At 33.6% G+C, this 243,196-nt stretch overlaps 3 protein-coding genes and 1 long non-coding RNA gene across 7 annotated transcripts; 2 read left to right on the top strand and 2 right to left on the bottom strand.

Moving 5' to 3' along the window:
• Positions 1-2,018: 2,018 nt before the first annotated feature.
• On the top strand, positions 2,019-241,092 carry LOC149417359 (uncharacterized). 4 transcript variants are annotated; one of them, XM_089639990.1, is made up of 6 exons: positions 2,019-2,156; positions 2,228-2,367; positions 2,499-3,319; positions 3,438-3,536; positions 4,433-4,569; positions 240,998-241,092. In XM_089639990.1, the coding sequence occupies exons 1-6, from the start codon at positions 2,114-2,116 to the stop codon at positions 241,018-241,020; spliced, it is 1,263 nt and encodes a 420-aa protein (XP_089496116.1). In that variant the 5' UTR covers positions 2,019-2,113; the 3' UTR covers positions 241,021-241,092. The 4 variants fall into 4 exon arrangements, with proteins under 4 accessions (XP_089496116.1, XP_089496115.1, XP_089496114.1 ...); XM_089639989.1 differs by lacking the exon at positions 240,998-241,092 and adding an exon at positions 7,878-8,094; XM_089639988.1 differs by lacking the exon at positions 240,998-241,092 and adding an exon at positions 5,201-5,340.
• On the bottom strand, positions 5,511-12,998 carry LOC149417362 (uncharacterized). Its single transcript, XM_089639992.1, has 6 exons — positions 12,781-12,998; positions 11,330-11,861; positions 9,171-9,442; positions 8,105-8,319; positions 6,619-6,730; positions 5,511-5,753 (listed from the first exon to the last, which is right to left on the bottom strand). Exons 1-6 carry the CDS (start codon positions 12,859-12,861, stop codon positions 5,637-5,639), a joined length of 1,329 nt encoding a protein of 442 aa, XP_089496118.1. The 5' UTR covers positions 12,862-12,998; the 3' UTR covers positions 5,511-5,636.
• Positions 21,901-128,855, bottom strand: LOC149417361 (hexosaminidase D). The gene is made up of 8 exons (XM_089640236.1): positions 128,785-128,855; positions 47,495-48,431; positions 33,079-33,380; positions 32,093-32,305; positions 31,304-31,560; positions 30,654-30,740; positions 24,721-24,913; positions 21,901-22,561 (listed from the first exon to the last, which is right to left on the bottom strand). The coding sequence occupies exons 2-8, from the start codon at positions 48,404-48,406 to the stop codon at positions 22,432-22,434; spliced, it is 2,094 nt and encodes a 697-aa protein (XP_089496362.1). The 5' UTR covers positions 48,407-48,431; positions 128,785-128,855; the 3' UTR covers positions 21,901-22,431.
• Positions 172,859-175,180, top strand: LOC149417360 (uncharacterized). The gene is made up of 3 exons (XR_016303250.1): positions 172,859-173,285; positions 174,554-174,639; positions 174,969-175,180. It is a non-coding gene; the product is annotated as an uncharacterized LOC149417360 (long non-coding RNA).
• Positions 241,093-243,196: the final 2,104 nt, after the last annotated feature.

The following is a 243,196-nucleotide window of genomic DNA, read 5'->3' as shown; positions in this document are numbered from 1 at the left end:
TATGTATTTTGGTAGAACAAAGATGCTTATAAAAACTATTATAAAATTTAAATGTAAAAGGAGCAAAGAAAAAAAACAATACTCAGTATAGAATGAGCCGGTATTTCAGTATTTTTAGTAATTGTTTCATTAGCAGTATCTATCTTGCCATGACTCTTATCAGAAAACAATCTGACATAAATATCTGTCAAGCCAAGCTTATAATGCAACTGATATACCGGCCCATTTCATGCTCGCAAAGTGAGAGAATTACGTCCGTCAAGTTTCTCTCTGATAGGAGCCCTGAAAAGATTACCCTAGCAATACCATTACTAAAAAAATACTGACATACCGGTCCATAGCCAGATAGCTACCTTAGTTTATGAAAACATTGGAAACTAACCATCGTATAATCTTTCATAAACACAAACCACTCTAGACAATTTACGTTTCTTCACATCAGCCTTAAACCCATCGCTCATAGATGGCCACTGAACTAAATGCATGATTATACAAAAACCTCACCTTTAAAATTCCCCAGATTTCTTACTTTTTTCCAAAAAACTCCTTTTCTCTCTTTGAAATTCAAAATCCCCCAGATCTGAGGACTTCACCTCAGACATACAATCACTGAGTGCAAAGTTTGGTTTGGCAGTGTTACTAGTAGAGGTGAGTAAAATAAACATTTATGTTGAGAAACGGTTTCAACCGGTTTGTTGATTTTGGGATAACCGTTTAAAAAAACGTGTAAGTGGGCCTGCAATAAACCCTTGCGAAATGATTCCAGTAGAGCACAATACGATTGCAAAGAAATGTTTAGTAAATTTAGTTATTAAACGCTTTAACTTTAAACGCTTATCTGCCCGTACGCAACTCTCTGAACGTAAACATATTAAAATAACCGCTTTCTCACTAAACGTTTTCTCGCTAAACGGTCACCCGCCCGTCCTCGATTCGCCGCCTGTAAACCGTTAAAGCCCAGCTACACTACTCGCGAAGTTGATCGAAGTTGACCGAATACGATAGTGTGGGCACGAACTTCACTTCGCTTCGGGCAACTTCGCTTCGCTTCGCCCGATTTCCGATTGTTGTCGGTAAATGCGTCCGAGTCAAAGGACTCGAAGCGTTACTCGCGAAGTTGCACGAGTGTGTGGGCACGCACTTCGAACTTCGGCTAACTTCGTCGAGGACTTCGTCGAAGCGTCGAAGCGAGTAGTGTAGCTGACACTTTAAAAGAAGCGCTTTCACCGGCCTGCGATTGACCGCCAGTAAACTTATGCAAAGAAACGTTAAATTATTAAACGCTTTCTCGTTCTCATAAACAGTTACCCATTACCCACCCGTCCACGACTGGCCGCCTATAAACCGTTTATGGGCCTCTAGCATAAATAAACCTATCAGCCTCTAGTTACTACTATCTGCCAGCGTGCCAACTGCCATCGGGCAATTTTCTCTGCAGTTCTTAAACATTGTTTTTGTTTTCGAAGTGGGAAAATTCTAAACATGTAAAATTATTAAAAATAATACAATAACATGTTTTAACAGTCTATAGGGTTTAGTTTCGACTCAACTCAATATTTGAATGGTCAAAAATTAATTTTGAGACGTCCAGAAGCTTGGCAATTAGGTGACAAGTAAATTCTGATCGGCTGTTAAAATCATAGCTCCATGTATGGCTCCATGTTTAAAATATTTATAAGTTGCGATGTAAGTTTGTTTTGTTTATTATTATAAAACATTTTAATTAGGACTAAAGCGTAACGAAAAACTTTTTTTACACGACAATCATCATTTGGGTTTATTTGGATTCACATCAGGATTAAAAATTAACTAAAATGTGAAAAATAACCTGTTATTACGAAAAATGTATGGTTTTTATTGTTCAAACACATTTTGTAATTTGTAATTGTTTCATTTGCTTATTCAAAGTACAAAGTACCTATTTATTTAAAATACTTTGTGAATAAGTACGAATTCGACTGGCTAGCTAAATTTCAACATTTGAGCCAAAAAAACTTTGACAAGGGAGCATGAAGGGAGCTTTCGGAGCTTTCGTTTGTTTATATTTTTTCCTGTCAATTCAAATTTGTAAATTTTATGTTTTTCACAAATTTATTTAGAAATTTAGATCAACATGGGTGACCAGTCAGAGCTGAATACAACATCTTCTATTTTAAGTATGTAAATACCATTAGACTTTGATGACTTTTCTTAAGTGGTTTTAGACTTAATGTTGATTTATTTTCAGGTTCCAAATTATTACGCAAAGCAATTACAAAAAACAATAAAAAATCATGCGTGGCTTGTTGTTGTTTGATTAACGAAAAGTATCTTCTGCCAGTTTTAGATGATGTTTCGGTAGAATTCTTATATCTTGCGAATATAGTGGCAAGTATTTGTAGTTGCAAAAATAATGATTATGCATCATATTTGGAGCTTTTCCAAGAAGATGCCTGATCTAAAAGAATATCATATCATTCTGACACTATATAAATTGAAAATTGTGGATTTATTTTCAGACCACCCAAGGAGAAATGATTTGTGGGAACTGTTTATCGGAACTGATATCAGCGTGTAATTTTAAACGACGGTGTATCTTTTCCAATAAAAAAATGAAATCTGCCAGCATTATAACTATCACTAACGCTTGTAACTCAACTTCAGTCACCAACGAAGTGCCTACTATAAGTTCAATACCTTGTAAAAAGAAAAAACGTGCTGAATCAATAAAGTCTCTTCAAAGTACTAATAAAATAACAGCGGGATCAGATAAGACAGTTGGTAGTAATAAAAATATTGGTAGAGTAAATGGTAATAGAAGAAGAGGATTTGCTAATAAAGATTATAATACATTTGCTAGTCAGCAATTTCCACCGCATATAATCACTGCGTCAGATCACGGAAGCAACGGAAGTTTACTGAGAAGTCAGTCTGCCGATAATGTGGCTAACTACTATGGAAAGGTGTGTCGGGAAGTATTCTCCAAGATGGATGACTTTAAGAAGCACAAGAGCCAGCATTTTAGCGAGCTTACCAATCTTTTCATGAATGAAATAGGACACCCGAGAGCTCCGGTGAGCAGCCCAATCTCCATTAAACCTTCTCCAAAGACTTCAACAAATTTAAGGGAAACTTCTGGGGTTTGCTCCTCTTGCGGGAAGCTGTTCAGACAACTGAATAAACATATTTTAGTTTGCCCGTTTGTTAAGCAGAAAGGAATGAAGAAACAATGTGAGCGATGTGGGAAAGTCCTCACAGACCTGAACAAGCATAAGTGTTTAACTGAGCGCACTTCTTCAAGTCTTTCCAAAACATATCCTTGTGATACATGTGGTAAAATGTATGTTGTTCTTTCCTGCACATATTTACATCATTTCATTTTCTTTGTACTTTCTTCAATAACAGCTTTATTGTTGGCATCTTCAATAGTGTTTATATCATCTTGATTTCTTTTATAGGTTAAACAGTTACAAATCATTATGGAGTCACAAGAAATTTGTTCACAATTTTGACAGTAATAGTAAATCTAAATTAGACTGTCTGATGTGTACGAAAAGGTTTGTCAAATGAATTATTGGAAGTTTTATTTTTTTTACGAATTAACTACTGGCTGTGTGGTAAACTAGTCCCAGCGAGAGCTCTATAGCTCCTACGGACGTCATCAACTTTCGTCCTCTTCCTTCTCACGTGTCTTGTTTTAAAAACGAAAAAGACAGAAGATACTACAGCGTTGAAGTCACTTCTGATCTCTCGCTGGGACTGGTTCATACTAGTCGCAACTGGTTTAACCAACTAACTAACCATCACCGCCGTTTCCCCCTAGGGGTAGACAGACCGCCAAACAACTCGGTATTGGCACACACTCCTTGCCTTATTCACAATCATTCAACGTCTCGCACATACTCTTCTATTATTCTGACTCTTGACATGGCCCGCTCAAGTATCTGATTCAGTTGATCATGCCATGTCATTCGCGGGCGTGTCCGAATTCTTCTACCATTCGCATTTGCGTCATATATTCTCCCTACACTTCTTTCTTTGTTCATTCACTCTACATGCCCATATAACCATTTTCAATTGTTTGCCATTGTGGACATCTGAACAGAATGCAAGGCTGAGGAAATCATAATTAAGAAGTTTAAGAAAGCCACTCTTCGGTGTTTTGGACATGTAGAGCGAACGGGCAGTTAAAGGAGTGTTGGGAGAATGTATGATTCTCAAGAAAATGAATGAAGAAGCCTAGGAAACCTCAAAAAGACTCAGCGTTGTTAAGTCAATTAATTACTCGAGGGTCGGTGCAACACATCAATATCTTTGACATATTTTGTGAATTTGAACAAAGCAAGTAGTGTGTGCAGAGTAGGGTGACGTTTAATGATCTCTGCCTACCTGTGCGGAAAATCGCATGATATTTAGTTACTTTGTTAGAATGCTGATTTCTTGCATTTTTCAGCTACAGTAATGCCAGTGCAAGGCGAGAGCACATGATAACTAAACACGGAACGGCCCCCCTGCCCCACGCCTGTAAAACATGCAGCAAACAATTTCCCAGTACCACCAAATTGAAACGACATTTCAGCACCCATAAGAGTAAGTTTCTTACCATCATTTTTTATCTATACGGCTGACGGTTATGCAATCCACCAACGCGAATAGTCCTGTATACGAATGTCACAAATTATGTGATCCATGAAGTTTTAGTTAAGTTAGAACACACACATTGTGTCAAAACATGCTGAGTGATTGAATGGATTTCATCGAAATGGCTAGCATTGTAAAGGTTAATGTTAAGGGTAAACGGAAAACACATTATAATCTATGCGTTCATAGATGGCGCTAACTTAATTATTTTACAAAAAATATACTTTTTACTTTGTGCTTTAAAATATTTAGATGAATGACTTGTTTGTGGATACAAATACAATATTGTATCGGTGATTCAATCCATTATTGTATTCATATGCCGTACAAAACTATTTATTCATAATTGTATTGCCTAGACAAATAATTCATCTTAATATTTTAAAGCATAACTTGCAAAAAGTGTTTTCTCAAAATAATTAAATTTAGTGCCATCTATGAATACATAGATTATAAGTATGTTCCGTTTTCCCTAAATTTTTAGAATGGGTAAACCTATTAGATTTATAGATGTATATGGGTGTGTGTTTCTTGTATTTTCACTGCATTTTTAATAATTTTATATCTTGTTATATTTCAGATGTTTTATCCTATGAATGCTTCATTTGTTTGGCTAGCTTCCCAGAGACCGCTGCTCTCATGCAACACATGAAATCAAATCACAACAATATCCTCCTGTCGCCCAATGAGATAACTAAAACGTTACCTATCAAGTTATAATATTTATGAACTCTCATTATTTCAAAATGATGCCAATTAAATATAGCCAAAAAAAAATTATATTTCTATAGCATAAATTTACCTTTTGTTACAACTTCACCATTTTGGCGTAAGTTTTTACTTTTTTTTATTGCATGCAAATAATGTAAACTCATGTGTTCTAAACATTTTATTTCAAGTTACATAATCACCCTTCATTTTGTCATGAAACTATACATAAATAGCCTTTAATTTGAATCAATCTACTAATTATATCTTTCATAAATAAATTTGCATAGGGTTAATTGAATTAGTTTTTACAAAGCTCCATTGTCAACTAGTTCCTGTACAAGGTCTGCCATCTTCTGGCGACATAGTTCATTGGATGTCCACACCGGGGTATTTTCTTCAGCAATGCTCGAAGAATCCGTATCCTGCAGACAAAAAAGCTTAGCTCTCATTAAAAGTATTATTGATATGCAAAACAAATCACTATATTATTTATTGCCGGTTTTCCTATTGAGACTGACTCATACACAAATTTATGTATGTATGTAGAAAATATCTCAAAAGTCACATTGTTTGTAAAATTTACATAAATCTGTATTTTGTAATTATATGTGGTCGTCGTCAAGAAGAACTAATAGTAGTCGAAAACGACATTGCTTAGGAAGAAATAAAATAAAGAGTGTATGATAAATAACAATAACTTGTCAATTTTATATATTATGTAGTTTAGTTATTAAATCCCATCAATGACGCTTTTCATAAGTGTTATATAAATACTCTCCGTCTCACTAATTAGATTCTTTCACGCCCGTTCAACATTGGTTTGGTAAAGCCAGCCTCAAACCTGGTTTAATACCGTTTTAACTAAACATTTTCTGACCTTAATATTTACAACCCGTTTTTTAGTAAGGCTGTGTACCTTTTTAAAATGATTTAAAAAATTTCAATGTAAGTTTTAGACCTCACACTATAATAAAATGGCAAGAATCTGAACCCAGTGCTTTCTAAACATTTGCAACCGTGGTGATACGTGAGAGTGAATTTGTCTTTGAAAAAATCCTGACTGAAAATAAATCTGATTTTGGGAACGGAACCAGTGTCGATGGAACGTGCGGGAGCTGCTTATGTAGGTGACCTTTATGCCCACATGTTTCAACCAGTAAGTCGCCCGGCCCTAGTTTGTTCTAAAATATAAATTATGACTCACAAAGGGACATCCTGCGTATGCCTAGTAAAGTAAGGCTAGTAAAATTATTTGTAAAAATATTCTAATTAGCTGTGTTTGTTTACCTTTTCCTGATATAAATCAGGTGCTTGATCACTATCACAGGTAGAAATGGGAATCATATCCAGAGCCAATCCAAGGCCAAACTTTCCACAGCGGTGGAATTCTTCATTTATCCTGTAAAATAGTACAATTTATTATTGTATGTACAATTTCAGGCGAGACACCACGTCATCTGACATTTGAAATTGGTCCGCTAGTAATAACACATTCAGGAACAGTTGTTCAAATGTTGTTCATTTTCTAAAGAATTTAATTTGCCACATTATACAATAAAGCCATAACTGAAAAAGTTTTATTAGTAAAAGAAAGCAGTTTTTACAGGCCAGATACTTTATTTTCTTTTGGGCTTTTAAAAAACAAACTTATCAAACAAATACTCAATTCTTTGAAAGGCCAGATGAGTTCTACTTGCAGTATTTAATTGAAGCATCTAAAATATTTCTGAGCAAACAAATTATCAAACCAAAAACAAATAATTTTGTTTTACTTCGTAGCCTTAACCTCTCGGACAAAGACTATTATTTACTTTGTGTCCCTTTGCGATCTGTCAAAACGTGAAAATTTTTGTGATATTTACGAGTTTTGTTAAAAGCTTCATAACTCACGTTTTGGGAAACGTAGCCTCATTCTAAAAGATGTTTTGGAAAGATTATGAAATTCACTATCGTATTGTATTGTTATACGTAAATATTTGCGTTTTTAAATATGCATTTTCTGAAAACGTCAAAAATATGTAAAAATCGCTGACCATTATTTCAAAGCTGTGAAAAATGTACTTTTTTCTGAGTATCATAAAGAAATAACACTTTCTATATTGAAGAAATATAATTAAAAACTATTAGTCACCTCAAAATATTAACAACAATTAACTTTCAGACTCTAACCGAATTGAAACATCCCAACTAAGGTTGACATGTTTCAAATTCGATTCTCAGCCTGTGAACTTGTTGTGAACAGCAACAACAGCGTAGCTATACTTTCTAGCTGATGACAATTTGATCAAAAGTTAAAATAGGCCTAAAATCTTCTTCTTGATTCATTCACAATCATACAATATCCCCTTCTGTTATTCTGACTCTTGACATGGCCTGACTTTCACTTGATCATGCCATTTCTTCCCTGGATGTCCCCGATTTCTTCTACCATTCATATTTGCATCATATAATATTCTCCTCATGATCCTTTCTTTGTTCATCTGCTTTAAATGCCCAAACCATCTAAGCTTTCCTTTCTTAATCTTACTCATTACTCTTACATCCAGGGCCAGCCTTGTGCAGGCACAATTGGGGAAGTCTGGTCTAGACGCCGACTGCGAGCCGAGGCGCTGATAAGATGTAACACACAGCGGCCTTGAGATTGTTACTAACGCCAGGTGCCGTTTGGATCAGGGCCGTCCCTGCTTATATCAACCTTGCATACTTTGCGAATCTCTAATTTTGAACAGCCATTTTCATAGTGACGTCATAATACGGCCAATCGGTTACTAACATTTCCCATAGTTTGTCTCTATCCATCAGGCTGGTAATCTGATGATCTTCCGGAGTTAGTTCCACCAGCCTGGAGTAGAGGGTCTCGTGGTATGTGCTCAGCAGAGACGCGAGGTGCTCCGTCCTCTGGTCTCTGGAGGTGCAGCAGTAGATCAGGTTGGCCAGGTCGAGGGCGGGGGAGCCGTAGCGCACCAGCTGAAAGTCCACGAGACATACCTGGAAAATGTCATATTCTAAATATTTATACTGTGTTATGAAACATAATAAAACGGCAGCTTTTTTGTAAACGAATATGTTGTTCGAATCTCTTTTTATATTAACTCTGGTACATTATATATTACACTAATCTTTGGTAGCGCTTTACATTTTCTTAATTATGAATTGCAACATATTCTGTCATAATATGTCACTATTGTAAATTATTTATAAACCCTCATTTAATAATAATGATCTCCATCAAAGCTAGAACCATTGTGATCGCTTGACAATTATCATCAGCATAACAAAATGAACTTAAATAAAATATATAACTAGCGCAGACCCATGAAAAATCACGGGGTAGTCTGAATTCTTGACATCAGTTCTGATTTTGAAAATGTCAATCTAAATAATTTTCTGTTAAAATATTATACTTTATTACTTGTCTGAATTCTTCACACAATCAGTTCCGATTTTGAAAATGATACTTAAATTAAAAGCAAATTTGAGTTTGTTAAATCAGATTTCACGCAGGACTAAGAAACGGCACAGACAATTGAAATCATTATGTTTGATATTCAACCATTTTATCACACTTCATCAAAAGTTTAATTATGTACCTATATATATTTTTTTTTTTTTAAAAGAAAGACAAACATTCCCGGGTTACGAATAACCTGACAATATTTGAAAATCTCCTACTACCACCACAGAAAGCTGAAAATGTTGCTTGTGTTGTGATGGAGGACTTAGCCGGCCGAGGAATTGAACACACTACGCCTGAGTGGGACCCAAGCACGATGTCAACTCGGCCACCGACCGGTCAATTATTATAATTTATTAATATATTTATTAGCATTTGTGTTCACCTCTATAATGTCCCCTTCTTCTGAATACTTGAATAGAATGTTATTGGTCCAACAATCTCCATGACAGAAGACCGCTAATGGTTCCTGGGGGGAGACCAGCGAGACCATTTTGGTGAAGAATGTTCCATCGCCAACAAATTCACTGAACTTCTTCAGATACTTGGAGCTGTCTTGGTCGGATGGTAGAGCCTCTTTTACCATGGCCAAGGCATTTCTAGCTGCTACCCGATAATAGCCCCTATACCACTCTTCATTCTCAGTATCAAATAGTCCTGCAAAATACAAATATAAAAGTATTTCAGAATGTGTGAATTTTTCTCTACAGCATTTTTTAATAGTTATTTTATATTTTATTATATATTTTGATAAAAGGCAATTGCTTTTTGTGACATCAGTAACTATAATTATTATATTAACCATTCATACATACAGGGTACCCGACCAGCACATACCCGAAGGATTTTTACCAGCGATTTCTGAGCATATTTAGAGTTAAAAATGTGGATGTCATTTTGCTATCTTATCTATTTTTTTTTCAATTAAAAACAAACAAAAATGATCCACTGATTACGGGCACGGGTTCAATTTTTTTTTGTCTTATGTGAATGCCGTACAACAGTCTCAACTGCTTCCAACCGTCTGGAACCCGTGAGACTATGACATCCTCAATTGGGGTATGTTCTGGGGATATGGGGATGTACCTGGCCATTAAGATTTGCTCACCAAACACAGCTTAAGTTATTTCAATTCTGAATAATGGTCTTACACCAGGGCGATACTGAGAGCATCTTCCACTCTGGAATTAACAATTTAATCAAATAAAATTTACTTGCACACGCCGGGATTTGAACCCGCGATCTCTGGATCGCTAATCGAGAACCTTACCCCTCAACCACTGAGGCCGTCCGATGCTGCTGGAACGAGACAGATTATGTATCACATGACCTGTTAGACCCAGAGGCGACATGCGATGGAAAAATATTTATTGTTTGTTTTTAACATTAAAAATATGTCATCGGACAGCAAAATGACATCTATATTTTTTACTCCAATTATCGCCCACGAATGGCTGGTTCAAATCCTTCAGGTACGTGCTAATATACCTTGAATATATATCAACAAATTAGCGGTTCATACAAAATGAGTTCAGTTTTATTTCATAACGTGTAAATACTGTGTAACAAGCAACCATTTTTCCTGAGCATTCCACCTTTGCAGGACTTCGAACCGTTTTATCATCAACAGGAAGTCTAATTTTCTAGTGCTGAAGCTTGAATAATGATTGGTCGTCAAGCAATCATTGCTACATAACAGTACCATCAAAGATTACTCATTTGTTGACAACTTTAATACAGTCTTTCTGCTTATGTGTCTTAGCTTATTCTAGAATGGGAGTGAAGTCAAGTGCAACCTTGAACTAAATTAATAATGTCTAGTTAACCTTTTCAATAAAAATAAGACAGTTTTAATACTAGAGGTTAAATCGTTAAACATTCTACCTTCTCCAGGCCTGAAACAACAATAGCAGACTTTCTAACCTCCTTACTTATTATAACAGACCTGTGAAAAATCATGAGATATTATCTCAGTAAATCTAATATAATAATAAGGCTTTCTTGAAAATGGAAACTGGGCAGACTTTTGAAAAATCAATCTTGACAAATCTGACTTCACTTTTCAAGATTAACCGGGTTGTTTCGGAGAATTTGAACAATTCTTCAAATTATAAGTTAATTTCCGAGTTCTGTAAAAGATGTTTTCAAGTTCTGTTATTATTTCAGTTCTGCCAAGCAACTAGCCAGTAGAACAGAAGCCGAAAATGAACCTTAAAATTTGATGAACTGTTCAAATTTTCTGAAACAACCCATCCAGATATTTAAACAAAAGAAATACAAATTTCAAATATATATAGATTTAAAATATTTTTATGGTTGAAAAAATATTATATTAAAGTTAGGTACTTTATCGCCTTGCTGAATTCTTCACACAATCAGTTCCAATTTTGAAAATGACAATTTAATTCAAAACAAATTTGAGTTCATTGAACCATAATTATGATTTTGATTGATGATTTTGGTGTTTTTTTAAGTAGGTACCAAACAGAAAGTTTCACTCAGAAAAACCAAAACAATAAAAATATATATATATATATTATTTACCTTCGGAAATGCCGTCTTGGAGATTCAAAAGCTCGTAAAATTCTTCAGGCTGCTGCTGTTTCATCGCCAGAGACAAGGCATGAAGTCGAGCTAATTCTATAAGAACTGCCCGACACTGATCTGTTGATAGACCGAGCTTTCTATCGGCCATGCTAAACCCTCTGCATTGCAGATCTTCCAGAAGTAGAACATCATTGCGGGCCACATAACAGAGAGGAATAGCTCCAAAAGGTTCAGCAATATTCTCCATGTGCTGATCTTGGAAAGTCAATAACGCTGGTATTATCTTTGTGTAAAATGCAACTTCATTGCAAAACAAAGCGTCGCTTTTATAGGCTTCTCTTCTCGCTATGCTGTCGGGGAGGCATTTGTATATTATAGATCTTGCCCAAGGCTCTCGGATATCTTGAGAAACTATTTCGTCAGAGTTTTCAACGTTCAGCGATGTTCTCGTCTCAATTTTGTATCCTTCGATGTAGATTCGGTAAAGCATGGCTGTGTAATTGTCCCCCCTTCCAGAGCCTGGTGCCAGCTTCAAAATAAATTAAATAATGAGTCAAAACCTTTTAAAAAATTGTTTTATTGTTCATTATAAGTACATATACTGTGTCATTTGTTACTTATTGTAAAAATATATATAGTTTAATTAAATGAGGAGGCAGATAATTGTATAATACTCATTTTATGTCTCTGGATGTAGTGCCGTTACCAATTAAAATATCACTTTAATAAGTTTTAGATTCACTAAACTCTCAAAAAATATTAATATTCTAGCGCAGACTTGTGAAAAATCAAGTGATATTATAACTGTACACAGACAATCAGAAATTTACCATTGAAGAAAACAATAATACTAATAAATCTATACAAAACATGAAACAGAACAAGACACAGAAAAATAAAAAGATGGCAGTCACAACTAGGAATTGAACCCAGGATCTCCTGTCTTACTTTAGCTTTTAAATGTACCTTTCGAATGAACATTGTAAGCAAATAACGCTTTCTTGAAAATGGAAAAGCGCAAACCCTTGAAAAATAAAGAAAAACAGATTTCAAAAAGGTATAGACTGAAAAAATAAAATCTTGTAGGTAGGAACCTAAGTACTTTATTGCTTGTATGATTTCTTGACAAATAAGTTCAAATTTTGAATAAAATTTTAAATTGAATAAAATTATAATTTCCTGTTAAAATACAATAATATATATAATATAGGTAGGTACATATATACTTTGTTGCTATTCTGAATTTATCACACAATCAGTTCCAATTACGAAAATGACACTTAAATTCAATGCAATATTACAAGGGACAGACACAAAACCGAAATAAGTATTTTTGATTATTTAAAAATAAAACCTTGTAATTGAGCTTCCATTTCACACAGCAAACAATAATTTCCTACAAGCATATTTCACACGAAACAGCAAATAATAAATCAAATTTGCTCTACCTGAAAGGCTTCCAGAGTGACATCAGGATCTTCCTCATTCATCAGCTCTTGCAAGAACTCGAGACTGACTTTACTGTTCATTTTGACACACTTATTACGGACGTTGTACTCTGTTATAAAAAACTGGGACAGCCCAATTTAGCTGCAGGCAGCATCCTAAATGCTGGAGATGGTGTACTGAATCTGAGTGCACTGGTGGACATGACGAATGATGAGCAGGAGCTGTGCCCATATAAACAACGACAGTCAACAGTGGGGAGCTAAGTGGTTAATTTGATCCGTAATGGGGCTCTGTAGTTAAGTGTTGGAAATTTACTGTAATCAGAGCTCTCCCCTGAAATTTTAAATGCAATTCAAATCACACAGGGCGGTTCAAAACATACTTACAGTTTTGCCCCTCCTATTAAATATATATCTATGAGTTTATTTCAATAACTTTTTAGTTTATAAGATGGTTATAGATTCTGTGGCAGTATTGAATATAACAATATCTCTAAATCGTATACAACAAAATCACTATCTGCATCTCTCTGTGCGCTTAGATCTTCTAAACTATGCAACGGAGTTTGATAGTGTATTCAATACCATTTAGAGAATTTCTTCCGGAAGGTTTATATATATAATACATTGATATTATATTTATTGAAAGTAGAGAAAAGTCGACAATCGCCGGGTTTCACGTCAGCTAGTTAATTTACAATTTCAGCAGTTTTTGGTGCAGTTAATAAATTCATATGTATTATGTAACTGTTTTTTACTTACGTTTTTCCTCAATATTTTTCTTTCAATTGAATTTCATAATAATTAAAGATTTTGTTTTTTTTATTGAATGAAATGGAATCTTGGAAGTGGATATTAACCCACTTTACGACATCCAGCTAAAACTCGGCAGATAAACTCGTTGTCGATGACAATTCATTCTATCAACACACTCATGCACACATTTGGTACTGTTACTTATTTTTCATTTAAAAAATGCCTATCTTTTCTAGTCAACAAGAACAAAATACCAGGGTCACAGAAATCAGACTGGGTATTTTCGTTGGTTATTATCATTATTAAAATTATTGCTCATTGAAAATAAATTTACAAGGCTCTGAAGCAAGCAATACTATCAATATATTTTATTAATATTCTCTCAGAATAAACCCACTTATTTTGATAATATATTTTATAGTTAAATATATTATTCTCGCTGGTGGTAAACAAGCAGTGCTCTTTCTATACTTACATGGACCAATTACCAGATTACTGACGTTTAACAGTTTTTTGGCGTATAAAGATAAAAATGAATTGGTAACTTTATTTTTAACAGACGTGTAATCTTAGTCGAGTGCCTTTCATTAACTTAAAAAATATCATTTTACACAAATCAAATTAAATTCAAAATTGAAACAACGTACCTTGACAAAGATTTTTATTGATAGAGTGACTTTTCTGTTTTCTCACACAGGCAGCAGCACCTATTGTGTCGCTCCTGGTAACCTCCCATAAATTTATAAGTACATTCTCACCTGTGATACTATTATATATATTTTTTTTATTTTTATAGTGAATACCTCACAAGAGTCCCAACTGCTCCCGTCTGGAGCCAGTGAGACTATGGCATCCCCAATTGGGGGATGTTGTGAGGCTGAAGGTAAGTGGGGAAGGGAAAGAGGAAGGTGGGGAAGTACCTGGCTATTCAGATCTAGTCACTAAACACGGCTAAAGCCATTTGGAGCAACGTTTCAATTCTGAATGGTGGTCTTACATCAGGGCGATACTGGTAGTATCTTCCACTCTGAAACGTGCCGCAAATATACTATATATTATTTTAACTAATTGATTGTGAAATAACACAAATTAATCAAATAAAATTTATTTGCGCACGCCGGGTTCGAACCCGCGACCTTCGGAATGGCAGTCCAATGCGTTACCACTGAACTGTGCCGGCTGTCAAATATTAAATACAAATATTATTCTTTCACAGTGTAGAAAAAAATCACTGCATTTTGTATGTCTGATTAACAAATTAATGCAGTTAGAAAATAGTGAATCTTTCCAACCACCCAGTCTGGACATATCAATGATACAAACCATTTAAATTAGTGATGTGTGTACCATCTGACATCACTTTATTCAGCTCACAAGCTGAGTAGACCACTCACTGTGCTATACACAACTCTGGGTGTGTGTTCCGTATTCAAATGGATAGAACAATAATAACCTAGCTAGGCTAGGTGAATGATAAATGATCAAAATAATAATACTTTAACATAGTATTTGGACGAGGTTATATGTAATGATGATTTGTAAATGCTGCAGTAGGTACCTACCCACAATGAATGTTTTTTCGTTATTATCAACAAAACGTTTAAAAAAAATGCATATCAGTCACAATATAAATAGATAGAACTTTAGGAAAGTAGCCGAAGGCTCGCTTTTGGTCCATCAATTTGAATTTTTACACAAATCACACGAAATTCATCACTTTCACTCGATATTCCGGTAGGAAAATAATTTGAAAATAACAAAGCCATTTTTACCATTTATGATATTATGTAGTATGTAAGTAGGTACTGAATATCATGATATCTGCAAGTGTTATATGTTTAATGAGGGCAGTGCAGTGCATTTAACAAACAAAGAACATGCTCAAAAAATGAGTATATGCACTTTGATGCCCTGACCCCTGTGCCAAAGTTGATTTCGAGGGGTTACTACCTTCTTAACAAATTATCATCTTATCAGATAGAAGGACACAGTTTTTCCCAAAAGGAAGCAGAAGTCTGGGACGCCCGAGGAAGACATGGCACGATCAAGTGGATCAGATACTTGAGTCGGGCCATGTCAAGACACAGAATAATAGAAGAGTATGTATGAGACGATGTATGAATGTGAATAAGGCAAGAAGTGTGTGCCGAGACCGAGTTGTTTGGCGGTCCATCCTCTCTGCTTACCCCTGCGAAAATGGCATGATGGTTATAGTTAGTTAATACCACTTAAGTTAAGTTAGTTGCACTTCCAATTGTCTACAGGAAATCCGGAAACTGGAGGTTAACTGAAATAGGTAGGAACCAAACAGGAGCACTTTGAAGAGGCCAAATCCCACCCTGGGATTGTAGCACTGTGGTGATAAAGAGGTTAGGCATGATACAGCATTACAAATGGAATATTGTAAAGTAAATAAATTAAGATAAATCAGTCATAATGATTGTAGATACTTACTCATCATCATGCAACTTCCTTGGAAGGGTAGACAAAGAAGATCATACTCCACAAACTCTATCAACTATATATCTACATTCATATCAACTAAAACCTTTAATTTTCTCTCAAATGTAGCATTTAATTTCTTTTATAAATGAAATTGCAAGTATGATAGGTGATAGGTGTAGCCATTTAATTTGGTAGAAAAATCATTTTATTTAACCCAATCTCTGCTACCACATCCTATGCTGCACAAATTATCCATGCCTTTAATGCTCCAAGTGAATATTTAGAAGTGTAAAAGAAAAATGTTTGAAAGTAAAAAAAAGAGCAGCATTGTGCCCAATATTCCACTTACATTGGGAACACTGTGAAGAAGCCAAATTAATTATTCTTAATCATTGTCAGGGCTGGCTCTGAAAAACGGCACATGACGCTAGTAAGTTTGAAGTCCTCAAGGGCGCTGTATTAGGTATTGGATATTATTATTATGTTGGATATGGCTTTTGGCGCCTTGGCAAGTCGTCTCCGGAGCGGACTGTTCCAATTGCGCCTGCAGAGGCGCATTTATGTATATAATGGCCCGCCCGGGCCATTATATACATAAAAAATAAAATAAATGGTAAATCCTCATAATCATTTTTAAATAAACAAAAGTTAACTAAAAAAAAAAAGTCTACCGAATTGAAGATCATTATTATACTAGCGCAGACCTGTGAAAAATCACGGGAAATTATAATTGTAGGATTTGTCAATTTTCAATATAATGTAATTATTATTTTTTTTTTTAATGATTAACTAATTTTTATTATACAAAATTTTATGCATAGTACAAATATTTTGTAATATAATTATATTTTTTGTTGACAAATTACGAGAGACAATCTGAAAGTTACCTTTCGATGGAACACAAAATCATGAAATATGTGAAAAATTTTCTGATTACCTGATACCAGTAACGATAAATAAAGTGATGCTAACCGGTGCATGATTAATCACGGAGTGTCGTTACGTGCCGCGTCTCTCCCCACCTCTAGTCTCCTGGATGATGAAAGTATGAACACTATACAAGTTCATTCAACCAGATTTCTTAGATTGCCAGACTGCCAGAGTGCGTTAGATTTCAGGAAATCTAACCGAAATTAGTATGTATGATTATGCATTCAACGACCATAGAAAAACTGGGGCATTCTTTATGAGACTTCTACAATTTTTCATCATAATTAGTTATTGCATCTCCTCAACTAACACGTGAAAGGTATGTACAGCCCTGTAGCACTGATTTCCCCCCATATTATTATAGCAGAGAATAGGTTTAAAATTTTTTTAAATAATTTTACTCTTTTCAGTTTCACGAAACAAAAGATTTTCTTACATTAACCCCACAAAGATGGTAGGAAATTAAAATTCATTTAAAAAATAATTTTAAAATACTGATTAATTGGTACGCAATAAACAAATTATCAACAATGTGAATCATGATACTATCTGTGTTACAATTAGAAAATTATGTACATCGATCAAAGAGAAATCACAGGATCATTATTCACATTTAAATAAGGTTATTCGGCAGTATATCCTCATTGCATACCCCTTCGGGGACATGGAATTATTATTAGTAAAAATATTCGTATAGCGGATTTCCTATCAATTATACGGTTGTATATCCTCTCGGCGTACATATATTTTACCTCAATGAGGAAATACAGAATAATAATCCTTTGGGGGATCGAGCGTCCAAGGAATCAACTGACAGAGGGATCTACTGAACGGGGGGTCAACTGTTCGGATGATCTACTGTACGGTGAGTAACTGTCGGGGGGCCAACTGTCGGGGATCAAGAGTTGGGTCACCGTATACTTCAAGACTTTGAGGGCAATATTTGCAACTTTATCAGTGCATTTTTCAAACATCTTAAGGAATATTAATCCATTCCCTAGTAATCATGCTATTCGAAATACTTGACAAAAAATTAAGACAATTCTTCAAAACCCAGAAGAATGATGTTCATCATGTATGTAATATTTTGATAGATTGTACCATAATAGATCTCAGGAGATCTAGCACGGACGATCGATAAAGGCCTATGTCAATATGATATTGACTGAATTCATGATCTATGATCAGTTAGCAATATTTGCGAGCACGGTCTACGACAATAGATCAAAAAAAGACAGCCTAATTTAACGCGGCTGTCAGTTCAATTTTGGTTGACTATAATGTCGTTCTTTTTGGAACGGAAAGATGTGGGATAATTCCCTTTTTAGTACCAAAAAGTAGATACGGACTGTCAATGCATATTTAGGTTAGTATTTCAATTCAACATTCCCAATTTATTAATATTTTACAGAACTGTATGAAGTTCGAATGTCAAATACCTCCAGTGTTGCTAGTATATATCGAACACTTTACAATATCGGATCGATAGGCGAAACCACAGATGATTTTGCACTGACTTACCCAGCACGGTTGCACTATTGATACGTAGACCGATATTGGTAATGCAAATCGACATACGTTGGCAACACTGGCACATCTGTCTATGAATTAACGTCAGACGGCTACATAAAAGTTAAAAATACTAATAAATCGACATCATGTTGAATTGAAATAATACCATTAATATATTAATGCAGTCGGCACACACTTTTTGACACTAAAAAGTTAATTAGTTCATAAGGTATTTAGTTACGACTAACAACTTTTGTTCCTCCAAGTCGGAACGGAATCAATTGATCGCATCTCGATGGTCCATGGATCTTGTACACGATTTCTTATAACGAACGACATTATCCAAAAAGTTGTGCATATTGACAGCTTATCTGATACCTTGGAGGCCTTGCTAAAAGCAGCAACTCATGTCTATCGACTGTCGTAATCATATTTTGACAGTGCTCGCGAACATCGCTAACAGACCATAGATGTCATATCGACGTAGGGCTTTATGGATCGGTAGTTACGCCTATCGATACTGTAGAAAGAATGAATCTTTAAACAGAACCCGTAGAGGAAATCAAAAGTATCCGAAATATAAATAAAAACTAAGATTTTAAACTTCATGTGAAAAAACACACTGAAAATATAAACAGAATAAAATTAGGTTAAATAATTACTATATTTTCTGCAAATTATTTAACATTATTTTTTGTGAATAAATATTTTTTAAAAAAGGTCTTTTAATTTACACAACTTATTTGACTCACAGATATTCACATATAAAAATATTTTGTTACAAACTCAATCTAAGTAAATAACATATTTTATGTTAGTCTCACACGAGAGCTATACTCTCATAACATATGTACAAAAACCACTATAGGCCAAGCCCACATATATTTTGATAGTTCAGCACTCGTGTGTGACTAGCTTTAGTAGAATTTAAGACGCAGCAACAAACTGAGAAGACAGAAATAATATAATTTTATAATCTATATTTAAAATTTAAGAATTCTGTCGCATTTAGAAAATTTGATTGGTAAGGATACTACCTCTGAATAACATAAATCATTATTTTAGTTTTATATTTAATATTTACGTATACCCTTTTAGTGGAACACTTAAAATAAACATGAAAACACTCGAAACAAGTGTAATTATTGTACATGTCTACAAAACTTACTATGTATTCCTAGAAATATTTCCTACATTTATAAATATGTATTTGCAAAAGCCACTCTGATTTCTTTAAACAACATTTTTTTATATATATGTACACTGCCCTTCAAAAATTTTACATAAACAATAATACTGTAACAAAATGCAGTATTTTCTTATAAAATTATCCTTCATAAATTTAAATGCATAGTCCAGTTAACTAAAAAAGGGAAAACAATAACCGTTATTCTTAGAAGTAGATTATTTATTAAAGAGAACACAGAAAATTGGAAGAAATTATTATCGGGTTAGATGAGGTTTGGGAAAAATCCAATTGACACAAAATCAAGAACATAAGATGAAATCAAGTGTAGTAGATTATTAGTGTTGGTTCTCCTTGCAGTGTGCACAATTAAGATTGGTTTTGTTATTCCGTGGAGGCAAACCAATTTGTGACAGCTATTTCATTGATACTTTATTGTTTTGAAACCAGTTTTAAAAGAAAAATCAATGTGTTAAGCGAAAGGTTGGAGTTGTTGTAAGTATGATTGAAGTATAAACAACAGAAAACTTATTATTATTATTGTTTTGCTCAAATCAACTGTCGTACCGTTGTATCCAGCAATATTACAGGTAAAATATCTGTATTCCGCTTACTTCTGAACATGCGCAAATTATTGAAACAACACTTCGTTTCCACTTAATTACTACAAGAAACAACTACATACAGGGTTTTCCAATAAGAGGTGTTATTTTGAATAGCCCGCTATTTCGGTAGATGTTACTTTTGAAGCTGTCATTTTTTGACATTTGACAAGTAGAAACTACGCCATTTGACAAGTAGAAAATACGCAATTAATGGAACGATACACGCTTCAACAACGCATTGAAATTATTAAAATTCACTTGAGTGAATCAAATGCAAATCATCTTGAGTGATGAGGCCCATTTCCACCTCGGTGGCTTCGTCAACAAGCAAAATTGTCGCATCTGGGGCTCGGAAAGCCCAAGAGTTATTGTTGAAAAGCCTCTCTATCCTCAACGTGTGACTGTTTGGTGTGGTTTATGATCCGGCGGAGTCATTGTCCTTAACTTTTTTTTAAATGAGGCTGGAGCAACAGTTACGGTGAATGGATCGCTATCGAGAGATGATTAATGATTTTTTTTGGCCGGAATTGGATGGTATTGATCTGGACAACGTTTACATTCAACAAGACGGCGCTACGTGCCACACAAGCAACAAAACCATTGATCTTTTACGATTGATTATCAAAATAACACCTCTTATTGGAAAACCCTGTATTTACATCGGGGGAGATATAAAAACATGCAAAACTTTATTGTTATTAAATTATATACTTGTGTATATTATATACATCATATATTGGGTCCCGTATTCTTATTTTCTCCAGGCAGTGAGATTTCAGTATATACACATAAAAAAATATCGATCCCCACCATCGTGAAAACGTGCAAGAGCCGCCACTGAGTATGACGTTATCTAATTAACCATATTACATAGATAAAATATACTAAAATAAAACATGGTAAGTATCAACTATGGAAAATATAGCGTAATTTGAACATTAATGCATGTTGTTGCACTTTCCCCAAACATAGATGTTTCTTATAGTAATTATGTTGAAAAAAAGTGTTATTTCAATAATTTGTGCATATGTATTAAGAAGTAAGCAGAATTACCATATTTCATGACAATTTATTTAATATCAACGGTATAAATATACCATAAACTTTTGCATTTTTAAAAATAAATATTTTTATTCTGAAGTGCTTATCTTAATTCTGACATTTTATGAAATACAATGTCACTACACATTTATTAGCTAGTAGTTTGTACACAATCTAAAAAAAAGAGTAGATAATACAATATGAAGTACTTAATTAGTGTGTATTTACATTGACTATTTACAATAATGAATCTTACAGAATAATTAATTATTACAATTGACAAAAATGATACATTTTCATCAATCATATCACACAATCTTATGCCTATTAAGTCTATGTACATTGTGCAGACGTTATGAAGTTGTTTTCAAATTATCATCAGACGATTTAAACTTTTATAAATCTTTCTAAAATCAAAAATGCAATATCAAAAAATAATAATCTTCAGTATCAAGATTTCAAATAAATGAGATTCATTCAATGACAGTACAAAACTTATAGACACGTTATATACATCTCAAAATGGCAAGTAAAAGATACGGTAATTGCAGTCCTTACGATTATCCTTTTCGTCTTATGCTATTATCTCGTGTGTGATGAAAAAGCGTTTCCATTACACGGGAAACATAAACACGGGAGCAAGGAATAACAAATTCATGCAAATTGTAAGCGAGTCAGCTTATTGTCATCTCAACACACCCGTGATGTAGAATGTAGTAGTTGCTGAAACTTTTAAGTATGTTAACGCCCGTTATGTACTATATTTATTTGCTTCTTACACACATGTTCATTGAATGTCTAACTTTGTCATACATGAATGATTGTTTGAATTAAGAATTTACTGGATATGTAAGCATGTTTGTTACTTGAACTGTAAATATGTTTTTTACTTGCATGTGTTAATTTTTTGAGACAATAGCGCATCTACATGGTTGTAATGGCATTGGATTCATTTTAAAAAATTATATTAAACATGTGCAAATTTAAAAAAAATCTATACAAAAAAAGCACTATGCCTTATAAAAATTTCAATCTGATTTAGAAATCAACACTTTGTGATGTAAAATCAACTAAAACACAACACTATTATATAGTATCATCACTAATATCTCTATATTGTATGTAGTTATTTTTAAAATAATTAGTCTTTCATAGTATGTAGTACATAATAGCACTTTAGTGGCGACCTGCTTCGGGAATTAAAAGACCAAATCTCTTGAGATCGTCCAACGGGCGCACCGGTCTGCGTTCCCAAGCCTTGCGATGGAGAAGGCTCTGTGATTCGCCCTGCAGCTTTTCAAGTGCCCTGAAATGAAATGTTTGACTAGTTAAATACTCTGTACTAGCAGTTCTGTGAACAGTAGACCTCGCGTCCAAAAATACAAGTTTCCAATTTTCTTTATTTAATAAATCAAAACCAAAATTTCCTTTGAAATCTTAAGATTTGTAAGTAGGTACTTAAATACCTACCTACTTAATTATAAATCACAAATTTTATGTAAAAAAAAAAATATTTGGAAAAATAATACAATTTTTCCACACAAATGTCACTATCTTTCAATGATGATTGTTTTTCAAACTGTCCATACATAATAATAATATAACAGATACCATAGTCTTGAAAAAAATGCGAATAAGAAATGATTTCACTTCAAAATAATCTTTACTGAACCATTAACATCATCCTGCCACCATCTTGAAATGTAAACGGAAAGTACAAACAAATTTACAGACAGACGAAATGCAAAACGGTTGAGTTAAAACAGGACTTGGCTACGCTCAGTCAATAATAATTTTCAGATGGATGGGAATATCACAATGTGATAATAGGGTTGCAGCGACTAGGTAGAGATACCTAAATAACTGCAACGTTCTATGCTCTGAACAGAAAATATCAAGAACGGTGATTATTTTATTTTTATCTAGAATTCAAAAACTTTTTTTATGAATAGTGCACTAACTCTGTGCAAAATTTATGTAAAATTCAGGTAGGTGAAGTTTAAGGACGGGTTGTTTCGGAGAATTTGAACAATTCATCAAATTTCAACGTTCATTTTCAAGCTCTGTGAAAGATTTTTTCAAGTTCTGATTTTATTTCAGTTTTGTCAAGCAACTAGCCTACAATGATATAGTAACAGAACTTGAATAGGACTTTCACAGAACCCGAAAATGAACGTTGAAATTTGATGAATTGTTCAAATTCTCCGAAACAACCCGTCCTTAGAAATAAATAATCACCCAATGTTTATGTTTAGACTTACGGAATTCAATACTTTGTTTGTGTGAAAGCACTATGAAACAATACATGATTATTACTTCAATGTGACCAATTTTTAGAAATGGCAAATATCTGAAATGAGCTTAGAAACTCTCTAGCAAAGGAATATCGACATACCTAACTAAAATCTAGGGATTTTTGATTTCGTGCAAACTGATAATCTGAATTATAGTCACGGGATAAATAATATCGACTTTAAAGAACTTTTACTCTCAATTTGATGTTGTGAGTGGATGTTTTCTGCAAATAAGATATTTCTGTGTCCCAACGCTTGATAGGGTATGGTCAGTATCGGAAAAATATATAACTTTGCTGATTTAAAGGAAAACTAATGTAGTCAATTCATACAAGACCTTTTGACTCCTAGGCCCCAGACTGGTCAATGAATTTGATTATTTGTTCAAGAAAGAATTTCAACATGAAAATGTAGATCAACTTCACCCAAAGTAATAGAAAATTTACCTTCATTCGGCACACAGATCTGCCCACAACACATTTCATTCAGTTTACTTTTCAGTGGTGTATACTGTGCCTTTTGTTACGATTTTCTGCAGTTACAGGGTGCGCCAGAGAAACTTACTTATTTGAAAAAATTCCCGACCGTTGAGTTGGGCAGGTAGAGGGGCGGGAGGGGGCGCATCTGGAGGGGGACGTCCCCAAGTTTGTTTCCCATTCTCGTCAGTTGCCATTATGCTGCACACACAGCACGAAACTCAATGAATTTGCTGCAACAACATTTCCCCAACCGCCTCATCTCTCTCCGAGGCGATCTCCCATGGCCGGCGCGCTCTCCGGATTTGACTCCATGTGATTTTTTTTATGGGGTTATTTGAAATCCCTTGTTTATGTCGATCAACCACGGACCATAGATCACCTGAAGAACAACATTTGCGATGCTATTGCCAATATTCCGATTGATATGCTGAGAAGAGTGGACGAGAACTTCAAAAAACGACTTAACCAGTGTATGCGCTATGAGGGTCGCCATTTAAAAGATGTAATTTTTAAAACAGTATGAAAAAAAACTTGGTACATTGCATTTTCAAATAAAAAAAAAATTACAACAATAACTACAGTGCTTTTGTTTTTATTGAACTTTCAAATAAGTAAGTTTCTCTGGCGCACCCTGTATTTATTTATTCCACGATACATAGATATTAAAATGTTGATAAAGAAAGTAAACTAACAGAATATCGGGATATATCCGCTGCTCCACCCACTCGGCGATGGTGTAGGGGTCGCAGAAGTCGGCCAGGGAGTCGGTGGTGGCGCGGGCCAGAGAGGTAAGGGTGCGCAGCAAGCGAGGCAGGTCGGCCGACAGCTCCGTGATGCGCAGCGGGGCCGAGTAGTTGTGGCGGACATTGTAGGGCGTCAGCCAGGCTGGAAGAGAAAGGGTGAATATTCAGTCAATTAATTTTTTACCTTTCTATACAGAACACTCTCAGTAATCTGCCGGTCGAATAACCGACAATCACTATATCTTAAAATCAAAAGCTCAAAGAACACAAAATCATGTTCTATAATTCGCCGCTATTCATGTGTCAAATTCAGTAGTCTGCCGTGTGCGTGAACTTGGGCGCCAAACTCTGTTCACCAACGGGTTTGGTTAGGTTAGGTTACTTTTACACACTCAGTTACAATACTCCAGTCTAGTTTGCTCTACCTGTTCATTTTACCAGTCATTATTATTGTTTTAGGATATTTCAGTTCAGTCCTCCGTATATTCTACCAACTTTTTTTTTATTTTTTTTATTTTTTTTTATTTTAGCGACTATATAAAATAATTGTTACATACAAAATATAATGGTGAAATTAAGTATAAAATATTGTATTTCTTAGTCCTCCTCACTAGGGGGTCCTGTGCCGAGGCGGACTAAAGTTATTTAAATATGGTTTATTTGTCTTCTATGTCGTTTTTAGTGTCTTCTATGTCGTTTTTAGTGTCTTCTATATCGTTTTTAGTGTTTTCATTAGGGTTTTTTCATTGACCTCTTTTAGCCATATTTTTATTAATGATTTGTATTCATTAGGATTTTTTATTAGTTTTATGTCTTGGGGAAGAATGTTATGGAGTTTTGTTGCAAAGTATGTATAGTTTCTTTGTCCGAATGTGGTTTTATAACTTGGAATATTTTTTATATCATTTTTGTTCGATCTAGTGTTATGCATACACAGTCTAGTAGAGGATTTGTTATTTTTGAAGAGCTTCAATAATATATTTTTGGCATATATTTGCTGTACATTTGGTACGTCAAAGGAATTGAATATTTCAATTGAAGGCGTTCTAATTGGTACTTTCAATATGGTCTTTATGATTCCTTTTTGAATCGTATTCAGGTTGTGTAGGTACGTATGTGTAGCAGATCCCCATCCTATGATTCCATATTCAATTCGAGAATGACATAATGCGTAGTAGACCTTTTTCATATCCTTTTTATTTAATACGTTTCTTAGATTTTTAAAGAAATATATAAGGCTTGTGAGTTTTTCCGTAATACCTTTGATGTGTAGGTCCCACCTAAGATTTTCGTCGATTATTACTCCGAGATATTTTATGTTTTGTGTTTTTTCGATGACGGGGCAGTAACATTGTATATTATTTCCATGGCATTCGTGTAGTTTTAGTTCTAGTGATTTTATTGGTTGGCTCCTTGCGTTTATTGAAAATGTTATATATTTTGTTTTGCATTAAGGGTAAGCGAGTTGATTTTAAGCCAATTTTGAAGTGCACTAAGCCCCTTTTCAGCCTCATTAAATGTATCCGTCCAATTTTCTTCTTGAAATAATAAAACAGTATCATCAGCAAAACTGATTATGTTTCCTTTAATGGTAAGGTTAGTTAAATCGTTGATATAGATAATGAATAGGATCGGTCCCAGTACACTTCCTTGAGGGACGCCATAGTTTAAAGATAGTAGTTTGCTCTTTTGTTTGCCAATTTGTACTTGTTGTTCTCGCCCTGTTATATATGACTCTAATAAGTTCATTGTTGTTTCGGCCATTCCTATTTTTTTTAGCTTAGTTAGTAATAATGAATTTATTAATTAATTATTAATTAATGAATTTCCGAAATGGTTCTCAAAAGAACTGATTGACTTAATTTACGTCAAAAAAATATCGCACAAGAGGTTCAAACAAAGTCGCCTGGCTATCGATTATATTGCCTTTCAAAAAATGAGGGCAGAATGTAATAAGCTCTCTACTAAATGTTATAACAGTTACATGTGTGTTGTCGAAGGCTCTCTCATAGAGGACTCAAATTTCTTTTGGAAATATGTTAAATCCCAAAAAGAAAATGGAACTCATATACCTAGTACTATGTCATTCGATTGTAAACAATCACAAAATCTACAGGAAACTGTTAATCTGTTTGCTGAGTTTTTTGGTGGTGTATATGTTAGTAATAGTGTAGACAGTAAGTACTCTTGTTCTAATTTGGTTGAAAACCTTGATATATCTGACTGTACAGTAACTATAGAGGACGTTATGTCTAAGCTGAAGAGTCTCGATTCCCGCAAATCCTCAGGACCCGATAAAGTTCCACCTAGATTCCTAGTTAATTGTATGCATTCATTGTCACATCCCATACATAAGTTATTTATGAAGTCACTCTCATCAGGTGTGTTTCCTGACCTTTGGAAGTTTAGTCATTTGACGCCTATTTTCAAAAAAGGAAATAAGAGCGAAGTAACAAATTATAGGCCAATATGCATAATGTCTTCTTTACCCAAACTTTTCGAAAGCCTAGTACTAGACAAGTTGATATCTCAATTTAAACGAGTAATCTCACCAATTCAACATGGATTTATTAAAGGAAGATCAACGCTTTCCAATTTAATATTATACACTAATGATATCGTTAATGGCTTTATCACATCATATCAAATTGACTCCATATATACTGACTTCAGTAAAGCATTTGATAAAGTAAACCACAGAATCTTAATACGTAAATTAAAATTGTTGGGAGTGAGAGGGAGCATGTTTGAATGGTTTAAGAGTTATCTGTTGGGAAGGTACTTAGCGGTAAAGGTTGATTCATTCACTTCTTACAAATTTGCGGCATCAAGTGGAGTACCGCAGGGATCTCATCTGGGCCCAATATTATTTTGTTTGTTCATCAATGACATAGTAAATATTTTTAGCAAAGTCAAAGTTCTGTTATTTGCCGATGATTTGAAGATCTACAGAATAATTAAAGATGATAATGATCGCGCTATTTTGCAGTCGAATCTGAATAAACTATTTGCTTGGTGTTCAGAAAATGATTTGCAACTAAATATTAGTAAATGCCAGATTATTAGTTTTTACAAAGGTAAAAATCCTCTTCATTTTTCTTATTTCATTAATGGCGCTAATCTTCTTCGAGTTTCACAGATTCTAGATCTCGGTATCTTATTCCACGAAAGTCTACAGTTTAACTTACACATCGATGAAACTACTAGCGATGCAATGAGAATGCTCGGTTTTATTTTGAGAATGGGGGCAAAGTTTAAAAATGTGTTAACTTTAAAACATTTATATTGCTCATTAGTACGAAGTAAAATAGAATATAATTCAACAGTATGGTCACCGTTCTACAAAGTCCATTCTCAAGCCTTAGAAAAGGTACAAAATAAATTTCTTCGGTACATCAATTTTAAAATGAATATTCCCATCGAATTTATAAATTATAATAACTTACGTACCGAAACCAGACTTCTCAAACTATCGGATAGAAGAGTTCTAACTGATATATTATTTTTATTCAAAATTATCAAATCTCTCATTGACAGCCCTGAATTATTGGAATTAATTTATATGAATGTACCTGCCAGACAAACTCGAAGCATAGACACTTTTAAATGTAACAATAACCTCAATACTAACTACTCTTTGTACTCACCAATTCCAAGAATTCATCACCTTGCAAACAAATATTGTAAACTTATCGACATATTTGGTGTTAATAACTTTGAGAGTTTCAAAAGGCAACTAATTTTAGACCTTTTTGCTAGTTATTAACTTGTAATATTTATTAGCTTTAAAAAAAAGATCTTGTTTTCATACTTTGATTTACTAAACCATATTATTTTCTAAATACCTTATGAGTAAATTATATTTAGCTATTTTATTTATGTACATGTTACACTTAAATACATATACTGTCAACTTACTATGTAAAAGCCCGATAGGGCGTTAATAAATAATAAATAAATAATAAATAAATAAATAAATATTTTATGGTCTATTGTGTCAAAAGCTTTTTGAAGATCTATGAATAAAGCCAAACACTTTTTCCCTTCATCTATGTTTTTTATGGCTATGCTTGTTAGATTTTCTATGGCATCATTGGTGCTTAGATTTTCCCTAAAGCCATATTGGGATGGTGATAATAATTTGTTTTGTTCAAGAAAATGAACAATTTGCTTCTTCATTACAGTTTCCAAGATTTTTGAAAAGGAGCTTAAGAGACTTATGGGTCGGTAGTTATATATATCCTTTTTGTTACCACTTTTATGTATAGGTATAACTGTTGCTTTTTTAAGGCATGAGGGGAATACATTTTGTCACGTCTGAAGTCCCGGTTGATGTCCCGTCTGATGAGCATGGACCCTTGTCAATCACCAGGGCTATTATGGGGCTAAAGCAAGCAGGCATAATGTGTAAAAAACATTGAAGAACCTTGTTCATGTTGTCACGTCTGATGAGCAGGTTACGCCGGGTAGAGATTCGTCAGATGGATTGCGCGAGGCCATCCTCAATTAATCAGCATCCATTGAACGTTTAACGGAACAATTATGATTCATCTTTGTGTCACCTCGACAGCATGCTTGGTAATCCAGTGTAATCTCCAAGGAATTTCGCTTCACAAATAAAACCATTTTTTACTTTCAAACAAACGATTGTATATTTTCATCTCTTCAAGCCACAACACTCGAACAAGCACAGGCCGATCTCACACAGGAGTCTAAACGTTGGTTTTATGTTTTGTAAATTTAAACGGAAAGTCTCCGAAGGATATTAAGTTCAAGGTATCCGCGCGATCTTTTTCATTATTTTCCATATCACTCTTTCTCGCCCAAAAACCACCCGCCCCGCGGAATCGTCCTCCCGCGTATTGTTCCCAATCTACCTACCCGCGTAATTTTTGTTCGCCCGTCAAACCGATCGCAGGGCAGCCACCCGAAAAACTCTCAACAAAACAATAATCAGGCACTACCGTGGCAATCCAAACTTGCACAATTCTTTGACGTTACAATTTGTAGATATAGACAGATTGACCAAGTATGTCAAAGGGAAGGTCAGTTCATTTTGGAGTTGTTTTATTGTTTTATTTGAGATTATATCATTTCCCGATGATTTATTAACATTGAGGGATACAATTGCGTTTCTGATTTCAGTATTGGTTACATTAGTTAACTTTAATTTATCTATCTGGTTCATACTTTCCTTTTCTTCTGGTAAAATGCTAGTTTTTGGATGTCTGATTTGCTTTGCCAATTTTGACCCTATATTTGTAAAAAATTCGTTTACGTATTCGAGAATTTTGTCCGGATGCTTTTCGAAAGAGATTTGGGTATTTTCAATTGTTAGTTCATCTATGCTTTTGTTATGGGATGATTTTGCACTTGTAATTTCATTAAACTATCGCAAGTGTTTCTATTTGTTTCGTTCTTCAGTGGTATTTATTTGAATAAATTTACAAAATGGAGTTTTCTCGCAAGCGTAAACATGAAACTCAAACAATAAACCAGCAAAACCTGTTTTAATTTTTATCATATTTTGTATCGACACACTCTAATCTGGCGCCTTCAGTAATTGTTACAGAATAGTAAGGGAGTACTATACTTGTAACCCCATAATATATATCTATTAAAAAGCAAGTATATTTTGTCACATAGGAAGTGTTCAACTCAGAAACTAACTCTAAAATAACACAAAAGATATATTCACAAATCAAAAAGGTTACCATCAGTGTCTTAGAATAGTTTTTGAGTTAGAGCTGTATTATCTAACATGTATTGTTATTAAATTGAACAATAAAAAATAGTAGCTTTACAAAATGACAACATTGCAGTCAATAAATGAAGGTGGAAAAAGAGATATGTATTATAAAAACAATAAGATTTTTTGTTACCTTTTTGTCTAGTTGTTGATTCCAGATACTCTTTGACTTCAGACTCGGCCACATGAAGTCTGTAGGTCAGTTTGAAGAACGAGTTTCCTGCAAATAAATAATATTGATTATTATTTTACAACAACATGTATATATATTTTTTTATTTTTTTATTAATATATGTATTTTTTTTGTTAAAATAGACTTAAAAATAGTCAAAATGGGAGGCGGGTTTGTTAACCATTTATTGGATAAACCACACTCCTGCTATAGGTCATCCCAAGTGACTCGCTACGTTTGATGACTTAGCAGGGGTGGCTGGGTTCATAGGGTGATTTTTGTCTAGGTCTTAGCGGCAGACGCGTTTGCCCCGCTACTGCGTGGCAGGTCGGATCGTGAGAGACTGATTGAGGGAGACCTTTTGACTTCTCCAGCCGTACTCTCTCTCGACCGACCGCCTTGCACTGCAGTGGGAAGGGTGGATTCATACGTCGATCACTCTTGGACACATTGACCTCAGATTCCTACCCACCTCTCATATATTTTTCTTTCCCAGAACTTCCTTTCCCTAAAAATACACAGCATTCCCAGAGATAAGTTCTGCAGTTTTTTTTTTTCTCAGGGCCTCCTGTGTGGAGCTAATGTAAAAAATAAAAAAAATGTCCACAAACCTGGGAACAGGCACCTCCCGAACCTATCCCACATATGTGGGTCCGTGTTGAGTGCAAGTGGGGGCTGCTGTACCCCCGTGGTGCGCCCCGCCCCACTGCTGCTCGGAGCCCCATTGGACATGGGGCAGCCCAGCGCTGCGGCCACCGCCTCCGCCCCCGCCGTGTCAAAGTGCCCCCGCGAGGCCGCGGCCAGGGATACACCTAGTGACGGCACGGATGCAGGGAGCAGTTCACACAAAACGGCAAAGTGGTCGTACCTGGAAATAATGAAGAAATTTTTCTTTTTACTCTGTAAAGCGGCCAACGTGGGAAATGCCCATCTTTTACAGGACCCCACCGAGACAGCCTGGGTTCTCATTGCCTACCAAAACCTAGTCCACCATCAATAGGTTAAGGTGCTCCCATAGCCCCTGTGCCCACATGATGGACATATGGGGCCTTAAAGAGTCGGCGATGTGGTCAACGAATGCCCGCTCCATTCATATGGCGAAGCCTGAGGCCCTAGACTCGCTCGCAGACCTAGATACCCCCCACCATACGAAAGAAGAAAGAAGAAGACTCTGTAAAGCGGGGACAATGCCGAGGACTTCAGCTAGTTAGTTGCAAGTCTAAGTGATAAAGTTATGGGTTGATAAAATTAAGTTGCAATGTGCCCTTGATGTGATTTCTCTACGAAAAGGCGCTATATAATAATCCAAACATTATTATCTCCTATCAGAGGTTGGCTATCATTAAGGCGATATCAATGAAACGAGAGTAACGTATCTAAAAAAACTTTAATGTTTTTACCTCTGCCAGCCTGTCAGGACTATGCCAGCGAACCCGTTCCTAAACTTGACCCCCTCTTGATGCATGAGCTCCAGCCAGCGCAGGTTGTTCTCTAGGTGTCTCCGGGCATTGGGAACCATCTCTGTCTCTCCGAAGGCTCCCTTGAAGGCTGATGCAGACCATACCGTGGAGAACACCGTCGCATACTTGTCCCACACATGTGTTGGCACAAATCTGGAAATAGATAACAACAATAACAAGACAATAACATTTCAGCACAAAATGAAAAAAAATTGTTTAAAGGCCTTAACATTATAGGCAGCCAAAAGAGAAAAACAAACATGATTTTTAAACAAGACTTTTTGAAGGTGTTTAGAATCGGTTCAAGAGTATCCAACCTTTTTAAGATTGGGAGCTACATTTTATATTATTTTTCAGTAACCCGGCTCTTTGATTGACCCATCATTTAATCCCCCGGAAAGTTAATCCCACCGGACAGTTGATTCCCCGACAGTTGATCCCTCGGATACTTGATCCCCCAAAGGATTATTTCTGTTGAACTTCCTCCCTAATAACGTACGCAGTGAGGATATACAGCCATATAACAGAAGTCGATATAGTTCTTATAATATCTGAAGGCATCTTGAATGGAAATCTGCTATACATATATTTCTGTTAAAAATAATACCATGACCCTGAAAGAGTATGCAGAGAGTATACACCGCCGAATAACAAAAGACGACACATGGGAGAAAGTACAACAAAAATAAATCTTTGGGGGATCAATCGTCCGAGGGATCAACTGGAAGAGGGATCAACTGAAAGAGGGATCAACTGGAAGAGGGATCAACTGGAAGAGGGATCAACTGGAAGAGGGATCAACTGGAAGAGGGATCAACTGGAAGAGGGATCAACTGTCCGGGGTATCAAGCATTGTGGAATCATTTTTTCATGGCGATCGACTTCTAAGGGACTAATGCCAGTATCTAATGAAACATCATATTTACCTGTAGACGTCTTCAGCATAGACCCAAACCATAGGATCCACCCTACTACCCAGCCCCGCATCGAGCATGTCCCTGAGCGGCACGTGCCGCAGCATGTCGTCCCAGAGCAGCGCGCGCACGCCGGGGTGGCGGCGCGCTAGCAGACCCGCCACGGCGCGCACGTGCTGCAGGAAGAGAGCGTCCCGACTGCCGCCGCCGCCCGCGCTGATGGCCTTGCGGCACCGCGCGCACTCGCCCATCTGGTAAACCTCATCGCAGCCGATGTGCAAATAGCGGACGCGCTCGCCGTGCAACTCCATTACCTTAAAAAGCAATGTTTTTATTAATAAGTAAAACCCGAAGGGCCAAAACAAATCAGAAGAACCGGCGATGGGGACTTCCGGACCCATCTAAAAATGTAATTAATGTGCTTTTCACCAAATTTTTATCCATAACTTAATTTTAAATATGATCGTGAGCAATTCTTTATACATTCCATATGTTTTGTGGAAGGAATTATTACGGCGTTTACGACATACACATTCGAGCCGAACCACGAAACATGGGAAAGTAACAAACTAACTGCTGTTCGGCTCGCAAGTGTCTATGTTTAATAATGAAATATTCCAATTACGTTAGAGCGAGCTGTTTCGCAACACTGTTTCGACCTTTCGACGGCAATCGCGCGTCTTCCTTCATTCAAAATTATAGTAATAACTCACTTGAACCTTTGCCGATTATATTCATTACACCCCCAGCTGTGTGCAAATCTTTGATAAAAGATCAGACCAAAGGATATTACCCTCAGCAAAAATATATACATATATGGTGAAATATTTTTTTGCAAACACTGGGTCATTCCTGATCCGCAATCGGAGTCGTGCTGTTATGCTTGTAAGGTAATCATAATTTGATAAGTATTCCTGGCGTCTCACAGGGATCGGATCTGGGTCCAAACTTGTTTTTGTTACAAACGACAGTTTGACGTGCTCATCAATACATTGTTGCGCTGATGACAGTTATAGTACAGGCCATGCTAAGTTTTTGTTTTTTTTTTTTTTTTATAGTGAATACCTCACAAGAGTCCCAACTGCTCCCGTCTGGAGCCAGTGAGACTATGGCATCCCTAATTGGGGGATGTTGTGAGGCTGAAGGTAAGTGGGGAAGGGAAAGAGGAAGGTGGGGAAGTACCTGGCTATTCAGATCTAGTCAGTAGTTGTTTGACAGGACTGGCAAAGGGCAGAGAAACGAAGCAGAAAATTGATGGTTAGGTGTTAGGTACCTTGAAAGATTGTGGTGAGTTTCTTCTTTGGGGTAAGAAAAACTTCGTCGAATTTATTATTATAAAGACTCAGTATTGTCTGATTACGTCTACCAAGGATAATTCCAGATATAAAAGTTAATTTCTTTCGTTCCTTAAAAAGACCCTCCACACGACACACCCAAAGATGGCATTAGTGTAGGAAAAAAAATCAAAACTTATTCAATAAAAATTTATGAAGCTATTCCTTACTGATACGAGCTGTACTCTATACACTTGTACAGGGTACATTCCTGAGAATATAAATTTACGACAACCAACTCCTTGATCAGCAATATCAGCATCGTCGCCAGTTATTGGTAGGTTGAATTTGGGGGAACCAAAAATGATCTAAGTGCTAAGAATATTATTTGATAATATTCGACACCTTTTCGAAAAGGAGGCTAAAAGGGAGGGTAAAGTTGCTGTGATTAGATTTATTGAAAATATACAACAATAGCACCATGAATGGCAGGTTTAAACAAAAATACTAAAAAATAATAGCTTTTTCCGTCGGCTTTTCTGTAAACATAATACTGTTTAATTCGTAGAACTCCAATAATCGATTTTTTTAAATGTAAATCAAATATCCTACTGTTATTATTAAATTTTGCAGTATTCTAGTGTTTTTATTATTTCGGCGTTTAAGGCCATTATCAAACTGTCAGTTTGACTGTAACGCACGCACGAACAATAATTGAAATACCACTGTTGCGTGTTTACAGCTTCTAACTCTTCCTCCCTAATTTATGGTCATCAAATTACACTTATTACATCATTGCGCAACAAATTAATCTAACCTCAAGCAATCTCAAACCTTTATCTAACATATTTATAACCCCTCTGTTTCCCTTCTCGCTTTCCTCACAATAATCTCTACCCTACTGTACACCTCCTTTCCGTTTATTTAGTTTATCATAATTTAAAAATGGAACAAAATAAAATCTTACGAACACAAACCACAACTTTGTCATTATAATTATATTTGCTCACATAAAAAATTAATATTTTATCAAAAGTTCTCCCGTGGAAAGTAGTGAAAAATTTCTGTCCCTTGATATGACTTAAATTTTGGAGTGGCCACATTTGGTATTTTTTTATGTTTCGCCAAATAGAGAGTTTTATTTCATTTTGGAAATTTCGAACCCAATTATTTTCCGATCCAAATTTGAAGAACTAAAATTGAACATTTGTAAAATGAAAACTGTTCATATAAACAGTATGAAACCCGTGCTTATTTCCAGATCTTATATTTATTTTATAGGCTTATAACATAATCTATCGCATCATTTAATCAGATTAATTCATTAATTTTAATCAGAATTTGCACCAAGGTCGATTATATTCCAAATATTTTATAGAATCTAGAATCATTTTTAAATAATAGAAATTTTAATACTATTGGACCATTAAAAAATTATGGTTTTCATGATTTTGAAGTCCACGAAAAAATCTATCGCACTAACTATATTGGTTTGTAGGTACCTGCACTAGTTTATTTTTTGATTTCGGTCTAAATCAGACATTGCAGGTAAAAAATTCCATTTAAATTTAAAGAAAAAAAAGGTACATAATCAATCAGTATCGTACTCTACTCAGGAGGTCCTGAGAAAATAATTCTCTTCAGCCTGTCATGACTGTCACGTGGAGGGTATTTTTTAGGAAAGAAAGGAGATGAAGTTCTGGTGAGGAAAAGGTATAACGGGTGGGTAGGAATCTGGGAGTCAGCTTGTCCAGGAGTGACAGACGTACGAATTCATCTCTGCCACTGCGGTGCATGACGATGTTCGGAGAAAGACCTTTTGGAGATGTCAAAAGATCTCCTGCAGCCAGTCGCATGTCCTCACACCATGAACCCGGGAACCCCTTGCTAAGCCACTTGGGGTGACCTATGGCAGAGGTGTTGGTTAGCCAATACATAGTTCCCGGGGCGGAGGTACCCATACCCGACTCCCAAATTGTAATAATTGTTCATAATTATGCAGGTAATAAGTTTATCTTCTGCATATGTAATATGTATATTCGAAGTCAACAATAAATAATAATTATTCACGACCTGACATTTTGAAGAAACCGCGAATTGGCTTCAACATAAATTATAATTCCAAGGAGTTTGTCAGTTTGGTTTGACAGATAAATCTAGTCAGGATGTGAGGTTTGACAGTAAATGTAAGATTCCGGTGGGTTGAATATAATATGTAGACACTCTGTGACAGTTTGCCCTTACTTGGCAAAGCAATCACTTATGCCACCCTGGTAATAGATAGATCGTCATTTGGTGAGCGATTTTAAACCCTGTAATTTATATATTTTTTATTATCTCAAAAGCTGTCGAGTTGTTAACCCTTCAGTACTTTCATTACATTTTTTCAGTTTACAATGTTTTCTGTGTATTTCAAGATAACTCAACACAGTGACAATTCAACACACTTTTACAAAGTGATTTAAAGTCATTAGAAACGATGATTTTTTTATTATTTTAACCTAACGTAACCTAACCTAATCCAGTTAATAAATTTTTTGTTTCATCACTTTCCGTGACTTTATATAACTTTTTAAAGATGTGATGAATTATCATTGTGATGATTTATCCGGTCACCGCGCTATATAGGTACATCTTATTTTTTTAATTTTCCGTAAAAACAAATACTGTTTTAGAAACTAGATAAAATTATCTTTCCGGTGATGGATTAAAAATAAACATTACTATGCCTAAATAATAAAATTTTAATATCAAAAGTCAAAAATTTTGACAAAAACGCTATCCACATTGTTACTTATTTTTTTTTGCTTCAATCATAGAAAAATTGGGAGATTTCGATATTTCTAAAACACATTCGTTTTGTTTGGAAAATTTGTAAGAAAACTGTACCTTCTCTTTTATCTCGTTCATATAATAAAAAAGTAAGAAATGATTTTTAAAGTTAAACCGATTGTTACGATAGCGGTATGAAATGTGAATTATTCATTTTGGCTATTTTTAGGATTTCATTAATGGATTCCAGTAAAAATATTTGAAGTAAACTGGAAAGAATTATTATTTCTTTCGAACGTCAAAAAATATATGTATTTCCACATGAAAGAAAAAAGATAAAAAATACTTTTATAAAATATGGACTCCCGGTCATATATGACCCTGAAACGCTGGAGGGGTTAAGTAGGCTCAGAAATTGGTACTATTTTACATTTTTTTATGTCATAATCGTCAATTACGTTCAATTAGTTATAAATTAGAAAGATAAAAGTATTATTTTTACGATTTAAGTGTCTAAAGGTTATTAAAGTATAATACTTACTTAGTACTCTCTTTACTACCCGGTTTCGCCAGTAATTTCAACACATCATTAAAACATAATTTAACAGTACTGTGTCTTGTCTTGTTGTTTCCCGCTCATTATTAATTTTGTTTAAATGAATCTTTTCAAAGCTCTACGGCGTACGACGGAAAAGAAGATACAAGCTGAAAATAGCAGACAGAAAAAAAACTCCACATTTCACGACGCCAGAACTCACCGTTAGAGTTTTTGCTGCGTTAGAAAATAGAACTAGACCAACAAACGATTTTATTGTGTTTTAGATAGCGATGGGTAGCTTGTTTAGTAAACAAGATGTTAAAATTTTTCCAATGATATAATAATCGAAATGTACTGAAAGTGTTCGAGCAATTATTATTAATTCGAGATATCATTTGATTAACATATACAGTATCCACCACTAGTTTTAAATGGCGGTTTTAGTGAATTTGTTGAATCCTACACACTCTTTAATGTACAGTAAAAATCATTATCGTTTAAAATTACAATAATTTGCGGTTTGAATACAGTAGGCGCCGTTTAATGGGTTCACCGGTTTATAAACTCACCAGTTTAATAATGTAATTTAAAAATTTCGTGTGGCATTTACCGACGTAAAACCAGCATTACATTTACAATTTACACGGTCGGAAAATGCATAATAGAAATTATTTTTTATTTTATGGCCAAAGAAAGGTTTGAACGCTGCCAATTTTCCAATTTCGATAGTGTAACGAACCGAGCCAAAACTTGAACAATCTGCCGATACGAAATATTTCGTTCCAATACAGAGCAGTATTTTTCAATTCCAATATTTTTTTCTAAATAATAATTTTAGATATTCCAATACTTGATGTGTGTGGCCATCCTCCATGCCTACCCTTCCTGGGAAACGGTTTTTGGTTAGTTAGTTGACATGACGCAGCTCTGGTGTCATGAAATTTTATAACTGTTACGTGCATAGGTGCAACTGAAACAATAAATAAATCTGAGTGCTAAAAAAAGCAAAACTTCTCGAACGGTGAGATCTGGCGAAATTAAATTTGCACACCTTTATCTGTATGGTGTTTTGGAATCAAAACAAATATTTGAGCTCTCCTCGAAATCACCATCATGAGCTACGGAACTACCTATGCCAAAAAATAAGACAAGACACTTCATGTTTTTTTATTTTTAATATTGCTTGTTTAATACAAATATATAATAATGAAACTCGGGCGATGCCGGGTAGTAAGGCTAATTCTCACGTAATAATACAAACCTGTTTTGCATTTTAATCGCAGGGGAATTAAATCAACTAAAAAAATCATAAGTCGTGATTAAAATAAAATTGGTCACACGTTTACACGCCTTTACCCAAACCTAATTAGGACCTAACTTTTTTCATTTCGCATTGAATCGAAACACACGGTAGAAAAAAAGAAAATAATTGAGATGTTGAAAAGCAGCCCTTGAAAACATATTACCAATTTTTATTCAACTGCAGGAAAGGGAGGGTTCCTTTCTTTTTAAGCCCCATTTCTCTTTCAAGTAAATTGGAAATTGATTGAATCAGCAAATAAATCAATCAATCGTCGAAAATAAAACGATTTTTTTATTAAATTACATAAAACATGTTTAACTTCCAACCCCATAAAAACTGACTTCTTTTGAGTGACACGAAGTTGTCCCCCTTATTCGTTAGGTAAATACCTATTTCTCACTTTTTTTCCAAAAATATTTGAAAGTTGGCAATATTTCCGATATATTAATCCCGCATTTATAACCTATCGTGAAAGAGTAATTGTGTTCACAATAGATTTATGGTAATATATTTTTATCAGATTGCATGCTAATTAATCATTGAAATAATTTGTACGCCGATTCTATACTATAAATTCTGTGTTGTATTTTAGTCTGTTTCAGTAAAAACGAAGCGATCTTTTTTGTCCTTTTAACTATTTGAATAATGTCATTTATTTGAATTTATATTAAAAACAACACTGATATATGCACAGTCAATAAACTATAATTTTTATAGCGTTATTTTGGTAAATTATGGGCGTGTAAAAAATTCTGAAAATAACTTTATAATTGTAAATATTTGATAATTTGTTATCTTATTTTATTATCAACACATTCATAAACATACTTAAAAATAATAAATATACAATGATTTAACGACCGTTTATTAATTATGAGATAATGACGCCATGACAGGAAACAGCGTCACTATTTTGATTAATCTTTATAACGAACTGGTGTAGATTATGAATACCAACAAATATGTTTTAGATAAATCGAAGGTTTTCCTATCGTTTCGCTTGAGTAGAATACAAATAAAAAATAAATTAAACAATAAAAAATATAAATGCAAACTACAAAAAAAAATTTTTCAATAGAAAACTTTTAAAAAATACAGTATTATCTGTGACAGTTTCACTTGATTAACTTTTTTGCTTTCTTAAAAAATTATTTACAAAATTAATAAAAACCAGTTTTGTGCTTGAAATCGAACGTTTCTAGACTCCGTTTCTCATGCGATTTTAATGCCTATTACCTACAATATACGGTATACCAAGAATATACACATTTTGGCTTGTAGCTTCCATTGAAACTTTCGAAGAATTATCATTAATATTAAAGCACGGGCAAAACCGGGTAAGATATTAATTAAATTATGAACATAAATACCGTAACGCAAATAAAACCACGTGAAGTCGTTAGTGTCATTTTATGACGTTAAAAACATAACTAAAGTAGTTTAAAATGAACCGTGAATAAATTAGCATATTTTGCGAACCGCCGTTTGGTATTAACACTTGGTATAGCTGTGTATATTATAATATCGATGCGGTGAAATGAATAAAATTTGAATGAAAAAAATATTATGTAAAGTTTTTCAAAAACATTTAAAAAAAAATTAATTCGCCAATTCGCAACATGCGGCATTTTGCTGAAACGCAATGCATTATTTATATATAACTAGCTGTTGTTGTTTAACGTCCAACAGATGGCGCTGTTTAGATCATGTCACAGGTTACATGTATATATATATATATATATATATATATATACAACGTTGTGTCAAAATTTCAAAGCAATCGGTGAAGAACTTTTGGAGATTTGAGATTTTGAACAAACGATCGAACCCCATACCACAAATTCTTTACGTGAAAATTAATCGAATAATAGTAATAAATAGTAATTCATTATCTTACTGATAGTGGTGTCTCTACCAATTGAGCTATTACCACCTATTTTGCTACCACCACAGTTGCGACGGTTAATTTTTTTAATTTTCGGTGTATTTATCTCTTCCATATTTTCATTTAGAGTTGTTGATATAATCCTCTTCAATAATTTTTTTTTTAATTTTAAATTTCTATTTATTAAACGCCATAAAAGGCTTTTACAATAATGTGATACATGAGATTATAAGTACACAGTGGTACATATGCGAATATTAGTATTACATTTAAAAACACGACAATATGTATACAAAACGACATTGAATGTGATACAGCTGAAATTTTCTTAAGGCATAGAATGCTACAATAATAGAAAACACTTCATTTAAACAGGATAAAATATACAGAACAGGTGACTTGCCAACAGATATAATCTAGCAAAATATTATAATAGCGCAAATAGTAGTGAGTTTATTGTTACAATCAAATTTATCTCCACTTGGCCACTATGGCCGGCGGGTATGGCGAAGTAGCTTCAACAATTCAGGGCTGTCAGAGACTTGACAATTAAAAATAACATTTTTCATTAAAATAATACATCCGTTAGCCAACACTATAAGACATCTGAAGCAAGCAGTTTATATAGATGCTATACATATACATTTCACATATATATATAATAATAATAATAATAATAATAATAATATTTTTTATTCCAGGATGTGGGGAGGTTTGTGCAATCCCACACGTCCCATATAGATATACATTTTTTTTTTGTACAATAGATATAATAAATTATCAAATAAGGAAAACTATGCAGGGTGTGGTCTTGAGTGCGCTTGGGCCCAGCGCTCACTCAGGAGTGGCGCTTGGTGCTGGTAGGCTGCGGTCACCAGCGTGTTGGCGGAGTCCATTAGCCGCATCCTGGCTCCAGTGACCCGGTGTCTCATCAGGCCGGCAAATCCATTCAGTCCTAGTTCCGTGAACATTGTCGATGCGCTGCTGTATCTTCGGTATCCAAATATTATTCTACAGGCGTCATTATATTGAATTCGGAGTCGTTCCATCGAGCAAGTTCGGTAGTGACACCATGTCTCACAAGTATACAGGCCAGTACAGAATGCGTTGAACAGTATTTTTTTAACGGTATTGCTGCATTTGCAAAATCTGCGGGCAATCATGTTAGAAACTATGCTAAGGCTTCTCCTTTGTCGTTCGATATCGCCATCGTCCGATAGGTTTTCATTAATAATGTGCCCCAAGTATTTCACGTTCGAACATGTATTTATTTTTGCCTCGTTAAGGTATACGGGGAGCATATTACTTGTATCTTGACTTTTTCCGTGGTGGAACGCAATCAATTCCGTCTTCTTCGGGTTGTATATCATATTATGCTGTTTTCCATATTCTTCACAAATGTTTAGGAGTAATCTTAATCCCTTGATCGACGGAGCTAGGAGGATCATGTCGTCCGCGTAGCTTATATGATTCATACATATACTGTTAACACGACAGCCCGTTCTGATGTCCAGGCGACTTGACAACTCGTCCATGTATACATTAAATAGAATGGGGGACATACACCCTCCTTGCCTTACTCCTGACCGCAAATATATCGGCTGGGAGTATGTACTTGCCCACCGTACAACATTTTCTTGCTGGGAGTGCCATCGGGATAGTATGTTTATAAATGAGGTAGGTATATTCCTAGCTTTCAATTTATCCCATAATGTTTTATGACAGACCCTGTCGAAGGCTTTACTTAGATCTAAGAAGCACCCGTATACGGTAGTTTTTCGTTTCTTGTAGAATTCTATTATTTGCTTTGCAGTATATATTGCCATATTAGTGGATAGTCTACATTTAAATCCCATCTGGTTATCTTTAGACATTAGTTTATCATTTATCTCATTTAATATTACCCTTTCAAATAATCTTGCAGTTATAGTTGCTAAAGATATTGGCCGGTAATTGCTGGAGTTAGTCATGTCAGGCTGTCCCGATTTCAGGATTGGAGTTATAATCGTTTTCGTCATTGCACCCGGTATATGGTTGTGTTTAAGTATTGCGTTGAACAGTATGTGTAGTAGTTTGGGTATGTATCTACCTCCGTATTTTATGTGTTCAATACTTAAGTTATCATGTCCCGGAGACTTACCAGCCTTAGTGCCTGTTATGGCCTTCATTATACTGCTTTCAGAGAGGTAAACGTTTTGTCCATCAAATTCCATAATATCAGGGACAGACGGTATTTCATTTCCAGAAATATCTGCAAAGGTTCTTCTAAAAGTATTAGCAATTTCCTCCGTGTTTGTAGATCCATCAATTTGGCTGGCGATTCGATTTTTTGGTTTGATCAGGTTATTGCTTTTCTTCCAGAACTGGGCAAACTGCTTCGTGTCAAGTGATTTTACGATATCATCCATTTTTGTTTGTTCAGAGGAGCTTTGGCAGTGTTTAAGAGCTATTTTGAACTCCTTCCTTTTTCGTTTTCTTTCATCCGCAATGGGACCATGTAATGGTCTCCCATTTTTAATCCACTCCATCAACGCCGATCTGGAATTTTTGTAGTGTTCCTTAACTTGTTGATTCCACCCAGCAATGTCACGATGTGTTTTTGGTTTGTTTTGATCGTTCTCCCGATGAAATACGGTATTGGCAGCCTTACTTAGAGCTTCAACGATGTCTGTGTATATATTTTCCATGCTTTTTATATGGTCACATCTGTCACATATAGAATCCGAATTACAAATGGATTTGGAGTGTCTTTGATAGATTACACTAAGTAATGCTTCTGCTACAGACGTATATTCACTGATTTTCTTATTATTATTCCTTCTCCATATTATGTTATTAGGCTGTTGTGGAATATTAAAAATAGTTGCAGGTAATTTTTCAGCGGCGATTACGCAAGATGTCGGCCTGTGATCGGACCAGTCGGTATCATAATGTATTTTTAGACTATCTATTTTGTTCTTAAGATTATTGGTGCATATACAGTGATCGAGCCAGGAAGTGGTATTGTGTGCATCGCTTATATATGTATATGTGTCATTCGGTAGTCTTTCAATATCGATACAATTGTAGTTGTTTTCGGTGTAGAAATGAGAGAGTTCTTTCCCGAATATGGAGGATGGGTGAGCGTTGAAATCTCCCATAACAATGGTTTCAGAGTGTTCGTTGTCTTGAATGATCGTATGTATTTTGGAAAGGTAGTTGGTGAAGTCGGTAAGGTTGTCCGCGTGACATACCGGCATGTAGACAGTCAGTATGCTTATCGTCCCCCCGTTGGTGGTTATCTGAATACCAGCGATGCGGTCATCTCCACACGGTATTATTGAAGCTTGCAGCTCGTTCCTCCAAAGTACTGCGACTCCTCCGTAGGGTCGGCCTCGTAGCGGTCCGTTTGATAAATCTACAGCAGAGGTACCCCATCCCTGGAAGTTCGGATGAATTTTGGATAGATTCGATGTTTCGTTTTGTAATAACCACGTTTCTTGCAAAAGTATTACATCGTAGATATCGCACATATCTATAACGAAGTTGACGTTTCGTTTAAAACTTTTGCAGTTTATTGAGATTATCTTAATTTTGTTCTTTTCCATTGTATTTTTTTTCAATAAATTTTCGGAAAACAGTACCAGTCGGCCAAAATTCTTTGTTCATGTAGGTTTTGAAATCCGTATTCGGTATAGTCAACTTGAAAGATCCAAACTGCGTGGGATTTCGTTGTATTATTTTTTCTATTTGGATATTACTTCCTTTTATTTTACAATTGATAAAGTTTCGAATATTGTCTTCAGTTACACTATTGTCGAACCTCGACACATAGAGCGTTGTTTTTAACTCGGCTATTTTTAGGGAGTTCTCCATCGCTATTCCAGTTGCAATAATATTTCTCGACCTCCTTAGTTTTCTTGTAACGGTTTTATAACCATCCGTATTAAAATTAGTTGTCTCTGGTATAAATGTATTTTTGTGAGATAGTGTGCGTGCAACTTTGGCTGATTCATCCATACCCGGTTGATGTACCTGTGATGTCTGAATTATGACTTGTTGCTGTTGTGTGAGAGAGCTAGACGCCGCTACTTTATTCCATGATTGAGGAGAGTGCATGACAGGTGGGGCAGCTAATGTGAGGGGCGCGGGCGGGGTTATCACATTACTGCAGTGCGCATTGTTGTCCAAACGTATTTCATTAGTTGGCGACCGTGAGTTTGAGCGGTTCTTATCTATGGCTGCCGGTATGGTGACCTTCAATGTGTTCAAGGACGGCGATGTGTTTTCGTTTTGATTTGGAATACGGTTATGTTTATTTATTTTCAGTTCATTCCTTAGGAGAGCCATTTCAGAGCGTAATACTTCCAGATCGCTTCGTTTGGACATTTGTGACTGAATTGTGGTTAATTCACCCTTTAATGCCGTGATATCTTTTAGGAGACAAGTGACATCTACGTGATCGAAATTGACAGGCGGTAGTTTGTGTAGATTCTGAGCGACAAATGTCGGTAGAGCTTCATTCTCTGTTTCCTTCAGTATTTTAATGATATCATATAAATTCTTAGACTTCCTACCTTCGCCTTTCCTCATAATCCTGCGTTCAACTGTTTCACTGCACAGAATGTCTTTCGCAGCCTCCACTTCGTCTTCTGAGAAATGATTGGAGCATATTTGAACCGCGGTTAGTTCGTCTAAGACATCGATTTTGTTTTGAAGAAACGTTAGAAGTTCATTAATAATTAATTTATCACTTTTTTTCGTAATATTCATATTGTTTTCGTAAGCGGCGGCAGCGTATGCAATTCGATCCTGCGCACGAGCAGTTCCGATCCTGCGCACGAGCAGTTAATGAATATTAGTTAATGAATATATATATATATATATATATATAATATATATATATATATATATATATATATATGTGTGTATATATGTGGAATTATAAAGATTTGAACTTGTTTTTATTCTGCGTGTTTTCTACAAATGACAAAAAAAATGTTCATGCAACATGAATCATCCCAGAGGGTAGGAAAAAGACGAACGGAAAACACTACCGGACCGCAGCCAAAGGCATTCTTTCTATTGGAAGTCAGTGCACAGTTTCTGTACCAAAGTTAGTCCACCGAGGGATAAATAGTTGATGTTGTGCGCGAATTCCGAGATCTTTTTGATCCGAGTAACCCTTTTGTTGTTTTACAAGCCTGGTCATGAAAACCAGTGTTTGATATTAAAATTAAAACGAAACCCTTGGTGAATAAAAATAAGCCGAAATAACAAACGAAATCTAAGGCCTTATTGTAAATAGAAGTTAAAATGAATAATTAAACAAACGTTTTCAAGGAATTCAAGATTGTTTTGGCATCACAAAACTAGCGACGGAATATCATAAAAATAACATCAATTATATAATTAATTAAGGAATTCTTGTACTTTAAAAAATAAAGCTCTCCCCGGGTAACATAAAACGCGGAGGGAGTACCGAGTGCTTTAATACGTTTCGTATTAATTAAAGGATATAAAATGGTTCTGATTAAAAATGTAATATACCCAGTCGCGCATTAATTAATTTCTAACACGTTCCTTTATGAAACGATATGAAAAGACTTTCGTAATTCATTTTGCAACAAAGGAAAATTCAAGGCATAGCCTTGTATTAAAACAAGATTCCATTCTGGGAACGATTTTACAAAGCGAACTTCGCAGCAATCAGTGATGAAAACAAACTTTCAACATGTATTATTTATACAAAATATCGTATTCAACAAAAGAAACATAAACCACAAAAGAGTTTCAAACATGAATCTCCCGTTTGTACCTACAACATGTTCATCCTCCAGGGGTGTATTATTTCATCAACAATATAATTATTAACCACGTTATTCGCTTATATTGAAAGGCCTTTGGGTTGAGTATTATTATTTGTAGGGTACTAAACTTAATTGTTTGATGTAGGTTTATGGGTAGATTCGGCACAATCAGGAGGAGAGATTGCGACTAACGTCGATATAGTGAACGAATACATAAACTTACCCTCGATGATGATAAATGATAAACAAACTTAAAACAAATACCCTTGCAAACTAAAACCATATTTGAAGAGAACAAAAATTATTGTTTTAAGGAGCAGGTATTGCGATTGACTTCAATAGATTGAAGGAATACATAAACCTACCCTAGAAATTGATAAATGATAAACGAACTTAAAACAAATACCATCGAAAACTAAACCCATATTTGAAGAGAACAAAAATGAATGTTTCGAGCATCAAAGGTAATTTGATTTATTTGAAGTGATTTTTAAAAGCACCGAAACTTATTTCAGAAGAAAATGATTATTAAAAAAATATCAACGACTGTTCTTTATTTTCTAATCGTGCGTTGTTTACTGCGAGGCTTCTTTATTTCAAAACCTTTTTAAATGAGAGAGAAAACGAGTATTTACTTCATCAATTTGTTTATCTAACCCTTTCCTGACAATAGCAATCAAAATAATGCCCGAAGGAGTTACGTAGAAAATCAGTTATAAATCATATGATGTAGGAACAATTTCCCCGTTAACGAACAGGCCGTTTACGAAGCAAGCTTCGTTTTGAAACTATATCGTTAGTCGATAGCATAAACTGAGGGAAAGTAATAACATGTTGGTTATTATTAATATTGTCATCATCTCATACCTGATTAATCATGGTTTCAATGAAGTCCAGGCTCTGATTCAAACTGGGGCAGAGAGCCTGCGGGGACTCTGGCACTTCTCTCAAGTGGGCGAAACCCTCGCGCTTCAAAGCGAATTCCAAGTGCCCGAAAGTCTGGACTAACGGAATCACTTCTAAGTCATTGTCTTTGGCTGCTTGGAGGATCTCTTGAATTTGCTCTTTGGTGTAGGCGTTGTGAGCTGTGATGTCCGCCAAGCTTCCGTGGAAGGGAAACATATCTTCATATTCTATCAGTAAACCAGTAGCTCCCAAAGTCTTTAATAAAGGAAACAATCTTTTTAAATAGCTAACTTTTGGTGGTGCACCTTTTAGGTCTAAATGGATAACACGTTTCGGAGGAATGTAAGGATTCTTTGTGTCAACATTTACAAACGGGACACCCATTAAGCTCTGCGGTTGATTTGCGTAGTTATCAAAGTTTATTTGATCGTTATTGTCTTGCAGTTGTTGTTCGTTATTGATCCCTTCAACTTCTGCTCTCCGTCGAGCGATTTCATCCCTGGACGGTTGTTCAAGATTCTGTATTTCTTTTTCAGTTAAATCTGCTTCTGTCTTAGGGTTTTCTTTATGTTCATTGTTGGAAAGTCCATTTTGGACGAAATGCACGCTATTGCTGTCACCGTCGGCTAAGTTCTTTCTTCTAGATGCTTGTGCGATGATGGGGAGTGCTTGCAGACCCTCCAAGCTTCCTTGCTCAGAGATGAATGTTTCTTTTTGGGACTGTTCCGTTGTGGAGTTGGTTCCATAGCCGATATTATAGTGAACCCCAAAGATGATGAGCGCCAGGAGAAGAATGGCGATGAGGATAGTGGATTTTTTCCTCCATGCTGTCAGCCCCAACCGCCCCGCGTAAATGCAGGGCGCGAAAATCATACTGCGGGAGTTACTGTGACTCAATCTGTAACAAACGAAAACAGTACATCAGAAACAAAATTACATTATAATATAAGAATTTTCCGCAGGTTAAAAACTATTTTAAAATCAATGAGAATTTCAATAATTTTCGACAATTCACAAACAAGTCTTTTAGAATTTGCCTGCAATCGATGGGGCGGATCAATAGTATAAAGCTGAGTTATGATCGCAAAAACTACAGAGAATTTCAACAATTCGAATCAATTTTCTATACTTTTCAAACTTGATATTATTTTATTCGGCGCAATTTATTCGCAGTGTATGCTTATAAACTACAAGGAATTTCAATAATTTCTAAGAAATTTTAAACTCGGCTTTTAGATTTAAAAAATAAGAATTCCAGAATATTTCCCCAATTTAATTTAAATTTCCCCCAATCAGATACAAACTCACATTTCACTTTTCCACCACCCAACAAAACTCATCCGAATAATTGAAATATATTCCTAGCTCTGAAAAAGACAAACCTCCCAGTGTCACTCAAAACATTATACAAAAAAGAATTGAGCTTATTCTAAGGGGGTGAAAAAAACAGATAAGAAGCAAATAAAAAACCCCAAAGTATGAAAATATCCGGGTTTAAAATTTCAAAAAAAAAGAAGTTTTTAAAAAATGGATCATTTGATATATAAATGCATTTTTTCATTTTCGGTAATTTTAATAATGGTGTAACATTTTTATGTTTTATGTTTGAGGGAAAGGAGATAGGTAAGAGAAAAGTTGGGTTAGGTTAGGTTAGGTGAGTTTTAAAAAAAATGGATCATTTGCTATTTAAATGCATTGTTCACTATGTCTGTGATTGTTTATCATTTCCGGTATTTTTTTTATTATTTTTTATTAATGGCGGAACATTTTTATATTTTATGTTTGAGGGAAACGAGATGGGTAAGAGGAAGGTTGGGAAGTACCTGGCTATTCATATGTGGTCACTAAATACGGCTAAAGTCATTTCAAGCAGATTTTCAATTCTGAATGGTGGTCTCGCACCAGGGAGAACTGAGAACATATTATACTCTGGAACTTGACGCAAATTTAATACCTATGTATTATTTTGAATGACTAAATTGTGAAATAACACAAATTAATAAAATAAAATTTGTTTGCACAGGCAGGGATTTGAAACCGCGACCTTCGGATTACAAGTCGAGATTCTTACCCCTCGACCATGGAGTAAATCGTAAATATTTACCCAAAGCTTTAGTAATCTTATCAGAAACATAACAATTCAATTGTACATCAAATGTAACATTACTAAGGACGGGTTGTTTCGAATAGACTGAACAATTCATCAAATTTCAACGTTCATTTTCGGGTTCTGTGAAAGTCCTATTGAAGTTCTGTTATTATATCAGTATAGGGTAGTTGCTTGACAGAACTGAAATAATATCAGAACATGAAAAAATCTTTCACAGAACTTGAAAATTAACTTTGAAATTTGAAGAATTGTTCAAATTCTCCGAAACAACCCGTCCTAAGTTGTTCACACACTCTTCATATGACAGATTGTATCAGATAGCTTAGTGACCGTTTGGGTCTACAGGAAAACATATACTAAAGTGTGAAGAATTTGTATGGAAACGGTCATTAGGCGTACATGGCTACGAGGTTAAAAGGTTTATCCGCATATAAACTATAAATACGTGTTAAGAAAGTGGTTACCACGGCCATTAAGGGGAACGACTGTTCGGCCCTTTTCATACAAAACTTAAATTTGGGTTTGAGACCAAAATACTCAACCAAACTACATAATTTGCTATGCAAATATATAGTACAAATATGTGCTGCTTTATTTATTTGTGTTTTAATTTATAATATATAATATTAAAGAATTACATTTTTCGTGATTTTATGTGCAAATTTGGCAATTATTTATGAGTTAACGATAATTATTTAAAAACATAAGGAAATAAAAAAAATAAAAATTAGGTGACTAAAAAATACATTTTTATGGGCGTAAATTTAAATTACAAAAATTTCTTCCCAAAAAACGCCATTTTAAAATGTTTTATTTTTCATTATACTTACAAGAGACGGTAAGGGAAGATTATTTTTTTTAATAATTAACTAATAAAAAGATGTCAAAGTTGCCAAAATCATGCAAAATTAAATTATTTAATGGCCTAATTCAAAAACACCTCTATACAATGTTTTATTTTTTATTATATTTAAATAGTAGGTAGGGGAAGATTATTTTTTTAAACAATTAACGCATAAAAGAATTTGTCTCTAAAATCAGGCAAAAATGAATTCTTTAATGGCCTATATATCATAATTTGAAACACAAATAAATAAAACGGCACATATTCGTTCTATATATTTGCTAAACCTTTTGAATATTTTTTTTTATTTGTTTGTTGGGTATTTTGGCCTCAAACTTGAAATTTAAGTTTTGTATGAAAAAAGCCGCGCGCGGTTCCTCTTAAGGGTTTACATTTCGCTAGCCGAATATTGGTTTGTTCTACAGGCCATTTTTAACGAAACTGACTTTTTCATATAAAACTAATGTTTAGTATTGCTTTATTATAAAAAACTATATATACCGTACCATACCGTATAAAAAGTATTTTTGCTCCATCCTTTATATCATTTATGACTAACGGCATTGAGTCGTTCGCCAGAACATACTGGACAAAAACAAAAGTTCTTGTCATTAAAAAACATTTAAAAAATAGCAAGGCGTTTTGTGGATATAGAACACAAAATAACGCAATAAAATCAAAACGGCGTATAATGCCATGTAATAATGTTGAAAATAACGACATCAAAATAAAAAATATATATCTTTCTTAACCAAACGCAATCGTATATGTCAAAATGTTATGCTCGTTTACCACAACTTATTGAAATGGTCTGTAGAACAAACCAATATACTGGTGGCGATTAGACGATTAGACTTCTTTAGGATCTGCCAAACGTACACTTCGGAGCAGCGGTGCCATGCGCCGCTCCAGGCCGCCGCGCAGAAAAGTCTCACATTGGACTGCGATGAAAACCGATACCTTACTTTCCGATTTTACTTTTCTGCACGGCGCACAGTGGCTTAAATTTGAGCGCTGGCGCGACATTGACCCCAGATCGGCATGTTCCCGAAATGATTTTTTTTTTACCGATGTGTTCTCAGTTAATTACTGACATTAAAAAAACCATTGAAAATAACATCCGAAGCTTACTTACTCGGTAATTACGCACAGAACTGAGATGTTCGGGCGCGCAACTATGCTGCTGTATCTAGGCGAGTTTGAAGGCGTGCGGAATCAGGTTGTTTGTGTACTTGTTTCACAAAAAAAGTATTTTTAAAAATTACTTGACATATTTATTAAGATACGTGCTTTATTTAAATAATTGAAAAAAAAATTTTTTTTTCCTAAATTATAACTGTTGCCTTGGTTCAAAGTTTACCTTTTTTTACAATTTTTTTTACCAAAGTTTTGCCTTTAATGGAGTAGGAATAAAAATCTTCACAAGTCTTCACGCTAATTTTAATAGTATATTATTACTGTGTCTTTTTTGTACACGGACAAAAAAAAATCACCACCAACTTTAGCCAGCCACTCCAGTAATTGCATTTTTAAGAAATGATTGTACTTAATTTTCGACAATTTTTTTTCAGAATCCTATATTTGACCCCGATATGTCAAAGAAAGATTAACTGTATGTAATATTTAGTTCTTCGTACCGTTAGAATAAAATTAAAGTTATTCTCAATTATTCACTGTCAATTTAAATTAACATCTGAAACTCAATTATTATGTAATTAGTCGCAGAACAGGGGTACACTGATATTCGGGCGCGCAACTATGCTGCTGTATCTAGGCGAGTTATAAGGCGTGCGAAATCAGGTTGTTTGTGTACTTGTTTTACAAAAAAGTATTTTAAAAAAATTTTGAGATATTCTTTAAGATACGTGCTTTATTTAAATAACTGAAAAAATATTTTTTTTTCATAACTTATAACTGTTGCCTTGGTTCAAAGTTTACCTTTTTTCCAATTTTTTTTACCAAAGTTTTGCCTTTAATGAAGTAGGAATAAAAATCTTCACAAGTCTTCACGCTAATTTTAATAGGATATTATTGCTGTGTCTTTTTTGTATACGGACAAAAAAAATCACCACCAACTTTAGCCAGCCACTCCAGTAATTGCATTTTAAAGAAATGATTGTACTTAATTTTCGTCAATTTTTTTTTCAGAATCCTATATTTGACTCCGATATGTCAAAGAAAGATCAACTGTATGTAATATTTAGTTCTTCGTACCGTAAGAATAAAATTAAAGTTTTTCCCAATTATTCACTGTCAATTTAAATTAACATCTGAAACTCAATTATTATGTAATTAGTCGCAGAACAGGGGTACACTGATATTCGGGCGCGCAACTATGCTGCTGTATCTAGGCGAGTTTAAAGGCGTTCGAAATCGGGTTGTTTGTGAACTTATTATACAAAAAAGTACTTTTAAAAATCACTTGAGATATTCTTTAAGATACGTGCTTTATTTAATTACCAGAAAAAAAGTTTTTTTTCATAAATTATAACTGTTGCCTTGGTTCAAAGTTTAGCTTTTTTCCAATTTTTTTCCTTTAATGGAGTAGGAATAAAAATCTTCACTAGTCTTCACGCTAATTTTAATAGGATATTATTGCTGTGTTTTTTTTTTGTTCACGGAAAAAAAAATCACCACCAACTTAAGCCAGCCACTCCAGTAATTGCATTTTTAAGAAATTATTGTACTTAATTTTCATAAAATACAAACTTAGCGCCCAAGTTACACGCTACTTTTTATAAAAGCATTAAAATTATTATCAACATTTCAACTAATAAGAATTAACAAAAAATAAGTGGTATTTCTTATTAATACTTAAGAAAACATCAATGGTGCCAAATAGTCGAACGCCGAGAGCGATGTCGCGCCAAATCATCAAAATTGGCCACTGTGCGGCGGTCTGGAGTGGCGCGTGGTACCGCCGCTCCGAAGTGTTCGTCTGGCAGTGCCTGAAGTCTAATCTTCCAAAGTTTGGAGGTACGATTTCCAACGTGAATTTTGGTCAAGGCTAACTACACATATTATTTTAAATAATAATAACATTTCCTTAGTAAACAATATTATTTTAATGTGGTGTACGAATCATTCCAATAATTGGCGGTGTAATGATCAGCATAGTTGCTTCCAATCGGGGTTCGATTATATGCCTCAGCCATTATACCCCGTGATTTTTTACGTGCTAGTGAAATATATATTTGAACTAAGTAAGTGTAATTGAGTAGGTGATCACGTAATTAAGTGATATAGAGTGTGAATTTATTCTTCTCCAGATTTTTTTTTAAATCGATACTTTTTTCTACCCCCTGTGTCAAAATGGATACTTAGAGCTCATTAGATACTTAATTTGTCAAACAAACTCTACGAATTTAGGCAGTAAACACGACGTATATTGAAGGGCACTAGATTTACTAGCAAGATTTGAGGTCAACCAAAACTGGGGGTAGCATTATTTAGTATTCAAATATGCTGCATGTTATAGCACCGTTATGGAGTTTTCGATATACAATATACCTTGTAGCATGGGAAATAAAGTATTTTATGATTAGTAAACACGTAGCGTATGGCGGGTGGCAGTTTTGTCATTAATGATGCATTGTAAATACAGGTAGGAGTGTTTAGTTTACTTTCCACATTAATATCCGATATAATCAATTATCGATATCAAGTTGTGAATGCAGGATGGGAAACGAAACATGCTTTGGCCGACTGTTTACCTTATGGAATTTTAAGAAATCCTAAATATTATATCAACCTGAATCCCATATGTGCGTTACAAATTTAGCGACTATGGGACATTCTGTTCTAAGAAATAGTCCATACAAAACATACTAGTGGTGCTTCAGCGGTAAACTGCACGAGCGTTAGGAATCTGTTAGCTGCTCGGGTGCACAGCGACTATGAGATTTTTAACACCAAATTTGTACAGAACATTTTGCAAGAATCAATACATTTGTTTCTGTGATTATCGTGTTTTAAGTTGTTAAAAATAAGTTAACAATGTTGGCCATACCGCAAACCTCGTAAAGATAAATGATTTAGTCTTGTTAAAATTATATTACAATATATTTGTTAAGTATAAACGAGTTTATTAGTATATATTAATGGTTTTTAAGACCAAACATTGGATATTTTGGACAGTGGCAGATTTATTTACAGATACAATAGAATTACATTGAGGTATGGTACATGCAGAGAATATACGAAATGAGATCCCTGAGGTGTATGTGTGTTAAACAAGTAGGATGGCCACTGTGTAAGACATTCGACTATCTATCCGGAGATCGCGGGTTCAAATCCCAAAAAAAGGCAAAATAATTTTTATTTCTTTAATTTGCGTAATTTAACAAATTTATTAACTTAAAATAATATACAATATATTTATGGCACGTTCCAGAGAGAAATATACTTTCAGTATCGCTCTGGTGAAAGACCACCATTTAGAATTAAAATCTCCTTGAAATAGCTTTAGCCGTGTTTGGTGACCACATCTGAATAATCAGGTACTTCCCCACCTTCTAACCTATCGCATTCTTCTTCAAACTCCCTTCAGACCCTCAACATACCCCAATTGGGGATGCCAAAGTCTCATAGGTTCTATTCAAATAAAAAGGACCGCATTAAGAATTGTATAATACCTACGATAATAATGCAAGGCCATATTAAGCATACCTAATGAACAAGTAGAAGAAAAGGACGCCTAGATGGCTTTGACACGTAGAAGGGGTGGACGAAGAATGGAGAGAAAAATATGACAGCAAGAGAATTGTAGAAGTCAGCGATCAAGTGAATTAAACGTCAAAAGGATATCATGTCATTACATTACATGCCAAAAAGGAGTATGTATGAGACGATGTATGAATGATAATGCAGCAAGGAGAGTTTGTCTATTAACTCCCTATCCCTGCGGTGGAAAAACGTGATGGACAGTGTGTTAATTATATTTCCAAACTTGTGGGACAGAATATATCTCATTTGTACAATAAAACTAGCGTCATAAAAAATTAAAATAATCTATACCGTCGGCGTCGTATTTCATGTTTGAAATATCTCAGCATTATTCTGACTTGTAAAACTTTCACAAAACAATTATCAAATCACATTTCCCGAACAATATTTGCCGGTTGTCAAAACTCGCAAAATCACCCGCTGAATTATACCCGCTCAACATTTTATAACAAGTCAATTACAAAACTTCGTCGAAAAACTTTGGAGTCACGCGAATTTTATACCGCAAGAAAAAATCACGTTTTTTATTACTTAAGAAAAAAACAACACGCGTATTTTATTTCATTAGAAAAAAATCAAGCTTGTGTTCGAATAAAAACCGGCGTCAAAAAATACGGCGTTAGAAATTCAAATCGAAAGATTACAGGCACGACCTCCCGGCTCTAGAGCTGTCAACCTACTGAACCGGTGAAGTGAACCCAGAAAAACAGGGTGTAAGAAAAATGTATTATAGTATTGCGGACGCCATTAAACGAGGAATAGAAAGAGACAAATGAGCGCGAAAGCCGATTTCCCAGCGCGGGAAATTCAGAAATATATATTTTTTAAACTAGCGAATTTATTCTAGGATTCTTTTGTTTCGTTTGCGTCCTTTATTTCCCCGCCGCTTCAAATAATACATCGATCTGTGAATATGAAATGAGCCACTGTTTTGTTTTAGGGATAAGCCGCTTAAGTCCTTCGTATCAAAATATATATACATATTTTGATGAAATTCAGACGGTATCGTTGGACTTTCGCATTTAAACGACAAGCATTTACTGCCAGGGAAATTGGTTTTCACGCCCTTCAGAAAGCAAATATTTTAAATAAACATTTTAGCATAATGTTTTCCCTTGAAAATCATACTTTTCTTTTCTTCGTGTTTATTTCAAAGAACTCCAAAATATTTTTTCTATAGGCTATTATTTTTTATTAAATATTATACTTTGAAGATTTTTTCTTCAATGTTTTTAATGTGGTCTATCTATACCTTTAGAAGAAGAAAAACAGTTGTCAAGCACAAAAATACACCAGTTGTCTAAAAATATTCCGAGTTGACATTGATTCCACCCAGACGTAGTGTGTTCAATTCCTCGGCTGGCTAAGTCCTCCATCACAACACAAGCAACATTTTCCGCTTACTGTGGTGGTAGTAGGAGATTTTCAAATATTGTCAGGTTATTCGTAACCCGGGAATGTTTGTCTTTCTTTAAAAAAAAAAAAATAAAATATATATACAGGGTGTCCGGAAACTCGTAGTACAAGCGGGAAACTGGTGAATCTACATCACATTTGGAGTCGATTTTGTGGTATATTTTTTTTTTATTTGAGCTTTCGTTATCGAGTAAATCGAGTATGAAGTTGATTTTTTTTTTTTTTTTTTTAATCAAATTCTTATAAATTATTACTGAAGATCAAAGTACCCAACTAATTAAAACTATTTGAAAGTAAAACAAATGAAGAAACTCGGATTCGAAGCATTATTTTGAAATCACCCTTCATTTAACCCGGTGTAATCATAAAATATTTCTGCTCTGCAGGGTTAAAACATCTGTTATTCAACCCTAAACACCAGAAAAAACTTTAACCCTAAAATAGCCGAAAAATATTTTTTTTTGGTTTTTTTTTTTTTTTTTTGAAAATGCTCAAATCAAAAAACTTTATGTTTTTTTGGGTTCCCCATGTGGTGTAGATTCTCCAGTTTCCCGCTTGTACTACGAGTTTCCGGACACCGTGTATATATATATATTAAAATGAAAAAATAAATGTTTTTTATGATAAATATATTAATTCGTTATCCACTATCGCTATTCACGGTATGTAATATAATAACATTGTTACAGATAAATCGGCGTTTATCGAAATTTTTACGTTTACGTTTTCACACAAAAAAAAAGAAAACAACAATATTAGTAATTAGGTACCATAATTATTTTTCTATGTAATGCTTTACATTACCTACCTCACAAAGTCTAACCTGGTCTGAGTTAAGTGACAGGAAAGTATAGTAAAAATATTTCATTGCAATGTTATTGACAGATTTAGGAAATGTTAAATTTTAGATAAATATTGATGTAGAAAGTTATAAAGTATGTAGCGTTTAAGAGGAAGCTACAAGCCAAAAATGTTTATATTCTTGGTATACCTTATATCTTAGGTAATAGGCATTAAAATCGCTTGACAAACGGAGTCTACAAACGTTCGATTTCAAGCAAAAAACTGGTTTTTATTTATTTTGTAAATAATTTTATAAGAAAGCAAAAAAGTTAATCAAATGAAACTGTCACAGATAATCTTAGCTATAATACTGTACTTTTTAAAAGTTGTTTCCTTTGTGCGTTCATATATTTCTTTTGAAAAAAAATTTTTTTTAGTAGTTTGGATTTGTATTTTTTATTGAATAATTTATATATTTATTTGTATTCTACTCAAGCGAAGCGATAGGAAAACCTTCAATTTATCTAAAGCATATTTTTTTATATTCATAATGTACACCAATTCGTTATAAAGATTAATCAAAATAGTGATTTTGCATTAAGCTTCGCTTTAAAAGAAGAAGAAAAACATAACATTTTAAAACACGTGATTACGTGACACGTAAAGTAAAAGGGCGACGATTATGTAATATAAAAATAAATAAAAATTAAATTAAGCACGGATAATTTTTTATTGTGTAAAACTCGTGTTATATTTAGTAATTTGTGATGGTTGAAGAAGCCAGGAACGCCCTAGGAGGACACGGCACGATCAAGTTAATGTTAGCTCAGAATAACAGAAGAGTATGTATGAGGCGATTATGAATATGAATGAAGCAAGGAGTGTGAGCCGAGACAGAGTTGTGTGGCAGTCTGATCTCTCTGCCTGCCCCTGCTGAGAAACGGAGTGATAGCATTTATAACTAATTTATTTTTGATCGGATTAGTTTCATCTTGTAAAGGCATATTCAAATTGTTCTAATCTTTATCATTATGAGTATATATGTACCTACCTAGTACTTTTAAATTAGAATGCTACCCAAGCAGTAGTTAATATTATGTTTAATTGAATATTTTATTTTATTTCTTCTCTTTGTTATTCATATTTATAAAAAAATATGTTAGTAGGCTTAGGCACCAGTTAAAAGTACATATATCTATTATTTCATTATTATTTTAATACTATACTTATCAAACAATTTATCAAAATGTTAATACTCATCCTAATTTGACTCTCCTAAACGGGAATCCTCCTAGTTGGGCAGTCAAAACATTTCTTAAATAATGTATATAAATGTATGATCTTTTACTAAATAATAAAATAAAAATTATAAATTACAGCTACTACGAATCAATAAAAAAACGCACAATGATTTTTTTTACATTACAAAGAATATTCAGAATTCTTCGTTCAAAGATAAATAGCATTTCAGTACGTCAGCGTCTGCGAGCAATTTTCACAAATTCCAAAAATTTCCTGTTTTATAATGTTTTTTTTTTCATTGTATTCTTGGATCAAAGGAGTGTTTATGGGAAACGAAAAGAGAAGCAAGCTTATTTTTTTTTCTCCGAATCCCCCTGAGTCAGGGGTGGAATTCATAATATCCAGAATGCGAGTCGTATCAGGCAGGCAAGACAGGGCTATAATTTTGCTAATCAGTTATCTACGCGTAGAGACGGCACTTAGTGAACACAAATCTTAATTCAACTACGCCGAATTATGCAAATAAATCAATTTTTTATTTTCTATCTTTGTAATGTTACTATCAGGCTTCACTCGAATTTCAATACATTTAAAAAATATATATTTATAAACACTTTGATGTAGACTGTAGGCAATAAGAATCATAGAAATTAAAATTTCCTATAGAACTTACCAACATTCTTTTTCTTTTTGTTATTTCCGTCTTTCGATAATGTTATAGTAAATTATATACAAATCTACTGATAGTATTTTTTACTCCTAATTAGCATCACACTTACCTTTACCTTATCTTCCAAACAAATAATTCAACTTTTGCTATCTGAAAACTACATTAAAACGTTTGAATTTCGAAAAAAATTGTACACCGTTTTCACTTGTACTATCATGAAGAATCGCCTCCCGAAGTTAGTGCACTTTACCCCCGTACACTTTGTATATTCGAATAATTGAAAAATATGTAACAAACAATATGGTGGCTTGTTTTTTAAAAAAACAAAATGGCATGCTTCCATAGCTCATGAAGAAATGACGTTGCGAGTTAAATTAGGTTAGGTTAGAACTCCGGAGAGAATAAACTGTGCCAATTTCATCACGTCAAAACTAAACCTAAGAAGTATTTAATAAATAAACAGATTTTAGTTGATATCATAATATGCGATCGCTTTGAAACCATTTTGGTTTCAAAGTTCGTAAAATTAAATCATTATTACTAGCCCTCACACACCCCACCGAAGTGCATTGGGGGGGGGGTCACAGATAACCGTGTTAGCCGCTAATCGTTCAAACTAAAATAAAATGTCCACTGAAAACTGCACTGGGAATAGGTAAATACTTGAACAGTTTCCACGGCATCGTGCCACGGCCTGCTTTGCGTCAAATTACTTGCGCTCTATAACTTTAAAATGTGAGCACATTCGCGTTTTTTAATAGGGCATTAGTGAAGCGCAGAGGCTTCCAATCTATGGGTCGTGTAAAGCTCTCAAACTCATCTAATCTTCAGTGAATCAAGTTGCATAAAAATTAGCTACAACGATGCCAACAATGTTTCATTACTGACGTTCTTAATTTAAAATAAATATTTTAAATATAAATGAGATTTGCTTAAGTAATAAAGAGCTCTCCTGATTGTATAAAACAACAAAAGAGAGTAAATAGAAGCTAAGGACATGTGTACATAACAAAGCAAACAATGAAATCCTGTTAAGTAATACAATTGGAATGATAAAAATTATATTTTTATATTTTCCAAAAAAATTCCATGCTTACACTTTATGTACGAGTAAGCTCCGAACAAAAACGCATATCTAGCTTCACTGTCAATTGCACCTATTAACATAGCTTCACAGCACGTGTTCCATTTTAAGGCCCAAAAAACCCTGCGCAAAAATGCAAAGCTCCATTATTTTTTTTAATTGCTTTATTCTCCAGTTTTCAACAAAAACGCATGACTTCATTGCTTTGTGCAAGTTCAAGGATTTTTTTTCTAGTTTCCGGTACTCCAGATTCAAGCTCTGCTCTGAAGCCAAAATTCAAAACATTTGAGTGGCGATATATTTTTTTGTTAAAAAGGCGTGAATCGGAGTGCCGGTGTCGCCGTTTGAGAGCTCGCGAAGAGCGTTGAATATTTCGCAGGAGGGCCGCAGCCCATGAAATGAGAATGTTCCCTAAAACCGTAAAAACTAAAGTACCGGCCACACCACCACATTATGTGTCGTGTGTTGTGTGCCAAGCACTAAAAGAAAACTGACGCTGAAACGACGCCGCAGCGACATTGTGTATCTAAGAGATAAACGGAAAGAAGTGCGTTGTGGGTGTGTCTTGTATACCCAAAGTAAGGACAATTTTCTATATTAACACACTTCCGGCGGGAAGGGTAATCCTACCTTTTTCGCCAGTTGATGGCGGAAAAGGCATTGCTGTCCGATAATTTTATATAAATCTCTTTGTAAAGGTCCATATGTATACGAGGGGGTACCCAAAAGAAAACGAACGGATGTTACGGGGGGCTAAGCTTTTGTAGTACCTACCGGATTCCGCCGGTAGAACCGTGTACAGTTCCATTTTCCCAGTATGCCAAGCACTGGCTGGAGAAATCATCGTTTCGGCTAGTGAGAAGTTTTCGATGATGGTTATTTTGTGTGATCCTCGTTTTTGCGATGGCTGCTTTCGTAAACAGAGTTAAAAATAACCCAAACTTTTTAATGTATCATTTTCTTGTAATTATTACAATCACGACGTTCAGTACATATTCCCAAAATACGCAACAAAATATGGACTAAAATCTTGATAAATAGATAATTTGTACAGCGTCGTTTTTTGGAATAATCACCTAAAAGGCGCAAATAATACGTTAAACATTTTGAAAATGGTTGTGCAATGTGCATTTCTATAATAAGTTTAATAATATCATTTAAATAAATCATATATTGGGAATATAATTATGTGTAAAATATACTGTACTGTATATATTATGTTCCCACAATGATTATCAATATTACACAGAGTCAGTAAAACTACTTTACTTTGTGAGATCTCAGCTAGAATATACATCTCATATATGGTCACCTATTTATACTTATAACTTACACTGCTTGGAGAAAGTACAAATATATTTGTATTTAATTATTGAAGACAATATAAGCAATTCTTAAACGAAAATTAGAAACAGAAAAATTAGAAAAAGATACAGTCGTTATCTAGGACTTGAACCCAGGACCCTCGCCTCGCCGGGACGCTGCTATACCACTGAGCTAATGGGACCCTATCTCTTTCAGTCTTATTTATTTCTTCAGGATCCAGGACTCGTTGGCTGAGCGGCGCCCCGACAAGGCGAGATTAAAAAAAAAAACAAATATATATATATAAAATAGATATGTTAAAACAACATGTTACGAAACATTAATGTCTGATCTAAAACTACTACTACTTTCTACCCGGAGAACAATTCGATATTTTCATAGTTTTTAAAATACTGACATGTTTTTTTCTAAACGGCCTACAGGTGAAAGCGAGAAAAATGTTGCGAAAAAGGCAAAGACCAGTAAGGATATCTAATTTATTTATTTACATTCTCTTTTTTGTTTTTGTACAATAAATATTTGTCATTTATAAATAGATACGTCTTTATTATTCAAAACCACGTAACCAAAATAACTGGGGTGACATTTTGGGGGTTGGAACGGATTAATGGTACTCTAATTGTTTTGTATGCGGAAATCTGCATCGATATACGAGTAATTCAAGATACGAGCAAGGTTGCGGAACGAATTAAACTCGTATGTCGAGGTACCACTGTAACTTCATTGACTGCCCTCAAATGTGTTCCATTTTTCCACGTTCATTTATTCTGTGAAAGTCCTATTCATGTTTTGTTGTGATTTCATTAACCCTTTCATCCCCAGTGTTAATTCAAATTAACATGAACTTTGTGAATTTTTTTACCGTAACGGTAGCGATTTAGAAAAGCTATGTTTTCGTTTTCTTATAGTTTGTAGTCTTTTCTGTGGCGTCTATTTTTTCCGCTCGGTTGAAATCCTTATCCCCGCCACAACAACGCCACATATTTTGACATTTGCTGATTGTGAATTTCATCGAATTTCTGCCGTCATTGATTACTTAATTTAAGGTGAGATATCAATATTTTATACTCGAATTACAAATATTTTAACGCATTAAGATGTCTTCTATGATAATAACATCAGTTCAATTCACTGATCACAGTCATTTCCCAGAATATTGTAAATGAATTTCAATGTTCATTCAAATTAACACTAGTAGAGACGGACATGTTTTCGACTAGTATGGCGAAGTTTTAAAGATTTATTATCCTAGATTTTTTTTATTTATGAATGAATTTTAAAATGTATTTTGTTTGTACCTTAGAGATTATCACTACATTGTCAATGTGCATTTTTGACACGAAACAGTTATTTGTATTACTTTTTTGTTATGTTTATTTTACGTTACTATTTAAAAAATAACCTCTGACGCCCAATGTTAATCCAAATTAACATAGAAAAATTTCTAAAAAAAAAAAACATTAAATGCCAAAAATTTTTAAATAATTTTCTGAGGTATTATCAAGCATTACATATTTTATATGTGTGGAAACAATAATGCGGGTGTGAAAGGGTTAAAGGCTAGTTGCTTGACAGAACTGAAATAATAACAGAACTTGAAAATTAACCTGAATTTTTCAAATTCTCTTGAACAACCCGTCCCAAGTATTCATATCACTCCCCACTAGCGCGAGTTCACCAAACTGCCAATACATATACAGACCTTTTCGATCTATTCAAAACCTCTCAGTCTTGCATCAAAGCAAAAATAATTAGTTGTGAAAGAAACTGATATGTATCCCTGTATTATGTTTCTAACATGATTAAGTATTATTTATCGTACCTATAATCGTACCTATACACTAATATTTTTACATGGAAGATTATTTATTTTCCCTTACAAACAATTAATCTTTTTTACCTGAAAACTACATTAAAACATTAGAATTTCGAAAAAAATAAAATCTTTTTTACTTCTCAAATCATGTAGGATCGCTCCCCGAAGTTAGCGCACTTTACCCCCAGATACTCTGTATAATATATTTTATGCATTATGTACACGGAGAAATCATTCGTAATCCGCTTAAAAACGGGATTGCAGGACCTTAACGAATGAATTAATAGGTTTCCTGATAAACTTTTAGTAAAATACCAATGTATTGTGAAGATGTCGGAACAAGTGTTCTTAAAAAACCCAACATTTTCGCATTTCGTTTTATTATGAATTTACTCAAAGTTTATCAGGAAGCAGCCTGCAGTCCTGTTTTTAACCGGATTACCATAAATTTTAAGAAATTTTTAATAAATCAGCAATACTCATTTTTCTCCTTGCAAAATTTCGACTTGTATTATGTTTGTAAAAGCCCTGCGGGCTTTCTATAAATGAATAAAGTTTTTCAATAACATATCTGCCCTGATGATGGACACTGCAATGCTGTCCGAAACGTTGGCTAAAGAAGGAGTTAGCGCAACACGGCATAACACCCCAAAAACAAATAACAAAAAAACTTTTGGCCGTGAAAATCTTTAAAAAAAAAATATCAAAAATCTTAAATCATATAATGAATAAAGTGTTTCAATATCATATAATATAATGACCTGTCTGGGTCACAGGAGTCGAAAGGACTAGTGTAAACGGGTTTCTTTAAAAATGGCACAGATTACACTTCTAGGGGTTTTCTGTTCAGTGATCTAAGGGCTGTGCGTGGAAAACCATTTTGGCGGAAAACCTTTATCGTCAGGTGAGGAATGAGGACCAACCTATATGACCATTGTTTAACCTATTCGATATAGTAAATTTACATACCTATTATAGCAAGACTTATCCAACACTTACAGTTTACCAACCTTATCCATTCCTATCTCCTTCCCCTCCCTTAACCCTTCAGCCTCACAACCTTCCCTAATCCCATAGTCTCACATACTCCTGCGCGGTGTTCACTTTTTTCTCCATTAACGCATTCTTAGTTGAATTAGAATATTCATAAATACCTCCAGAAATGTGTAGTTTTGTTAAGTCAGTATCAAGACTATCTCAAAATGCGTTTCCCGTCATCCACATAATGCTGATGATAACACGTTGCTAAGAAACATGCTTGCTACAATAAAAGACATCCAAGACTGAGAAATCCATTATTATACAACCGCAATCAAAATAGAACTCTCGATTTAACTTCTCTTTTACTTCCTTCCTTCGTCCCGTTATCCTATTATTATTATTTCACAATTCGGGCGGTGGGTATGGGTACGGAATGACATAGGTCACCCCAAAAGGTTCATTACGTTTGGTGACTTAGCAGGGGTGCACGGGTTCATCGGCTGAGACGTGTTCAGGTCGGCGATTTTTATTTTTTTTTTATTTTTTTTTTTTTTTATAGTGAATACCTCACAAGAGTCCCAACTGCTCCCGTCTGGAGCCAGTGAGACTATGGCATCCCCAATTGGGGGATGTTGTGAGGCTGAAGGTAAGTGGGGAAGGGAAAGAGGAAGGTGGGGAAGTACCTGGCTATTCAGATCTAGTCACTAAACACGGCTAAAGCCATTTGGAGCAACGTTTCAATTCTGAATGGTGGTCTTACACCAGGGCGATACTGGTAGTATCTTCCAATCTGGAACGTGCCGCAAATATACTATATATTATTTTAGTTAATTAATTGTGAAATAACACAAATTAATCAAATAAAATTTATTTGCGCACGCCGGGTTCGAACCCGCGACCTTCGGAATGGCAGTCCAATGCGTTACCACTGGACTATGCCGGCCGTCAAACATACACCTGCATACGCCGCGATACACCTGCCCACCAGCTGCGGGGTGGGCTGGATCGGGAGAGGCCGGTTTGACCTCTCCAGCAGGTCTCTCTCGACCCATCGTTTTCCACCGCAGCGGGAGAGTTCGATTCATACGTCCGTCACTCCTGAACACACTGACCCGTAGATTCCAACCTACCCCTCATATATTTATCCTTCCTAGAACTTCGTCTCCTTGCTTTCTTTAAAAAGACCCTCCACACAAAATTCCCAATGGTGACATGGGCCCTCCTGTGAAAAATCACGGGATATTATAATTGTGGTATTGATTATTGCACGGTAGCTATCAAATGCAGACCCTCAATCACGAAAATCACGAAATCTTACTTTACTCGTCAACGGTCAACCACAAGAAATGTAAACAAAAGAAATACAAAATTAAATATTTCTCTGGTAGAAAAATATTAAATTACAGGTAAGTACTTTATAAAGGACATAATGTAATTGTAAGGAATTAAAAGGTAGACAGGTGTCCCGGGTAAAAGGCACTAACTTCGGGTGGAGTGTGATTTTACATGATTTTAGAAGTAGAAAAGATAACAACTTTTTCGGAAATCCCAACGTTTAAAGGCAGTTTTTAGGTATGAAAGTTGAATTTTTTGTATGGGAAAATAATAATTCGTCTATGGAAAAAATTGCTGCAGAATAATAATCAAGAAAAAAATATTCACGATAATATACTAATTTATAGCCAGGTACTTTATGGCTGTCTGAATTATTGACAAATCAGTTCCAATTTTGTCAAAACGACACTTGAATTTAAAATAAATCTAAGTTCATAGATTGAACCAGAGTTACAATTACAGACACACAATCGAAATTAGTATTTCTGACGATGTATGTTAATTTGAACATCAGCTGTTAATTTTCCTATAAATAAAATAAAAAAGAAGCTCTTCCCAACCCTCCATGGAGAAAAATGATCCTGTGAAAAGGGTGATAGCATGCCAATTTCCTGATAAAAAATTAGTCATTCAGAATATATCGAGAACATGTGATTTTTTCCTAATAAATATGACATAATACGAAAATATCGGTACATCAATATCAATATTTGTATGAACACGTGTTCCAGCGTCATCATAAAACATTTGCTTTTAACTGATACTTTGTTAGGAACTGTTCATTCGTTAAAGGCCTGCAGTCCCGTTTTTAACAGGAAAACGAAAAACTTTACCATATTTTAAAGAAATGAACATTATTTTATATCAGTAAGTTTCTTCAATGTCCTCTTACATTTCTTATTACGCTCTCACAATGTTTTATCCCAATACAACATTCCTCAAGCTCCGGGTAATGAAACTCGCGTGGTATCACAAACAAACAAAAAAAACATTTAATTGATTTATCTTGTACACGAGTATACTAACATATGTCTCAACGTATTATATCGAGCATGAAGACTGAACACGGGTTCGCTGGCTCGCTATAATTCTGCAAACTATATCCTGGAAATGATCCCCTAATGGCGGATCGATTCCACCTGTCAAAAGCATCCCCTTTCATCCGGGGGTGCCTTTATTCCCGCAATGGGTGTGCCATTCAATTTTTTGCTTCTAAGGGAAGTCAAACCGTTGTGAAGATGGCCACGATTCGTAACAATGGAATGATGTCTTTGTATGGAATATACTAAAACAATGAGTGCCGTTTTGCTCGACCTCGCTAAAAGCAACAATTGTGGGGATGATTGTGTCATTGTTTTGTAGAGTCGGCAAATTAGCACTTTTTATGAAAATGCATTGATTGTAATTAAACTTGTACATAAAAATAAGAGGGTCCCGGTATGGGTTTGTTCTTGAAATAAATCTACAGTTTTAATACGACTTGATGAAATTTTGCACACATCACGTTCAAAATAAGAGGAAAATTAATATCCGGGCAATGCTGGGGCCTTCAGCTAGTCTGCCACACATAACACTTCAGAGCGGCGGTATCACGCGCCACTCCACGCCGCGCGAAAAAGTAAAGTCCTAAAGTAAGGTAACGGTTTACAGCGAAGTCCATTGTGAGACTTTTCTGCGCGGCGGCCGGAGTGTACGTGTGGCAGAGCTTAATAACGTTTTCATTCGGTTGAACTTTATTCTGTCCTGCGTCATTCTTTAAGTTTTTCCTGTGTAATTTTTACATAACTAAAATCAAAATTATTAATTTATTATATAAAATACTCGTATATTCCATACGACTGAAAAGATTTCTGTTTCTTACAACTAACCTAGATAAAAAAAATAAAAAGCACATACGAGTTAGAACCTGTAATTGTTTGTTTAATTGCATATTTCAACGTAGAACGTAAGAATTCCTTCGAGAATTTTCTTGGCCATTCTCTGAAATCGGTGCAGATCGTTAAGCAAGTTAAGGGTAGGTAGTACGTGAAGAATCGTCCGCCCTTAGTATTAAATCGCCCTTCGGGTCGCAATTAACGGGGAACCTTTGGTATCATATTACCGCCATAGGCTCTATGGGCAGGGCGGACTGAGTAATGACTGGTAGATGCCTGAAACTTGAGATTTTAAACAAATAAAGAGACATTTGTCTCTAACTTTTCTTTGAAAACTTTACAATGTTTTCAATGCGGTTCTGAAAATCGGGTAACAAGAAAATTATAACTTTTGGTTTTACGAGGTCAGAGATATCACGGAGGTTGCGTGAATTAATGTGTGGAATTTCTAGCGACGACAATTCTTGGAACGTTTTCTCGACAAAAAAAGGTTCCAGAAGCGAGATTTTTTCTGATACTTTTTTTTCGAGACCGTTATCCATTTTGGTCCTAAATCATGTCCTTATCTTGTTTGGGTTTAGAAAAACACCACTTTGTAGCATTGCCATATTATATAATATAAAATCATTCATTTAGCACGTAACCTACGAACAATCTGGTGGCAAAAATATGCTTAAAATAATAACGACGCTAAAGTATTATGTCCTCGGTGGAAATGTTGGCCGACTTATAAAAGAATCATCCATGGAGTAAAATGCGATTTGATCAGGTGCTGAAAACGGAGACAAAATACTAAGAGATGTGAGGCTGATGATCTCCACTACTTTTAAATTAATTGACTGGGCGTAGCGAAGACCTCTTTTAACGTAACCGTTTTGCATTTCGTTTTTGTCTGTCTATAAATTTTTTTTTGTTCCGTCTCAAGATGGATTAGGAAAAAATATTTTTTCAAAGGTGAAATCGTCATGTTTATTTGGATTTTTTAGGTACTTACATGTCTAATGAAAGTTGTAAAAACGAGTTTTCACCGAGTTTCGACAATTTCTTATTTGAAATTTTCAAAAAATTTTACTAAAACTTATTTGTAGGTTTATAATTAGGTAGATAGGTATTAAAGTACGTCCATATACAAATTTTATGATTTCAGAGGAAATTTTTGTTTTGATTTATTTATTTTTTTTACTTTTTGGACGTAAGGTGTACTGTTCAGAAGCATGATATTTTTTCACTATTTCGAAATCGTTATAATTGGGAAAGATGATTCGTATATCAAAAATTAAAACTGTATAATATTTATTTTTTATATTGCCACTCTTGTACTCAGTATAATGTTTCGTGATTCGTGGTCCACAAACATTAAGGCGATGCCATACGTAGTAAGGCAAAATCATGTGTTTTTGGTTTGAAAATTTGGTCGCCTAGAAATGTTTCAGATGCTTTAATTAAATACTGCGAATAGAATACATCTTGGCCTTTGAAATAATGGAGTATTTTTTACATAAGTCTTTTTATAAGCCCAGAAAAAAATAGTTTAAAGGCCTATGAAAACTGCTTTAAAGTTCAAAATCTCCTACTTACGAACCCATTTTCGGTTATGATTTTATTGTATAATGTGGAAAATTAAGTTATTTATAAAATGATCGAAAAATATTTAAATATTTATGCCTGAACATCCACAAAATAAAATAAAAGGCACTTTTGGGCCATGTTTTTTTCTTGCATAAATCAAAACAGGCGGATGGTGTTAAGCGGGAATTTAAACCTTATCGCCATATACGTAAGGGTTGTTATTGATAGCGGCTCGATTTAAAATATTACACGACGTAGTGCATCGCCTTAAAACAATTATTATAGATCTCTCTGTGACTTGAGTGTGACGGAGTGTCATCTACAGAAAAATCAAAAACGAGCACTTTGAAGGTTGGAATAACGTCTGATTACATTTTCATTTGCCGGCTTTCAATATTCTCCTTAGTCCTAACTCCCTTACGTATTTTCGGTTGTCGGTTAACATGGCTAACAATATGTTTTCATGATGCCCAAAAAAAACTATTACGCTGGATTACTGAATCAATAATATCTTTTAAATCGGTTGACAAATAGGTTACAGTTCTATTGTTCATGTAAATGCCTCACATCGAAAATACATAATGGTTTGGCCCTAATATTGAACCACATGCATAAACTATTAATTCTTATTAATACAAATGTCGCTGAAGTAAACAAACTATCTGATGGTTTTCGTGAAGCCTAAGAACCCGATTCGCTGTAGTGAGTCAGCTGGAATATACAATTTTACCTGGATTTATTTTGACAAGTTTTCAGTGCAGAATCCGGAATCAATAGAATTACAAATTTTCAGTAGATACAGCTGATCTGTACTTAAAACCTCTTCATTTGTCACATTTGGCAATTCAGTTTAGTTTATTATTTTTAAAAACATTACAATATTATTCATTTTAATATAATTGTTCATAAAATACATTTAGTCATACAAATTCTTACATAAATATAAACAGTGTGTATATAACTATACTAGTAATAATAGAGCTTGCCTTTTAAAGGCAGCTTCTTTGATGCTAAAAATGTCGATATCCGAATTGATTCTGTTCAACAACAAGATTTCTCTCCCTACCGGATGTAATGTCACGCTATGTACATTGAATGACTTTAAATTCCACGACTTTAAATTCCACGACTTGAAATTCACCCTTGTTTAAAGATTTACAATAATTCCAGTGAAATTGTGCGGTCCAGTCGTGGTTTCATCGATGTATTCAATGAGATGTCGCAAAATGAGCTCGTTTGCATGTAACTGACAGACAATCCACTGTAAAGGCCGTTAGAGGTGTGATTCAAGACGCCGAATCAAGCCTCCATTGTACCCTGTATTGATTGCAATTCCGTCGCATCCAAGATCAACAAGCTTTTCAAAATCAATACCTTTCGAAGATAGTAATGAAATAATTTCATTGCTTATTGCTTCAGATTTTCCGGCCTGGTTCGTTTACTAAACTAACGTGTTCTTCAATTATTATTATCCTCAATATTTAAAGTTCTGCTTTATGTCCATCAAATATATACAACATTGATTAGAATCGATTATTAACGGCTTAGTAGTAAGAGCAGTTCTTTTCTTTATTCGGACTCGACGAATTTTACTCCTGTCCACAACGCAAGGTGTATCGTTCCGTGAAATGAAGCCAACATCTTTCAACACAGCAGAAACAATGGAAGCTCCTATTCTATCCGAAATACAATATCTGTCTAATGTTCTGGCCACAATAGGAAAGTCTTTCACCACAGCATGGCCAGTTTGATGTAGAATATTTTTAGTTGCGCTTTACTTTGTATTGTTTCTCGAGCAATTACAGATGAAGAATATTTTGAAAGTCTGAAGTTTATACTACAAGAAGTAGTAGCTTCAGTTAATCTGTCTTTGCACTTGAACTCATCACGATGACGTTTTCTTGTATTTTTTTTTTTTGTAGCCAGTATGTTGATCCAGTAGGAAATTTTGTTCTTTTATAGAAAATGTTCGGTTCTTTTCACACGAACAAAAGATGTGCATCTGCGTGTCGCTATATCAAAAGAAATCTTTGTTTTTTCTTTGAATTGTTGAAGACTTTGACGATAACTTCCAATATCCGACTTTAATAAGCTACAATACTTATTATAATACGTACACAATCGTCTAGAAATGCTTCTATGGTCTATAATGGGAATAGACACTCTATTCCGCAGATCGTCCAACATCAAAGAAACTTCTTGTTTTTTAGAATGGTGCACCCACAAAAAGCATCATAATACATCTTCACAAGTAGGAAAAACATAATTCATATTTATAATCACGTCCAGAGACGAATACCCAACAAGTGAGTTCACTTCTTAATATTGCCATCATATTCAACGTGGAAGAAAAGCAGACTTATTCCTCTGCAGCACACGAAAAAAAATGTAACGTCTGTTCTCATTCTCATTAGAAGGCCGATAGGCACTTTGATAAACAACGAACAGACAAAGGCCCAGCACAAACCCAGTTCCCTAAGTAGGGGTAGTCCTTGTCCGTATCGAGGGAATCCCAGTCCGCTAGATATGGTGGAAAATTCGTCAATATCAAATCATTGTGCTTGATACACGTTTGGGGTGATGTGTGGAGGGAATTATTTAACTGTTGCTACAGTTTAACTTTATAATTATATAACAGGTGAATGTATGAATAAATATAATTTAATTTATTTAATTACAAGCATTTTTGAGAATCGGGAAAGAATTATTTGTGTTTTCAATAATTTTATCAAAAAATCAAAGTGGTTGCGAGAGTACTAAATACAAATATAATTTTTATTATCTAAGATAATTACAAGATGGAGCACTAATCCCGCGTATGACGAATTGGATACTATGTAAACCAAAATTCTTCATACTAGGCCGCTCCACCCTACTGTTCATTACAGAACTACTAGTACTAGGAAATAGTTTTTAAGGAAGTCATAGGAGTAATAATAATATAATGAATTGTGAACCTCCAGGATCTTCTCCATCGGGTAAACCTGCACAAAAACCAAATAGTTGCACCAGTAAAAAACGAAAGAGCGATGACGTTATCATGTTATCGGATAAGGATCCACTAGAAAGGGTTACTAAGTACCGGATCCGGAAAGCGAGATAAGGGCAAGGGTAGAAATGGCGAGAAGATCTTTTAGCAAGATATCCTGCTTGATAAAGGACCGGGCACTGAAATTGTGCCGGAGCAAAGCAAAGCGCTACGGGAGCTTCTAAAGGTATAAAGAAAAGAATAATGACAAACTTAGACATATGCCACGAAGCAACAAGTGTTGCTTACCAAAGTTAGACGAAATGGTGATTACATGAAATGACTAGTGATAGGAGGTGGAGAATTTTGTAGCTGAAGGACATTTATTTGTTTATTTTTTTCCTACTCTGCTCATCTCACTAGGGAATTCCTGTGTCGAGACGAGCAGCTTTATATTATATTCAATATTATACACACATGGATCACATCGAATATGGGGCTCCTAAGGTGATTCATGACAGAAGCTACGGCATGGGCAATTTTTTACCATTTTCTTGAATAGATTCAACGAACCTATAGCTTTTATATTTTCACCGAGCATATTATAAAGTCACGGAGAAAAATAACGAGAAACCCTTTTGTCCAAAGGATGTTCTGGTATTCACCGGCTGATACAATAAAGAAGAACCCAATCTAGTGTTGCGCACTTGCTGTGATCTTTTGATTCATCAGCGGATGTTAAAGAGTTTAAGAGGAAAGGTTGCGCGGCCTTTTTCGGACAAAGCGTAATTTGGATTCGGCCAAAACATTTGACCAAACTTAAAATTATTTTTTTAATCAAACTATTTACTTTACTTAATTTTTATTCAAATTATAAAACACAGGTCATTAAAGAAATCAATTTTTCACATTTTTAGAGGTAACTTTGGTAATTATTTGTGAGTTAATGATATTTATATTTATTTTAATCTTGCCCTATCTAGTATGTAAATAAATAAATAGTTTTTTTTTTATTTTTTTTTTTTTATTAAAACACAAATAACATTAAAGAACATCTTAGGGCTTTAAAGGGAAACTGTGAATCAGAATTTGCGGATCATTTATTAAATAACGACCATACTTTCGATATTAATTCAGGTTTTAAAATACTACATTCTGGTTACAAGGTATCTCAAATCAATAATTTTGAAATCCTAGAAATAAGAAAACACGTGAATATGAAAGCAGATATTATTAATAAACAAAAAATTTTTATAAACCCCATTTTAAATATTTTCCCAATTACCCGGTCTTTCCCGTCTAATGACATTTTAATTCCTACTTTGAATAACCCTCCCCCACTCTTACCCCTCCCCGCTCCTTCTACCTCTTCTTTCTAGACCTAATTTTAATTATAACTTTAGTATACTTGTGCTCCTGATGAAGTGAACTTGGTTCATGAAACATGTTGAGATTTTGTATCGAAATAAAGTGATGTAAACAATGTTATTTGTGTTTTAATAAAAAATATATAATGCCATCACAAAGTGAAAAGCAGTTAGAAGAAGTTTTCTTCGAAAAATTAAATAAATAGTAAATACGAGTATAATGCTGATAAGCTTATTAACAACATGATAGTTGTCCTCTTCTGCTGATCACAATATATTCAAAAGCTGAAACGGACCAAGAATTGGCATTTAACGGGAACTTTTCAACTTTTGATATAAATATTTATATTTTTAATTAAACTTAAAAAAAAAACACAAAATTATAATTCAGGTTTTACAAATTAACTTCTGTTTTCTATTTATACTACTCTTCCATTAAAAGCATTTGATTGTGGATGGAAGAGGAGTGTACATCTAAGAATGTAAGGTTATGGTTACAAAGTTAAAAAAAATAATTGTTGTATTTGGAAAGAATATTATGAAATATTATATTATTGATATCTTTGTCATACGTGAATTTCCGGGAAACAGCTGGGCCTTATTATATTTGCTCATATAAAATGAGTTTTTTTAACCAAGTGAAATTTTCGTCGGCAGGAGTGCTTACAAGGCGTTGTGTATTCGCACTTTTTGCTTAATTTATTTTATATTTTGTGGAAACCAACAAATTAGAAGATGATGAAATTATGATCAACGCAAATACAACAAACTACAGTCCGCCTCGGAACAGGAATACCTAGTGAGGAGGACTGAGAACAAACTAAATCACTTTATATCTTTTTTTACTAAATATTGTATCTTTTTTTACTTTACTTTATATTGCCGTTAAATAAATAAAAAAATTAAAAAATAAAATGTGTCATAAAAAAAATGTGTCATAAAAAAAACTTATATTATGTTCAAAACCGGGAAATATGGGTCAATCCAATTTGATCCATTGTCAACAAGCGGAGGGATCAACTTGTGTTTCCAGCGCCTAAATAAGTACAAAATATTTTCAATCCCGCTTACTTATCCGTTTTGAACCGTGATTAATTTCGAGATCCGATTTAACATTTAAATTAGAAATTGAATTATGAACTCTCCCGGGTTGTTTAAAGTTAATCAAAAAGTTGTAAAGGTCCGACCAACAAGATTGGTTGATTCAGCCAAAGCGTTGGGTAACATGTAAGCAACCCAAAATAACAAACAAACAAACATTATAATTATTAATAAACAATGTTTGTTGATTCCCTTTTCATCGTTTTTTTTTTTAAATTATTGTACACATTTCATCACATCACCATCTCCTTCCACCTCCCACTTCTTCCAACCTCACAACATTCAACCAATAAGGTCGTCTTATAATGTCTAATTTTTTTTCGGTGAAAATATATTATATTTAAAGAATTAACAACGACGATAAAAATAGTTTTTCGATATCTCAAAAAAGTTCAGAGTTTTCAAAGGTAACTTGGGTAATGGTATCTTGTGACGTCTCACGAGACAAGATTCAGTTCAATTCATAATTGGAATATAAGTGCTGCAGTACCGCCGCGCAAGTACCGTGATGTTGCAAGCTTTTCGGCCAGCCGCAAATATCTACATTTTGGGATGAGAGGGGTATTTATATGTATATATATTTTATTTTTTTATTGTAATATATGGAATATAGATACATAAATATTTAACAATATTACATTTTAGATCATCATTGGTTATGTATACCTTATCAGAAAAGAGGAGTTCTGGAACCTGAAGGGAGCCACGATTCTTACATAGGTTATGTTGTAATAATATATTTGTATTGAATATAGATTTTCAATGTAATGTATGTATTCGTTTATTTGTTCTGATTGGTTGACAATACAGCGCAGTTCGGAAGGGAGATTATTGTAGTTTTTTATGGCTTGGTAAATATAATGGTTTTGCATTTGTGTTGTTTTAAAATTTGGTGTAATAAATTGATTTCCATTTCTCATTCGTCTGTAAAATTCTTGGTATTCTTTGTTATTTTTTTCTTTGCACATTTTTACAATGGAAGCTTGCTTAAAAATGCCATTGACATTTGGTACTGGAAATAATTTAAATAGTGATCCTGTTGAGAAGGTAGAATTTTTTTTAGTATTACTTTTATGATGATTCTTTGTGAAACTTTTACACAGTTTAAATTGTTTTTATAGGATCCTCCTCAGTCTATGATTCCGTGGATAAGCAAAGAGTCGACAAGGGCATAGTACACATTTTTGATTGTTTTCAAATTTAAGATATTTCTTATATAATATACAAGATGATGATACGCAGTATTCAATACTAATTGGTGGCAGGCGACGCAGTCATTCATTCACATTACCTCACATCTCAGACCTAATAATTCACACCTAGACCAGACCTAATAACTTACACCTTGTATATGGGTATCTCATAAAAAAATATTCTAAAATCGTGTCCTACCCAATACTACGAAAATAAAGGCCAATTAAACTTTATCATAAAATGTTTTTACCACGACTGGGATTTTTCTAAGATGCCATGGCAATTACAGACTCGTTGTGATTTGCCAAAACAGTATATAGGTATATAGAAAAGTAATCAATATTTTTCCATTAGAGGCTTCCTCTTTTCGTTTGTGATTGAAAGTGAATTCAAAACTAAGTCGCGGACATTAAAATAAAATCTTTGTTCGTTTTCCACAACAACAAAAAAACCTTGCCTCATATTTATTTCATTTTTTATATAGGAAGTTATATTTTGAAATATAAATAAAAATCAACACTTCCGCATTATTTTATAGAAGTACATGAACGATTTTTAATTCATTTTTGTATTGAACATGTCTGTTCATCTATCGATTGGTGAATGACAATGATACAAACTTCAATAAAACACTTTTACGTTCCTGATACAAAGAACTCCGATGAATTAAAAAACGTATTAAATTCTGTTGTGAAATCTATATTTGGTCGTACAAAGAAAATGATAATAAATAAATGGAAAATATGTAAACGAAAGGAATATTGAAAAAATAAGTAGAAATGTATGTTAGTAGATAATAAAATAAAATTAATTTTGAGTATATTGAGTCCCTTGTAATATAACGTAGTAGAAAACTGACTTAAGGCCTCGTAGTTCAAAGATGGTTTGAAAAAAGAGTTATGTAAATACGAATGTTAGAGGGAGCGCGCTAATATTAAAAAAAACGATTAAGCGAAAATGGTGAAAATATTTACTAAAACATGACTCTTTTGAAATAGAGCAAAAATATCTCGATAAATTCTTTAGTTGCATTTGAAGATACACTCATGCCTTTAACATATTAAATAACAGAACAAAACCTTTTTGTAATAATTTTTGGAGCTTACTTTGCGTTTTTTTCTATTGAGGGAATTTCATATAATTTACGTTTCGGCATAAAAAATGTATAGATATTATCTTCAAAAATAAGTTTTTTTTTGGAACTTAAAAACTTAAAGAATTAACGATAAACTTGTTAAAAATTCAGCGTTAGCCCGACAAGCCCGGTTAGTGTCATACTCGTAAAGGTTTGGACCTTTTAGCATCCTGTTCTCATCAAGGTGTTGCGAGTTCAATCCTCTTAAGTCCTCTAACATTGTACGAGGATATTTTTCATTTATAAGGATGGTAGTAGAATGAATTTTTAGAAATATTGTGAGGTTCTATAACCTAGGAATATTTGCATTTCCTTAAAAAAAACAAGCTGAAAACAATATTAGGAAGTAGTTAAGTTTTTATATAATGACGTGCTTTCAAATATGGAACATAATAAACAATAGAAACAAAGTATTTATGTAATGTATTTACATACTGAATTTGAACATCACATATATTATGTTTTGTACAGAAAGTATTTCTACGAAAACTCGAAATACGCAATTTCGTTACATACTCATTCGTATAAGGGTTTCCAACAGGCCTAATGAAATCCCAAATCTCTGATGATAACTGCGTCAAAGAGATCCGACAAAGAGGGAATTCCAAGAGTCAACAAAACTATGACAAGCCGATGTCGCAAAAGGCGCTAAAGCTCTCACAAATATTGAATAAATAAATTGTCAAACCAAAGCCCGACTTCCCCCATAAGCTCCTAACCCTACCACCCACCAGCCTAGAGGGAGCTTTGAGAGATAACTCCACTGCAGGCCGCAGAGGTTTAGCTATGAAAGCCAACAAAGCACGTTCGTTGTTTTATTATTAATATTTCTATTTCTGATGCTGACTTTCGTCATCTTTGAATTTTTACTATTAATATTTCTATTTCTGATGTTGACTTTCGTAATCTTTGAATTCGTGGTGGAATTCCATTATAATTTATTATCTACTTTTTATTTACGACTGTTACCGGTTTCAGCCTATCACAGCCATCATCAGACTGGTGGAATTTTTCCTTAAACTGTGGCATGTATATTATTCAAAGGGGTGGTAAACAACGATTCAATTAAATCATGTTAATCAGTTTATGTACAATATTAAAACAATTTAAATAAAATCATTGTTTACAACTCCTGATACCGATAAAATTGTACCAATCTGAAGATGGCTGTGAAAGGCTGAAAAAAAATAATAAAAGAATTAAATTGTTTTAATAAATTATTTTATGCTGATGTTTTTTGAAAATCAACACCTAATAAAAGCTATAAAAATATAATTAAATATGTTTTACATGGATAAAAAATAAAAACAAAACAAACGAAGCAAGATTTCTAAGTGTTAAAAATAGCGCGCGGAAGTAACACTGGGCATAAATACATATCACGCAGGTTAATTTACAAAATACTAAAATAAACTAAACAAACACGATATAATCCGTTTTTTAAATTGTTTGGGGTAATGTAACAAATCCTCTGTCTTTTTCTACGATCTTTGACCTATGGCTTGGGATAAATCCAGATTTCGTGGGTGGGTTTTAAACTCGGAAGGGATGAAATGTTCCAAAAAAAGGAACTATTTGTAAATCCTGAAGAACTTCCAACTTATAATATCGAAACAAAGGCGGATCTATAAAGTGTTCAAGAGTAAGGGTCAAATGATTTCCCAATTAACTTTAAAATAAACGTTCATTTTTTCACCCTAGCCGTCAGGGTATTTCGAGGATGGGCCTATAGTTTCATATTTCAAAAGCTTATATCTTCCGTTTTCAATGTTTGGTGTTTCCATGCCGTAGGTACAAAAGAACAAAGAAAACATATAAATTACCTATTTGGTTTTGAAATGAGAATATGGTTGGATCCTACCGGAATGTCATTTTTATCCAGTTCCCGCCTTTCCTTAACTATAACCAATAGGTGCAAGCTGTTTAAAATATGGAACATATGGAAAGAAAAATGTGTAAGTTCGAGTGCTTTTGTTTTTTTACCAAGTTAACACCGTATGTAGCCTACGAGAGCGGACGTGTTTTAACCGCTCCAGTTTGTTTAATCCTTTCAGAAGGTTTCCCTTGTTAAGAGATCGCTGAAAAATGTTCAGCATCCGTGTTTTATATAGTGCTTACCTTCTTATTTCACGAAATGCGCGTAACTTCTACCGTTTAGCCGGAATTTGCAATTATTATAGCATTTTAAACCGATTAAATTTTGAATGTGAACCTAGAACAAAGATTCTCAGTGCAGTCGAAGATTTTATACCTGACTCAAGTGTCAAGTGGTGTCGGGATTTACGGGACCTTTTCAACCGAGGATGTCTGCTTGGAGGACAGATAAGCCATATTTTGTTTAAAGTTTTAGTTTTTATTTTCTGTTTTTGTTTATGTCTTTTGTTACAGATGACACACATAAACTTAACTTTGACTTTGGTTCAAGATTTTGTTTATGATAGCCTGCGATAAGCGAGCCCTAAGGGTCTGAGACAGAGGTGTGAAATCGTCGGATCACGACAATAGAAAGAATTTTATTTTTTTTATTTTTTTTGCTGGATTTTATTTAGGTATTGGAGCCAGGAAGGAGTCTGAAAGGGTCGAGAGGATGCACTAGGTGGCATGAAAGGCTGTGAGGTGACTGGAGAGACTAGGGTAGACTAGGATGAGGTGATTTTGCACAGCGGTGCTGCCAAGGTCTTTTATCTATGTGAGGATGTTGTGTCGGCGCTCTTTATTGGCAGCAGACACATGTCAGCGCTATATTAGCGGCGGAAACATGCCTGAGCGGATGACGAGCCTCGTGCTGGCACAGTTGGTGGACGGGGTAGTCTCTCTCCCTGCAGCAGCTGGTACAGTTCCTTCGCTACCTAGGACTCTTGCAGCAGAGTCTCCATCTTCTGTCTTTGTCGAGCGTCACAGCGGTGCTGCCAAGGTTTGTCGTCTATGTGAGGATGTTGTGTCGGCGCTCTTTATTGGCAGCAGACACATGTCAGCGCTATATTGGCGGCAGACACATACCTGAACGGATGACGAACCTCGTGCTGGCACAGTTGGTCTAAATAACAAATGTAGATCCTAGGAAATAAACTGTACAGCGTCCTTGAGGTGATTTTTCACAAAAACGGCGCTCTACAAATTATCCAATTATTATTATTATTATTATTATTAAGAAAGAACTTGTACTATCATGGAAGCACGTTGTTGGTGTCATTTACTGTGAAGAAAAATAAAGTGTTCCTTTTTGTTGTTTATTGTTAATTACCTCGAGGTATCGCGCTCGGCTTTATTGTTGGACTGTCGTTAAAATAAACGAATAAACAAATGGTTGTGTTCGTCTGTCGTAATAATACGTTTCGTCGAGATATTAGCACGCAATAGCGACTCTAATTGTACAGCTCTATGGTCCTAACTTCTTCGTAGATGCTACCTTGGTAAGAAATTTTGGTTATCCTTTTCATACCATTCCTTGTTTATATACTACATCTACTTTCACCAAATTCCATCAAACACCAATTTGTTCTTTTTTGTTGGTTTTACAGCTCACTTATCAATTTGATGAAGGTAAAGCTGAACTTAAAGTTAGTTATTCAGTCACGATTACAGAAGAGTTTCTTCATTATAACGAATGCGCTTCAAGCCATCTCAATGAGAACATTTACTTTTTGCTTAAATGTAACATACTAAATTAGTATCTACTCTAGTAAAAAAAATATTATTTTTAAGGAGTCAAAATTTCGCACGAGACCAGGCCAGATATCGCTTCGAAACGTGAAAATCTCTGTTTGTCGAAGTGGCCTAACAACTTAAGATGAAATTGATAAATAGAGGTAATTGATAATAATTTGTCGAAAGGAAGCCTGCCCTGGAAAATTAAAAGCGCTGTTCAAAAACAGATGACAAAATTTTAATTTTATTTAAATTAATCCTGGCCTTTCGGCGAAGTGATAAATAAATAAATAACAAAACAACGAAAATTAGAAAGGCCTGTAAATTTAAAATTCAATGGAGGAAAGTTAAAGATCATATTTAGTTTCAGGGATAATTTCTTCTGAATATAATTTACCAGGTTAACATCATAGAAGCTGTAATCACTCTTATTTTAAATAAATATTATATATGAAATCCAGGGGTTCCCAAAGATTACTCGTGGGACGCATAAAATTTTGAAACGTTTTAATGTATGTTGTGAAGTTTTCCTTGCGTTAAATAAATTACTCATACTAAATAATAGCAGTAACGAACTCAACAGATCTCTTTAGTGAAATGAAAACTCATCTCTCCATAAAATCAAATCTATATATAAATTAAAAACCTAAAACCCTAGAGAGTAGTGCCTACCTACCAACTGAAATCCATAATATGTAATTAAAATGTTCTTCTTTGCATTTTTAATATTTTTATTCGTGACCTTGGTTTATCCCCGTAAATCTGAACAATATCATAACCTTTGTTAATATTTAAATACAATTTTTCGTTTAATTTACACCTTGCTTAATCTACGCGGATCGCTAAGCATTTTAAGCGTAGTGTCAAGTAATTTAAAGCTTCGGACAGCGTCCTTGGTTTGACAATTACAAAATTCGCAATACGAAAATTAGACAAGTGTTAACCCTTTAAATATCAGGAACCCAAATTCGTATGATGTTTGGAGACAAATTTGGTCTCCTAATAATTAAAGGGAATAATACAGAAATTAAAAGAACTAGGTATAAGTAAACATTCGTCGTTCAAGACTTATATTTTTATAAAGCGATTGATATCTGCTGCAAACCATTAACATCTAATCTAAAACTACCGATACTTTCTACCCGGAAAACTATTAATGATATTTTTATATTTTTTTAAATTACTGAACAAATTCATAGACTGCCCTTAAATGTTGACTGCTATAAATATCCGCGTCCCTGTTAAATCTACTTGACTCCATTATCTTTTCCACTGTGACAACCATAGCACTAACTATTCATATCACTCCCCGCTAGCGCGATTTCACAGACCTGCCAATACGTATAAAGACCTTTTCGATATAGCTTATTTAAAACCTCTCCGTCCTACATCAAAGCAAAAATAATTAGTTGAGAATATAACTGATATGATTCTGTATTCTGTATATAAAATGAAAAGCATTTATTGAATCGATATGTATTATGATTGTAAAAGCCCTACGGGCATTCAATGAATAAATAAAACCTGTAGGTATGTATGTTTTTTTTTAATATGCCTTCAAGCACTACTAAATATCAATAATTTTATGAATAATAATTAAAACGACATCTTCGTAAATTATGTGCTGGAGTAGTGAGCGGGTAACTTCAGATACAAATCGACAGAAGTGCGCTGTGGGCGTGTCCGTGCGCTTAAAGTGTGCTTAATTTGTCCTTACTGTTGAGGAGGTCAATAAACCAGTATCGGTACACACGAACTATTGCTTTATTTATAAGGAGCTATACCGTATTCATTGAACTCAAGAAATTAATGTCCGCCAATATACTGATTTATAGAATTCACCAGGTGACGACTAGCTATCGCCCGGATGGAGGAATTTCTCAAGATTGCTGACGAAGCCACCTAGTTCAACAGAGGGTGATGGAATTTGGTCTAGATTCTATGACACAATATTGGAGTCATATAATTCAGTAGTTAAGAACGTGATTTTATTCAGTCAATAAATATAATAATTAGTGGCATAATGTCAATAATTTAAACTGTTCAATGCGCATACATACAGACACACATACGCACACAAACACTAACATATACATTACCTGATAACATACCAAAGTTCATTCTTAAAGGTTGTTCTGACTTTTTTATTTTACCATTGTGTCATTTTTTTAACACTTGCTTAAAAACTGGATCTTTTCCGGATATATGGAAACTTACCAAAATAACCCCGATACATAAAAAGGGTGATAAATGCGATATCTGTAACTACCGGCCGGTTGCAATTCTTTGCTCTGTAGCGAAAATATTCGAAAAAATCCTTCATCGGTATTTGTACAGCCATGTCAAACCTCTTCTTGACGATCGTCAAAATGGGTTTAGACCCCAGATGTCAGTATCATCAAATCTACTATGCATTTCCGACTTACTATCAAGAACTCTCGACCAAGGAAATCAAGTAGATGTTACATACTTTGACCTTGAAAAGGCCTTTGACAAGATCGATATCGATGTCCTATTAAAAAAATAGCTACGTTTGGCTTTTCCAAAAAACTTTTATTACTTTTTGCTTCATACTTCACTAATCGCAAACAAAACGTTTTTTATAAAGGTTCTCGCTCTGCTGAATTCCTGGTTTTTTCTGGAGTCCCGCAAGGATCAATTCTTGGACCGCTATTATTTCTGTTGTTCATCAACGATATTGGCTCAATCATCACTCATTCCTCTTATTTATTGTTTGTTGATGACCTAAAACTCAACCGCATAATAAAAAATCTCGCTGACTGTGTCCTCCTACAAATCGATGTGAAATCTGTCGCAAACTGGGCAAAAATTAACTGCTTAAGCTTTAGTGCACCTAAATGCAATGAAGTCTCTTTCACAAGGGCAAAACAGATGATCATATTTGAATATTCAATTAACGATAACATTTTTCATCGCTTTAGTCAAATAAAAGATCTAGGGGTTACTTTTGACAGCAAAATGACATTCCACCAGCACACAAATGACTTATGCAACAGAGCATATAAACTGCTGGGCTTTGTCATTCGCAATTCACGCTCATTTCAAAACCCACTAACAATTAGGCTACTTTACAACTCACTGGTGCTAAGTGTACTGGAGTCGAATTTTATTATATGGCCCCATTTGAAGCACCCTATATTTTAAACATTGAAAGAGTTCATAAAAAATTCCTACGTTTTTTATTTTTACGCCTCTATGGAACATATTTTTTTATTTATTTTTTTATTTATTGCACAACAGATAGATTATCCAATTACTGTACAATTCTCAATTTATTTATATCCATATTTATATCCATCGAGATTTATTCTAGGTATGACTAACTACCATTCTCTAGAAACTCGTAGATGTTTCGCGTTGCTAAAATATTTCTTTCAATTAATCAATGGCCTCGTCTCTAACGGTGAGATTCTGGTGCAAATCAATTTATTTGTCCCAGAGTCTTACTCTCGGGCACGTCACCATAACATAATATGTTATATAATATTATTATATTGCCGATTGAGTCGTACAAATCTGTGCCCGAATTCGCCCGTGGGAAGAGCGATACGCTATTTAAATATATTAGATAAAAATTTCGACATATTCTTCGGAAAATTCAATGAATTTTTAAGGTTTTTGACGCTACATTCTCACTGTGAGAATGGTACTTTTAAAATTAGTTAGATAAAATATCTGTAATGTTGTAAAATTTTTTGTACACAAATAAAAAAAAAAAAAAAAAACAAAACAAAACAAATTACACACGTCACACGCACAAACACCAATTTACTACGCACGCCACCTGGTAATTAAGGAATGAACATACCACTTAGCAGACATTACAAGGAAACATATCATAGGTACGTACACAACATAAAATATCTTATTCCTGTATATTGTTTCATCTCTGTAAATCATGTACTGTTTGTTTCTATAATATAAAATAAAATTTAAAAAATACACTATACAATCGACGTATTGTCATTTCTCAACGCTCGGAAGGAATGAGACGGCTACTGTCAGCATAGTTCTTCCTAAGCATAAGTAAGGGAGCCACGAATATAGTCTGACTCCTATAAAGACTCCTGGTAAAACTGATCAAATATTTTCAACTACTGAATACATCTCTTGAACAGATTCTATTTTATTGGCGTGTCTAGGACATAGGTTAGGTTTCTTTCAAATCGGTATAGAACACATTTCTATTTTTTGCGTTCAGTGGTTTTAGGATATTTTAAAGCTCTTGACGTGACTTTTATCAAAGGGGCGCTAAGAAACTTATCCAAGCATTACTATTAACGTTAAATGAAACAATACTATATTCGGCATAGCAAGTGGTGTTTTTCACGTGAATTAAATTTTCCAAGATATACATATTCCTAGAAAACTTAAAAAATTATTGCACTTATTCGCACAATAAAAGCTGGAAGACTGGACTAATACTATCAGAATTGGGATGAGTGTGTACAACATTTGGCCGTACGTGACTTGCTACATATTGTATTAACTGGTGTATACGTGCACGTTCCCGAAAATTCCACTTCCCCACCGTACAGAGTACAGTCTACCCAGATCCCGGCACTACTGTATCTAGGTTATTATCCTTAAGGGCTGGAACCAGGATCCATAATAAAGACAAATAATATCCTTCATCCTTCCCGCCTTTGTTTTTTATCGCTTCTCTCGGATCCGCCGCTGAACAAAGAACGCAAAAAACACCCCTGAACATAGCGAGAATTTTGCATTGTCATACGAAAAATGAAAAAAATGAAAATATGGAGAGCGTCAGGCGAGCAGATCATCAAGGTTTATACAAGGTGACTGGTACGTGATGGGAAACATTATAAAGAACGTAGAGATAGTGTCAGGATGAAATTCACAAGCGGAAATTTCACGTACCAAAATTATTATATTATGGATGAAATTACATATGGAAGAAATTTCACACGAAATAAATTTTACGTACACACATAAATTTGACCAAATTTTGCAAAACCATCCAACCCATAAATTGGCAAGATAAGATATATGCGGAGTTAAAAAAATATTACATTACTATGTTAAATGGTAGAAGTTATATATATTTTTAAATATTACAATAGAGAAATTTTTTATTGTGTCTGGGTGTCATATTAAATATCATGATTATTTTGTAAATTAGGTTAAATTTCATAGGTTAGGTCGTTTCAGCAAATTTAAGAAATATTTATTTTCAAAGGCTTTGTATACTTTGGATGTTTTCAGAGAAAGTTTTCCGGTTCAGAGTCAAACACATCTTGCAAACAATATGGAATTTTTCTACAATATTTTATGTATGAAAATAATTTCAACATGAACAATTCTGAAAGTTATCAACCAACGTGGACGTACTTAATTTGAACTTTTGAGTTTGGTGTCTTCCGTAAATGAAAATATCACTACATATTGACGTGATCAAAAAGTCTTAACTTCAAAATTGTGGATTGGTTCTGCATAAAATGGTCTAATTATACAAAGAAAGAAATAAATCTCTTCACATATTCGAAACAGAACCGGATATTGTTCCATTCATTCTCACTTTTTAAAATTCACGTGCTTGACTCCCTAAACAGTACTTTCTGTGGTCTAGAAGTGAGAACCTAAGATCACATATTTGTTGGTTGTCCCTCTTTAAACAAAGATCATCTTGAGCTTCGAGCTATCTTCTCCATCAAGCCTTATTTTGTGAGGCTGAAGATAGTGGGGATGGGAAGGAGATGTGGAAGAGGAAGGTGGGGAAGTATATGGTATCCCGAAATTTCAAATTGTGATTTTTTTTCCATTGAAACAATTTTCTGAATACCCAGTTACATTTATATGCCATTTTTAGAAAGTAATATTTTAACGTTTGGTTTAAAGGAACAAGGTTGACGTGAACTTATTTCGCTTGTAAAATAAATATCTTGATTAATACGTTATTTAATATTTCGCTGTTTGTGGCAGCCACCACCCCTACGACATGGAAAAAGTTGTAATTAATTTTCTTGAAAGTTGAACCTATGTTCTTAATATGATTATTTGAATGCTATTTTATTAACTAGATAAATATAAGCCGTCCAAGTTTAGCAAACTTCTCCCAGGGTGAGTAGGGATACACGACCTACCTGAACTAACTTAGGCTCACTGAAAACTGCCTTGTACCCAAAGTGAAATATCTAGGTCACATCATCACCTACGATGGACCCAATATTTGCGGTCAAAGGCAGGTATGCCATCGAGAAATTTCTACTGATGCATCAGCCCTATGAAGAGAATGCTATTCAATGCATTCTGTACAAACCTCCACAAGGCAGACCTGTGGATACACTATACACAAGCACAATTGAGTGCCATAGGAGTTCAATACAACCACGCTTATAGATAATTGTTTCGGTAACCGAGGCCTTGTAGTGAAATGTTTACATCGGGTCCCGAAAATCTACTAATACAAAGAAGAGTGTCTGTGGCGAGCGGGCGGGCGGCGTGGTTGTGATTTGTATACAAATCTAGAGCTTTATTCCGAGATTGATCGAAAAAAATGGGTAAAGCACAGGCAACGCCGGGGTCTTCAGCTAGTGCTCTTATATTAGTAGTAAACCAATAAACTCCCAATACGAAAAAAAAATGGATGCGTCAAAATCCTCCACAAGAGGAACTTACGATGTAATAATCGATTATAATCTCCAATTTGGGAGGCGGGTTTGAGTACCGCAGCCCCGGAAATTATTTATTGGATGACCAACACCTCTGCCATAGGTCACCCCAAGTGGTTCGCTACATTTGGTCATTTAGCAGAGGTGTCCGGGTTCATCGAGTGAGGTGTGTTCAGGAAGCGCCTGCCCATCAGCTGAGTGGCGTGCCAGATCGGGAGAGGCTGATTTGGGAAGACACTTTGACCTCTATATATTCTTGTCCGTCACTCCTGAACACACTGATCCCTAAATTCCTACTCAACCCTCATACCTTTTACCTTCCCAGAACGTCCTCTCTTTTCTTCCCTTAAAAAATCCCTCCACAAAACATCCCAAAAGATGACATAGGCCCTAGGAGAATTATTTTCTTCAGGGCTTCCTGTGTGGGGTTAATGCAAAAAATAATAATATCAATATTTTTATCTCCCTTTTTGTTATTCCTATTGTAAAAAATTTCTGATATTGGATGTGCCGACACTTTTTCTTTTTAATTTAACTGTGGTATAGTGTTGATTTATTTCCTTGCTTTCTTATTTTTTTACATTTTATTATATGATGTGTCAATGTGGATTACATTACCATAATTAATAGTATTATACAAACAAAATAATTATTACTATTATACAAGCAAGTCGGCAATAAAATATGTATTTATGAAGAAACAAAACATGAAATTGATCAGTTAGATTGAATAAAATAAATGTATGAAAACTGAATCACAATAATACAGTAGTCATTAATTTCAAGTACATGCAGGTTGAAACTACTAATTTCGATAAAAACGTAAATAGTTCCACCACTATTATAATTGTAACTGTATCATATTGTACCATTATTATAATTGTATCATAAGACACCGGGTATTACGCAACATCAGTCCATTGTTAGCGCAGCTTTTGGCATAAAAGTTTTTTAAACACGGAATATGAGCTTTTCCACAAGTGTTACTGTCAGACATAAAATTTACAAATCAATACCAAACATTTTTATTACAAGTCGTTCTTGGATAGTATTTCATAACAGTTTTATTATTTTATAATTAAAGATTTTGATGCTTTTGATAACTTGTTTGATATTTCTAATGCGTCACATTTCTTTCATATGACGGGGTATGTTTTCCACACACCACGCAAAAAGGACGAAAGAACAACTAGGTTCAATATTTCTTCTTCTTCTTGGGTAGGTTCCTGATTGCTGAGAGCCAAGGACACCGAAGTACCGGAGACAAAGTGATACTTCGTCACTCCAGCACATTGGTAAACATCTTAAAATTTTGCAGTATTTATGTAAAATACTGAACAAATTAAAATGCTATTATTATTTATTACGGGGCTCGAGGTGCCAGCAAGAGGCGCATTATAATATATTTAGCAAAAATAAATTAAATAATGGAAATCGATAGAAAGATTGTGGCATGTTTAGTAGCAGACCTGCGCTCGATTTCTTAGCGATTTATAGGTCTGATATTTGATCACGTGTCTTAATTCATTTACAAAAAAAATGTCTATGGAACAACAACCATAAAACAAAATCGCTGACAAACAGTACCAAGGACGGGTTGTTGGGTTATTTCACAGAATTTGAACAATTCATCAAATTTAATGTTAAAATTCAAGCCGAAGATTATCGCTTAGAGATAAGCCGCCATAGCTCAGTGGTCAGAGCTGTCGACCGGAAATCGAAGGGACACGGGTTCGAGTCCCGTTGGCGTCATGTATCTTTTATCAGGAGATTTTTCAATGTGGATGAGTATTTCAGGCGAGTAATTATTGCTTGTAAAATAATTAAAATTCAAGTTCTCTGAAATTTCTATTCAAGTTCTGTTATTATTTCATCATGGGCCGGTTGTTTCGCAGTACCTGGATAGTAACAGAACTTGAATTAACTTAGAAATTTGATGAATTGATCAAATTTTGAAAACAACCCTTCCTTGAAGTATCTAATAAACAATTATTCAAAAATATATGTATACATTCCTCTTCGAAACGGTTGCCTTCCAAAATCGTTGGTTCAAATTATCCAGTAAATATCAACGTATTGCCCTGTTCGTGCTATAGTTTAAATCAGTTGAAGTGTTCGTGAGGGCTTAATTAGCAGCCAAGCCCAGTAATTAGTGAACCAATAGAGGGGGAATCTCTCCCTACCGACAGGTGGAAGGATTTGGGGTATAATTCCTTTGTTTTGAGGGCTGCGTGGATTTTAAGTATTTTGGGGAATTTATGAATTTTAGGCGCGTAATGAGCTTTATGGATATATGAATAAAAGTTAGGGAAACAATGATTATTTTTAGAACATGGATTGTGTGTTAAGCCGCATTCTTATGGGGGTGAAATGTTCGACGAAACTTTTATGTTGTGAGAATTGCCGTGCTGCTATTCGTATTGAGGGCTAGAAGCGTTTTGCAACAATTTGTTTTTTGAGTAACTCAATGCGAGTTGAGGTGCTTAGAAAAACCAAGATGCTTCTTATATGGTTTCTTTCTAAAGTAAATATAATTTTTATTAAATCGACTACGTTTAATAAATAAAATAAAAACAAATTGTCATGGCCATTGAAGATGAAAATAGCTGTATTGGAGGCGGTAGCTAACCAGACACAAAGCACAAATCGCTGGGCACAAATGGGTGAATTCCTCGTGGAGGGAATTACACGCTATGTGCTGTATCTATATCTGTATCTTCTATATATATAATATACCGTGGGGTTAATGCCAAAAGTTGATAACTTACAAAAACATGTTTTGAAGTAAACTCAATTTTAAAGTTTGATCTTCATTACAAAGTCAGGGTTTTGGAAAACAATATTAGTGATAATTTAAAAAAGTTTGTTTTTAAACAAACATGCTTACTTATGTAAGTGCTTTTGCAATATTTTTCTTGGCTATTAATTATTAAACAAACTGAGTTACAAAGTTTTGAAGATCACTCCCTACGTGAGATTTCGAAAAACTACCCCATCCCCTTTTCCCACCCCAAAAAACAAAATAAAGCCAGTACAATACTAGGTGCTTCAGATAGTGTGTATTTAAAATAAATAACTTCTGATGAAGCGCTAAAAGATTCTTTATCTGAATTAGGCTTTATTTTTTACTAATTATTACTAATCGGTTTGGCCGAATTATTTTTCGAAATGTTTTTTACTCAATTAAAATATGGCACAAATATGACTAGTTGTATTCGTTTCGGTGGTAAAATTAATATTTCAAAGCTCCATTGCTCATGGTAGAAATGTAGCTTAAAATGTGAGCGTTTCATAAAAAATCAAGAATAGTTGTTAACATTTCATGACGCCAGATTTCATAGTTATAGAGATTGTGGTCCTTGACACTTGACACATCAGACAAAAAAAATGTTGTTTTGTATTTTTGATGATGAATAACTAAAAGCTTAATTCTGAAACATGCAATTCCTTGCAGTTGGGTAAGTAAATTTATCAATCTCATTGTCACAATTCATCACCACATTCAGTCTGCTCGTACTTTAAACGCAGTAAACGAAATTGTAATAAATAATGAGATATTCGGAGATTTTCCTAATTTGCTTATAATAACAATAACTCATCCGAGAGGAAATACTGCGGATTAATTGCGTCACTTCAACCGCTAAATTATAAACGGATAAAAAGATTATTCAATCTATGGGTGTAGAATAATTTATTATTAACCTTTTGGATGCCATGTGCCATTATCACGTTGAATTTGCGTCTGGATGTTTACGATTTACCCACTGCATACTACACGCAATTTAAAAAAAATACATTTTGTAGTAATTTTCTCGGGTAAAAACAAGTTTTCACAAAATTAGGGTGTATTTAGTTAGTGTATGACTAAAATGGGAACTATCGAGGTTGCGTGCGGTTAAAAGTGGCCACACGTGTTATGTTAATCACGGCTTTTTACTGAGATTTCTCTTGTAACAGAGACCTTGTTAAAATTCCTGTGAAAATTGAATCAGCTGTTTCATATATAATGATTACGCAGTACAACCTTAAAGGACCGACCGATTTGTGAGAATAACAATAAAACAACCAATGTTACACCATCAAAAGCTAACACGTCCGTCGTGCTTGACGTCCAGAGGTAAACTAAAATATTTGAGTTATTTTTCATACAATGATATAAAAGTGATTATAGTTCAAATGATGAATTGGTTGAAGAAACGAGTCTGGTTCGATCTCACCTCTAAGCAGTGCTATAACCCAGATAATTTAAGGAAACCGTGTGTTTCCAAATTTAAAAACATATTTCCGGAAACTTGTCTTCATAAACATTAAGATATAGCTTTCAAGCAATGTGTTTTTGAATTATTCACTTCTAAAGAAGAATTAGAGAGTAAAGAATAAACTGCCAAGTTAAAAACTCGTAGTTGTGTCCTTCTGTCTCACTTTGAATCTGAATCTGAAATGTTCACGTCCACTTTTTCGTTTATTTATTACCCCCAAAAGAACTTGTACTATAGTAATTTCTACATAGTCTAATGATAAAAAACATTTATAAATAATAATGGTCTTGATGAAAATCTTTTCGAGTATCAGATTTGCAGTAATTTTTGGATATTATCGAAGCAGCATCAAATTTTGAAAATCTTATATTCATCTTCTAAAAGCGTATTTTTAGTTGAATGTCTTGTCTCTATGCGAGTAGAATATTTAATTGTATTTGGTTTTAGTAAACACTGCAAAATTTTTGTTGGAAACCCGTATTTATATAACGACACCACAGACTGTCTCCAGGTAAGCATTATAGAATTTATTTAACATCACATCGCCCTTTAAAGTCGGAACCAAACCTGAATATTTAAATTCGATTTAGTTTTACTCAAATTGAAATTTTATGGAGTACGAATAACCGCCAGCGACACGTGTCCTGAGACGTGTGCAGATTACAGAATCCAGGAGCAGTTCGGCCAGAACGAAATACTATCGGGCCAAAATTTCAAATAATTTCAAAGCCATCCTTGGCTGGAAAGATTTGCATGAGAACATTAGGTTAAGTTTTAGAATCAATAAAGGCGCCTAAAGTATGATAAAGTTAAAAAAAATGGAATTAGTTATACAAATTACTTGGCAAAGTTTCGGTAACCTAACTTCATTTCTCCCATCACTTTTCTATTTATATTGAAACATGTTTTACTACAGATGTAGAGCAATAGTTTATGTAAGGTCCATCAATCTTAATAACAACAACATAGCAATAACTGACAGCGTCCATTTATTATTAGACGTTTAAAATGTTCAACAAACTCCCATTTGGTGTGAAGGAAGCTAAAAGCCTCTTTCAATGGTAATATACTTCTTTATTCTATAGTTATACATAACTAAACCAAATATACTACAAAATGAATACACATTAAATGAAAAAGTACACGTATATATTCGTGCATATCCATAAATATCCGTATATATCCATAAATATCTGTGAACATCCATAACTATACCTTACACATCCATTTACACACACATATATATATATATATATATATATATATATATATATATATATATATATATATATATATATATATATATATATATATATATAAAAGCCACGATATAAACGTGATAAGCCAAATATCCAATTTTCATAAAACTCACAAATTTCCATAATTATCAAATATATCCTTAATTATCCAATCAAATCCATATAAATCCAAACATATCCATAAATATCCTGTTTCCCAATGAACTTATTTCACACCAATATATATAATTTTGGTACAAACTGGGTTCAAATTGCGAACTTTTTAAATTGTCAAAAAAACACGGAAATCCCTTCATCCGAAAAATAAGCTATTTAGAATAGACAGTAAAAAGAGTGCTAAGCTCAAAACCTAAGCCAAGTCTAAAACCAGGCTTTAGAATTCAAAGTTTAAGTCACTGCTCTCCGGTTAATATAGTTGACTAAGTTAAATCCGAAGTTGGATGATTTCCGGCAAACTTCTGTTGTTCGGCTGGGAACACCTCGAACAAAACAACTCCAGAGCTAACAGGTTGACCTTCGGAACGAGGAGAAACACGATTTCCTTATAATCGTATTTAAATTGGAAATTCGAAATATTCCCACGGAATAATAATACAAATTTCCATTTAGCTTCGGCTTATCTCATTATGTTAAATTTTGTTCAGTCACAATCATGTAACTGTGGAGTATTTAATGTTAAAACCATTGATGTATTTATTTAGATGGGACGCGAAGCGAAAAAATACGTTCCACTTTTTACCTCCTCTCACCTAACCCTCTAACTAAAAGTACCGAATGAGGTCTACGCGCACCGCTTATCGCGTTCTAATAGTAGAACAAGTTTCGACGAGATATTAGTACGCAGTAGCACATCTAATTGTAGCCGTGTGATTAAAAGTCAATTTATTCTAATTATTAATACAACTAAGGCACCATCAAGCTGGTTCACCGCAGGGGCAGGCAGAGAGGACGGACCGCCAAACAAGTCTGTCTTGGCACATAATCCTTGCTTTTATCATATTCAGTAGCGGTTCGTGACCTTTCTCATTGGGAATTTAATCGGAGATAAAAAGAGGGAGAAAAATTCCTACATGATATTTTAGATTTTGTATATATGTTTCCCTAGATCTAAACGAATCTGATAACATCAGTACACAAGAAATTAACGGCCTTGCAACAAAATTTAATTCAGACATTCAAAAATTCTGTGGCTAAAGAATATAATATAGTAGGTAAATAGTTTAATACGAGCGCAATTTACAAAATAAACTGTTTTTTAAAATATAAAAATACACTAATTACCTTATTTTAATAACTACATAAAACACGAAAATCACAGGAAATCTTTTGATTCTTGTAAAATACACATAACAGTTGCGCACACAGTCACCTAGTAAAAACCCAAGGTTTACTAGTAAAGACACATCAGTTCCAATTTTGAAAATGACACTTAAATTCAAAAATGTTTTTTTTTTATGAACTATTTCTTATATGAACCGAAAAAGTCCTGGACAGAGCTATTAGAGAACAATTTGAAGCTGAGAGGGTGAGGGGGAAAATGTAAAAACTGACTTAATTTTTTTAAATGACGCATCCCATTCCTTAGCACATCAAATACCAAAAAATCAAAAGCCGTTATAAAGCATTAACAACACAAACATAAAATTATAATAGCTCATTATTCAATAATCCCGAAGTTTGTCATACAAGATGGCGGCCAGGCAATTTCCCCTCACCTTGGATTTGGCTTCAATGCCATTCATACAAAATCGCACTAATGCTGTGTCCAGGGCTTTTTAGGTTCATGATTTCTTAGAATAGAAAGTCCGATAGACGCTGACATTCATAACGCACAATTTTTTTTTAATAGCTATATTTATGTATACTTTTTTTTAACATTCTTACAAGAATATGTATTTTTATACATATATAATAGATATTGATTATATTCGTAGTCCTCCTCACTAGGAGATCCTGTGTTGAGGGGGACTAGGTTTTGGAAGTTTTCAGCGACTTCTATAGTTCGACTTCATGTTTTGGGTAAGGTTTTCCAGAAACTTCTACGACGATGTTTTAAATATGCTAGTAAGTTCTTTATCCGGTAGTTCCTTAAGCCAAGGTTTAATGTCCTTAATGTAGTTATTTTTTGTTTTGAATTGTTCGATACTAAGTGGAAGTATGTTATATACCTTTACTGCTAAACATTCAGAGCTTCTTTGTCCAAAGGTATATTTACACTATGGTATATTTAGTATCTCTGTTTGTTTGGCTCTGGTTTTATGAGTATTTAAGGTGTTTGCATGTAAATCATTTTTGAGGTGATGTACCAGATTTAGGATTTATTTTGGACTTACTCTTGGACAGTATAATTCAGACTGGTGATTTTTTAACACGGCATTTAAATGGCACGCTCTTAAAAGCGTGGTAAAGTTATAATACATGTTTATCTTATTTTTCTTATATTTTTTATGGGAGTACATTACACAGACGCACCTAAAAACCCGCCAATGTTCATATTCAAACACCGTCTTCCACATACCCTTCTTTTATCCTGATTCATATCCCGACTCAAGTATTTGGTTCAGTTGGTCGTGCCATATCTTCCTCGTTTCAGTTCAGTAAGGTGATGTCTGGTAAAGGGTGATACTGAAAGAATCTCCCATTATTTACAACTAGTCTGCTAATTATTGAATTGGGTTTTACACATAAAATATTCATATTTTCTAGTAGTCCAAAATTACAGTCAAAAATCAATCTTAACAACCTAAAATAAATCGCATAAAAACACCACAAGATGGTTATTTTTTAAAGATAAACTAATGTTTATAAGACAAGGTTTTACGCATAGCACAAAGGATAACGAATTATTATACGTAGCTGCGACGTAGCTCAGTGGTCCAGAGCACCTGACCGGACATCAGAAGGTGCGGGTTCAATTCCCGTCAGCGGCATTTATTTTTACTCAGGAGATATTTTCAATTTGTATTGATATTTCAGGCGACTAATTATTGCTCGTTACCACAAGATGGGTTTACAAGACCTCTATTATTATTTATCCTTAAGTTTTGATATGGGTAGAAATGCTAATGTCTAATTTATATAGCCCAACAAACGCGAACAATATGTTCTAAGTATATCTAACGCTTTAATCTGGAAAAAATGAAGATTAGAGTGTCAATTTAAAAAAAAATCCAATCACATTATATATGCAAAGTATTTTTTTCCAAATGTTATCACAATATTATTTTGAGAGTTTTACTTAAATATGTTATTGCGGAGCAAGCTAACGCATTTTTTTAGGCAATTTCGAAAGAAACTAATTGTATTATTTTAGAGCGAATTTAATATTTCCTTCGTAATAAGAATTAATTGATATGCGAAATTATGGTTTTTCTTAGGGAGTGTTAATATCTAGTAAGAAACATTCAATAAGTCAAACAAGCATTTCATTTAGTATTAAAATTAAAAACATTTCGGAGAATTACAATTAGATTTTTTTTTCTAGATAAGGTTGTCTGCCTATAAGGCTTAATATAAATTGGACTTCGGAGAGAGTTTCTCCCGAAGTCTTTAACTTTAGACAATTAGAATGTTTAACGTAAAAACTGAATTGTCAGGGGGATAACTCCCCTTTAATTTGACATCGGTCGACAAATTTTAATTTGTGAATCCAGTCAGAATTCTAACACAAAAGTTACGACGACAAAATTTTGAACGTCATATTTCGGTAAATAAATTAATTTAAATTCAATGCAAAAATATCAATCCGTAAAAACTTATGTTTTTTACATAAAAATTTAAAATGACCTTTAAAACTTAAAAAATATGTATATAGATTTACATATAATATTTTTTTGGATTGAGAAAATATTATAACTTCCTACCCAGGACCTGAAGTCAACAACACTACCAACCTCGCCAATGCTGATCGGGCAGGACCGCTATTTATTTCGCATATTAACTGCTGTAATATCATACGATTTCAGAGAAATGCGTACTTGTACGAGTATGTGTACGTGATTGCCACCAAATATATATATAGAATGCATTGTCATCGATAACGAGTCCATCTGCCGAGTTTCAGCTCGATCGAATGTCGCAAAGTGAATTAATTTCCGCTTCCAAGATTGGCATTCATTCATTCCCGTAAGCAAAAGTGAAATACAAATAGACATTTTAAGAAACTATGACTTTGTTTAACTTATTTATTTGAACCGGACCGGTTTCACCAGGATAAGGGACATCTACAGACTTTCACAGACCAGCATAATCAAACATACCTAAAAAACACGTATCGAAAACCTTCGTACAACTTTATTTTGATTACGTCGATGACATTATGGCAATAATATAATTGTAATAAAATATTATAAAAGAATCTGAAATCTGTTTGAACGAAGCAGCAAAAACTCTCGAATTATCAGTTCTGGCGTCATGAAATCAGTACAGACATTTTTAGGTAAAAGCACCTATTTTCCAGCTAAGAACTTTAATATTTCCATCATGAGCTTCTATAATAATATAACTGTTAAAAAAAAAACAAAACCGTAATGAAATTGAGTGTTAATCAGGCAAAACAGGGATAGTAAGTAAGGAATACTAATTAGACATTTACTACGTTTTAGTAAAAAATCACGTTGCTAGAGCTTTATTTGTTTTCCTACATCAAATTTGATTCGCGAGTGTTTCGCTGTAAATTCCGTCGAGCTTTTAATGCGTTTTAATTCAGCGGGGAGTTTAAAACAAACTTTAGAAGCTGCCACTCCGAAAGCTCCAAACTTTATTCGTGGACTGCGTTTTAGGGTCTTCAATCTCCCAACAAATAAAGATGGGATATTTGGAAAATAGTTTATATTTCTGGGAAAAACAAATAAACGGCTTTGAAAAACACTTTAAATAAGGCAAATAAATCCGTTTTTTAGCAGGACCGACTAGATACAGGAATGGGCGTGAGACCATAAAATTAAACAGTCAGTGTTATCGCCAAACTTTATTATACATAGTCTAACAACACACAAACCAGCAGTAACAACACATACGCACAACAATCGCCACCATTTGCAAACTGTCGTTGCTCGATGGTACTGACTTGATCACGTGTCACTTTAAAATCCGTCGCCTATATACGGATATTTTTTTTTTTTAATTTCTTTATTGGTTTAAATAGGTACAGTTATAATGTATACATATTACAAAGTTGTTTTTTTTTAATATCAGAAAGAGTAAAGTAACACACCTTTTCTTTGAGCAAACGCTCGTGTTTAAAAGGTGGGGAAACGTAATTAATTACTATTTTAACAATGTTATTATTTTAAACAAAGAAAAATAAAATACAGTTTACAGACAATTATTGTAAAAAAAAATAGAAAAAAGGAGGAGAGAAGAAAAGAAGAAAGCAGAAAAAAGGATATCTAATATTATTTTAGAGAATTATGATATTATTTTAAAAGTGTAATAATTAAAGAAAAACTGCTGAATTATATTTTTAATTGTGTTTTTGAATTACATTTTTTTTTGTAATCTTAAATTTAGAGGTAATTCGTTAAACCATTTCACTCCACTATATTCATAAAATGTTTGGGCTGTGGTGGTTTTGCAGCACGGTATAGCACATTATATATATACAAGGCGTCCGGGGGTAAGGTGCGCTTACTTCAGGAAGTGATTCTATATGATGGTAAAAATAAGAAAAAAGATAAATAACTTTCTTTATATATCCGTTGGCTTTGATAGCAAGTGACGTCACTATATGAAATGTTTTAATTTTGTACGCTATTACTTATTTTAATCAAATTTCACATTAAATGTGTTTTTTATGGCAAATGGCCGACCCAACCGGCAAACCCAAGCATTAAATTTTGTGATTTAAAACTGACAGTGACGATTCTAGCTCTAGCACGTTATTTTCAGGAAATGGTTAGCTAATCGTTACTTGCTTAAATCCATGTTTCAAAAATATTACTCGATTTCAGTTAATTAATTTGATTGCGAAAACGAGTCCAAGCTCACGTGACCTACTGTATGCCACGTGGGCTCTATTTTAAGGTTGGGTTGGCTGTTCAAACGTCAGCAAGGAAAAGTTTTCAACTACATAAAAAATACTTCGAATTCGAGGGGATTCAAAATAAATATACAAAAAAATCGAATACAGGGTGCAGCAAAACATACAGTGCAGTTTTCTTTTTTTGACATTTGAAAGGTCTCCGTTAAATGCCGATTCTAGGTGCGTTTCGTCTTTCTATCAAATTGTAATACTAAACTCTTCTGTATCCTCTTGTACACACAATTTGTTCAAAAGCTGAAACTATTATTATAAATTATTCAGTTTTTAATCTCTACTTTTTTGTTTATCAAAAGTAGCCCCCATAGCCAACTTATCTGAGCTTATTTTCTTCGTCCAGGTTATTAAGTAAATTTTTGGAGGCTAGGATCCCCGTCGTAACTCAATTAGGCAGTAAGGTCCATTTAACCCAGATTTTTCAGATAGCCTGCTCTCTGCACGTGGTTGGGTAAAAGCGGGAAAACAATTAGAATTCTGAACGTACCAGGGAAGGATCCAGTTAGGGGTTGCAGAACCTAGTTTTATCCAAGAATTTTTATCATACGTATTTGTCCGTTGGAGCATCGAACACGCGAAAGTAAGGTAGTATCTTTAACAGTTTTCATTTAAAAATAGCAGAAATATCTACTCTTAATACTTTTTGAAGATGAACATTTAAATATAAATTGCAAAAGGATATCATGTTTCAAAATTAAAGAGTTTCTGTAAATTAAAGATTAATTTCTTTAAATCAAAGAAATATATACATGCATCTATGTTTTATGTGTGTGTGTGGGTGTGTGTGTGTGTGCGTGAGTGTGTGTGCGTGTGTGTGTGCGTGAGTGTGTGTGCGTGTGTCTGTGTGTGCGTGTGTCTGTGTGTGTATGTGTGTGTGTATATATGTTTGTAAATTAAAAAAAAAAAAAAAATAGAAACTTCTCTAAAAAAAAAACCAATCACATTGATCTCTATAGATACATTTAACAAGTTTAAAAAAACTATATTTTAAACACCACTGTTTTATCCTTACACTATAATACCCACGCTCAGGCTTCGCCTTTGTGGGATTTTTTTGTTACTCTTTCATTCTATATTACTATGTATGTACCTGAATTGTATATGTATCAAATATTTTGTTAATAAAAAAAATAAAAAAATAAAAAAAAACTTCAACATAAACAGGTCTCCGTGGTCGAGGGGTAAGGTTCTCGACTAGCAATCCGGAGATTGCGGGTACAAATCCCGGCGTGCGCAAGTAAATTTTATTTGATTAATTTATGTTATTTTACAATTCATTATTGTAAACACCATCTCCTTCCCCTCCCCACGACCTTCAACCTCACGACATACCCCAACAAATATACTCGTATTTAAGTCGGAATGCATTTTTTTCATATTTAAATGTGTTTATATTTTTTATAAATCATCTATTTTCATTTCTTTTTACTAAATCTTTAGTTTTATTTTTATTATTATTTACATATTTTTGCTGTTTTTCCACATAATATGTACATGATAGTTATTGCATTACATAATTTATTCAAGTCTACTATGATACGGGCAAAAGCCTAGTACGGTGGTCGAGATCATTTAAATTATAATATGTAAAAAAGTTCAAAAAATAAAAAAAAACAGCTTATTATTTTTATTATTTATTACTCGTTGATACATGCTGTCATATATATTTTTTTGAATTCTTCGAAATATTATTTTATATTCATGAGGATACTTCGAATAATGAATTCTCTACTAAAAGCTATAACGTTTTTGTGTAGGTTTATAAGGCTGTTCAGAATTAACTGTTCGAAGTGGCCAACTCAACACATATTGAAATCAATATTCGTGGCCCACAAATCAACACCATTCAAATCAATACCCGCGAAACAAAAGGTGTATTTTAAGTGAATTGTAAACGCCGGAGGTTGTTGAAGAACGTTGAATATTTCACGAGTCCTTCAATCAATACAGCTATGGTTTGCCAGGAAACTAGGCCGTAGATTGAGTCTTCAGTCGGTGAAAAATTTAGAATGCAATCTGCTCACAAACCATTTGCTCACAAATGTAGGTGTGATGACCTTATTTAAAAAAAATCTACTTTGTGTAAATGATGCCGATTGAATTATAAACTAGTGAAATTAAAGATAACGTGAATGTTGAAATTCAATTTATTCTCTTTTATAGTATCTAATGGGAAAAGAAATTTTACCGCTTTTCAATTTATTTCTAAGTCAAAATACAGCTTCATGCACACATAATTTGAATATGTATATATTTTTTGAATGAGGTACTCGTAACAATGGTCAAACAATATTTCAATCGATGTAAAATCACTTTTTTTATGTGTGAATACTGTGCAAAAGTCCCAACTGTTCGCAATCGTCAAGAGCCAGTAAGACTTTCTTGTTTTTTTTTTTTTTTTTTAAATATGAGTACATTTTGGCATCCCCTGGCAAACAAAAAAAATGTAAATAATAATAAAAATAAAACTTAAGATTTAGTGAAAAAAAAAGAAAACAGATCATTTGTAAAAAAAATAAGAACATATTTAAATATGAAAAAAATAAAATTATAATGCATTCCTATGAGCATATTTGTTGGGGTATATTGTAAGTCTTAAGGTCTTGGGGAGGGGTAATACATAAGTATATATACATGATATTTATTGCATAATATAATTTATTTAAGTCTACCATGATACGGCTAAGAACCTAGTGCGGTGGTCGAGAGAACTCTTTTAAATTATAATATGTAAAAAAGTTCAATAAATAAAAAACAATGCATTATTTTTTTTTATTACTCGTTGATACATGCTGTAATGTATATTTATTTTGATTTTGCGAAATATTCTTTCATATCATGAGATTACTTCGAATAATGAAATTTATACTAAAAACTGCGACGATTTCGTGTACATTTATTACATCGTTTAGAACAAGGCTGCCCAACCCCAGGCCCGCGGGCCACAATGTGGCCCGCGAACGAATTATAAGTGGCCCGCGTGAACCATTTTCAAAAAACCCGCCAATCCGCCAATTTGAAAAAGTGTCGTGGGCCCGCGGTAAAACAAACAATGCAGCTTGCGCGTGGTCACCAGTGTTGCCAACGAAGGCGATTTAACGTTATTTAGGCTACTCAGAACGAGAATCAGCGACGAAAAAATCTAACCTGTTGGACACACTTTTTAAACAAAAATACACCGTTTTTTGATATAATATTTTTTGCGTCCGAAATGGAATCTTGTAGCTACCCCCCCCCCCCCCCCCCATGGAATTCGAATATTTTGTGGGGAGCACTCATTTTGAATTTTTTTTGTGGGGAATTATGTTTTATAGAAATTCTCTAACAACCCCCCCCCCCCATGGAAATAGGAACCGTCAGGTATTCAGTGGCCCGCCAGTGATTCAAAATCGTCAATTTCGCCCAACTGTTAAAAAGGTTGGGCAGCCTTGATTAAGAACTACCCTACAGTCCGAAGTGCCCAACTCAACACTATTGAAATTAACATCGGAGTCCCACAAATCAACATACATATAGGTATATTAGACACGGTGTCCGGAAACCCATAGCGACCGATCTTTTTAAAATTTGACCGAAAAACGAAAGCTCAAATCAAAAAGGGCAAAATGTGATGTAGATTCACCAACTTCGCGATCGTACTACAAATTTCCGGATACGGTGTGTATAAAATGAAAATGAAGAACTCTACAAATTATTACATTGCAGATTAATCGTGATACCTGCCTATAAAAATACATATTTGCTGTCAAATTTTCAAATATAAATTTAATTATATGAAATAAAATGGATAAAAGATAAAAAGAATCATTTTTTTTAAATGGTGCGCGGTGTTAGGAACTCGTGTAATCTTAAAAAATCACGTCACCTATTAAATAAATATCCAATTTTGTAAGGGGCAGTTGTTTTGAAATTTTTAATATGGGTTTATTGCTAATTTATTAAGAAGCTCTTCAAAATATTGGTAATCCGGTAAAAAACGGGATATATTTTCATGTGTTCGAACATCGTTATAATATATACTAAGTTTGTTAAAACTTTATGATAATAGTTTAAAATACTTTGTAACAAGACTCTACAACGTTCTTCCAGACAATATAAAACAATGTGATTCACAAAAAAATTTCATACAATCTAAAAACTTGGATCAAAAATAAGAATAGGGCCTTTATCGGTGCATTCACCCAAATTCGCAGTTATTGAATTAACCACAGTATTGAGCGAAAACATCTTAATACAAGTATAGGTATGTTCAAAGGTATCAAAAGTAACTTGAAAAAATCTACCTCAACACAGGCTAGCCTAGTGAGGCGGTATTTGAGAAACCTCAACTAACTGTACTTTTATTTTCTTTTTACCTCATCATATTATTTTTGTATTTTTATGTTAATTTTATAACATAAAAAAAAGAAGTCATAAATCAATTTACAATATACATCACAATATGCATTTTAGTTGCAATGTGCAAACTTTCTTAAAAAAAAGATATATATTATTATTATTATAGTTTATCAGGAAACCTTTTCATTCATTCGTTAAAGGCCTGGTATCCAGTTTTTAACCGGCTTACCAATAATTTGAAGAGATTCTTAATAATTTGGCAGTACTAATTTTTTTCCGTGTAGCTTTTAAGTATAGTAACTTATATTTGCAGTCGAAAACGTGAACACATATTATGCCCTGTAATTTTGTGAATATCTACGACAAATCTATAAATTTAAGTAACAGTTCTTTTCTTCGTCAGTTTGTCTTTTGGCCGCCTGCACAGATAACCTTATAGATCTGTAAGCAATGCTTGTGACGTCACAAACGCACATTACTCCATATTTAAGGGCGCGAATTCAATTATTTTCAACATAAAAAGTTATTTTATGGTTTGAAATAAGAACGCCATAAAATAATGTCTTCGTGAAGGGCCGCCAGCCGAAATGTCACTTCCACAAATGTCATTGTTTATGACGTCACCCACCAGGAAAACGGTAAAGGGATTATTTACCGCTATCGACATAAGCTATTATTATCGTTCGAATAATAGGTTGTGTCTATAAAATGAAAACCCTTGTGTTCCCAGCACACCCCTTACAGATAGGTACAATTCACTGAATATATAATCCGTGGTAATGTGATCTATACCTATAAAAAAAGCTGACATTTCTTCGGGCACACCAGATAAGACCAGTGGCGATTTTCTCTAAGGAGCAGTAAACTCCCAGTAAATAGTAGCAAAATAAACATGAATTAAAATATTAAGTAATGTTGAAAATCGCGCCACTTAAACTTTGCTCGTTAAACCGTGTGAAAATCCGTTCATAGGGGTAGAATACAGAACGCACCTGTGAATAGATAATTCCTATGATATATTTCATATGAACATTATTCTATCTCGTAGGGTGAGAGGTACGTACCGCTACATCTCCAGGGTGGAAGTTTCGTATTTTGTTTTATATCTATACATTATATGTATGTATGGGTACATAACATTCGAGTTTTTATAAAATTCAGCAGATTTCGCTTTTCAATAATGCAATATTTGTGTGCGCCAAAGATGAAAATGATGAATTAAAACAATAAAAATAATAAATTATTACTAGAAAACATATTATTTCATTATTTTTGTTAAAAAAATATCGTTCACTTTTTATTTATTTTTTTAAATATTTGTTGCATTTGCAAATACAGTAAAAAAATAATAGATTTTTATATGAACGGAGTTTAGTTTTAAGTTTAATGTTTCTCTCTAAACTTTGAAGGTGATCTCGAACCGCCACTGGACACGACCACAACACACACAACGTTTATCGATTCAGAAGTTACGAAAATAAGGTATATTTTTACACTAACTTCAACATTCATGCCCCTTTTTCTTGAAATATCATTTGCATCGTATTATCTTTTTACGTCAAAGATCCTAAAGCTCAAGAAAGAATATCAATATTTGAAAATTTTTGATCAATTTCACCGGAAGTAAGGGAAAATTGACCTTACTTCGGACAGACGGTGACGCCCACAATACACTTCTACCGGTTTATCTCTTCAGGGCTAGGTACTGTGTACATGTAGGTGAATATTCTAAAGGGGTATTCGCTAGTGGATATCTGTAGTCGTAATACCTGGAAATGTGATATATTAAATTGATATTGAATTTCGCACGTTTTCAATGAGGAAATATTATATTAAATCTTTCCATAAAAGGGATAATATGTATGCTTATTGGAGGGGTAAAAAGGGTTATTTTGGTTTGGGGGAAATATTATACGACCATCATGGTTTAGATTATTACTTACCTACGTAAATTTAGTTATTTGGTAATAAAATTTCGTTACATACAGTAGATAAATTTAGTTATAGAATGCAAAAAAAACCAAAACAAGCCTACTCTTCAGCCGTCAAGAGAAAGAAACAAGACAAATATGTATAGAGCGAAAAAAATCACAAAAAATGTAATTTAAAATAAAACCATGATTACAGAGGTTTATTTTTGGGGTATTGTGTCGTGTTGCGTTACATCCTTCTTTGTTAACTGTTAAACTGTTAAAAAAGTAAAAAAACATGCAACATTTCCACATAATAAATACACTTAAAACAATGAAAATAGACAGATTTGATAAAATAATGATAATGTTGATCAAATAATGTTTAAAGAAGATATTTTTAATCGATGAAGACAATATTACCAACTCTCAAACGAAAGATGTGAAACGGAAATGACAGAAAAGAGATTCAATTCTCTTTAAACATTACCAACTTTATCTTCATTTTCTTAACGCATATTTTTTTGGCTGCTATATGTGATTGAAAGATTCCATTCCAAATAAAGATTGCATTTAACCTATTTATTTATGATAGATAGATTCCGTTCGAACTAAATATTGAATTTTAGCTATTTATATATGATTGAAAGATTCCGCTCGAACTAAAGATTGCATTTTAGCTATTTATATATGATTGAAAGATACCGTTCGAACTAAAGATTGCATTTTAGCTATTTATATTAGATTAAATGATTCCATTCGAACTAAAAATTGCATTTTAATACAATTTGAGGTTTTACTCATGAATTTATTCCAGTATAAAAAAGAGCACCTTTTTTAAGTACTAATCGATAAGCATGAAAAGACGAACCATATGGAAACTGGATGAAAAAAAGCAGCATATAAATCGCCCGTAAGTTTATGATGAGAAACGTAAAACCTTCTATCAGGGTCGAGCCATTCCCTTTTCAGATGGGGATCAAAAAGTTCCCGACCTCTTTTTACAGCAAATAAAGTGACAACAATGACGACCATCGGCGACACTTTCAGAAGCTTTTAATGTCCGGAAAAACTCTCCCTCGAGCTTTTTTAAAAGTCTTACAAAGGTGCATTATTTGTAAATAATAGAAACAACACTACCTTTTTCGTTGTTGAACATTTAATAAACACGATAAAAGTGTACAAATTTTATTTGACCACTCAAATAAATTAAGAATTATGGTACCTACTAATACAAGGCGGTTATGTAATGAACATTATGTAGGAAGGGAGACGTTGAGCGTATGAACGAAGAAGTCGGAGACGTCAAGACATATAATAAAAAACAGATTTAGAAAGATAGAACACCAAGCTTTTTTGCATTTAAAAGTTCACCATGGACGCTGATGTTTAACTTGAAAAAAATCTAAAAAAACTGAAAACCGCCAATATCAAGGTTGGCCATTTTTTTTAATAATTATCATTTTATATACAGCGAAAATAACAATAACCACTATCCTTTGTTTAATTTTAAAAAAAAATTGTTCGTATAAAATGGTACATAAAAAAAAACATTGGTGAGCGCTTTCAAAAACTTTATTAAATACTTGTATTAAATTTTGGGATACGTTCGAAAACAACGAATTGATTTAAAATTAGATGTCAAGCTGGAATATTTACACGGTATTATATTGTCAAGATTCAGAATAACAGAAAAGTATATATAAGACAATGTATACATGTGAATGAAGCAATGAGACTGTGTCAAGACAGTGTTGTGTGGCGGTCCATCCTATCTGCCTATCCCTCGAGTTGATTTGCAAGTAGTAAGAAAATCCTTAATCAAGTGATTAAAGCGCCGTATTTGATTGTATTTTCGAACAATGATCATAATCCTCTTACATTATTAATCGTAGCAGAAGCTCATGATTATCTCGTGCCATTCAGCTGTTATCTCTGACAGGTCCTTACGTTGCGACGTGCCATTTCATGTGTGTTATTCCTACAGAGAGCAAATATTGTAATATTGTTCGGGATTCAGATAATCCTCTTCTATTTTCTGCTCCCCCGTCTCTTGTCAACAGCGATTCGTTTGTGTTTACGCAGCCGAACAGAACGCGAACGTAGACATATTTACCATTATTAGAGTGCCCATGATGGAAAGATTATTATCGTTATTATTTATTACAATGTATTCAAAGTTTCCTTTCTAGGCAAGTTGATGTCGAAGAAAAATAACATTTTTTCATCCGTAACGATTTGGATATTGGTTCGGAAAATTGGTTCAGAATTTGTATTATAATTTAATCCAGGTATTAAGAGATGCACCAGACTTACTGCATTTACCTATCAAATACATCTAAGCAAACCCAGCATTGTGTCATACACTTCCTATATAGGATAATTTGAAAGGAAACCGCTACATAAAATTCGACTAAAGTGTCAATATCCTCCGAAATACGAATAAAATCGATATGTGGCCATTTGGTTCTGACAACGTCGTAAAACAGGCCAACTCCTCGTAATGTGGAATACAAATTACGTCTTCTTATCTGCTGGTTTTATTTTCTGTATCTGTTACACATCCGCAAGCTTGAACCCGCTTGAAAAGGGTGTCACGTTTTGTGTTTTCCCTTTCGCAATGCAGCAATATACTTCATCCTTTTTTAAGATCGAAGCTTGGATATGGTATATAACACACTAATCTTATTAGTTGTTACTAATGCACAAAAAACGTGTATATTTTTCGATTTTCTGTAAAATACGATGGATCCTTTTCACGAAGTCATTTTAAAATGAAAACAGAAGAAAAAAGTGTTGTAAGAATCTCCAAAGAATCTCATTACCCAAATTTGTGGTTAATTAGCGCACAATGTTTACTAAGATTCAGTTTTTACCTAAAAACATCGATAAAGCCATTTCAAATAATGTTTACATTCTGAATATTATTTCACCCTAAACTAAAAATAGTACGAAAAAAGTTCAGGAATTACATACCCCATAATAAACGGTAACCGGACAACTCAACACACCTTTAAAAAGTGATATAAACTCATGAAAAGCGATGAAACAAAAACTATGTTAAATAGGTTACGTAGGTTATGTTTGCATGTGAGTTTTTCATCTCTTTTAACGACTTTATATAACTTTTTAAAGGGGTGTCGAATTGTCATTCCGTTGATTTATCTTGGAACCCTTTAGGATTTTTTAGGTTCATGGGTTAGGTAAGATTGCATTAGGTGAGGTAAGGTTAGTAGATCAAGTGATCTCTGTGACTTGTGGTATCCTCCGTACTTAACATTTCATTAATCTTAAGGGGGGGCTAGGGTTAATTCGTACGAAAAAAGGCATTTTTTGTGAATTTTTTGTGACAACACAGTTAAAATTTCTTTATTAAATCTAATAGAACAGTAAAGTATGACATTTTAAAAATGCTGTATAAAATTTTCACAGAGAAATATTAAAAAACACGGCAATGGCAGCAATTATTCGGACGTGTCTCAAAAAAAAGTAGAATGGCGGTGCCCCTCATAACTCGGTGCTGGGTCATCTGAAATCAAAAAATCAAAGTTCATTCGTTAGATAATAGTTTTTCCCAGGTAACGCTGGGAGGGTTTTTCGAAATTTTAATTTTTCACTTTTTTGGAACACTTTGAAGGGAAAAACGCTATTTTTGGTGAAAAAAATCGGCTAATTTGTTATTGTAAAATAATAATTATTAACAAATTTGAAAAAAACTCTCCAGCGTTACCTCGTAAATTATGTACAGAAATAGTTTTCAAAATTTCAAAAGGATCGGTGGAGTAGTTTTGAAGTTATGGCGGTCACCGACTTTGAAAATGTGAGTTGTGGGAAAAACGCTATAAAGTTTTGAACACTAAAAAATCTGGTATTAAACATTTATAAGCAAATTTTATCGGCTTACCTCACACTGAATCATCAATGCCAGGTCCATAAAGGATGTTGCTATCACCCATGATGTCTAAAGCACCTTTTTGCTCCTGTCTACGACGAATCCTGCCTTCTTTAGTTTGTTTCTCAGCTTCCTGCTCTGCTCGGCTTATACGTATGGTCGGGTAGGGAATAAAATCCGACAGGTATAAAAATACTCGTAACTTCGTCAGTTTTGCTCCAATCAACTTGAAATTTGAACACAATATTCTTAACATATTAAGCATTTATTTAAAAAAAAATAAAAAAAAAAAATTTTAAAACCCTAGCCCCCCCTTAATAGTACAGTCTACGATTTATAACATTTCACATGCCGCGATGGAGACTAGAGATAAAAATCGGATATTAATCATGTTAGGAAAATGATGTTCAACTCTACTCGGGCCTTTGAATGTCAAACATGTCAATGCGGCGGTAATTTATCGCCGTCATGTCATATCAATGTGAAATATGAACATCAACATTTTGCTTCTTTGGAAATTGTATGTAAGGTTGTTGTCACATTTTAACATATAAGATAAATGAAATATTGCTGATTTGAGTGAGAAAAATTGAATAACGAAAACGTGCTTGTTTGGTATCTGAAACGGTTGGTTATCATGAAATTTGATCAGTTGTATCTATTCAGAATTCAAAGTTATCGCACTTTTCAGCTCGTAATTGGGAGAATAATAAGTCGTGACAGTATCCCGAGGAAGACATGAAACGAACATATGAATCAAAAACAGGGTGAGGAAACTAACTTTAGATATCAAAGGTTTTCTCAGAATGACGTATTTTGCTTTCTGCCAATAAACAATACAATATAGCATTGTAGGATGGGGTGGAGCTAAAAACACACACTCAAAGGTTTACACAGCACAAAAATTAATATTAAAAACAATTCTACCTAAACCATATACATTTTCACGAGAATTTCTGTTTAAAGAATTTGAGTCAGAAAACTAAATACATTTATACTTCTACCGTGCAACATAAAAAATTTACAAACATAATATTCTAAATAATACTAAAATAGTAGATAACTCAGACAAACATCAATTCTCCAAAATGTAAAAAAAACAATGGGGCAATTGAACTGTAAATTAAATATCTTGGATTAAATTTTTATAAAACATTACCAGAAAGTATCAGAAATAAAATAAACTGAACACTTAAACATTTAAATAAAGAAATAACGAACATAATAACACATCCCCCTCTACACTCAAGTCTGGCTTAAGTATGGTGGTACAATATGTGAAAAGATTACTGCGATAGTGTACATTGTAACATATTTTCTGTAAATATGTAAATTCATTTTTATACCTAATATGAACAATCCAACAAGGTGTCACTCTTTATACTGCCTATATCTACCCACCACTGCGATGGAAGGCTTTGATAGTTAGGTTAGGTTAGGTTAGATTATTGGCTATTTTTTTGTATTTTTTAAACTTTCCGGCGTAATGAGCGCTGTTGAAAGTTGTGAAGTCTCAAACTGATGATTGTTCGAATTCATTAAAGTAGGTACCTAGCTACGTGGAGAAAGATGAGTACAGCTGAATTATTAAAATCCTGTTAAAAACGTGATAGCAAGCTATTTCCTAATAAAATATTAGTACATCGCAGTACATGCAGCTACGCTTATCCTGATAAATATAATGACGAAATGCGAAAATAATACAATTATTATGTACACTCGTTCTGACATCCTCAAAACACATTCGTGTTTTACTGATAGTTGGTTAGGAAATCTGCAGTCCCGTTTTTAACAGGAATACGAATAATTTGACAAGATTGTTAATAAATTTGAAATATTTATATTAGTAAGTTTTCACCGTGTATAATAAGAACATTATATTTATTTTTATTTAATTAATAATTTTATATTTGATATGAGTTTATTTTGTTTAAGCTTTTTAAAAATGATTTTTCAAGTTTTCTAACGGCGTTTATCTGAAAGGTAAATTTCTCTCTGATTCGTCATCAAATAATATTACAAAGGAAAATGACGATACTTTTTGTTAGTTGGTAATTTCTGAGCAATGTGATTCCGAGGCAATGTGATCCCCAGGAAATCTGTTCCCGAGGCAATGCGATCCCGAAGAAATGTAATCCCGGGGCTAATATTTTTAAATGTTTTCAGTTTCACAGAAAATCCTATAAAATTAAAAAAGTGATTTTCTGGGATCGTGCGCTTGTTAAAAATACTCATTTCGGTTGAAACTCGGATTTGCTTTGAATTTAAGTGTCATTTTCAAATTGGAACTCATTCTTTGAAAAACTGTCAAGCTATAAAGTAGGTACCTACCAACAGAATAATAATTTAACAAAAAAATATTTTGATTGGCTTTTCAAAATTGGAATTACAATATTCAGTATTTTTCACGGTTCTGCGCTAGTAAAGAATAAAATTGAAAACGTGATTTTCAGATAGCTATACAAAATGGAAAAGCTATTATTATATAATACGAAATCATAGCTTAGAACAGACCTACTTAGGGATAGCGGGATAAGGCAGTTCCTACCTGTAGAAAGGATAAATCTCTAGAATAGCTGTCGGGTATCAATTAATAAGGGTTCGATTTCAAACGCCGAACATAACGTCGTTAATAATGAGGCAACTCAAAAGGATCGCAGCTACCTACCCACTATCCACCCAGTCTACTACTGGCGTCTTACCTGCGTCATTTATCTGAAAAACCTCGAAAACTGATCAGACAACCACTAGACAAAATCTACACTGATTTGAAGTAGAGCTGGGTCGATCGATCATTTTACACAACCCACTGGCGAAGTGATCGGGTTCTTTTACACTTGGAAAAAATGCAATAGATAGATCTATACGCCACGCGCTGTGTTGGTCGAAGTCGAAAGTAGCCGATCTTTGACAGGGGAGGGTAGACCTTTCTAAAGTGATTTATTTTCGATAGGGTAGGTTGTAGGTAAGTATACTATTCGAAAAAACCTAATTATTGACAGGGTACTTTCGGGTAGTAGGTATACCATAGATAATTGTGTAGACCGGGCGTCTCGAATCTCGTCATCAGAATAGATTTACAAAATGTACACATCTATAGTCGCTTGCCACACCCATCACGGGTGGTGTATGAGCTCAACGCACATCGATCGACCGTGGTTCGCGATCGGGTTGAAATGATCGGTTCGTGATCTGGTTCACGATCGAGCCAGGACTAATTTGAAAGAAAACTAAAGTCGGCAGTTTAGATAAGATCTGTCGACTCCTAAGACATGTCGTTGTAATTGATTGCTCAAAAAGGAAAATAGATATTTGATGAATTTCTGCAGAAGTGAGGAAAGATTGGGCTTACTTCGGGAATATGTACACGCCCACAACAGAATTCTATCGGTTTATATCTTCAGTGGCTACGAGTTACGACGTAGGCACCAGGCACACGTGTCAGGGGAAACGGTGCGTGTCTGGAATGCGTGAATGATCTACGTGATGAAAAGAAAAACAAGTTACATCCCGTGAGACGTTACTTCATACATTTCGGCATCAAAAAGATGTTTTGGAAATTTTACAGGCGATTAGTCATTAGTTAATTATTAAAAGTTTGTAGGCACATAAAAAACTTTGTTAATATTTCTTAAAAAAATAAATGTTATTTTTGATTATAATGATCGTACAGTTGCGGATCTGAAATGGTAATTATATGAAATTCCCCAATAGAAAAAAAATCGCGAAGTATTAAATCGTAAAATTACTAAACAATACATTGTGTTCTGTTATTCAACATCTGGTATGAAAAAAATCAAATAGTATCTTCAAATTCTACTTTAGACATTTTTCGAAATGTTTTTAACAAGTCGTGTTTAATTAAATATGATCACTATTTTCGCTCTAACATTCGTATTTAAGTCGCCTTTTCAAACAATCTTTTTCTTCTTTTTGAATGCTTACTACGGAGCCTTAAGGACAACACTTTAAATTAACACACTTCCGGCGGAAAGGGTAAGGAGTTTACCTTTTACCCCAGTCCTACTTAAATGGCGGAAAATGCATTGCTGTCCAATAATTTTATATCAATATCATTTTAAGGGTCCTAACAATATGTATATGTATTTAAAAATTTGAACCAAGTCTTCCCCATCTTTAAGTTCTTATTTTTTGCGTGTAAGAATATTTTATCAAAAGGAAACTATATTTAAACCCTTCCAATTATGACACCGAAGATGCGGATTTTTTTTTTTGTAATAATTTTTTTTAAATGAAAAATGAATTAAAAATAAATATATTTTACAAATAAAACATCACCAAATGGCCCAAAACTGACTTTAACTTCAGTTTATGGAATCGTATTACAAAAGCAGGCTTTAATTTCGGACAATAATTAGTTGGGGTGTGGTGAGTAACATGTAAAAAAAATCATTAAAATATAGGTATTATTTTCAAATATAGCTGCTCTCGAATGCGACCCTTATTTTCGCCTGCCTAAAGTGCGTAAATATTCATATACCTAGAATGTACACGAATCGATTATAATATAAACTATGTTATTTGTTTTCTAGCAACTTGAAGACATTAAAAAGGTTTGTTGTAGTAAGCACAAGTTTATCACAATGCTACTAAAACTTATCGAAATAATTAACTACGCCTAGCCAAATTCCACAAAATGTAATAATAGTAAAATTGCATTTGCAATATGTCCACATAAGATGACTTCCTGCGGAGTTCCTTGCATTAATGAAAGCCTTCAGGCTTTGGCAAATTGGATTCCTATTCCAGGAACAGAATCACGACTTGCAGTAAACAAAGTACGCCAAAGACGAGATAAATAATGAAGCATCGTTGGGGAACTTCAAGATCTAACAAGCAGATTGTGCGGCGTGATGCTGAACTCTCTCAACTTTAATGATGAAAGTGAGTTTTGTTACGGTTTAAAGTTGAGCATATTAAATTAAAACTTTTGCTTTCAGATAAAATAACAGCCGCCATTTTTCTAACAATCTAATTTATAAAGTTCTTCGGTAAACGGGTCACTTTTTAATGTTTTATCTACACAAGGCGAGGTGAACATATTCTAGACAATGGTGGAATTTTGTGAAATATGATCCTGCTTTTCATCGTCTTTCTTCGGTGAATTTTTCTGCATTATAAGCACGTTTACGTGTAGAAGGATTTAAGTTCAAGTTCAAGGTACTAGTGTGCTGAAATTAAATTATTGGTGGCTTAGAAGGTTTATATAACAATCAGCTTCACATATTATTCACAAAGGTAGCTCAGCGGTTAGAGTGTTGTCCTTGTAAGACATAGGTTCTGGGTTCGATCCCCAGTTGCGACCGTTATCTTTTTTTTAAAATTTTCTGTGCCTTTTTTTGTTTCATGTTTCTTTTAGATTTACTGTTAATATTATCTTCTTCTTCAATGATTAAAAAATATTACATTTGGTGTGTTTAAATAACTTTCAATAGTTTTCCCAATTAAATTCATCGTTTATTAAAAAGCTATCATCTGCGAGAGTTTCTACGTTTTCGTATAAAAACCGTTTATTTCAGCGTTTTAAAAACGCGTTTAGTTATTTTTCTCATCTATAATTGCTCCATCGTAGAGCAATTTGTCTTTTGTGATGTTATGCTCATTTAGATGTTTTTTGTGTTAAATTGAAAATAAATATGTAAAAGCCCAGCTGAGCGTAAAATTCTAAAAATTCCAAAAAATGGGGAGGCTCGCCTTCGCCTTCGGGAAAGGAATTTGATAGGGAAGAGAAAAATTGAGAAGTACGTGGCCATTCTAATCTGGATACTAAATACGGCTAAAGCCATTTCAAGCAAAGTTTCTATACTGAATCGTGACGATACTGAAAGTATCTAACACTCGGTGTGTTTAAAATCGGGCGAAACAGAGTAGTCGCTACAAGTATTACTAAAGCAATAAAACAGACCAGTTGTTTGACCTAAATAAAAATAAAATTCCGAATGTTCAATAACTAACCCGTATCGTCTGATCGATCGCCTTGGAGCCGTACACCTGTTCACTCGTTCACCTGTTCCCGGGATGAGGCCCAGCCTCCCTCACACCTGACTGGACAGGATGGATTACTTAAGATTAGAGAGAATCATATAACATTGAAAGTTTTTGCCGTCGTAAGAGATTAATTATTTTGTGTGTTTGTGATAGCCACGCCTACTATAGTTGTTGTGCGTTATATTTGTTGTCCTTCCTACAAAACGTTCGAACATGAGTAAGACCTACAGTTTTAGGAATACATAACTCAGTGTTTTTTAATGTACCTGCCTATCCAGTTATAACAAAGGCTTACAGCTACTTAACAATACTTATATAAGCTAGTTGTACAACTATTTTACCAATGTATTCACCTGTATAAATAAAAATGTTCTAAATCTTAAATCTAAGAAAGTTTTTCACCGATTGCTTTGAAGTTTTGACACAACGTTGTATTCGAATATGCGTGAGTTTTTATACCTAGTGGGCCTCGGCAGAGGTTTGTCCTGCCACAGACCGCCTTCTATGTAGGGAAGTTAAAATTAGTGGTTGAATATATTTTTGGATAAAAAAATCTAAAAACATTTCTAAAATCATTAAAAAAATTTTGATGAAATTTTTTTGTGATTTCGACAACAGCGCCACCTATCGGATCCAAAACCTTCAAGCTGGAACCAACCATACACAATCACAAAATTTAATAGAAATGGGTTGGGCGGTTTCGGAGATTAGCGTAGACGAACGCAGGACACGTGAATTTGATATATTAAGATATATACTGTGACAGGTAAAAACATTTTTTTTCTCAACAGCGCCATCTGTAGGACGTAAGAGCAAAACGCGCTATTGTTTCTCTATCCACAGACTGAGCCACAGCAACGCTATTGTTTTTGTTTTGTTTATTGTTTCTTTGTATTGTATCTTTTTTTACGTTAGAATTTTTAACCTCACTAGGAGCCTGTGTAAGCCTGGGACAAGTCTATATAAATACAAATGTAAATGTTTGTTTCCGTATAGACAGTGCGTGGCGGAGTACAGTTAGTTCTAAATAGATTCATGACGATCATACGTAATAATTACAATACCAGGATATCAAGTGAGGACGTTTTCTATTACGAGCTGAATACATATAAAATAAAAATAGATTCATGAAGATCATACGTAATAATTACAATAACATGATATCAAATGTGGACGTTTTCTATTACGAGCTGAATACATATAAAATAAAAATAGATTCATGAAGATCATACGTAATAATTACAATAACATGATATCAAATGTGGACGTTTTCTATTACGAGCTGAATACATATAAAATAAAAATAGATTCATGAAGATCATACGAAATAATTACAATACCAGGATATCAAGTGAGGACGTTTTCTATTACGAGCTGAATACATATAAAATAAAAATAGATTCATGAAGATCATACGTAATAATTACAATAACATGATATCAAATGTGGACGTTTTCTATTACGAGCTGAATACATATAAAATAAAAATAGATTCATGAAGATCATACATAATAATTACAATAACATGATATCAAATGTGGACGTTTTCTATTAAGAGTTGAATACATATAAACATCCCATAAAAGAGTGTTTTTCTGACATGATATAAGTAACTTTTCTATTGCTGAATCTGTCATGAATTTATTTTGTTTCATGTACATCATGTCTTCTTTTTATATAATTCTGTTCTATTCATTTTGTAACACAAGGAGAAAATCTACATCAAATGGCCGTATTTTTGGCATAATATATAAAAAAAAATAATAATCTGATCATTGTAGTGTCCTTGAATAATATATTACTTGTTTGTATTCTTTACGACTATTTTATTTCATCTATCTTTTGCGTAATCATTATGTACACTAAGCCCAAATAAAGGAAGAGTATAATATAATATAATATACCATAAATATCACATTAAAAATGTGGAAAAAATAGAGCGAAAGTTTTTACAATTTATTAATTTTAAGTTGAATTTTCGCATAGAACAAATAAACCACACCTTTTTTAAATACCTTAAAAATACACACACTTGAGGGTCGGCGACGGATAAGCGGCTTACGTTTCCTTTTTAATTGTAAAATGCGAACTCCTGACTCTAGTTAATATAAGAATACTCGACACACGATGGACCTATTGCATTGTCACTGTTCACAGATAAATTATGTAGCAAACTCTTACATATTAGAAACTTAATAATTATAAAATGACTCTGACTGAAATGGTTGTGACTGTCAACACCTAAACTTAACCTTTAACTCCAGTTAAATTAACTTAAGAAATGCTTCCAATTTAGGTGTTTTTATTTCGAAATTGGAAGTGTTTGTTTGGAGAATTCATAAAAAACAATAAAGTATCTACCTATAATATAACATTTCAATAAAGGAATATTTTTTATTTATTTATTAACGCCGATTATAGCGGCTTTTTAAAATAATAACAATTGTTTTACATATGAATACAGAATATACATAGATAAAAAAATATAAATATAAAATACATAAAAGAGAACGATAGAAATAGTAGTATCAACATAAAGAAGTACAATCAGTAGGTTATTATAAATACAATACAACATATTATAAATCCCGGATAAGTGAATACTTTAAAACTGTATTTTAGCACTCTTTTTAGGGTGAATTGCCTAATACAAAAAAAAACTGTATTTGATTATAGTCAATCTGAGAAGCGCTGACATACAGTTTTAATTAAGTAGTGTTTGTATGAGGTTAAACTAGCAATGTTTATAGGTTCATCTAAAACATATTTATTTCCAAGTACATGTAGGCGATTCATTATGGAATTGAGTTCAGCGTTAGATCCTGTATTGTTGCAATGATAGGGTAATTACAAATTTGAAACGATTTAATTTTAATTGCCACTTAAAAAATTGGAACTTATTTGTCGAGAATCAAGACTATCCGAGATTTTTTACGGGTCTGTGCTAGTTTAGTAATAATTGATGAATGCAAAAATAGCTTAGGTAAAGATTTCATATCATTAATTACATCAGTCATTTGTGCCTTCAACTTTTGAAAAAAAATATAATTACAATCCGATTAAAAACACCGAGTTCCGGAACGAATAACGACATTTTTTGTGACATAACACAAAAGACCCGTGGCACCGCAATACAGGGAGAAGATGTCTAAAAAAGTATTGTGTCTGGTTGTTCAGGTTTGGTTACACAACATTTAAATCCATTTCAATATATCTGAATGGTGGTCCCTCATCAGTGCGGTAATTTGTTTATTTATTTACCCCCAAAAAACGTGAGTCGATAGTCGATAGTGAGAAATGAATAAACACGTAAATAACGCACAATGCTCCCAACTGATCCCAACCATCTGGAGCCAGTGAGACTATGACACCCACAGCTACGGTATATTTGGAAGCTGTAGGTAGTGGGGAGAGGAATGAGAAGAGATAGAGGAAGGTGGAAAGTACCTGGCTATTCAGATCTGTTTACCAATTACGATTAAAGACATTTCGAGCGACGCTTCAATTAATGGTGGTATTTCACTCTGGAACGGGCCACCAATATAGATGCAATATGTTATTTTTAAAACAACAACACAAACAACAATAAAATTTATTTGCGTACGCCGCGATTTGAACCCGCGACCTAGTCGTATGTTTTTTTTACTTAATATCAACATGCGGAAAAAACTTTTATTATTATTAAATGAAAGAGAAATAAAATAAATATAATGTGCACTAATTACATGATGTTTAAAGTGGTGGGATGCATAATTATTTAACCTTCAAACTGGTGGCAAACGCTTGTAAACAACCGAAGCTTTTATGAGCTTTTGTAGCCCTCAAGGTCTCGAGAAAATCACAACTGTCGTGCTCCTTACGTCGACCTTAGGATTGAAAATCATAAATTTTTACTGCAATTCGAGGTTTTGAGCCCGTAAACCCTGGGTCATGATCCAAAGTTATTACCGCTTTGCCACAGAATTCATAAATATAATAATAAGTATTTTCGTAGAAAGCAATCACAAACTGACAGTTTAATTTTGTAGCCTGACGATGCTCGAGTGTAGCGAAACCGGTCGGTCTTAAAATTAATAAAAATTCGTGGTTTTAAACAAAAAAAATATTGTTTTTATTTCATAATAATAAGTATATAATAAATAAGTCAACATTGATTTTGTGTAAGTAAGTAAGTAGGTAAGCACCGCGTTATGTCTCAGAATGATTGAGATTATTATCGTTTGTGAAAAGCCAACACAACATTTTTTGAATTCCCATTTCAGTATCGCCCGCCTTTATCGGAAGCTTACACAAGCTGTTGAAGGTCTGTGAATTGAGTATAGGAGTGGATAATCCATTATGGATTTGAAGTCCGCCCATCGATTGCAGACCGAAGTTATTAAATACGAAGGTAGGAAAGGTCATCACACCTTTCAGAAAGCGTACTTATTTGTTTGAAAGGTTATTAACAAAGGTATGTTAACTTAGGTATGTTACTTTTCCCATTTTCTTGCTGATTTTGTAAACTATGGTAACTTGTGATATTATGTTTTAATTAAAAGTTAATTTGCCTATTATTTTTGGTTCTCAAACATCTGAAAAAAAGTGTTAGTTACAGATTTTTTGCAGATTAAAATTCAGGTCACACCTAAGGCAACCTGGTGCTATTAGGTAACTTTGGTGATAAACTAGCCGTAATTTGGAGATTGATTTATATGTCAGTAAGAAATTACAAGAATCATTTTTTTTTTTTTTTTTTTTTTTTTTTTTTACTTTATTTATTTTCATTTCTTTACACATATTATACATATTAATAGATAGTATAAAATAACATAATATATAATACCAAATAGTTTACAAAAGAAATGAAAACCCACTAAGGCACTGACTGCCTGAGTGTGGGTAATATAAAACGATTACTATATTTCAAGTACCTAAAGTATAATATACATTAGTAGAAAAAGTTTTTTTTTTGTTTATAATTATTATAAAAAGTAAAGAGAAAAACATTATGTACAATAATTTATAAAGTTTCAGCAAGTGAGTTGTATAAAGGATAAATAAATTTATAGTAAAAGCGTTTCAATATCTGCGTCAATCAGCCATAATTTTACCTCTTTAATATATTCTATCTTTTTATTTATCATTTGAGTTTGTAGTGGTAGAAGGTTAAATGTACGAGGACCAATGAAACTGCTATGCGTCTGCATTAATTTAGTATTGGTTTGGGGGGTGTAAAATATATTATTTGTTCTTTTGCTCATTCTGTTTTCATTTATTTTGAAATTGTTTTTGTTTTTAAATAGATATTTCATAGTTTGTAATATAAATAATTTACGAATGTTAAATAATTTAGATTCCTTGTATAATAGGTCGGTCGAAAATGTTTTATTTTTGTTATATATGACTTTAATTATGTGCTTTTGAATTATTTGTAGAGGCTTAATAAATGTATCAGGTGCACCACCCCATCCCATTATGCCATAAGTGATTGCAGATTGCACCAGGGAGAAGTAGATCATTTTCAATTTTTCAGCGTTTAAAATTTCTTTGAGTCTATAGAATATGTAGGTTAGATATCTTAGTTTTGAAGTGGTTTGATTAATATGAGATTTCCAATTAAGATTAATATCTATTGATACTCCTAAATATTTTATATTTTTGACATTAGCGAGTTCGTTGCACAGGAAGCACATTTCTTGATTGCAAGTTGTATTATGGATTCTAATTTTAAGGTTGTCTTTTGGTTTGTTTTTGATGTTTTTATAAAAAGGTAAGTAAAATGTTTTGCTGTAGTTTAAGACAAGTTTGTTGTATTTTAACCATTTTGAAACAAGTGAAATACATACAGTTGCATTCGAAAAAGTTTCTGTCCAATTATTACCATCTACTATTATTGCCGTGTCATCGGCGTAAGAAACAATTTTACCAGGGATTACAAAATTACATAAATCATTAATATAAATTAAGAATAAAATCGGGCCAAGAACAGTTCCCTGCGGAACTCCGTTTTTTATCTGTGTTTCTGAACTATAATTATTCCCAATTTTTGTTTTTTGTGTTCTGTCTTTAAGATAGTTTGATAGTAATTTTAGTGTGTGTTTTTTGAAGCCCAGTTGAGTTATTTTTTTAATGAGTAAATTATGATTAACGGTGTCGAAAGCTTTTCTTAAATCTAGGAATATGGCAAGACATTTCTTTTTTTTATCGATAGATGTATAAATATTTTTTGTCAATTCATATATGGCATCCTCAGTGCTTAGATCTTTACGAAAGCCGTATTGGTTTTTCGATAGAATTTTATATTTTTCTAAGTGTTCAATGACTCTAAATTTGATGCATTTTTCGAATATTTTTGATAGGTTTGAAACAAGGGATATTGGTCTGTAATTGTCTAATTTATGCGTATCCCCAGATTTATGAATAGGTATTATAGTGGAGATTTTAAACTGTTCTGGAAAATGACCATCTTTGAGGCATATATTAAAGATATGTTGTAACGGCGTTAATACATGTTGTTTTATTTTTTTTAATGTATCACATGATAGGCCATCATTTCCCTTAGAGTTGGATGGTTTTAGGTTATCAATATATTTTTCAATTTCATTAAATGTAATAGGAGAAAAATATTCTATTGAGTTAATTGAATCGTTATTAGAGTCTAATTGAGGAGATGTCTCCATATAATCATGATTAACATTAATGCCGGAAGATTGAAGTACCTCGTCTACTATATTTGTAAAGAAGTTATTAAAACATTCTGCAATGGTCGATTTGTTAGTTATTATTTCATTATTTATTTTAACCTCATTTACAATATTTGAAGACATAATTTTTTTGTTGGCAATTTCATTTATAATATTCCAAGTTTTTTTAGTATTATTTTTAGCATTTTCAATTTGTTCACAATAGTATTTCTTTTTGCAGTTTCGTATCAGTCTATTTAGTAAGTTTCGGTACATTAGATATTTTGTTTTCAGATAAGGCATTGTTCTGAGATTATTATTTTGGCAATCCATTTGATATTTTATCATTTCTCTATATAATTTATCCCTTTGTTTAATTGATATAATTAATCCAACTGTAATCCAAGGTTTAATTTTTTTATATTTTCTGTTAGTGACAACTATTTTACTTTCACTTTTTAGAATATACTCTCTAAGAGTATTATAGAAATTCTCTAATGCTAAATGTGGATTTTCTATTGATATTACATTATACAATAAATTGAAGCAAAGAAATAAAAGTAAAAACTATTTTTTTTATATATATTATTTTTCTTTATTTATTTTCCTGTGCAAACAAACCCAGATAAAAAATCATGTTTTTACGTCAAAATAACATACCTCTAATCTAATCTTAAAAAATCTATGGGCGTTTAAATGAAATAAATATTTAAATATTATTTATTTATATATTATTATAGCTTCCCTTTCTTAATAGAAATATTGTAATGAAAACAATATTCTTGGCTCGAAGGTTGACAAATTTAATACAAATCACACGTTATTTTGATGTTTATTTTTAAAAATGTCATTAGAAAAAAAAATTGAATTGAATAATTCTGTATTTTTTTCTAATTTGAAAGGAAACTCGGCCTGTGAGCAGACCCCTAAAAGAGAATTGAAGCAAAGAAATAAAAATAAACTTTATGTACAATTGACCTAAAGCCTATGGGCTATTGTTATACTAACAGAAATATGAGACATAAAAAAGACACGTCTGACGTGCTAAACAGATTCATGTCTTTGAAACTTTACTGGTTCATGCAAACATGTAAAATTAAATTATTTATGCCAAATATGCATAACTGTTTGTTTCCCCAATAGACAAAAATAAAAAGTTTAAAAAAACGAAGGCTGTTAGCGTTACAGCAATTCATTCATTTTAGATTATGTAGGTCTCCAAGACTGCGACAGCCTGGTCACATGGAAAGAATTTCAAATGACAGGACACCGACCAAACGCGGTGCAAGAGACCCAGAAGCAGGTCATTGGTTCTAAGCATCTTCAAAAGTCAGATGTAAATGATACCATTAATTACAATAAAAATAAGGTCATCCTAATCATTTATCTTTCTCTCCTAATGTATTACCACGAAAGCGATGTATTACCATGTTTTACTAATGTATTACTCGGAAAGCGATGCGACGAAGACAGCTTATCAAGTCGGCCTTTTGGTGGATTTTATGCACATCATCATAAATATAATGTAACTACCTACTTGAATGTTTGTTTCAATTTATGGCAAAAATTAAAATTATATTCAAGGTGCTAGACGACCTAGGCAACTTGGTAGAAAATATATCAAAATGATTCAAAATTCAGAGCGGTGACACATGTGAATCAATTCCGAATGTACTTATTACCGAATCAATCCTTCGCGTCCCTAAAAGCTGTCAAACCCGAGTCCGTGCGGACGGAATGCGAAATGAATGTTGTAACACATCATTTTTCACGCTTTCACATATACGCGTATTGAAGTGATGCCGTAATGCGAAATGGATTGTATTTGGTTTCCTCAATATTGTAACGCGTTTCCTGCATAATTTTACTGATCAAAATAATACCACAAATTATTAAAAGGAAAAAAACCTCATTTATGTACTAAAACATCTTTATATCTTCGTTTCACTTTTTCTATTATACAGAATATATCTATTTATATGAAAAGTGTCTGTGGCAGTCGGCATGGATTCGCCTTTTATACAAATATACAATTTTATTCAGAGTTTGATGAAATTTTGTACACTTGACCTTCAAAGCAAAAGGATATTTACATGATATTTAGTAAAACCACCCTTACCCCCTTTTCCCGCCCCTTAAAGCAGAATTTTAATACTTCTTGATGAAATTTTGCATTTGCAATTTGACGTTCTAAAAAACTACTCGTTTCATTTGACGAGAAAAATTGCTGTCTACTAAAGTCCAGGCAACGTCGAGATCTTCAGTTCGTACGTTAATCCATAAAGGGAATCAACCAAACTAATTTCGGCTGTCTATGATGTGTGAAATAAGGTTCAATAAAATCTAATTTGTTAGGAATTAAAATGTCATTTTCAAAACTGGAACTTTTTGTTGTATGAAGAATTAAGAAAAGCGATAAAGTACCTCATACGTAATATTAAAGTTTTAACAGAAATTTTTTTAAATTGCTATTTTCAAAATTGGAATTGATTCATCAAGAATTCAGACTATCCCGTGATTTTTACGGGTCTTCACTAGGTCCACCATTAATAAATTAAAGATGTCAAAATTGGAAATAACAAAGAATTTACATTCTCTACCTTCATTTTCCTGAAACAGCAATTATTTTGTAATTTCGTTAACTCTTAACTCTCACTCTCTGTGTATTTTTATATAGATTTGCCCTCTAAGTATAGAGCGGCCAGTATGACAAAACGTAACTATGCATGGAGAGATGGTTGCTTTATCAACCCTGTTTTATATTAGCCTCGTCATATCACTCCAACCTCCAACATTATTTCTCTAACACCTACTTTTCCTTTCAATAATTCTTAATAGGAAGCTACAAGCCAAAAATGTGGATGTTATTGGGATACCTTATCGACGCGAAGTCTACTGTTTAAATTCTATTCTTTTTTTCTTTTCTTTATTATCATTCAAATCTGCTAAACTACTTTCTTTTAGTTTGTTAGCAGGTACACATAGACAACATTTTATGTTATATTATAGTACATTTTCCAACGGTCTATAATATATATGAATGACAATTAATGATGATGATAAATTTAGAGGAAGCTACAAGCCAAAAGTGTGTATATTTTTGGTATGCCTTATTTTGTAGGTAATAGGCATTAAAATCGCTTGACAAACGGAGTCTAGAAACGTTCGATTTCAAGCACAAAACTGGTTTTTATTTAATTTGTAAATAATTTTATAAGAAAGCAAAATAGTTAATCAAGTGAAACTGTCACAGATAATCTTAGCTATAATCCTATATTTTTTGTAAGTTATTTCCTTTATGCGTTCATACATTTCTTTGAAAAAAAAATTAGTTTAAATTTATATTTTTTATTCAGTAATTTATTTTTTTATTTGTATTCTACTCAAGTAAAACGATAGGAAAACCTTCAATTTATCTAAAACAAATTTATGGTATTCATATTGTACACCAATTCGTTATAAAGATTAATCAAAATGGTGATTTAGCATTAAGCTTCGCCTTAATCCATAAAAGCAACTGCCGTGTTTTTGTTTCAAGAGTAACTACATTTAGCTGTACTAATTAAACATTTTAGCATTGCATATTTTAACAAGGCCACTGCATAACGGGTTTTTTGGTTCTACTTCATTTCTTTCACTAACTTTGTACTAATTTTTATTATTTCTTCTTGTTGTCTTGTTTACTTGCATAATATTATAATTTTTCTTTGATTATTTTATCTATATTGTACTGCCAATAACTATCACGTATGTAAATAGCACTTGTTAAATATTAAGAAAATTACATATAATACAATCACTGATTTTGGTAAAAAAAATCATTTATCCAAAAGACGAGAAAAATCATAAAGAACAACGGAACAAGTTCTGTGAACAGTAACGTCGATTATTCCGATTTTACCGCTGCGGTGGAATTAAAAGGTACTATCAAACACGGCTAATTTACGGACAGACGAAACTCAAAGTGATAGAGTTGAAACAGGACTTCACTGCGCTCAGTCAATTAACAAAAGAAAATGGCTTTGTTTCTGACCTTCATATTCCAGTGAAGAAATCGAGTCGTTCTTTCGATTTCCGATTTCCGTTTTCCGTTTTCCGTTTTCTTTAAACAATGGCAATATAAATTCTATCTACAGAATATTGAACACAACTTGTACGAGAATCTCAGAAAATAAATATTACGTGATTACAAAAAGCAATCGATTTGCTTTGTCTAGAATCCTAACTGAAAATATTTAGTGAAATAGAATATTGAGATGGTACGGGCATTTTGTTTTGTCAATACGAATTCTATCATTTGTATTGTCACGAATATTTCGTGTTGGCCCGTAAGTTGGAATATTCACGAAGAACGCGATTGTAAAAGTTATTATTATTATTATTACGGCGAAAAACTAGGATAACCTTTGTATATCATTAGAAAGCTTATTTAACAAGGATTTTAATGCTTTATTCAGGATAGTAACATTTTTTATCACAATAACATTATTATTGTTTCTAGCATTTCGAAGTTTTATAGTCAACAAATAACATTTAAAACGACTATAAAAGCGACTTTCCGGTGCAGTGGTACCATATAACTCTTAATTGGGCAGTGTTGTGCGAAGAAAATATGGGTGGGGAATAGAGAAGGTTAAGAAAATCTATCTACGCAAGACAAGCATTTGGATACGTTCCTTGAATTTCTTTCTCGATCTTAATGGATAATGGGTAATGGGTAATGCTCTCGAGCTGGAGGTAGCGGGATCAAATCTCGGCGCGGGCATGTAAATTTAATTTGATTAATTTGTGTCATTTCACGGATTTACTCATTTAAAATAATATATAGCATATTTTCGGTACGTTACAGAGTGGAAGATACTTTCAGTATCGCCCTGGTATAAAAGCAACTTTCAGAATTGGTTTGGTGTTTGGTGACCAGATCTGAATAGCCAGGTACTTCCTCACCTTCCTCTCCCCATTTCCTTCACTCCCCACTACCATCAGTCTCACAACATACCCCAATTGGGTATGCCATAGTCTCACTGGCTCCAGATGGTTGGAAGCAGTTGGGACAAGCAATCCGCAAAATCAAGAAAATTAACTGCGGTCACCGGTGACCGTCATGGCGCTATGTGAGAAAAATTACGATTTTTTTTATGAAGTCACCGGTGACCTACATGGCGTTCAACGTGTTAAATCCCGTCGTGACGAATATTATTGGCTCTTCTGTTTGAATTAAAGAAAGTTCGCGAGGGAATTGCGTGCATGTGAATAAAGTTCGACGATAATCTTGCAAGATATTGCGGTGTTTTCATTACACTATATTATAAATTGGTATTTACCTACCTACCTTTATAGATTTTAATTTATTTTGTGTTTAGACATATAATTAGGTACATGACACGTCGAGGAAAAATTTTTTGTGAGAGAAATTTTACACACCCTCCGGGTAGTTATATTTCAGTGGTGGCCGGATAATTCATCAAATTGACAAGTCAACACACTTTTAAAAATTGATATAAAGTTCTGAAAAGTGATGAAACAAAACTAACTATTTAACGTAGTTCTTTTTTCATCACTTTTAATGACTTTATATCAATTTTTAAAGGTGTGTTATGTGTCATGGAACAAATTTCAGTACTAATGGTAAAAGTAAGAATGTCGAGGAAGTGCTAGAGCCGGCACTGCCTAATACGTTGTATATTTTATGCGCGTATTCGTATAAACTTTTTATGTGAAAAACAAAGCCCATAATATTAATTCTTGGAAAACGTAAAACCAAATTGGGAAACATACGGAAATAAAGTCTTATGAAAATCACTTTATAGATTAACATAACCTCCACCCTAACTAACTAGATAGCCCTAATCAGTTACTTTAATTATTAATGTTCTACCCAGAGGCAGCTTTGGCATAAGAAATATAGCCATCAATTACATAGAAACCGCACAGAAAACGATCTTAAAGGTAATACTAAAAAAACATAGACTGACTGATACAGACCAAATATTCAACAGCTGTGATGTACTAGATGTACGCCAATTATACGTTAAAACACTACTAAACTACATTTTTGACAAAAAAAAACAAATTTCAACATACACAAAATATCACTAACAGACCAGTTAGACAAGCGTACAAAGAAAACATAACAAACTCCGACAGTAAATACAAGCTTTGGCCAAAGACATTACCAATACCATGGTATAAAAGCATTCAACAGTCTAACACTTGAAATTAAAATTGAGGAAAACAAAAATAAATTCAGACACAAAATTACAATATGGATTAAAGAAAAAAAAGGCAATATTACCAAAATTTCATAACATAAAATAAAAAAAAAACCTATACGTAACACACAAAACCAATACGAAACACACATCACTCACATACACACAAAATTATATTTTAAATGTATTATTTTCTCTTTAAATGTATTATGTAGATTATATTTTTATATCATAAAATGAAGCCCTCAGCACGGTTAAGTCACCCAGTGAGGCCAACATTACTGGATAACTCTGAAATGTAAAAAATATTGTACCAAAATAAAAAATAAATATGGTAGATGAAAATATATATTTATCTCAATAAATTTGTTTAAAAAAATTCATTGTTTTATTTGATGTAAAATGATTCGGTTGGAGAGACATATTATTGTGGGAATTGTATCACGTTTTAGATAATCAATAAGACTGATGCGGAAGCGGACCGAGTAAACAAAAGCGGTGATTATCCCACACCACGTTGGCCGCAACATTTCATTATTTCGCATTTCACTGTCAACAGCTGTCAGACGATCATTTGACAGTTCGGATGACAGATTAGCGGCTGTTGTTGTTATCCGGTTTACCACTCTCAGTTTCCGCTCTACTTGCGATGTAAATACAAACATATTTTCGCGTTTCGATGAAACAACGTAAATTATGATTTATAAGTAGTGATTTGTTCCAGTCGGTATCTGTGTTGGTCTTCGTCAAATGTCTCTATTTTGCCAATTGTTAGTAGCTTTCACAAATCATTAATGTAAATATCTAATGTAAAATTATTAATTATTACCTTTTTCGTTGTGATGCACCTCCGATTTAAGAGCCAAAGGACAAACACGTGAAGAATCCTTCTGAAAAGAAAGAGAAAACTACGTTTAAAATTGTGAAATCATTTGGAAACTCAGTAAAAGCATACATACATACATATTTCGTTCATCCTAGACACAAGAGACTGTAGATCTTCCATACTCCTAGCAATTTTAGTAAATTACGAATATTATTATGTCGGAAAACGATTTCATGAAAATTCAAATATTTTTGCATTACAACGAAAATTCATCCAAATATTAATAATGTTTCCGAAAATAAATTATTAAAAGTGAATAAAAAAAAAATTAAATCACAAAAATTATACGAATATTCACGAAGAGAAAATTCTAAAGGCTTCTTTTTCTTCTTTTTACTGCGCCTTTTTGATACCCTTTGTTGCAATCGATATGTGCCCAGTAAGAATGCATGTCATGTAGTAAAGGGGAATAATGACCGGTTGGACCAAAAAAGCCATCAGCTGGTGACCGAGAGACAAAAAGAGGGACAAAGGGTGACCTCAAACAAAATAAACTGACGACATTAAAGTCCCAGCTGGAAACAGATGGCAAACGATAGTACAAAAGTTTCGAAATTGACGGAAGTTTATGTAGGAAAATTGACTGAAGTAAAAAAAGAAACAATCAAAACAAAACGATGGTTCATAAAAACATTTTGGGCAGTAAAAGTTTAATCTCTAAAAAATTAACTTCTTTCCGTAAAATTTCACTAGGATTGAATCGTTTCATTCTAAGGGGGCAATATTTTAATTTAAATTATTAACGTCTCAAGGAGCAAATCCTTACTCAATCCAAATCAACAAGTCCTACCTTTAGATTTCATGAAAAATCTGAAATACGATTATGTGATTTAAGAAAGAGATTTTGGCAAATACTGTGTCATAAATGAAATCTAGATGTAAATATCTTTTTCATATTTTTATTTGTCCCAAAAATTCCCAGTTTGATACCAAAATCCAATTTTTAAAAGCAGTGATTTATATGGGAGATTCGCAGGAAAGGTGGCTTATCATTGGGTTTATTTCACTTTGGATCCTTTAAATCGGTTTTATATCAATTCCTAAGCCGTAAGCGTCACGCCTCGGCTCCGATTTCTCCTATTTATTTATCCTTTCTGTCAATGTTTACCCCTGACCTTGTCTGACTCCCAGCTACACGATAATGGAAACGTACCCTTAAATCAGGGGTGCACAGGCTTATTATGCTGGAGAGCCACATGGATCTGTTAATAATAAAATAAAGAGCGAATAACAACAAAAAACTATTCAAATAAGTAGGTTTTCCAGAGCAACTATAAATTCTAAGATTTAAAATACGGACCTTTTAACTAACCATTACTTTTTCCAGAAAGGGAGCAGTAGGTACCAGTTAGTAGGGTGTAACTTATTTTCCAGAAAGGGAGCAAAACGGTATCAGTTTTATTTATTTATACTGGGTTTTTACAGATGTTCTCACTTACGTGAGACCTATCCCGTTACAAAAACTCAGTTAGGTTACAGACAAAAATCTACAAATTACACACAGGTAAAAATGCAATTAAATACAGGTTACGTACAATTAATAAACCAAACAAATAATAGTATAAAATTGTACATAAGCTCAGTAAAATGACAACTAATACTAGGAGAGTTACAGTGATACATAATATAATTATCTAAACATATTATTTAGCAGTATCAGAACATTTTTTTGAATCTGTATAGATTAGATTAATTATCGACGAAAATGTAATGTTGGAAGTAACACGCAAATAACACGATAAGTTAGTAGGGTGTAACTTATTTTCCATAAAGGCAGCAAAACGGTACCTGTTCGTAGGTTGTAACTTATTTTCCAGAAAGTGAGCAAAACGGTACCAGTTAGTAGGGTGTAACTTATTTTCCATAAAGGCAGCAAAACGGTACCTGTTCGTAGGTTGTAACTTATTTTCCAGAAAGTGAGCAAAACGGTACCAGTTAGTAGGGTGTAACTTATTTTCCATAAAGGCAGCAAAACGGTACCTGTTCGTAGGTTGTAACTTATTTTCCAGAAAGTGAGCAAAACGGTACCAGTTAGTAGGGTGTAACTTATTTTCCATAAAGGCAGCAAAACGGTACCAGTTCGTAGGTTGTCACTTATTTTCCAGAAAGTGAGCAAAACGGTACCAGTTAGTAGGGTGTAACTTATTTTCCAGAAAGGGAGCAAAACGGTACCAGTTAGTAGGGTGTAACTTATTTTCCAGAAAGGGAGCAAAACGGTACCAGTCAGTAGTGTGTAACTAATTTTCCATAAAGATAGCAAAACGGTACCAGTTAGTAGGTTGTAACATATTTTTCTAGAAAGGGAGCAAAACCGTACCAGTTAGTAGGGTGTAACTTATTTTCCAGAAAGGGAGCAAAACGGTACCGGTTAGTTTAGTAGGGTATAACTTATTTATGATTTTGGCGGAATTCATTCTTGGGTTCTCCTTTTTATACAAATGTACAGTTTTATTCGGAGATCGATGAAATTTTGCACATTTGACGTTCAAAATAAGAGGAAAATTACTGTATACATCAAAATTTTGCCCGGGCAGCGCCGAGATTACAGAAGTTCACCTCGGGAAGCACATTCGAGACCGTTATTACTTTTGACTTTTTCACATTTGGTTATTAATGTTTAGGGATGAAACTACAACCCGCAGGTTTTTTAGCCCTGCTGTAAATGAAATTTAAGAAACCGACATTTTATTTCGTTGTTTCTTTATTTAATATTTTCCCATTTCATTGTCAACAAAGGGTTCGAGACATACGCGAGTAGTTATATTATATATATATGGTCCATGGATAAAGCATATAATTGACATGTTATATATATAGTTCTAGTAAGGAAAAGGGGATGAGAGGTTGGTAGGTATCTGGGGATTGGTATGTCCAGGAGTGACAAACCTATGAATTCATCCCTCCCACTGCAGCGCAAGGCGATGTTCTGAGAGGGTCCTGGTGGAGAAGTAAAAGAGTCTCCCTCAACCAGTCTCTTCTGATCCGGCCTACCTCGCAGTTGGTGGGCAGACGCATCTATCGTCAAGACCCAGACAAACCTATCCTCATGAACCCGAGCACCCCTGCTAAGTCACCAAACCTAGCGAACAACTGGAACCTATGGCAGATGATTTGTTTATCCAATAAATGGTAGCCGGGGCGGTGTTACCCATACTGACTGATGTGACTTTTCATTTGTACCTGGTTGTTAAATAAAGCTTATACTGATATTTATATATTTAAATGTATATAATTGTGTTAATTTAACCCATTGATTTAACTATTAATTTATCATCATCATTAATTATCATTCATATATATTATACACCGTTAGAAAATGTACTATAATATAACATAAATTGTTGTCTATATGTACCTGATAACAAACTAAAAAAAGTAGTTTAGCAGGTTTGAATGATAATAAAGAAAAAAAGAAAAAAAACGGATAGGATTAAACAGTAGACCTCGCGTCCTAAAAAGTATGTTTTTAATTTTCTCTTATTTAATAAATGAAAAACGTCCTCCAAAATCAAAATTTATATTTAGGTACTTAAGTAATAAGAAATTATTCAATTTGTCCAAAGAAATGTCACTATCTCAATGCAAATAATTTTTAAAAATTATTTACGTAGGTAGCATAATATTGAAAAAAAGCGAATAAGAAAGTCTAAAATAAACGTGACGATTTGACATTAGAAAAAAATAATCTTCACTGAACCATTAAAATGACCACCATCTTGAAAGAAAAACGAGAGGTACAAACAAATTTACAGACAGACGAAATCAAAGGGATCGAGTTAAAAAAAATCTGAAAAATAAGCACCACGTGAAATGTATTACTTTCAGTTTGTTTATTACTATATTATAGTCCACCCAGAGAGGGGTTGTACGACGTACGTACATCATCGACGATTTTCCTCTTGCTTCTCACACGTCTCGCATGAAAACTAAAGACAGAATAATATTAATCTGAATATTTTAAGTAGCAACAATTTTATGTATATTTTATAATTAGTAATAATATTATGGTGACCGGATAAATCATCACAATGATAATTTATCACATCTTTAAAAAGTTATATAAAGTCATGGAAAGTAGTGATGAAACAAAAACTTTATTAACTGGGTTAAGTAGGTTAGGTTAAATTTTTTTTTATCTCTTCTAATGACTTTATATCACTTTTTAAAAGTGTGTGGAGTTATCATGGAACCTAATACTATGTACCCATATTTACATTTTAATTGAACATGTCCATCCTGTTGACAAACTGCTTAGTTGTAGTTTAACGAAAAAAAAACATTTTTTTTAAATATACTAGAACGATGATGCCACGCACGACCTCTCGCTGGGACTAGGATTCTCTATTTAACGGTTCCTATTATTCGGTGTACACTAAAACAGTTTAAGTTAAAGTAATCAACGAGCTTTAAAGTTCAGATTACAAAAGACACAGATCAAAAAAAGATAAAGCATAACTAAGGTGCAGTTTTTCCGTTCAGTTGGCACCTTAATTGTAATAAAGGACTTAGAGCACTGGATTAAATTCCAGAGTAACCAGAGAGCGCTTTGGCAAAGAGCCATAAATTTTTGTTGAAAACTAGTTTAGTGGATCTTTATTCTAAGTGGGTTAAGATATACCATAGACTTGGACTAATACAGTCTAGAAATGAAACGTTTCACAAACTTATCATTGAAACTTGATTTTGCAGCTTTTCATTCATACATAAATTCGTCAAAAAAATTCTAGAAAAACTACAATCACTACACAACTCCATTATTGCTCCACATTTGAACTACTACTCAACGATCATTTTCTTATGTAATGACAGAGAACAAAATAAGTTGCGATTTCTCCAAAATAGAGGAATGAGAATAATACTTAGGCGAAAGATTTAAAAAGAACTAAAATGTTAAAGGATCTAAAGTGGGTGGTTAACAGTGAAACATATGCTGACATTGAACGCGATGATATCTATACGTAAAATAATAAACAAGCTGTAATCAAAATACTTTTAAACTAAATTATATACAACAAGGACACTCACAGACAACACAAGAACGTGCTTTGAAATTAGGCTACCAAAAAAGGACAACGCTAATACACAAAATAATTTACTATACAAAGGAATGCAATATTATAATGCCCTGCAGGAAACAAGAGAGGCTGCACCAATTGATAGATTCAAACTGGATTTTAGGGGCCGTATAAATCAAAATAAAATGAAATAAATCATTAAAATTTATGAATATAATTAATAATAAATTAGATATTTGTAAACTCGTTGAAAACACTTTCGAAAAAGGGAAAAATTGTAATGTGTAATTTAAATTAGATACACGACAATACTTTTTTTTAATAATATCTATGAATAAATCGAAAAACATCTGTTTTTTTCTTTTAAATGTGACTATATAACTTTAGGAGCCAGTGTAACCACAGCATCCCAATTTTTGAAATCTTGCCAGGTGAAGAAAGTCGGAAAAGGGAACATAAAGTTCAGTCTAGTCAAATCTGATCACTGAAGATGGCTAAAGCCATTGAGGAATAATATACCTAAGCCAAATACAGTGGTCTTTCACCAACATAATACTAAAAATATCTTCGAATTGTAAACACAATACTTTCATTGATTTTTAGAAAAAATGGCGCTATAAAAACTATTCAATAATTATTGTTATTATTAGAGACGATCAGAAATTTACTTTTCGAGTGAAAAAAGTTAATAAACCTTAAAAAACTAAGCAAATCGGTAAAAAAATTAAACAAAAAAGAACTCATTTCAAATATAAAATTATTATTTTTTAATGATAATCATAAAATATCGTCAGTTCCAATTATGAAAACTTCAAAGCAAATTTGAGTTAGTTAAACATGAATAATTTCACGTACGCACAGACAGCCGAAATCAGTATTTTTTTTTATTTGCCTTGCCTTTATATTTGCCCTCAACAAATAAGAAATCAAACGTCAAGCACAATAATATTATTTTTTTTAAATGATCCCTTTAAATATTTTTCTCATTTACCGACCGAAAGAGTCCGGGGTCAGTGGCCAGTCCTCCCACCTCCATTCCAGCTCTAGTCGCTAACATCTCTCATCTGCCCAAAGAGTAAATTGGGTAGAGGGTAGAGGCGACGCTATTTATTTTCAGCGTCGGCGTCGCTTCCTGCTGCAACCTAACGAGTAACGTTTTCCTCGAGAGACTTCAACCCTTGCCCATATGGTAATGCAGCAGTGTGCAGTATAGTACTTAAGCCTTGAATGGAGGACCTACTACAAGAGATGCAGAGTAGGGTGGGCCGGCAAAGCTTTTTGTTGGATTTCAATGAGAGGTCACAAAAGATATACGTTATCGAATACCGATAACGTCAAAAATATTCCATTCTGTTGTTGAATCGTATGTTTTGTTTGTTTGTGTTATGTATGGCCATGTTGGCAGTCCTGATGCGTCACGTGGGAGATGATAACGAGTGTGCGCGGTGTCAATAAACGTCATAGGTCTGAGTCAACAGTCTTTTATTTTTAATAATCCCCGATATAATAATTGGCGACGAGGATAATCGAAAAAGTTAAATTAATAACGAGTAATATTAAGTACAGTGTAAAACAGTGATTTCGTCTTTGTTTTTTCAATCATTTTAACATGTCTACGAGTACTTTGCCAGTGCCGCAATACGAGTCGAGTTGTGAAACCTTCGGAATGTTTTTAGAACGTGTTCAAATTTATTTAAAAGTAATTAATATTACGGACAAAGAGAAAATTGGATATCTTTGTATGATTATTGGTGCGGAAAAATATAAAATTTTAAAAGAAACAGTTCATCCGAAAAATATTGAAGAGTTAACTTATAACGAGATTGTAACAACACTTCAAAATAAATATGAAGAGAAAAAATGTACGATCGCCCAAAGATATAAATTTTATAATCGTCAGCAACAGTCGAACGAGGGAATTGATGATTACATTTCAGAAATAAAAAGTCTGTCAATATCATGTAATTTTGGAGCATTTCTGGATGAAGCCTTGAGGGATAAATTGGTGTGCGGTGTGAAAAATGAAGCCATGACTATAAGATTACTGTCTGAAGATGAATCGCTGAGTTTCGAAAAAGCAAAAAAAAATTGTGAAGAATATGGAGACAGTAAGTTGTTCTGCAGAAATATTACACAAAGAAGATCTTTCATCGGGAGTTTTCGAAGTAAAGCCGAAAACGTCACGTCAAAGGAGTACTAGTCCGCAACAAGGTCAAAGGAGTTCAATGTCATCAAGTCGTCTTTCATCTCCATCACGTGGAAATCCCAGAAAAAGATGTGGGAGGTGTTTTATCAGTCATCAACCAGAGTCATGTCCGTCAAGGAATTGGAAATGTTACAAGTGTAATACATACGGTCATACGTCAAAATTTTGTTCTAGTGTAAAATCAATTGTTATTAATCATGTAAAATGTGTGGGTAATATAAATGTTTTAAATATGTCCGTGTCTGAAACAGCTAATATTGATTTGTTTGTAAACGGTAGGAAAATGTCCTTCATGATTGACACAGGGAGTTCATCGACCTTGATAAGTCACAAAATGTACATAAAATTTTTCAAAACTTGTAAATTAAGTCAGTTCTATGGTAATTTGTTTACAGCAAATAGTCAAAATTTATATTGTTTTGGATTTTTTATTGCAAAAGTAAGTGTAAAAGATGATTCTAAATTGGTCGTGGATTTACCAGTATTAGTTATTAAAAATCTATCGTCTGAAGCTATTCTTGGTAGGAATTGGATAAATGTTTTGAATCCGTCTTGGGAAAATACATTTATAAATTCTTTTATGTCAAATATTGGTAATGATAATACTGTAAATTCAGTGTCTGTCAGTGGAAAAAATAAATCAAACATTGTCGAAAAATTGTCACAAAAATATTTAAATTCTTTTTCTAAAACGAATAACGACATACCAATTAAAGAGTTTTCGGTAAATTTAAGTTTAAAAAATAATTCAACTCCTGTTTTCCACAAAGCATATGAGGTCCCTTATGCACTGCGTGCAGAAGTATGCCAAGAGCTAGATCGTCTTGAAAGCGAAGGCATAATTTCTAAAGTTAAATATAGTACTTGGTCTTCTCCAATAGTTTGTGTACCAAAGTAAAATGGAAAAATACGTTTATGTGCAGATTTAAAATCTACAGTCAATCCACAATTGAGAATTGATCAATATCCTATTCCACGTCCAGAGGATATTTTTAATAAATTTTCAGGTTGTCAAGTATTTTGTAAATTAGACTTAACAAATGCATATTTACAGTTGTCTGTGTCAGATTCTAGTAAAGAATTACTTACAATTAATACATGTAATGGTTTATATGTTTACAATCGTTTACCTTTTGGGTTGTCATCGGCTCCTGCCACATTTCAAATGGTCATTGATACAGTCTTGGGAGGCATAAAAAACTGTGCTGCATACATTGATGATATTTGTGTAGGTGGTAAAGATGAAACGGAGTGTTGTAATACTTTAGAAAAAGTTTTGTCAAAGTTAAATGAGTTTAATATAAAAATTAATGTGTCAAAAAGTGAATTTTTTGTATCTTCTTTTGAATTTTTAGGTTTTACTTTGTCAGGTCAAGGCAAAAGTCCGTCTTTGTCGAAAGTTGAGAAAATTAAGTCTACTGGGTGTCCAGAAAATGTTACTCAACTAAAATCGTATTTGTCAATGTTGAATTTTTATAGGAATTTTATTCCTATGTGTCCTACTGTACTAGAACCACTCCATAATTTATTAAGAAAGAATGTAGAATGGTGTTGGTCTGATGAATGCGAAAAAGCATTTATAAATAGTAAGTCTCTCTTGTCAGATAAAACTATGTTAGTTTTATTTGATCCGTCAAAACCATTGTGTCTTACAGTCGACTCCAGTGCATACGGTGTCGGATGTGTCTTAAGTCATGTCGTAAAGAATCAAGAATTTCCTATAGCTTTTGAGTCTGCAACGTTAAATTCAGCTCAAAGAAATTATAGCCAATTGCACAAGGAAGCCCTTGCTGTTATTTTTGGAATCAAGAAATTTCATAAATATTTAATTGGTCGTCATTTTACTATATATACTGATCATGCTCCATTGTTGTCTTTATTTGCCGAAGATAAAAAAGTCCCCGTTTTAGCTGCATCACGTCTCATAAGATGGTCTATAATATTGTCCGCGTACAATTATAAATTAGTTTTTAAAAATGGACTGAAAATTCCTCAAGCTGATGTGATGTCACGTTTGCCAAGTGAACAACAATTTAATGTAGAGGAATGTAATTTTGTATACATGTCAACACCCTTAATTCCATTTTCAGAAGTTGAAAGTCATTCTGAAAAAGATGAAATGTTATCTAAAGTCATTAAGTATGTTTCAATCGGTTGGATTGAAAACTTGTCAAGTCCAGAAATTAAAAAATATTTCAAGTTCAGAAATTTACTGTCGGTCAAGTGAAAATGTCTTTTATTTGGTGACAGAATTGTAATACCAGAATCTCTTAAGTCTAAAGTCTTAAATTTAATACATTATGGTCATCCTGGTATAGTCAGATCAAAAATTCTTGCTCGTTCTTATGTTTGGTGGTTAGGTATGAATCAAGATATTGAAGATATTATTTCTAGATGTGAAATGTGTCAGTCGGTACAAAAAGCTAACAAAAATGTGCGTCATAATTGGCCTATTGCTGAAAGTCCATGGGAAAGAGTCCATTTGGATTTTTTTGACTTAAAAGGTTCCAAATACTTGTTAGTTTGTGATTCATATTCAAAGTGGATAGAATGTTTTTATATGAAAAATACTAAATATTCGGATTTGTTATCAAAATTAAGTGAAGTTTTTTCCAGATTTGCGTTTCCGAAAACTATTGTTTGTGATAACGGTCCTCCATTTTCATGTAAAGAATTTTCTATTTTTTGTAAAGAAAAATCTATTAAATTATTATTTTCTCCACCATATAATCCCGAGTCAAATGGATTAGCAGAACGATCTGTTCAAACATTCAAAAAGATTTTAATTAAATTTATGTTTTCAAAAAATTCTAAATTTTTGTCACCAGCTCAACGTCTAATAGATTGTTTGTATACTTATCGTTCCACCCCTACTTCTGTCACGGGTTTGTCTCCTATGGCTAAAATATTTTCGTATGAGCCACGTACACCTATTCATGTTTTGACAGAAGAAAATAATGTAAATAAAAGTAAGCAATCAAGTAAAAATGCATTGACAGAGTATGAGGAAAATGATAATGTATTGGTATACTTAAGACATTTGAAAGGTCCTATGAAATGGGTTCAGGGAACTATTAAGTTAAAATTAAGTTCATGGGTGTATTTAATTCTTTTAATCGGAGGAGAGGTAAAAAAGGTCCATGTTAACCAAATAAATAAAAAGTTGCATTAAGTTAAAATCAAATTATGAAAATCCCGATAAATGGTATGACTTGGGAAGTCAAGAAAATAAAAATGATAGTGAGCCTTTACCCAGCACTAGTGGGAAAACTGATGTAGTAACTAGGGCTGGCAGATTGGTGAAACCTCCCGTCAGATTTAGTCATAGTGATTATGTTTAAGTTTTATTTGGTATTGTAAATTGTTTGAAAATAAAAATAAAAATAAAGGAGGAAAGGATGTTATGTATGGCCATGTTGGCAGTCCTGATGCGTCACGTGGGAGATGATAACGAGTGTGCGCTGTGTCAATAAACGTCATAGGTCTGAGTCAACAGTCTTTTATTTTTAATAATCCCCGATATAATAGTTTGTCTATCCCAATTTCAATAATTATGGACAAAGACCTTTTTTTAAAAAACAATAACATTCCATTCAATATTTTACTACTACATACTACCAAAACAGTAAGTTGATGCTTGGACCAGCGGAGGAGTTGAACACACCAAGCCTGGGTAGTACCCAAAGATATTAGAAGAACGAGATATGCTATGTTGGCCGCCGGACCGTAGCCGGAGTACTACCTAATTAGGGTACTTTGAACGGTATCGGGACGTGTACGCACAGAAATCTGTTCTATGTATTAGTGCGGATACCTTAGCGCAAGCGAAGGTGTGCAGTAGTATTGGTGAACAAAACCGGCGACACTCGGCAAAACAATTCCACTCAGTACGAACTGCGCATAGCACATCTCGTTCTTCTAATATCTTTGGTAGGACCCAAACGCGTTGCCAACTCAGCCACTGACCGATCAATTGGAATCGTATACGAGTATTTTACACGATGTCCGGAAACTGGTCGTCTAAGCAGGACACTGATGAATCTCACATCGCATCGCATTTACATCATAGAACCCAAAACACTTTTTTTTTGCGAGCTGAAAATTTCATTACTTTTTCTTTACTTTTTTTCTATTTTTTCGTCAACTGATGTTAAAAAAAAACTTTTGGATTTTGGTCTGAGTTTCGACGCTTTTTAAAAGATGTAAAACATCAGATCTGATATTAACAACACAATACTGATTTTTCCAAATTCCTACAAAACAGTTATGTTTACACACAAAACCGACTCCAAATGTGATGTAGATTCACCAGTTTCCCGTTTGTACTACGAGTTTCTGGATACCGTGTATAACATCATCCACAAATAGCACCTACCAAAAAATATAGTAAGTGTGACTTACAGTGGTCTAAAATAAATAGAAACCAGAAACGTGAAAATGTAAATATTAAATTAATAACATTTTAACATTAACATTAATAAAAAATGTATATTTTCACAAAACCACTATAATTAAAATTTTCTCAGTAAGATTAATTCTGTGGTATAAAATTATATTTCAGCATATGAATAGCCCTATATACATAAATAGACTAGACCACACTTACAATACTCGTTTTACGATAAATGAAGGACTAATTGTACCTAAGCATTTAAACAAATATGGGCAAAGAACACTGGACTACATAATACCTAGTTGCTTAAATATGTTACCTGCTGAAATAAAAAATGTACAAATGTAAAAACAAATATTATGTTGAAAAATTGGCTCGCTGAAAGAAATAGTTTGTATTAGAGTCTAATACAAACTATAGGTAGATACTATCACTGTTGTGTATATGTTTTTATATTTTTAAAACAAATTGTTATTTTTTATTGTTATCACTGTTGTCATTAAGTAAAATAAGTTTTTATCTTTTTTTGATATTTTTTATGTGAAAAGTTGCCATCGACAAACTACTGAAAAGTAGTTTATTGGAACTTATCTGTTTTTTTTTCTGTATTTTATTTTATTATTTACTGTAATATATATTTTTGTCTTGCTTTCTTTAAATAAAAAAATTGTTCCAAATGCAAGCTTCGGTAGTTTTCACACATCAAAGAAACAACAGACGTTAGTGGTAGTTTTCCAAAAATAATATTATGTTTTTAATCGGAAAATGAAAAATGAGGTTATGATCTAAATAGTCATAGGCAACCGTTGTGAAAAATATTGTACAATATTTTATATATATATATATATATATATATATACATAAATTGACGATCCACCCTAATGCAGAGGGGTTGTAGGATGGGTTGAGATATCCAGTATACACTATCACTATAGCCTTCAACCCCCAGCAATTCCCTCAGTACTTATTGAGGGCCACTCCATATCACAGCGTACATGTCCTCAAAGGCAAGCCACTTCCGGGGGTGGGAAGGGTGTACAGCAGGGGAGAAAACTGAATCGCAAATTAAAGTCCCACTTTTAATTCTGCCAGATGCCGGATGCGGCGAATGAGAGTTAGTGCGGTTATTATTTTGAAGGGGAATTTCGTTCAATTATTTTCATTTACACTTTTAACAACTTCTCCGTGCAAATATCTACGCGATTTAAATGACTAATTTTATTTCTACAATTTAATTCATCGAGACTAAACAAAATAATATTACGTCATCAAAAAATATTGCCACCCGACATACAATTTCAATGCTTCGCTGTTGAACGTATCCCAAAATGCAAAAAATACTGTTTTTGAAAGCAGATGTAAGACACATTTAGATTTTAATATATGTAATAGATTTGATTTGATTAAAATTTTGAGGTATACGACACTAAAGAAAGGGACTTTTTATTTTAAAATGTGGACTTTTGCAGAACAGGAAGTAAACAGTAAGGACGGGTTGTTTCGGAGAATTTGAACAATTCATCAAATTTCAACGTTCATTTTCTAGTTCTGTGAAAGACTTATTCAAGTTTTGTTTTTTATATCATTGTAGGCTAGTTGCTTGAAAAAACTGAATTAAAAACAGAACTTGAAAAAGTCTTTCACAGAACTTGAAAATGAACCTTGAAATTTGATGAATTGTTCAGATTCTCCGAAACAACCCGTTCTAAGCTGTACAATAATTTCTGTTTTAAATTAAGAAATAACAATACTGCCGTGATAAACACAGTGTCTTCCTTTAGACTCTCAAGAGGAAGACACTGTGTTTTTACTTACGACGGCATAATAGTGATCGTTGGTTGCCGAGGATATTTTTTGCATGTAATAATGGTCACTGTCTCCCATCAATATTATACCAAGCTAGAGATACGACATATTTATGTCCCATTGGAATGCTTCATGATTACGTACATACGAACTCTGTCTGGAACCACTCTAAATCATAATCGTTAACCTACGATCAGTGATTTGATAATCGTTAATAATAATCGTAACATCACTGTACCCAACTAAAATCAGGGCGGTGTAGGTACCGCCACAACAGCCCTTAGAGCAGAAGTGCCCCTTGTCGGTACATAATGCTACGTGGTAGGTACCCTTCAGGTTCAGGATCTAGTACTAGGACTGCTATGTATCATATGTGTAATTATTGTAGTATAGGTACTGAACATCTACTGAGTGTTCTCTTACTTCACCGTGATTACTTCTCCGGCTCTAGTATCAAGACCCTTGTAATTAGATCGATAGCAGCTCGGTAATTATGTTAGACCAAACCACTTTAGAGTGAAATTAAACATATTATATTATTATTTTACAAACGCTGTTAAATTACTACGCTAGTTTATTCATTTTAAACATCATAATGATCAAATCAAAGATACAAACTTCAGTTGTGTGTCTGATTGTAACATACATGAACTCGGATTGATTATAAATGTGAAAAAAATACAGACACTTCAATTTTTGAAGCACTTTTACTGCACTTCACTTTTTAGCTACCCCTCGACCACGCCCTTCGAGTAGCAAAGCCGAAAGTCGCTGGTTCAAATCCCGGCGTGCGCAAGTAAATTTTATTCGATTAATTTGTGTTATTTCACAATTCATTAATTTAAAATAATACATAGTATACTTGCGGCACGTTCCAGGGTGGAAGATACTCTCAGTATCGCCCTGGTGTAAGACCACCATTCAGAATTGAAACGTTGCTTGAAATGGTTTTAGCCGTGGTTGGTGACCAGATCTGATAGCTACTTCCTTACATTCCTCTTCCCCATCTCCTTCCCCTACCCACTACCTTCAGCCTCACAACACACCCCAATTAATGATGCCATTTCTATTTTCCGCCAAAACGACACGTTCGTTATTATTCGTGAATATGGCGGCTTTGACGTCACGCCGGGAGACGTTGGTGACAGCCGTCTTACCAGACATGGGCGTTTTCTATGTCATAATGACGTTGAAGCCCGTTGGAACCATTTGGGAATTCGCTTTTAGGTCGTTTTGGAAATCAATAATCGAAATCGATAATAATATTCATAAATGTAAACTTTAAATCTTCCACACATTTTAACGACTTAGATTTGTATTTGTGACGACGTAGTTTGCGAAAATACCCCATTATCCAAACCAGGGGGAAATTGAAATTGGGAAAAATCCCTACAAGTGTGATCTGCAAGAAAGAAAAGGCAACGATACAAACCATCGCGGTAAATAAAGGATATAACATAAATAATACTGAAAAAATTATAAAAAATAATAAATATAAAAATAAAGTTAATTTAATATATTCGGCAAATAATAAAAATATAGAAAAATTTGCATGTCTCGAATTTATCGGTCCAATATCCATAAAAATAGCAAAAGAAATAAAAAATGCGGTCTAAATATAGCTTTCAAAACCAATAATAACATTTTTTTATATTTACTCCACAAAGGAGGCCCTGAAGAAAATAATTTCCCTCGGGGCCTATGTCATCTTTGGGGATGCTGTGTGGAGGGTCTTTTTTTGGAGAGGAAGGAGTGAACATGGGTCTTGAAGAGTCCCATGTTGTAGGAGGGAGGAAACACAGAGGCCGGCAGTTCGTTCCACAGCCGAGCTGTTGAACTTAAGAACGAATCGTAGAAGCGACCCGTTCTCATGTGACAAGTGTCAACTGTGTACAAATGTTGGGCGCGCGTTTGGCGTGTATCCCGACTACGCACCGGTGCCGAAGGGATCAATGACGCTAGTTCCTCAGAGCATCTTCCATTGTAATACCGATAGAACAAGGACAGCATACCTACCTGACGCCTGTGCTCTAAAGATTGCAGTCCGTTTGTTAAGATTGGGGAATCTATCAAACGGACCGCCCGTTTCTGCACAGAGTCAAGGGTTTTTTTCAGGTATTTTGGGGCTCCAGACCAGAGATGGCTGCCAAATTCGACAGTAGGGCGCACTTGCGATTTGTACAGGGTGAGCAGTTGTGTACTATTAAAGTATCTGCGGGCCCTGTACAGTACGCCCAGCTTCTGAGAGGCCAACTTTACTCTGGCTTCGATGGAGCCCCCGTACCTGAGCTGGTCACTTATAGTTACACCAAGCATATCAATGGAAGGCCTGTTCGGAAGATTGCTTCCGTTGAAGGAGACTAGATTATCATTTGGATCCCTTTTAGACGTAATCAGACAGGATTGGGTCTTTCAAACATTAAATTCGACGAGATTATTTTTACCCCAGGAAGAAATACTCTCGAGATAACCGTCCATTCTCTGCTTCAAAGCCCTCCGAGCCGTTGGAGTTTGTGTGCCCTTTGGGGGCTTGGTACTGTCATCCGCGTAACAATGAATCGGTGCACATGTCAAAAGGTCATTGATGTGCAACAAAAACAAAGTCGGAGACAGAACCGATCCCTGTGGGACGCCAGCATTTATGGAGTGCGAGGAAGAGGTGAAACCGTCAGCAACCGCCTGAATCGACCTATCCCTTAAAAAGTCAGCAATCCACGTACACAGGGATGCGGGAAGTCCGTAAGAATGCAATTTGTTGACAAGTCCTCGGTGCCAGACCCGGTCAAAGGCCTTGGATATGTCTAGTGCGACCGTTTGGGTCTCACCGTGACGTTCCAGGCACCGCCCCCAAACATGCGTCACATACGCGAGAAGATCACCGCACGAGCGGTTCCGCCGGAATCCGTATTGACGGTCGTTGATAATTTTGTTCTTCTCGAGGTATGTGAGCAGTTTGTCGTTGATCACACGTTCCATCACTTTGGACAGAACTGATGTGATCGCTATGGGGCGGTAGTTGGCCGGGTTGGAGCGGTCACCTTTCTTGGGAATAGGGTGAATTACCGCTTTTTTCCAACCAGAGGGCACAGTGCCACACTTCAGGGACATTTTGAAGAGCTTTGTCAAAACTGGAACTATTTCCGCAGCACACCTCTGCAATACCAGGGCAGGTATTCCATCAGGTCCACTAGCTTTGTTAACATCGAGCCCCCGTATGACGTGGAGTACATCCCGATGCCGGATCCTCAGCTTTTTCATATAGAAGCCGCAGTGAGGAACCGACGGCGGAACAGCACCCCCGTCGTCGAGGGTCGAGTTTTCCGCAAACATTTTCCCTAATAAGTTAGCCTTTTCGGTGGCGGTGTTTGCTAGTGAGCCGTCAGGTCTGGTAAGAGGTGGCAAACTGGGTTTGCAAAAATTTCGACCTATTGAGCCCGCAAGCGACCAAACATAGGAACAAACCTCAAAAACTCTAAAAATAGAAATCCTAAACTTAATAATAGTGGCATTTATGAATTAAAATGTGACCACGCCGACTGCAACGCTACTTATATCGGACAGACGGGAAGGACTTTCTCAAGATAAGATGTTATAATAATAAAAGCACCCATTCAAAATTCGCAGAACATCTCTTAGTAAATAATCACGTCCCGCTTGACAACGATGAACTTAAACCTTTGCACATAGAAAGAAAGGGCCTTAGATTAAATTTAGTTGAACAATAAGAAATCAGTAAAAGAACCAATGACCCTAATATAACATTAATTAATAAAGTAAGGAAAATTATTTATTCCCCACTTCTAAGTATGTTCACAAAACCTAAACAATATAACACCTTTATATAAATTAATAACTGCTACATCATTATTGAACCATTAAGAAAACATTAATGTGGGGAAAACAGACTTCAAAATACCCCCACAGAATTTGAAATCTATTGTCACAATTATTTTTATCAGTAAATTGGTTTAACCGGTAACAAATCATTTTAAATTTGGGAGGGGGTAAAATAGAATCATATTAATAAGTCGTCTGAACGTGGCTAAACCACAGTTTGAAATTGGCCTTGAAAGCCGAAACAGCTGTAACAATAACAAAAACCAAAAATACTTGCAGAACTTAATAATTATATTAATTAAATTTGATTTTAATTAAATTTTTTAATAATTAAATGGAGTTCTACGAATACAAAAAAACACAAAAACAATAAATAAAGTGATCTACACCGGTTAGAAAGAAAACGAATGTCGTCAATTTAAATAAGATCTATCGACTGCCAGGTATTTTCAGAGGAAGACTGCCACCTTCCTCTTTGCCTCACCTGGGGTTGACATAGTCTCACTGGCTCCAGACGGTGATGAGCAGTCGGAAGTCTTGTGTGGTACTCGCAAAAAAGCGGTACATATTAAAGCATTTCTACGTTTAATTAAATTTGCTTTCGTCAAGGGTATAAAATACTCAGCTTATCTTTCATTTTTGAAAACTGTACATTATTAGATATCTCTTATTTTGTAGAGGCCTCCATTGATCTTAAATGTACAACGTACACCGTAATGAAAAAAAGTTTTTCTCTACATTTAAAATTTACCGAATTAAAGAAGAACACAAGAAAACCCATTAATCTGTCAGCAGTTGAAAATCACCCCCGGCTGCCAGTCTAAAGGCTGTGTCTGCTAACAAAGAACAGGGGAAGGAAAACACCAAAGTCACCCCTTTTAACTTGTCCAGGACATCTGAAACTGAAAATTCGAGCACAAGAATAAAGCCAACATTTTTTAAATTTATTGTATTCCTCGAAAACTTTGATAGGGGTAGAAAAATAAACCAAGGTGTTCTCGTAAAAAAATAATTTGTCGGTACGGCAAAAACATACTGCTTTTAGTAAACTGTGAAAGTAAGCCCGTCTTCCTATTGGGTATATTCCTTACCGGTCCGTGAGACAGCGGGCATAGGAAAATTATATATTATATTAATAAACCGAGTAAGCACGAATCTCAAGAAGAAGAAGCAAAAAATCTATTATTATAGCTCACTAACAAACCAAAATATCTCCAACAGTGAGCTCTAGCATTATGAAATTTGCTTAGAATTTCCGTAGGAATATTTTTAGGTCTGCGTAACTATTTCAGACTCATTCGTCATTGTCATTTCCATCATAATCTATAATCTATGTGGGCGTATAATTAATTTATTTAAAAGATAAATTTATTTAAGTCTCGTGCAAACTGGAGACATTAGTTCTCCTTCAAATCGTTAAAGATCACAATTCTTGGGATTATTTCTTCAGTGGTAAAAAAGATTCTAAAAAAAAGTGTTGAACTTTAACAAAAACTACTAGCGAATTTCTAAGACGTTAATTTAAAATAAGCCAAGTGTACACTGCACAGAACGCTGCCTCAAAATAAAAGAGGTTATTAGAATTTATAAGACGTTAATTTAAAATAAGCCAAGTGTACACTGCACAGAACGCTGCCTCAAAATAAAAGCGGTTATTTGAATTAAACGGTTAGTGGTTTACAAGGATTAAATGTTAACGTTGTACTTTAGGACCTCAATATCGAATGGTCCCCCAAACACCCTATTAAATATTTAAAGGGGACCCTTTATGACCCACTGCAAACTAACTATTACAAAATCAGATAATTTTACTCATAAATGCTGATATAAGGAGGATCGGAGTAAAGATACGAGCGAAAATTTTCATTCAGAATAAAATTACTTTTAAATGTTTAATTGTTAACTATATATTAGGTAAGTCCCTCACATGATGGATTTTCTAAGTAAATGGTTTTTTTTTACCATGAATATTAATGAATTATTTTAAACATCATACAAAATAAAAATTGAGTAGCGGTAAATAAAATCTTATAAATAAGTCGTCTCGATGTGGAATAACCGCAGTTTAATAATGGCCTTGAACGCCGAAACAGCTGTCACAATAATAAAAACTAAAATACTTGCTAAACTTTGTAAAAACCTTATCACATTTGTATACTTTAAAAAAATTAACGAGTGTTCTACGAAACAAACGTAAACAATAAATAACGGAATGTAGGTAATTCGACTTACAAAGTTCTAATTTTAAAAATGGTCAGGAAAAGCAAATACATATAATTTTAATAATACTACCAACTCCAGAAAAAAATATTTGCAGAATCTACAACGCTGGCCGCTAGAGGCGCTGTATAGCATATTGACGTTGACATTCATTCAATGGCGGTAAATTGAATTTATTTAGGACTTAATGGCGGTGTTTTGCGCTTTCTAATTTGTATTTTGACCAATTTTTTTAAATGTCCCACAAAGTAGGTTCTGTTTGTATAGTTTACAGATGTAATAATTACAAACAACAAAAACAAACTAAGTCATTGTTCAGTTCGTAAAAAAATGATACAAATAAAATGATACTGATTACATAAAATCGAAAACTTAAGAATTTAAAGAAAATTTCTCATAATAACTATAAAATTATTTCTTCAAATTTAATTATTTCATTAGTAAAATTATTTTATCACCCTTCTAAAACATCAAAAATAGGGTTAATGGACGTTTATAATTTTTGGGGTAAGAGTAATTTTTTTTATTTCTTCAATTTACTGCCATTAAATAAAGAATATGTTTCACATAAATCCATTAAAATGTATGAAAGAAAACCAAGGCGCAAAACTCACACCGCTAGGAGGCGCTAGCGTAGCGTGCTGACATCAAAATTATAGGGTATTTGGCAAAATCAATCATTTGTTAGCACAAAGTTAATTTATTATTATAGCTAGGTATCTACTTAATCACATGTTTGGCTTAATTTTATTCATACCTTCTGATATCGCCATAGAGAATTGATGATACCAATAAAAAACTCATCGCAAGTATTAATCGTTTCATTTCATCAACCTATACACGTATTTTTTGTATACAGTGTACCGATATATAAAAAAATATCATTGATTTTCATTATGTTATGTATATTTTTACCTGTTATCGAAATTTTATTCCAGCATTGGCTGTAGCGTGAATTTTGCGAAATTCGAGATAGAATTTCAGTAAATGTAAAATCAGTAAGCCAACACAAAGCAATCGCGTAAAAAACAGCTCCGGGGAATTATGAACGGAATGAAAGGATTTTGGAATGCGAGTTTGAATTCGAAAAAATATTTCAAAACACAAACTTCTAACAACTGCGATTACATAATTCAAAAGAGGTACGAAATGGACATATGTAGGGTTTCCGAAAACTCGTGTTCAAAGTGGAATAGAGGACGATAACAGCGTTTTCCGAACTCAAAAACATGTTTTAATTTTATTTTAGATGAGTGCCACGTGCGATAAAGTAGATATTGGGTAGGTGCTTACATCCTGGAAGGTGCTAGGTTGAACAAGAATGGCTTCGAATTATCTGTGGTTAGCCATGTACTAATATCCTACATAACATGGTACATATTATATATTACATAGGATATATCAGATCAGCACGTACCTACCTGTTTTACTTGGAGTAAAAAGGTGTGCGTTGTTTTGCTTTTTTCATTAAAAACAAATGAGTTTTTTGTGCAACACACTCCGTCTCGTTCCAGCAGCACCGAACAGACGAGATGGAGCGTTCATCACGTGATCTGTTGCGACGTGTGGCAGTGTGATGACGTGATCAGTAATGACGTGTGATAGATTTTTTTATTTTGTACGCCGGTGGAAGATAATATACGGGCCGTATTAACGCTTTGTACGCGGGTGGAATATTTACTTTAATACACGCGAAGCGTTTCATTTCGGGCTTTCTTAGTTAAATATGATTAATATTGATTTTGATTGTGACCAAGAGGGAAGATTATACAAGATTATTTATATTTTTTTGTCATTTGATGTCAATTTCAGAAAATTGATATAATTTTTGTCACGACATTTATTTGATCTTTCTAATTAATATATATTTCTATGCAGAACTTCAATGGATTTAACGTCCTTATATTGTATGAGAACTCTCTATATTTCAATAGTTAGAAGTCAAGTGGAATATTATTCACCTATTTGGTCCGCTTTGTATAAACTTCATTCTTACAATATAGAACGTGTTCAGCACACATTTCTTAGGTACATAAATTTGAAGCTCAAAATTCCAATTGAAAATATTAATTATGTCAGTTTGATGAATCAATTGCATTTAATCAGTACCAGTCATTGTACTGATTAAATGCTGATACTGATTAAATGGTAATTTTAGTGATTTGTCTTGTATGTAGTAATATTTTAGCTTGTATTCTATTTTATGTTAATTTTACACGTTTTACTTATATTGTTTCTTATTTCAAGTTTTTGGACTTTGTGTATAATTTTCGATAGCTCAATAGGTATATTCTGTTCTTAAAATCCATGCAAAAGCTCAGCTGGGCCAAATAAAATAAAATTTATTCTCTTTTAATTAAATGTGATGTAATGTCTTATCAGGTCGATATTAGTTCCTAGCTAGGCAGATTAACTGTTCTAGGGAACTAAATGCTCGTGAAAATGCCAAAAGAATTACGCTGTAAAAAGATATTGTATTTATTAAAACTATCATAAATTCTAAGGGTTTCTTACTTTGAAATGAACGAATATTCATACCTTACGCTAGCCCTTCGCTAAACCTAGGGTTGAATAAAAGAAATGAAAGCCCCCCGACTTCCGTCTCCAAATGAGGTTTGGATTCACCCCACTGGCACTGCCACCCGCGCCACATCCAGTTCCGGTCACATCGCGTAAGTCCGGGCGAAACTAGAGATAGCAGTAATCACTGAATAGATAATTCCTAGAAGCGTGACTCATGTCTGTGACAGACCACGCTATAAACGAATCTCGTGGCTTGGACTATTTCACCATATCGCTCGCCATACATTCCCATTGGTAGAGTATGGCAAGCGATAGGCCTAACCATGAGCAAAGATTCGTATCATACGCGTTGTAGCGTAACGTGTCTCGATCTTTAAACCAAAATTGTATATATCGACAGGGGAGTAAAATGAGTATTGCTAATTTATTAAGAATCTTTTCAAATTAATGGTAATCCGATTAAAAACGGGATTGCAAGCACTGAAATAGTAAATTAAGGCGACATAATAATGGGAGTTTGCTCGACGCTCACATTTTAATTATTTCTGATGAACTTATTACTCAAATCTCAAATGATTCTAGAGGTATCCCTACGGATGTAAGTTATTTATATTTAAAAGTTTTTCACAAAGCACTCTTTTCAGGGTGAAATTCCTAAAACCAAAAAAAAATAAAAACAGGACCTTACAATTAAAATATTTTATGAAAAACGTTTTGAAAATTTTATGAAATCATAAAATTAGCGGTGAGCACAAGATTTTATTTTTCTAGATGATGAATCAGTCTAGATCCCGAAGGATCCCTCTAGAAACATTTGAGATTTTAATAATACTTCAACAGAATTAATTAAAATAAACCCCACGGAAAGATCAATTTTCTAAGCCTGCCAGGGCAAAGTCAACCATTACGCGGGCCGCGCACCGTATATTGTTTTAAGACCACTTCATCACTTCTGTGATTATGTACAAGATTCCCCCTTTATTTTAGAGATTTGATAGGGCAAACTCAACAGCCGGTCTGTCCAATACACCAGGGCCGCGCGTCGCATGTTTTTGTGCACGGATGTTTCACTTACGTCGTTAATTAGATTCGGGCTTTATTTTCGGGTATTGTCTCGTCTTAATAGGTTTCCTGAAAAACTTTTAATAAAATACGAATACGTTATCAATATTTTCGCATTTCGTCATTATATACAGGTGGTCCAAAAAAATTTTACCACTCATGGTACTAAATAATAAAAATTACTTTTTAATTATATTATTAATTTGACATTCTCATACTATACAAATATTACCATTTGTTATTTTGGCAACTGTCACTATACCTAGCTCCCTCATTCAAAATTTAGGCGTATTAGATCTGTCAATGAATTTATACATAACAATGCAAATATCAGTCATTATAAGTACACCTAGGATTACGAAAGATTTTTTAAAAATATTTATATGAAGGGATCAGTAGGATTTATAGGTCCAATTAGAAGTTCTACCGAGCCGAACCCTCGGATATGAAAATATCTGGAGTCGGTGAATTATTTTCCCATTTGATCACTGGTGATTTGACGTGTTGTTCTTGTATTGTTTTGTATTTATTATGCTTATATAATGCACTTGCATAATGTGGATTGACTAGATGATCATTTGTGGAAAATTTTGTAGAAGGGTTTAGTTTTTCCTGTGGGGAAGATTTAACCCGGACATAAAGTCGGAAAATTAAAAAAAAAGGTAATTTATATTATTTTATTGTATTATCATGGTACTACAATATTATTTAAATAATTACGATAATAGTAATTGTTTGGACTTGTGTATTTAGTGTGCGTTATTATATTATTAAAATAAAAGTCAATCCCATGTAAGTGGTAATATCTTTTTGGACAACCCTACATTATAAAGGCAAATGCAGGTGCATGAAAAAGTATTCTGATACATTAGGAATTTACGAAAAGTTTATCAGGAAAAGGCCTGCTTGCTTTTAATCGGATTACCAATAATTTGAAGAGATTCTTAATAAATATACAGTAATATAAATTTATCGTAATAAAGAGTTTTTGACATATATTTTTATAAAATAGGCACCTATGGATTTCAAATAAAACTGTAGCCAATCACATAAACATTCGACTCCTAGAAACCAGATAGACCAATAACATACGTAATCCGTTCAAGAAATTTGATCGATTTCTCCGGAATTTCAGGTAAAATTGAGCACACGAAAACGCCCACAACACATTTCTATCGGTTTATCTCTTCGGTGGCAGTAATATGGGCAGTAATGGCCCTGAAAAACGTTCCCCAAACGGTGCCAGAAAATTCTACCCGGCCAACGGCTAAAGCGGTCGTAAAACCAGACCAAACTAAATCGGAATAGAACAGGCCGGTAGACTGGAATACGCCTTACCGTGCATAACGCTAAAACAAACTAAATGTGTTATTATAACCGATATAAATCTAAGAACTAACACAGACTCGTGAAAAAGGGTTATTGTATTTATTGAACTCTATTTTAATTTTTCTAATTTCAATTTTTTTCTTCTGTGACACAATTTTCTTTTAATTGTATAATGTTTTCTTTCCTGAAATTAGTTTTATTAAACTCATTAATAATAATGTATTATAAATATATTTATTACCTTTTAAAAAATTGAAAAATAAAATATTAGTAATTCCAGTAAGTTAGTAAATAACTCTATCATTAAACTGGAAAAGCGAGAAAGCCTTTGAAAAATCACGAAATCTGACTTTACTTGTAAAGATTAAACCCTAAGAAGTTTAAACAATACACATTTCAAAAATATAATTAAAATAATTTTCTAAAAAAGTACCTACATTGTATTTTATGTAAGTATCCGATTGTCCTGAATTCTTGACAATCAATTGCAATTTTGAATCCAAAGCAAATCCGAGTTCAATAAACCATAGTTACAAAAGACGGACAGACAACCGAAATTAGTACGTTTGATAAAAAGAGTAAGTGAGGATCGTAGTGGAGTTAGACTTCACCAAATTTCAAAGTTGACTTTCAAGTTCTGTCAAGTTTTTATTAAATTCACTATTTCAGTTTTGTGAAACAACTGGCCAATAACTATATGTATAATAACAGAACTTGAATAGACCCTTCACAGAACATGAAAATCAACTTCAATCAACAAAAATTTGATGAATTTTTCAAATTCTTGGAAACAACTCATCCTTAATGTTAAATGTAACAAAAAAATCTGATCACGGAAGATAACTCTTACTTTTAAATTCTCAGCTGAATAATAAACAATTTTTCGTGTGGTCCACCACACAGAATCGAAACGTTGCTTGAAATGGGTTTAGCTGGATTTGGTGACCTGATCTGATCAAATTTTCTATCTCCTTCGCCTCCCCACTCTCTTCAGCCTCACAACATATTATCCCAAATGGGAATGCCACAATACAACTGGCTCCAGACAATCGGGAGCAGTTGGAACTCTTATGCTATATTAATTTTTTTTTAATTTCTTTCCGCGATATTTTTGGAGATATTTCAGAATAAAAATTCGCCTAGTAATATTTTTATGGTGAAGAATTTTTTTTCGCAACAGAAATCGTCCAATATTATATTTTTATGGGGTTTGGAATCTGAAGTACGTACTTAATTATGAAATTTGATATGTAAAATAGCAATTTGGATGCAGATGCCATAAAGTTTTAGGTAGAAAATTAGTTTTACGAGGCACTTTAAATTTAAATTAAATGACAGGTTCATTGGAGGCGTACCTTCAAGGCTCCGTTACACGTGTCACGCTACGTGAGATTTAAAATTATTGCAAATACATACAGGCAATTCGAGTGACGGGAATGAAATTACCTAAATTACAAGTAATTTCTTAATAAATCTGTACAACTATCTCTTATGGTTTATTGTTTTTTTTTTTAAACATTTATCCCACATAGGAGGCTCTGAGGAAAATAATTTCCCTCAGGGTCATCTTTTAGGATGCTGAGGGTATTTTTTGAGGAAAGGAAGGAGACGAAGTTCTGGGAAGTTAAAGATATGAGGATTGGACGGGAATCTAGGGATCAGTGGGTACAGGATTAACGGACATATGAACATATCCCTCAAACTGTTGAGAGACCAATTGGAGAGGTAAAAGGGGCTGCCCAAACCAGCCTGCCCCGATCTGGCACACCACGCATCCTGAACACACTTCACCCGATGAACCCGGGCATACCTGCTAAACCACCAAACGTAGCGACCACTTGAGGTGATCTATGGCAGAGTTTTTGGTTATACAAAAAATGGTTACCGGGGCGGCGGTTCCAAACCCGCCTCCCTAATTGATTCCCTGGTGACTCGTAACATTTGCAACTTTCATCGAAAATTTCTAAAGCAAACAAAAATTATTAGTGGCGAACTGTATTTTCTCTTATTTAATAAATCAATACCAAAATCCTTCCTCCAAAATCATAAGATCGGTAAGTAAGTACTTAAATACCTAACTACTTCATTATACATTTTTACTTCATATAAGGATATATACAATTTGTCCAAAAAAATGTCACTATCGCAATGGGAATTATTTTTTCAAATTTTCATCAGGCAGGTAGGTGGTACCATAATATGATTACTCCGATTTGTCAGCTCGTAGCAAGAACCACGATCATGCGAACTCTGGCGGTATAAAAAGGTAACATAAAACTTGAACCAGAAAGTAACAAACAAATTAACAGACATATGAAGTACCGAAAGGTTAAGTTAAAATCGGGCTTCGCTACGCATAGTCAACAAATAATTGTAAGTTTTTAATATAACATTTCATTAAAATTTTAGGCGACGATAAAGTTTTACACAAGATTACATCTACACATTGACATATTATAATAACAAAATTTTGTTTTCAACGAAAGTAGGTTGTAAAAGGCCAAAATTTATACCTATTATTGTAAATTAATAAAATTGAAAGAATACAAAAAAATCTACCTTTCATAAATTTTAAATTATCCTTTCCAATTAAATACTGTAAACATTCATACATTAAAAGACAGGCGCAAAATAAATTATTTAATTTTTGTTTTTAATGAGTTTTATTATTCCAATGTACATTTGTTACGTATAAATTTTATTAATTAGCGACCGGTTTCGACACGTCCGTGTCATTAACTGGCTATTTTAAAACTAATTTTTTAAGTGCAGAAATATGGGGTTTTATTTAGTTTGGTTCTTTGTTGGGAGGGGATTTGAGGGAGGGGGAGGGGGTTGAGAGGGAAACGGAGGGAGGAGTCAACATAACGGAGAACATTGACAATAGAGGTGATTTGCTAAATAGCTAGTCAATGACACGGACGTGTCGAAACCGGTCGCTAATTAATAAAATTTATACGTAACAAATGTACATTGGAATAATAAAACTCATTAAAAACAAAAATGTTTAGAAATTGTTACATAGTGAATGCCAAAGAAATACAATAAATTATTTAACTTTCTTATTAAAAATACTTTATTAAACTGTTCCGAACTCCTGCAACTTATAAACTTAAACGTACCCATTAGAACAACAAGACAAAATACTCTATTCACTGCAGTATGCAGAAGTGCAACTACATTGCCAATTCTCTGATGGGAAATCAATACTTAGGTGAAATTGACTTATTTGTTATTGAATTGGTCAATTTTGTAGATTTTATTAAAAACTTATTCCAACAGTATTCTTGAACCTTTTGTTGTCTCTTTATGAACCTATCTGATCAATGTATCTTTATAAAAATATTGTTTCTTGAATTTTATTTCGTGTATGTATGTATTTTTTGTTTATTGAAATCTTATTTTTATTCTTTCTTCTAAATATAAGTAAAAGTCTTTAATAAAATAAAATAAATATAAAAAATAAAATTATCGTAAACCAGAAAACCTAAATAGCTTTTCTGTACAGTTAGTAATTTGCTCTCTAAAACTCATTGGTACCCTTTTTAAGATTCCAATCATATGGCCTAAAACACAAATTATTGACTAGAAAATTATAAAAATAATAGCTAGCCTGCTCACAACTCCTGACTGACCCAATTTTGTCCATAAAATTTACTTGATTTTCTTAAGGCGGTCTCCCGAGCCCACCAAAACATTTTCCAGTTGACAGCACACAAGTGCAGTGAACCAGTTGCATTTTAAATTCAGAGCTCGGATCAGTCCCGAAAGAACATTTACGAGTTTAATATACCCACTAAAGCGCCAGTTTTTCTACAGAAGCCGCTGACAGACAATTTATGCACATAATTATTTTACCCTCTGAAGAAAAGAGCTGTGCCCATTGAATGAGCAAATAGAATAAATCATGAAACTCAAATTTAAAAAATTGAATCGATATTTTAAAAATTCAACTGGGGCAATTAATTTTTAGTAACTCATTTTAAAAATATACCAATTTGAAGAATATGGTCTTATAAAAAATGGATGAAAACAAATATAATTACGCCAGAATCACAGACATAGGAATTAATAGACAAGATAATGGCGAGGGGTAAAATCAACTGTTGAAGAACGAAGGGGGTTAAGCTGACTGTGATTCGTCAATAAATCAATCTGACAGTAAATAGGCATCTCGCATTATAATATCACCATTTAGTTCTTAAAAGTAAAATCGGCTTTTGAATGAATAGACATTTTTACATGGGAGCGCAAATTACTCGCCACGTTATGAACTAATTTGCGAAGTCCAAATTCGGCAAAGTAAATTTCTTCTGTTTGCAGAGTCGTAGTTAGTTTCAGAGTATTTAGTTAAGACACTTTTATAAATGTTTCATAATTTACTTACCCCAGTAAACAACGATGAGCACACTTGAGAATCGCTACATTGTGATGTGATAGTATATGTTTCTAAAACTGATCCATATAATACGGTGTGAATAAGCTTAAAATAAAGTAAAATAATGCTTACTTATGGAATGTAATACGACAATTGGGTTTATTCTCTTTTTCACATCTATTTTTACAAGTTTTCATATCACAAGTCAACATTTTGCCGTGTTATTTCGTAAAATGAACCGATGATGCCTCGACCATAGTTCGCACAAGAATGATGACGTCACGTTTTCAAATTTCACTTGAGGCCATACGCGAGCCCAGCCGGCTCCAATGGAACCGGTATGGGGAGTGGGGATAATACGCTTTTAATCACTTAGGGCAGGTCTACTAATATTCATATGTCTATGGCCAGAATGTAGTTTGATATTAACAGAAAAAACAGAAGATAAAAAATACGGAAAAAAGACGAAGCACCATGTATTTTATGTATACTGTGAATGGTGTGAGGGTGCTGACTTCTAAAAAGAAAATTATAATTCTCTATAATAAAAAAGCGTCCAAACATTGAAAAAAGAATAAAAATGTACGTAAAGTATAATTAACATAAAATCTTCAGTTTTTTTTATTCGTTCACTATTATGTAAATGACAAGATGAAATGCTGTCAATAACGACGCAAAAGAAATTAGAATTTTACTGGCGTAATAAATTTTACCAACCCTCACAGAATATTTTATAGAAAATTCAATAAAATTTCTAATTTAAAATTCTTATATTATTTGTACGCCCTCCGAACTCTAGAGTGCTTTCAAAGCTTGTACTCATATTTCAAATTCCTGCAAAATATAATAAACAATAAATATTGAAAAATTGTCAAATTAAATATTCAAAATTAATATTATCATTATAATATTAATTCGTACCCAGACGAGTGGATCAAACGTTATGTTGCTTTTATAGGCCACCATTAAAATTAGGTAAAGTTCTTCTACGCGGAGAAAAATGAGTACTACTAATTTATTAAGAATCTCTACAAATTATTCGTAATCCAGTTAACAACAAAAAAGGCCGTAATCCAATGAATTAGTAGGTTTCCTGAAACTTTTACTTTTGTGTCGGAACACGTGTTCATAAAATCCTAATAAGGCAAATGCAGATGCATGAATACCTGTTCCGATGTATCAGGAATTTACTAAAAGTTTATGAGGAATTTATTAAAAGTTTATCAGGAAACGGCCTGCAATCCCTTTTTAACAGGTTTACAAATAATTTGAAGAGATTCTTAATAAATTAGCAATACTCATTTTTCTCCGTGTACACCGTGTCGATTTTTATTCCAAAAGATATAAATTACGAGACATGTATAGAAACATAATAAAAATATATTGCGCAGCATCTCAAGAGCAAAGACAGCGAATACAAATACAAAGTTGGTCCATGGTGATATTAATATACAACCTACGAGAATTATTATTACACGTCCTTTATTATCTTAAAGTTCAAACAGTCCCGAAGCGTTCCCAGGTGATACCAAATGCTCCTGCCTCCACGGTAAGGTCCCAGCTAACGAGTCACCCCTAAAATTCCCACCCCCTCCCACCTCTATACGATCCTACCCTTATTACTCTACTTTTAATCATTTCCACACTCCAGACTTTTGTAAATTGTCTGTGTATCAATACAATAAATGGTACATTATTAATAAGAAGTATTTATATTTATGAAATATACCAACATGCAAGTATTACTCGTAGTTGCTACTTGGCTTCGACTGAGGTTTAACAATATGGTATATCGAGATATACCATATCATGTTTGAAGTGGATCTTGATGAAACTTCCTTGACCAGTTAGTATGTGTGAGGTTTCAAAAGGAGACAAGAAGGTGTTTCTCTGTTTTCTTGTAAAACTACCCAAATATATAGACAAATAGACACGCTGTTTTCACTTGTTATTTCGTCAGGATTAGGAGATCTACGATCTGAGATCTAGGCCGACTAGAATACCACCAAATTACGAAGTTAGTGCTGTATCTAATTAAATTACTGTTTGAAATAATGTAATCACTATTTTTATTTAATATGCCTGCGGTAAAACGACACACAAGTCAGAAATAACAAAGGATATCAACAACAATCTCCGCCATTTGCAAAACTGTCGTTGCTCGATGGCACTGACTTGATCACGTGACACTTCAAAAGCCAATGCCTATACTATAGTCGGCCTTGCCCACATCACCTTCTTTACCCGAGCTCAACAAACAAGAAATAAGCCGGACCGTAGATGAGATAAAGAACGGCGAATTGAGGTTGGGACAAAACGAGGCAAAGTAAGGTTAGGTGATAAGAAGCAAGACGAGTGCGTTTACTACACTCTCGCAATCCTTCGTTTAGTCTCGCTGAGAGTTCAGATCAGCATAAAAAATCTACGAGTGAAATAACTGGCGAATACTGGAGGACCAACATATATTATTATCGCCATCTTCATTCCATTGTCGCAGCTGCGGCGAGCCGAAAAGCCCAAAGGACGGGCGACAGATTCCGTGATTTGAAGGGCAAAAAAACCGCGTGCCTTACCATGGTACCGCAGCACCACGATACCACGGGGGCGCTTCAGAGGACTGTCTGCGGCTGGTGAGTGTTTCTTGTTAGCTCACTCACCAGTCGTCACCCGCACGTAAAATAATTCCAGGGGGTTTAGGGTTAGTCAACAATGTTTGAACATGAAACCAACAGAGCCTTAAGAGGAAAAGCCAAAAATGTACATTAAAATCGTTTAACAAACGGAGTCTAGAAACGTTCGATTTCAAGCACAAAACTGGTTTTTATTTGTTTTGTAAATAATTTTATAAGACAGCAAGAAAGTTAATCAAGTAAAATTGTCACAGATAATCTTAGCTATTATACTGTATTTTTTTTAAGTTATTTCTTTAACGCGTTCATATAGTTCAATCGAAAAAATATATTTTTTAGTAGTTTACATTTATATTTTTTATTGTGTAATTTATTTTGTTTATTTGTATTCTACTCAAGCGAAACCATAGGAAAACATTCAATTTATCTAAAGCATATTTTTGGTATTTATAATATACACCAATTCGTTATAGAGATTAATCAAAATAGTGATTTAGCATTAAGCTTCGCCTTAATGAATTCCAATGTTTTTTAAATAAAATATCACCTCAAAGGCGATTCACAAAGCTTTAAAATAACTTTTCATCTAGTTTGGTTTTTACTAAAAACTAGTGGACCCGGCAATGCTTCGTTATTGCTAATATCTTTCTCGGTCGTATCCGACTACTTGCACCATTCACTGCTTTATACCAAAATGATACTGTTAAAAAACTACATTACATTGACTTTAATACGATTGCGGATCTCATTCCAGTGTTGCGTTAAGATCGTTAATATTGCGTTGAGTATTCCTCGGGCGTCGTTCTATTCAAACCACTGTCTAAACACTCCTGGCACTAATAAGAACAAAATGTGAAATTTTCAGCGATATCGGTCGACTACTTTTCGAGTTTTTCGAGCACAAACATACGCCAGGGATATTCCACACAGATAAAGCATGGATAAAGCCTATGGCTTATGACAGGCGAATGTGATAACACAATTTGTAAGGTTAATTCACAGTCAGCTTACCGGGTGGCGAACGAAATCTAATAATATAATTATTTCAAAAACAAACAAACACTATTCAATATATATATATATATATTGTTTGTTTCTAAAATAATTATAAATATATTAAAAGGTGCATTTTTGTTCAATTGAGTGGTTTCGGTTTCAGTCTGTATTTGGTGTTAGTATATTATATATTTCTGATCTCCCTGTGTTTTGTATCAAGCTTTTTATTTGAGATTAAATTTTAAAATATTGTTGTACATTTGAATGAGAGTGGGATTTTGTTGTGGAGTTTAGAACAATGGTATAGGAAGTTTTTTTTTGCTCAAATGTTGAATGTTGTAGTTGCTTGTCGGATATGTTTTTGACACTGAAATCTAGTGTTTCTAATATCAAAATTCATCAAATACTTATTCCAACCCTTTTCTTAAACCTAATCACCATATTTAAAAAATTGTATTTCTTAATCCACTATAATTATATTACTATTTCTTTCTCAATTTAAAAATTATTTATTATGTTAAAGTTGTATTTATTACCCATAAAAAACAACTTTAAATAAAAACATATAAAATCGGAGATCAGATCAATGTACCTAACAATATGAATTTAGAATTATTGTCGCTGTATTTTTTACACTTTTTGAATGGATTGCAAAAGCGTATTGACGGAATTTTAATGTCCAGAGCCTGACAACGTTCGACGGATTAAGACGAAATAATCATTTAAATATCATTTCAAAACCTCGGCAATAAAATAAGCCGTAATAATAAAAAGGATCGAGATATTTTGATGTCGGTAAAATTCGATTGGGGTTTATAATAAATCATTGCTACTCCTACGCATGTTGCTGGATTTACTTGTTCATAAATTCAGGCTGTGAATGAGCAAGGAACAGGAACAAAAAGCATCAGACAGCAGGTTCGTCTCAGGCAGAGACAATAAGATGTTCGAAATTCAACGAAAAGGGATATTCAGATATGAAGAATATTCATGTTCGGGACCGGTTCCAACAAAAACAACATGCAGTCAAATTATTATTTTACAAAGACACAAGACGCAAACCGAAAAGGACTACGAGAATTTTTAAGACTGAGACAATAATAAATTAAAATAAGGCGCATTTAACGAACGTGTTGTGAATCATTCTTTATTAATTGCCTTGTATTTATAATGAACTCTTCTTGCATTGAATTTAATTTTTATTTCATCTAATATACAGAGATTGTATGTCCTCAACGCTAGGAGTTAACATGACAATTTGTTGTGTGGGACACCCTTTTCATTTGATTCATTTTATACAGGGTGTTAAGGGACGTACTTGACTTACTTTAACCAGTGATTCTTGACATTATTTCGAGTTAAAATGTAAATAAGATTTTGATCTTCGGTTATTTATTTGTTTTTTGTTTTTGTTCTCTACAAAAACATAGAACATCACTAGGAATTGTATATCCAGAGTTGATGTGAGGGTTGGGTGGTTACCCGGCTGAGTGACCAGTGTCGGCGTGTAGAATTTTTTTTTAATTGTTTTTGAAAATAAAATTGAAAATTTATTTAAAAAAAACCTTTAAAAAAAAAAATTATTGTTATTTTTTACTCCAAATAATGACAGGAATCACTTGTTAAATTAAATTAAGTAAAGAATAAAAAATATCCAATATAAGATCAGTAAAGTTTCAACAGAATAACATTTCTATATTTATCAAGGGTAAATTGATTCAGCAAAATACAGTCAACAAATATGAATATTAGGAAATCAACAAACATGAAGTCGAGGAAACCATGATAAAACACCAACACAACAACTTACACTCCGCTGTTTCAAGTTTAAATTGATTCTAGTCAGTGGAAGACTTTAAAATAAAATATAAAAACAATTAAAAACATAAAAGCAACTTGAAGAATTTCTTTACTTAAAATATAGATACATATTTATCGCAAATCGATTGAGTATCTATATAGTAGAAGTTTGTAAAATAAGCACATTAAAAAAAAAACAATTTTCATTCGTCAATATTCTCAAAAGTGTCATCTCTGTTTCAAACTTTCAGATTGGTTCTTCAAGAAATTCATTCCATTTTCTCGAATTTAATTATTCATAAATTATTCCGTCTCTATTTTGAGTTGCTGTTTTTATCGCGATTGGAACGAGAAGAAGTATTGCGCGCATTTATCTTTGAGATGTACTTCCGTATTTATTTGGCCGGTCTAAAAAGGCGGAATGATAAATAATTTATGAAAACGCGAAGTGAAAGTATCGGGGAATCAAATAAACATGAATAAAACCGATAGAGTTGGTAAACACAATAATATATTAGATATGTACCTACTCCCATCCAATAAATATATGCAGACCACTGGAAGATAGGAAAAAAACTCTAAGAGCCCATGTAAGCGGTGGCAAACCCATTTTTTCAAGAGTTTCAGGGATAAAGTATAATATGATTTAAATTTGTTAAAAGTATTTAGCGTCTTTCCTCTTCTTTATATCATGCCTTTCCCGACTTACTTCAGCCTCACAATGAACCCCAAATTGGGGATATCATATTCACATTGGTTCCGGGCGTTAGGGATTTCTTATATTAAGGCGACGTAAGATAAAGGCGATTTGCTCGTCGCTCACATTTAATTATTTCTGATGAACGTATTCCTAACTTCTCAAATGTTTCTAGAGGGATCCCTACAGATGTAAGTTATTTATATTTAAGATCAATAAAAAACAGGACCTTATCATTAAAATATTTTATGTAAAACGATTAAAACATTTTATATAACGTTTTTGTACTATAAAAGTAGCGGTAAGCACCAGTTTTTATTTTTCTAGACGATGAATTAATAACCTTCCGACGGATTCCACTACAAACATTTAAGATTTTAGCAACAAGTTCATCAGATATAATTAAAATAAACTTTACGGAAAGATCGATTTTCTAGGTCTGCTAGGGCAAAGTCGATCGTAGGTCCGGACATTACGCCGGGAAGCGTGCCGAATATTGTTTTTACACGACTTCGTCGTTACGATTCACACTTTGTTTTAGAAGTTTGATAGGGCAAATTCAACCGCAGTCTGTCCAATACGCCAGAGCCGCGCGTGGAATATTTTTGTGCACGGCTGCTTCACTTACGTCGTTATTATTCTACATTTAGATACTTATTGTAAACGGAGGTACTAAGATAATGTCTCACGTCCGTTCGGTTTTTTTAAATATACCGGTAACTTAGTTCCATTCTCTAACAATGTTTAATTTGTATTAAATGATGATGCATTTAAAAAAGTATTGGTTATAATGTTTATTCCCAATGAGTTAGAAAGACTCTTCCGGCAATGGAGCATAATAAACTCAACATAAAACATATTATAGACAAAAGTTGTATCATAGGGTGCAGCATACAGCGTAAAAATTTTGGTATACAGATACATTTAACAAGAGACTAATAGGAAAAGAGAGAATGATACACTACATAGACAACCAAATTGGTAGACCTGCCCTAAAATGAAATCTGCGAATCATTTCGACGAGTTGGAGGCAAACCATGTTCCCAAATTTTTGGCACCAGGAGGGTTCGAGAATGCTTTGAATAAACAACAACATCACTCGTACATTGACCGCCTAAGAGCGCACATTGAAATAACCAGATCCTGCGCAGAAAAGAAAATTTCACTAAAGTAAGGCAAAGGTTTTCAGCGCAGTCTATTGTGAAAGTTTTCTTTTATCTGAATATCAGTTTATAAACGAACCTCCTGGCGTAGCGATGCAAAAAAGTTTTTTACGCAGCTACCAATTTGGGCGCCATTGTAAAAAGGACTAAAGTGATTAGTGATATAACGTATGTATTATTATTTGCTTATAATTATTTTGTTATTATTGTGTACTTAATTTATTTACTTACTATTATTACTTATTTTGTGTTGTCAATATTATATTGAGTTCACATGATTTTTTTTTTTTTTTGTATTAGGCAATTCACCCTAAAAAGAGTGCTATGTGTACATGATTTTTTGTGTTGTTGTTGTTATTTACTATAATTGTGAGACTGCACAGCACATGTCGATACAGAATTTCCCTAGTGAGATGAGCGGCTTATGATTTTGTTGTAATATACCATTTTTGATTAAATAAATTCGTCAGATTAATCTATTGACAAATCATCGAAGGGGGAAGGTCATGCCGCCTCCTCCTCCCCCTCTTCGCAAATTGGTTTGTTACCCTTTCCCTGATTGACTGGTCTATCAATTGGAATTTCTACGGATAAATACGAAGAAAGATATACAAATGTAACAAAATAAAAATAGTAAATTTTTTTTAATATTTATGTTGAGGGATCAGTAGGATTTATAGGCCCTGTTAGAAGTACTACCGAGCCGAACCCTCTGATATGAAAATATCTGGAGACGGTGAATTTTTTTTTTCCCATTTGATCTCTGGTGAGTTGACGTGTTGTTGTTCTTGTATTGTTTTGTATTTATTTTGCTTATATAATGCACTTACATAATGTTGATTGACTAGATGATCATTTGTGGAAAAGTGAGTGGAAGGGTTGGGAAAAGTTGAAAGGGAAGTTTTTCCTTTGGGGAAGATTTAACCCGGACAACTAAATCGGAAGTTTAAAAAAAAAAAAAATGAAAGAGAGACTGATTTATAAAGCTATTGAGAAAATATCATATACGGCGATGCACTACGTCTTGTAACATTTTGAATCGAGTCGCTAACAATAACACACATTATGTGTTATTCCTGTTTTGATTTATGCAAGAAAAAATATCGCCAAAAAGTTGCTTTAATTTTATTTTGCGGACATCCAGGCACAAATATAGAATTTTTTTACGATCATTTTATTAAGAATTCAATTTGCCAAATTGTACAATAAAACCATAACCGAAAATGGGTTCTTAGGTAGGAGATTTTGAACTTTAAAGCAATTCTTATAGGTCTGATTCATTATTTTATTAAAAAGACAAAAAATTACTCGATTATTTCAAAGAGCAAGATGTGTTAAACTAGCAGTATTTAATTAAAACAACTAAAACATTTCTAAGCGATAAAACCAAAAACACATGATTTTACATTACTAGGTAGTGAATCGCCTTAAGTGATTTTGCCAATATTTTTTAGTTCGCTACGGGAACTTTAACTCCCTATATACCTAATATTAAACTTTAATTCCCTGGGGTATTCTCCAATTATATATGCAAGTTGGGCAGTCAGATGGATTATAGAGATCTATTCGCCACACGCAGTAACACACGAGTAAAAATTCGCAACTCTCGGTCTATAATCAGAACGTTGAAAAGTGAGATCTTATTTTCAAGAAATTCCAACCATTTCCACGTTTCAAGGGTTCGCTATTCCCGACTTACATAGCCATATTCAATTCCAATAAAATAGAATTTTATGTTAGGAGGTCAGAACAAAATACCCTTAGAAGGAATATAATCAACATCAGACTACTTCATCCCGGAATAGTTTTACAGAGTTTTTGTTCAAAAACTGTACATGTTTTATTGATACAAAAATGTATAATGTTGGAAGAGAGAAGATAACTAATTAACATTCACATAATTATGTTTTTCTTTTATTTTTCATAAATATGAGCTAGCAAGTCAATGAACTCGAACTTTGGTTTGGATTCAAAAAAAATATCAATTACAGTAATTGACATAATAAATTTATTCATACTAATGGAACAAAAATATACCACATCTTATGAAAAGGAATAGCCATTCAAATAATACCTGCGTACGAATGACATAGAATTTTGAACGGCACGCTACACAGATTTAGGAAATGAGATAAAAAGAATTTGGCATTCTCAGACTATAAAAATATTATCATTTGTTATTTCGGCTATTGGCATTATACCTATCTCTCATTAAAAATTTAGGCATATTAGATCTATCAAAAAAATTATACATAAAAATGCACAGATCAGTCATTTTAAATACATGTAGGATAGCGAAAGATTTTTTAAATATTTATGTTGAGGGATCAGTAGGATTTATAGGTCCTGTTAGGAGTTATACCGAGCCGAACCCTCTGATATGAAAATATCTGGAGTCGGTGAATTATTTTCCCATTTGATCTCTGGTGAGTTGACGTGTTGTTCTTGTATTGTTTTGTATTTATTTTGCTTATATAGTCCACTTGCATAATGTTGATTGACTATGTGACATTTGTGGAAAAGTGTGTGGAAGGGTTTAGTTTTTCCTATGGGGAAGATTTAACCCAAGAGTATTTTTAAATTCATTGAATTATTTATCTTCAAATATTAAATCATTTATAATATTTGTAGATATGTAGTTCATTGGGCTGTATGAGATAACATTAAAAAAGTTAAATAATTTAAGACATTTTATAAAAATGAATCCAAAATAGATATCCATATTATGCTGTCTCAGTATAGGTAAAGTCACAAGGAGGAAATCCATAATTGGTTTTATTTTACTATATAATAATTATTATTACAAACTGATTAAATGCAAACTGTTGATTTCCCGAAAATGAATAAATAAATAGATATAAAAAGATGGCATTTATTACATTCCTCTTTACTTAGTTCAGTGAAACAACGCGCATTGTCTGAGTGACGATCTTCCTCTGTTAATTCATTTAAGATCATTTATTTATATTACTAGGCCATTAATATACGGCAGATAAATTGTATCTCTAGTTTGAGTTTCAAAAATATATAATATATTTGATTATATTTTTTAATAAACCATATTGTTTCGTTAATGACTAAAAAAATCCTTAACTCGTAATTTAGCAAAAACAATAATAATGCGAAAATCTAATCCAATCAAAATCTATACCTCTTATTACCTCGTCCACCATTTTCTTGAATGTGTAAAAACGGTTTTCCTCTCAAAAATGATAGTTCGAGGTACGTAGCGTAGATGGCTCTGGTTCTAGTAGCTCATAGAGTTTACAGAGTTCTACAAGAGGGTTCTACACGAGATGTTCTACAGGTTTTCCCCTCCATATTCAGAACCTAGAAGGGCTAGCCAGTTAGGTTTCTAGCAACAGATTTAATAGCAGACAGACGTTGGCCTCCTGGCCGTCCCTTCGTTGAGAAGAAGTTGTATATATACATGTATGTATACATACAAGAACCGTTCACAACAGTTTACTATTCGTTGGAACCCAACACTCATTTACTGTACTGTAATCAGTGGTTGATCAGCGATTGGACTGAATATTTTTTAATAGAATTTTAATAGGAGTCTCGATTTAATAGTCTTAGGAAATCATAAAAATAACTATTAACAGCTGATAATAAATAAAATATCAGTGAAATATGACTTCATTATTTTAGTAATGGTCGAAACTTTAAAATTCACGACCAGAAAACAATAGGCGCATAAACCTCGCGATGTTCCGTTGAAATTTCAAAGCGAGTAAATCATTCGCGGTTCTGAAAAGAAAGGTAAATCTGTCCGGGCTCCGTGACAGCCTCCATAATTTTGACTAATGGAACTTGGCCCTAATTTGCAAACCAATGTCATGCAAATATTACTTGACTTGAATGATTTGCTGACAGTTCGAAAAAGATTAACGACTAACATAAATTGCGCAAAGGAAATTAGCCGGATAATGTTTTGGGTAATAAGCGTTTCAGGGAAGTTGAGTATTAAAATCAATTTGTAGATGGTGGTTAGATCAGAAGGCTCCAATCCGTGTTACGAAAATAAAACGATAGATTTGTAATAAACAAACACTTTATATAGTACAAATATATTTCCGATACATATTAGAGGTTAAATAAGTTAAGTAAAAAAAATCTCGTGTTGAAGTTGCTTACAATTTTATTGAGAGATGGTTTGAAAGGGAAAATGTAAACACGAATGTTAGAGGGAGCGCGCTCATATTAAAAAACAATAATAAATAAGCGAAAATATTTAATAAAACACGACGTTTTAAATAGAGCAAAAATCTGTCGACAAATGCTTTAGTTGCATTTAAAGGAATTTTTCATGCTTATAAACATATTAAATAACAGAAAAAAACGTGTTTTAAATAATTTTCGGAGCTTACTTTGCGATTTTTTTCTATCGGGGGAATATCATTTAATTAACGTTTCGGCATAACAAATGTATAGATATTATCTTCAAAAATAAATAATTTTTTGGAACTTAGAAACTTAAAAGAGTTAACGAGAAACTTGTTATAAATTAGGTATGCGGGGGCTTAAACTAATAAATAGGTAAAGGGAGTGGAGGAATAAAGGATAAGGATAGAAGATGCTCTCGATACATTGAATAATCATATTTTGATACGTAATACGCAATACATATTATTGTACGCGTTACTTCGGTTTGACATTTTTGAAATATATTCATTGCTAAGAATGTACAATTATTTTACAAGCAATAATTATTCGCCTGAAACACTCATCCACATTGAAAAATCTCCTGATAAAAGATACATGACGCCAACGGGACTCGAACCCGTGTCCCTTCGATTTCCGGTCGACAGCTCTGACCACGGAGCTATGGCGGCTTATCTCTTATCCGCGAAATAATTCAATATATACTAGTGTTTCATTCAACAATTACTGCCTGTTACATTTTTACTTGTAAAATAATTATTAATAATTATTGCTTGTAAAATAATTTATTTATTTATTTATTGGTAAAGGTAAGAGACAAACAGCTTATACATAAAATATAAATATAAATATATACATGTTAAATACAGTCAAGCCAAAAAAGTCTTAATTGTTACCCTTTGTGCTATGCATAAAAAATCTTGTCTTAAACATTAGTTTACCAAAAAAAATAATAATTAAGAATGTACACATTGTGAAATTTTGTGTTATTCTGAACACATTCTGGGAATTGCGAATTTTTTCACATACATGGGTGCAAGTGAAAAAAAAGTCGTCTTGTTGGGTTCATCTCGACAGAATGCGAAGTTTTATTAAATTACTTATAAACAAGGATATCTATAATATAAAATTAGAAAATTACGAGCTTTAAGGCCTGATACACGTCGGAGATGCTATCAATCTCTATAAATTGCCTGTAAATCGCTTACTATAAAAAAGAATCCAGGGGTAAATTATTTTTCAAATCAAAAAAGAATTTTAATGCCTAAAATTTTGGTTATCTTCACCAAAGTACGTAATTACTTACTTAGGACGGGTCGTTTGAACAATACATCAAATTTCAAAGTTGATTTTCACGATCTGTGAAGGTTCTATTCAAGTTCTGTTATTTTATCATTATTGACCAGTTGTTTCATAAAAATACGTACAAACTAATTTCGGTTGTATGTTATGCGCGTTATTCCTGCGTGAAAATATTCACGTTCAATGAACTCAGATACGCTTTGAATTTAAGTGTCATTTTCAATGTTGGAACTGATTGCATGAATAAAATCAGACAAGCGATAAACTAGGTACCTAACTATCAAACATACTAATTTCGGTTGTCTGCGTATTGACGTTCAATTAACTCAAATTTGATTTGAATTTATGTTAAAAATTGGAAATGCTTACGTGACAAATAATTCATGGTAACCGGATAAATCATCACAATGATAATTCATCACATCTTTAAAAAGTTATATTAAGTCAAGGAAAGTGATGAAACAAAAACTTTATTAACTGGGTTATGTAGGTTAGGTTAGGTTAAAAAAATATATTTTTCATCGTTTCTAATGACTTTATATCACTTTTTAAAAGTGTGTTGAATTGTCACTGTGTTGAGTTATCATGGAACCATAATTCATAGATGCGATAAAGTAGGTACCTACCTAAGTATAATAATAGTTTAACAGAAAATTTATTATTTATTTTTTCAAAATTGGAATTATAATATCCCTTTGTTTTTACGGTTCTATGCTAGTGTACACGAAAATATAAATTGAAATTGTATATAAAATTGAAATTGTATATAAAATTGAAATTGTATATAAAATTGAAATTGTATATAAAATTGAAATTGTATATAAAATTGAAATTGTATATATAATTGAAATTGTATATAAAATTGAAATTGTATATAAAATTGAAATTGTATATAAAATTGAAATTGTATATTAAAAAAAATTGTATATTTTTGTATTAATTTTAATTAATTCAGTGCAAACTCACTTGTTCATTGGCTCATCTCGCTTCACTCGTTATTGTTTTCAACAGAATCCTTATCTTTCGAATTCAGCATTAACGTGAAAAGGCTTTTAATATACCTCGTATCGATACACAGTTCGGATAACAAAACCTTGCGTTATCTCCCGTCTGCCGAAGATCCGGGGAATTTTCATTTACTTTGCGATACGATCTATGACCAAACTTGAGGCATAGTGAACAACAACTTAGCGACGTGATGAACGGGGAGAAATAAAACCTTTTCACGTCAGGCTGAAACATTGTTCGTAAATTGTTTGTATATTGAAGATATCGAGAGAGAATGTATGACCTATTTAGAAATCGGAGAACAAAATGGCGTTCGAGAGGAAATGGAATTGATACTATGGAATTTAGATAACTTTGTCAGACTCAACTTAACAACAATGGACATAGAAAATATGTGTTGGCAGTTAAACAATTAGGGCAGTACAACAAAAAAAAACTTTAATTTCCTCCTGATGACTAGTCACCCGGATTTTAGACAAGGTTTTTCGAAATCAGATTTAAGCAGTAACTTTCCTCTTATTTTGAGGGTCAAGTGTGCAAAATTTCACCAAAAAGTATCAAAAGTCTGTTCGGAGTAGGAAGGTGGGTGAGGATGGTTTTTATAAATCTCACGTAGACCTTCCTCGTGTTGTGAAGGTTATAATTTTCTGTAATTTTCGTCTAATTTTGAACGTTTTTTTTTCAATTAGTATCGATATTCTGCTTTAAGAACTGGAATAGGGCAGTGGAGCGTATTTCGGCATATTATGAAATTCGTAAAAACGTTTTGAGAGCTCGCTTGTCATAAAAAGCAAAATTTATAGAACATAAAAATATGGAATAAATGGCGAAATCGAGGTGGATTTATTGGCTTTATGCCAGTATGCAGCAATTCATATGTTTCCATATTAATAGTTTGAGGAGTTATATTAATCAAATTATATGTTAAATGTATATATATATATACAACCAATCGCTCGAGTGGTTAGATAGTCACCTTCCTCTTGTTTTGAAGGTCAAGTGTGTAAAATTTCATCAATCTCGGAATAAAACTTTAGATTTGTATAAAAAAAACCCCGCCAAAGCCCAAAAGCCACGCCACCACAGACACTCTTCTTTATACATTTACATATAGAAGATAGATATTGAATATTTATGAAGGCATGCACTAAAGAAAGGACAAAACTAACCAGCTAGTAAAACCATTAAATGCCTTTGATATTGAGATAAATGGAAACACGAGAAACAAGTACAGAAATAGACTCATCAGGCCCGAGGCAGAGATAGGCGCAGTATTACTAACTTGTATTGTTTCTCGAGATCTACCCATTAAGGCGACACAATACCCTGATAACGGGGATTTGCCCCGACGCTCACATTTTAATTATTTCTGATGAGCTTATTACTAAAATCTTAAATGTTTCTAGAGGGATTCGAAGGGATGCAAGTTATTTATATTTAAGATTAATAAAAACAGGACCTTACAATTAAATATATTATGTAAAACGATAAGTACATTTTATTAAATGTAAAATGTTGTAAGATAAGCGGCAAGTACCAGATTTTATTTTTCTAGACGATGAATTAGTAACTTCCCGACGACTCCCTCACAAAAGATTAGAGATTTTATTAATGTATTCATAAGAATTAATTAAAATAAAAACACTCGCGAAAATCCAATTTCTGGCCAGATACACGAAAAACGACCGCCAGTACTTCAAAACTCTCTATTGTGCGTAGTATATTTGTGTGCGGGTTGACAAGGAGTTACTACGTATTGATTCAGACGCCGCGAAAGTTCCGGCCTGTAAGGTTGTGTCACCCGGCCGGTCGCTCCGGTCATTTCTTTTACGTATTTTTTTATTTAATCAAACGATACTTTGAAATCTATTAGTGAAATTTTCTGTTTTTTATAATTTAACTTCTTCCTCAAGTGAGTAAAGGTTTTTTATATAAATAATAAATATAAATATAAATAATAACCAATACAAAAGAATACATTGTTAAATGCGTAAATGTGTAGGCACTTGAGAAAAAAGGTGACACTAAAGTATTGTCGTTATGTTATTATATATCATTTCTAGCCCAAGTAGACTTTTTTACTATTAATCTTTTTTTTCACGCGACGCGGCTGTCTGTCCGGTTGTCACAACCAGCGGCACAGAATGTTATAGAGTGCCCCTTCACTAGAATCGTTTTCCTAGTTTTATTTATTTACGCCCTACTGGGCTTTTACATTAATTTCTAATTATACAGTCATGTTAGTTGTAACAATGGAATATCTAATAAATTATGGTAAAATAAAAGGAGTTTTTTTACTAAGGAGTGGTATTCTCTTATATTTCAATAAAGTGTTTGTGAAGAGTTCGTTTCATTACTAATACTCCAGGGCAATTACCGATTCGCGATCGTAATTATTCCGGTAGTCCCAATTTTTTTATATGTTTTATAAACTGGTTCCCTGATGTAAAATCTGAGTTTCCGACCTTGGCACACCTGTGCTCGCGCCGCCATTTTGAAAAAAACCGGCCGAAATCGCTCCAAAATCTAGTTTTTCCAAAATATCTCATTCCCAATGCAAATTTCGGCTAAATTAGCTAAACAATTAAAGTAGAACATAAAATTACTTACTACTTTTGTGTAAACAATTTTCTTCAATCTCTAATAGGTACCGAGGTAGAAAGTCGTAAAGGTGCGTATATTTTTGAAAAAAACAAGTTTTTTGCGCGACTAGCTTTTGTTTTTTGTAAATATCTCGTTTCCAGTACAATTTTGTGAAAAAATTATTGATACTAATTTTGTAGAAAATAAAATTTCATAAAATAAATAGGTATTTAATTTATGTGTTTTAACTCTAATATGTATCCAAGCTCTTATCCACCAAAACCAGTTAAATTACCCAACAACAAATTTTTGAAATTCGAAAGTTTTTTTCCATAAAACAAAAACTCTACATCGAAAGTTTTTCTCCATACAGACAATTAGACATATGTCACCTATAAAGTACCTAAAGTCATTCGAATATTAAAAAGAGTCATTAATCTTTTAAGTTTAGATTGTTAGATCATTTGTTGTAGATAGAATTGTGCAATTATCTCCCCAAGTTACTGCACTTAATTACGTTGAAATGATTTTCAAATTTAAGGTAAAATTGAACCAATTTATAATAAATCTCTTGGCTAATATATACTTACGTTTCAGTTAAATATGGGAAAACAGAAGACAAAAGGAGTTTTATCCCGAACAAAATTACGGCACCAAGGAAAATGTTTAACGGAATGGAGAAGGTACTACTTAAATACACACATAAAAATAGATCTTTGGGATACGTTTTTTACAGAACATAATTGTACAATGTCAGCTTAAATAATTTTATATATGTAGATATATACATATATACGCAGTCGATAAACTTCTGAGCATATTGAATTTGGAATATAAGAAGTAAATTAATTTTGATTTCCGGTGACATATTTTTATTTTTACCGAAATGCATTTTTTACACCAAATAAGCTCAGGAATTGTTGGTGAAAGTTTGTCGGGCATGTCTTAATACATCTCTAAATAATTAGGGAATAGAGACAGTATAAATAATTAACAATATTTCTCATTTTAGGAAAAATTCCGCAAGACTTCATCCAGATAATATTGCAAATAATAAAGAAAATACGAGTATTGTGTTAAACACTATACCGACACTCAACATGGTAATTTTTTCACAATTTCTGTAAATATAAAGTAAATAATATTAATTTTATATGATTAAATAAGCGCTCTAAAAAAATTAACAAAAACTGACATTATTTTTCAGCACGGACCAGAGATGAATGAACCTGAAAAGTTTTCACTATTTGCTGGCTCTAGTTCTTATGACACTAACGTGCATGCCGTTTCCAGCCCCTTATAGCTAGGTCTGACGCAGGCATGACGATTGTTGTCAACTGATATGTTCTCACAACAATAATTGTTGAAGAAAAATAAAATTAAGGAATGAAATTTAAAACACTTTACCTCTGTTTCAATTTTTGGCCTGGTTTTGGTGGATTAGAGCTTGGATACGTATTAGAATTAAAACACATAAATTATATACCTATTTATTTTATGAAATTTTATTTTCTACAAAATTAGTATCAATAATTTTTACACAAAATTGTACTGGAAACGAGATATTTACAAAAAATCAAAGCTAGTCGCGCAAAAAACTTGTTTTTTTCAAAAATATACGCACCTTTACGACTTTCTACCTCGGTACCTATTAGAGATTGAAGAAAATTGTTTTCACAAAAGTTGTAGGTAATTTTATTTTTTACTTTAATTATCTAGCTAATTTAGCCAAAATTTGCATTGAGAATGAGATATTTTGGAAAAACTAGATTTTGGCGCGATTACAGCCGGTTTTTTTTTAAATGGTGGCGCGAGCACAGGTGCGCCATGGTCGGAAATTCAGATTATACATCATGGGATCAGTTTATAAAACATATAAAAAAATTGGGACTACCGGAATAATTACGATCGCAACCCCCTTTTTGGCGCTATGTGTACTGGCCTATAATACGGAATCCCCAAATATATCGACAACATTCTCACATTTATAACCCAGATAACATGTAGGTACGTTTATAATCAACAAATCAATACAAAAACCGACCAATATCATATAACAACAAAGGCAAAGGCATATGGCAACAAAGAAAAAAAGAACAGGTATCCGCTAGTAAGCAGGGTGAAAAAAATCAAAGGCAGAATAAAGAACACAGAAAAATGTGCAATTAATGCTTGCTTCTAGACTCAGCAATATACCACCTCTATCTATATTACAGCAGGTAATTTATACACTTGTATATACCCGTCTATACGTACTTATACGCTCGTGTGTATAATTCCAAAATTTGATTGAAAAGTGAATTAACATAATGTTTCTAATATTGTTTTTATTTAATCACGAAAATACTTAATATATCAATAATCCGATGCCGAAAGGACCGATTTCACCGGAGAAAAATTCTGATTTAAACATATAATGTTATTATGAACGTATTGAAGTCGTAAAAAATTTTCAAATACATATTTCCCATACATATTGTTTTCAATTATATATCCGTAATAGAAATTTTAAACCGTTAAATATTTATGTTATAAACAGAAAGCCTACCTCAAACATTAACGAATTCTTAATGTATCATGAATCTATTTTAAATAACTGTATAGATGATACCCTTATCTTTGGTGATTTCATCATTGACATTCTTCAAAAAAATAATACATCTCTTAAATACATCAACACGCTAGACTCATACAACTGTTTCATATGTAACACATCCTATCCTACACGAGTAACAGATACCTCTACTTCTCTAATAGACCATATCATCTCAAACAGACAAAATATTTCCTCAACTACTGCAAATATAGATGCCTACCTAAGTGATCATAACATTTTGATATTAGATTACCAAAACAGCTTGAAACATCACACTAATAATAGAATACATTCTTTTTCAAACAACACCAAAACCGATAAAAACATGTTAAAAACATATGTAGAATCCCACAACTTTCCACACGAAACCACCAGTAATGCCAATGAAATCTATAATAATTTTAATGAATACATCAAAACAGCAATAAAATCATCCCAACATAAATCTGAGTTACGCATAGGAGACCAACGGAGGGGTAATACTCCATGGTTTGATACAAAATTAAATGCACTTATCAAACAGCGCAACAATGCGTTTAAAATCTGGAAAAAAAATCAGCAAAGTGATATATTCACAGCACTGAGAAATAAAACAAGAAATCAAGTTACCAACTATAGAAGATATGCTAAATCCAAATACTACACGACTATATTTAAAGAAAACCTGCGTTATCCGCGACAGACATGGAAAATAATAAATGCAATTCTAACAAATAGCTCGACACCCCAGAAAGATGAAATTGAATGTCTTCTCATTAAGAATGAAGAAATAACATGCCCAACACAGATAGCTTCAACTTTTAACAACTTCTTTATATCAGTTGGGGAAAACTTAGCAGCTACAATTGCATCATATCCAGATGATTCTATCACTATAAACACGGATCAAAAAGCAATCCAGTCCTTATACATGGCCAAAACAAATAAAACAGAAGTTCTCAGTATCATCTCTCAACTAAAGTCTAATGCATCTCCAGGTTTAGATGGAATTACACCAGTGTACCTGAACTTTTGCAAAGATATATTAGCTGACCACCTTGTTTTTCTTATTAATCAATCCCTGAATAGTGGAATCTTCCCAGATCAACTAAAGATAGCAAAAATAATTCCGATTTACAAAGATGATTGCAAAAAAAATCCTTCTAATTACCGTCCTATATCCATCCTCTTTGTCGTCTCTAAAGTTTTTGAAAAGGTTATTAAGCTTAGGCTCACTAAATATCTCCTATCAAACAATTTACTCGCATCCCAACAGTATGGATTCAGAAACCAATCTAACACAAAATGTGCTGCCTTCGATTTTGTATACGCCCTCCAAAAGCATATAGACCAGGGTAAGCATGCTGCAGGCTTATTTATAGATTTAAAAAAGGCTTTCGATACGGTTGACCATGGGATACTACTAAAGAAGCTAGAACACCTAGGCATAGTAGGCACTCCCCTGAAGTTACTGTGTAGCTACCTCTCTAACCGACACTGTCAGACCTTTGTTGGAAAGGGGACAAGCAGCATGGGAACGATGAAATGTGGCGTGCCTCAGGGCTCCGTACTTGGACCATTACTATTTTTAATATATATAAATGATATTGCTAAATGGGGACTTAAGGGTACAATACAACTCTATGCAGATGATACAGTGATTCTTTATCACAATAATGATTTAAACGAACTTGAAAAGGAAATGGAAAGTGATGTAGCTTGCCTGGCAAACTGGCTGCGATTAAACAAACTTAGCCTAAACATAAAAAAAACACATTACATACTGTTTGCAAATAAAAAAATGTATGTCTTAATATAAGTCTTGATAATAACCGCCTTGAAAGGGCTGATGTTACAAAATATCTTGGCCTTTTCATTGATTCACAACTCACATGGAATCACCAATTTAAACATGTTCTATCCAAAATTACTCATATAACTGGTGTTTTATATAGACTTCGCGGGTTACTTCCTCCCTCTCTATTAAAATCGATTTACCATGCTATGATTCACTCACATCTAATATATCTCGCCGGAATCTGGGGATTTGCTACAAAAAAAATGATTTCAGAAGTCCAAGTCGTCCAAAATAGAGCCCTGCGAAATATTTTCAGTTTACCTTGGGACACACATGTCAAAGACATCTACAGAAACACCCAAATACTTCATTTTAATACCATTCCCACTTTTGAAATAACGAAAACTATATTAAAAGTAATTCAACACTCGGCACATTCCAACACTACACTCTATTACAATTACGACGTACACCAACACAACACAAGAAATCACAACAAACTACATATACCAAAAATCAAATCAACAAAATATGGACTAAGATCCCTGGAATACATAGCTCACACAAAATATAATCAACTACCCAACGAGATCAAATGTGCAAGTCAATGTAAAAAGACCCAAACTAACATGCTCAAACTTCATCTTATTAATGACTATCTGAAATAATAATGTTGTGTATGTCCCATCATGTGTCCATTTAATACATACAGCTATATGTTTCATGTAATGCGTATCATTCCCGCAATGAGTTTATTAACTCCTGGGAGTACAATGCTTTATATAATATACTATATTCTGTATTGTATACTTTTAATAAAAAAAATTAAAAAAAAAAAAAAAATTGACGTAAATAAAGTAAAAGTTTTGTTTACACAGGACGAGAAGAAACCCGTTATTCTGGAAGGAAGGAGAATAGAAGACATATTTTTTCTTTAACTGTATTAAATAGAATTTCGCAGCACGACTCTTTTTATGATTGTAATTATCTAACTTAGAGATAGTTGAGCGTATACTTCGAGATGACAAGTTCTGGGAAGAAAAAATGCTTATTAAATTAACTAATTTTTAAATGGATTGCATTCTTGTCGAGCTTATCGATCCTGGAGTCACAAGGTCTATGAATGTTCGTGATCCTCCACATATCTTAGATATTGTATGTAAAGAACGTCAATTTGGAAATCGTCGTTTAGATTTCGACGAAATGCTATTTATTGAATAATTATTTTCGTTTTTTATATAAAATTATTTTTACTATTTCTAACTTATATTATAATAAATGATGGCCTTTATACAAAAAAAAGTTGCATCTTATGCTTTTTACATTACATAATTATTTGTTTTATGTAACTTTTTGTAAACGATAATAATAAATATTGAAAATGACTGATATTTTATTTATCTTGTCAATATATTCAGATATAATTATGATCAGATATTATGAAAATGATTCGTGATTGAATACCGTATTGCTTTGACATCTGTCAATGAAGAACACGTCGGTTACGAGTCATAAGTTACTGCCTACCGTCTAGCAGTATGGTTACAGAAATCTGATAAGAATCATAAAATCATGAGCTCCTTCTGCAATAGGTAACGTTTCTATCGAAATTTGCCTAAAACATGCACATTCAACTTAATATTACTATTCACATAGTTTGAAAGACGCCCATTATTAAGCATTTCATGTTCAAACCTTACTCATGGGTACCATCTAGTGGATTTCATCGCTGCTCTGACTTCGAACTGTTCGTTGTGTCGGGTGTTCCCCATTGCAACGTACTTCATTCCCCTGCACCCCGAAATATTATAATATTTAATTCGAGCGGAGCGCGTGTGAAACTAATTTGCTTCGCCCACTTAAATCGCGTTCACGCCCATAACTGATATTTTTTTAGGATCTTATTTCGTCTTAATCAACACCGGGAAAGGGACAATGAAGTGTGCGGTCGATAAAATAGTATTGTGGTTCGGCCTGAAGAGGTCGCACAATCAAGACTCAGATCAAAGGGGCTATAAGATGAAATAAACCTGGCAATTGTGAGAGAAACGTATCTAAAGCTGGACACACACGGCAGAGCCACTTGACTGAATCCGGACACGGTTTAAATTATAGAGGGGGGACACGACCGAGTCGAGCCAGGCCAGTTTGATATGTGTAACCATCGATTTAACATCTAAATAAAATATTATGTGGATCATTGAGTTATATAAATATAGTCTATATTCCTCACTAAATCAGTGTAAAATATTGTTAAGTGACAATGAAGGGGGTATGGCGGCTTTCGTTGTCAGGCCTGAATTCATACTAATAACGAATTTTGGCCCGGGGATGGCACACACACAACAGAGCCGGCGAGTTAAAGGCACGTAAGCGGAGTGTGCTGAACCACCTGAGTTTCGACACTCACAATGATCTTCGGCTCGGCACGGGGCCATTTAATTCGTTGGCTCTGCCGTGTATGTTCGGCTTTAGACAATACACGCACATTTCTAAGTAGCAAATTGGACTTGAAAAGTCAGTCATCTGTTCGTCTAGATTAAACCTAACCAACCTAAAACTAAGATCAGATGTATTAAAATTATATTGTATACTAACACTAACCTCTAAGAACCCATTTTGTCTCAATTCAAAGAGTTATCGAACTAGATCAGCAATGTAATCAACGATAGGAAAGTTGAAGGAACAAAAGCGTAGTGCAGATACTATGCGTTTTCTGAAATAGCTGTTTAGGAGTTCTCTCAAGCTTTCAAAGCTGGGAATAATATTATACAAACTTTTATCCACTTTGTTTGATGAAATAGTGATGTTTATAGAAATTAATATTTATAAACACTACAAACGGTTTCCTTACTGTAATAATATTAAATTTTGTAAATTTTAAGCTTTTAATTATATTCGTAAATATTATCGAGCCAATCATGTAGTAGAGACGAACAAACAAAGGCGTCAGTAACTCAACTCGTTATGGTCAAATTTAATTCTAAATACGCTCTTTTTTGGGGTGTGAAAAATTCCTGGCAAAGGCAAACTACTGATTGATCCGTTGCAACCTCTCCCTCTTTCCCAACAAAGATGCGTTTAACAGAAAGAGAGGTTGCAATGGAGGTCTCAATGGCTGGACCATGGCGGTTGGCCATCGCTTACAAAGTACCCACCCGCAGGGGCGCCGCATCCTTGTGAACGATGTGAGCGATGCACACGGGCGGAAGAAATAAGGGGCGGGTTTTGAGCTTTATGACTGATTCATTCGATATTTTATCATTAATCTCGCATTAATAGGCACTTATCTACAAGCAGCCATACAAAACTGATGATAGTCTTAAAGAATTAGATTGTTTCAACAAAATAAATTAGATGACAACCTTACTGCGTATGTGTGTTAAGTCCACGTATGGGCGACTAATGAAGAGATATAATTCAATCATGTTTAAAGATTTTACCTTCCGAATGCACTGTAAAGATTTTTTTCATATCAACATTAATACTCGTTACATATTAATACACTTTGTCACAAAGATATTCTTTGTTTTTCGTATGGTGGGGGCTCAAAGGGGGTTATGAAGGTTTCTCAGCCAGTTTAGGGTCTCGGGGATCGCCTTGTGGATCTCATCAATGCCACTGGAGAAAGAATGAAGCGAGCGTTTTGACACAGCCTGGGTTCCCATAATCTTCAGCTATCTCACTCGTAATACATGATACCAGGACTACGTATATTTTTACAAAAAATGTATGATGTCTACAAAGACAATTTCAAAACCAGGGTAAAATTTTCTCGCACACAGGCGGCAGCACCCCTCACGGCGGTCCTGCGGTCACTCATCACGCATACTTGACGGCAGTCAGCAAAAAAACGCCAGTCCCAGAGTCTGCAAAAGTGCTCCAGCCCGGGCCGGGAATGTGCGGCTCGTGGCCCTTGAATTTTCAATCACAAACTTGTTTCCCGAGGAGAGTTTTTCGCTCCTATTGTCGGCTCCCGAATTCCTGTCGCCACTCTGTTTAATTGGGTAAGAGGGACGAACAAAGGAACGGAACGTGTCCTCCCGGGGATTTTGAACAAGTTGAAAAATACACGAGGCTCTTTACGCCGGTTTTTATCGCGTCTGTTGCTGAGAGTCGAGTGGGTGCAGTCATTATCCCCCTCCAATACAAGCTACTTACAGCGATTATAGTGGAAGATGCATAGATTATCTTGGACGAACGGGGCAATACTCTTTTTAAAGTGAACAAGAGACGAGAGTACAAATTGGAGAATGAGAAGAAGTATGCTAAAACCATTCAAGAATCTAATATTTCGATCCTGAATTACGCTATATCACCAAACCGATACTGGGAGTATTCTCCACTTCGGAAAATGAATAGGGAATATTAAATTGATATTATTACTGTTATGGCGCGAACAAATTTGCGAGACGAAACGCGAGTCAAGCCTCGAATTATGGAAAGGCAAGAAGCAACAGCAAATGGCGCGGAAAGCCGCTTGCGGTTGCTTCGTATCTTTCCCATAATTCTAAGTTCGGCTCGCGTTTCGGCTGGCAATGTATACGCAGTATTAGAAAGCTCAGTTCGAACACGTGTAATGGATACGCTTCTATAAAGTGTGCACTTTGTGAGAATCGTTTGATATTGATTTATAGGGTGTTTTGCGGTTGCGGTTGATGAAGTACGTAATACGTAGGCAGTATCAGAAACCTTACACTATTCACAAGTTTTGCAAACACACTAAACAGGATATAATTTAATGTATACAAATCATGATACTACCCTCTTCCTGAACACGAGTTATTCTCAATTAGGGAGGTATCAATTTATTAACGTCAAGAAAGGTTACGGTGATGCACAAAGGCATGAAAACCCGTGCTTTTTATAAAAGTTACACATTATGGAAATTGTCATTTAAAAAATAAGACTTTATTTTAGAAAACTGTGGAAGAAATTTCTGGGTAAGATATCTAAGGTGAGTTTGAAGTGATATAAGAAGACTTCACAAATGACTTTGTTGCGTCTTGACTATACATATTTGGTTAGCACATCATACCCCAAACGGGAATGCCATAGTCTGATTGATTTCAAGCAGTTAATTATTTACTATAAAAAACTCGAAAGATTCTTACTTCGAAAGAACTCTAGAGCAAATTTTACATATAAACCAGAGAGCCTTAAAATTCTAATTGATTGAAGGGGAAAAGGCCAAGATGGGGATCCCCCGCACCACATATAATGGTGCGTCCGTTTAGAGATGTCTGCATCGGTATCAAATAAAAAATCTTAAATTTAATTAATTAATATTTCTGTCATGCCAATAAAAGCAAACAGATTGTTTTCACTGTTGCCTGATTACAAAATACTATTTACAACAATATTCCGATAGCTAGGAATATAAAACGCAAAGGAACCAATTTTTCGTGCGACCTCTAAATCCTTGCAATTATAACAAGCTTTAGTAGCTAAGTCCATAAACAGAACAACCCGGCAACCCCAAAACGTAATAGCATGAATAACTACTCAAACACGAACTCGTCATGTCCACAATAGAAAATGCGATCGAAAAAGAATGTTTGTCCTTGGCCACTCTGTATGTATAAGTGACGAGGAAGGGTTTATATTGATTGCTATATGTTTGCGTGCAAACACAGTTCGCTAATCAAGTCAATATCCAGTATCCAGTATCACCGATGCCATATTGCGTGCTATTGAGGATATTATGTGTCGGACTAATTAATACCCGACTGGTATAAGAACCGAAGGACTAAGAACTTTACAGTATCATGCACGGGTTTATTTCGATCCATGATATTAATTATTTGTTTTATTATTTTAACGCCCATTCGACTTTCTCATAAATCGACATATTTTTTTTGTTTTAATAAAAAACATACCGGACCGGTCGGTGGCCGAGTTGACATCGCGTTTGGGTCCCACCCAGGGGAAGTGTGTTCAATTCCTCGGCTAGCTAAGTCCTCCATCACAACACAAGCAACATTTTCAGCTTACTGTGGTGGTAGTAGGAGATTTCCAAATATTGTCAGTTTATTCGTAACCCGGGAACGTATGTCTTTCTTTTTTCAATAAAATTTAATTAAAAAAATGTACCTACATACATAATAGTTATAATAATCTTATAGTCATCAAATACCAATGTAAGATTGTAGCTATTAACTCCCATCTATGTATTGTAAGTTCCTCTCGTCCTACAATGAGTTTTGAAACTCATCGGGATTTCTCTAGCAATAAATTAAAATAATAAAAAATATATAACTAAAGCAGACATCTGATTGACAACTCTTGAACGTTGAGATCCGGGGTCATCAGCGTTTACAGAAAAGAATTTGAAACGGTGCGGTGTTTCTGAACAGAACTTCTAGATTAATGCCCTTCTTTACGGCTTACTATGTCGTTTCCTTCACGAGCTACGAAGCTTTGAAATAGTCATTATCCGTCCAAAAAAATAATTTGCCGATTTTTTTATTGACTAAGCGTACACGGAGAAAACTTACTGATAAAAAAACATTGCTAATTTATTAAGAATCTCTTCAAATTACGCGTAATCCGGTTAAAAACGGGATTGCAGACCCTTAACGAATGAATTGATAGGTTTCCTGAAAAACTTTTAGTAATGTATTGTCACGATGTCGGGACACGTGTTCATAATATTTTCGCATTTGGTAATTTTATATTATTAAGAGAAACGCAGGTACATGAGCGCGTGTTCCGATATTATTACGAATTTACTAAAAATTATCGGGAATAATTTAAAGATATTTTTAATAAATCAGCAATACTCAATTTACTCCGTGTAAGCGGAGCCCTGTTTTAAGTCGACCGTTTGGTATTTCATCTGTCTGTAAATTAATTATACGTTTCGTTTCCGGTTGCATCCACTTTATTATTCAAGCCTTTCGTTGTTTGATTAGATGACTAACTTTGACTAGATGGCTAACTTCGAATAGAAAATTGAGTAATTTTGCGTTTTCAAAAATCTGCTGCATACACTAACAAAATTCTAACCTAACCTAACCTAACAAAATTCTTGTGAAAAAAAAAACAAAAAAACAAAAAAAGTAAAATAAATGTCAGTGAGATATGTACAGCGAGATAAAAGCAAAAACCCGCTCGTAAACGTAGGTACACCTTTAGGAAAGAACATGGGTTCAAATCAAATAGAATTGGCTACTTCATCGCGTAAAGGGGTTTTCCTAGGGGAACTTACACGAAATAAATAAGGTAAAAGAAGCCAAGATGTGTTTATTTTTATTATTTTCCACATTTCTTGATTGATAACCGTATTAAATCAAAAAGCTCTTTGGGCTATAACGTAGCCTAGTGAAAAGCTTTTTATGTAAATGGTTGGGACGCTCTCAAACATTACATATGCCTGTTATTATTTAACTAACGCAGACCAGTGAAAAGCACAAGATATAAGATAACATTTTAGGATTTGTGTAACTGAAAGAATTTTGAAAAAAAAATTGCCTCAGGATTGCCTTGCAAAAACAAACATTATCAATTTTAGAGAAGATCAGATATTTATATTTCGAATGAGCACCGTTAGTAAACATGAAAATGTACGATAAGTGTCAAAAATTTTAACAAAAGATACACACATTTAAAACATATAATTATTAATTCAAATAAATAATTTTGGTACCTACTTTATCGCTGGTCTGAATTGTTCCCACAATCAGTTCCAATTTTTAAAATGGCACTTAAATTTAAAGCAAAGTTCCAGAGTTCAATGAACCGGAGTTACAGATACACATCTAAATTAATAATAATTGTAGGTTCGTCGTAATTTACTAAAATAGGAATTTTAAGTACGTAATTAATTTTGACCTGAAATAGTTTTGGCCTAAAACACGGTCAGAAGAAAGAATTACCTTCATAAATGGGTTTTTTGTTATTATATTTTAACGTCACTGCTGACAAGTCAAAAGAGTAATTATTTCAACAAGTAAAGGTTGTATCACTAATTAAAATGGAAATTACCGAGGAACAGACTATTACAACTCGGGGAGCGTTCTCACAAAGAGAAATTTCTACCCCAAATGGAGTTCATTATTATTTAAGTAGGTAGGTATGTAATAGAAAATGATAAATATTCACAAAGTGAAATATCTACATACCTACGTCTATATAAAAATGAAAATGAAAGTAGGTAGGTATTAAATTTAAAAGATCAATTATTATCTTATTAGTGTCTTTGAGTAGGCCCCCAATTATAAAAAATAAAATAAACTGTTTCTGATTCCCTAACACATTCTTCGCATGGGTATGACTTAAGCATTTTTGAATAGACGTATCAACGGTCGGTATCACGTTTTAAATTGTTGTTGATAAAATACAAAAAAGAAGTAAAATGTAGGTGATATTTCGCCTCGCGAGATTTTTCTGAAAATTCTGTAACTTTGGAGGAAAAACATAAGTCAACATTTTAATTGGTCGGAATAATGACTTTGGGCAAATGCCGTAGCTAAATTTCATATCTCCAATTGATTACATAAAATATCAATAACAAACGAATCAATTATAATATAATATTTTCACAATATTCAATCGACAAAACCCTTCTCTCACAAAAATAAAACGAAGATATATAATAACTATAATTCAATGATTTTTAATAACTTTTGAAAGTAATTGTGCGATGACGCTGGAATTGCGTCACCGTAATTTGGGGTAGAGAAGGGCGTTATCCCTCCTCTGTTCCAGGAGGCTTAGAAGCAGTAGACTTAAAATTATTTATCTTAAAATTTGAAAATTAAAATAAAAAATAGTGGACAGGATAGACATCTCTGGGCAGTTATTGTATAGATTTTGCTCTGCAGGTAAGTGACAATGAAATACAGTCATCTGTGCATTAAGTAGCTGGATTCATCTGAAGTATGTTGTTTGACAAAAGAGGGCACCACTATTCCTGTTTGGTAGAAGACTAAAAGATTTAAATATTTTTGTCACAAGAAAGTGACAGTTTTTGAATTACAATGTGTTAATTAAAATTTCATTCTAAATTCTACTCTCTTGAGAGCTTGTCGTGACAGATCATTATTTCATGGTGCGAATGCAAGTTTTATTGTGCTGATTGCCGTCCGCTGCCGAATTCGGAGATTAAGGAATCGCTGCCAATCTCAATGCGAGTGATATATTCGGTGAGTTCTCTGTTTTTTTGTATGTTGTGGCTGGATGATAATTTGTTACGCTTCCTGCAGAGTGAATTTTGTAATCAACCTTTTTTTTCATAGGGAATTATTCATTAATTATTCCCTGATGGTCTGTGTGGCTTACAAGCCAGATCATCACCAAGACTTGTAAGTAACTTGTAAGATACTTGTGGTATGAGCTACAAATAATGAGATTAAAACAGCGGTTTTTCTCTCCGTTCTTTAGTCGCTGACGTTAAGCTTGTTACTTGCCGCACTTTTTCTCTGTGCGTGCCTGTTTCATGTACAAAATCAAGCGCGGAGTTTTACAATTAAATTGATTGATCAGTTTCGTAAGATCTAAGTAAGAGAAAATAATGTACAAAAAAAAACTGAATTAACACATATAAAAAAAAAATTTAAAAAAAATCCTGCTCTATGGTTGGTGGGAGCAGAACAAAGCTGATAATGCCAGAAAAATGACAAACGTCATAACGAAACAGTAATCCTCATTAATTCCTTATATTTTTGGCTGATATCTTCGTTTGATTACAAAGTTCTACCAGAATATATTTGTAAACTAGAATGTGGGACACCTATTGATTTTTTTACAAGCCTAGAAATTAATTGAGGATGGTAAAAAATAAGAAAAAATAATGTGGTCTAGAGCTTAGTGATTACAGTGATGTCCCGATTCCGATCCCTATTTTCGATCGTAATATGTTTATATTGTCTTGTTCTATTTCTTGTTTCATTTAAATACATTAGGTACTATTAGATATAATCTTCTTAAATCTTCTCCTTTTTTAGGTAGATAATTAATTCAATTATTCAATAACAAATATCCCGGTATCTAATGTTTGTATAGTCGTATTTTAAGGGTTCATTTTATGCCGGGCGGATATTAAATCCAATTTCCTGTTCTCGTTAAATAATTTCCCCAGTTTTGCTCACAAAACCGTTCTCGTCCGCTTGTTGTTGTTACCGAAGAATAAAGCAACACAAATATTAACCCAACCTCGTGTAGATACCTACTAATAATATTATGTAAATTTGTTGTACAAGGAATAGGTACAGGCCATAGAATAAAGAACCCAAGACATGCCATCTGGACGGATTTCACGATCCAAATATTTGGCAAATCGGGCCTTAAAATTCCAATACAAAACTGTGTTTCACCATGATTACAAAATTCAATTGGGAAGTAATCGAGTAAGAAAACTTAGGACGGGTTGTTTCGGAGGATTTGAACAATTATTAAAATTTCAAAGTTCATTTTCCAGTTCTGTGAAAGATTTTTTCAAGTTCTGTTATTATTTCAGATCTGTCATGCAACTAGCCTATGATGATATAATAACAGAACTTGAATAAGACATTCACAGAACCCAGAAATGAACGTTGAAATTTGATGAATTGTTCAAATTCTCCGAAACAACCCGTCCTTACTGATGTATAGAATTTTGCTAATTTATTAAAAATCTGGCAAAATTATTCGTAATCCTTTTAAAAACTGGACTGCATGCCTTCAACGAATGAATTGACAGATTTCTTAATAAACTATCAGTAAAACACGAATGTGTTATGACGTTGTCGGAACACGTGTTCATAAAAAAATTAGATTTGATTAGGAAATGTCTTGCCATCAGAATTTTAATAAATCAGTTATACTCATTTTTCGCCGTGCGAGATGTCAGGAGAGTGTAAGAGAAACAGAGTGGTAGACAGAGAGCTAAAGGGTCTAGAAAAAAATTACTATTGTGCTAAGCCAATGGCGACATTTGTTTCCATCAAATTTGTATGGAAGGCACGTCTAGTTTTCTCCCTTATTCTATGGTACAGTCTATAAGTGTATACCCGGAGATAAAAAGGTGCGCAAGTGTAATTTCGCCTGATATAATCGATATTGTACATCAATGTTTTGTATGGTTAGTTTTTCGAAGACCTCACAATTTTTTATTTCTAAATACATATTCACGCTTTTCAGGTTCTCCGTTCCTTCACACTGTCGAATACTTCCCAGAACCAGACAGAGATATGGAAATGTTATTATTTTGATAATATTTCATATAAAATTAAAATATTTAAGCTCTATTCAAATTTTTTTATTCTCAATTTCTTCCATTATTTTTAAATACTAATAAATGTAAACGATACATGAAACAGAACAAGACACAGAAAAATAAAACTATAACGGTCACAACTAGGAATTGAGCCCAGGATCTCTTATCTTGCCGGGACAGCGTCTTAAACCACTCGACCATTGGAACCCTTCTATTAAAATTTAAAATAAAAAAACTAAATTTTAACACGCGACCTCCGGATTGTTAATCGAGAGTCTTACCCCTCGGCCACAGAGACCGCCCCCTGCGTCCCAAAAAGAGATCGCAAAAATTACAAATTTGCCGTTTTAAAAAACCATTTTCTTTTTTTTTTTTTTTTTTAAATATTTTTATTCTAGATAAAAGAAAATTACATTTTTCACTTATTTAACTAGAAATAACATATATATTACACATAAATATAAATGTATTACACACCGATATTATTCACTTTCATTGTTTTGTTGATTGAGCATGAAACTGAGCAATTTTTTTTTAAATATACCTATACTTTTTTCATTTTTAATTTCGTCTGGGAGGCAATTATATATGTTGCTTCCCTCGTAACCAATGGATTGCTTGCCATAATGAGTATGTATCGTGTTTAAATGTATTTTATTGTGTTGCCGTGTAAAGTGTGTGTGTACTTGGGACGTTTTAATGAGTTCTGTATTTGTATGTATGAGTTTATTATTTATTTTGTAAATAAGGAGACATGTATTATATTCATATAATTTTCTTAATTTTAATAGTTTTGTTTCTATATATAATTTTTTTGTTGATGTTCTAAGTTTGAAGTGAAATAGTTTTTTGATTACTTTGTTTTGTGTTACCTGTAGTTCGTTTATATATGTTTCACACGTATTTCCCCAGATTTCAACCAAGTAGTTTAAATGTGAGTGTACGAGGCTATAATATAGACCTTTTTTTAATTTTATTTGGTAACAGAAATGATATCCGGCTGAATACGCTAATTAAGGGGGTGATTTTATCTTTAATATCTTGAATATGCTGTTTAAAAGTTAGGTGTTTATCAATGCACAGTCCAAGATATTTCTCCTGTATCAGGATTTGCAGGTTGTTATTTTCAATTTTTAAGGGTACATGAGGAGGAATTATTTTACGAGTTGAGCTTAAAATCATGTATCCTGTTTTTTTAACATTCATTGTTAATATATTTGATTGGAGCCAACTGTTAATTTTGTCTAAGTCACTCTGTGCATTTTTTAGTAAGATGTTTAAATCTTTACCCCAGTAGAAAATTGCAGTATCATCTGCATATAAAAAAATATCACCGTTTAAATCTAATTGGGAGATATCATTAATATAAATTTGGAACAGAAGTGGTCCTAATATGGATCCTTGCGGAACTCCGTAGTTTATTGGTAGGTGGTTGCTATTTTGATTATTGATGCTAACGAATTGCTTTCTGTTGCTAAGATATGATTTGAATAGATTAAGAGCAGGACCAACTACACCAATTTTCTCGAGTTTCTTGAGAAGTATGTCATGGCTTACTGTATCGAAGGCTTTTTGAAGGTCAATTAGTATGGATAAAATATAATTTCCACCATCAATGCTGCTTCTAAGTTTACTGATTAAGTCATTTATTGCCGCAAGTGTGTTTGATTTTTTCCTAAAGCCATATTGTTTTTTATATAAGAATGATTTTTTTGATAGAAAGTTGTTTAATCTACACAATGGAAAGAAATTGTGACAAAATAAGATTTCCCTTACACCTTAAAAAGGTAATCTAACAACTCAACACAATGACAACACCTTTAAAAAGTGATATAAAGTGATGAAACAAAAATAGGTTAAATAGGTTACGTGGGTTAGGTTCAATGGTTAGTTTTTTTCATCGCTTTTATTGTCATTGTGTCGAGTTATCATTGAATCTTTTATTACTTCCTTACACTACCCGGATAGTAGCTGGCCCAATCAACGAATCAAATAACCGGATAATTAAGTTTTTCAACGGTTTTCCACCCTGTGCAACTATATTTATTAAGAAGGAGTACTTAGAGCGTAAGCCCTTTGAATATTTTACGCTTCAGCGATAAAAAGGAGCATTCGAAGCAGTAAATACCACGAGAGCGTTAAATCTCTTGAGCGATACATAAAGTGTTGCTTGTAAATTCATGAATTACCTGACCCGGTTTATGAACCGCCTTAAGGCCGAGTGTAGTTTTTTATTAATTTAAAATAATGATTATATTATTAAGCATATCGATTATGATAGTGTTTTCAACAAGTAAAAAATTTTTTATACATTTTTTAAATTAACATAGGCTTAGTAATTATCAAAATCAAATCGAAAATATGACCTTTTTCAGACCGTAATACGTGCGTTTTAAAAAATACTATTAAAGGCTGAATATCGTCAAAAAATACCTGAAGGGGTTTTCTTTAAACGTACGAAAAAAAAACTAAAAAATAAATAAAATAGGTTCGTAGTTTAATTTTTTCATAAACTCTAATTGTACTTGTTTTTAAAATGCAGATTGTAAAACTTTGGATACGTTTATTTAACAAAACTAAACGATAAATTACTGGTATTATATTTTTCCATTTTTTAAAGTTAATTTAATATTTTTTATACTACAATTTAAGAAAGAACTTTTAGATTTTTAAATTACTTTTAAAACAGGCCGTCTGCTGGCGCCTATTTGAAATTTTAAATACGGTAGAACATCGAACTAAAAGCTTCTTTTAATGATAGAACGTCCAGCGTCCTGCCAGCAGGACTTTACGTACTACCGGTAGGACGTAAGTTTTTTGTTTATATGCGGCTTTGTAGGCCTGCTAGCAGGATGCCGTTAACTGCATTGCATAGTGCGTCTCTTTCTGATTCAGCGAGTTTTTGAATCGTATTTCTGCGATCAGTCTGGCCAAAATGGCGGCGAGTATAAGACGTGGGGTCCGCGTTCGCGTCAAAGCCACGTATTTCGACGAAAATGATGGCCTAAACACATGGAGTCGCAAACATTTTGGTGATAATTACGACATTAGTTATTGTTGGGGCACTGTAAAAAAGTTAGAAAACAATTATGCAAGGGTATATTGGGAAATTGACAAAAAAATATCAACCGTGCCCGTTGGAGTTCTAATTGCTGAAACCGAAAATGACAATTTAGTGGAAGCAAATACAAATGAAGAACATTGTAAGTACAAACTTTCTTATTTTATTCATAGGCTTACGTTTATAGTAAGCCTAGTATATTCCCATAGAAAAAATAGTACTTGGAGGTTGCTTGTTCGTTTCCATTATTTACGTGATTGACAATTTTTTTTTGACAGGCACAACATAAATTAACTTTGCTAAGTTTGACTTGTATGGGTATGTATGCGTATGTATTTGCGTGTCTGTGTGTGTGGGCGCGTGCTTGCCTGTGTGTCTGTGCCTGGGTGTGTGTGTATTAAAAATATTTTTATTATTTTTTAACTGATAAACTTTATTAATGTTTATAAGACAAGGTTTTTATGCATATCACAAAGGATTACAAATTATTATAAGCAATAATTATTAGCCAGAAACACCCATACAAATTGAAAAAATCTTCCGAGAAGATATAATAACTGCCGACGACGAAAAATAATAATATTTGACAATTCTAAGTATTCACCAATAAAATGTAGACATAATTTGTCGCGACGCTATCTAGTGGGGAATTTAGCAAGTAAAATTGCCTTCCCTACTATAATAAAGTATGTTGTTCTTAGGTGAAATAATAAAATAAGCAATAGTTGTTGAACGAAATATTTCTAATACATATTGAATAATTTGACGGGACAGGAGATAGGCCGGCGTAGCTCAATGGATCGATCACCTGACCGGAAATCAGGAGGGTGTGAGTACCGTCGCGACGCGTCGGCGGTTATTATTTCTTCTCGGAAGATTTTTTCAATTTGTATGGGTGTTTCTGGCTAATAATTATTGCTTATATTTATTTGGAAAATAATTTTAAGTTTAAATATATTGAGTACCTACACCCCTTTGCGTCTGTTGATCACTAATAATGGATTTTTTTTCAGCATCGTCTGAATCGGGTTCTTCTTCTTCGAGCGAAGATGACGAGACAAGTATTTCAGTACATCCGAATTCAAGTACAAGCAACGTAAATTCTGCTCGAAATACAACAGTTGCAAAGGGTGTTACCTGGACTTTTCATGAAGCAATACGTGTCGATCAACGACAACAAGGCTATTTCAAAGCTACCTTGCTAGTACCATTGGGGCCCGCACGAAGTATCAAGGATGCATTTTTCATGATATTTCCGAGAGAGAAGCTTAGTTACATAGTCCATTGCACCAACTATTCGTTTCCAGCAAGACAAAAACTGTTGAACGAGAAGGAATTATTAACTGTTTTTGGCATATTATATGCTATGACTCTTCAAGAACTTCCAGATCGACGATCCTATTGGAATACCACCTCTGATGGAATATATCCCCCTGCAAATTTTGGACAAAGATTTGGTATGAGCCGCCAAAGATTTGAGATCATTCTCATGGCATTGCGCTTCACACAATCCTCAGACCTTGATTTTTCTGATAAATGGCGTAACACTAGAACATTAGTAACGATGGTGAATGATAAACTAAAAGATACCATCCATCCTGGGTCAAAAATAACTGTAGATGAATCCATGTTCGCCTGGTATGGAAGGGGTGCGTACTTCAAAAACGGAATGCCAGCAGTTATGAAGATTAAAAGAAAACCAAAAGGAGTCGGTTGTGAAGTAAAAACAGCGTGTGATAGTGACACAAACATTATGATCAGAATGGAAATTAATGAGGGCAAAGAAGCAATGAGTACGAAGAAATGGCAAAGAGAATTTGGCGCAGGAACTGCAACTACTTTGAGATTGACAGAGCCATGGTATGGTTCTGGCAGAGTTATAGTTGGTGACTCTTGGTTTGCTTCAGTCAAAACAGCTGTGGAGTTATTCAAAGTTGGATTGTATTTTATTGGACTGGTAAAGACAGCACATAGTTTCTATCCTGTGTCTGAGATGGCAGCTCAGTGTCCTACGCATAAGGGGGCATCTGTTGTGAGTACAGCAGAAAAAGACTCTGTGCAGCTCACTGCCTGTGCCTGGAGAGACAAAAAGATTCATACATTTGTAGCCACTTGCGAAACGACACTGCCTGGCCTGCCATCACGCAAAAGAAGGTGGGACGATGAAGGAAATTTATTTTACCGAGAAGTCGATCGGCCTAAATTAGTCCAGCAATATTTTGACGGGGCTGCGGCTATCGATATTCACAATCACATTAGGCAGGATGGATTGGCATTGGAGAAAGCTTGGGGCACACAAAAATGGGAACATAGAATATATGCCTCAGTTCTGGGCATTATAGAAACGAATGCGTATTTGGTTTTTAATAATTTCTTTCGCTCCGAACATGATCAGGTGTCTCACAGGTGGTTTACTACCAACCTGGTATTAGCTCTAACTATTAATGACGATGATAACCTACAAGAGAATGAGCCGCCACCACACGAGAACATCGCTCACAGCGGAGAACACATTCTTGAGGCCCTGTCAAAATCAGATGACAGAAAGAGAGTTCAACGCAAATGTATAGTTTGCTCCAGAGTCAACAAAAAACAGCAGAAGGCGAGCTTTTTTTGCAAGACATGTGGTCCGCGATGTGTTTTATGCTCTCCACAGACAGGAAGAAACTGCTTCACCTACCATATCGCGAATGGAATTCCAGCATAATCCTTTTTTTAATTTTCTCAAAGTAAATACAATTTTCACTTACGTTTTTTTTTCTTCATTTTCTTGTTTATTTTCTACCCTGTTATATTAATAAGCGCCCATGTCTTATTTTATTATACCTTTTTTTAATTTTCTCAAAATAAATACAATTTTCACTTTCGTTTTTTTTTTCATTTTCTTGTTTATTTTCTACCCTGTTATGTTAATAAGCGCCCATATCTAATTTTATTAAATAAAATACAGAAAGTTTGTCACCTCTGCCTATTTTTAACATGCATAAAAGTCGAGTACTGCTAGAAGGACAGCCTCTTATATTCATACAAAAACCGCAAAAAATTGCGTACTGCTGGCAGGACGCACACTCGTCGAATTGTCCTTCCGGAAGCTCCTTCCGGCAGGACAAGGGTTTGGACGTTCTATCATTAAATATCCCAACAGATGGCGCTATCATGGTTCGCTATTGACTCTTCCCATGTCATAAGCCAATATTCAACGTATAAATCGGTTTCAGTTATATAATATCGGAATGGGCAAGTAAATTTTATTTGGTTAATTTGTGTTATTCACAATTAATGAATTAATATACGTATGGTATATGCGCGGTACGTTCCATAGTGAAAGATACTCTCAGTATCGCCTGGTGTAAGACCACCATTCAGAATTGAAACGTTGCTTGAAATGGCTTTAGCCGTGTTTGGTGACCAAATCTGAAAAGCCAGGTAGATTCACTTATTCAATAAATAATACCCGTTCTGCGGTCTAAATTTAAATAATGATTTGTGGTCTTTCATCGGGGCGATACTGACAGTATCTAACGCTCTGGAAAATGCCGCAAATATAATACTTATGTACATTGTGAAATAACACAAATTATTAAAATAAAATGTAGGTTGGTATTCGTGCACGCCAAGATTGTAACCCGCGACGTCACGGAGGTCGTCATCCTGTTGAGTCGGGCCATATCTCGATATTTATTATTGTTTTTGTAAATTATTCTAAAAAAACATGAATGAAAAGACAAAAAACAAATAACCTGACATTTTTAGGTCGGGATATCAATTTACCGTCCACTGTAAAACAACTTACAAAAATGTCCACCCGCGCAAGGCGCTTTTTAGTTCTGAGTGCTATGTGGCATCGTTGTAAATGAACTGAATGTTGCCAAATCTGAGGTTTTGCTTCACCAAGGACTGTTGAATACAAGCGAATTTTGGGCCCGATGGCGTTTCTGTGGGCCTTAGAAAACAATAATGTTATTTATAACGCTTATTGTTGACCGAGGTAGAACGAACAGAGGTACTCTGTTTTTTGACCAGATGTAGGTATATTTTTTACAATGCGTGCATCTGACGGCCGGCCTGTCCGGTGGTGAAGCTTTGGACTCCCATTCCGAAGGTCGCGGGTTCGAACCCGGTGTACGCAAATAAAGAAGTATTAGCATTTATATCTGAACCTAGATATTTATTCTGGACCACAGAATCAATAAAATTTTATTTTGTTAAAAGTATTTTGGTATTTAAAATTTTAAGTACTTAAAAAATTATTTATTTATATTATTTCATTTAATTCATTGTTATCTATTGAATTTAATGTGTTAATTATTGTGCATAAAACTATGTAAAACCAAATGCCAAAATGTTTTTAATAGAGATATACATAATTAAGAAATTGGCACATACATCATCATACATGTCATAATATGGAAAATCAGGACTAAAGATATATGAAGAAATAATAATAATATAAGCGATTGCAACATAACTTGATTGACTGCCGTAATATAGTACCATATTATGAATACGAACCAAATTCATTTTTGGAAAACGAATTTTATAAAATATATTATGATAAAACTTTACTAACAGACCGAGCGATTAGTCATAATAGACCCGATATAGTTTTACATGAAAAAATTAAAAAAATTAACTAATATCATTGATAGCGTTATCATTAGCGAAAAAATAAGAAAATACACAGATTTAGGAAATGAAATAAAAAGAATTTGGCATTCTCAGACTATAAAAATATTACCATTCGTTATTTCGGCTACTGGCATTATACCTAGCTCTCTAATTAAAAATTTAGGCGTATTAGATCTTTCAAAAAAATTATATATAAAGATGCAAAAGTCGGTCATTTTGAATACATGTAGGATAACAAAAGATTTTTTAAATATTTATGTTGAGGGATCAGTAGGATTTATAGGCCCTGTTAGAAGTTCTACCGAGCCGAACCCTCTGATATGAAAATATCTGGAGTCGGTGAATTATTTTCCCATTTGATCTTTTGTGAGTTGACGTGTTGTTCTTGTATTGTTTTGTATTTATTTTGCTTATATAATGCACTTACATAATGTTGATTGACTAGATGATCATTTGTGGAAAAGTGAGTGGAAGGGTTTAGTTTTTCCTATGGGGAAGATTTAACCCGGACAACAAAATCGGAAGCATAAAAAAAAAGAAATGTCAGGCTTTCTGTAAAAATATTAAAATACATACAATTAAATTAAATGTTACCTTGTATATATTCGTTTATATTCTAATTAAATAAATAATACAAAAAAATAGTGCCATCTGGTAACTGAAATTCATAACTTTTATAACGAAGATTTACACTACCGCCATCTTACTGTTTTCAGACAAACGTTTTTAAAATAAATTCTAGTTAGAAAAAATATTGTTTTGGAAATGAACAACAGAGTTCGTGTGTGTCGAAAATAGTTGATTTTGTCAGGTATACAATCACTCTTAATGGCGCAGCAAGAAATATTTTGCGTTGCAATATCATTAAGAGGAAGCTACAAGCCAAAAATGTGTATATTCTTGGTATACCTTATATTGTAGGTGATAGACATTAAAATCGCTTGTCAAACGGAGTCTAGAAACGTTCGATTTCAAGCACAAAACTGGTTTTTATTTATTTTGTAAATAATTTTATAAGAAAGCAAAAAAATTAATCAAGTGAAACTGTCACAGATTATCTTAGCTATAATACTGTAATTTTTTTAAAGTTGTTTTCTTTACGCGTTCATACATTTTCTATTGAAAAAAAAAAATTTTTAGTAGTTTACATTTATATTTTTTATTGAGTAATTTATTTTTTATTAAAACCCAGCCTATTAATGCAAGCCATATTTAGTAAAGACTGGTGCGTTCTCGGGAAATGAATCCACTGTAGACACTTCCAACAATGCGGTATGTGTTTTGGCTGAATAAAATGAACATTGTTTATAAAAAGCAGATCCCCGTATAGCTTCAAATTTTGTTTAAAACCACTCGGACAACCTAGTGTTTGCTATATCTGTCACCAAATGTCAGGCTCTCATGAAACTCTTTCTATTTTGGTCAGACATATAAATAAAGAGATTTAGAAAGAAAGAGCACCAAGCTTCTTATTAGCATTTAATATTTCAATTTGAAATAATTCAATAAAACAGAAAACTCTAAAACTGTTCCCCACTTCAAGTTCGCACATTTAAAAAATAATATTAAAAATTGAAGTGACAGTAAGCATTATAAGTTTATCTAACTAAATGTGTTTATTAGTTTCGTTTAGTGGTAAATACAAGTTACGTAAAGGTACAAGGTACGTTGCTGTTTTCATTTTTAAATACATCTATTTTAATTTCAAATTTTGTTTTAGTGAATGAATTAATGTAAATCTTTGAAGTGAAAATCAACCCACTTCCCGAAATCCAATCGAGCTGAAACTCAGCATATAGACTCGTTGTCGATGACAACGCATACACACTCGGACATATATTCATTTCTCTGAAATCGGATGTCATCACAGCAGTTAATATACGAAATAAATGTCGGTCCTACCCAATCGGGATTCAGCTCAGTTGTTAGTGCGATTGACTCCAGTTCTTGGGGAGGAAGGTACAATCCTCAAACAGTCAGTCAAACCAAATATAAATTAATAAAAATAGATGTATTATAGTAAAAAACCTTTTTTACAGGTTGATTTTGTAATTGCATATTATGTAATATTAAAATCTGAAAGAGTCGTTCATCTACTTTCATTTGTGCCATTTGAGGATACTAAAGCCGAAGCATCACTTTTAATTGTCACAGATTATCTTAGCTATAATACTGTAATTTTTTTAAAGTTGTTTTCTTTACGCGTTCATACATTTTCTATTGAAAAAAAAAATTTTAGTAGTTTACATTTATATTTTTTATTGAGTAATTTATTTTTTATTTGTATTCTACTCAAGCGAAACGATAGGAAAACCTTAAATTTATCTAAAGCATATTTTTTGGTATTCATAATGTACACCAATTCATTATAAAAATTAATCAAAATAGTAATTTAGCATTGAGCTTCGACTTAAACGATAGCCTTATAACAAGAAAGCCTAACTACGTACATGAGCACTTTGCAAATAAAACCCAGCCTATTAATGCAAGCCATATTTAGTAAAGACTGGTGCGTTCTCGGGAAATGAATCCATTGTAGACACTTCCAACAATGCGGTATGTGTTTTGGCTGAATAAAATGAACATTGTTTATAAAAAGCAGGTCCCCGTATAGCTTCAAATTTTGTTTAAAACCACTCGGACAACCTAGCTGATATTTAAAGCAAATACTGGTCCCACTGTCATTCCACCCATACGTCTCGACGGGGCCAACCTGACAATTTGCAGCGAAATCAAATATTTGGGGCATGTCATCACCGATGACCTAAATGATAAAAAAGACATAGAACGTCAAAGAAGAGTACTGAGTGTGCGAGCTAACATGCTTGCCAGGAGATTCAACAAATGCAGTCCTCCGGTGAAGAAGCAACTTTTCCAAACATATTGTATGAGCTTCTACACTAGCGAGCTATGGACGACATACACACAAGGCGTCATGAACACACTCCGAGTACAGTACAACCATGCATACAGAGCCCTATTTGGCCTCCCCTGGCGATGCAGCGCCTCACAGATGTTCACCGAAGGAAGGGTGCATGGGTTCGCTGCTTTGATGCGCCACAGAATAGCCGGGACGAGGCAGCGCTACCAGAGATCGGACAACACTCTTGTCCAGGCCGTTGCCCAGTGGCAGGGAGCGCCTCTACACCGGAGATGGAGAATTTCACTGAAGCCACCATAAAGACCTAATGTGCACATCAATGTATTGATTTTTTATTTATTATTTTTATTTTTATTTATTTCTTTATTCATTTTATTTTTATGTATTAACTTAAATGTAAACTTTTATGGCAGGCAGAGCATTGCACACACCGCTCTGTCCAGCTGAAATAAACATTATTATTATTATTATTATTATTATTAATTGTTGGCATTTTATTGGGGCAAACAATAAACTGAATGGCGTGGTGGAATGTAGTTTATGTTTTGATGCTTTTTATTCCCGGATTATTCTGGCCAGTTGGAAAGCAAAGTTTGTCAAAGGTTATGAAAGCTCGTCGTTTTGTTTTTTACTAGCCATAATTTTTAATTTTATTACCGAAATTAAATTAGAGCGAATCATTAATCTTACCGCCCGTACTCTAAAACACAGTTGAAAAGTTAATGCCACAGTGTTTGTTTTAGATTAAATCTAATATAAAAAGTTCATGCAGGGGTAGGCAGAGTGGATGGACCGCCAAACAACTCGATCTTGGCACACACTTCTTGCCTCATTCACATTCATACATCGTCTCATACATACTCTTCTAATATTCTGACTCTTGACATGGCCCGACTCGAGTGTCTGATTCACTTGATGGTGTCTTCCACGGGCGTCCCCGACTTCTGCTACCATTCGCATTTGCATCATATATCCTCCTTACACTCCTATCTTCGCTCATTCGCTCTACGTGCCCAAACCATCTAAGCGTCCCTTTCTTAATCTTCTTCATTAATCATTACGCTTACATCAGCCTTGCACTCTTTGCGGATCTCCACATTCCTCACACGATCAAACATGGTTTCACCACACATACGCCTCAGGGATCTCATTTCAATAGCATTCAATCTACTTTCATCCTTTCTTTGCCAGTTCCATGCCTCACTTCCATACATCAAGGTAGGTAATATACAGTTTTATTCCGACGTTGACGACAATTTGCACACTTGACCTTCAAAAAAGAGGAAGGTCATTGTCTAATGCCCGAGCAACGCCGGGGAGTTCAGCTAATATTAGTAGATAAATGAAAACGAAATACATGTTGGGTACCCACACGGAAAAAACATACTGATATAAAATACTGTTTATTTATTAAAAAATTTGTCAAATTATTAGGTTTCATGTTAAAAACGGGACTGCAGGCCTTAAAACGAATAAATTAACAGAGTTCCTAACAAAGTATCAGTAAAAAGCGAATGTTTATATTGCAATATTCCTGAAGATAATATCAACAAATTGTTAATTTGGTGCATTGAAAACATACTTTACTTAAATATCTCAAAATTTCAAATAGTCAGATTTTTCGAATAAATAATCCAGTGATCTTAAATTAAATGAAATACTCAGGCATCACTTTTAAATCAAATCTTTCTTTTGTTAACCACATAACGTAAATCTCTAACAAGGGCTTGCAAATGTTGGGATTTATAACTAGGTTAACTAGAAATTTTAACAATCTGTTATATTTTGCCTTTGTAAGAATTCAACTTGAATACAATTCTCCCGTCTGGAACACAATTTCAATATTCATGTACAAGCTATTGAAAGAATACAAAATAAATTCTTACGTTTAATATGGGTATTCCAGCAATTTTATTGAACTACAATACTCTTTTAACTTAAATAAATATACTTAAATTGTCTGACGAAAGGTTTTTCACCGACTCATATTTTATGTATTTCTACATAAAATTCTAAATGATGCATTTGATGGTCCAGAATTGCTTGCACTGATAAGCTTTCGGATTCCACCACGTAATACTAGAAGTCAAGATTTATTTCAGTGCAAAAATTCTGGTACTAACTACCATATGTATTCCTCATTGCCCGGAATACTTATGGAGGGAAATAATTATACTGAGTTAGTGGACATTTTTAATTTATCACTTAACAAATACAAAAGATTGTTACTGAGGCAGTTTAGTTGTGTAATAAATACGTACTGTATTAATATATAATTGTTACTATTCAAATGAATGTCCCTAAAAAGGGCGTTAATAAAGTAATAAATAAAATATTAAAAACATGACAAAATATTATTTATTTAAGGCGATGCCATACGTAGTAATGCAAAATCATGTGTTTTTGGTTTGAAAATTTGGTCGCCTAGAAATGTTTCAGATGCTTTAATTAAATACTGCGAGTAGAATACATCTTGGCCTTTGAAATAATCGACTATTTTTTAGATAAGTCTTTTTATAAGCCCAGAAAAAAATAATGTAAAGGCCTATGAAAACTGCTTTAAAGTTCAAAATCTCCTACTTACGAACCCATTTTCGGTTATAATTTTATTGTATAGTGTGGCAAATTAAATTATTTATAAAATGATCGAAAAAAAATATTTATGCCTGAACATCCACAAAATAAAAATAAAAGGCAGTTTTTGGCCATGTTTTTTTCTTGCATAAATCAAAACAGGGGGATGGTGTTATGCGGGAATTTAAACCTTATCGCCATCTACGTAAGGGTTGTTATTGATAGGGGCTCAATTTAAAATATTACACGACGTGGTGCATCGCCTTAACTAAAATTTACCGTTGTGATCTTGGTCTATTTTGTGAATACCAGTACAATCCCCAAATTGTATCTCCAATTGAGGTTGCATTTACAGTACAAGATTTCTAATTTTGACATTCTTGGACATTTAGGAAGAAAGTTTTTTTAAAGTTTATTTAAAAAGTAAATATATACAATGTTTTATAAATTTCATTCAATAGCACCATTTCTCTTGTCTTTTTATGCTGTTCTAGAACATCTGTTCTGCCGTGTGGTATTTTGAATAATTGACGACTGTTAGTAAAATTAAAATAACATTGCACATACACTTATTAATTCATATATACATCTGTCAAACATTTAAAAAAAGAATTACACATTTCAATTAAAGAATTATTAACTTACAAAATAATGTTGGTACCTACTTTATCGCTTGTCTGATATGATTTATTCTTATCAGTTCCAATTTTGAAAATTAAAAGTTCATTAACTTGAATAATACGCAGACACTGGGATACAATTTCAAATCACGCACAGATTCACCGACAGACGATATTAACATATGATCGCACTGACTCAATCCACATGCGCATATTATATGACATTTGAAATCGTACAAAACGAATATAATATATGATGTAGCCCCTCTTCTGAATCAAGCGTTAAGTATTTTATTAAGTTGCATTAAAGTGATGCATTGACCTTAGCTAATCCCCTTAGCGCCCGCGACAGACGTGTTACCCGGAGACTGGAGACGGTAGAGAGCGGAGAAGCCGTGCCCCGGAGACCGGCGACTAGTGATGTGCACGCGCAAATATTCCCTCGGGAATATTCCACGACCTAATATAAATTCCTCACAGTCGGGAATTCATTTTATTTTCTAAGATAATTATTCTAAATGACATTATCAATTATTTTAGTAAGATGAAATTATATTAGAATAAACAACAAAATAATAAATTAGTTCTTCAATATCTCCAAAGTGGCTAGCTGGCGGGGAAGCAAGGGAGAAGGCGGGTTGGATCATTAATTCCAAAATATTTTAGGACCTCCACTAACCACTTATTTTTTTATATTAACTCCACATAGAAGGCCCTGAAGAAAATAATTTCCCTCAGGGCCTATGTCATCTTCGGGGATGCTGTGTGGAGGGTCTTTTTGTGGAGAGGAAGGAGTGAACATGGGTCTTGAAGAGTCCCATGTTGTAGGAGGGAGGAAACACAGAGGCCGGCAGTTCGTTCCACAGCCGAGCTGTTGAACTTAAGAACGAATCGTAGAAGCGACCCGTTCTCATGTGACAAATGTCAACCGTGTACAAATGTTGGGCGCGCGTTTGGCGTGTATCTCGACTACGCACCGGTGCCGAAGGGATCAATGACGCTAGTTCCTCAGAGCATCTTCCATTGTAATACCGATAGAACAAGGACAGCATACCTACCTGACGCCTGTGCTCTAAAGATTGCAGTCCGTTTGTTAAAATTGGGGAATCTATCAAACGGACCGCCCGTTTCTGCACAGAGTCAAGGGTTTTTTTCAGGTATTTTGGGGCTCCAGACCAGAGATGGCTGCCAAATTCGACAGTAGGGTGCACTTGCGATTTGTACAGGGTCAGCAGTTGTGTATCTGCGGGCCCTGTACAGTACGCCCAGCTTCTGAGAGGCCAACTTTACTCTGGCTTCGATGGAGCCCCCGTACCTGAGCTGGTCACTTACAGTTACACCAAGCATATCAATGGAAGGCCTGTTCGGAAGATTGCTTCCGTTGAAGGAGACTAGATTATCATTTGGATCCCTTTTAGACGTAATCAGACAGGATTGGGTCTTTGAAACATTAAATTCGACGAGATTATTTTTACCCCAGGAGGAAATACTCTCGAGATAACCGTCCATTCTCTGCTTCAAAGCCCTCCGAGCCGTTGGAGTTTGTGATACAACTCTATTTTCCAACAACCAATTTAAACTCATGATGAAAGAGAAATGGGAATTTTTGGCACGGAGCTCTTTATGCCACTATATCAAAAAGTTAAAAAAGTAGGATACAAGTCATAGGATTTAACCATTAGATCAAAATTCCCGCAATATTACCTGTTTCGGGAATACTCCCCAAAAATAAATACTCGAGAATTTACCCCCTCACTATCGGCTGTCGACAAGCGGGGGCAGTGGTCACTAGTCAATGACCGTCTCGCCGCACTGAGATGCATCTCGCAGTGGACCGATGTCTTTCCATCGGCTCTGGATGCATCCTTTTATGCGGCAGACTGATGCTGAGTGCGTTTCAAGGGCACTGTGGCATTGGCACTAACTTCACGTGTTGCACTTAATATGATGATTCGGATTATACTGATATCAAGTTGTGTTCGGTAAACTAGCGACTTGTAGAAAAATCACGCCGCAATAAACTTTATAGTAGGTACCTCGTACCTACCGTAGAGGCCCTAAAAAATGTGAAAAAGAGGTGTTCAAGAATAGTGGGAACAATACCTAAGAACATCCTTGAATGTAGAAAACCGAATACAACAACAAAAAATTGAACTTTACGACACATTAAAAAAAATCAATCAAAAGTTGTACAACTTTTTATACCAATTTCCAAGTAGAACTAGGTATTTACATGGAGAAAATGAGTATGAGGAGCTGATTTATTAAAATTCTGCCAAAAAAGTGATTGAAATCCATTTTCTAATAAAACATTAGTCCATTCAGAACATGTCAAAACACGTGCTCATGCAGCTGCGCTTTTCCTGATAAATATAATGACGAGATGCGACAATAATAATTAATATATAATATCTATACTTTCTAGCATTTTTTTTAACTTTGGCAATTGTTATTGTGAGCCAATTATTGTGAGTAATAATAATTCTCTAAAATTGTGTATATTTAATTATGTTTGTAGTTAATTTGAAGATTAAATTACATATATATATATATTAATTATGTATATAATTATTTTTGTAGCTAATTTAAAGATTGAATTATGTTAATTCGTATTTTGAATTACGTTTGTAGTTTTTTTTTAGACTTTGAATACTGTTCTCACATCACCTTTTAAACATTATTTTTTTTTATATATAGGTATATATAATATATATATATACTTCTCCCATAAACACGAGCTACTGGAGCTCACCTTATGGAGTAGAATTACGAAAAAATATATATTTTACACACAGTTATAATTTTGAAATCTTGTACTATTTTTGTAATAATTAAATAAAAAAATATATAAACTAGTATATAATATTAGATTTTTTATGAACACGTGTTCCAACATCCTAATAACATATTCGTGTTTCACCGACAGTTTGTTAGGAAACCCGTCAAATCATTCGTTAAAGGTCTGCAGTCCCGTTTTCAACAAGAATATGAATATATTGACCAGATTTTTAATAAATTAGTAATATTTTGCTATCGGCAAGTTTTCTCCTTGTACGTAGTAGGTACGTTGACGTAAGTTTTTTTTTAAATTTAGTAATAGGGTCAGGGGTAACTACTTTCTTAAAGTGCGCTATTCAAATGCACCATAGGTGAATTATATGCATTTTAATTATATTTGGGTTAATTAATTTATATGAGAATACGGAGAAGTCCCCAAACTGTTCTCAAAATAGTTATAAAACATAATATAATGACTAATGAGTAACTTAATTACCAAAATATGTGATTGATTTATTGTAAGAAACGTTTTTTTACTATTTTTTTTAATAATACATGTAGAAGGATTGTATTCGATCATAGATAACCATGTACCTATTTACAATACCACAAATAAATAAATAAATTATATTGAACTGTTTTGCGTGGGAGGCACGCCCTAGAAATACACGAAACGAACAATTTTGTGATAGTTGGATAGTTATTTATTACGTCAAAAGTAGTTTTTGTTGTTCTATCTCCCTCTTTTATGTTACCTAGAAATACGCTGCAACTCTGTAATTAATGTAATGTTTTTATATAACCCTGATGAAGGTTTAGGTTGAACCGAAACCGGTTGGTTTGAGATATTAAAGATATAATACAAAAAAGTGGTTTTCAAACTAAGTTATTTTATATATTAAATGAAAAAACACAATTTGTAATACACCACTTTTATTTTTGAATTAACAAGGATAGCCAACCGGGTTTCGCTTAATTTCACAAATTCAAAAATAAAAGTGGTGTATTACAAATTGTGTTTTTTCAATTAATATATAATGTCACTCCACAAAGTATTTGCTTCCTTAAAAAAAAGTTATTTTATTTTAATTATTACCAAATAGGTTCTTAGTTTAGGTTTTGTAAAAAAATAAAACTAGGTAGGCACAATTGTTTAGTGTCATAAATGTGACATGACTACAAACTGAAAACGGAAAATTATCAGTATTGTAATTTGAACTAAATTGGTAATCAAATGCATTATTTTCCATTTCCGGTAATTTTAATAAACTTTTCATTCAGTTTACTGTTATTTCTGTTAATTATTCGTAAAGAAGTAAGTAAATAGTGACCATAAGTTGAATGAGAACAGGAGTCGGAATAATAAAAGTGTTTGGAGTATGAATGAAGCAAGGAGTTTGTAGCAAGACAGGGGTTAAACTTAATTAAATTGCCCACGGACAATGTATATACTCCTTGATTTATTAAAGAAAATTAATAAAAATGACTTTGGGAATTAATCACCAAAGACTAATGCTTCGTCACATTTAACAAGGATAGCCAACCGGGTTTCGCTTAATTTCACAAATTCAAAAATAAAAGTGGTGTATTACAAATTGTGTTTTTTCAATTAATATATAATGTCACTCCACAAAGTATTTGCTTCCTTAAAAAAAAGTTATTTTATTTTAATTATTACCAAATAGGTTCTTAGTTTAGGTTTTGTAAAAAAATAAAACTAGGTAGGCACAATTGTTTAGTGTCATAAATGTGACATGACTACAAACTGAAAACGGAAAATTATCAGTATTGTAATTTGAACTAAATTGGTAATCAAATGCATTATTTTCCATTTCCGGTAATTTTAATAAACTTTTCATTCAGTTTACTGTTATTTCTGTTAATTATTCGTAAAGAAGTAAGTAAATAATGACCATAAGTTGAATGAGAACAGGAGTCGGAATAATAAAAGTGTTTGGAGTATGAATGAAGCAAGGAGTTTGTAGCAAGACAGATATGTATGAAGTTCTATTCCAGCAACCAGCTACTGCGGAGAAATTGCATAGTATTAGAATAATTACTTACCTAATATACACGACAGAACATGGAACCAAATCCACACTAACTATTATTCAATATTCATAATAAATGTAAACACAACTTTTTTTATCAGCGATGTGCCACAATCATCGATAATTACATTGGTGGATGGCCACAATTCACGATGGATATTCGACCAAAATCCCAAGAACAGTACCGGCAACTAACACCATTTTGTATTGGATATTCATTGAAGAAACCAGTTTCCAGTCCACACTACGTTAACGGTGAGAATCAAACTACGGAGGCTGTTTCTGAACTAGTTCAAGTCACTTTCACTGATCGAAGTGTCGTAATTCACTGTCCGATAAACTTGGGCCTAAGAGGGTCAAGCGAGATATTAACATTTTATTATTTTTTGTGTTTTATTGACCCAAAGAGTTATTTTATGACCAGAATAAATAAAATAGTCATTGGGGGCAGAGACTTTATTTCTTTTTTTCTTACACTGAGTCCACACAGAAGATCCTGAGGTAAATAAACTAGCGAAGAACAGTGAAATAGTCATAACGTTTACTACGATTATCACGCGAATAGCAGTATGCGAGAACCGGATTCGGTTGTTTCTGGTCGTTTGGTGTTAGAGCATAGGAATTAGATTAATTAAAAGTAAAAAAATAAAACCATTATTTTCGTTTGGTGTCTCATCTTAATATAATACATCAATGATGATAGTCCGAATACTCGACAAATCAGTTCCAATTTTGAAAATCTAGGCTATTTAAATCATCTTCTTTTACAAATATTGTGATACGATAAATAAGATATTTATTATGTATTTTATATCTTGTCTAGATTCTCTAAAGAAGCACTTCCAATTTTTAAAACGACGACTCATTTCGTAGAAAAAGTTCTAGATTTCATTGAACCGTAGTTATACAGAGACACACAACCGAAATTAATATTTTTAATTACATACATACAAAGTTGTATTTTTTGTTGTTGTTCAAAAAAAAAAATTATACATGTTCGTCTATATTTTTAAACCAGTTCCTATAATAATAAATTCACGCTTACGTAGCCTTCATTAGGTTTTCCTTGTATGTCATGTCATTGATTATTTTCGCTCTTAGTTCTTAAGGGGTATTTATTACATTTTTAAAACCCCTGGTACTTAAATCTCAACGCCCCCTTCGAGTGATCCTTCTAAAGATCAATTTTAATGGCCTGGGATCATGATTATAAATTTGTACAAAAAAAAAGATATTTTGGGTTGAAAAATTACCGACAGTACGATAGAAGATTTATCATTTTAACGCATTACCATGGGTTCTGGGATGTTTGTCAAGTCATGTTTATAAATTGGTAATAATAGCGTTATTACGATAAAAGGTAGGCGACACATTACGCTGTACCCATAACGGCTTGGTCTATTTCGCATATCGCTCGCCATACACTACCAATGGGAATGTATGGTGAGCGATATGCTGAAATAGGCCAAGCCGCGAAAATATAGCACGCTTATAGCGTGGTCTGTCACTGGCTTAATTCTCGAATCTCGACCGCGTTTTCTCTATTCGTCTGTCCTAATAAAAACTAGCGAATTGTAATAAAACACATACAAAATCAAAATTAATTTAAAATTATCACTTTTTAATGATTATAGAAAGCATATTAACCAAGTTAAAATAATATGAACAACATGCTAAATACATTAGAATAACAGGACACAAAATACAAAGATCAATTATTACATATAATTTTTAGAAAAACAAATTGTAATTTTTAATAATGACACTATTAGGGTCTCGCTCGTTATATTCTACGTGTTCATAGATGGCGTTAATTAATTTATTTTATTAAAATACGTTTTTTTCAAGATATTGCTTTGCAATATTATGATAAATTATTTGTTTGCGCCCGTACATACGCAATATGAATATGAATAAATTGTTTTGTCCGCAAAAAAAAAGCAATACTTTCTATAGAAAGGGATACAAATACAATATTGGTTTGAATCATCGGTACAATATTGTATTTGTATTCATTTCTCGAAAGAATTGAGTTTTACTGAATTCATTTAACAGATATTGTATTGTGACTCTTTGAGCCATTTAAAAATAACTAGTTATTCTACCAATAGGTAATAACTACTTCAATCATCCAGTAATTTGATACAATCAATTCGGTTAATTATGTACGTGTTGTTTTCGAACTTTATTTTTATTTAATAATATATTTTTTAAATCAACTACTGCTACAATAACTATAATACTGGCTAATTTGATACAATCAATTCGGTTAATTATGTACGTGTTGTTTTCGAACTTTATTTTTATTTAATAATATATTTTTTTTAATCAACTACTGCTACAATAACTATAATACTGGCATGTGCTGGTGTGGTAGTCGAAAATCATGTAAAAAAAATTTTTATACAAAAACTTATGAACAAATAAAAAAGAAATTTTCAAAGCATTTTCATTTTTCAAAGACAAGCATTCCCATCTACTACCAGCGCTATAGCGAAAAGGGTTCATTTTATAATGAAGGATGACTAAGCTAGCAGAAAATTGAACCAGTGACTCCTGGTAATGTTCATTGTGGGAATCCTTTGGAACACCTAGGTTGGGTTGTTTGACAGAATTTGAACAATACAATACATCAAATTTCAAAGTTGCTTTTCAAGTTTTTTTAAAGTCTATTCAAGTTCTGTTATTAATTCAGTTCTGTGAAGCAACATCATCATAGTGATATAATAACATAATTTGAATAGGGCCTTTACAGAACTTGAAAATCAACGTTGAAATTTAATGAATTGATAATGAACAAATTCTGTGAAAACACCCGTGATTATCCATTAACCGACTATGCTACTAGTCATAATACCAGGTATTGCCCTGGCAGTATAATAATCCACATGTTCATCGAGATTTCTTTTTCCTCATTTAAATTGCTTAACAACGCTGGCAAAATTAGTTTTAAACAGGCTGCGCCAATGAAGTTGTGCAACTATTTGTTTTATATTTACGTGGTTGTATTAAAAGTATGCGCCTTTTAATAATGACTCTTTTAAGGCCTAGAATTTTAATGAAAGCGGGAAAACTTTGCATTAATAAATGCCTCATTACCCGCTCGCTGCAGCGCGGGAAATAGGATATTAAAAATTACAATATCCATTAAGGTGAAATAATAAGCTATGGTCATTAGGTAAGGGTAGGTACTGGGTTTATTAAAATAATGAATACCTCCGCCCTTGGTCTGCAGGGTTGGGGGACCTTCCGAAGGGATTATTTTCTCCGGGGTTAAACTTAATTAAATTGCCCACGGACAATGTATATACTCCTTGATTTATTAAAGAAAATTAATAAAAATGACTTTGGGAATTAATCACCAAAGACTAATGCTTCGTCACATTATAATGATTATTTGGGAAACATTGTCCTATCTGCTCTGCCCACTGTAGAGATAAACCGATGGAAGTGTGTTGTGGGCGTTTCTACGAGCCTGAAGTAAGCTCAAGTTTACTTTACTTCTGGTGAAATTGACCAAACATTTCCAAATATCGGAATTCTTTCTTTAACAGAAAACAGTGTAAGAATAAACATACCTAGCAGAGGCTAAACAACGTATGTGACTATTTGAATAATGATAGTAAAAATAAATTATTTTAAGATCTTTCGGTGATGTTTCCCTGTCATGGGGTGACATTAAAATCTAAGAGCGCTATTCTATTACGAAATAAAACATAGAGATCAAATGTAATAATTTTTGTCTCGAAAACGGCGCTATTTAAATTTTCCAATTAATTTGGTAATTCGATATTTAACAAGCCATAACACTTATAACATAGAGAATTCGAATAAAAACATAATTTGAAAGAGACAATCTTATTATCAATCTCTTCCGTAAAATTTGACTTCCGATAAATAAATCACAGCTATTCAACTTGAACTATGGAGAATAAATTACTGTTGAATGATAACATAGCTTCGTGATATTTTACTTGCAAACTTCAAAACAGAGAAGAAAGCAAAGTTTTCCTTCTTGGAAGATAAAATTTATCTCCACGTGAAGTGGACCCTTTATACAAAATTATTTGGAATATACCTATCTTGTACTAATAAATTATTCGGCATTCTATCGTACTTAACCCTCTAGAACACTAGATGCCCGAATTATTAATTTGTGGGGACTCTTTGATCGGATTTAGTCCTTAGTTCAATTTTTTTATTGTTTTTTTTTTTATTATAGGGACTATTTCAACATTATACATACAAAATGTTTTTTAGTGTTTTGTTCAGAGTTTTTTCATTAATCTCTTTCAGCCAGATTTTTATTCTTGCTTTGTAATCATTGTAATTAAAAGGTATCATTGGCAGTTAGTAGCAGAGTGAACAAATGCGTCGGGTTGCCACGCAGACGTCGTGGGTTAGCTTCCTCTGCTATCCATAACTGCACAAGAAATATATTCCGCCAATAATGATGGTGATAGAAGATTTTCATAAGTTTTGAATAAATGAACGGGTTTGAAGAAATGAACTGATTGTGACTGAAGTCTTTCTTAAAAAAAATACTTACGCGGATCTTACATTGGGGGTCAAGATTCGTTATATTATAATAAATTAAATTGAACATTGACAAAAAAATTTTTGCGAGAGATCTTAAGGAGAAACCATTTATTACTTATACCAAGGCGAGTAAGCGGTGTATAAGCTCCAGTTTAGAACTATAGCATAAGAAGCTTTTTTTAAACTTTTACATTTCATTATAACGACATTATGATTTAAGGAACATTTCCTTATCTGTAACCATAATATTATGGATTTTAGTATATTTTACATCCATCAATAAATTAATTCATTGCAATCGTTAATAAATCCCTCAAACTACTTGGTTTCATCACTAGAATCACTTCGGACTTCAAAAACGTAAATACCCTTAGAACTCTTTACTGCTCCTTGGTTCGCCCCCATCTTAAATATGCTTGTGTTATCTGGTCTCCTTTTTATGCTGTCCACATTCGACGCATTGAATCTTTTCAACATCGGTTCTTAAGAGGGATTGCTAGGAGGCTAGGATTAGAAAAAGGCAAATACTCATATTATGAAATTGAACTAACTCTAAATCTCTCTTCTTTGGAAGTCCGTCGGGAAAGAAATGACCTCATTTGCTTCTTCAATATTATAAATGGTATTATTGATTCACCTACTCTACTGCAACTCATTCCCTTCAATAGTCACTCGCACAGACTCAGAAATAATGAACTGCTCTTCCTCAACCATCATTCGACAAATTATGGATATTATTCACCATTGTCCAGAATGTGTAGACTGGTCAACTCAAGTCAAAACCTTAACTTTTTTGGGATAAGTCTGAATGATTTTTGCCAGTCGCTAAACAAGTGACGGAATATTATAAGTGTCATGTGGTCCCGACCCACGGCGTAGTCTTGACTTAATTCGACTTGTCACATTATTTTCTTATATTATATCTGCCTTATGTCTTTGCTTTCATGTACCTTTGTCTACTTCTGTATTTTTCATTTTACTGTATTCGTGTTATTATTTTGTAATTTGGACGATGTCCGTTAATAATAAATAAATCATTAAATGTAAAATTTATTTTATTTATTTATTGCATCTCACTATACATAAATCATGTGTTTTCTTATAAAAATAAACCTCACTAGGACTAAGCCTGTATCGAGGTTAACAATTTACATTTGAGTGAAGCAAACATAGAGTAATCACAAAAATAAAGTAATACTACATACAGACTGACCACATTAATTTCATCACTAATAAACTAAAACGAGTCATGTACCTAATGAAGTCCATCAAAAACATTTTCCCTCTAAAAATACTCAGATCCATATATTTTGCACTGTGTCAATCCATTGCCACATATGGAATACTAGCTTGGGGAAGTGCTACAAGAATGACAATTGACCCAATTCAAAAGGCGATAATTAAAATAATCCTAAAAGTACCATTCGACACAGAATCAAGCGAAATTTACAAAACATTAGAAGTCTTGTCAAAAAGACAACTTTATGCCAAATCTGCATTACTACACCTCCTCCAACACAAACTCCATATTCCAATTCAACCAAAAACTTCGTTAAAAACCAGATCCTTAACAAATAAAACACTAAACATACCTATAACACACACCACACACGGACAAAGACACTTTAAATACTACGCTACTAAACTGTTTAATTGTATGCCCATTACTCTGAAGCAACTACTAACTGCAAATACATCCGCAAAAATTCACAAAAAACACATCACAGCCTGGATCAAAAACCAAGATATTTTATTTTTTCAAAACATGATAACCCCTAACCAAACATAACTAAACCATAAACAGTGTATAATAAATAAACACGTTTTTCGAGATTTTACCAACTATACTCACACTTACAATACAAATATATGCACTTAATATATATATATATATATATATATATATATATATATATATATATATATATATATATATTAATATATATATTTTTTACATATACATTATGAATATTCAATTTACAAAAACTATCAAAATTTTATGAATATTCAATTTACAAAAACCAAAAAAAATAAATAATAATAATAATTAAAATTAAAACTTGTAAAAAATAAAAAATTTCTTCTACAACACATAAATACTTGTCACACCTATACATAACCACGTAAACACCTCAGCACAGGTTCTCCTAGTGAGGTGTTCACGAAACATACAATATTAATCACATACAGTTTCACCTTCTCAAACCTACCTTACACACAACATATTATAGTTATAAGTTTGAAATGTATCTATACAAATATAAATAATTATGTGAACACTGTAAAAATTATATAGAAATAAATAAAAATAAAAATTAAAAAACACAAAATATTTCAAAACAAAGAAAAAATATGTATTCGATGAGTTACCAGATGGGTAATTTTACAGTATATTGTAACAATATTTTAACCATAACTACTAATTAATCAATCATACGGGCATGTGCCTAGTATGGTGGCTGTAGAAACAAAAAACTGTAATCATTTAAATTTTTATGAATAAAGAAACACAAAAAAAATAAAAAAATAATTCCGAAGAAGAAACAAGTAGATAATAAAGACAGCTAGGGTGATTACTTGTATAAAATCTTATTATAGTATTTGAGAAAGGACAAGGATGAAAAAATATTAAGACAATCGCCTGTCAATACACACATCTTAACTAACTTTTTTTGTTTCTTTGACCTAAGGAAGTTTTAGTATGTACCGCCACAAAGTTCAATGTAGAGCCAATTCTAGTTGCACGCGTTTGTTGTGTTCTTTCTGCAAATTTGATAATCGACAAAGTATATGTAATTTTATTTTTAAAATAAATATAATTTTGCAGTCACGAACTAAAAAAAAACTGTTTTTATTCCATTTTTATTGAGTAACTATATTTATATATTGTATACTAATATTTTCCCAATCAATTGTTTCAATCTGATTGAAATATTTATTTACAAAAAAAGCTTCAATTATTTAATCCAAATAATTTTCAATATTTAATCTACATTCAAATTTGGTTACAGAAAAACATAGTAAGTGTAAACTCTCTAACAAATCAATCCTCACAACAGGAGTGCTCTTTTCAACGGTCCATTTCTGCCGCATCACATCGAACAACGATCGTTTTTGGCAGTTCTGGCCTATCCGAAGAACAACGATTTATCGTTACGGCACCCAGAGGGTTAATAAATAGGTTCTGGGTAATGGAGAAAGTTATAACGGTGGAAGGTGTCGGCTGTCGGCGTATTACATTGAGAACGCTAATAGAACGGTATTTGGTGTTCATCCGTCGTTCTCTTCTGAGAGGTTTTCACGCAATATTTACTTTATCATTTGGCACTTCAGGCTGCTTTGTATTGCAATTCAATTCAATTCAATTTGTTTATTAATTTCAAAAACATTACAAAATTGTTCATTTCAAAGCGTTTTTAAAATAATTTTTATAATAAGAATTAAAAGATTAATATTTACAGTGTTTATATCAACTATACCAGTGATAATAGAGCTTGCCTTTTAAAGGAAGCTTCATTAATGGCAAACATGTCGATATCCGAATTGATTCTGTTCAACAGCAAGATTGCTCTCCCCACAGGCATGACCATTGGCAAGTTAGTTCTGCAGGCCGGGAGATAAAATAGTCTATGTTGTCGGTGACGTAGATAACCATCGGGAACATAGAAATGAATGCTCTCCATGATGACCGAGTTTTCAAACCATCCACGAATCAGTCTAAAGAAATGTGTAGCAATGCATACCCAAAAGAAAGTCAGTGGGATAGAGCCACGGGTAGTAGCCATACTCCCTCATGTAGTAGAAAATCTCAAGAATCTCAAGAATCGCAATGCTCTTATATGAGTAAAAAACACTTAGAACTGTAGTATACCTAATTGGTTCAGTCAAGTCAAGAGTTCAAAACCCGAGATATTATTATGCGGGATGTATATTTTTTTTATATTTATTTTTTATTAATTTTTATTTAAGGTTATTAACAAAATCATGTGCGCTGCCCGACTCACTAGACAATAATCTGTTCTGAGCCGGGTAGCAGTATAATTACATATATTTTGTAGACAAATCAGGGCTTGATAAAAATATAAAAGAATAAATAAAATAATGCAGATATAAAATATTACATACATATTTAAAAACAAAAAAACTGAACAAACTTTAGTGTGAGAGTTCTTTTTTTTTTTTTTTTTTTATAGTGAATACCTCACAAGAATTGAGATGGAGTAACCCATAAAAACTTATCATATGTATCGAGTAAAGTTGTATTTAAAAGTTATTAGCGTGTACCCGAAAGACTTTAACCAACGTTTCCTGAGAAAATTTGAAAAATGAAGTGTGCAAAAATTCATCAATCAAGTAATAAAAGTGTAGATTTGTATACAAATCAAACCCACGCCGCATGCCAAAGACACTCTTCTGTAAATAGTATAAAATAAAGTCACTATCTGCGTCTGTCTGTTTGTGCGCTTAGTTCTTCTAAACTATGCAACGGAGTTTGATAGTGTTTTTACTATCATTTAGATAATTTCTAATACATGGATATTATATTTATTGAAAGTAGATAAAAGTCGAGTAACGCCGGGTATAAGTCAGATAGTATTTATAGAAATAAATAATAATATATCGCTGCATAACTCAACAAATTCATAAAGCCTTTCATTCTGTTATCTTTACAATCCTTGTCCCCTATTTTCTTTCCATCTGTCAACAGTCATCAATCAAAAGTCAACAGACAACATAGCTTTGTTTACTTTTTGATTTTATCGCAAATTTAACAGTTTAACGTTCAAATAATAAAATATATATAATTCACACCTTCACACGCGGAGAAAAATGAGTATTGCTGTTTTATTAAAATCCTGTTTCGTAATAAAATGTTAGCACTTTCCGAATATATCGGAACACGTTTTCATGCACCTGCGTTTGCCCTGTTCATATATAATGACGAATTGCGAAAATGTAATGATTTTTATGAACACGTGTTCCGACGTCGCATCAACACATGCCTTTATTTTACTTAAAGTTTATAATGAAACCTATCAATTCATTCGTTAAGGGCCTGTAGTCCCGTTTTTAACAGGATTACGAATAATTTGAAGAGATTTTTAATAAATTTGCAATATTTTACATCAGTAAGTTTTCTCCGTGTAGATTCATAGAACCATCATAGATACACGGAAAAAATGATCCTGTTAAAAAAGTGACAGCATGCAAACTGATAAAATATTAGTCACTCAGAATATATCGAGAACACGTGTTCTTTGCCTAACAGATGTCATGACGATATGCTACAATATAAGTATCTCAGTATTTGTATGAACACGTGCCCCGCTGTCCTAATAAAACATTTGCTTTTGACTGAAACTTTGTTAGAAACTCTTTCGATTCATTCCTTATAGGCCCGCATTTTTAAAAGGAAAACGAAAATTATTTTACATTATTATTGACAGTAAGTTTTCTCTGTGTAGAAGCTCTATTCGAAATAAATCAATCGAAAAGCTGTAATTATCCAGTCCAATAATTCATGTACAAATTAACGACCTTCGTAGCATTAATAATGAGGTCACTCCCTTTAATTCCCACGGCTCCGGCCCTTTGTGCCCGAGTTCCCGGGAAGGTGGGCAGATCCTTCCGCATTCCGGGCACGTACCGGCTAACAATAATAATTATCTCATGTCCCAGGCGGTCAATGCAACGGTATCCCAAATCCCAACAAAGATATATTATAATCCTAGAGTTCCGGGCAGCTTTACATTGTTCCCTGTTTAAAATCATTATTGCACCAGCATCTATAAAATAAATTATTCTAGAATATATCTTACAAATGTGGAAAATTCATAACACCATTATGAATTTCCCACATTTGGACGGTCCCCTTTAAACGCAGATTTTCGGCCGATTTCGGAGTTTGATTAAATTTCAATAATTCGACAAGCATAACAGCGAACCTTATTATATTTGGCCTAGTGCACATAAGTGTTGCGTGCAGTTTTAAGTAAAAACAATTACGTGTTTTGTAAAGCACTATCAAGATTATATACTAACTTATTTACTTACTATGTTTCGTGGGAAATTAACATTATTTATTTCATCTAGAATTGATAAAAAGCGGATATTCACATTAATTTTGTTGCTTTATTTATTATATATAATTAACCTGAAGTATTCTTATAAATTGAACTTTAAAATTACACCTACCACATGTGTTAGCTGGTTCCATGATAACTCAACACAGTGACAATTCAACACACTTTTAAAAAGGTGATATAAAGTCATTAGAAACGATGAAAAAAAATTTTTTTACTCAACCTAACCTAACCTACTTCACCCAGTTAATAAAGTTTTTGTTTCATCGCTTTCCATGACTTTATATAACTTTTTTTAAATGTGATGTATTATCATTGTGATGATTTATCCGGTCACTGTGTGCGCTAGATCATCGTTATATAGGTCTTCTATAGCATTGTTCCTTTTTAATTCTGAACAAAATACCGCATGTTATTATGGAAATGTCTCAGAAAGCCACAGAATATTAATACAACCTAGAAATGCGTTCCATGTAGATTTGAATAGAAGCCAATGTGGGTAATTGGATCTAGCCATACCAGCCCACTTAGCACTGTCTCTCTTACACTTGCCTGACATTGCATATCTCCATCCCATTTGATCGAAATGAAAATTTCATAATGACGATGCAACACACTTTTGCATATGATATTTAAGCAAAGAATGGTCTGACTTTTGGATCACGAAACACGCCCACATCGCATTTATTGTGTTCTTCTTTATGCTATGCAGTAAACTGTATGCTACAAAGGTAACGACGCGGTAGACCGCATGATTTAGTGTGGATACATGTCACAATAGACCCTTAGGTTTTGTGAACAAATAGTTTTTATATTTTCATTTCCATTATAAGTGTCTTCGTTCAACGTATGTTATAGTGTAAACATCCCAGTGAACCGTATGATATGTATGTTATTGTTAAAATGTTTCATTAAACCGTACCCTATTGTTTGAATCCTCCTGCTAGGTTTGGCTAATGGATCATAGATTCGAAAAAATATTGTGGGGAATCTAGTACCGAGCAAATGGAGGATACCCGATACAAATTCAACCAATAAAAAATTTGGACATACCATCACTGCTTTCATCTGCTGAAACCGGTAAAGGTCAGAAATAAAAAGGAGTTTAAAATTTTTTCTATATATAATAATTGCATAAACCCAAATGTAAACATTTTTCATTTATAAGAATGACACACATCTTGAATCACGAAGGACGAAATGGTCACGCATTACGGAATCATCACAAAGTGGAACAGTTGGTACAAAGATAAGTGAAGTAAGTAGTAAATGAAGGAAATGAACATTTCAATCCTTTGCAAGAACTGAATAACAACCAATGAGTGGGAGACAAAACCAACTCATATTGAATAGTCCAATTACTTCATCTACCTTATAGCAAGCAACTTTGTGTAAATGAGAAGATCTGCAGAACGATATGATCTTTTAATTAACAATGTCTCGCACAAGTCGTGTAAGTGAACGCACGGTTTATTGCTGCGTTTGCGTGTTTGGATAAAACGCATGTACACGGATCAAACAGTGTGAAGTTTTGATGGTAATCTTCCAAGATTCAAAGAAAGCTTGGCGCTTGCTATAAACTAGAGATTCTGTTTAATTTCTCCTTATTAAAAAAGTAGTCTAGGAAAACCGAAGAATCTATACAGACAATACAAAAGTATTATTTCATTTAAAAAATCGCTACACTCTCCCCAAACTCCTCGAAACATCGACCAACTAAGGCCCAGTTATTTCGCTGAAATTCACGTGTGACAAAGTCATCAAATGGCCACTCAGCGCCATTTCGGTTCTTTTGATAACTGAAAGGTTCCCATTAAATTCCGTTTCATCTTTTGAACAAATTGTTATCAGCAGAAGAGGACAACTATCATGTTGTCAAGCTTGTCAGCTTATTACAATTTGATAGAAAGCTGAAACGCACCTGGAATCGGCGTTTAACGGGGACCTTTCATATATAAATAAAAACTAAAATGGCGCTGATTGGCCATTTGATAACAATGTTACATTTGAATAAAAACACTACAAAATAAAAAATAAATCAAAATAAAATAATCGTCCGGTTTGCCGGCACTGAAACTGAAACTTAAAAAACTGAATTTCTGCGAAACAACAGCCTAAATCCATTTCGATGTCTCGAACGCATTATACTGAAATCTACCTTACAGCAATAACGAATTCTAAATATTCTTATTTCCCCACGAATATAGGTAAAAGACATAAAAATATAGTCTAAATAGTGGAACTTATTTATTTTGTGGGTAATTTTATATGATAGAAAAAAGTTAATCAGAGGAAATTGCCACATATAATCTTAGCCATAAAACAGTATGTTTTAGTTGTTCCTCAAATGCATTAATAATTTCATAATTCAAATGGAAATTATTTAGAAGTTTACCTACGCTTATATTTTTTGAAACGTAATTAACAATTTTATTTCTATTTCTAGCTAAGCGAAACTGTAGAAAAAGCTTCAATTTATCCAAACGCATAATTTTGGTATTCGTAATATAAACCGAATCGTGGTAAAAATTAATCGAAAAAGGTGATTTCACTGTTAGCTTCGCCGTCAGTCTCTCAAAGTCGCCCAACCAGATGGCAACGCCTGGCTTTACATCACACAGATGGGGCAGTTCCTGTGAGGTGTCAGATTAAAAAACAATCAATAGCATTAACCTTTGGAATGCCAGCGAATCGTAGCAGATTTGCTAGGAACTTACCGCACTTTCCTCGGTTTTATGATATTTCGAACCTTAAAACATGTTCGTAGCATATTAAAATAAATTTTATTCGCTTGGCAAGGAAATAATACATTTATTACTATTATTCTAGCTTGCCGTTTTGTCACTTGCAAACATTGATTTTTTTGGTGACCGGATAACTCATAAAAATGACAACTCAACACACCTTTAAAAAGTGATTTAAAGTCACGTAGTTAGGTTTATTTATACGTTGTTTTTTTTCATCGATTTAAATGACTTTTTAAAGGTACGTTGACTTGTAATTGTGTTGAGTTATCATGGATCCGATTATTTTTATCTGTGAAAGAGTCAAATGTCATAATTTTTCATTTTCAAAAGTCATAGCACTGTATTTAATTTCAGGAAAGCTTCGTATAACTTATTTTTATTGTGAAGAACGCTTATTTGGCTTAAAAATAAAATATTTTCGTATTTCTTCATTATTATATATATTATTTACAAAATCAGAGAGAAAAAAATCTTTGAAATAAGATTTTAATAAATATATTAACACATTTTGTGGTAAGACGGTACGATTTACAAAAACGTAATTTTGCAAAAAAACATGTAAGTTATTACGAAAATAGTGTCGGTCGGCGCATGAAGGGCAGCTCGACATTTTTGCGGATGGTTGAAGGGTTTACATAACAACCATGTTAAAATATGTAATAAACAATTCACCATGAATGCAATTCAAACAATGCACTAGATGGCACGTATTTAAAGCATTGAATTCAGTGGACCGATGCGTGCTATGGTAGCTGCATAGTGTATTATCTCGTTCCGCGGAATATCCGTACAACGTGCACTTGCCACAAAGCCACAAGGCCTGCCCGTGTCGCGTGACGGGCGGTGCGTGATAATAGATTCTAATAACGACGTCAAAGTCAAGTGCAAAACGTGACAGATGCCATCTATTTATAAGCTGGGGAATAGAATATGCAACAACTGGCACGCCCAATTAAATTCACATAATATCATACATATTTCATTAAATGTTGTGAAGATTTTTATCCTACTGTCTATTCCAGAGTTGGGTATAAATGTTCGACACTCATTGACGTAGCCAATTGATTGTATGAGCGTCCAAGTATCTTAGGTACCAAATTCATAAAAATAATATATTTAAATATTTCGGTTTATTTTATTTTATTTTTTTATGGTTCGTTTTTCTTGGGTTATGCATAGTTTTCATCCTTTAAGGAGAGCACGCCACTGATGATGGCTTCTCGTTCTTGTAAAAGAAAATTATATTTGGAAGAAAGGAAATAATTTTATAGGTAGGACAATACAAGAAAACTCATTCCTTTGACTTTACTAGTAGGTTGGTAGTTGTTGCTCAACTTCAACAACAATTAAGTTAGACAGTTACAGGTACATTTCAAAGCTTGACAGTTCATGGTGTGACGAACTGAAAATAAGTGCGTTAAACTGTAATTTTTAGACTGAAAAGGTTGCACAAAGAAAGGATTTAAGGAAGAAAGGGTGTAGCAGTGCGTACTTCTGGACAGCAGTTCCTACCCGATTAGAATAAACATTGGTCAACATTCTACAATTGGCACTACTGTTTCGAGCTATTGGTGCAGAGCGCACTTCATCGACCTGAGTTGCTTGCTGGACTCGGGAGACTACGGTGTGTTCGTGCGACGCTGAACAATGAGGGTCTACTTTGCAAATCACGAAAGGTCTTTTTCACTTATAACCTTTTTAACAATGTACTTATAATTCAAATAGGGATTACTTATTTTAACTTCTTGCGTAGTTATTTCATAACTCGCTGGCGCCCGCTCAGACATTCCTTACAAGATTTAAATGTTTTAAATTTATTAATGTTACATGTTCGTTAGTCAAAATTTTATCAAGATGGCGTTAAACACACGTTTATTCTTGACACGCCCGGAGATAAGTTGTTTGATAGAGTCTCATGTTTATTTTATTTGATTAATTATTTTAATAATTGTTTTTAATAAATTAGCGTCTGTTGATATTAAAACATTCTATTATTTAATCTTCCTTATCAGTTCTCATCACTACCTTACTACATTGCGTTAGTGCGTGTGCGTAGATGTCTAGATTATTGTATTCGGTAAATTCACCAATTAATGTCACAATCGATAGATCCATCATTAATTTATACAATTAATCTTTTCATCACCCATCCATTAGCAACAATGTTACAAATGGCGCCCAACGTGGGGCGAACCTAATTTTGACTAAATAATAATGCAGTATTTTTTTTTCTCTTTCCTTGTTTTAATCTTGTATTGGGATGTCTGATTTTTTTTATGAACTTTCTTGTATAATCCCTTGAAAAGACCTTTCGTTTTGCATGGTAGATGTTCGGGTGTTGTTCGAAATACATCGTGTCACTGAGATTTTATTAATTCTTCATTTTACGCAGCTTTTTATCCGGCACAACTCATGACGTTTTTCGTCTTATTATCGTGTTCGTTAGTACGCTGACGTCACACTTATTTTATATTTTTTTGTGTTTTGCGGCGATTGTGGTTGTTGTATTGTTGCTTGCATGTTCTATTGATTTTTTTCTACCTACCCTGTTAGTTAGGTATGACGGATTCGACCATTTTAACAAGAAGTCGTGCGTTAATCATGTCTAAACCAGAGGATGGCACTACTTCGGCAAATTCGGCGGTCGCGTCTAACACAGTTCCGGTTCACAAATGGAACTTAACCTTCGACGGTACTGGGAACGTGCATAATTTCATTGAACGGGTCAACGATTTGTCTATATCTCGGAACGTAATTACAGCTTCTCTTTTTTCATCTGCGGTGGAACTTTTTACAGGTCATGCTTTAGACTGGTTTAGAGTCAACCGTTCTTCTTTTAAGTCATGGACGGATATTGTAATTGCTCTAAAGGAAGAATTTGAGCTACTGGACCATGAAAGACGTTTAGTTGCTCAGATCAGAGCCACGTACCAGCAACAAAAAGAGAACCTGGGTTCATTCATAACGCGGGTCTTGACTTTAAACAATCAATTGTCGTCAAAATTACCAGATGACGAAATTCTGGAAATATTGCAATGTAATATGTTACCGAGATACATTAAAAAATTATCGCTCTCTGTCATCTCGGACATTAATTGTCTGAAAAAATTGGGAAAAATGATTGAACTAGCAGACAGTCGGTCTGATTCCAGACCTTCCCCGCCAAATGCAAATACTGTTAATTATAATAATGTTTCTCATTCCTCCTCAAATAATGCATTTAGCAGAGGGAATAACAGAATGTCTCAGATTAATCCCAATTTCAGGAATCATCGTCAATCTTTTGAGTTCAGTAAACGTAGCCCGTCAAATATGAGTTCTAGGGAGGTGAGATGTTTCCGCTGTGGCCGTCCTGGGGTGAAGGCGCCTTCATGCAACTGCTGGCAGGCAAAAAACTAGATGTCCTGGGGGTCCTGTCTGCGAGCGGCAAGTCGACACCGTTCGCTGACATCACCGCCAGGCATCGGCTTGCTGTGCTGTCGGAAACCAGAACTTTCTTCAAGAACCTTTGGACTTCGAAGGTGGTGAGTGCGGCAAAAAGGGATGGCCGTCCACACATCATTTTCCAGGTTCTGGGTTCCAACTTTTCTGGCCTTCTTGACTCTGGTTCGCATATCTCAATTATTGGTAATAATTTTCATCGTCAATTTTTAAATCTAGGGTTAAATCTTTCTGTTCTTAAGAAAAAATTTTCACTCACTTCTGCTACGGGTCATACTGTGGAGTGCGTTCACAAAATTGCGGTTCCGGTAGTTCTTGGTAACGTTAAGAAAATTTTTCATTTTGTAGTTATGCCAGATATAAAATCTAACATCATCCTCGGTTGCGACTTTTGGAAAGTTTTTAACATTTGTCCCAAGTTAACTAAATTAATGACTAATGACTCTGACAATAGTTGCGTGTCTGAGGTAAGAGGACTGGATAGCTTTGAGAACTTAGATTCATCTCAACAATCAATCTTAAATAACGTTATACATGAATTTAAAGCCTTTTCTGGTAATCGTTTGGGTAGAACGTCTCTTGAAAAACATGTCATTGACACGGGTGATTGTCAACCTATTAAGCAACGTGTTTATCCGATATCTCCTCATTTATTGCCGGAAGCTCACAGAGAACTTGACAGACTATTAAATCTGGGAGTAGTAGAACCCAGCAATAGCTCGTGGAATAATCCTATTGTTTTAGTGCCTAAGAAAAATGGTTCTTTTAGACTTTGCTTGGATAGTAGAAAACTCAACGCGGTCACGCGGCGGGACGCTTATAGTCTACCGTTGATATCTGATATCTTAAATAGTCTCGGAGGAGCACGTTATCTATCAACTTTAGACCTTAATGATGCTTTTTTTCAAATCCCGTTAGAGGAAGATTCTAAAGAGAAAACCGCATTTACTATCCCTAAACGAGGCCTATTCCACTTTGTAACAATGCCTTTTGGTCTTCATGGTGCGAGTTCTCGGATGATGAGGCTCATGGACAAGGTTTTGGGTCCGGAGTTCGATGGGAAGGTCTTTTGTTATCTAGATGACATAATTATCATTAGCTCTACCTTTGAAAAACACATTGATCTTTTAAGACGGGTTAAACAAAAGTTACAAGCCGCGGGTTTGACTATTAACGTAGAGAAGTCAGTCTTTTGTCGTGACTCCCTTAAATACCTAGGTTTCGTGATTGATAAGGATGGGTTGAGAACTGACCCGGAAAAAGTAAAAGCAATCGTTGACTTCCCCATTCCAACGTCGCAAAAGAGCTTGCGTAGGTTTATCGGTATACTTTCTTGGTACAAAAGGTTCATTTTAAATTTTTCTTTAATTGCAGCACCTTTGCATAATTTAACCAAAAAGGAGTTTGCTGGTAAAAAATTTGTATGGAATGAACAGGCTGATGCTGCCTTTACTAAATTAAAGAATATTCTGGTCAAGGCTCCTGTTCTTGCTTGTCCCGACTTTAGTAAACCCTTTACAATTAGTTGCGATGCATCGAACACCGGTTTGGGGGCGGTCCTTTCTCAATCTGACGTTAATGGTATAGAACACCCTATTTCCTTTATTTCCAGATCACTGTCTGCACAGGAGAAAAATCACTCCACAACCGAGAAGGAGTTAAATGCTATGATCCTTGCACTAGAGAAATTTAGGGGTTATATTGAAGGTTCGCCTATTCCTGTCAAGGTGATCACTGATCACTATAGTCTAAAATGGCTTACAAACTTAAAGTCTCCGTCGGTAGATTAGCGCGGTGGGCGGTTAGACTTCAGCAGTTCAATTTTGAAATAATTCATAGGAGCGGTAAAGACAACATTGTTCCGGACGCACTGTCTCGTGACCCTTTACATGTTGACTTGATTAATCAGTCCTTTTCCACTTCCGACCGTTGGTACTTAAGTTTGAAAGAGAAAATTTTGGCTAATCCGGAAAAATTTCCAGCGTTTAAAGTTTGCAATGGTGTCATCTTCAAACACATTCAGAGCATGGAGGCTCTACACAGGTCTTATGACTGGAAGGAAGTTCTCCCAAAAGAGTGTAGGAAAAACGTCATCGTTCAAAATCACGTTCCGCCTTCTTGTGCACATTTTGGCATCTTAAAAACGTTAAACAGGATTAAACTTAAATATTACTGGCCAAAAATGGCAGCTGATGTGAAGTCTTTTGTAAGTAAATGTCATACTTGTTTAGGTTATAAAAGTTCTAACTTACTGCCTCCTGGTTTGATGGGTGACCCGAAACTGGTGCAAAGGCCGTGGCAAAGGATTGCGACAGATCTATTAGGTCCTTACCCTAATTCTTACAAAAAGGGTTATACTTACCTTTTAGTGGTTTCTGATTTCTTTACGAAGTATACTAGACTTTTTCCACTTAGGAAAGCAACGGGTAGTGTTATTGCGGAAATTTTGGAAAATGATATCTTTTATAAATTCGGTGTTCCAGATACGATTGTTTTGGATAATGGCCCACAATATATATCGCGTGACATGAAAGCGCTGGCCAATAAATTTCATATCCGTCACTTGTTTTATAATTGCAGATATCACCCGCAGAATAACCCTGTTGAGCGTGTAAACAAGGTGTTGGTAGCAGCCCTGGGTTATTTTGTGGGATCTGATCACAGATCCTGGGCGTGCCATCTACCTGAAATTGAACTGGCTATAAACACGGCTGTTCATGAAGTCACAGGCTATACTCCGTTCTTCCTTAATTTTGGTAGAGAGATTGTTATTTCGGGAAATGACTACAAAGGTGTAGACTTTAACGCGGAAGACATTAGATTCTCTAAACGCGATTCATGGGCATCTGATTTACATGAATTAAATGACATTTTCTCCCAAGTTCGCACGTCCTTAAGACAATCATACGAACGTAATAAGGTTCAATATAATCTGCGTCGTAGGGACGTTCAATATGAGGTTGGGGACATTGTCTGGAGAAGGTCCTTTGCTTTGTCAGACGCTGGTAGATACTTTTCAGCAAAATTAGCCCCCAAATTTATACGTAGTAAAATTATTTGCAAGATATCGCCGGTTGCTTATCAATTAGCGGAAATGACAGGGAAACCCGTGGGAACTTTTCATGTCAAGGATATAATCAAGTTAGAAGAAGCTAACTGATCTCGGGGTGGGTTAATTGATGAACTATTTTTTCTTATGTTGTAATCGTTATACTTTTATTTGAGAATTAATCCCTTTTCTCTTGTTATATATTAGGTTATTGCTTGCCTTGCCCTCAGGTTTGCAATTTTTCTTGTGTTCTCTCATTGTGAGGACATGACTAGTATTTTGTGTCTTCACATTGAGTGTATTTTTGTATAAGTTTTGTTTTGTCCTTGTGTACATGTGTAGTATGTGTTTTGGGGTGTAATTTGTCCATTCCGATTCAACGCGGGAGATTGACGTTTTTTAATCTCACGCATTGAATCCACATTTTTTTGGATTTAAGTGCAATCATATTGTATTGAACATTTTGTAATCTCACAATTTGAATCCATTGTATTATTTTATGCGTTATCCTAGGGCAGTGAAATTCACAATCTCAGTTGGCCACTGTTTTGTGCTATTTTTCTGTTCGAGGGATCTCTTAATAGCTGATTTTACTTTGTGAGATAATACTGATTGTTCTTTAATGAACTAAGTACGCGATGGCGATTTGTTTTGAGGTACGGTTTGTCCTTTCTAGAGGGACATACTGTATTTCAATTATGGCATATACGAAGCTGTATTTCGGTTTAACAGTTCTGTACCGAGCTTGGTCCTCGTGTCATTTTAATTGTGTGCATGGTTGTTCTTTATATGTTGTTCTTTAGTACCTTAGTTTGCCTTGGTGTTGGTTGACTATTTTAATTCAATAATTTAGAAAATACTTCATGCAGTTTTCCGCGATAGCCTCAGATGCTCAGAACATTCTATTTTTCTCTGGTTTTAGGAAACCATTGGCATGGTGTTTTCTTTGATTTAGTCATTGTTTAATACACTTTTCAAATATAAAAAAAAAAATGTTACGTCATAATAATTAATCTAATAATTAATTTATTTTTTTTAATATTTATTTTGTAATTTAGTGAGTTTTCACTCGCTCAGGTTATTTGAGATTTACATAATCATATTTTTAACTTTTAAAAATTGCATCCTTTCATGAAGTTTTTTTTACTTTTATTTGCTCTTAATGTCCTTGGCTTGAATTATTATTAAAATGATATTTGTTCATATTATTGAATGTAAATGAGTAATTTTTTTTTACATTTTTTTTTAACAAATACTATGCGTTTTCACATGCAATTGCTGTGGCTTCTCTCTGAGCTCAAGACAAGTCGCATCAATTTCATTTGGACTTAGCTGTATTTTTGTCAATATTGGGTCATCAATATATGGTTCTGTTTGAGCCGGTCACTTCTATCTTATTATGAATTTGGGTTTGTTTCTGGGATAACTTTATAATTTTTCATCTCTGCTCGCAGAGGGCAGTAACTGCAATGTGGGTTTAGACTTTATTATTTTCATTTTATAGTGTTTCTTTTAGCTTCAAATTTAACTTTTGTTGGGCGCTCAGCTTTCACTTTTAGCTAGACTCGTTTTATAAAAAAATTTTAATAAATTTTGTTAGTCTTTACTACAGTTTATCTTTTCATTTGTTATTTTATTCAAGGTTTAAACTTCAGTAGTTGTTAAATTCCTTGCTCAGTAATCCATTTTGTCAAGCATAGCAAACCTTTCTTTTCACTTGCCTCAAGGAAGTCAGTCGCCTTCATCACTCTTCGGTTCTTCACGTCAAGATAACTCAAGATAATACAAAATTTCAAGATTTACAAACTTTTATCAATTCTTCGAGGAAGCAATTTTGTACAAGTTCGAGCCTTCAGGGAAGCAACATTCTTCTACGGGAAGAGTTTAATAGGATACTACCTGGCCGTTCACTGCTATCAGAAAGAGGGTGCAGCTTCTCAAGATTGCCTTTGTTGTCAACATTGGAGAATGGTGATACAATTATCGGGGCTCATTATCTTCGCCAAGCAAGTTCAATCTTCTTCACTGATGTCAGAAGAGGGTCATTCAGATATTCCATCAGCGAGAATTCTTCCTTCTACTTTCTTGGTGTTGGCGCTTCAATCCTTGCTCAGCGAGCACATCACGGACTTCTACAGAACGTGCTGGATTCTTCTTCTAAGGCATTATCTGCATTTTGTGACTCTTTACCACTTATTGGACTTGGATTTGGAGGCATGAGGAGAAAATCAAAAAAAAAAAAACGAAATTTTTTTTTTTCCTTTGGAAGGGGGGTAATGTAGCAGTGCGTACTTCTGGACAGCAGTTCCTACCCGATTAGAATAAACATTGGTCAACATTCTACAATTGGCACTACTGTTTCGAGCTATTGGTGCAGAGCGCACTTCATCGACCTGAGTTGCTTGCTGGACTCGGGAGACTACGGTGTGTTCGTGCGACGCTGAACAATGAGGGTCTACTTTGCAAATCACGAAAGGTCTTTTTCACTTATAACCTTTTTAACAATGTACTTATAATTCAAATAGGGATTACTTATTTTAACTTCTTGCGTAGTTATTTCATAACTCGCTGGCGCCCGCTCAGACATTCCTTACAAGATTTAAATGTTTTAAATTTATTAATGTTACATGTTCGTTAGTCAAAATTTTATCAAGATGGCGTTAAACACACGTTTATTCTTGACACGCCCGGAGATTAGTTGTTTGATAGAGTCTCATGTTTATTTTATTTGATTAATTATTTTAATAATTGTTTTTAATAAATTAGCGTCTGTTGATATTAAAACATTCTATTATTTAATCTTCCTTATCAGTTCTCATCACTACCTACCTACATTGCGTTAGTGCGTGTGCGTAGATGTCTAGATTATTGTATTCGGTAAATTCACCAATTAATGTCACAATCGATAGATCCATCATTAATTTATACAATTAATCTTTTCATCACCCATCCATTAGCAACAATGTTACAAGGGAGCTACTAAAACGCCCACCGACAGGTCCCAAGGGACAGATTTACTGCATCGTAGAACCGCCTCTGTTCACTTTGTCAAAAACCATAAAAATAAAACTCCACCCTAAAGATTAAAGAAGATACATCAAGAAGGCCTTGATATTATGTTGTCTATAAAATATCATAGTACGGCTTTACTCTTTATGGGGGTCAGAGCAAGTGGATATGGAAGCAACAACGGATGCGGATGCACCGCGAGCATCACTCCTCTCTATCTCTTTTACCGGACAACCACTTCCGGTCCTTCGGGATACCGACTGGCCGATATCCACCCTCTATCCGCTATCCACAGGATACAGGAAGTATGGCGGAACTACGGGATCTGAAACCTACTCTAACGGTCTGGCGTCAAAGGTTTAAACTTTAAGGACGATCAATAGTAACTCTAAGTTGCAGAACTTACAAGTGGAAATCGGAAATCCGTTACGTGACATTTCTCATTAACGTATGTAGATATTTCACTGAAATCTGTCTCTATTACTTCAATGTAAAATAGCCATGTTGTTGAACAGTGAAATCAGATTGGAGCACGTCGAAGTTTTTTTCAATCGCGAGTATTTAATGTTTTATTATTGATAGTAAAAAAATATGTGTGCACCGTCTTCGGGTAGTTTTAATAACCATCTATCTAATCACCTTATAATACTAATTACATATTTTACCCCTATGTACAAGTTAAAATAATGAAAATAACAAAAGTTAACAAATACCTATTTAATAAAATAAAATACTTTTTTGTTTTAAAACCACGATATTTATTAATTTAAGAACCGACCGGTTTCGCTTTACTTAAGCATCATCAGGGTACAAATTAATACTAAACAAGAAATACATAATGTGTGTATATATATAACAAAATATAGAGGGAGACAACATGATACAAATATAAGCAACACAAAGACGGTCATAAAATACATTAACATAAGTGCACAAGTAATGGAAAAACCGCTAGATAATTATGTAGACTAATGGGTTATATCAATAAATCGGGAGAAACAAAGCATCAACTGGCATGGTGGTAAGGAGGTAAGGAGAACTGGGATTTTTTTATGGGTTTATTGGAAACAGACCTAATATTGGACTACTTGATATGTCTAATTGATTATTAAGTATCTGACTTTTGGTTTTTACAGCTTTTTTAATTTCTAGTGCCTCTAAGTTGTTTAGTCTGTTACCATGCCCGTTTTTATGTAAGATGTTAGCACCGGTGCTATGACAGAATGTATGATCTTTATCGATCAAATGATTTGCGAATTCGGAAAACCCGTTATTATTGAGGCAACGAAGATGCTCCTTTATCCTAATATTAACATTACGTGATGTCTTACCGATATAGAAAGCCGAACAATTATTGCAATTTAATTTATAAATCCCCGAATGACTTAATTTATCGTCCTTATCTTTAGAATTAATTAGAAATTTACCTATATTGTTATTAGTATAAAAGGCCGGTTTGACTTCAGAAGGAAGGTTTTTTACACTTAAGGTAGAAAAGTGATTAATAAATAAAATTCGCCGCCATTGATAATTAATATTATTATCATTGATTTGAGGACAAGGACTAGCAAAGAGGAAGCGATTAATGGCTATTTGTTTTAGCTTTTTATTTAAGATTAAATCTATAAAATTTGATTCATAGCCATTATTTACTGCTATGTTTTTAATTAGTTTTAGTTCACTATCAAAATTACTATCGGACATTGGAATTGTGACTAAACGATGGACCATTGAATGGAATGCGGAGTGCTTATGTGAAATAGGGTGATTGGAGGTGCTGTGTATGACAACGTCAGTATAGGAGGGTTTACGAAAAATGTTAAAATTAATTCTGTTATTAACGATCGATAAGGTAAGGTCTAAAAAATTTAAGTTTGAATTTATGCCTATTTCTAATGTGAATTTAATCTTATTATGAAAAGAGTTTATAAGTTTGAGGAAGGAATTCAGTTGACGCTTAGTCCCTGTCCATATACACAAAACATCATCAACGTATCTTTTCCAGTACAAGACATTTTTAATAAGATGTGAGGTACTAGATAAAATTTTATTTTCTAAGTTATCCATGAATATATCAGCAATCAGAGGACTGGTAGGGCTCCCCATAGCTAGGCCGTCACGTTGCTGATATATAACATTATTAAATTGAAAATAATTTTGATTCAGGCATATATTAAACAAGGAAGTTAAATCTTTTATAAAATCTATAGAGAGATCGGAACTATTTAATAAATCAGAAATTAAACATTTACTCTCTTCTATGGGAACATTGGGGAACAAATTTACAACGTCAAAAGAAATTAGTGTAGAATTACTAGGGAGAATCATATCTTTCAATTCTTCTACTAATGAAAAAGAGTTTTTAAGGGTATGTTTAGGGGAAAAAACATTGGTATTTTTAAACAAATTAGTAATAACGGATGATATTTTAAAATTTGGGGCGTTACAACATGAAACTACTGGCCTGACGGGGCAATTATTCTTGTGTATTTTAAGGAACCCATATAATTTAGGAGTTTTGGGATTTTTAGTTAAAAATTTAACTTTGTGATATGATTCATCTTTGAATATTTTAGTTTTACATGCTTGAAGTGTTTGTTTCACATTTTCTTGGAACTTATTGGTTGGGTCTTTCGCAAGTATTGCGAAATTGTCACTGTCAATGAAGTCCGCCACTTTAGAATTATATTCATTTCGAGGGAGTATGATCACTGTATTCCCCTTGTCCGCTTTCGTGAGGATCAAATCTTCATCCGTTAGTTTGGCACGAATATTCTTCACTATAGTCAACTCAGGATTTGGGTTAGGTTTAAATTTAGGTATTATTTTTTGTAAAGTTTCAGCACTTTTGTAACAGAATTTTTTCGGTTTACCACATAGAGCTGTGTCTATATCCACTGCTACCTCTTCTATTGCCGCATTAAAATTATTATTCGAGTATTTAAGGTTATATTTTAATCCCTTTGCCAATAGGGATATCTCCTCAGGAAGAAAATGTACAGAAGACAGGTTCTGTACACGGTCAAAAAATGTATGGACCGACTCCGGGTTACTAATATTAATATCTGGATTATTTATACGGCACAAGTTCTTGAGTTTTTTATTTACTGTATTAAGTTTATTAAAAGATTTAACTGACACTAGGTATCTCACTTTGTCGTCAAATAAGTCCCATTCGACTGGGTGCAACTCATACACTAGTTCAGTATGTAATAGTTTTATATTAAGTTTGATATTATTACGTCGTTTGTATTCACATTTTAGATCCTCTTTCAACCACGCCAATTTAGCTTTATACATGGAAGATTGAGGAATTAATGATTGATTTTTGGCGCTTTTGAACTGCGCATTTAAATAGTTAGGAAACACTTTCATTTTTATGCACTGTTTGAAAAAGTATATATTAATACACATCACTTTATACTTGATTGAAAAGTTTTTATACATTTTTGCTTTTTCGGCCGTACTCGCCAATTTAATATTATTGTAGAAAGCAATCACTTTGTGGTTTGACATATTTAATAAAATAAAATACTTTTTTGTTTTAAAACCACGATATTTATTAATTTAAGAACCGACCGGTTTCGCGTTAAAATATTTTCGTTAAAATACACAAGAATAATTGCCCCGTCAGGCCAGTAGTTTCATGTTGTAACGCCCCAAATTTTAAAATATCATCCGTTATTACTAATTTGTTTCAAAATACCAATGTTTTTTCCCCTAAACATACCCTTAAAAACTCTTTTTCATTAGTAGAAGAATTGAAAGATATGATTCTCCCTAGTAATTCTACACTAATTTCTTTTGACGTTGTAAATTTGTTCCCCAATGTTCCCATAGAAGAGAGTAAATGTTTAATTTCTGATTTATTAAATAGTTCCGATCTCTCTATAGATTTTATAAAAGATTTAACTTCCTTGTTTAATATATGCCTGAATCAAAATTATTTTCAATTTAATAATGTTATATATCAGCAACGTGACGGCCTAGCTATGGGGAGCCCTACCAGTCCTCTGATTGCTGATATATTCATGGATAACTTAGAAAATAAAATTTTATCTAGTACCTCACATCTTATTAAAAATGTCTTGTACTGGAAAAGATACGTTGATGATGTTTTGTGTATATGGACAGGGACTAAGCGTCAACTGAATTCCTTCCTCAAACTTATAAACTCTTTTCATAATAAGATTAAATTCACATTAGAAATAGGCATAAATTCAACCTTAAATTTTTTAGACCTTACCTTATCGATCGTTAATAACAGAATTAATTTTAACATTTTTCGTAAACCCTCCTATACTGACGTTGTCATACACAGCACCTCCAATCACCCTATTTCACATAAGCACTCCGCATTCCATTCAATGGTCCATCGTTTAGTCACAATTCCAATGTCCGATAGTAATTTTGATAGTGAACTAAAACTAATTAAAAACATAGCAGTAAATAATGGCTATGAATCAAATTTTATAGATTTAATCTTAAATAAAAAGCTAAAACAAATAGCCATTAATCGCTTCCTCTTTGCTAGTCCTTGTCCTCAAATCAATGATAATAATATTAATTATCAATGGCGGCGAATTTTATTTATTAATCACTTTTCTACCTTAAGTGTAAAAAACCTTCCTTCTGAAGTCAAACCGGCCTTTTATACTAATAACAATATAGGTAAATTTCTAATTAATTCTAAAGATAAGGACGATAAATTAAGTCATTCGGGGATTTATAAATTAAATTGCAATAATTGTTCGGCTTTCTATATCGGTAAGACATCACGTAATGTTAATATTAGGATAAAGGAGCATCTTCGTTGCCTCAATAATAACGGGTTTTCCGAATTCGCAAATCATTTGATCGATAAAGATCATACATTCTGTCATAGCACCGGTGCTAACATCTTACATAAAAACGGGCATGGTAACAGACTAAACAACTTAGAGGCACTAGAAATTAAAAAAGCTGTAAAAACCAAAAGTCAGATACTTAATAATCAATTAGACATATCAAGTAGTCCAATATTAGGTCTGTTTCCAATAAACCCATAAAAAAATCCCAGTTCTCCTTACCTCCTTACCACCATGCCAGTTGATGCTTTGTTTCTCCCGATTTATTGATATAACCCATTAGTCTACATAATTATCTAGCGGTTTTTCCATTACTTGTGCACTTATGTTAATGTATTTTATGACCGTCTTTGTGTTGCTTATATTTGTATCATGTTGTCTCCCTCTATATTTTGTTATATATATACACACATTATGTATTTCTTGTTTAGTATTAATTTGTACCCTGATGATGCTTAAGTAAAGCGAAACCGGTCGGTTCTTAAATTAATAAATATCGTGGTTTTAAAACAAAAAAGTATTTTATTTTATTAAATATGTCAAACCACAAAGTGATTGCTTTCTACAATAATATTAAATACCTATTTTTTTAGTTTTTCTTTCAATGTTACATGTAAATTGAATAATAATACTATAAATTTATATATAAAAATGCAAAACAGTCATTTTCAATACATGTAGGATTACGAAAGATTTTTTAAATATTTATATTTAGGGATCAGTAGGATTTATATATAGGTCCAATTAGAAATTCTACCGAGCCGAACCCTCTGGTATGAAAATATCTGGATTCGGTGGATTATTTTCCCATTTGATCTCTGGTGAGTTGACGTGTTGTTCTTGTATTTACTATGCTTATATAATGCACTTGCATAATGTGGATTGACTAGATGATAATTTGTGGAAAAGTGTGTGGAAGGGTTTAGTTTTACCTGTGGGGAAGATTTAACCCGGATATAAAGTCGGAAAAAATATAAAAGAAAACCTAAAATTAAAATGGAGTTCTACAAATTAAACTTGATAACAACAACAAAAACTAGCACGTATGATGCAGATGTTTTGAAGCGGTGATTCTTAGTTGGTAATGCGACAATTATATTATCACAAGGTTTTCTCAAAATAGTAATTACGCATGCTTGACAATAAGATTATACAAAATGCTAAAGAAAAATGGATAATCTATTGTACTTATATAAATTGGTATAATCGCGATGTGAAAATGACACTACGCTGACATTTTAACTCGTGACAGAAATTACACAGCAATTTTCAACAATTTATTATGTTCACGTAAAAGTACAATAAAGCAATAGTCATACAATCTACACGATTATCGCCCATTTCGCAAAACACAATACACGGCAACTAGCAACAACATTTTTAGTTTTGCATTTGGGTTTATTGTACAAATACAATAATCTAAGATGATTAGAGCTAAGACGAAAATAATTCAGAAGAACTTGTATTGAAAACATACAAAACTTGTGAGAAGGGGAGAGCCATACAAGACGGGACGCGGGCAAGAAGAAGATGACTTCTATGTATCTATTAAATATATGCTAGAATGTACTTATGACGGAATTCACTTATGGAAAAACTATAAAAGGTTTTTGTACGTAAAGGGGAGGAATACAGCCGACATGGACAGTTGGAGAAGACAAAATAATGGATTCGCATTTAGCGACGAGAGAATTACGATGCCGGCTGGGCGGGCGCTACGATGAAGATGAATTGTCGAAATCCATCACAATTTGCTAAATTAGGGCGTCGGCAATCCTATAGCGCGGAATAGTGAACCACTGGGCGTCAGCGATCGCCAATATTAACATCAGACAGCAAATTTGAAGAAAGCTTTAAAAATGCTTAACAAACCGCCCGCGAGTACTTTAGAGGAAAGCCTTCCGTTAAGATTTCTTATTTTTTGATATTTTTACTTTCTGCGGTAATTTCAGCAATTTATTACAGGTTTACTAGGCACATGCCCGTATTATAACGGTCAAATTCGCATTTAAATATTGACCAAAATTTAAAATATTGTATTGTAGGTAGCTACTGGAAATCCTCTCCTGAAAGCCTTATGGGATTTATTTTTGTACATTTATGATTTTAAAATAAATGTATTTGAACACAAAATAATATCCTGCAAAAGGGTTCGACAAATAGGATATTCCTATAATATAATATAATATAACTAGCCCAGATCAAACCTTCTGATAGATCCGCGAGCCCAGCCGCGAATAATGGGAAAGGAACATGCTTTGTTCCTTTCTGTTATTCGTGGCTCGGCTCATGGAATTTTTGTCCTGTTTATATGCACCCTTAAGAACATATAGTAGTAAATCTACATACATACATACATAAAAAAATACCGTTTAGTGAGTGATTGTTTAGCAAGAATATTTTTTGATATTTTTAATTCGATCGGACCATAGCAATTTACATATATGGTATTTCAAGGTAGACTATTTTATAATATGACCGCGACGCGTTATGTTTTTAAACGTAACTGAAGTTACAAAATAATTGTCTAATAGTTGATATCCAATATACGTATTGGTTTGTAAATGCTACCTAAACAAGTAAAAATACGTGATATATTAATAGATTTAACAAATTGTAGAGCTTAATTCCGTTTTGCGAACATGAGAAAAGGGCTCGTCAGCCAACGCAGGATGGTTGATGTCCCCTGATACTGAATATAAACTATAACGAAATACTGTTGTTAGTTTGGAAATTCTGACTAATGGTGGAAAGGGAAACCAGGCCTAAAAACCTAACGAAATTAACGCAGATCCGAAGAGACTTACTCCTTCCCGAGAGACCTGATATATTGTCGCTTTTCTATCAATCTTCGGCAAATTATTCTGACGGGAATTTCGCTACAATTTATCACGAAAGCTTAAAAAATATATTTTTTGAGTAGAAAGACTATCGAAATAAATTTGATGGAAAATTCCTGAGGGAAGACGCCCAGTGATTATCTCCAGACAAAACTGGAAGAAATAAAGTTCAAGCTGTTAATTAATACCTCCCTAATTGAGAATAACTGATCGACTAATTGTTCAGGGAGGGAGTGTCATCTTGACTTTTATACATTAAATAATTTAAATTAAATTAAATCATTAATACTCGGCATTATGTATTATACTTAATACTATTAACTCGGTCTACCAATTGAAGCAATAAACTACAATCATTTGATAAAAGAACTAAACTTATTAAAACTTTCAGATGGAAAACTTGTCTCCGACTTGATTTTTATTTTTAAATTGCTAATGGTATTATAGACAGCCCTGATTTATTAAGTCTTATTACCTTCCATATAACCTACAAGAACTAGTCGATCCAAAATTATTTTTAATTGCAACAAGAATATCAGGACTGAGTCATTTAGATACTCCCTTATACCTAGATTTGCATGCATTTGGCAATGTTTTCTCAGAAGTAGTAGATGTATTCAACTGCACGGAATATAGTTATGAGAAGGCTATAATAACATACCTCAATCACAATAATCAATGTTAGGCATGATAAAATTCTTCTGCGTGGGTCCTATATCATATGTTACTACATCTAAACTATTTACTCCAGATATCTTATAGTGTTAGCTATCATATGTATTATTTTACTAAAAATTAGAATTATTTCTTATCCAAAAGTATCATTAAGTCGCTGACAGCCCTAAATTATTAAAGCCACATTGCGATACCTGCCTAGCTATTCCAAGTAGAATTAATTTTGAAGGTAACAATAAACTCACTACTAATTACTCTATTATAATATTTTGCTAGATTATACATGTTAACAAGTCACTTTTTTATGCATATTAATATTCTGTTCAATTAAAATATTATCTGTTATTATAACATTCTATACCTTTATTTTAAACTCACCTTTGTATGTCATATTAATAATATTATCAACAAGGCCCTAAAGACTCTTGGCTTTATTTTGAGAGCTGCAAAAGATTTCAATAATTTAGGTACATTTATTATGTTATATAAAACCCTAGTCAGATGCCAACTTGAGTATAACTCTACGTTATGGTCTCCATTTTTCAATATTCATTCAGATAACATTGAAAAGATTCAACGGAAGTTTCTAAGGTTTATAAATTATAAATTGCATATTCCTATACAAAATATAAATTACAATTACCTCTTGGATAAAATGTCTATTGAAACTTTCAGAAAGAATAATACGCACAGATTTAATAATGTTACAAAGAATACTACATTTTAAAATTGACTGTCCCGAATTACTTCAATGTATCAATATCCATGTTCCCAAAAATTCATGCCGACATTTCTTACCTTTTTACTTCAATAACACCAGGACACTAGCTTACCAAAATTCTCCGATTCCGAGACTTCACAATCTCGGAAACAAATATTCTGATCTGGGTGATATATTTCATTTGAAAACTAATCAGTATAAATGTTGTATCTTCTATCACGTTTATTCTTCTAGACACAAATAGACCTATGTACCCATATAACTTCTCCGCTTCTAATATTTTGTTTTGTTGAATCTTTTAAATTCAATTATATGCGTGAGGATTCATTTTCGCCATTATGTTTACATTCTTCTTTATTGTATTAATTTTTAAGTGTTTACTCTGATACAAAATGCTTGTATTTTTTTTAAAGAAAAGCCCACTAGGGCGTGTAATAAATAAATAAATTTATTTTATATTAATTACTATCTATTATCATAAACACCTCATATCTCGATTTATGTCAGGTCTTATACAAACCATTATTACACTAGTAGATATTTATTTTAATTATGTATTGTCTCACTGCACTTCTATTAACAACTGTATCACTTGCAATAATATTTTTGTGTACAAATTACTTGTTCTGTAATTTATTACTAATATTCTCCTCTGCACCACTGTATGCTTATAATCCAATGTATCATTCTATTGTAAAAGCCATTTTATGGCGTTAAAATACATTTAAAAAATAACAGATGTCGATAAGCTAATTATTGAAAGATTTTACAAAAAATAAATTAAAATATAATTCCTATATTATATACTCGTATGTACATATATTTTGAACTCTGATATTTCATACAATATTATACCACACAGCCAAATAAGTTTGAGGTAAAGTGTATTCTAAGTTTATTCTTAAAATTTTCATAATTTTTTTCAGCTTGTATTTCCAGAGCTGTTTGAGGAAAAGTGGATCAGCACTTCACATGACCCGATACTAAACTTGATGGTGAAATATCTTTCTAGGGAAAAGACAAAACCTTGATCCTTAGTTTCATATCGGCCTTGATTTTTTTCTGACCCTCGCAATCACATTTAGGTCATATATAGCTTTACCAAACATGCTGTTCAGAGACCTTATTCCCCCTTTGACCGCGTTTGTTCAGTGAACTCCCATAAAAAAAGGTAAGGAAACAAGACAAATTAGTATTATAATTTTACCACACTTAAAACGGCGCGCTATTCAAATTTCGCGCAAAAAATATGGAAAAGACCAACATAGATTTATAATTAGAGTGATTTTTTGCTCTTTATTTAATCTCCGATTGAAGTTCCAATGAAATAGGCCACGAACCGCTACTGCTTACCTCAATGCCTACTTTCGCCCTTACTCTGCCAATTCCATGCCTCAATACGATACAAAAATCCAACATTTTTTTTAAATTTTTAAATGATAATGTATCAGTTATTGTTTCACTAGCTGACGTGTACCCGGTGTTGCTGGGGGTTATCCTTAGGAGATAGACATATATCATGGCAGACATTTCTGTAGGCCTTTTTAAGATATACAATTCCGTACGGTTTAGCCAGCTTTAGCAATGTAATGAGGGTCGCAGAGGGCCTGGTAGGAGACAAATGTCTTGGCTGCGAAATATACGAGAGTGGACCGGCATTAGAAGTGTGGAGGAGCTATTCCGGGCAGCGCAAGACAAAGAGACATTTTCAAGAGTGATCGCCAACGTCGGGGGGACCTGATACGGCACATAAAGAAGAAGAAGAAGCAATGTAAGCGCTCGAAAATAATCTTTTTAATACTTGATTACAAAACATTGACTTTTCTTTAATTAAAAAAAATATAATAAGCATACTTTATATATATAAACCTTTCGGAAGAAATTCTCTAAATGATAGTGAAAACCCTTTCAAAATCAGTTGCGTATTTCATTCCAAAAGGATAAAATATTTTCATTTATAAAAACATTTAATGCCGGTACCAAACGATATACACGTAATACAGTGAACTAAATATTTGTACAGTATCATAAATCAGGTAATATTAAGTACATTAACTAAATATCATAACAGGGTAAGCACACATTCATTACCTTTCTGGAAATAATTAAGCGAGTAAGTGTATTATTTAAGCTATGTGAACATTAATATAAACTAACTGTACCAGAGAGGAAATTTAGGGAAGCCATATTAAAATACGCTCAGAGGTTTGTTGTAGTGGTTGGGATAGAAAAAATATAATTAACTAGCTAAAGTGTGCCCGGCGTTACTGAGGGGTATCCTTAAAAAATAGACATATACATTATATACAATCGAAGACTTTTCTGCAGGCCGTTTTAAGATATATTATATATAATTCTGTATAACATTATTTTTATCTGTCTTATAAGGTTTAGCCAGCGTTAACAATGTAGTGCCCGAAAATATATTTATACGACTTTATTATAAAAAATCGACTTTTCTCTAATTTCTATAAATATAATATGCATATATTATATATGTAAACCTTCCGGAAGAAATTCTCTAAATGTAAGTGAAACCCCTATCAAAATCCGTTCCGTAGTTTAGATGAACTAAGCGCACAAACAGACAGTCGCGGATAGCGACTTTATTTCATACTATTTAGAGATTATAAAGTCAACATAATAAAAATAAGTACTTACCTACACCAAAATAACTATATTTTAAACCAATACATTTCAGAATAACTTAATATAAGCTTGTTAAAGCTATGTACCCACGCTCGTTCATGCTCGAAGATTTTACGCTCATTCGAACATATTTCAACGTGTGTACCTTCTCGCTCGGTGCTTTTTTGTTCGATATCGAGCCAACGCACAGTGGACGGAATGAAGAAAAAACACGAATTAATTGTTTGATGGCTAAATATTAGTGCAATATTTTTTTTAATCTTATTAATGAATTATAACTATTTTTAAGTAAAAATATTAATTTATTTTTATAAATGGCTTTTTCTCCATTCCGACATTAATTGTAGTGAAAAATTCTTAATCTTTTTGTAAAATGTAGGGCTCAAAATGTTAGAACCTGCCGCTATGTGGTATTTTTGTGTTACGTAATTAATTAAAAACTATTTTAATTTCGCAGAAGTGGCATTTAATATACC

The sequence above is a fragment of the Hesperophylax consimilis genome, chromosome 15 (genome assembly GCF_061612785.1).
Source record: "Hesperophylax consimilis isolate HC1 chromosome 15, BYU_Hcon_1.0, whole genome shotgun sequence".
NCBI lineage: Eukaryota > Metazoa > Arthropoda > Insecta > Trichoptera > Limnephilidae > Hesperophylax > Hesperophylax consimilis.
The sequence above is the reverse complement of the archived record's forward strand: the minus strand, read 5'-3'. Positions and strand labels throughout refer to the sequence as shown.

Bases quoted from the DNA above. Each gene is read 5' to 3' on its own strand.
- LOC149417359 (XM_089639988.1), top strand. From the start codon at position 2,114: ATGGGTGACCAGTCAGAGCTGAATACAACATCTTCTATTTTAA. The intron at 2,368-2,498 runs GCAAGTATTTGT...ATTTATTTTCAG, and splicing joins TATATCTTGCGAATATAGTG to ACCACCCAAGGAGAAATGAT. The intron at 3,537-4,432 runs GTTTGTCAAATG...TGCATTTTTCAG, and splicing joins TGTCTGATGTGTACGAAAAG to CTACAGTAATGCCAGTGCAA.
- LOC149417362 (XM_089639992.1), bottom strand. From the start codon at position 12,861: ATGAACAGTAAAGTCAGTCTCGAGTTCTTGCAAGAGCTGATGAATGAG. The intron at 8,320-9,170 runs GTGAACACAAAT...GACATTTTCCAG, and splicing joins AAGAAGGGGACATTATAGAG to GTATGTCTCGTGGACTTTCA. The intron at 6,731-8,104 runs GTTAGTAACCGA...ACTATTTTACAG, and splicing joins AGAGACAAACTATGGGAAAT to GATAAATGAAGAATTCCACC.
- LOC149417361 (XM_089640236.1), bottom strand. From the start codon at position 48,406: ATGATTTTCGCGCCCTGCATTTACGCGGGGCGGTTGGGGCTGACAGCA. The intron at 33,381-47,494 runs GTATGAGATGAT...TTGCTTTTTAAG, and splicing joins TTGAAACCATGATTAATCAG to GTAATGGAGTTGCACGGCGA. The intron at 24,914-30,653 runs GTAACAAAAAAT...TTTCTCTTCCAG, and splicing joins ATCAACAACTAGACAAAAAG to CCTGGCTGACGCCCTACAAT.